Source organism: Balearica regulorum, chromosome 11, assembly GCF_011004875.1.
Source record: "Balearica regulorum gibbericeps isolate bBalReg1 chromosome 11, bBalReg1.pri, whole genome shotgun sequence".
NCBI lineage: Eukaryota > Metazoa > Chordata > Aves > Gruiformes > Gruidae > Balearica > Balearica regulorum.
In genome coordinates this window covers 23,517,715-23,786,029 of record NC_046194.1, presented here as the reverse complement: position 1 = coordinate 23,786,029, position 268,315 = coordinate 23,517,715, and the positions used below count along the sequence as shown (strand labels likewise).

The 268,315-nt window shown below is 56.8% G+C and overlaps 19 protein-coding genes across 41 annotated transcripts in view; 11 read left to right on the top strand and 8 right to left on the bottom strand.

The window, feature by feature from the left end:
- Positions 1-1,885, top strand: part of BCORL1 (BCL6 corepressor like 1) — a 25,891-nt gene extending 24,006 nt beyond the window's left edge. For both annotated transcript variants that reach the window (XM_075763794.1, XM_075763795.1), the window contains exon 14: positions 275-1,885. In XM_075763794.1, coding sequence (XP_075619909.1) covers positions 275-551 — 277 coding nt within the window. In that variant the 3' untranslated portion in view covers positions 552-1,885. The remainder of the gene's footprint in view (positions 1-274) is intronic.
- The window catches only part of TSC22D3 (TSC22 domain family member 3), a 430,696-nt gene extending 393,770 nt beyond the window's left edge, over positions 1-36,926 (bottom strand). Inside the window, exon 1 of the mRNA XM_075763838.1 lies at positions 36,923-36,926. The gene's annotated coding sequence lies outside the window, so the exon portion shown is untranslated. The remainder of the gene's footprint in view (positions 1-36,922) is intronic.
- On the bottom strand, positions 4,420-21,388 carry AIFM1 (apoptosis inducing factor mitochondria associated 1). 4 transcript variants are annotated; one of them, XM_075763790.1, is made up of 17 exons: positions 21,221-21,388; positions 18,506-18,633; positions 16,362-16,455; positions 15,377-15,406; positions 14,131-14,243; positions 13,870-14,000; positions 13,201-13,291; positions 12,356-12,440; positions 11,631-11,707; positions 10,542-10,650; positions 9,744-9,851; positions 8,654-8,742; positions 8,433-8,573; positions 7,733-7,875; positions 6,497-6,621; positions 5,772-5,968; positions 4,420-4,643 (listed from the first exon to the last, which is right to left on the bottom strand). In XM_075763790.1, exons 1-17 carry the CDS (start codon positions 21,309-21,311, stop codon positions 4,572-4,574), a joined length of 1,824 nt encoding a protein of 607 aa, XP_075619905.1. In that variant the 5' UTR covers positions 21,312-21,388; the 3' UTR covers positions 4,420-4,571. The 4 variants fall into 4 exon arrangements, with proteins under 4 accessions (XP_075619905.1, XP_075619904.1, XP_075619906.1 ...); XM_075763789.1 differs by lacking the exon at positions 18,506-18,633 and adding an exon at positions 19,495-19,637 and having other exon boundaries at positions 21,221-21,385; XM_075763791.1 differs by lacking the exon at positions 21,221-21,388 and adding an exon at positions 19,495-19,637.
- MARS2 (methionyl-tRNA synthetase 2, mitochondrial) lies at positions 21,453-27,455 on the top strand. The gene is made up of 3 exons (XM_075763793.1): positions 21,453-21,685; positions 21,913-22,247; positions 26,207-27,455. Exons 1-3 carry the CDS (start codon positions 21,472-21,474, stop codon positions 27,383-27,385), a joined length of 1,728 nt encoding a protein of 575 aa, XP_075619908.1. The 5' UTR covers positions 21,453-21,471; the 3' UTR covers positions 27,386-27,455.
- On the top strand, positions 29,125-32,963 carry RAB33A (RAB33A, member RAS oncogene family). The gene is made up of 2 exons (XM_075763835.1): positions 29,125-29,457; positions 32,449-32,963. Exons 1-2 carry the CDS (start codon positions 29,236-29,238, stop codon positions 32,902-32,904), a joined length of 678 nt encoding a protein of 225 aa, XP_075619950.1. The 5' UTR covers positions 29,125-29,235; the 3' UTR covers positions 32,905-32,963.
- On the top strand, positions 33,183-36,857 carry RBMX2 (RNA binding motif protein X-linked 2). The gene is made up of 6 exons (XM_075763832.1): positions 33,183-33,261; positions 33,339-33,454; positions 33,543-33,594; positions 33,675-33,804; positions 33,960-34,140; positions 35,926-36,857. Exons 1-6 carry the CDS (start codon positions 33,257-33,259, stop codon positions 36,372-36,374), a joined length of 933 nt encoding a protein of 310 aa, XP_075619947.1. The 5' UTR covers positions 33,183-33,256; the 3' UTR covers positions 36,375-36,857.
- A 234-nt stretch (positions 36,927-37,160) lies between the features above and the next one.
- Positions 37,161-45,038, top strand: SLC25A14 (solute carrier family 25 member 14). 2 transcript variants are annotated; one of them, XM_075763833.1, is made up of 9 exons: positions 37,161-37,320; positions 37,397-37,544; positions 38,327-38,421; positions 40,000-40,085; positions 40,784-40,879; positions 42,008-42,132; positions 43,213-43,348; positions 43,729-43,809; positions 44,578-45,038. In XM_075763833.1, exons 1-9 carry the CDS (start codon positions 37,257-37,259, stop codon positions 44,617-44,619), a joined length of 873 nt encoding a protein of 290 aa, XP_075619948.1. In that variant the 5' UTR covers positions 37,161-37,256; the 3' UTR covers positions 44,620-45,038. The 2 variants fall into 2 exon arrangements, 1 of the variants encoding a protein (XP_075619948.1); XR_012837335.1 differs by lacking the exons at positions 43,729-43,809; positions 44,578-45,038 and adding an exon at positions 42,690-42,895 and having other exon boundaries at positions 43,213-43,345.
- Positions 45,039-49,803: 4,765 nt separating this feature from the next.
- On the top strand, positions 49,804-50,939 carry GPR119 (G protein-coupled receptor 119). Its single transcript, XM_010297619.2, has one exon. The coding sequence runs from the start codon at positions 49,959-49,961 to the stop codon at positions 50,937-50,939; it is 981 nt and encodes a 326-aa protein (XP_010295921.2). The 5' UTR covers positions 49,804-49,958.
- A 2,518-nt stretch (positions 50,940-53,457) lies between these two features.
- ENOX2 (ecto-NOX disulfide-thiol exchanger 2) lies at positions 53,458-94,109 on the top strand. Of its 6 annotated transcripts, none has more exons than XR_012837334.1 (16): positions 53,458-53,522; positions 65,992-66,135; positions 68,631-68,765; positions 70,296-70,451; positions 70,923-71,129; positions 72,782-73,015; positions 73,597-73,809; positions 75,386-75,492; positions 79,361-79,475; positions 82,101-82,282; positions 84,189-84,296; positions 84,764-84,820; positions 85,976-86,084; positions 87,624-87,709; positions 90,958-91,208; positions 91,432-92,667. XR_012837334.1 is itself a non-coding variant. In XM_075763787.1 (15 exons), exons 3-15 carry the CDS (start codon positions 68,669-68,671, stop codon positions 91,087-91,089), a joined length of 1,803 nt encoding a protein of 600 aa, XP_075619902.1. In that variant the 5' UTR covers positions 53,458-53,522; positions 65,992-66,135; positions 68,631-68,668; the 3' UTR covers positions 91,090-92,667. The 6 variants fall into 6 exon arrangements, 3 of the variants coding, with proteins under 3 accessions (XP_075619902.1, XP_075619903.1, XP_010306552.2); XR_012837333.1 differs by lacking the exon at positions 53,458-53,522 and adding an exon at positions 93,797-94,109 and having other exon boundaries at positions 91,432-91,549; XM_075763787.1 differs by having other exon boundaries at positions 90,958-92,667.
- Positions 94,110-94,470: 361 nt separating this feature from the next.
- On the top strand, positions 94,471-108,289 carry ARHGAP36 (Rho GTPase activating protein 36). Its single transcript, XM_075763446.1, has 12 exons — positions 94,471-94,893; positions 95,831-96,019; positions 98,980-99,124; positions 100,451-100,513; positions 100,971-101,227; positions 102,221-102,416; positions 102,912-102,967; positions 103,457-103,607; positions 104,456-104,604; positions 105,271-105,441; positions 106,471-106,568; positions 107,558-108,289. The coding sequence occupies exons 1-12, from the start codon at positions 94,471-94,473 to the stop codon at positions 107,694-107,696; spliced, it is 2,037 nt and encodes a 678-aa protein (XP_075619561.1). The 3' UTR covers positions 107,697-108,289.
- A 2,583-nt stretch (positions 108,290-110,872) lies between these two features.
- On the top strand, positions 110,873-115,230 carry LOC142603402 (regulator of cell cycle RGCC-like). Its single transcript, XM_075763776.1, has 5 exons — positions 110,873-111,026; positions 111,598-111,753; positions 112,219-112,299; positions 113,333-113,395; positions 114,628-115,230. Exons 2-5 carry the CDS (start codon positions 111,600-111,602, stop codon positions 114,633-114,635), a joined length of 306 nt encoding a protein of 101 aa, XP_075619891.1. The 5' UTR covers positions 110,873-111,026; positions 111,598-111,599; the 3' UTR covers positions 114,636-115,230.
- An 11,470-nt stretch (positions 115,231-126,700) lies between these two features.
- Positions 126,701-160,534, top strand: LOC104638406 (H(+)/Cl(-) exchange transporter 5). Of its 9 annotated transcripts, none has more exons than XM_075763778.1 (14): positions 126,701-126,826; positions 136,987-137,136; positions 147,322-147,473; positions 149,611-149,710; positions 151,183-151,367; positions 151,714-151,836; positions 152,322-152,528; positions 152,963-153,043; positions 153,911-154,453; positions 155,631-155,817; positions 157,188-157,586; positions 158,393-158,609; positions 159,250-159,350; positions 160,087-160,534. In XM_075763778.1, exons 1-13 carry the CDS (start codon positions 126,739-126,741, stop codon positions 159,338-159,340), a joined length of 2,523 nt encoding a protein of 840 aa, XP_075619893.1. In that variant the 5' UTR covers positions 126,701-126,738; the 3' UTR covers positions 159,341-159,350; positions 160,087-160,534. The 9 variants fall into 9 exon arrangements, with proteins under 9 accessions (XP_075619893.1, XP_075619894.1, XP_075619892.1 ...); XM_075763779.1 differs by having other exon boundaries at positions 159,250-159,354; XM_075763781.1 differs by adding an exon at positions 129,398-129,582 and having other exon boundaries at positions 126,788-126,826; positions 159,250-160,452.
- A 6,738-nt stretch (positions 160,535-167,272) lies between these two features.
- On the bottom strand, positions 167,273-173,566 carry LOC142603406 (tumor necrosis factor ligand superfamily member 10-like). Its single transcript, XM_075763831.1, has 5 exons — positions 173,248-173,566; positions 170,052-170,198; positions 169,711-169,747; positions 169,158-169,265; positions 167,273-168,897 (listed from the first exon to the last, which is right to left on the bottom strand). Exons 1-5 carry the CDS (start codon positions 173,467-173,469, stop codon positions 168,455-168,457), a joined length of 957 nt encoding a protein of 318 aa, XP_075619946.1. The 5' UTR covers positions 173,470-173,566; the 3' UTR covers positions 167,273-168,454.
- LOC142603407 (transmembrane and immunoglobulin domain-containing protein 1-like) lies at positions 173,224-189,835 on the top strand. Its single transcript, XM_075763834.1, has 7 exons — positions 173,224-173,436; positions 175,023-175,176; positions 186,638-186,967; positions 187,076-187,345; positions 187,542-187,601; positions 188,626-188,682; positions 189,678-189,835. The coding sequence occupies exons 2-6, from the start codon at positions 175,062-175,064 to the stop codon at positions 188,679-188,681; spliced, it is 831 nt and encodes a 276-aa protein (XP_075619949.1). The 5' UTR covers positions 173,224-173,436; positions 175,023-175,061; the 3' UTR covers position 188,682; positions 189,678-189,835.
- A 4,964-nt stretch (positions 189,836-194,799) lies between these two features.
- LOC142603405 (uncharacterized) lies at positions 194,800-211,283 on the bottom strand. 2 transcript variants are annotated; one of them, XM_075763830.1, is made up of 11 exons: positions 211,154-211,283; positions 204,257-204,375; positions 203,006-203,327; positions 201,655-201,924; positions 201,371-201,487; positions 200,177-200,278; positions 199,222-199,344; positions 198,897-198,992; positions 198,435-198,527; positions 197,200-197,276; positions 194,800-196,229 (listed from the first exon to the last, which is right to left on the bottom strand). In XM_075763830.1, exons 3-11 carry the CDS (start codon positions 203,262-203,264, stop codon positions 196,188-196,190), a joined length of 1,179 nt encoding a protein of 392 aa, XP_075619945.1. In that variant the 5' UTR covers positions 203,265-203,327; positions 204,257-204,375; positions 211,154-211,283; the 3' UTR covers positions 194,800-196,187. The 2 variants fall into 2 exon arrangements, with proteins under 2 accessions (XP_075619945.1, XP_075619944.1); XM_075763829.1 differs by lacking the exon at positions 211,154-211,283 and adding an exon at positions 205,805-205,830 and having other exon boundaries at positions 203,006-203,347.
- Positions 211,284-213,960: 2,677 nt separating this feature from the next.
- On the bottom strand, positions 213,961-227,040 carry LOC142603321 (uncharacterized). The gene is made up of 11 exons (XM_075763049.1): positions 227,011-227,040; positions 221,337-221,391; positions 219,010-219,354; positions 217,793-218,062; positions 217,150-217,266; positions 216,493-216,594; positions 215,842-215,964; positions 215,537-215,629; positions 215,152-215,244; positions 214,821-214,878; positions 213,961-214,238 (listed from the first exon to the last, which is right to left on the bottom strand). The coding sequence occupies exons 1-11, from the start codon at positions 227,038-227,040 to the stop codon at positions 214,187-214,189; spliced, it is 1,338 nt and encodes a 445-aa protein (XP_075619164.1). The 3' UTR covers positions 213,961-214,186.
- A 1,728-nt stretch (positions 227,041-228,768) lies between these two features.
- Positions 228,769-234,248, bottom strand: LOC142603401 (uncharacterized). 3 transcript variants are annotated; one of them, XM_075763775.1, is made up of 5 exons: positions 233,943-234,248; positions 232,996-233,397; positions 231,399-231,494; positions 230,628-230,671; positions 228,769-229,635 (listed from the first exon to the last, which is right to left on the bottom strand). In XM_075763775.1, the coding sequence occupies exons 1-5, from the start codon at positions 233,992-233,994 to the stop codon at positions 229,456-229,458; spliced, it is 774 nt and encodes a 257-aa protein (XP_075619890.1). In that variant the 5' UTR covers positions 233,995-234,248; the 3' UTR covers positions 228,769-229,455. The 3 variants fall into 3 exon arrangements, with proteins under 3 accessions (XP_075619890.1, XP_075619888.1, XP_075619887.1); XM_075763773.1 differs by having other exon boundaries at positions 231,399-231,491; positions 232,990-233,397; positions 233,943-234,247; XM_075763772.1 differs by having other exon boundaries at positions 228,770-229,635; positions 232,990-233,397; positions 233,943-234,247.
- Positions 234,249-235,517: 1,269 nt separating this feature from the next.
- Positions 235,518-244,700, bottom strand: LOC142603400 (uncharacterized). 2 transcript variants are annotated; one of them, XR_012837331.1, is made up of 5 exons: positions 244,503-244,700; positions 238,157-238,407; positions 236,952-237,353; positions 236,054-236,136; positions 235,518-235,764 (listed from the first exon to the last, which is right to left on the bottom strand). XR_012837331.1 is itself a non-coding variant. In XM_075763767.1 (5 exons), exons 2-5 carry the CDS (start codon positions 238,206-238,208, stop codon positions 235,663-235,665), a joined length of 639 nt encoding a protein of 212 aa, XP_075619882.1. In that variant the 5' UTR covers positions 238,209-238,407; positions 243,975-244,474; the 3' UTR covers positions 235,518-235,662. The 2 variants fall into 2 exon arrangements, 1 of the variants encoding a protein (XP_075619882.1); XM_075763767.1 differs by lacking the exon at positions 244,503-244,700 and adding an exon at positions 243,975-244,474.
- A 1,120-nt stretch (positions 244,701-245,820) lies between these two features.
- TMLHE (trimethyllysine hydroxylase, epsilon) lies at positions 245,821-263,252 on the bottom strand. Its single transcript, XM_075763768.1, has 9 exons — positions 263,110-263,252; positions 262,645-262,882; positions 257,771-257,952; positions 256,335-256,511; positions 255,308-255,587; positions 254,091-254,210; positions 250,768-251,004; positions 249,911-250,049; positions 245,821-248,809 (listed from the first exon to the last, which is right to left on the bottom strand). The coding sequence occupies exons 3-9, from the start codon at positions 257,949-257,951 to the stop codon at positions 248,678-248,680; spliced, it is 1,266 nt and encodes a 421-aa protein (XP_075619883.1). The 5' UTR covers position 257,952; positions 262,645-262,882; positions 263,110-263,252; the 3' UTR covers positions 245,821-248,677.
- Between the last annotated feature and the right edge of the window lie 5,063 nt (positions 263,253-268,315).

Genomic DNA, 268,315 nt, shown 5'->3' with positions numbered 1-268,315 from the left:
TGCTGGGGCAGAGAGGGAGCAGAGCCCTTGAGCTGGTGAGGATAGCAGCAGTACAGGAGAGCCTTCGGCTGTCCTCCAGGGGAGGGACAACACGACATGTTTGTGTATGTGCGAGCTGTGGACGAGGAGCAGGTGGAGAACAGTGCCTGGAGCTCGCCATCAGCGCCGCGTCGAGGGGAGGGCTGGCGTGCCAGCAGCTGGGAGGTGGTGAGGTGAGCAACGTGCCTGCAGACCCCTCCACTCCTAACCCACCATCCTCTTGCCGTCCTCACAGGCCCTGCAACTGGTTCCTCTTCTCCGACGTGCTCAAGCGGCTGAAGCTGTCCTCCCGCATATTCCAGGCCCGCTTCCCGCACTTCGAGATCGCCACGCTGCCCAAGGCGGAGTTCCAGCGCCAGGTCTCTCTCAGCCAGGTGCTGGTGCAGGAGGAGGTGCAGGAGAGCCCCGAGCCGGCGCAGGGTGCTGCAGAGACAGTGGAGCTGGTGCACTACGAGCCCGAGCTGCTGCAGCTGCTGGGTTCAGCGGTGGAGTACCAGGCCTGGAGCAGCTGACGGGGATAGATCGCTCTCCGCATCACGAGGCAATAATAAGGACCAACGGGAAGCAGCCCTCTCAGCGCCAGCAGCCGGGACCTGAGTCTTTGGCCAGCCCTTCCTCCTCTCCTCAGGGTCTCCTCCAGCTGGGGAGAGAGGACCCTTGCCTCCCAGGACTTCCCGGGGTCCCTTCGCCATGAGCAGCAGCGTTGCAGCTGTCGGCCCCATCCAGCTACGGCGGGCGATGAAGCCCCTCTGCGGGGCTGCGCGAGCCGGAGCTCGTGGGGCAGCGGCGGCTCTGGCTCCACCGAAGCGAGGGGTGGTGGGTGCCGCTGCCCCTCCCCGCCTGACCCCATGGAACTGCGCCTCTCTGTTTGCCCTCCCCCTCCCAACGTCTTCCATAGTATTTATTTAATTAGTATTTAATTTGTAATGTTTCCTTTGTTTTTGCTGAGTCTGTATCACTGTGATGGTGAGCTCCGGGCTAGGGAACGTGGGTTTCCCCCGGCCCCTCTCCAGCACTCCCCGAGGCCGGCGCTCCCCCTGGAACCGCAGCCCCGGGGGGGCCCGGGGCCCCCGAGGGCCGGGCTCTCACAGCGCCTGGAGACCCTCGTTTCCCGTAGCTTTGGAGCCGGCTGAAGGCGCTCACCCGCCAGCCGAGAGCCAGCCCCACTGCTCCATCCCCTCACCCGGCTCCCTCCTGCATCTCACGCCTGCCGCTGCTCCCGCTCCCCGGCGGCTGTCGCACGGGCGGCCCACAGCCCCCCCACGCGCACCCCACGCTTCCCGGCAGCTTGTACCCCCTCCCGCCCTGGGGGCTCTGGCCACGGCAGAAGCCCCCTCCTTGCCCTGCGCGGTGTCTGCTCGGCCTCGCCCCGCTCCCCGCGCCCCTCCTGTGTCACCAGGAGCAGTTCTCTGGGAGAGCGCGGGCACGGCGCCTGCCGCCCGGGCGTGGGGCAGGGCTGCTCCGCTCCCGGGAGATGGTACAGTTTTATTGTACAGGTGCTAACCGGACCGAGGATGGGACAATCTTGGGTTTTCTGGCTCTCCCCTGCTCCGCAGCGGGAGCGTTGGGTGGGTTGTTTTGGGTTTTGGTTTTGTTTTTTTTTTTTGTTGGTTCGTTTTTATTTTGTGTTGTGTTTCTTCCCAGCCAGGGCAGGTGTTACCCCTTCCCCTTGGGCTCCCAGCCGCCAGCCTCCCCTCCTGGGGGCCAGGCCGCACCTTGTTTAAGCCGAGGGTTTTTTGCCTTTGGGTGTGTATTCTGGTTGCTCTTTCTGATTTCTGTTTTACTATAAGCAGCAACAGGCTGTGGTGTCAAAAACACTGATGTACAGAAAAAAAACCTGCATCAGGCCCCCCGTCTCCTGCCTCTTCTTCTTTGTCCCTGGGCTGGTCCCTGCCGTGGGCAGGTGCCCTTGGGTGACGGCTGAGCCCGGGGGGCAGCAAGGGGAGAGGGCAGGCTGCCGGCCCAGGGCTGCCCCCGCGGCTGCGGTGCCTCGGTGGGCAGCGAGGTCCTTTTGCCCCAAGCAGCCACTGAGCATGGGGAACAGCGTTGAGCCCGAAAAGCTGTTTGGGAGACTTTGCTGCTCCTCCCAGCACACAGACTGGTAACAGAAGCTCTGTGGCCAATCCCAGCCGTGCCCAAAGACCACTGCCGATGGCCGGGGAGCTGCGGCTGTACGTGGCCAGGGTGGCCTTGACCCCCCCCAAAGCAGCTCCCATAGTGTCAGCCCGCATGCCAGGGGCAGGGAAGGTGGTGTGGGAGCAAGGGCCGGGGCACACGCACAGCTGGCCGGGGTGTGCATGGTGTGACACACGCACACACACCCCCACACACCCCCCCAGCTGTAATTCTACAGCAGCATCATCCACCCGCTTCCTTCCTGCCCCAGGCACCCCCGGTCCTGCCTCAGTTACTTATGTGCGGTGCCAGGTCTCGGGAGGCTTTAGCAGAGGTGCTGGCGTGTTTGGGGGGGCAGCAGTGTCCTTAATTCATCACGGACGGCTTTACGCTGCCAAGAAACAAAGGTCTTGAACTTCGGGAGAGGGCTGGCCGCCTCCGCCTCCTCGCAATGAGCCGGGCTCCTTCCGCTGAGCTGAGTGAACCCGGCTGTGCAGTGCACAACGTACAGCAGCCATACCTCAGAAAGGTCACGCAATTTCGTACAGGGTAATTGGCGGCAGGGGTGGTGTGTGTGGGTGTGCACGGGGCGTGTGGCAGTGAGATGGGGTGAGTGTGCACAGGCCCTTGCAGAAGCCGGGCTCTCACTAAGGCTGGGACTGTGCACGTAGGGAAAAACACGAGCAGGTTTGGGCAAAGGGGAGTTTCCCGCAGCGTATTTGCAGACCCAGGAGGTAAAGCGGGAAGGAGCCCTCACGGTGGCAGTGGCCTCGTGGCAGGTAAGGAGCAGCTTCTCTTCCAGCCCTTTTATCCGCAAGCATCGCGTTTCAACAGCACAATTACATTTCTGCCCCAGCTTCAAAAAGCCAGCTCGAGGCAAACGCCCATCGAACATTTCAGAGCCAAGATCAAAGGCAGAAGCGATTGCCACCAGGAGTGGTGCAGCAGGGAGCAGCGGAGGCTTCGCAGGGACGAGGGAGACGTAGCTGGGGTGGTGTGTGGAGGAGCCTGCAACACCCAGGAACCCTCTTGGGGTTTACGACAAGGCCCATGGGGATGTTGGCACCATCGGAGCCACTCCAGAAAACTGCAAGCCTGAAGATTGCAGCAGAAGGCTAAAAGAGGAGGAAAGACAGTGGCAAAACCGAGTAGGAAATGGCCCGTGTTGGCTGGCGAGAGCAGAAAGCCCACCCGTAACGGGAGAGCACCAGAGGGGCAAGCGGCTCACATGGCTGCTCCTACACCCCCCGCAACGGGGAGGTTCCTCCTGACAGCAAGGTGATGCAGTGCGGCGCAGACATTAGGTAAAACAGACCAAATTTTCAACAGATCTGAACTCTTCGAAGTCCTCAACTCAACTCAGAGACAGGCGGGTGGGGAGGGAGCTTGAGGGACCCAGCGCGGCTGCCAGCCTGGTGCAGCACAGCCCAGGGCCGCCCCCAGGCAACACCCGGGCACCCCCAGGACAGAGGGTCCCTCAAACCGTGGGCCCCAGCTGGGCGGGAGCTGGGGGCAGAGGCTGGAGAGCAGCGGGGCGCTCCCCCACGGGGAGCGTTGAGCCAGACCCTTGCTGGAGGTATCTGTCTGGGCGAGAAGCAATTTCAATCAGTGGTTAAGAAGATTTCCCTCGTAGCAGCGGAGCAAGCACTGCTAGAGGGGCCCAGGGCGGTTGAGAATCACCATGTTTGCATTTACTCAGAATCTGATGGGACACGGCCCCAAGGCTGGCCCAAGCATTCCCCAAACAGGAACCTGCCCAGCTGGGTGCTGCAGCCCCAGAACCCCCTCCCCATCCCCATCCCCATCCTTCCTCTGCTGCAGCTCCAGGGACACGAGGTCGGGGCAGCTGCACGAGCCCCAGAGCTCAGTGGCTGCAGGGTGGGATGGGGAGGGTGAGACTCAGCCCCGGGGCAAGTGCACACACTCCCCCCTGCCTCAGTGACTCTAAGCGTCTCCTTGTTCTCCCCCCCCGCCCACCCCACCTTAGACCGGCCACCAGGCTGGAGCACCCAGCTCCAAACGCCTACTTACGCCCCACCAAGCGCTCTTCCGTCCCGTCGGGATGTACTTTTCCTACACGGGCAGCGCTGGCTGCCAAGAGCGCAGCCCTCCACGCAGCGACTGCCAGCTCCCCCGCGGGGAAGTGCTGCAAGGAGAGAGGCAGCTCTGCAGGCATCTCCGTTGTTGATACAAGGGAAAATCTGACAGCGGCACAGTCCCCTTTCAAAACCAGCAACGCGCAGGTGCAGGAAGAAGGCATTTAACTTAGAACAATCTGACTTTATTGGTGCAAACGTTAGAATTCTAGGGGAGTGGAAATATTCACAGGTACTCAGAGGGAGGTGCTGGAGATAAGGGGGTGCACACAGCCAGCGCCCCCATTGTCCTACTCACTCCTGTTGCTCCCCTGCTGGAGTTCAGTCTTCGTGGATGTTGAAAAGCTTTGCTACTTCGTTGAGATCCTCATGCTCCTCCCCATCTTTGATGATCTGGAGGAAGGAAGAATGCATTAAAACCTGCACGCTCTATACACCACCAGTGCTGCAAGACTGCACGTGGTCACCAGCCAGTGACGCACCGGCTTGGGCAGTCCACGGCACAACAGCAGGACTTGCTACAGCCACGTTTATATGGGAGTCTTCAATGTAGCGTTAACTGCCTACAGGAATGGCTGGAGTTAAAACCAACCTCACTGTCCCTGTAGGATTTGTTCCTGATGTCTGGGTTTCCCTTTACAGCTGGGGAGAATGAGTGATTCATCTCAACTCTGAGAAGACGAGCCAGGCTCTTTGCGTTGACTTAGAGGAGCCAGTACAAGTGGCTTAAACTTGCAAACCCATCTTTTGGGCACCGAGAGGAAGAGGCCAAGGACTCTGCACACACTTGGCACTCTGAGATAGAGGGAGGGCTGCTAAGAGAAGGAAGGAAGGAAGGAATCTCTCTTTCATGGGGACGGGAGAAGGAACAGGTTTAAATTGCATCACGAAAGCTTCAGGTTACAGACCAATGGAAACTTCCGAGGTTAAGAATAGTTCATTTTGGGACAGATCACCTGGGGACAGCGTGGAATCACTCTCAGAGTTTAAACTACTGAAATTTGCCAAAGATGTTAAAGACTGACCTAAGCGTAGCTGATCTTACCTTGGAGGATGGAGACAGACTAAGGGGATGGAGACAGACTAAGCACCTACTCAAGGCTGCTTCTAACCCTGACTTTTTGTGGCTGTGTATCCAGGATGACAGATGTTTAAGACTGTTTAGACACTTGCACATTAGACAAAGCAGCACAAAAATAGGACATTTCACTCTGATGTTCAGTTGCATCTGATTCTTGCCCGTACTTAACAGACCTGAGATTTCAGCCATGCAACGGGCTTGAAGCATAAACCTGATTCAAGTTGTTTCTATAAGAATTTTGAATAAACACGCAGAAAAGCACGAGAACATCTCCCACAATTCAGCTGAGACAGGGCTACCACTGGCCATTGCACAGCTCTGCTCCAGACAGAGCATCTGCATTTATTTATCCACGTTTTAAATGGGTGGATTGATTTTTCCACAAGAAAATCCCCAATCTAAGCGAGCCTCGCTGTTCAGCATACTAGTCCTGTACTGACCTTCCGAGCAATCGGCATCCTGTTGAAGATGTTCCACAACACGATTCCTACCACAACTTTATCCCTGAGGTAGAAAATGACACCTTTGCCATAATCTTCTCCTTGCTTGGGAACTTGAGGCGTTGGTGAAGAGCCTGGAGAAATGTGAACTTCTGAGGCTTCTGCTTCTGTTTCACTCTCTGATCGAATACCAGTCCCTAATGCAAAGAGAAGAGGTATCAAACACTCGGTGCAGAAAACAACCTGGGATGGCGAAAGCAGACTGAAGAGCAGGGGGCTGTAAAGAGACTGAAGTGTTTTCCTTTGAGTTGTGTCCAGTTTCAGTAACACGAGAGCGAAGCAATCCTAACGTGAAGCACAACACTGACAATTCCCAACTTCCATCACCAAATGCTTCCAGGCAGCACATACAAAATAAATATGCTTAGATTCACAAGATCTCTTTTGTGCCAAACCTGACCATTTTATTGCTGTGGAGGAAATCAGGCTTCACTGGGAATAAAGGTTTTAATTTTGGTAAATGAGTGACATGGTGTCTTCTTGGAGGAATGTTTTGTTTTAATCAGATTTTAATATCAAAACCAGCCTTTAAAGCTTGGTCTAGGAAGGAAGCAGACAGATTGATGTCCCCCGGTGAGCCCAGACGGGCTCTGTGGCCACCACACAGCGCAGACGCGAGCACCGTCACGCAGGCGGGCAGCTCCCAAGCGCGGCTGTGGCCCTACCTGACTGCTCCGTTGCACTTTTTGGTGTGTCTTTCGCTGTTGCTTTAGCAAAGACTCCCACTGTTGGCAAACTACTGTCGACAAGGCCGATGGCTTCATACCCTACGTTAGGACCCAGATCGCTCCTAGGAGTGAAGCGGGAAAAAAGAAATAAATCACGTGTAGCATTAGTGAGACAAAGACAAGGCAATTCCATCCAGCCCCGAGTCCTTAACGAGAGCGGTGTGCAAGAGACCAGGGTTCGCAGGCTGACCGACACACGTTAGTCTCTTCTGAACATCCTGGAAGTTTTAAGAGGCGTTTGAGCCATTTACCAGCTTTTTTAGTCCAGAAGAAGGGAGTCTCACTCAGTGAGGGCTGGCAAAGCCCCGAGCTAACCTGTCGACAAAACACGGGACTGCGAGGCACAGTCCCCAGCTGCGTCGTGGTCAGAGCGTCCCGTGGACAACCACGCAATGGGAACGGCTGCTCCTGGGCTCTTGTTTAAAAGGGAAGCGAGAAACTCTTCTGGGTCCAGAGTCCATGCAGTGTAGACCAAGTGTGCAGGTAAATGACAGCAAGTCATAAATAACTTTGAGGGGATATCTTTGAGGGGATTTCTCCAAGAAAAGTAAAATTCTCTTCCCCATATTTAAACTCCTACTAACTTTATGCTTCTGATCTTGAGTTAACAGGCTTTGGGATTTTTTTTTTTTGGTAGTTTTTTTGTGTTTCGTTTTAAAAAAGAACTTCAAAAAGATAGAGAACTGCCCATTTCTCAATAACCCTCTCTGGAAAACAACAAACTTCCACGTACGCTCCAGGATGCAGAGATGCTTTGCTACTAAAGCATCAGCTCAGCTGATCAGCAAAGGCGCGACACAACTGCAACCAACAGCGTGCTGGGGAACCTCAGATAACTCTAACAGAAAAGCTGCTGCCCAGTTCAACCTGCAAATTAGCCTGCTCTGAGGAGAGGGGCTGCTGTTTACTGGCACGTGCTCTGCTGAACGGGACTCATTCAGGGAGAAACTGGGACCTGCAGGAAGGGAAAACGTTTCAGAGAGGTCAGGGCAGAGCAATGAACGGTCAAAGGCCCTCCCATTCCTTGAGCTTCTGGGGACATGGAGCTGTACAAGGTATTTGCTGAAGTAGTTTCACTACGCTCGTGAAACAGAAACCTTTACAAGGCGTGTCTGGTCCTCGCTCCTGCAATGCGGCCAAGTAAGAAATACCAAAAGAAGAAAGGAACCTTACCAGAACATGGACTGGTGCCAGTAGGGCTTCGCAGCTCCCGTCATGTTTTCTCCAGCCAGCCTTCCACTCACAACGGCATGATCGTGGTGCTCCACGCGTCTCCTCCCTAGTTTGATATCGTAGAAGCAGGCAGCATCTCCTGCCTTGAAAAGAATCATTCCGTGAGGACTGAACATTGACATCGAAAGCTTAAATCAATGAACAAACAAAAAGGCACCGGGAAGAGAACAAAGTGGAACTAACTGTGCACTGAGCTTTTCCAAGGAACCCCAACCACCACCACCACCACCTTATCCCACCCCCCAGGCTACACAAGTCCCAGTTTCTCAGCATTTTTCAATGATCTTTGGAAAAATAAGGACGGCATCAGGTACGTTTTTCCAGAGGAATCAAAGTCTCGACTCCTACCAAAGGGACTCTTACGCAACAGAGTAATCCGTGCTATCTTTAGGTTACCCCAACTCCTCTTACACAGCATAAATATTCAAAAACTCGCGCAGTCGTTACCACAGCAACAAAGCGTGCTGTGGTGCACGAGCAGGCTCCGTGGCTGCCGCCAGGATCTGCACTACAATTGGTCTCATTACTTGCTATTTTTTGCCCCATTCACCTCATTGAGATACGCCAGCCCCCGTAACTCTGTGTGCTCTGATTGCACCGGCGCAAGCGGCAGACGGAGAACTCCTCTGCACGTACTCACCACCCAGATATTGGAGCGTGCCTGCAGCTCCGCGTTCACCCTGAACCCTCCGAAGTCAGAGTCCACCTCCAGCCCCGCTGACTTTGCTAATTCCACATTAGGCTCCAGCCCTACTGCAGCCACAATATGATCAGTCTCCACCTGTTTGGGAATTCATAATTATTATCTTAATTTTCTCAGCGCCCCTGCAAACTTTACCCTCTCCCTGCTTTTCTATTTACCTTTCGGCCATCCTTCAGTTTAATTATCAGCCGATTGCCACTGACAGAGACAGACTTGACCACAGCGTTAGGCATGACATTAACACCCTCTGGAAACAAACACAGGCAACGTAACTGTGTGCTCGGGGGAAGACAGATTTCGGCTGAAGCAGGCGTCTCTGGTGCGAACAGATGCAGGCAGAGCAGGGGCCAGGTTCGGAACCAAGAGAGACCACCTTGTCTTTGCTGCGTGCGCCAGTACAGTTTTGAGTGAAGCACGAGGAGAAAGAAACCCAGCCAAAAAGTCTGAAAGAGCTACTTAAATGGCAATCCAAAGTACACGTCTGATATGATGACACGGTCACATCCTCAAGAACTCCCCAAGGCAGGTTTTCGGGCACTGGGGACATTCCGTTACCTCTTGCTCTGTCGCAGCCAGGCCCAGAGGGCCAACAAGGCAGCTTCCATGAACGACAAAGTTGCTCAGCCCTGTGGGTCATCAGGCCCTGCAGCTGCGGCCCCAACCACATCCCTCCTCCCTCCACCCCACTCCACTCACAGTATATTCTGCACTTAACATAGCAAATGGGAACAAGGTATCTCAGAGCTTATCGACTTTATCAGCTGAACCCTACAGCAGCTGCCTCACAAGGGGCACGCGTAAGGCATGGGGCTACACAACCCCTCTCAAAGGGACTCTGGGATGACTGCATTAGGCTGTCAGAAATAAAATTATTCAGGGCTAGAGCAACTCAGAAGAGAACAGGCAGTTAGTGTAAGACAGCCCCGGTTCCAGATTACAGAGTCGTTGCAGTAACTCGCAAGTACGGCAGTAGGGATCATTCTGTGCAGAGGGAAAAACCTCCCTGGCATCGGCGTGCACGTTTGCTGGGTTTTCCCTGGGGAACTACTACAAATCCAGAGTCATGGCAGCCTGTGCTACATCAGCTGCCTGACCGGCAACTTGTTCTGTTCTGCACCTGGGCCATGTGCACGGGACGCAGCCTTCCCGCGGCTCCCCTGGCAAAGCAAGCAGAGCGCTGTATGTCACACAGCGGCCCGAACACCACAGCTCTGCCACTCGCAGAGGAGCGCCGGCGTGCGGCTTCACCTCGTCTGACTTTCTCCGTGGTCCAGTTGCTCAGATATTCAGGCAAGACTTTGCCCATATTGCCATTCTCTGGAAAGAGCTGAATCACCTCCAGGCCTCTGGTTCGTGCTGAAAGGAAAACAAAGAGCAGGCTTCTTACAACCCGCACATAAAGAGCAGCAGCACAGGCTTCAGGACACAAGGATACGCTTTACTTTATGCAAGTTGCTCGACAGAAGTTTCCGAAACTGGGAGTTCTGGCTCCCAGATTTTCCACAGGAGTCACAAAGTGACTGACCATTGTTTAACATACACCTGCAAACTCTAGGATAGCAGACAGAAGACTTCTAAGTGAAACGCCTACTATTTTGGAGAAAAACTTCCCTTAGTAGAAAAATTACCATGAAGGCACCACTCAAAGAGCTGCATGCGCTTGACAGTAAGAATCCAGTTGTTCACAACCTCTTTGAAATAATAGTTTTAGGGTGGCTTTAGCACTGAGAGAGCAAATACAACTTTTTACAGGGTGGAATGACTTTGCAATGGCCTGCAGAGTGCCCAGGGAACCCAACTTAACAAAAACCTTTGGATCAGGGCTGCTCAGCAGCTAATGAGAGAAAACGGAGAGGCGGGTCAGGCCATACAGCCAACAAAACACACATGTATTAAGGTTACTTCAGGCAAACCACAATTCTGTGCTAGAACTCAGCAGTCAGGGAATGCAAAAGAAGATTATAATGTCGGGCTGCTTACGTTCAGCGTCTATCACTTCTGCCGAGGTGCCAGCTGCAGACAAGCTGCCTGCAGAAGCAAACTTACCTCTTCTGCCCAGCGCACAGGCCAGCTCACTGCCGAGAAAACCACCACCAATAATTGTGACGGACTTGACTTCTCTTGAAATCTTCTCCAGACGTTTGAAGTCCTCAATCTGAAGGAAGATTTATTCCCATTTCAAATATTGTCAAAAGGAATGGCAGAAGAAGATATTTTTCTCCAATTTCTCCCTTTGAAACAAGAGCAACTCTCTCCCCAGCTTAGAAAGGGAAACATGTTTCTCCTTCCTCCTGTTCACCTTTGCACAGAAAAAAGCCATCTGGCTTCCAAAGGTGCACGCAAGCTTTCCCCTGTCCAGGCAATCTCAGAATCCTGCATTTTCCCCTAACTTTCAAGAGAAATTACAATGACATTTCTAGACCCAAGTGTACTACAGCACACAGAGCACTACAAGGATGCCACGGCTCACGTCACCCATCTTTCCCTTCCCAGCGTTGAGCGGATCAGACCTTCGGGGGGGGTCCAGCACAGAGCAGGAAGTTCCCACATGGCTTCTTATTCCCGATTCATTCCCTGAACTGGGCTAGGGAGAAGGTCACGTGCCTGCTCTAAATCCCATGTTTTCAAGAAAAGCGGAGTTCGTCAACAAAAAGCAACTCTACAGCAAAAACCCGGAGTCCATTGACCAACTTCTACGTCTTCTATTCACTTTGTCCCGAGGCACAGGATGAAGGTGAAGAAGTTATTCAAGGGGCGTCAGGCTGGAGCACTGAGCTAGCTTCCTGTGCCTACCCACGGTCCTGAGCGCACACACTGCTTACAGGCCAGACCGACTCGCTGAGCTTACGTTGCTCGTGTTTTTAAGAGGCCTGGAAGGTGAAGCAAAGTCATACAGGAGGGAAACTAAAAATCACACATTATTACAGCTCTGAGGCCTGAGGCAAACGAGCGGTCTAGTGGACTCTACCCTCTTCACCTGCCTGAGGAAAAGGAATAAATAGCAAATGGACTGCTGGTTACCAGCTGAGGGAAGCAGCTGCCAAGGCAAGGCTGTCCTGGAGCCAAAGCAGAAGAGTTAAAAAGCTGAAGATTTTTTTCAGCCTCATCCCAGGACTAGCAGCACCTGGAGATTACCTTTCGGAACAGCGTCAGCCTTTGTTGTACGTCTTTTCCTGCTCTTTCAATGGCGGGTAGGTTCCTTGGGGAACCACCTGAGGACAAGGGGAGAGAGAGAGAAAGAGAGAGAGACATCAGTGATACCATGGCCATGTCACTGGCTATCCAGACAATGCTAAGCTATCTTTAATCTGGACTCTGCTTTCCAAACTGTTACAATACGTTCTATTCCCCGTTGCTATCTGGGTTTTTGACATGAAAAGACCTTCTGTGTGAGCAGCAAGTTACCCAACTGTCACCCCAGTGGAAAAAGATGTAACGCTATACGCCGTGTTCCGCTGGCTGGAGTCAGCCAGTTCACTTTAACCACAGATGGGTGCAGAACTGCTAGGATCAGGTGCTGGAGCAGTGCTCTGCCCAAGCACGAGCTAGTTTTCTGCCTGCTACTGCTATAGGCAGGATGTGAAGAGGCTGGCTTGCGCAGGAGTTCCTTCACTGAGCTGCTAGGGCAGTCACCTTTTCCTCCTTGCCGCTGATTTTCACAGGGCAAAACTCTGAACGTCCCAGAGAACCTGGCTGACGCCAGGCAGGTGAAAAACTCAATGGTAGGGCTGTCTGCGTGACTGTCCTGCTCTACCAAGTGTTTGACACATATTGCAGAAACTTCCTTGCCAGGTAAATGCCACTGAAATAAGAAGCCTGGCACAAGACAAAGAACGAAGGGAAAAACCCCAACAACTTACCAGTGGCAATTAGACATTTGTCATAGGATATCTGGGTGCCATCGCTGAGTTTCACAGTGTTGCCTCTAACATCCATATGCACAACCTGCAAAAAGGAACAAGCAGGAGAGCTCAAGCTTCCACGTGCTGTAGGCCATTCGAGTTAAACTGCACAGACTACTCATCAGGGAAGCGACCCTGGAAGTGACATTCTCCCACCGTTGAGTTTCGGGGGGGTGGGAGGGGGGAGGGAGGACACTGGAGGTAGGACTGAGGCAACTTCTTTGGCAGCCACCACAGATCAGGTTCTGAGCCTAAGGACTGGACTCAGACACCTAGTGTAGTTCAGCAGTAAGAGGAGTCACTGAAATCTTATTTTAGCAATGTATAAAAAAATTGAGGAAGCAAATATGTTAGAAATCTCACCATAAACTTTTCCACCTTCCTGCTGCCTCTGCACAATGCTCTTGCTCACATTATAGCCCACCACTCCGATCGCTACTCTCCTTACCTCACCCCCGACTGATATATATAGCCCAGTTCCCATTTTGTCACACCCTGTCTCTAAGCTCCACATATTCCTGCCCCATGCCCAAACGCCAGACTTACCCTTCCCTCTTTCTCATCTTCTCTCAGTTCACTACTATTCCTCGTACCTTCTCCCGTTCTCAAACTTCACTCATGCTGTCCTTAAGATTAGCATAGTCCCTGCTTCCTCATACAGATTTTTCCCAAACTTGTGGACATCCTCCTCCTCAGCCAACCCTCTGCACCACCATCTACAGTTGTTTCGTTTCAGCTGAGAGCACAGGCTCTGCTTGGGAAGAACCATATGATGCCAGAACAGCGGCTAGTGCTGTACCCACCTTCTTGCCACAGAGAACTGCTACTCCACCGTTTTCTACAAAAGGCAGATCACGAACAGGCACATAGAATGACGGCGGCTGGAAATATATACTGAAAAAAGCTCCATTATCAAATGGGTTCCACTTTCTCTGCGATACCAGCTATTCAGCAACTACCAATGATACAAAGACAACTCTATGCACCCATAACGAGCTCCAGAAGTCTTATTTATGTGTTTTTAAGAATTAGGGTCTTCACACTGTTGAAATTCAAGGGTTTAGATCCTCCATAAGGCTTTATCATCAAAATCACAAGAACCAAATGTGATCCAGGGTCCCTGGAGCTCTGCTCTAAAATACCCTCACCTTTACTATTAACTTATTTCACAGGATTTCTGCCAGCGGTGGAGTACGTCTAAGGGAATCGCAGCAAGATTCAAGAGGTATTAAGAACGGAGCCAAGTCTCACATGCGAAGCTTGACAGCTGCCAGCGCTGCACACAGACACACGCACACCCCGAGGCTCTCTTCAGTGCAGACACGAACACAGAGATCTACCCAGCAATTTGTCCACACAGCACTCTGAGGCCCTTCAGAGCTCTGCAGTGGCGTTCTCATGAGAAGTTTGATCATCGCCAACCTTTCATTAAAGGCTCTCCACCCTCCTTGCTAGCCCTAAGCGACACATACCTCCTCTCCTTGCCATTCCACTGTTTGAATCGCAGAGTCTCCGTCACATTTGGATCATCTGAAAACCATAGTTCTTTGGAAAGAGGTGGACGCATGTAGGGCAGAGCAGGATCTTCAGACACAATCAGCACCTTTAATTGGTCATGAAACACGTCAGCTGTACTGACACCAGGCAAACGGCAAAACATACGACAGAGGCTCTGAAGCAAGCACAGTGCTCGGTCGTCCCCACAGTCTGCTCTGGAACAGGGCATCTCTTACCCGGGCGCCAGGGTCCCGAGCCCGAATGGATCTGGCAGCAGCAAAAGCAGCAGTGCCTCCACCGATCAGCAGGAAAGGAACGTGAGATGGGACCTCAGGGTGAGCTCCCGGAGCTGCAGGTGACAGATTGGACAGCTGACTGCAAATACAGCAGGGAGAACAGCCCAGCCCCAAAGAACAGAGTATGTCACCAGGCGCCTTTCACGTACCGACTCCTTTGGCAAACTGCCCTTCAAATACCTTCTGCACCTCTTCCCTTCCACCCCAATACACTTCCCAAGAGCCGCGCTGCTGCTTCACTCAAAGCTGGCTCTCTGTGTAAATCAAACTGTGGCATTTCAGCGAATGATTTCCTCTAAGGTAGATCTGCGCAGCTGAGCTCAATGGCAATCGCCGTGTTTTGAAACAGCCGGTAGCACAGTTCTTATCACATGGCTTTAGCTCCTCTATTACAGATCTACTTTTCTCTGGTTTAAGATGTTAAGAATAAGAATGTTCTACATAACAAGCTTGGAACACCACTATTTGGACAGCGTGGTAACGGGTTTGAAGCCCCACTCTGAATGGGTGCTACTTGTCCAGCAGACTCTCAAAGAGCTTCATTTTATAAATTGATCTGTTTAAGAGTGCTGCTTACATTTGCACAGCTGGGTGAAGCAGTTCCAAAGCCAAAGACCCACAAAGTTGATTTCCAGCATTCAATACATGATTTCAGAAGCTTCACACAAGATCAGGACATTCTCTGTACAGCAGGTTCAGGATAGCAAAAACATACTTGGCCTCTGCTCTGGCCAGGCCATGCACCTGAGATCCAACATTCAGGTTTCACAGTAAGGACAGTTTGCTGAGCTAGCAAGAGGGACACAGCCAAAAGATTATTCAAAACACCAGGAGAAGAGATGTGGCCTGGGTGTCATTCAAATCAGAAAACAATTTTCAAAATTATTTGGAAAATAGGAACTGCAAAGTGTTTGATCTAGCTGCAGGTCATCTTTAAGAACACAAATCAACTTGTGAGCAAGACCAAAACTCCACGCTGGCCATTCAGCAAACAGTTTACATGAAAGTAAAGTTCCCTAAAACGCCGAGACATGTTTTTCGGTAATTGTACTCTGACAGGAGACCAACTTTTGAGTTCCCACCAGAACGCATTTCCTCCCACATGCAGGTCCTGTTTCTAAGCAACATGCAGTTAAACTGTACATAGGAATAATGCAGTCAGTTAAATATTACCATCAAGACTCACCTGCTGTGCCCTGAGAAGCAGCACCTGTATCTGAAAGAGAAGACACCGGTTTAATGGAGCGAAGCACGGGCTATCAAGGATACTCAGTTTGGAAGCTGCAGTTCAGGGCTGACTCTAGGAGACCGGAGGATTAACAGGCTCTCCTCTATACAGGGACAGTCTCCAGAAAACCAGACTTACCAAGAGCTCTGCTTCAGCATTTAGGCTCTCACTCTTTGCCTCAGCTCTGATAAACATGTTTTAACCTCTCCCTCAAACCAAAGCAATCGGCTTTCTGTCCTGTCTGCAGGATACTCTTCCTGTCGGTTTCCTAGTAAAGTGACACAACACACCCTATCTTCTGTGACTTAAAGCCATTGGTAATACAAAACATATCATCCTTTGGCTCAATAGTTCGGACACTGCAGTTTGAGATCTCATAAATTAAGAAAGACCTTCAAGGAGCAACGCGTGGTTCACCTACAGCCTGCAAAGCATTGTCAAGAGCCTCACTAATTGTCCTGATTCCTCTCTCTGCACGTGGCCCAAGCACAATACTTGTGTGCCCAGCCCGCCACGCGCAGGACAGGGACGTGGCACAGCACAGAGGACTGTGTGCTGCCAGACCATATTGTGCCTTTGGAATCACTGTGCCTTTGCCAAACTGCATAAGGGTAAAAGCCAAAAGCAGGGCTAAGGCTTTTCTCCTTTTATCACAGAAGGCATAAACAGCAGCAAGGTGCACCAAGAGACAACCTACTTTATTCTCACGATCATCTGTAAAACAGCCTTGTTCTGGGTCATGGAAAGCTAGCACCACCTCCTAGGCTGGGAAGACATGGGAACTCAGAAGCAGCAGGAGGCACGGGGAAGCGACAATGCTGTGAAGGCACAGCTTATGCTGGTCTATGTTTTCAAAAGGACTCTGTTCCCTTCGGTTTAGAGGTCTCAAGTTAGCAGCCTAGAAAACCAGACCCAAACCTAGAACTAGCAGGCTAGTACCCACCAGAAGGAGACGCTTCCTTTTCTTGAGATCGTGTAGTTATTGTTGTGACACGGCTGGTGAATCGCTCTTTGTTTTCTCTCAGCGTTTTGTATACCTGGAGACAGAGAAGGAGATATTTACCTTGTGTGTCTTACAGCATCAAGGCACCAGTCTGCTTCTACCCCCCCCCGACAGGCTTTTGTCTATCCTGCTTGCTCAGAAAAGCCATCTGTTTTCAATTAAAGCACACGGACCACAATATACCTCACTGAAAAAAGTGTCCCTAAAGGTATGTATGTAGAGCTACAAGAGGAATGCACTCAGAAAACGATCTGCTCTCCATATGATGTGACGGATCCCAGTTGCCTGGTTGCTTTCCACAAGCAAGCAGTCAACCCTTCTGCAGACGTTTGGCCTTTGGGCCGCAGACCTGTTTCAGGAGGATCCAGATGCAACAAAGGAAACGCAGCCAAACGAACGCCAAGGCTATCTGCAAGCTAGGCCACGGCACAACGCAAGGCTGCAGAGAAGGAAGGCAAATTCAAGGCAAAAAGCAACTCCCAGCTTCAAAAGCCTAGGGAAGCTGGACAGAACAAACCACCTTACTGGCTTTCTTTAGGCTGGCCATCACAGGCATGATGCAATGGTGACATCACTGACGTCAGAGACAGAAGCGCGGCTGTTCTAGGTAACAGCCTTCAGCGGGAGGAGATTCCCGTGTTTGAACGCTGACCTGCTGTTTATTTGGCCGTTAAACTTGGGACACAGTCTAAGCATAGCCTGCACGTTCTGGGGATACAATTTACTGCTACAGACAAGGAGAGAACATCTTCTACGACAGCATGTTAACTTCCAAGAAAAATTGGTAATGCAGAGAACAAAAGACAATGAGACTGCTGGAAGCAGGTCACAGTATGGTATTTGCCCCCACAGTTAACAAATTAGAGGGAAGCAAAGAATTTCTTAAGGCAAACCCCAGCCTTGCTAATAATCACACGTGCACAACATCAACTTTCATTTTGCATTGTTTAGAAAAGAGGAAAAACCTACCAAGGCAGCCTGAAACACAGACGCCTATCCAATTACTGCATTTTGAATTGTGAAAGAATATTAAAACTGGACCATTTCCAGCAAGAAATAAAAGCCTCCTAAACGTAAAGGTACGACAGGTAACACTGCGGCTGATGCCAAACCACTTGCTGTTAGCTCACCGAGTGTTATGACATCCAAACTATGTTTGAACAAAAGTTAATTCCTCTGGGGACTTGAAATCTCTTTTACTCCCTTAGACATTCTGCATTTTACCAGTCTCCACAATCAGGTGTTTTATAACATAGCAAACAGTCTCAAACAAGAACTGAGTTTAATGCCAGGCACGAAAAAGAGCAGAGGCAGACAAAAGCACATCCAGGGAACTGAAACATTGTCAAAAATAGCAGAAAACAAGAACCCATCAGCATTGAAAAGAATTAAGATATTTTTAAAGCCTTTTGCTTAAACACATAGAAGTCAGGGTTAACAAAACCAGCTCTGCTTCTGCAAGCAGGACCATGAAGTTTTTAAGCGAGTCTGAAGGGCAGCATACAGCAAATTAAATCAGATCCCTTAGAAAAAAAATTACTATTATATACATGCAAAATATCCAATCAGGCCTTCAGGATAAATTTTTCCAAAGGGACAATGCCAAGTTCTTTCTCGTCAGAAAGATAGCTGCGTACTTTGCCAGATAATGGAGTGATGTTTCAGTGCTCTTCTCTGAACAGATCACAAAGTTAGACAAGTTTTCTCTTCTTTCCTTTCCTCTAGCACACTTGTATTTAGTTGATTATTTCCTCTTTTTTGTATGTCGACGTATTGGAAGAGGTGCGTTAATTAGTTTGTGCCTCTCTGATGGTTACAAATCAAATACGGACAGTTTTGGTTTTAGATTTAATGCGGAAAAGTTAATTCTAATGCAATTTTTCCCACTAAAGAAGTACACTGTTTGAGAATATCAAATTTGTAAACTTAAATTACTTGACAACGTCCCTTGAAATGAAATATCTGAGGCCAGGGAGCAGAAAGACGGTTTAGTTACAGTAACTGGCTAACTTGGTACGACGTACAGAAAGGTACCCGCCTCCACCCTCTCCCCCAGTTAAAACACATTTATTGAAGCATCTTACATAAGCTCCTGTCCCAGTGACTGTTCCTCCTACAATTAAGTATAACAATAGGTTGCTGCCAGCCTTGCCAGGAACACCTGAAGACGTCAGTGATCTAGAAGGGCATCTTAGATGATGGCATTGCAAAACTGTAGGTGAAGACAGGCAATGAAAGAGAAGAGAGGGAAAGAGCGGAATATTAAGAAGGACTCTTGATTAAACAGATTTTGGGAAAAGCAGAATGTGCTTTGTAATTTCAGTTACCTTGGTTTTCGAAAAAAGGGCACAGCAAAGAATACTTAAAGGGAATAGAAAAAGACTTTTCCTCCACGCACTGTTTTGAACTTTATTTCCCAGGAGCTTTCTGCATGGGAAGTTTCATTAGGACAAAATTAGGGCTCAGAACTTTTAATGAATATGATCCTCTAAGAGAAAGAATTTTGAAACAAAGATTTGTGTGATGTAAACTTAGGACCCACCCACTCCTAGGGAACGCCGCTACTCTTCAGCTGTCTGGGAGTGTGATTTACTCTCCAAGTCGGGCTGAAAAGCTTTATCCTTTTGAATCTTTTGAGTGGGACACAAATGCACGCTCACCAATTTTGGGGTCATTTGGTATACTTACACAAGCTAAACACTGATGTTCTGAACTGGGATTTAGCAAAGAATGGTTTACTTTGGGATTAAAGGTATATGCCAGCCAACTCTCTCTGAACCATATGCTACTATCACACACAAGACAGCAGACAGAACTGCGGTTGGTCATAGTATGTAAAAAAAGAGTGTCTGTACTACAGAGAAAACTAAAAGGTAACTGAAATTACAGCTTAAAAAAAAAAAAAATTATCGTAAGTTAATTTCCAGCCAGCTCAGTTAGCTCCCCTTGAAGTTTTCTGAAGGAGGAAATAGCTACAGAGATAAAGAGCTACATAAAGTTAGCTGAAATACAGCAAATGCTCGACAGGAGAGATGCATTGCAGCTTCTTTCCATGAACTACCTTTCTACTTACATAGGCACCCGCTCCTAACGTTGATAAGCCCACAATAAGGACAAAAACAGAACTATCGCCTTTGCCCCCGGGCACACCAGCGCTAGCCACTTGTCTGCTCATCTGCAGTTTTATGGGAACCTTCCAGCGCTGCAACAAGTTGCCTAAGGAATACAATTTATTAGAGAAAAACACAAAAAGACTGTCAATACAAAGTTACGTTTGGAAATTTAGAGACCAAATAATTTCTGAAACCAAGTAAACAAGCTACTTGTTTGAAACACCCAGTACCACATCTGAGTGACTGTAGTGAATTATGCTCTGCCACAACAGACGGCTCCAGGCAGCCGTGGATACCAAAACCATCTGCAAGATCAAAGAGTAACCGAACAAATTAATAGCAGGAACATCTACTAGGAAGCTGGAAAGACTGTCTGCAGCCGAAGGGGCCTTTGAGCCACACGTCGCCGGGAGAGCACGCCCGAGGTGTGCGTGCACCGCGTGTTTGCGGTTCTTACGCCCTTCCCCGGGCCTCCTCTCTCAGAGGCAGGCGCTGGCCCAAAGGTGCCACTTTGCTCCACCACGCGCGCGCAGAGGCTAACGTAACCGCGTCGGGACCAGCGGCAGGTACGGTTTTACCAGCAAAAAAATCTTTTTGCCGACACACAGCTTGTTCCGCGGAGGTAAACTACGAGCAGGAGGAGGCTTCCGCTGACAAAAGGGGCATCCCAAACGGAGAGGAGCGGGAAGGCTTGCCAATCGGGACGAAGGCGCCTGCCAGCGAGCCAAGGCGCGCCCCGAGCCGAGCAGCCCCGCAAGGTTTTATTGTACGTAACGTCTTATTGTACGTAACGTCTTATTGTACGTAACGTCTTATTGTACGTAACGTCTTATTGTACGTAACGTCTTATTGTACGTAACGTCTTATTGTACGTAACGTCTTATTGTACGCAGTGCGATCGCAGGCTCCCGCCTGTCCCAATCGGATCTCTAATCGGAGCTAATCACGGGGATCGCGCCGAGCGCCGCGCTCAGAAGGAGTGCAAGCGGTTGGGCTTTTCTGCAGAACGGGTGGGATGCCAGCTGCGGCCCCCCCTTGGTCTCTGCCCGGAGGCCGGGATCGGCGGCAGGAACCGGCAGCGGGGCCGCCAGCGCCCAGGCGGACACGGACACCCTCCGCTGCTCCGTCTCGCTCGGCGTTTCCCAGACCGCAGCAGCTTTCCCTGCCGTCCCCGGGGGCCGAGCACCCCCACCTCCACGCCCTCGGCCCCGCCAGCAACGGCGCGTTTTTCACCCGCAGCGCTCCCGGTGCGGCCGGCGGTGCAGCCCGGTCCTCCGTCCTGCCGGTGCCCGGGGGCTGAGCAACGCCCCGCGCCGATCTCGCCGCCAAAAGCCTTTTTGTTCAAATTACCCGATTCGGCAGCGCCCGCGGCCGCTGGAACCGCGGGCCGGGTGCCCCGTCCCGGCCTAACGGGAGCCCAGAGCCCCCGAGCCAGCTGCAGCTCCGGGAAACCGCGGGTCCCGACCGCCACCCGCCTCCGCGGTGGCCGCCGCTCCGCCCAGGTACACGGGCCCGGCGCCGCGGGAAGGGGCGTCCCGACGCGCCTGTGGGAGGACGCCAGCGGCAGGGGCCTCGCCCGCCACCCTCACGGAGCACCCCCGGGCCCGGGCCTGCCGCACCGGCCTGGCCCTGGCCCTGGCCCTGCCCGCCCCGCCGCCATGCCGGGGGACGCCGGCCCTGACTCACCGGCGGCGGCGCGGCCCCGCGGTGCGGGGCTGAGGGGGCGCAGAGCGCGCGCCAGACCCCCCGCGGAGGCGGCCACGCGGCAGCGGAACATGTCGCCGGTCACCTCGCGCCGCTCCCGGTCCCGCCGGCCCGACCCCGCGGTCCGCACGGCGCATGCGCCGCCCCCCGTTCCCTATTGGCCGTCGCCGCCGAGCCTCCGTCGATCCTTCCGGTCGGTCCCTCTGCCCCGCCGTCTCTGTGGTGGCGCCGCCATGTTGCGTCCGCCCCGCCGCCTCCCGCGCCCGCCCCGCCGCGCTGCCGCCACCACGACCGCCACCGGGCCCGGCCGCCGCCTCCTGCTCTCCACGCCCATCTTCTACGCCAATGGGCCACCGCACATCGGGCACCTCTACTCCGCCTTGCTGGCCGACGCGCTGCACCGCCACCGCGGCCTCCGCGGCGCCGGCCCGGGCCGCCTCTCCACGGGTGAGCGTGGGCCCTCCGGGCCTGACCCGCGTCCTCCGGCTCATTCCCGGGGCTCACTGGCCTCCCCCGGCGCTGTCCCCGCGGCTGGGAGGCTGCCCCCGTTCCCCGTGTCCCCACGCTCGTCCCGAGCCCCCCCCCGTGTCCCCTCGGGAGGTGGGGGGGGGGGGGCAGCCCCCGCGCCCCCTCCCCACGGCCCCCGCGGCACCCCGGCCTCTCTGCCGTTTCAGGGACCGATGAGCACGGGCTGAAGATCCAGCAGGCCGCGGCCGCGGCAGGAACGTCGCCTGCGGAGCTCTGCGAACGGGTCTCGGGCCTCTTCCGCCAGGCCTTGACCCAGGCCGCCGTCTCCTTCACGGACTTCACCCGCACCAGCGAGCCCCGCCACCAGCGAGCCGTGCGTCACTTCTGGGGCGCGCTCCGGGACAGCGGGACGCTCTACAAAGGGTCTTACGAGGGCTGGTACTGCACACCCGAGGAGTGTTTCCTGCCCGAGAGCCAGCTCGCCGAGCGCAGGGATGCCCAGGGACGCCCGTGCAAGGTGTCTTTGGAGACCGGCCATCAGGTAACGGCACCGGCCCCATCCAGCGCGGCCACTCCCGCGGAAGCACTGTGTGCTCATCTGTTGCTCTGCTCTGGCCAAGTTTGGGGGTGCTTAATGCTTTCTGAAGCATTTTGTAATTCACATTGGTGGAGACTCGCCTGCATTTCACAGAACGTCTGTTCTGTGTTTGTAGCGGTGTGTGGCTACGTGAAGGGGAGATGCCGAGACTGCACCGGCAGATGCAAATTTCAGCCGTGTGCCATGGGAGGGACTCAGCGGCTGCTGGGTCCCACAGGCTGCTGGCCTCAAATGGGGCTTTAAAGCAGCGATGAAAGGTATTAGCTGTGCGGAAGGATAAAGGCATTTATAACTGAGGGGTTCGCTGGGTGCCAGGAGTTTCACACCTATTTTGTAAGGCAATTCAGTTTGGCCTCTGGACACTTGTCATCAGTCTCGTTACACGGGTTTTGGCCCGACGTAAAACACCGTCACATCATCTGCCTCTGGTCCAGTCTGGTGAGTGAATTGTGGTGCAACCGGGAGCGTGGTACCTGACCTAGGGTCTGTCTGCTGCTGCATCTTCTGTACAGCGTCGGGGCTTACATGATTTACTCTGCAGCTGCAGATAATCGTACTTCAGAGCGAAGCGGAAGTTATGCTCTTGTGATATTTGTACGAGGCTGGGGCAGAGGAGTGTTAGGTCACACAGAAAGGGATGTGCTGGCAAATAATATTTCTTGATAAAGCACCTGACGTAGCTGGGGAAAATACAAATTTCCAGGCAAATAAATCATTCTTTAGATCTAAAATGGAGGCAGGAGGCTTCAAAGTCAAACGTAGCCTGAGAACAATTGCTTGCATTAGCTGCATGTCAAACTGTCCAAGAGAAATGGAAGTGTGCGTGGTGCAGAGGAGATCTTGCAAGGTGGAGGGAAGAGCTTGTAGGTGTTTATCTCCAACCGGGATGAGATAGCTGGGTAGTTTGTTGCATGAGGGCTTTGTGAAGGAGAAGGGGGAGTTTACAACATGCCATAAAACCCGTATTCTGGTGAGTCTCTGATTTTTGGTATCCAGTAGAGCCTGGGGGTGAAAATGTATTTTTGTCTTCGAATGATGTTCTTCAGGTCTTCCTCAAACACTGAGAGATCAGAGTCTGTTCTGTAGGAAGTCCTCCTCCTCCTTCGCTCTGTTACTGCCCTTTTGTGTTGGGCAACGTGCGGAGAACCTGGAGAGGAGCCACAGAGGGTCCCTGTGTGGTCAGGGTACAGAGCACCAGCCTACACAGGGTAGAGAGAACCAGTTTTGTTGGGCAAACAGGATGCGAAGGGAGAAGCTGACCACAGCTCCTGTTGGAGGACAGTTACAAAGCGCACAAACCAAATGCTTCTTGGGGGTGTCGGGTGCTGGACCAAGGGGTCGCGATGCCAGGAGCTGTGCTCGGGGTCAGGCCGGGCATTAGGATAAGCTCCTTACCCAGAGGGCAGGGCAGTCCTGGGCAGCGAGGGGGGCAGCCCCATCCAGGGGTGTCCCAGTTCTTAGCTGGTTCCAGCCCTGCTGGGAGGGCCCGTCCTGTCTCCATGGCAATTGCCTTACGGGCTCGTTCTGGGCTGGGCTGGTGGTTAGTTTACCTGCAGAGTGCACGGATGCTGTGTTGCAGGACCAGAAGTGTGCTGGTCCGTACTCGCTGGGAGGGGAGCTGCATGTACTGCATTCATTGCTCGGGTCCAGCCGGGAGGCAGTTGGGGCTGCAGGGATTCTCTTTCTGGTGAGGAAATGAGTTGGGGACTGACTGTCCAGGGCACGTGCTGAAAAAACCCTGGAGCTTGGTAAAGGACAAGCCGAACGTGAGCCAGCAAAGGCAGCCAACGGGATCATCTCAGGCTACATGAACAGGGGCAATCCCTGTTCAAGGGACGTGATTATCCCCCTATACTGAGCACTCTAATGACCACATCTAGGTACTGCATCCAGTTTTCCGTTCCCCGATACGGGAAACGCAATTTAGAAACAGGAAGAAGCTCAGTGGAGGGCCGCCAAGGTGGTGAGGGTGCTGGAGCACTTGCCATTTGAGGGACCTGGCTTCTTCAGCCTTAGAGCAGGGGGGATTTTGGAGGGCCTAGTGGCAGAAGCTCCCCAGTAGCTACGAGGAGGTTGTCAAGAAGGTGGAGCCAGGTTCTTCTAATGGTACGTGGCAGGAGGATGAGGGAATGGGCATAAGTTGAAACAAGAGAGGTTCAGGCTGGATTTACAGAGAAACTTTTTCCCCTTGAGGACAGCCAAGCAGCAAACAGGCTGCCTGGGGAAGTTCTGCGGTCTCCAGCCATAGAGGTTTTCAAGGTGTGCCTGCCTAAAGCCCTGAGTAACCTGTCCCAGCCCCGCAGGCCACTCTGCTGTGAGCAGGAGGCTGGACCAGAGACTTCCCGAGCTGCCCTGTGCTCCTCGGGCCGGGGCTGTGTGAAGGGCAGGAGAGCCGGCACGCCGATTTCTCTGCAGGGCAGGTATTCCAGTAAGTGTTGGCAGGCGAGCCTTGAACAAAGGTGCCGGTTTTGCGGGTTGTTATAATTACTCCACCCTTTATCACCCACTCTGTATGCTCCAGGCTCTAACACACCAGTTCTCAGGAGACAGCCTTTTCTACTCTCTCTTCCTCTTCCCACCGAACGGCTTTCGACTCGCCTGTTGCCCACTGTTTCTGCAGGTGGCAGGTAGCCCAGCTCTCAGCAGGTGATGTGAGCTGAGCTCTTCAGAGCCAAACGCCAGGCTGGGTCAGCGTTTCGGAAGAAATGATTGCCTTCCCACTTTGAGGTGGCTTTTGTGTCCTGAGTTGTTACCAAAAGGATCACTGGATTGTGTAAAAGGGAATATTGGGTGGGCAACATGGCATTGGCTCTGTGCAAGGTGTTAGTCCTGGGCAGAGTGCTGAGAGCTGGTACCCAGAAAGTGGAAAAGATTACAGAAAAACATGAAGAATTTGGGGGTGGGGAAACGTTTTTGTGTAACTTGTTTATGATTTGTGTAGGGAAGAGTATTTCTTTTGGGCTGAACCTCTAATCAAGTTAGCAAAGGCAGTATTTGGTACTGGCTGCTACTGAAATGAGATAAATTCAAGTACATCATAAAGCAGTTCCATACCACTAGGACTGATTATTCCTTGGGAGACCTCAGCTTGCGGTGTGGTAGGCTCTTACGGCTCATGTCGAGTGAGGCGCTTCCTGGCTCAGGCCGAAGTTGTTGGGTTCAGTGCTAGAAACTGAAATTCTCCTGTGTGATGCCAAAGCCTGTACGTTCTCATCTTAGAGCCTTATTTAGCTTTAAAAGGTTAGAATTCTTGACCTAGCCATAGATCTCGAGTGCCTTCACACAGCTCACTCATACCCTGTCTACACACAAGGTTTTAATTGATTTAGCTGAATGTGTCATTTAATGAATTGAAATGTGTGGGGGAAGCGCTGTCAGTACTTTAACCTGATTATAAGCTAACAGAGTTAGCAACTAAGATGCACCAATGCTTAAACTGGGGAAAAAGAGGCATGTAGCACCTAGGAGAAAAGCAGAGGCACCCACCAGGATTGTTAGTACGACATTAACAATGTCGTTTTGTCTTTTCACGATTTTCTACTATCGCAAAACTACGTTTTTAAGAAAGTTTATTCTCGTCTCCATAATTCTTGCCTGATGACACATAAATCTGGCAGGTAGAAAGGTTTTCCTTCCCTGGGGGCATGAGCATCTTTAACAGCAGAGTGCTGAGCCAGGTGCCTCAGCCCTTGGTGTTGCCCTGGGGAACCCAGGGAGGCGGTGTCTCGGGAGAGGGCGTTCCCACGAGTCACAGAAAGAACCCAGGGCTTCAGGCACGGTGGGGAGCCATCCAAACGCAGAGGGAGCGTGCCACAGACTGCACACTGAGAATGCTGTGTGCAAATTGTAGAACTGTTTGCCAAGCGTTTGGGCCGTAATTCTTTTCTGTCCTGCCTTCTCAGGTGCACTGGACCAAAGAGGAGAACTACATGTTCAGGCTCTCAGCGTTCCGGGATCCACTGCAGAAGTGGCTCCGGGACAACCCACGCGCCATTTCCCCTGACCCTTTCTACCAGCACGTGCTCCGCTGGCTGGATGAGGACTTGCCAGACTTGTCCGTCTCCCGTGAGAGAAGCCGGCTGCAGTGGGGTATCCCGGTCCCCAGTGACTCAACACAAACTATTTACGTGTGGGTAGATGCCTTGGTGAACTATCTGAGCGTGGTGGGCTACCCTGAGAGACACGGTGAGTGGTGGCCTGCTGCGCACCACGTCGTGGGCAAGGACATCCTCAAGTTTCACGCTGTCTACTGGCCAGCGCTGCTGATGGCAGCCGGGCTGGCTCCCCCCGAGCGGATATTTGTGCACTCCCACTGGACTGTCCGGGGGCAGAAGATGTCCAAAAGCCTGGGCAACGTGATCGACCCCTCTGCTTGTATCGGACGGTACACTTTAGATGGGTTTCGGTACTTCCTGCTAAGGCAGGGTGTACCTGAGCGGGATTGTGACTATTATGATGAGAAGGTTGTTAAGCTGGTGAATTCAGAACTGGCAGATGCGCTCGGGGGGCTTCTGAATCGCTCAACGGCCCTCAGCATTAACCCCAGCAACACTTACCCGTGTTTCTCAGAGTCTTGTTTTCCGAAGGTCTTGGATTACAGGGAGACAAACGGCATAGGTATGGCTTCTGCCGAAGACTACGAGTTCGTGGCATCTGTGGCTTCTCTGCCTCTGCAGGTGGCTAGTTATTTTGAAGGTTTCCAGATCTACAAGGCTTTAGAATGTGTTGCCCTGTGCGTGAGGCAGACCAACAGTTTCTTCCAGAGACACAGGCCCTGGAAACTCAACCGAAAAGACCCTGCGGAGCAGCTCTGGCTTGACACCGTCATCCACGTTACGCTGGAATGCCTGCGTGTCTTCGGGACTCTCCTGCAGCCCGTGATCCCACACACTGCAGACAAGTTGCTTTCCAGGCTGGGTGTTGAGCCAGAAGAGAGAGGTCTCTCCAGTTTGACGTTTCTGCCACGCTACAGTGGGAAGCCGTGTCCCTTTGAAGGGAGACAGCTTGGACCTGACACCGGCGTCTTATTTCACAGACTAGAGAGGCCAAGGCAGCATCAGACAGAAACCAGGAAGCTCTAGTCTCTGACAAACAGAGTCTGTAAATAAAAGCCTCCGGGAACTCCCGGAAAATGTTGTCTTTGTTAAAAGCCCGTTCCTCCCATCTCTTGGTGGTGGTACAAAGCAGAGGAGTGGAAACCTGGACGGAGCGGGGCTGTGCTGTCCTGCCAGGTGACTGGCAGAGCGCTTTGCCTGACCTGGGAAGCAGACGCCCTCAGGCAGGATGGGTGCTAGGAAAGCTGCTGGGGTAGCACCCTGGAACACCTAGTTAGCTAAGTTGGTAACAGAACGATCTGAAGACGCAGCCGAGGGTTTGAATTGGCTTTTTTTCTCTGGTGTATTTTATGGGACATAAAAAGCATCCGAGGCAAATATTTATCCCCTTAGAACACGGAACTCTTCCTATCTGGTCTTGGGGCTCCCCTGGAGAGCCTTCTGCCTATGTCTTGTATCTTCCCTCCTGGCCCCGTTACCGTGTCTGCTCTGCTGTGAGGAGCAAGTCTGTCCTCTGCTGAGGACGTTGTACACGTGAACATGGCAGCCGGGATGCTCGGCAGCCATTTCTTCCAGAGACGGCAGCTCCGCACCTTGCTCACTCGCTGGAGGAGTCCCTCCTCAGGCTAGTGCTCGGGCTGAGTCTCCGGGAGGATCCAGCTGCCCCTGAGGAAAGAACGACGTTGTCCCTACTCAGCGTTGTCCCTACTCAGCGTTGTCCCTACTCAGCAGGGGAGGCCGAGCGGTGGCTCCACAGCTGGTGTCCTCGTCTCGATGTTCCCTGCAGGTTTTTGGCCAGGAGCAGCTGGGGACAGTCGGAACTGGTTTCCTGGTGGCATCTCTGGGACGCAGCCCAAATGGATCTGTTGGGTCCGTCGGCTGAGCTCCCTTTATGGGCCAAAGCCCCAGTTCAGCCGGGGATGACCCCTTTGTGTGACCACTCTTTATGCCGGAGGCCGCCCAGTGAGACGGGATGGTCGAGCGGGTGGTCTCGCTCAGCTGCGTAGACCTGCAGGCATCACCTAAATTGGAAAGGAAGGGATGTGTTTCAGGGCCAGGCTCAACTTTAAGAGGCTTTTCCGCCGGCTGGGTGGTTGATTGCACCCTCGCAGTTTGGTTCCAGTGCTGCTGGAAGCAGGGAGCTGAGCGGATCCCCTGGGGCAGTTGTGACCGCTTGGGCACCTCCGGTAAATCCTTCCCAGCCTTTGGCTGCCCCGCTCCCTCCCGCTGCCCCCCGGTATCACCGGTCAGCCTCAGCAGAGCCCGAGGGCGGGCTGCAGGCCGGGTGCAGAGGGGCTTCGGGGCATCGCTGGCGTCCCGCAGGTTTTGAGCCTGCCGGTGATTCTGTCCCCGGTTTCTGGTCCTGTCCCCTGCTCCCACCTGTGTCCGTCCCTCCGTCCCGCTGTCCCGCCGGGCCCCAGCCTGCCCGGGGCTGCGGAGGCGGTTCGTCCCCGGTCCGGCGCGGGGCTCGGAGGCGTCGTGCCCAGCCAGAACCGCAGCACCCGGTGGGGCGGGGCCGTGTCGCGGGGCGGGGCCAGGGGCGGGGCCAGACCGGAGCCGGTGCGCGGGGCGGGGCCGTGCCGGTGCGTGGGGCGGGGCTATGCAGTACCGGAGCCGGTACGCGGGGCGGGGCCGTGCCGTGGCCGGTAGGCGGGGCTATGCAGTACCGGAGCCGGTGCGCGGGGAGGGGCCGTGCCGGTGCGTGGGGCGGGGCCGTGCCGTAGCCGGTAGGCGGGGCTATGCAGTGCGTAGCCGGTACGCGGGGCGGGGCCGTGCCGGTGCGTGGGGCGGGGCCGTGCCGTACCGTGCCGTAGCCGGTGCGTGGGGCGGCGCGGCCCCATGAGACGGTGAGGCGGCGGCGGCGGCGGCGGCGCGGGATGGCGGCAGGCGGCGGCGGGCGGCCGCCGGGCCCCGACTCCTCGCTGGAGCCGTACGTGCAGACCCGCATCTTCAAGATCATCGTGATCGGGGACTCCAACGTGGGCAAGACGTGCCTGACCTTCCGCTTCTGCGGGGGCACCTTCCCCGACAAGACCGAGGCCACCATCGGCGTGGACTTTCGCGAGAAGACGGTGGAGATCGAGGGGGAGCGCATCAAGGTGGGCCGCGGCGGCACCCGCACCGCCCCCGGGCCGGCGGGCAGCGAAGGCAGCGAAGGCAGCCGGTCCCCGCCCCGGGGCTGCCTCTTCGCACCCCAACGCCTCCCGGGGGCTTCTCCGTTCTCGGCCCAGCCCGGGGGGGCAGGTTTCCCGTGCCCGCGTTGCAGAGCCGCTTTCCCAGCCCGCCGCCGCCTCGTCGCGGTTTTCTGCCGTTTGCGTGAGTCTGCGGGCAGCCTGGAACGACAGCCCGGGTGGAACGCTGCTCTCCTCCTGCTCTCCCGACACCCGGCGTAACCGGGTCCTCAAAGCGCCAGCGTGGCCTCCGGCTTCAGCGGCCGGACCGAAAGATGGGGTCGGGGTCAGGCGGGGCACGGGGGGGAAGGAGCCATGCGCAGACCGATGGGTTTGGGGGAGCAGATGGTGGTCGGCTGGCCGTGGCTGCGCTGGAGGGCCGGGAGCTGGGTGCAGCGGGCTGGGCAGCTGTGATAGTAACGCTGAGGACCGCTGTCAGTGAGCACCGGGAGGGTGCAATCTCAGCAGGACTAGAATAGGTCGAATTTGGTGCACGAAGGCCAGCGTGACACCCGTGAGGAACGCATCGGCCCAAGCCCCGCAAGCCCGGGCTGCTGTGCCGGAGCAGATCTGCGGATCCGCGGCAGCTGGCAGGAAACAGCCGGGGAGCACAGCCTGCAGCCGGGCCGGGCCTGGCCTGCCCGCCTGGGTGGATCGGCACCAACAGCCGGCTGCGTGTGCGACTGCAAATATCGCTGTTTTGCTGACAAACGGGTGATCAAAAGTTGAGGGACTGATCACAATGAAATTAGAGCTCCTATCGGTGGGTAAGAACTTTAGTTGTGCTTTTAAACCGACCGTGAACATCTTCCCCCTCCTTTGAGAGAAGGGGTGCTCATTTTTCCCCTGCCTGCCCCAGCTCTGCCCCACACCACGGAGCTGTGTGCTGTAAGCTGTAGCGCAGGCTGGCACGGAGCCCGTCTCACTGCCGCTACCGGAAAACGGTTGCCAGGCTTTCTGCCTTCGGGTGTTATTTGTGCTCCAGCAGGCAGGAGTGGGAGGAGGTGCAGCAAATGGACCTTTTTCTGGGACCCCAAGAGGGGAGGTGAGAGGTGGGGAGGAACCCTCCCTCTCCTGCTCTGCCCAGATGGAGCAGCCCAGGAGACACTGGCAGGGAAATGAATGAGCAGCGGTTCTTCTTTGCCAGCGTTCTTCCACTCTGACAGGCTATGGGGCAGGCACTGTCTCAGTGGGGCACAGGGCGATTTGGATTAACCCCAGGCACTTGCTTGGAAATGGCCAGTTCCAGGTTTCAAGACGTTACCTACAAGGGCCAGGAGAACTCCTGGAGTCACAGACTAATGGCAAAGTGTGGGTTGGAAGGGACCTCTGGAGCTCATCTGCCCCAGAGCTGATTGCCAGGACCACGTCCAGACGGCTTTTGAGTATCTCCAGGGGTGGAGGCTCCACAGCCTCCCTGGGCAGCCTGTGCCCAGTCACCCTCCGCAGCGAAAGGTGTTTCCTGAGGTTCAGAGGGAGCCTCCTGTGTTTCCATGTGTGCCCGTGGCCTCAGGTCCTGGCACTGGGCACCACTGAAAAGAGCTGGGCTCCATCCCCTTTGTAGTCTCCCTTCAGGTATCTGTAGGCATTGGTAAGATTCCCCCCCGCCCCGAGCCTTCTCTTCTCCAGGGTTAATGCAGCCCAGGATACCGTTCAGCGCCTTTGCTGCAAGGGCACGCTGCCGGCTCTTGTTCAACCCGGCGTCCACCAGGACCCTGAGCCCTTTTCTGCCCAGCTGCGTCCCCGCGTGTCCTGGTGCCTGGAGTTGTTCCTCCCCGGGGGCAGGACTCGGTGCTTCTCATGCTGAACTTTGTGAGGTTCCCGTTAGTGCATTTCTCCAGCCTGTCGAGGTCCCTCCGGATGGCAGCGCAACCATCTCCTGCCCTAGCCACGCTCCTCCCAGTGTGGCGTCATCTGCACAGTTGCTGAGGGTGCAGTCTGCACCACCAATCCAGATCGTTAGTGAGGATGTTGAACAGGACTGGGCCTGGTATTGACCCTGGGCTACGCTGCTAGTTACCAGTGTCCAACTAGACTTTGGGTCACTGATCAACACCTTCTAGGCCCAGATGTTCAGCCAGTTTCCAGTCCGCCTCACTGCTCATCCAGGCCAGGAGCTTGCTGGCTGCTCTGTCCCTTGGGTCTGAGAGTTGCTCTCAGTGCCCTCCAGCAACCTCCTGGATGGCTTGTGCCCTGCTGCGTTGTCCTTCCAGCAGCTACGGGGGTGGCTGAAGTCCTCTGTGAGGAGCAGGGCCTGCAAACATGAGGCTGCTACTGTCTGCAGAGCACCTCGTCCGCTTGTTCTTCCTGGTCAGGCAGACAATAACAGACACCCTCTACACTGTCACCCGTGCCGGTCTGCACGCTCTCAGTTGGCTCCTCACCCGTCCCCAGGCAGAGCTCCTTGCTGCCGTAATTCTTTATGGTGTAGGATTAGGCGGACAAACGTCCTGACCTGGTGCGAGAATGTGAAATGAGAAGTGCTTTGTGCGGTTTGTTTCTGTGGTGGGGATGGTGGTGAAACGCATCGGGAGGAGGATGAGAAGCAGGGAGCAGCACTCCCTGAATGAAAGCGCCGACGTGATCTCTCTTACTAGATGAGCTGGGCTTGCTTGGTTGAATTACACAAGCACGTGTGCTGTCCTACGCAGCCTTGGGCACCACAGTGTAGGCCCAAAAGCTCGTGTAACTCATCCATCAACCCTGGCTCTCTAATAAGAGATTGCCTCTCCTGCAAGGCTCGCCTTGCCTGCGCCCTGCTTGGTGCGGTGGCACTGCGGCCAAAGGCGGGCCAGCAGAACCCCCCGCGTGTCGCGGCGCAGGGTCCGACAAGGCAGCGAGCTCCCGAAGCCGGGCCCTGCCTCGGGCTGGACGCTCGGCGCTCCGGTAGCCTTCTTTCTCGTCTGCTTCGCTTCCTAGGTGCAAGTGTGGGACACGGCTGGCCAGGAGAGGTTTCGGAAGAGCATGGTAGAGCATTACTACCGCAACGTGCATGCCGTTGTCTTCGTTTACGATGTCACAAAGATGACGTCCTTCACCAACCTCAAGATGTGGATCGAGGAGTGCAACGGGCACGCAGTGCCCCCCCTTGTCCCCAGGGTGCTCGTTGGGAACAAGTGTGACTTGAAAGACCTGATCCAAGTGCCATCCAGCATGGCCCTGAAGTTCGCCGACGCTCACAACATGCTTTTGTTTGAGACCTCGGCCAAGGACCCTAAGGAGAGCCAGAACGTGGACGCCATTTTCATGTGCCTGGCCTGCCGGCTGAAGGCGCAGCGGTCGCTGCTCTGCCGGGACCTGGAGGGGCGGCCGGGCCAGGCCCGCCGGCTGGAGCCATCGCACGACGCCAACGGTAAAAACTCCTGCCCGTGCTGAGCGGGGCTCCGCCGCCCTCTGTCACGGTCACCCCAATAAAGTCTCTGCGGCTCCAGTCAGCTCTGGGTGTTGCTTTGCTCGGTCCGGCCCCGCTCGGCTCGGTCCGGCCCGCCTCGGATACGCTCGGCTCGGCCCGGCCCCGCTCGGTTTGGTCCAGCCCGCCTCGGATACACTCGGCCCGCTTCGGATAAGCTCGGCTCGGCCCGGCCCCGCTCGGTTTGGTCCGATCCGGCTCGGATACGCTCGGCCCGCCTCGGATACGCTCGGCTCGGTCCGGCCCACCTCGGGGGGGGGCGGAGTGCGGCGCGCATGCGCAGCGGAGAACGCATGCGCATTGTGAGGTGGCGCCACCATGAAGTAGGTGTCCGGGGGGCGGGAGGGGAGGCCCGGCCGCTCCGGTCCGCTCCCGGTGCTGACGGTGCCCTCGCCCTCAGCCCCCTGACGAAGGTGAAGCTGATCAACGAGCTGAACGCGCGGGAGGCGGAGCTGGGCGTGCAGGAGGCGGTCTCGTGGCACGCGGAGTACAAGGACAGCGCCTGGATCTTCGTCGGTATGGGCCGGGCCCGGCCCGGCGGGGGTGGTGGGGCCGGGCCTGCGCCGTGCCGGTGCCCCCTTCCCTCCTCTCCCTCTCCCCGCAGGCGGGCTGCACTACGAGCTGACCGAGGGGGATGTCATCTGCGTCTTTTCGCAGTAAGTGTCGCAGCCCGCCCCCCCCCCCCCCGGCCCGCCGTGCCCCCGCTGCTGCCTCGGGTGCTAAGAGTGTGTTGCAGGTACGGGGAGGTCGTCAACATTAACCTGGTGCGGGACAAGAAAACTGGAAAGTCCAAAGGCTTTTGCTTTCTGTGCTATGAGGACCAGAGGAGCACCATTCTCGCTGTTGACAACTTCAATGGGATCAGGGTGAGTGAAGCAGCCTGGGCCGCAGTCCTGCCTGCCGTGGCTCCCGAGATGCTGCCTCGTGTCGGACGGGAGCCTGGGCAGCGCGGGTTGCTGGCGACCTGCAGCGCCTGGGGAGCCCGTCTGTGCCTTTGCTAACAGCACGACTCCTCTCGTAGATCAAAGGAAGGACGATTCGAGTGGATCACGTGGCCAACTATCGTCCCCCCAAAGATTCCGATGACTTAGATGAAGTCACAAAAGCCCTCCATGCAAAGGGTTGTGGAGTTAAAACGCCACCTCATACGTCATCGGATTCCCTGTCGGAAGATGGTGATGTGCCCATAAAAAAGCAGAAAGGTGAGGTGTGTTCCTGCCGGTCTTGACCCCAGGTGGGAGGGTCTGCACAGAGCCCTCAGCCTCACAGGGGCCCTTTGCTCGGGGAAGGGGGAAGACCAAGGACGGGTGTGCTCTTCAAAGGAGCCCCAGCCCTAATGTCCAGGCTTTACTTCGTGATCTCCTGAAGAGTCTCTGAGCACCTGTATTGAGCTCTTACCTGTGAATGTCCTCCCCAGCCTCTGAAGGGCTGTATCTTGCAGACAATAATAGCACTTTTCCTGGAAAAGAAGCCTGCCAGGCTGCAGGCTTACTGCAGGGGACAGGGAGGGGGAAGGCTTAGGAAAAGCACTTAAGCTTAAGTCTGGATGTTGCTACCATAGGCCTAGAGTGCTACCATAGGCTACCATAGGATGTTGCTACCATAGGCTAGGCTACCATACGCCTAGATGCGTAGATGACACAATGGTCTTTCAATACAAGATAACTGAATCAAATAGAAATAAAACCAGCAGATTTAGATGAGATTCTGTGGCTGGAAACTGAAGTCAAAGAAAGTAGGTGGGGCTGGACTCTGTGACCTTTGAAGGTCCCTTCCAACCCCCATAATTCTATGAAAGCAGACCTAAAAAAGTCCCTGCAAGTGCCTGAATGCCTCCTGTCCTCAGCGGATGCAGCGGGATTTGTTGTTCTACATCTTCCAGAAGAAAACGGAAAGATGTAGAATACATCCAAATTGAACCTGAATGAACGTGCCAGCCTGTGCAGCTATACCGATGGATTTTTAAGAAGCCTTGAGGGTTTTTCCCACTTGTGCAGTAGAGATGTTGAAAAGCTGCACTTGTCAGAGCCAGTGCAGTGCTAGATACAGCGACTCGCAGTAGGAGCCGCTTGCTAACGGCTTCCCGGCAGCATCCACCTGAGATGGGCTGTGCTCCCAGGCTGGGCTGGTTAGGTGTGCTCACCCCGGGGCAGGATGTCCCGTTGTTCCCAAATGGGCTTGGAGCTTGTGGCGTGAGCAGCATGGCACGGAGAGCTTGGAGCAGCGCGGCATGCAGAGGAACCTTCCCTCCCGCAGCCGGGCTCTGGCAGTGACAGATGGGTATTAGGTATTTGGGGCCGTCTTGTAGCTACAGCTGAGCCCTCGCGCTGTCAGGGTTTGGGGTTTGAGACCTGTCCTTACTGCGCTCCTGTCCCCTGTCAAAGAGGGGAGCTCAGTGCCGTGTTCCGTGCGGGAGGACACGGGGTGTGTGGGGCCCTAGCGTGGGGCGGAGGGGCATGTTGGTCAGGGTAGAGCACTAGTTTGAGAGAAGGGTTGGAGGAAAGAAAATAGGCAGGAAAACTATGGGTGGGGACAGGACGTTGCTCCAGAGCGCTGAGGAGATGCACAAAAATGAGAGAGGCAGAGGAGAGTGGAGAGGGGAAAGAATTGTTGGGTCTGGAGGGGAGAACCTCCACAGAGCGGATCACGGTGTTCTTATTGCATGGATGTTTCCGAGGAAGGAGGATGAAAGGAAGGTGCTCGATGTTCCAAGCTGTGTTGAAGTGCCTGAGGGCAGAACATGGTATGGCAAGTGTTAAAGAAGGAAGTAAGATGGCTCAAGAGGGAGGAGAAAAGTGTCGGGATTGGATAGGAATAGTGGAATAGGATCTCTCTGGGAGGGGAAACAGGCTGGGAAGCTTGGGTGGAGGGGGGGAACTTGAAGTGGGAGGGGAGTTGGAAAGGTGCCGCAGGGCTAGGCAGAGCTTGGGGTCTTGAGGTGATGCTTGCAGGATTGTCCATCCCAAAAGATGAACCTTGTATTTCAGATAAGGAGAAAAGTAGGCAGGAGCGGCAGAAGCAGAGCTCGCAGGCTGTGAAGAGGGCGTTGTCCGCAGAGGAGGCGCACCCCAGAATCAAGATTAAGAAGGAGAAGGAGGACCCTGGCTACGAGCGCTACGCCAGCGGGAGCCAGCAGCCCGGGAAGGGCTCTGACAGGAAGCCTGTGAGCAGGACGCAGCGAGAAGAGGGGGAGCGGCGGCACCAGAGGCCTTCGGAGAGAAGAGGGGAAAAGAGCTGCCAGGACCAGAGGGGACAGAGTGGTTGGTGGGAAGAGCGGGAGAAGAGGGAGGAGGCTGGCAGGAAGGGCGACGGGCACGGCAGCCGGCGAGAAGTGTCCCCCGAGGGGGGCAGATCCCGGGAGCGCTGGGAGCACGGCAGGGAGCCCCATCCCAGGCACAGGGAGCGGGGCTCCGCGAGGGGCTCCAGCCGCTGCTGAGCCCTGGGGTGAGCACTCCAGGGGCCGAGCACGGCCCCCAGCCCACCCGAAAACCTGCTCTGAGCCTCCCTGGGGGGGCACCGCAGCTGGACGCTCGCTCCAACGACTTCCGTGTGGTTTCTCATTCCGTCCTTGGCCAGGGCTCCTTGCTGCCCGTGCTGCAGAGCGGGACACCAGTTTTGTTGCCCCCCTCGGCCCTTCTCGCAGCGATGGACTCGCAGGGGTGCCGGGACGCTGCGGCGTGTGGGCAGTCGCTGGGAGCAGCGGGATGCTCTCCTTCCCAAAACTGCCCAGCCCCGTCCCTCTCTTGTGCCGCAGGGAGAAACCTGTGGGTGCCTCATTGGCTTCATGCGCCGAATTTGGGTCCTGAGCTCCCCCAGCGCCTCTCCTGGGGCTGGGAGGGACCCCGACCGCTGCTGCCGACTGGGGGGGGGGTTAAACGCCTCTGAATAAAGTCACCCGTGAGCCAGCAGCCAGCCCTGGACCGCGACCTGCCTTTTTCTTGGGCCCAGTTCACCTGAAAACGGGGCGGGGGGGGGGGGCGGGCGATGGCTGCGGGGCCGGGGGGTGTGTCGCGACAGGGGGAGGGATGTGTTTAACCGGGGCTGGCTGCGGCGGGGAATAACGGCTCCGGAGAGTTCCCGGTCCCGGGAGCCGTCTGCCTCGGATGTTGCCGTCGAGCGGCGGGGGGGGGGGGGGGGGTCCCGGGGGGTCCCGGGGGCGGGGCACGTGCCGCTCCCGCCCCTTCCCTCGCTGGCGGCGACCGGCCCCGGTGCTGCGGGGGCCCGGTAGGGGGCGCCCCGCCCCGCCTTTCCGGTTCCGGGTGGGCGCGCAGCGGCGAGGCAGGTGTGCGGCCCGGTGCGCCGCCGGCCCCGCCATGCCATGTCCGCGCTGAACTGGAAACCCTTCGTGTACGGCGGGCTCGCCTCCATCGTGGCCGAGTTCGGTGAGGCCGGGGCCGGGGCTGGGGCCGGGGCTGGGGCCGGGGCCGGGCGGGGCGCTGAGGGCCGCTGTCCCCGCAGGCACCTTCCCCGTGGACCTCACCAAGACGCGCCTGCAGGTGCAGGGCCAGAGCGCCGATGCGCGGTTCCGCGAGGTCCGGTACCGCGGCATGTTCCACGCTCTCTTCCGCATCTGCCGTGAGGAGGGCGGCCGGGCCCTCTACTCGGGGTAAGCGCCGGGCGGGACCGGCCCCCTCCCTTCCCCCGGGGTCCCTGCTCCGCCCCGGGCCCCCCACTGCCCCGGGCCCCCCACTGCCGCCTTCCCTTTCCCCGGGCCCCTCCTCCGCCCCGGGCCCCCAACTGCCCCGGGCCCCCCACTGCCCCCCTCCCTTCCCCCGAGGTCCCTCCTCCGCCCCGGGTCCCTTCCCCCGGGGTCCCTTCTCCGCTCCGGGCCCCCCGCTGCCCCCCTCCCTTCCCCCGGGGTCCCTTCCCCCGGGGTCCCTTCCCCCGGGGTCCCTCCTCCGCCCCGGGCCCCCAACTGCCCCGGGCCCCCCACTGCCCCCCTCCCTTCCCCCGAGGTCCCTCCTCCGCCCCGGGTCCCTTCCCCCGGGGTCCCTTCTCCGCTCCGGGCCCCCCGCTGCCCCCCTCCCTTCCCCCGGGGTCCCTTCCCCCGGGGTCCCTTCCCCCGGGGTCCCTTCCCCCGGGGTCCCTTCCCCCGGGGTCCCTTCTCTGCTCTGGGCCCCCCCACTGCCGCCCTTCCTTCCCCCGAGCCCCCAGCCAGCCCCGATTCCCACAGACAGAGCAGGGGGCCGGGGCAGCAGTGCTGCTCTGCAGCCTGGAGACTCCCGGTTTTCCCGAGGTTGGGAGCGAGGACTCTCGTGGGTGCGTGTGGGGGCAACGTGAGGTGTTTCTCGGGCCCCCAGGGTTGTTCTCCTGGGCGCTGGGCCTGAGCTCTGCCCCCGGGCCCTCCGTGCGGGCAGGCTTCAGCGGCTTCGTTTGTTCCCCATGCAGGATCGCCCCTGCGCTGCTGAGACAGGCGTCCTACGGCACCATAAAGATCGGCATCTACCAGAGCTTGAAGCGGCTGTTTGTGGATCGGATGGAAGGTCAGTGTCTGTAAACGTCAGTCCGGGCACCTCTCGTCCCGCTGGAGGTGCAGTGTGGAATCTCACACTCTCTGTGCTGTGCAGTCTCGCTCGTTCCTGTCTCTGTCCTTCCCAGCTATAGATTCCCACAGAAATGGAGTTCTTGGTACTTTGCGCTCTGGTTTGGTCTGTGCGGTGATCGCGAGGTTAGGTTCCCGTACAGATGTGCATCTCGCCGTGCTTGGCACTGCCCACGGTCCCTTGGCGGACATCCCTCCAGCCAGACCTGTCCTTTCCCCAGCCTTTATCTCGGTTTTGCAACGTCAGAGCCAAAAAACCAAAAGGCATTGTTGACCCAGGCTCATCTCTCCTGATTAGTCTCAGGGAAGGCATCGCGTCCCATCTGTACCTCAGATGGGTTACGTGGATCGAAAGCTCACGCACGTCCCTCCTGTCTCCCCGCTGGAGCCTTTCAGTCCTTGTGCCTGAACGCAGCGCATCTGGATAGGAGCTGTACCGTCCGGCTCCTTTGCTTTGGCTCCAGCCGCAGGGATGGGATGGGATGGGACACTGTGGATGCTCCTGACCCATGCAGCTCTGGTAGCGAGGGCCTCTGTGGCTCCTGCCTGGAAAGTGGAGCAGCAGGAGTCTGGTATGCGGTCACTGAAGGAGCACCAAGATGTGCACGGGCGGTTTTAAACCCTGGTGTGACGTGAGTGAATGCTGTAGTGCCCTTCCGACCCGGGAAAGCGGGATGGGCAGCCGGCCGGGCCAGCGACAGGACTGGGAAGTGCAGCGCGCTAGAGCTTCTTCCCAGGGGCTGCTCCGTTCTCCAGGGACGCCTCTCCCTGTGCGTGGTTCTGTGCCTGTACGCTGGGCCGCACGCCTCTCCTCGCTTGCTGCTCTGGCGTTTCCAGTTGTGAGTACCGTTACCTGAATGTTTGTCTCCCTACAGGCCTGGGGCAGCCAGTGGCCTGGTCTCCTCTGGGAAGTGTTGTGGTCAGTACCAGCAAAGGGCCGTGCCTTTTCCCAACGTAACCATCACCCTAATACTGGGCCTGGAGGTCTTGGATTATTCCACCCGCCCCTGGAACTAATTGCATCTAACGTTCTCTGCCTGGGTTGCCTGTTCCCTGTTTTCTCAAGGTGGCTGCGTATTCTGAGTGCGGCCGGCTGGGGCTCCAGATCAACACGAATTGGTGTCAGGCTGCATTGGGAAGTGTTGGGTTGTCCCTCTCTGTCTTGGCTTGTCCCCATCATGAGAAATACATCACTGGACACTGAAATCTCAGATGATTGTTCAAAATTTTCATGTATCACAGTCTTTTCCTTGTCTGATCAGCTAGAGTCATCAGTAAGACCCACTTCTCTCAGAGAGCGTGTTGCCGAGTGTTTCAGCTGCTGCTTTCTGTCTCGGGCAGGCGTGGGGACAGGTCTGCCACGAGCTGTTGGCAGCTGGCCAGCCTCTGCTCTGCAACTCCACCGCGTGATTTGCGATCTCAGCTTCTCTGCTCCTCCCAGAGCTTCTTGCTTGTTCAGTACGATCTGCGCGGCTTCTCTTCGGATCTTTAGGATCTGACTTTCTTTTCTTGATTGCAGATGAGACGTTGCTAATCAATGTGATTTGTGGAGTGGTTTCAGGGGTGATCTCCTCTGCGATTGCCAATCCGACAGATGTGCTGAAGGTAAGAGTGTGCCTGGCCAGGGCCAGCTCCTGGCTGGCTGGGGTTTGACGTGCAGAAACTGAGGTGCTCTCTGAGCCACTGCTGGGTCTGCTGGTTTGGGTGTTTTATGAACAGGAACAGCAGCCGGGAGCAATAAACAGATTTTTAAAGATGCAGCTCTTAAAAGTCATGAAATCTGTTATGGCAAGGGGTGGGGGCTGTGTTTTCTGAACTGGGTAAGGCGAGCGGGGTGGTAGCCAGCTGCTCATCAGACCTTCTCGGCTCCTTGCCCTGCGGTCACTGTGCTGCCGCTGCCGCAACATCCCACCTGTTAGTGGAGCGACTGGAGTCCAGTGGGGACCGCCTGGTCCCCTCCGTTCCCTATTGTGGGGTTACTGGCATCGGGCAAAGAGCCTGGAGAATGTTCCCATGCTTCTCCCTGGGTAGATCAACCTTCTCGGACTGCTCTCAGAGTGGCAGGGCCCTGCCCATCACCTCTCTGTCCTGTCTGAGCTTTGCGCTGTGCTTCTGCCCCGTGGCCGTCCCCGCTCCCGGCCTGCTGTCCCCGTTTGCCATGTGCTTTGCAGGGCGAGGGCACGTGGATGGCGATGTCTGCTCTGAGCTGCTCTGTTCTTTCTCCCGGGAGGACCACCGAGCCGGTGTATCTGCCCTGCTGGCAGGCGCTGATGTCGTCCCGCTGGCTCTCACGTTTCTTTCAGATCCGAATGCAGGCGCAAGGCAGTTTGTTCCAGGGTGGCATGATCGGCAGCTTCATCGACATCTACCAGCAGGAGGGTACCCGAGGCCTCTGGAGGGTGAGCGCCAGCTGCTGGAACCCCCCACTAGTAGCAGAACTAACAGCTTCCTGAACCTGTTTGCTACACCCAGGTGCTGCTCCTGCAGAGAACTGTGAACCAAGGGTAGTAGCAAAGTTCTGCTGCTGGTTACTGGGCACGCAGAAGCACGCCTGTGGCGGAGATTGGGTCTGTGCTATGGCAGCGCCGGCGCTGGGCCAGACAGCCCTGGTTTCCAGGACCAAAGGTGATGCACGTAAAGTTTCAAATACAGGAGTGTCCCTTGGACGGGCCGGCGCTGGGGGCTGGATCCTCTCCGTGCTCTGCCTGAGGAAGGATGCTTGGCCTGGGGTGTCTTGGAGGCAACTGGAGGTGACCCTGCACGAGGGAGCAGGGCGATTCACCCGCCTCTGGCTATGCGCGGCTGAGCACCTCCTCACCTGGAGGAAGAGGAATTCTTCCAAGTAACCTGAGAGATGCCAATGGCATACAGTAACTTTCTGAAGTTCCCAAGGGACAAATTTGCCCAGTGTCCCCACCTACCCAGTCTTAGACCCCTTGAAACTTGTGCCCTGAGTGTGCAAAGAGGAGGACAGAGTGGTGGCTTTTGGGGAAGCTGGTGATGTGAGGCTCGGGGGCTTGAAGGCAGGTGAGAGTTACCAGTGCTCCAGCCTTACTGTTTGGATTTTAGCAGTGGCTCCTCAGCTTCTGTTAGAGAGCCTCACTCTCTCCTTCCATTGCAAGCCTTCCGTACACTTACCCAGCAGCGTGCCGAGTCGCTGGGTCAGCTGCTCTTGTGGGGCAGAATCTTCTCTGCTACTGGAACTGGTGGGTGCTCTTCAGTGGGGGGGGGAGATGAGGGGATTACAGCCCGAGTCCTGTGCGCGAGTGGCGGGGAGGAGAGGAGCAGCGTGTAGTTAATGTAGCTGGAGTGATGCTGCCGGGGCGGAGGAATCCTCCTTAGCTGTGGAGGAAGGTTGGAGACAGTGAGCTGGTCTGCCTGAAGAGCTACAGCTGCAGGGTAGGGCAAGGAGGATGCGGGGGAGATGGTCAGCAACAGGCCCCTGAGAGGAACCTGGGGGAGATGTTGTACTAGCTGCAGTCCCCGGGCAGCGGTTTGTGCTTCTGACTGATGTTTGTGCTCTGCAGGGTGTTGTCCCAACAGCCCAGAGAGCTGCCATCGTGGTCGGGGTGGAGCTGCCAGTCTACGACATCACCAAGAAGCACTTAATTCTGTCGGGCCTGATGGGTGACACCATCTTTGCCCACTTCGTGTGAGTATCTGCTGCGGCTGCTGCACTCTCCAGGCTTGGCAGGGGCGTGTGAAGCAGAGGAGTGAGGTGGGATTTGGGGTGAGGCCTGTTTATAGAGCTCTGGAGCTGCAGAGAACAGGCGTGGTACTTCTGAGGGATCTGCTGGGTCGCCTGGAGCAGCTCAAGGTGACCAGCAAGCATACCCAGAGAGAGCTCCCTGGAGAACGAGCCTGGCAGAAATCCTTTGGTGCTGTGAAGCGTCAGCTTGATTTCAGCTCGCTGCTGACCAGAAGTGCTGTCGCTCCGAGTCTGGTTTGGACAGGGCAGGAGTTCCAGGTGTGCGACTGCCTGTAGGGATCAGCTGAAAGAGCTGCTCCAGTCCTAGGTCCTCATCCTTACAGATGCTGTCGGCTCGCAGCCCCTGCTGTGAGAGCGCTGTGAGATGCACAGAGGCTTGCAAAGCTGACAAGACCCTGAGCAATCTGACCGAGATGTGAAGTCAGCCTGCTCTGAGCAGGGGGTGGGTTAGAGACCTCCCAAGGTCTTTTTTCACCTCCATTTTCCTGTTCTTCTGGCAGACACTTTAGCTGGAGGTGCTGCAGTGCTTCTGTTGGGTTTGCCTGCTCTGGGCTGAAGGTGACAAGCACTAGACCATACGTGGAGGGAGGAGACTAGCAGCTGCATGCTCCCTCTTGCTCCCTTTGGTCTTCCTCCCTCCTTCCCCGCCCCGAAGAAATGTTTGCTCTGGTGAGAAGGATGTGCGCTTCCAAGAGGCTGCCTTCAGGTCTGTGTCACCTTGACAGCACCCGGAGACACTTGCTGGACTGCAGGCTGCCCCCGGGGAGGCCCCGCAGCGGGCTCTGACGAGGGTCTTGGTTAGAGAGAGCTGAGCGCTTCCCTTCCCCGAGCTCTGGGGTCCCCAGGGGTACGGCTCCTGCCGCTGCCGGCTTTCTGGCTGGGGCCGGTAGTGCAGCTGATGTTTATTGCTAAACGCCTTTGGTAAAAGCCAGTGAGAGGGGCTCCCTTGTGCTCGTGTGGAGGCCTGAGCCAGAACGGCCGTGTTCAGAGCTGATCCTCTCTCCTGTGTTGGTGTGCATACAGTTCCAGTTTTACGTGTGGGCTGGCGGGGGCCATTGCCTCCAACCCTGTGGACGTGGTGCGGACACGGATGATGAACCAGCGGGCAATAGTGGGCAGCACGGAGCTCTATAAGGGCACGCTGGATGGCCTCGTGAAGGTAAGGGGGCGAGAGGGACGCGCGAATCCCTGTCCTTAGGAGGCTGGCTGGGTTCCGCCACCACAGCTCTGTTAGGTTCTACAGCGACAGAACGTGCTTGTCAGTGTTTCGGACAAAACAGAGAAGGATCTAGAGTCGCCTTCCTGAGGTCGCCATCAGCGTGAGCATCCTCCCAGCCTTGCGGGACAAAACTTTGTCAGTGATGTGGTTTGATTAGGGTTATATACTGTAAGTGACACCTCACACAACTGCGTCTCCACTGGCCTGTCTGCTTACCACAGCCGCTGTAAAGGTCCCTTATGTCGCACGTGGCGTTAGGGCGATGGGCAGAGCATGGACCTGTGCGTTTCATAATTGACCCGTCTCTTCTCTCTTCTCAGACCTGGAAGAGCGAGGGCTTCTTTGCGCTCTATAAAGGCTTCTGGCCCAACTGGCTTCGGCTCGGTCCCTGGAACATCATTGTATCCTTCGCTGTGCTGCTGGGAGGTCGTGGGTACGGACAGGCGGGGGAAAACCAAGCTGTGGAGGGAAGTGCGGAGCAGACACCTGGATGTGGCCCCTCTGTCCTCCCTGCGGCAGCCCAAAGCGGGCTCCTTGGGCAGGCATAAGCTGTGACGTGGCTGCTGCTGGTTCAAGTGCCAAAAAATGGCTGTGACCACTGCTTCGAACAGCTCTGTAGAGGCCAGTGCAGGGACCGCAGCGCAGCAGCACGGCTGTTTCTTGTACAGCGAGTGCTCTCCAGCGCTCGGCTTGAGGCTTTCCCTTTGGCCTGAGCTCCTGCAGGTGCTGCGTTTTCTGGATCGGCTCCTGTTCCGTGAGGGAAGCCTGGGGAACGTTCTGCTGCTCTGAGGTGGGTTCTGCTCTGCAGAACCAGCGCTGCTGTGCTGCTGCGCTAGATCCTTCTTGCCCTCCAAAACTGCGCGCATAATTTATTTTAAAGAAGTCCCAGTCTGGGGCTAGAGCCACCTCCCTTTCTCAGTGCTCTGGGCAAGCCTGGGCCAGTTTGCTTCTGGGTCGGTCTCTTCCCTCTCTTGGTGGCTCCCGTCCACAGCTCTTCTACCTGCGCAGGTCAGTTCGTGCTCCCTGGAAGAGCAGCTTCTCCGCGTTGGCCTCCGGCTGCGCTGCTGGTGCTTTGCCCGCCTTGCCGTGCCAGGCACAGCCTGGGCGCATCGGCAACCCCCGTGCAGCTGCCTCACGTATTCGGCCCGATTCCTTGACGTTCCCTTCAGTTTTTTATCACGTACGAGCAGTTGAAGCGACTTCCATTCTGACAGCTGGCTTCATTCCACAAGAGTCATCTTCAAGACGTGCAGCAGAGCGCTCTGCTGCAGCCTTCCTCTTCGTTTCTCCATCCCCGTGTTTTGATGTTCCGGTACCTGTGGGTCTGGGCTCTCCCGCTCCCCCGAATGCATGGTCCCTGGAGCGTGAGCTGGCCGAAGCGTAACCGGGAGGCTGATGGCAGGTGCTGCATGTTTTTTTCCACACGGAGGCAAGTATTCACAGCGTGCAAGTGTCTGGGCCTGAAGCAATATCTTCTGTGAAGATCGGCGTGATCCCTGGCCTTTTGGGGCAGCTCGTTGTTTGGCTCGTGTGCGTTCGTCTGCCGTGCCGGCGGGGCTGGAGGCCGGGGAGGGGTGCTGTCGTGATTCCTTGCAGAACTGTAACCTCATTAAATTATTTATTGACCGGATGGCTTGAGTTTGTGTTTGTGCAGATTTACTACAGGTATATTCCAGAGCAGGTGCTGTGTCTGCCCTTGGAGAGAACAGAAGCTGTTATTTCAGCACTCTATCTATCTATCTATCTATCTTTTTTTCCCCAAATATATATATAAAAGCAATCTTTAGGATTTATTAAAATAGAAATGTTTCTAAAAACAAAGTTTAATTGTTAGTGTCAGAAAATTGTAGTGTTGCACTTAGTTTTCCAAAACCTCAGTCTCTTAACCTTACTGCTTACGTTATTTTTGCTTACATCCTTTTTAAAGCAAGGTAATGTGATTTAAATGTGATTTAAAGCTGAACTCGGATGTCCCACTACTTTAAAATGATGGCTCTAACATTGCTAGTGCTAAGCAGAACATCGAGCAAGGTATTTTGGTCATCCTTTCCTGGTGTTTGTGGGGTTTTTTTGTTTGTATTTTAAACGTGTGGCTGTGAAAGCAAACAGCTCTTCCGTTCCTACTCCCTTTCCTCTTTATGGGGTGGCTTTAGTTTGGATGAAGGTCTCCTGAGGCACGCAGCAGCGGTTCCCGTCTGGGAGTGCTGCAAGCTGAGATTCTTGCTGTGCAAATTGCACGAGGGACGTTCGGCCACATCCTGCCCGGCCCAACGGGAGAGATCGGTTGCCGTGGTTTTGCAGAGGCGTAGCTGCCTTGTACCAGCCGCCTGCGTGAGGAAGGTGACTCCAGTCAGCTCTGGGACTTAAACCGTGCCTTGGACAAAGGGGTGAGCGCCGGGCCACCGCTCTGCAGGCTGGGAGCATCGTTTTCAGGGTTAACCATACGCACAGGCCCCCAGAAATGGGGAGCAGTGCACTGACAGTGGACGAGGTTCGTATGCTTCCTCTGGCTTTACTCTTCAAGAGGATTTCTGAATATTACAAATAAATAAATACTTACATGGTGGACGAACACGAGTCTGAGAGATGTATTTTAACGGCAGTTCGTTACGTTCTTTCGGTTTTCTTCAGTGTTTCTGTAACTTTGCTTCTGAAGCTGTTTCTTTTGTGCAGCTCCGTGGGACGCTGCTGCTGCTGTTGATTTTTGGACTGATCCTCTGAGAGTTCTTTGTATTTGCAGTTGCTACCCCGCTCTTCAGGCTACGGGAGCTCCTCAGCAGTGCCGGAGGAGTCCCCGCGGCTGCTCGGCTGTTTGCATCTCTCAGCTCCGAGGAGCTGGCGAGGGGCTGCTCTTTCCCCTCTCCTTCCTCCCGCTGGACCAGCTGCCCCGGACGGCTCTGGAGACGTTCCTTCCGCTCGCCTGAGTGGTCCCCGGCCCCGGAGACGTCCCTTATCGGAGCTTCGATTGCACTGGCTGTCGTAAACGCTGCCCCATGTCGCTCTGCCCCGCTTTGTCCATAGTAGCTGCAGGTACGCCTTCGGCGGTGCCGATCGCTGCGGGTGTGACGGCGCGGGGACGGCCGGTTGTCAGCTTGCCTCGGCGCCATGCCAGCTGCTCCCCAAAGGTGGTCACAAAGCCCTTCGTCCCCAGAGCACCTTGCCTCTGCAGGGAGGAAAAGCTGGGTCACTTGGGGTTTCTCGGGTGGCAGAAGATTAGTCTTTTGCTGGGTGATTTAAAAACGAAGATCCCAGCCCGTAAGCGGCGTTGTAACCGCGTGTGCGAGCATGTGGCGCTGCCGAGAGCTGGTGTTTCCTGAGGAGGTGCGTTGCCCCGGGATCCGCACGGGAAGCTCTCCCTAAGGATCCGCTTTGTCTTGTGAGCGCGAGCGCACGTGTTTCTCTTTCCAGCCTCTGCTGTGCCGTGCCAAGTAACGTGGGAGCGCGGCTGAGCAGTCCGTGTACCCAGCGGATCCAAGCGCTGATCCTGCTGCCGTCCCAGGAGCTTCTGCAGCCAGTGCTGCCGCACAGCTGCCCGGGGGGTGTCGTGCCGTTAACGTCTTGCTACCTTCGGTGGCTGAAAAATGATGGCAAGTGTTGTGAAGGCAGCGTAGGCGTGAGTGTTCCAGTCCGCGGTATATAGGGTAACTATCCATCCCATCGTGGGGCCTTCCCCACGCACCCACAGAAAGGTCCAGGCGCTTTAACTCCGACACGGAGGTGGTGTTCAGGGGGCCCTGGGAAACAAAGTCCTACCAGAACGTGGAAAGTAGAAATACACGTGCTCCCCGATATGTTAAATATAAAAATGGCAGTAAAGCAGGTCAAAGCCAAACGAGGGATCACAGGCATCCACGTACCAAGACAAAAACCCCAAATCTGAGGGCACGTCCTCTTCCAGACAGGAGGGAGAAGCCTTCCAGGGAGTCCTTGGGGCTGGCGGGCGGCCGAGGGACAAAAGGGCCGCGCCAGGAAGCAGAGACTCTATTAGACGAGCTGGAAGTTGTCTGGTTTTACTTGGAAGGGCTCGAGGGCGTTCCCTGTCGGGGACCTCGGAGGAGGCCGGGGGTAGGTCTCGAGCTGAACCGCGGCAGAGGAGGCGGCAGCACAGGGGGGTCGGCGAGGGGAGCAGGGGGCTGCGCCTGCACCCCGGGTTGTCGGGGTCCTGAGGCTGGAAAGGCCAAAGCTCTCGTCTGTAGCCTCTCGTTTAAAGTTCCCCTCACGTTAGGGAAGTGTCAAAAGCGCGGACGGGGCTCGAGAGAAGGTTTCTTTTCAGAAAACTACCAGCCGGTGACCGGGATGTCTTTGCCACGCCGGTAGAAATTCTAATGAGGAGTCGGAAATGAGTGTGATGTGCTGGAAGAGCTGGTGGGTGATGGGTGAGGAAGAGGAGCAATCCAGGCTTCCAGCCTGCTGGGGGCTTTCTGAAGAGTCGGCAAATGTGTGGACCAGGAAGCTGGAGTTAATCTAGTCTGGCTGGCTTTCCAAAAGGCTTTTGAGGAAGTCCTTCATGAAAGCCATCAAAGCGGCCGGACTGATGCAGGATGAAAGGGAAACGCCTGCCGGGGTCCGCTAACGGGCGGGATTTGAAGTGTTCAGGGTTGTAACCGGGAAGCGAGCGGTGGTGAGCTGCAGAGGGGCACGGCGGGAAGGAGGAATCGCCACAGCGACGGCTGCTGACCCAGCAAGGTCTGGTGAAAATCCCTGTTCTGTCCTAGTGAGGTTGGGTGGAGGAGCCGCCGTGGAGCAGGGCTCGCTGTCCGGTGAGCTCCCGCAGCGCTACGGACGGGGCGTGCGGGGTTGTGCTGGGAGGGCACCGGCTCCAGTTTGTGCTTGTGCTTTCTGCCCCGCTGTCCTGCCACTTCTGTCTGACCTCCCGCACCTTGATCTGGTCCCGTGGGCTTTGGACCCTCTCCCCATCGGGGCTAATGCTCCCCAAACGTCTCCCTGGGCAAACAAAGGCGGAGGCGGAGCGAGGCCAGCAGAGCCCTTCCGTGGCCACCTGCACTGCAGACCCAGGGTGTTCCCAAGGGGCTTCCCCGCTCCGCAGCTCCATCCCATCGCAGCCGCGATTCCTACATCTGCTGCATCCTTCCTCCCCGCCGCAGCACCCACGTCCTGCCCTGGGCCCTGTGCTCAGCCTCTCCCCATCCACCTGCGCTCCTCCAGTTACTGTTTGACAGAGGAACCTGCCCCGTTTCCTGGCAGCTCGGATTTTTCCGGCTCAGGAGGCAGGAGAGGCGGCTCGTGGCACTTTGTTTAAAGGGATGGAGCAGTCATGGCCGCAGCCCGCGAGGGTCACCCACCCTGCGGGAGCGTGAGGGACGTGACGGTGGGTTCGCAGGATTCTGGGATACACAAGGATGCGGAGGCTGTTTCCGTGAATTAATTTGTTACAAGTTACTATTAGTAAGGTAAATACACTTACGATTAGTAAAGCAAGCATGTGTATTTATAACCTTTTCTTTAGTATTGGTAGCAAGTGTATATATTGCATTCAAAGTGTTATGGTACAGTTTGTTAAGCGGCCCCCAGGAGCGAGGCCGATGGATGACGGATGAAGTCCCTCTCGGAGATGGTCCGTCAGGGAGCCTGGAGTCAGCCAGGCGTCGGGTCTGAAGGATGGCACAGAGAAGGGGGGGCTCTGGGGGATGGGGACCCGTTTTGGGGTGGCAGCCAGTTACTTTTACGTGGCCACGAGTGGGCAGAGGACGCCAGCTGCTGCTGGCTCCTGCTTGCTTGGAGGCTCCTTGCAGGTTGTGGCAGTTCGGCCCGGGCGTACCGAGGATGCCCTGGGCTCCCAGCCGCGCTGGCCGAGGGCGCTGCCGTCTCCCGCCTGCGCCTGCCAAGGATGTGCCGGGTCCCCAGGCTGGCAGACGTTTTCTCCATCTGTATTTTAGCAGACGTCTCCTGCCAGTACTTTTCCCCGTTATAACCAGGTCGCCTTCACGGCTGCTGCTCCGACCGGGGATCGGAGTCATTCCCTTGGTCACTGCAGGAAGAGGCTGCCCTGGGGCTGGCAGTGACCCCGCAGGAGCCCTGCGAGCTCCCACCTTCACGTACCCGTGGGGCCGGGCGCTGGGAATTCTCTTTGCTTGTTCCCTGTTACCACCGCCTGCGTCAAAGCCGGGCGCTGCCTCCACTCGGGTCCTCGGTGCTTGGCCGGGGGATGTCCACCGCCCCGTGTGCGTCGTGGCAGCTTCCTGCCCGGGAAGGCTTCCTGCCCAGGCGCTCGCTGCTCACCTTGCTGCTCCAGGGTTGTCTGGAAACGTGGCTGGAGGGGAGGGGGGGGCCGGCCGTGCGCACAGCGGGTGCTGGGAGCACACCGGTGCCTTCCGGCAGGCAGCTGCTCAGCAGAGCTCCGCTCCCCAGCCCGAGAGACGCCGCCGCACCCAGGGCTTTCGCTGCAGCTCCCGGAGAGCGAGGGGCTGCGCTCGCTGCTGCCCGCTGCCTGGCTGCCGAGCCATACGTGCCGAGAAGCCCCAGGTGAGGGATGCCCTAGAATCGCGTTGGGGACGTGCCATCCTTGGGCTGTGGTGCGCAGGGGACAGCCATGGCTAGCTCAGTCCTGGGAGCCATCCTCGCTGTGCTGGCCTCGCTCATCATCACGGCCAACGCGCTGGTGGCCATCGCTCTCCTTTGCCTCATCCAGAAGAGCGGCTCCAAGGGGCTCTATTTTGTCCTTAATCTCGCCGTTGCAGATGCCATGGTTGGCTTCACAGTCACGGGTCTGGTCATGGATGAGTTTTCCCAGCCCTTTTATCCTTCCCAGATCTTCTGCGTCCTGAGAATGGCTTTCGTGACCTCCTCCTCCGCCGCCTCTATCCTATCCCTGATTCTGGTTGCGTGCGACAGGCACCTGGCAATCAGGAAGCCTTTCCACTATTTCCAGCTGGTGACAGGCCTGCGGGTCAGGGTGCGGTTGGTGGGGCTCTGGCTGGTTGCTGCCATCATCGGCTTCCTCCCAGTCCTCATCCCGGGTTTCCAGAACATCTCCACCGGCGAGAAGTGCTCCTTCTTCAGAGTCTTCCACCCCACCTACATGCTCACCGTCTTCTGCGTCGGCTTCTTCCCAGCGCTCTTTCTCTTCATTTATCTCTACTGCGACATGCTGAAAATTGCCTCTGTGCACGTGCAGCATATCCGGGAAGTGGAGCACGCAGGGCTGGCGGGGGGCTGCCCCCCATCCCGCACCACCAGCGACATGAAGGCCATGCGCACCGTCGCCGTGCTCATCGGCTGCTTCACGCTGTCCTGGCTGCCCTTCTTCATCGCCAGCGTCGTGCAAACCGTCTGTCCCGAGTGCTTCCCCTACAAAGTCATCGAGAACTACCTCTGGCTCCTGGGACTGTGCAACTCCGTCCTGAACCCCCTGCTCTACTCCTGCTGGCAGAAGGACGTGCGGCTCCAGCTCTCCCGGCTGGCTGCAGGCGTGAAGAGGAGAGTCCTCCTCCACCTGGGGAACCGCCACCGCTTCCCCGGCAGAGGCACCAAGTCTCTCCCCACCGTGTCCTGCCTGCGGCTCCAGGACTGACGTGGCGAGGAGCGGCTGTCGCCGGCTTTCCAGCTCATCTCCTGCATCGTGACTGTGAACTCGGGGCCGGCCGGCTGCGGAGGCGATCACAGGCGGGGTGGGACCGATCTGGGAGCTAATTCCCGGACACCAGCATGGCCAAATTCCAGCCTGCCCGCAGAGCCGCAGCACGGCCTGTTTTGCACCCCACATTGCAGGTGCACGGCACCACGCGTTAGATTCTGCCAGGAGAGCCTCGGCAAGAGCAGCCTTGCGTCTCCTGGGACCGAGCCCTCGGCACCCGCTCCACAGATCTTTCACCCTTCGCCCGCCCGGGGCCAGGACCCCCCGTCCCCTCTGCCTGCAGCGCCAGGGCTGCTCGCACAGCGTCGGCTCCGTCGCCTTTGGCTCTTGGCCCAGGTGGCAGAGCCTGGGAGGTGTGTGCCCGTGTCCTAAATCTGTCCTGGACCGCAAGCGCTCCTCCCAGTCGCTGCCCGTCCTGATCCGAGCTGGCGATGCTACAGCTGCAGCCTGGGTCACCCCCAAACCTGCGGCCAGAGAGGTGGCGAGGGGAATGGGGCGGGGGTCTCTGCCGCGGCACCGGGGACACCGGGAGGGCTCCCGCTGCTCCTTGGCAGCAGCCGTATCTGCTCCGGAGCTGGTGTGGCGAGCGCTCACGCTCGGGAGAGCTGCGGGGCAGCACGGGCCGTGCTGGAGCTGTTTGGCTTGGGCTGTAAAGTCAGTTAATGAGTAACTGGCCGAACGCGGAGCTGTGGCGAAGGAGCAGGAGGCACGGCTGCGGGAGGGCTTTGTCCTGGGGTTGGGTTTGGGACTGCTGGGGTCCCTACGCGCCGATTCACCCACGGGAGCACGCAGCACTCCTGCACGCCCTGCCACACCGCAGCGGTGGCCAGCCTGCTGGCCCCGCCACAGCTATGATGGTATTTAATTGCTTCTCATAAAATCATGTCCATTTAATCCACGTGGCAAGAAAATTTCCCTTAAAAGAGGTTTCTTAGCTAAGAACGTACCCTAATCTGAAAAGGAAGGTGCTATGCAAAAGCTAGCGGTTGGTTCCACCCCGTCCTTGCCCCACCGGTAGATATGAAGGCTCAAGGCCGTATGCAGCGCGCATCCAGAACCTGCCTCGGCCCTCAGGCCTTCCCCATCCTAGAGGAAGAGGCAAAAATAAGAGTGCCTTTAAAACCCCCCAAAACAGGCCCTCTGTGGCATTCGCCTCTGCCTGGGAAAGGCCTGGGAGCGAATCTCACACGGCAGGCGCTGATCCGAGGGAAGGCCCGTGCAGAGCAGCCCTGGCTCTGCGGGTGGACTGGTGCCTCGTGGGCGGCTCCAGGCTGGCTCAGTTCTGGGGATCCACACGTCATCGCTCTGTACGATGCGTCTGCTGCCTGTTCTCGGTGAAGCCTGAGCTCCACTGGCTGTTTGCAAAGCCGACCCCTCCTCGCTGAGCCTCTGAGAACAGCGGAGCCATCCTCTGCCTCCCTCCGACGTGCCTCCCGCAGCGAGCGGGTACCCCGTGTGAACGGAGGCGCTTTGCACGTGGGCTCTTGCCGCTTCCCGAGCTCGCCGACTGCCAGCCCTGCCGCGGTTCTGGCTGCCCGTGGGGCCAGAGCAGGGCCAGCCGCCGGCAGCGTTAGTGCCAGGGCACAGAACCAGATGAGAGCGCGGATCTGGAACGGGAGGCCGTCGCGAGCAGCGGGAGCAGAGCCCTGGCTGCGCAGCCCCGGGGAGTCGAGCGGGGATCACGGCTCGGGGAGGCTCCTTGGTGGCAGAGGCACAGGGATGGGAGAGCGGACGCTTCTGCCGAGCTCTGGAGCGGCTGGAGGACGCGGTGCGGCTCGAAGCGGAGCACCCCCCTGCAGCGGGGGACCCCCGGCCAAGGCACCCGCCCCCCAGCCGGGGCTGGATGGGTGCTCCCAGGCCGGAGCTGGCGCCCCGTTCCCTGGGGATACCTCCTCGCCACCGCGGGCCGAGCTCCGAGCGTCGCCCGGGCGCTCCGGGGAGAAGCGGGGCTGGACAAGGCCGGGCGCACCCCAGGCCGGGGGGCGGGGAGGGAGAGGAGGGTAAAGCCGAAGAGCGTTTCCTCGCCCCCGCCGGCCGCCCTTCAGCAGAACAAACTGCTCCCGCTGCCCCGGGGCCGCTGCTGCTCCAGGCCGGGTAGCCAGGGCCGGCTCTGCCCGAGGCCGCTCAACCGGGGGAGCCGCAGCCCCGGCCCGCACCGGCCCCCTAGCTTGGGGGCCGCCTGGGGACGCAGCCGTGCTCGGGGCGAGGCCGGGGGCAGGAGGCCGCGGCTCTGCAGGAGACGGCGGGGGCAGACGTGGGGGGGAAGGGAGGGAAGAACGGCCCGGCCCGGCCCGGCCCGGGGGGAGCGGGGCAAAGGCCGCAGGGCCGCCACAGACCGGGGCCGCCACCGTCCCGGCGTGCTGTGCGCGCAGCGCCCCGCCCCGCCCCTAGCGAGGCGACAGCCAATGGGCGGCCTCGGCGGGGAGCGTGGGGGCGCGCGGCCGGCCCGGTGGGCGGTGCGCGTGTTGGCGGAGGGCGGCTGCGGCGGGGCCGGGAGCGGGAGCGGGCCCGGGCCGGGCGGTGAGTGCGGGGCCGGGGAGTGCGGGGCCGGGTCTCGCTGAGTCCGGGAGAGCCCCGGCGGGACCGGCCGGGCGGCGGCTCGGGGCCGACCTGCTGCGCCCGCGGCTGCCCGCCGGGGGAGGCTGTGGGGAGCGGGGCGGCGGCTCCGGTTTGGGCCTGCAGCGCTTCAGCGGGCCGGGGCGGCGGGGCCGGCGTGCGCTCCGTTTCTGCCGCTCTCTCCCGCCCGGTGCCCCCGTTCGGAGGGGGCGGAGAGGCCGCAGCCCTCCCCCCGCCCGGGGGCTTCTCAGGCCGCTGCGGCCCCCCGGCCCGCCGGCCGCGGGGCTCGCTGGGCCGCAGCAGCTCTCGTTCCCGGCCCGCCGGCCACGGGGCTCGCTGGGCCGCAGCAGCTCTCGTTCCCGGCCCGCCGGCCCCAGGCGGGGATGCTGGCTCCTGCCCGGCCCGGTGCTCCCCCAGGGGATGGCTGTGGGTGGCACAGCCAACGGCAAGCGGGTGGGAGCCTCCGGAGCAGCAAGGGACCTGCTGCCGGTGGTGACAGGTCCCGGGCTCCGTGCCTTGGTGGCCTTTGGGTGGTGGGGAAGCTGCTTTGAAAGGTTTGCGCTGGGTGGGAAGTCTCCAGGCTGCCTTTTGGGTTCAGTGGTGGTTAAAATGTCACAAGGTAGGGCGGGAGGGAGAGACGGGTCGTGTTTAAAGAAACGATTGAACTGACTGACTGTTACGCAGGCCACTTGAGATGCTGCAAGAGTGGTTGGTGTGCAGAGGGGAGGTGGGGGGATAAAGGTGGCAGCAGGTTCTCCCTGTTTGGGGGTGGCTGTTTGTTTGGGGGTGGCTGTTTGTTTGGGGGTGGCTGGCTGGATTCTCATCTCTTCTGCGCACCGGGCAGGCTCGGCCATGCTCAGCCGTGTAACTCCGCCTGCGCTGGATCCGTTCTGCTACAGCCAGACTGTACGTAGGAAGCGCTGCCAGGTTTGGACACGCTCATACCAGTAACCACCGCTACCAGTGGGCTGTAACTCTCCCACAGCCCCGCTCCATAATGATCCTTTGACTACGATTTCGTGTATGTGTGCCTGCACATGTTTATTTGGCTCTGTAAGCATTATACTCAAGCTTCTTTATATTTCTGTGTTCCTTACAGTTTTAATTATTTTGCTCATATTTCGGCCGTGTGTGCAAGGTCCAACTGCTAACAGCAGCGTAGATTCAGATCGTGCTGTTGTTCTTTAGTGCCCCATGCTTGTTACACAAACGTGTTAGTCCTTGGATAGATTACTCGTTAGTCCACGCGCTTTCTAGCTCCCCCGTACTTTACTTGCACGCTACAATAATTAAGACACCGTATTGTTCTGGCCTGCAGAACATTGCTGCAGAGCCGTGAGACAATGGGTAAAATGCTCAGGCAACCTGGGGTGGGAGTTTGTCCAGCGAACTTGCATTCCTTCTTACTCCAGCCATTCATCTCTCTTCCGCTCTGGAAGCTGACCAGTTCGTTTTTCTCTTCCCTAATGTTTTGTTTGAGGGATTTTGTTACATCTAATTAAAAAGCCCCCTGCACTAAGTTGGTGAAAGCTCTGTCTGCGCCACTGTAAGGTCGGGTTTCTTATTTAAGGTCATGTTTTTGGTATGGGTGACTTGAGCTCGTGGAAGGGGTGAAGTTCAATCTCCGAGTAATTTTCAAAGATAAGGTGTTGCTAGAGAGGCATTCTGTGCACCTTCCAAAGATGGTGTGAGATTTCTCCCCTAATCCCCAACTTTTCTGCTGACATTCTTCCAGTGCCAACGTGTCCGTCCCAAAGCGGCGCCTTCCCACTGTGTCCGGCTGCTCCGCTCTCAGCCAAAGCGAAACCGCTTGGGTCCTTGCACTGCTGCTGCCCCGCTGCGAGGCTCTTGTCTGGGGAGCAGCGCTCCCCCTTCCGTCCGGGTTTTTGCATGAGGATTTTCCGATGATCCTGATTGCTGGCTCTGCTGGAGTTTTCTTTGGGACTGCCCTCTTCTTCTTCTCTTTTCTCTTCTTCCTTTCCCCGCCCCGTAGATCTGTGCAGTTAGTCCTGCATCCCTTTGCCTGACAGGTTTCTTCTCCTAGCTTTTCAAAAATACGTTTCTGAAGATGCCAGCTTTTGAGCATTTGTTCTGTGAGCGAGCGAGGTTGGCAGGATGGGGAGGGATGTGACTGATGAGCTGCCTGGGGTCGGGCATCACCCAGGTGATGGAGGACGAGCTGCTCGCCCCCTGTAAGTCCCAGTGTTGACCCAAAACAATTTCTAGCTGTTGTGCTGAGAGGGAAGGTGGTGTGACAGAGTCATGCAGCATCCTCCAAACGCTCCGTGGAGTATTTAGTGGTTTGGTGTGATGGCTGGGGCGGTTGGCGAGGACCACTGAGCACTGCCCGTGGGGAAGCAAACGTGCTCGAGTGTCTGGGTCTGCTGTGTCCACATGTATTGTGCATGCATGCACTGATAAAGAATTTTTTTTCTTGTGTTTTGGGTTATAACGGTAAGCAAAGGGCACAGCTCATACATGGCTTGGTCAAGTCTCCATGATTTCGCTGCAGTGGGTATGTATTTATGAAAATACACCATTTGCTTGAAAACACTGGAGACAGCCCTTTGGTGTTACTGAACGCTGTGTTTTCAGAGTCAAAGAAAGGGGCTCTTTGTGTCTCTTTTTTTTTTTTTTCTCCTTCACAGCGCCCTGCTAGAATAATTAGCTTGTGTGAAGTTAGTATTTCTTTTGAGCACAAGCTTCCAGAACCAAGGAAAGCGAGCAGTGTGCCTCTTGCCATCGAGGATTACCAGAACTTAATCTTTCTGTGCAAAGGCAACCAATGTCAGGCATGCAAACAGGGCTTGTTTAACTGCGCGCCAGCGCTTACAGGCATTGATGTATGAAATCCCCTGCAAATTCAGAGGTACTTGCTGCTAATCGCTTCTCCACCTGCTTGTCCACCTCCATCCCCCACATCCCAGAATCCGGTTATGGGTGTCAGTCACCGGAGACTGACGGTGACACGTGCAGCCGCCGTTCGCCAGCGCCAGTCCCAACCTGCGCTCCCCGTGCCTGGGCTGTCGCTGCCCGTGGGGCAGCGCAGTGATAATTTTACCGTCATTAGGACCCGACTTTCCTGTTGTGCTCGGAGGTTTGCGTGGAGCTGCACTGGGTGTGGGAGCTTAACCCTGGACTCCAACTTCTAAACAAACAAAGAAGCTGGGAGCAGCAGAACTGGCTGAAATACTGAAATACAATCAGCACCTTGCCATGTTTCTCGTGCAGTACGCAGGTAAAGCGTGTGTTTCCCCTGCTTTTCTGGAAAGTGCCTTTCTCTGAGAATGTCCTGTTAGTGGTGTCTGCATAGAGGATTATGTGGAGTCGACAGAAGTAACTGTCGAAAGCCTGCCGGTCTCATCAGCGTGCCTGGGCGGCTTCTGGATCAAAGTGATGATTCTAAAGCTCTAACCGTGACACTTGAGCCAGGAATACAGTCGAAACGAGTGTGCAAGCCCAACAGTAGTTTTTGAACCTGGGAAATACTCTGGGAAAGCAAATGGTTGGTATCGAAATGTAACTTCAAAGCCTCGATATCTTCTCTCTTTTCCCTTCCTTGCTCTTTTCTCTTTCCTAATTGATTACTGCAGATGCTCCGTACTTTGGTTTCTTCTAAAGTGTGTTTCTGTAGAGCTGAAAACCGCCAGAATGTAATCAGGTGGCAGATCCTGGAATCCAGCTTATTTCTAAAGTGCATTTCTAAACATGCAGCAAAGAAAAGGGACCCCTGTTCAGGCTGAGCAACACTTACGTCGTGTATTTGCCAGTGTTGGCCAAAGGTAAACCCATATTTATAGTAAAGCCTGTGTCAGCCCATTTCTTAAGTTCCTCTTGATGCTGGGTGGGAGAAGTTTGGTAAGTGGGCATAACCTGTGTGGGGTCTTTAAGTGTATCATTAAAATGCTTTTAGGCATGTGAAAGTGTCAAGAGTACTTGCTATTAGGTTTTTTTTTTCTTTGAGTTACTGGGGAGAGATTTGTGTACCCGCTTTTTATTAACTAGTTGGATGTCAAGAAAACCATTCGAGTGCCTGACTGGAGCAATGCGAGGTTGCTGTCAGAGCGTGCGGTTCCCTCGTCTGTCTCTGGTTTGTGTGCCTCAAGCAGTGCTAGGCTCCTGGTGTCGTTTGATTGAACATTAGTAAACCCAGCAGGGAAGATTTTGCAAAAACCCTGGAAGTGGAAGCCCTGTTGGAGGGCTGTTTTCCTGTAAAATCACAGGAGCCTTGCACAGCGAGCTGCACAAACCCGTGTTGGGGGTAGAAGTGTTGCCAGCAGGTTCAGCTCTCAGTAATAGGAACGATCCGTAAAACAGTGCTTTTCAGTCCACGTTGTTGACTATTTCTGACTTCTGATTTCTTTTTTTTTTTTCTCACTGGTCGTTAAGGCAAAGGGCCAAGCTCTGTTAGCAGGAGCTAGCGCTTGCAAAATGAAGTCCTGTCCAGGGTCTGGCACGGGACCCGGTGAGGGTAGATACTTCCCTTGATTTATGCCTGGAACATTGAGATCTTTCCTGTCCCCCTCCAGGCCCTTTCGAAACGTGTGCTGTGAAAGCTACAGCCATATATAGCATCAGCACGGACCCGAATCGGTACCTGCCCGAAGGGGTACGCGGGGCTCTGCGTTGTTAATGCTCTTTGGGACAGCGGGAGGCTGCCGTGCATCTGCCCCGAGACACAACTTTGCATCTGTTTCCAGAGGTGAAGACCACCGACAGCACCCCGCTGCTGAGTGAGAGGATTTGCCAACAGTCGTTTCCTGCTCGTCTTTAGGCATCTTCACTGTTTTCCTCAATCCATTTTTTTCTAGTGAAGAATCTTCTAGTCCAGGTTGATTTTCTTATTTTTTTTAAAGTTTTTATTTTTAAACGTTTAGTCACTGCATTATGGCAGCTCCTGATCTCTTGCTCCTAAAAATTCATTTGCCTAAAAATCCCTGGAGACACACACTGGGTGTGCTTGGAGGTGAAGGGCACGCTAACACCCGTGCTATGTATGGCTCCCTAGAAATGCTGACACCAGTCTGACGCTCACTGAAAACCCTAATTTTTCTCTTCCTCCCCCTTAGCTTCTGCACAGCACTTCAGTGCAAATGCAGAAATCTGCTGATTTCTGCCTTTCCTGGCTGCCTCTCCCCAGAGCCTCAGGAAAGCTGAGTAAAACCCCGAGGCTTGCTCCTGTGCTGGTGCTCCCTCCCTTCCTGAGCAGCCAGCTCAAAATAGCTAAGGATGCTTCGTTAAGGTCGGAGGAAAAGTGTTCGTGCCTCGCAGTCGTACTGGCTGATTCTGCCAGCTCTTATCTTGCTCTGTGCCCAGGAGAAAAGCTTTTCTGCAGCTTCAGCTTTCTTCTCTGCACGTTCCTTGTATCCAGCGGGATGTGCTCAGAGCTCAAGCTGAACAGCAGCGCGCAGAAATGATAGAAGAAAGGCAATCGGTTCTGAAGGTGGCTGCTGTCCGTGGCGTTTACCGATATTAGTGTGGAAAATCCGACATCATGAGGAGTTTCTTACTCTGAAGTGCATTGGAAATCTGCTCCCTGGCTTGGTTTAATTCTTGGAGCAAGCTCCATGCTGCAGGAGAGCAGCAGGCGAGGTCCCCGCTCTTTGTACGGCTTCCATTGCCGGCTTTGCAGTACTGCCCTTTTCCTTCATGGGTCGTTTACCCTCTTCATCTTGGGGAAGTGAGAGCAAAGCTTTCCCAAGAGGTTTCTCTTCTACGTGTTGCGTGTGCCGTAACGTGCGTGTGGATGGTACTCGTCCCGTCGCGGGGACCCTGGAGACGAAGCTGCTGCCGCGGGTGCCTGCGCCTGGAGCCTCCCAGCTGGTGGTGGAGCGGAGCCTTGTTCGGGCTGTGGGCAGGCTCTTGGGACAGGCACCTTTTCTGCTCCCCGTAACCACCCTCGCAGGGGTGCAGACCTGTCTCCTGAGGCAAAGGAATGTTTCTATAGGGGAAGGTGACTTGGTGACCATCAGCAGTAGCTTTTGGCTTTCTCTGCTTATGGAGCCTGCAGCAAAACCCAGGGCAAAGTGCCTCTGGAAGTGGGTCTTGGGGTCCTGGAAGACCTTGTTGGAGGAGCTACCAGGATCTCGCGTGTGAGCAGGACTAAGAATAACTGCATCCTCTAGCACTGTTTCTAGACAGCACTACCCAGAAAATACATTTGTTTTTGTTGGCTTGTGAAGGAGATACTCAGCTTCCAGCCTGTGCCTGCAAAGAGAAATATGTTGCAGTTCATGATCTCATCAGCTTCCATTTTCTGTAACTTCTGAATATTTCTGACTTGTGGAATCATAGTCTGAGGCTGTATAAGGACAATGGTGGGCTTCTCTTCAGAGCACTTACACCATGTGCTCTGCATGCTATAATGAAGCTGTAAATGCAGATAGTTAGCCTTAAAACCAAGAAAGTCCCATTTCTACCTTTTGTAGAGGTTTAGCACTGGGGAAGAGTGTATTAAATGAGAAGGGTGGCTCTAAGCCAGTTCTTGTGTTGAGAAATAATTGTCTTGGAAGAAAAAAAAGCTGTAAATTGGAATGAGGTTTCACAGCAGGGGTGCAAACTGTCCTCCTTTCCTCATGCAGTTTGGTATGTTTTTGGACATGAAGCTTGATTTGAAGCAATCACATTTTAGCTCTTTGTATCTTACGTCCTAGTGCAGGGACTCACAGGAAGAAATCCTTGCTGCCTCAAAGTGCGTTGCTGGCCTGCGAGGTATCAGTTGGAAAAAACACAGTAGGGAAGTCAATCACTTATTCTGCAAATCTGAGAGCAATATAATAATTTTTGGTTTCGTTCGTACTCTCGTCCTTTCATTGTACTGGTGTGGCTGTTTTAAGGTTGCCCTGTAAGACACGACCGGTATAACATGGCTTGAGGTTGAAAACAAACCAGATCCTCCAGTGGGAACAAAACGAGGGTTTTAACTGACCTTTTTGCTGATCTTGGTGTGGTCCCTCAAATAGGACGACCTAAACCATGGCTGGATGGGACACGGATCTGCCTTAATCACACCCTGCGTGGTCACCTTTGAGCATTAATCTGACACCGTGAATTTGTACCAGCACAAAAATTGTTGCCGCATTCACGTCTGGGGATCATGTGTTGCATCTGTTAGAGAGCATATCTGATTACTTTTAATGGAGAGACCATAAATAATAAATTTTTTGGAAGTGGGATATTCATGAAGTGGCTGGAGCAAGCCCGCAGTCGGTTCTCCCAGGAGTGTCTCTGGTTGTCTTTATGATGCTTTGGCTAGATTTTGCCCACATCTCTCACGTGCCTCACATGTTGGTAGGTAAAAATATGTTTGTTGAAGTGAGCTGAGCGCGTCCCCATCCTTTAGGTAGTTCTTGACCTCACACTGGACGTCAGTGGACGGAGGTGCATTGCAGACTGATACCTATTTTTGGGTAGCGTTTATTTTTATGGAGTAGAGCACCAGCTTTGGCACAGTTTAGAGTCAATCTGCCTCTATGTCCAAGCTGGAGGAGGAACCCCTCCCCTGAAGATGGCATTCTCGTCTTAAGGCTTAAGACTGTGTTTGAGCAGCACAGTGGAGTATGTCCAACGTGGTATCAGCTTTTGAAGGAGTGTTAGAAGATGAGACTGAGCCTAGCTGTTCCAGAGGTAGTTATCAGTGGCTCCCCTGTGATGGGCCTGGGAGGAGTTGTTGGGTATTATTCAGGTTTCCCCACCCGGCACTGTCTCTCTCCGCTCCTCTGTGCGTGTGCAGGTGAGCTTTTATCACATAACCTAACAGTTTTAACTCTGCAATAGGCCTTTTCTTGCTAGCGAGGAAGATTGGCTTTGAATTAAGTGACGTTGGATTAAAAACTTGTGTGACTGCTTTGACATGTGCAAGTCCAAGTGAAGAGCTGGCTCTTCCTTCACTGCAGCCTTTTCTGGTGTCACTCTTCCTTTGAAAAAGTCAGCTCTGCGGGTGGGTACCAGTGGTTCCTGGCCTGCTGCTCAGCCCAGGACGTTGGCAGGTAACACAAGGTGAACACGGAGACGTGTTCCTTGCTGGGGTTGCAACTCATGTCCTCCTCGTCCTCTTGAATGTGATGAGCTTCATTCTTTTAGGCGACCAGTCCTGTTTCAACCTTGGCAGGACTCCTTTTGGAGGGTGTTTCCCAAGCCCTGCTGCGGGTCCCTCTGTGTGTCGGTGCTGCAAACTCGCCCCCGTGCTGCAGAGCAGATTTGACGGGTTCTTAGAGCCGTGGTGGAATTTAAGATCAGCCGAGAGGAGAGGGACTGAGGGGCTGATTTGAGATTTCCTTACACCATCTCCTCCTAATGACATGTAACACCTGGAAGAGACTGTGCTGCAGGCTGAGTCTGCTACTGCTAATCCCCCTAACTTGGGAACGACTCCGGGAGCCTTGGGACAGCGTCTGTCCGGTCACCAACTCAGCAGTTGTGTTCCCACGCCTGTTCAAGAGCGTTGTACTGGCAGTTGCACCAGCCTCCCCTTCCCCTTTGCTCCTCGCCAGCTGTTTAAACAAGTTGTCATGACCAGGCTGACCTTTTGGTGCAGGAGATAACTGGGAGGAGAATGCTTTTAATTACGGAGCTGCCCTCCTGGGCTTTTCGCAGGGCTTGAATTCCAGAAACATACTTTTTTTTTTTTTTTTTTAATTGCTCTTCGGGTAGCTGCCTTTGGGGCAGTGTTTAATGCCAGCGCTGAGTTCTGGATGTTTTCAGGTAGAAATTACATAAGACAAGAAGTGAAACAAGTACTTATTAATTACTGTTCAGTTCTCTGTCACCATGGTCTCTTCTCCTCCTTTTATAGGTCCCCTCCTGTTAATCTGCATGCTGAAAGCAGGAGAGACGTGTCTGGCTCGCAGTTGCCCGCTGGCTCGCAGCTCTGCAGTGTTTGTTTGCAGTGGGGAGGCGGTGGATAGTCGGGGCGCGGGCTCTGACGCTGAAGACTTAAAAGCACTTGTGGGTCCGTCTCTGCTCCTTCCTATGTATGTCAGGTTAGGGTTGGAGCTTCGGTGAGCAACTTGGATACGCTAATCCTACCAGAGCGTTATCCACTTCCCCAGAGCTGCAGTAATTTCTGCCTGGGGCGTGAGCTGCATCAGATCACGGGGGTCCCTGGGGCTGGCACGGGTGCCTGGGGCGTTGGACAGTGGGGAGCGGGGCTGCCCCCCTTCGGGGCTGGCAGGAGCTGCTCAGTTGGTTCAGGCACTTTCTTGCGCCTTGACTCCCGACCCAAGTGGCAGGGTGCTGCCCTACAGCTGAGAACTTCCTTTGCTTCCTGTAGACCCCAGTCTTTCTCCTGTAGCTAAGGAATCTGGTTTTATTTCTCCATAATACATTAATAAATTTTTTTTTCCAAAGAACACAAGTGGTTTTTCACTCCTTGTTAGCTCACCTCTGCTGGACACAGCTGCCTCCCCAGCACAGTTGTCAGAGCAGATGCAGCATCCGAGTGCTCCTCTTGTACCACAGAGCAGGATCAAGCATCCTAGCTCAAACCGATGATGGAAATACTTGGAGTAAGTAGCTGCCTCTGCCCCTCAGTGGGTTAGAAGGTAATCTCCCGAGGTGTGCATTGCACCCAGGGGCTGAGTCGTGCTGCGTGGCGTGTCATCTTCAGCCGGAGCAGGGCATCCTTCCCTGCGCCCAAGCGTGGGAAAACACACTTTCAGGTTTCTTGTTGCCTTTTCTATCAGCTGGATAATAAGAGATAAACCTTACAATTGCTTCCTTTCTGTTCTCCCTGTTTCTTCACTGTGTGTGGCCTCCCTCTATTTTTAACCTGCTGCATTTGAGATTTGTTTTCCTGAGCCCTCATGACCGCAGTGATATTTTGTCTTTGGGGTATTTAAGAAGCAGCACTGTAGGCATCCCGCATAGTCGGGCATGACTATTGTTGCTGCCAGCTGAACTGGACGTTCCTTGTGTTCTCACCTTTCAGTAGCGAAGAGAAGAGCCCTTCTCTATCCACTCCCCTGTCTATTTACAGCCCTGCACAGCAACCATGTTTGTTAGCAAGTTCTTGGAAGTGGAGTCCTCTAGAATAGAAATCACGATGCTGCAGTGTGTCTAGAGAAAGGTTTGGTACGAATGCCTCAGCCCATCAGTGCGTTGCGGCAGTATAATTGTCTTTGGTTCTCCTGGAGTTCTGCTCGTTCCCCCCCAGAACACAGGCACCCTTTAGCAGCAATAAAGTGATAAAACCAGCTACGTGTGGGTCCACAAAAAGGATTTGTTTGGGTTGGGTTTTCCATTGACTGTTCAGAGTGAGCTTGCTGAGACAAAGATAAACCCAACTGGATGTTTTAATGTCCCTTCAGTTGCGCATCCCTGCAAGCGCTGGATATGACGGCTGGTGGAATAATGAACTTGGTGCTCAGTTAAGGGCAGTATACTTCTCTCAAACTCACTGTGATTACCTCCATACTTGAAGCTTTATGTCTGAAGCCTTTGCTAATTTGGAATTGTTTACAAAGTACTTTTTTTCTCATTACCTATAGTTTTAAGCAGACCGTTTTAGAGAGCCAGGAATGGTTGGGGCTGCATTCTGCTGGTGCATAAGTGCAATTTATTGACCATCACCTGCTATTTGTCCATCGCAGATCTGTGGACAGGTTTTGCCTTGGGTTTGGTGAGCCATACGGTTGGGCTTCTGTAGTATCACTTTTGTTTTGTTTCTCTTGTGATCTTAGGAAAAACTCCAAAATATTTTCCCAAATGGGTCTTTTATAACCCAAACTGACCGTTCCTTTAAAGCTGTCTCATTCAAATGCCTCTTGTGTCAAAAAAACTTATTCCTTTCCCTGCTTCCACTGTATCAACTACCACATCAGCAAACGCTGTTCCTCTGCATCTTTTATTTCCACCATGACTGAGTTTTCCTGTAAATCTTTTGATTTTCATTGCAGGGTGACTGGGATCATCTAGGGAGATCCTGTAACCATTTAAACAACCAGTTGGCTGTGGTAGGATGATGCTGGAAAACAACATTGGGCTTCAAAGCTCTTATAGACGCCTGAAACTGTACTCGGGGTGCTCACAGGAGAGAAGATGGGAGCAGAGACCGAAATCCTGGTCTGGTTTCTCTCTGAATTTCTCTCCTGCTGATGTGCCTTGACAGTGAGGGTTGGCCAACGTTCATTACCCTTGCCTCCTAGGAAGCAGGGGGTGGGGATATGGATGTAGACACCTTACAGGGATGGTGAAGAGGCCACTGAAGATAGTTCCAGCTTTGGTCAGCCAGGTGGGACAATGTCAGGAGTCACACTCCAATGGAGGTATTTCAGGAGGAGAAACCACCGGAGGGCTGCAGTTGTCAGGCTGCAGGAGCCCGGCAGGACCGTGTGCCGTCAGCATTGCAACGGGGCCTCCTTCCTGGTGCGCGCTCCTTCACCTGATGGGTTGTCTGAAACTTCCGCACGCAGAACTCCAGGCTTCAGCTCCGTGTTGCTGAAGTGCTTGGACGTTTGGGGGTAGTGTGAAAACCATCACACCGGCCAGTGTGTACTTCTGGCAGCTTTTGTTCTGCTTCATCGTATTTCTCCTTACTTTTGCTTCTTAACTGTTGCTTTTTCTTGGGTGGTAAACACGTGCTTGGATATTTCCTGTGAAACTTGGGCTCAACGCCGGAGTAACTTGTCCTGTGTAGGGATGGGAACGTTTGTGAATGAGGAAAAACTCAAAGCTGCCAGGAAACAAAAAAACACTTTATCCAAGTGATCAGCTAAGTAATTTTTGAGCAATATTCAGGCTATTGGTTACTTGATATTTCAGAGTGCACAGTTAGTGAGTATTTTAAAAGCTGCACTATATTTGAAACTTAATTCTGGTATTCCTGGGTCTGTGTGTATCTGGGCTCTGACAGTGGATCCATCCCACGATTGAGGATGGGTTTGGTCCAGTCGGCGAGGTCTGTGAGCTCTCATCCTCGGGGCTGAGCACGGCAGAGCATCCTTCCTCAGCTCCGAGGGAGAGCAACTGCTTTCCAGGCAGGCTCCTCGAATAAAAATTGCAATAGCGCTGTACGTTTTTGAAGATCATTTAAGACGTGCCTTGTTTTTTGCTTGTAAATAATTCCAGATGAATTCACAACTGGTGACAAATTGGGTGAAACTTAAGTAACTATTAAAAATGTATTCTGTGGTTGGAAAAAATAGAAAAAAAACATTCTGGCCTCTGAGTGTCCAAACATGAAATACTGTACAACACCAGGGAGATGCACCCGTGGTTTACGGTATCAAACGGTTTGATTTGTGTGAGTGTTAGGATTAATGTTTGAGAGTACTATTTTAAAGTGGTATCAGGGTAACGTTAAGATCAGGCACAATTCCTCCAGGCACCTGAAGGGCTGCTTGTGCCTGGGGCTGGGCGTTTCTCTTATTACTGTGGTCCTGAAGCATCGCAAACCAATTTAAAGAAAATCTCTGAGTATATTTTTCTCTTTTAGGCTTAAACCATCTGTCCTTTGATCCTGCTAGCAACGGCAAATCTCTGCAATTTGGCTGTGCTGCAGGCCCGCGGGTGTCGGAAAGCCCAGCCGAGAATGGAAGCGATCCGGGCAAGAAGAGGAAGAGAGCAAACGTTCCTCCAGGTGAGCCGAGTAGCAGCTCGGGGGCTGGCAGTAGAGACGGCACCCACGTTAGCATGGACCGAAAATAGCTGCTGTGCCGAGGTGGACAGATGGAAAGGGAGCGGTGGTCTGGTACCGCTTGCAGTCAGACTGGTGTTCACAGTTCTGTGCTTGCATGGCTTTGGGCAAGTGCTTGTTGCTGTTCGTATGCAAAACAAAAGCAACTTTTGTATAATTTTTTTTTTTTTAAGCCTTGTGGAATCTCTATACCTGTCCTAATAGATTTATCCTTTTTTTTTTTTTCTAATTGGACAATATCTCCATATTAAAAGCATGACTGTAATGAAAAGCATAATAAGGCAGATCAGGCTGGATGACTGGTGACATTCATGTTTGAGATAATGTAATAAAAGCAAATTGTTAAATGGACCACAATAGCTTATCATGTTGTGATATCAGATCTAGGAGTCGTACTGAAGCTGGTATCTCAGAAACGTTCCTTGTATTTCTCACAGTGATTGGAAAAAACCCAGATGGAATCATGTGTTTACAGATTATATAGTGGCTGAAAACTGCAATTCCCAGTGCAACTGGGGAAATGAGGCATCTGCTCGTGTTGTGAAGAGGAGATGTCCCACACGTCGTGTAAACAGCACTCTGTGGGACTTAGTCGTGTAACTCTTCCGTAGAGAGGCACCAGGTGCGGGAGGGGAAGGACCAGGCTGGACCGGAGCAGCGGTGCCATTCTCTTCCTCGCCGAGGAAGGCGATGAGCAGAGCACACGGTTGCAGAAGGAGAGGTTGAAATGTAATTGGGTAAAGTCCAGCTCCCTGAAGAGAAAATCCTTTAAAGGAAACTTGAAGGAAAATCTGGAACTTTACAGACAGTAGTCCAGCACAGTTGAGGGATGGTTTTGAGATGCCGATGGTGAGGGCAGAGGAGAGCTCCGCTGGAGTGTGGAGTGCAGCCTCTTGACCGAGGGTTTACCCTGTCCTTCTGATGGCTCTCCTCCCATTTGTGTTTGAATGAACTCGGTCCTTTATAGTCCCTTGAAAATATTCTTTTTTGCAGCTGCTCTCTATTTTTCTCTCTAGATTATCTCTGATAAGCTTCTTTTGTTACCAATGTCTGCCTTGTTCACCCTTCTACATCCTCATTTCTCGATTCAACTAAGACGAATTGCCCTAAGGTATCTCCTTGCAGCCAAAGCTATTCTCTGTTTCTCTCTCTTCCTGCCCGACCTGGTAGCCTGTGCATTCTCACCTTGACAGAGGAACGGTCATAACTGAAGTTCAGGCTTGTCCCAGCTCTCCCAAAACAAAGGAGTTACAAAACGGGGACAGCTCGGCACTGGCTTTTCTCAGGAGAGGTGGGCTGTAGATTGCAAGAGCTGGTTGGTTGCAGCACAACCGAGGGAGATGCTATACATAATTAGAGAATGCTGAGGATTAGAGATTTATACAAGTCCCAAAGGAACCAGAATTTTTTCCAACAAGCATTCATTTCATGAAAGCTTCACCAGGAAGACAGCGTGTGGGACAGCTCTGCGACTGTGGGTGGCCAGGTTTGGTGGCCCTGCTCTGGTTTGGGCAGCTAGCTCAAGTTTTATCTTTTCTCCTCAGCAGAAAAATACCCTGGGCACTGGCTGTGGATGAGTCCCTCTGTGTTTTTTCCACAAGAAGAAAAAAAAAGTTTGTGGGGATTGTTTTTTAGTTCTGTTTTGTTGTTGTTTTTCCAGTGCAGAGTTAACCTCGTGCTAAGCATTTTATTTTTTCTTTTTGAAATCAGATATTTTTGCGTGTGGGCACCTCTTGTTAAAACCTCTGCAAATGAAAAGAACAAGCCTTGTCTTGGTGGTACATGGAAGGAACTAGCTGCAGGCATGGCTGACCCAGCCAAATCACTGAAGAAGATTTGAATGCTTAATTAAGCCACATGTTTGTACAATGTTAATGGTTCCACCTGGATTGCCAGATAACTCTGCTAGACCTTGAGTAAATAGCACTGGTACTGCTGCTGTCAGCAGCATGATGTCATTCTGTGCTTCATTTCCCCTATTAGGAGGGCAGAGACACGTCTCCAAACGTCTGGGGAAGTACTGTCTGCTGGAACAGACCAGCCATCCCGGTTAAATCCAGTGCAATCGTGGCAATTTATACCTGCTGAATGTTTGCCTTTGTTCATAAATCTCTTGGGAGGAATCAAAGCGTATCCCTTACCTTTAATCATCATTCCTTTAAGGCCCCTCAGAGCTGTCGATTGGAGTGAATAAACCATCTTTAGATGCTCTTGCAAGACAGTGTTTTCATAGACCCTGCTTCTGTAAAGTGTCGTCTGCTCCAGAGGGACGGCACTGGTTGGTTGGTTGGGTTTTTTTTTTCCATTTGACTCTTTCCTATGTGTTAGGTTCATATCTGGTTTTGGATGCTGATACTGCAGAGCCTTGCTGGGCGACGTACGCCCTGCAGAAGGGTTAAGATATGCACTAAGCTGTTAATCACTTCTTTTCATCCCAGCAGATGGTGGCAGAAATCTAAACCTTGACTCTGTCCCGATGGGCTTGCCAATGTCAGACCCAACTGCCTGGACCACGGCGATGAACAACCTGGGGATGGCTCCCATGGGCATGACGGGACAGCCCCTCCTGCCTGGTACGTGAGCTTCTCCAGACTGTGCCCAGCCTTGCTTTCGGACGCGTCTTTGGGAAGAACCTATTTCAGTTGAGTTAGATAAATGCCTGCTGCGTACAAAAACCATTAATAAGCTGTGTTTGAAGTGCATTAATGTCTGCAAGTGATTCATTTAGAGGCCAGTGTTGTACGATTAATTTCAGAGTAAATGAGAATACCTGTTTTTTTGATGCAAACAATGGTTGTTGTGGGGTGCCTCTAGATACTCTGCAGGACCAGCAGGAGGAGAGTCCCATGCGGAGCTCGGGAAACCAGGGATATCAAGTAACACGTTATTCTAAGCTGAACTGGAACTGCTTAAAAGGAAGGGCGGGAGGGAGATGAAGAGGAAAGCAATAGGGCAAGAAAAAGATATGGCAGAAATTAATGGAGGTTTCTGCTCCAGAAATGACCATCTTGTAGTGCAGAGTAGCCGTCCTGCCCAGGACGTCCTAGAGAGCTGCTGTAGGAACAGAGCTGGGCTGTGCCTGCTTTCTCAGCAGGGCAGGATGCTTGTGCATCAAAATCCCAAAATGAAGTTACTGTTTCAGTGCTTTACTGCATTAAGCACTTGAGAAGGATGCTGCCTCTTGCCTGAACAACCGCCCGCTCACCTGGGGAGGGAGTCTCTGTTGGGCAGCACTCTGCAATCTATTTCTGCTTGTGCGGCAGAGAGCTGATGGTTTGCTGTGCAAACTGTGTTTAACTAACAGCACCACTTAACTGGCTGTAAGTTTTGCATGCTGTCTGCACTCTTCTGTCCCCTAGGCCTCGTTCCACATTTGTCTTTGCTGTGGGGGTGTTGTTCTCATGTCATTCTGCTGCTCACATGCTTCTGTCGAGTAAAAATCAATAGCAGTCTGTCCTAGGAGAGCACACGGGTTTGAAGCCAGTCTCCCATTCCCTGCTGTAAGAACAGGGGAAGGCTCGTGAGCGATGTTCGTTTTGATCCTTTTGAGATCAGGAGGTCTGCACCCAACACAAACAACTCAGAATGTTGTAGAAGGAGCAAAATATTTGTGTGTGTGTGTGTGGAATGGGGCTCTGTCTAAAGATCGACTTGCTGAAATCAGTACACTTGTCTGGTTTGCAAGGTGATGCCCGTAACCCCGTGTCACAAGCTGTCTGTGCTATTAAACTACTTAATGAAACCAGACGGGGTCAGGTTTTACACTGTTTCCATGTGCCACAGATTTCTTTATGTGGATAAACTGTATGGGGAAGGTTTTGACACTAGACGGGAGATCGTGTCTACAGGGTGGAAAAGGAAGTAGCTTATTTGAACAGAGAAAATTTATTTGGCTGAGGCAATCAACAATTAGTTTTTAAAAAGTTGTTATAAGGGCACAAATCTAAAGTCCTGGTGAGTCGTGTTGTGGTGTTCCCTCTCTAGTGCTTGTTCAGCTCATTTTCACTGGCCCGTGTGGGCAGAGCACTCCGTTTGCTGTCCGAATGAACAGTTGCTGTATGAGTCCAAACCACTACCTGACCCTTATTCTTGTCCCCATTTAGATTTTGATCCTGCTCTCGGGATGATGACTGGAATCCCCCCGATCAACCCCATGATGCCAGGCTTGGGGATAGTCCCCCCTCCCATCCCTCCGGACATGCCTGCTGTGAAGGAGATCATTCACTGCAAAAGCTGCACTCTCTTCCCACCTAACCCACGTAACTGTCTAGTGATGTTTTCTCCTGTTTCTGCCTGTCTGTAGAGCAATATGTATGTGTGTGTATATATGTATATATAAAAATGTGTATATGAGAGAAGAGCCATTACATTGCTCTGGGGTCAGTCACTATGACTAGGTGCTGGCAAGCAAAGTTTCGAGGTCCTGGTGCTGCTCATGTTCTACGAGAGGAGCTCAGTGAGCCTTGCTTGCCTTAGGGAGAGTGTTTGGAGGGCTTCAGGCTCCGAGCTTTTCTGGAAACAGGCTGGTAAACGTGCTTATTCTCATACAGCACCTCAGCAGTGCTATAGATCTGCTGCCTGGTGGAGTCGAACGCAGCGTAGGTAGGTGGATGTTTGAAGGAAGCCAGGAAGGTATGGTCATCTCTGGGGAGAGGCGGGCAGATGAAAGGAGCATGTGCTGACAACCCAAAAGCTAACCTGGACTGCTTTCTCTCTCTCACTCTCTTCAGATCTTCCCCCTCCAGCAACAAGAGAGAGGCCTCCAGGGTGTAAGACGGTGTTTGTTGGAGGGCTGCCGGAAAACGGAACCGAGCAGATCATTATGGAAGTGTTCGAACAGTGTGGGGAAGTCATAGCTATTCGAAAGAGCAAGAAGAATTTCTGTCATATCCGCTTTGCCGAGGAGTTCATGGTGGACAAGGCGCTTTATCTGTCTGGTAGGTGCACGTATGTCTCAGGTGGCAGCTTAAAGCTCTGGGACAGAGGTGTCATGACTTTGTAGTTATAACGACAGGCTTTGGTGCCATTGGGAGATTTGTCTTGTGTTGTGTCAGTTTGCCTCTTTTTCTGCTGCTATCGCATTTCTACTTAAATACATGAAAACAGCTCCTGATAGGAAAGATAGCAATGCTTTGTTACCTCGGGTGCTGCAAACCTCTGCAGAATACTGGCGTGAGGTACAGGGTCCATCCCTGTCTTACCTGGGTACATGTTCAGCAGATTCTGTAGATGATGCTTAAGAGGCCTATAAAAATTTGCATTTGCTCTCAGTTGCTTGTTAACTGGATGGTGTGCTTGACTTTTATCAGTACTTGTTTCCCTGTTAGTCAGAGCTGAAACTCCTGGGCCCCTGTTGCCTAGGGAGCCCCTGTTCTGCATCCGCAGGGTTTTAGGAGGTTTGTTTCATGGAGGACAGAGACCTCGTGGTTGGTGTTTGCAAACTGTGTGGCTGGCAGGTTGTGGGCTTCCAGCCAAGCCCACGTTTGCTGGGCTGGTTACATCCACCCTGAGCAGCCGGGGCTTTCCACCTGACTCTTTACCATTCTAGAAAAATACAGTAATACTTGCTATTTCCACACTAAAATCCCTTCCGATTTCATTCTTTCAGTATATTAGCAAACCAGTGTACTGCCTCTAAAGCCCGTACTCTCTCCAGAGAGGCGAGATTGTCAAGATAAGCGAGGGAAATGCTCTTTGCCGTTTAAAATAACGGCAACTTCTCTGTATTGTGTTTTGACTGATTGCAAGCCTTGTGTCTCATTCCAGAGACTGTTGAGTTGAGTTAGACTTGCAGTGCCCATTAGTAAGAGCAGGGTCTCTTTGTGGTTGCCCCTTCTACGTGGCCAAACCAATTTCTTTAGCCGCAGGCATTCTCTGCTTACAGTTCCTCCTGCCCAAAGCCACAGTCGTGCACAGTCATCCGTGTCCTCCACATGCAATCATGTGTTTGTTCTTTGTACAAAGTCTCTCCGTAGTTCAGATTTTCTTCCGTGCATCCCACCTGTGCTGTTCTTAATCACAGAGGAAAGCCTCCTGGCACGTTTGATGTGAAACTCCAGAGAAGGAGTCCTGCAAACCGTGCTGGCGAGAAGAGTTCCCACACAGCGGACGTGCATGTTTGCTGACTTTATTCCCGCTCCCACCGGACGACAAGGGCTGTTCCAAAGATTACTGCCATCCATCTGGTGCTGTCTTTGCCATGTCTCCTCTCTTGTTCCCCCCTTCCCATTCCCAGCTCCTGAAGTTTGCAAAAGTGGGATCTGAGGCAGTTCTGCTATCCCTGCGTGAATGGTGGGGCTTAGTCCCGCGTACAATTGCGGTTGCTGTTCGAGACCCAGTACCCGCTCTCGTTTAGAGGCAGAACAGCCCATGTAAGATCTTGCCTAGCACGTGAAAAACTCAGGCAGGTAGCAGCAACGCCCCTAACAGCGTTTCCTTCACCAGCATCGCTCTCTGTGCGCTAAACTCTTCAGTAAACTCTTCTTTTCAGGGGCTTTCTGGCTCTGGAATGAGAGACGGGCAGTGGTGGGTGGTTGGAGCCTGGGGTAAGTCACCTGTCCTCCCTGAGCGTTGTTGTCATCACTGCCAGGCTATCGCATCAGGCTGGGCTCCAGCACTGACAAGAAGGATACTGGGCGCCTGCACGTGGACTTTGCTCAGGCTCGGGACGATCTGTACGAGTGGGAATGTAAGCAGCGGATGCTGGCGAGAGAGGAGCGCCATCGCCGGAGGCTGGAAGAGGAGCGCTTCCGCCCGCCCTCCCCACCTCCTGTTGTCCATTACTCCGACCACGAGTGCAGCGTTGTTGCCGAGAAACTGAAAGGTAAGTGGTTCTGTGGGCCACGGCCGCCCTTCTGTGCAGGTGCTGGGACAGAGATTGGTGTTCTCCAGTGGTCATCTTGCCGAGCTGAAATGACGGTGCAGAGCCCATTGGGACTGAGCCCTCAGCCAGCACGCAGCAGCTCCCCATGCCATCTCTTTTCAGAGTAGTTTGTCTTTTTGTAAAAACAAACCCGTACCTGAGTACAACAGTTTCTTCCAAACCATTTTTGTTCAAGTTAAAAGGACTAGTGTAAGCCCTAAGACCTTCTTTGAAGCCTAAGTTCCATGAGCGGCCTGATTCTTTGGGAGCTGGCGGATGTTTTCTTTCGCGGAAGAGTACATCCGAGTAGGCACATGAAGGTTTCCAGTAGGTTTCTAGCAGTTGGTCCTCCTCTTGCTCCACCAGCTTGATGTTAGACCTGCCTTCCTTTGCATGGCCCTGAATTCAGATCAGACCGTGCTTTCGAGCATTGCGATGAGCTGCACGAAGGAAGTTGACCTTTGAGAGTGCAGCCGTGCCAGGGAAAGGGTCTGAAAGCCATGCAGGTGTTTGTTGTACAAAGGCGTCCTTTCTTGCTGCAGATGACACCAAGTTCTTGGAAGCCATCCAGACCTTGCTGACCTGGATAGAGCGTGGAGAAGTGAACAGGAGGACTGCCAACAACTTCTACTCCATGATCCAGTCGGCCAACAGCCACATTCGCAGACTAGTGAATGAGAAAGCAGCTCATGAGAAAGAGATGGAAGAAGCTAAAGAGAAATTCAAACTTGCTCTCTCAGGGATTCTGGTTCAGTGTGAGTAGTGTTTCCGTGCTGAACGTTGGTCGTCTGTTGTTGTAGTTGTAATTAAGACGCTTAATTTCTAGAGTCTGGAAAGGCCACGCTAAAGGGGCTCCAGGAAAAGAAGCAGCAATCGCTTCTGTGCAGCTACAGTTAATTTATAAGCGTAGGTCTTTAACTTGGCGAAAGTTTCTTGTGGTACTTTTTATCGGAGTAAGAGTCCACATCTGGGGGGAGGAGAGAATGAATTCTTAATTTTTTTCCTCTTTTAATTATAGTCTATTAGTAGTTCTGTCATCTTTTCAACTCCACTTCTGCACACAGCCAAGGTAAGTTCCTGGTAATCTGGTGCCTCAGCGAAGTGTACAGGATTTACTCGCCAAAGGTAGGAAGCAGCAGAGTGTTCCCAACACCCTGTTCTCAGTCACAACTGAAAACCTGTTGCAGAACAGCATTTCGAACTGGGGCTCTCAAAGCCCAGTTCTTTATTAGACCCTGAAATCAAGGAAGAGGCATGGGCTGTGTTAGTTCCAAGATGTGATTTATAACAGTTCCTCAAACCATTCATCGCCTCTTACACACCTTTTTTTTACAAAGTCTGAATATTTTTTTAAACTTTTTTTTAAAAGTACCTTCTCCACAATTGTACTAAATCTCCTTGAGCCCCTTGGCTAGGTTGTGAGCATGCTTAATTTTGGTTTTATATTCAATAATTTCAGCTGTTACTTGTTTGATACTTGATTTTTATTTTTTTTTTTTAAATTCTGTTCATGGTAAAAAAAAAAAATACGGGCACATGGTCCAGAGGGAAATACAGTAAGTAGTAATAGAGAGTGGCATGCAACTCCGCTCTGTAAAACACCCACTGATCTCTCAGCCACTCTTAGCTTAACATGAGTAGCAGAGAGCTGATTTTATTTGGCAAGAGTTATGCGACTCCAGCATCACAAGTGTGCCAAATCAAATCGGCTAGACGTACTTTCTGCTGGTGGGTGACCTCTCATCCCAGGAGAGGCACGTTGCATTTCCAAAAACCTCTGCAAATTTTCTAGGAAAATATTTTAGAAGGAATAAACCTCCAAAACGAAAGAAGCTGGTGGCTGATGCCAAGCTTCTGTCTCTGCGGTGCCTGTGGGCGGGATGCTGTCGTGCTCGGGCTGTGCCACTTTTTGGGGCCACGCCGCGGGGCAGAAGAACATCCAAAGTGCCAGCTTTCACAGTTGGGCTGAATCATCCCCTTTTAAAGAGCGAGCGCTACCCGGGTGTGCTCGTCATGCTCATAGGCAGCGTTGCGCAGCATATTTGAGTATTTTTCAGCGCAAAGTGTGCCTGCCTTTTTTCCAGTTGAGAGCCGATGCCGATTTCCCAGTCGATAGTTACTCTGAGCATTTGACGCTGGCCTGGTGAAGTCCACGCTTTTCTTTCCAGGTGCAGGGTCCCTTTCCTGAGCGTAGCTTCAGCACAGTACAGTGTTATAAGAAAAAGCTAGCCAAACCGCTGCCTGATTCCACTTTTTTACTCCTTTACTCCTCTTGTTCGCCCTCTCTGGATGATATTCTGGCCTGATTTGACTGCTGATTTGATACTACAGTCGAGCAGATAGTGGCTGTGTACCATTCTGCCTCCAAACAAAAGGCTTGGGACCATTTCACGAAAGCTCAGCGTAAGAACATCAACGTGTGGTGCAAACAAGCAGAGGTTGGTAATTTTTTATTGTGTTAGATCCTCCAGCACAGTCTCTTTCTTGTCAGGATATTGATGTTAAGTTTGCACAATGCTCGCGTAGATAACAACACCTTAATTCACAGTGTAAGATGGGAATTACTCAGTCGTCTCTTGTGTTACAGGTAATAAATTTTCTCTTGGTATTTGTGTTACTAGTAGCAATGCATTGAGATCTGTATGCTGATTGAAGCTGTGCACGACAATAATAGTCATCGATCTGTTTTCTGCTGTTTTTAATGTTAAAGCAAGACGGATTTCTAGAGAGGGGTTAAACTTCCAACAAACCCTAAGCGTCATTGGAGATCTGCTTTATCACATTTTTATTGACAGATTTGAGAGGTGGAAGTAGTTGCAGCTGGGCGATCTGGAAAACCGAGGGAGGATGTTCTCCTGGTTGTGTGTATCCCATGCAGACATTGCTGGCGAAATACAGGATTTAAAGGTGGTGCTGAGGATGGGGTTGATGGAGGAAGGCATGCCACTCAAACCGCTCTTCCTGCAAGAGGCAGAATAGTTCTCAGTCCCTTATCCGATCCTATCAAATCTTACTGGCGTTGGGCACAGTGTCAGTAAAAGTACGGCTAAGGTAAAGAAAGACTATCTCTTGGGAAAGTGGTGCTCTTGGGAGATGTTTGTCCTGGAGTCTGTGATGAAACACGTGCTGCCTTCTGTCACCTGCGTGTAGGGATGTCCCGTTGCTTGGCCGCTCCTGGCAGCGGAGCCCGTCTCAGTGTTTGGGGAGGAGGAGGAGGAGGTGGCTGTGTCCTGGGAACATGGGGGGCTGCCCCATGGTGGGGCTCCTGGCCAGAGCTCGTCTCCCCTGGAGTCTGACTTCTGTGTCCCTTCCGTAGAAAGGTTAATGCTCAAAGTGGTAACTGAAGTATTGTCACCCTGGGCTGTGAGTAGTTTTGAAGGAAAGAGCAAGAAATTGTATTTTTCTTGCGCATTAAGCTTTTAAAGTAGGGTGGAGCTTGAATGGGTTTTTACCACTGACAATAAAAACTCCTTTGAAGTAGGACCCAGATCTGAAGTGTGGAAAAGAACTGCTGTGAAAATACCTGCCTCTTATCCTAATGCAGGGAGACAGTGCTGTGTTTGGAAATACTCTTTATTCACACCAGAAACGCTCGCAGTTCAGAGCTGATCCTGTCAGTTATGTGTCAGAATTAAGGCAAAGCAGATGCTTTCTCATCTCAGCAGAACCTTAAGAAGGTTTCCAGCCCAGTGGGTCGCCAGCGTTCAGCAAAGCCACGCTGGGAATATCAGTCTGGGGCCTCCCAGCTTCTCTGGGCACCCTGTGCCAGGGCCTCAGCACCCTCATCGTAAATCATTTCTTCCTCATGTCCAACCTAACCCTACCCTCTTTTCGTTTAAAACCGTTGCCCCTTGTCCTGTCCCTGCAGGCCTTGGTAAAGAGTCTCTCTCCATCTTTCTTGTAAGCCCCCTTTATATATTGAAAGGCCATGGTGGGGAGTACAACTTTAGTGACACGCTATCCTCTCTGTATGTCATATATTGAAAGGCCACAATCGAGTCTCCCCAGAGCCTTCTCCAGGCTGAACAACCCCAACTCTCTCAGCCTGTCTTCCTAGCAGAGGGGTTCCAGCTCTCCGACCATTTCCATGGTCTCCTCAGGACCTGCTCCAACAGCTCCACGCCCTCCTTGTGCTGGGGACCCCAGCACGGGACGCAGTGCTCCAGGAGGGTCTCATGGGAATGGACGGTTTGAGGAACCCACACTGCAGGTGATGCAGACCATGATATGTCGGGGCTGCGAGTGCACATTGCCGGCTTATGTCCAGCTCTTCACCCACCAGTACTCCAAAGTTCTTCTCCCAGAGCGGCTCTCCCCGGCTGGTATTGATACCAGGGCTTGCCCCAACCCCTGTGCAGGACCTTGCACTTGGCCTTGTTGAACCTCATGATGCTCACGTGAGCCCACTCCTGCAGCCTGTCCAGGTCCCTCTGGTTGGCATCCCCTCCCCTCAGCATAAATCTTCCTGTGGTTCTGTGTTTTTCTCAGGTATCGAGTGCCTTAATACAAACTTGGAAAACAAGTCTATCCCAGCAAAGCCAGAAGTTGCCTTTCACCTTTAAGATTATTTAACATCAAAAGTAAATCTGGGCAAAGCTGAGTGGCTGGTGATCCGTGACCACCGTGAGGTTGGGTACATGCAGGCCACCTTCCCACGTAGCTGCGACCTGAGGAAAATCTGGAGTTAGATAATAGCCAGCCAGTGGCCTTCTGGTAAAAAGCAGACGGTGGATCCTCCGCAAGGTTGGAAAACTCAAAATGACTGTGTTTTCCTGGGAAGTTTCCAGCTGCGATCTCCCCATGAGACCGCACTTCTGGGACTTTCTTTCCAAATCCCACTGAGTCAAACCTTCCATAGTAGCTAAAGGAGGAGCTAAGGTTTTGTTTCATATCTGATAAGCCGGGTGGAGAGTCTGATTCAGATTATGCCTCTACTTTGAGCCCCGGTGCTCCTGTTCTTTCCTGCTTACTGAGATTGCTTACTATGACCGGGGTGGGAGCACTTTCTCCATCTGGAGCTGTCTTTTGTTCCAAGGTAAGTTCTCCCTGTGGGAAGAGGCTGTGAGACCACTGGTGAAGCTTCTTCCAGGAGTACTTGCTGCTGGGCTCAGCCACTGGTCTCCCCCAGCTTAGGGCCTTCCCTTCAAGGAAGGCAGACCCACGAGGTGCATCCTCTTGGTACAGCTTTTGGCAGAATTTAATCCTGTGGGTCACTGCGTCGGAGGAAGCCTGGCGGGCAGCTCAGGGAATGGGTTCGTGTTGGGGAGTCATTAGGCTAGGCCGGGTTTTATTTTCATCAGTGGTGACTTCAGGCGGTTTTCCCAGGCAGCGCCAGCAAGTCCTGCAGCTGCAGGAGCTCATTAAGAAGCCGTGGTGAGACCTGGTGAGCCACCATGCTGTGGTACCTACCAGCCGGCGTATTCCCCCGCTTAGGAAGCGCCTCGCTGGAGTGTTTGGCTTCTCTGATGCTTTCTCCTCTCCCACGCTGGGCTCCTCCTTGGGCACAGTCAAGGTGCTGGTGAACGATGGCAGAGCCTGCTGTGCAGCCCAGCCAAGCCTGGCCCTGCCACGTGCTGGGCTCTTAGGGCAGGCGGCACTGCCCATCGTGCCCTGTCTGACTTTTTCTTGCCTCTCCCCGCTGCTGTCCCCGGGGTGTCCATGCATCCAAGCCGAAAGCACGGCCATTTCCCCTGGTGGCTGCTCTTGGTGGACGTGTGCTCAGCACTGGCAAGTGGAGTTTTTGAAAGTTTCAGGCCGTTACAGTAAAATCTACAAAGAGCTGGACATCAATTTTGTTTCATAAGCAAATCTCCTACCTCTCTTCTCCTACGGCTGTTTCTGGGGCACACAATCCAGGTGAAGTTGTGGTAAATGGACATTGGGTAGGGACCCTTGGCTGCCTGTGCTAGCCTTAGTAAGTATTCTGGACATCTCTGTCTCCTTGAATAACTGTTGTTTTCTGAGCGTTGCTTGGGCTGCTCTGCAGAGGGGGTGGAGAGGCTGAGCGAGGTGTTTCCTTGCCTTGCAAACGGGCTGGTGCGTGTCTGTGCAGAGCTCTGTCTCTGCCCAGCGTGAGCAGAGAGTAGGAGATGGGAAGAGTCAGTAACACCAGTAGCAATGACAGGTTGACTCCTGCTAGATATTGTCCTTCCTCTAATAGTCTGCGCCAAATTTTTTTCTTATTGTTTCCCCTTGCTTGTATTATGGAGTTGCATTTTGCAGACTTAGATTTCAGCATCTTTTTATCCAACCAATCTGTTCCTTGTAATCTGTATTTAAAAAACCCCTTTACTTTCTGAACTTTAGGAAATTCGTAACATTCATAATGATGAACTAATGGGTATTCGAAGAGAGGAGGAAATGGAAATGTCTGATGAAGAAATAGAAGATCCACCAGAGATGAAAGAAACAGAAGAATCAGGTAAAATCACTTTTTACAGCTCATAAACAAAGTACTTTTATCTTCAGAGGTTTCTTTCAGGAGCCCCATTCTGACTGTTTTGTACCCCAAAATTGTCACAGACAGAGCAAAATCGACTGCAGTTACCTGGAGTTGTTTTCCTCTGTGCTTGGTGGTGTAGCCAGTGGTGCAGAGCACCCTGCTTTTGCAGCTACACCGCCGTCGACCTGAGCTGTCCCATTTCAGTGCACGTCTGCCCGGCACCTGAGACGCACATCTACGCAGCAGCAGATCCCCGTCCCGGTGCGCTGGGTGTCAGCTGGGCCAACAGCAGCGCTTGGACAGGGAGCAGCGAGGGCGTGCAGTGGTAGACGTGGCTGTAGTCTTAGCGCAGGGCTGTGCCGTCAGCTGAGTGCCCCCGTGTCGTACAGCTTGATGCACCCTTGGTGGGACCAACATGAGAACTGCCCTGTCCAAATAGCCCTTCTCCCGTTGTCTGCGGGAAATCAAAGTTGACTAGCCCAGAAATGCGCTGAAGGACTTTCCTGGATATTGAGGTTACAAAGTCAAACATTCAGCTTAGGGAATGCCATCGTGAAGGTTGTGTGGGGAACCTTACGTTCCGGTGTTGTAACAACAGCATAGCAAATCTCAGTGCTGGAGTCCTCCTCATGCGCTCTGGGTCCTTTCTAGGTTGGTGAGCCTCTGCTGGTTTGGGGCCTGCCTTGTTGTACCCGTTAGGGTCTCTTGGCTCTCTGTTCTGTCCCCCCCTGTGCCTATATTTATTCACTGTCCAGTTCTCTCTCTCTTCCTGCTATTGCTTCTTAAAAGGCTTGAATCCGGTCTCCAGGGCAGAGCGCCCTGGCTGTGCTCTGGTAGTGCAGTGCTGAGGACCACGCTGTCCTTCTGGGGTGACAGAGGCTGGCAAAGCGTGTGCCGCGGTTGGTGAGCAGTCCCAGGGCTGCTTCCAGCGGTTGTTTCTCATGTGCCGCTGGTGGAGTTAGAAAAGTCAAGGTTGTTTTCAGGTTATTCTCTTTGGATGATGACCTGGGATCAGCCTTCCATAGCAACCTTTCTGTCCGAGCTGAACTAACATTTTAATGCCTCCAAAGCATTTTCCAGGTGCCCTCTTGCCACCAGCCCCTGACCCCATCTAAGCAAAATTTTTCTATGGTCTGTTTTACCAGACTAAATGCTCTGACTTGCTCATCATGCTTTGCTTAGATCGTCTAAAGAGAAGTAGCCAGGTCCTTAAGTTTGTCCCTAAGCTGTCTTCTGCCTCGGAAAACTCTGAAAGGCCCATCTCTCCAAAGATTTCTGCTAAAAATATCTAGTCGTTTCTTCCCTCTGAATTTCCTTTCCTGAAGCAAGCAGCAGGACACCTGCTTATTCAGACACCTCTGCTGTCTCAGTGGTGCCTTGCTGAGACACCTGCACGTCGTAGAAACGCTGCAACTTTTTCCTCCTGTTACTGAGCATTTCGCTGCCAAATAGGCACAAATCTCGTTGACTATGTGAATGTTTCGGTGATGCTCAGGTACGTTTCCCGCTGCCCTGGGCTGTGCTGGGGAGACGGGAGGCTCTTCTTGCCCAGCGGTGGTCCTGGCCCCCCCTCGCTGCTCCTAAACTTGCTGGTGCGGGGACAGGCACGTTTGCATGTGTAGCTGCTTCGGGTGTCGGAGAAGCTCCGAGTCTCCTTGCCCGGCCCCGCTCTGTGTGGCCAGAAGGTGAGCAGGAGCAAGGAGCAGACGGCCAAACGACCACGAAAAATCTGTCGGTTCTTTGCATTCATCACGAGCAGGGGCTCACTCTGGAAGCTGCTTTTTTTTGTTGTTGTCGTTCAGCTCCATTTTAGGAAGTCAATTAATTTCCACCTTGGTTTTCTGATCTGAGCAGAGCAGTTTTTATCTACTGAATGTTGCCTGCTCTCCTTCCCTTTGAAACGTGGGGTCCAACACATTCCCTGGCCGGGAGAACAAGTGGGGACAACCAGATAAAACCCACCCAAGCCGCCCTCTTCCCACACAGCACGTCTTCCCTGTCCTCCGAGTACAGCGTGCGAGTCCCAGGCAAACATACTTCCACGCGCTCTGGCTGTGGCTCGAGTACCGGAGGTAAACGCCAAGGCTGCGGGATGTCAGGCTGTGCCCTCCACATCGTGGGTGTGTTTTGAAACCTGCTGAAGCTGCCTCAGCAGCCCTCAGGTTAGATAATCCCATTCCTGAATTCATCGAGCCCGCTGCGGACACCAGGCCAATGCAGGTGGTCATCCCATGACTGGATGGAGCTGTTCTTCTGGCTGAAGGTGCCGGTGGAGCGTGCCCCAGAGTCTCAGCTTTGCTGCCTAGGAAACCTGCTGCCTTGCCAGCATGGTCATTTCACCCCAATATGTTATTTTTCTTCTTCTTTTTTTTTTTTTTTTTTTTTTTGTTCCCCTCCAGCTTAAACACTGCTTTCACTCTTGAGAGGTGCTCTTTGTCCAGTTTTCTAAAGAGATGTCACAGAGTGGTTGGGACAAGTTCGGTTTGGTACTCTGGATTTGTAACTGGGTGGTGGGAGCTAGAGCCAGGGTGTGCTGGGAGAGCACCCAAGGGCTCCTCGCCCCCAGTCCGTTGACTTGCAATCCCCGCCTGCCTTGTTCTCCAGCGCTGGTGTCGCAGGTGGAAGCCCTGAAAGAAGAAAACGACAGTCTGCGCTGGCAGCTGGACGCCTACCGCAACGAGGTGGAGCTGCTAAAGCAGGAGCAGGGCAAAGCCAGCAGGGATGAGGACACAACCAAGGAGCAGCAGATGAAGCTTCTCCAGCAGGCTCTGCAGGGGATGCAGAAGGTGGGCCCGGATTTTTTATAGCTGTGGCCTTGCCACAAAGGCAAAGGGGCTGTGTGATGTGGAGCAGAAACACAGGCAAAGGCATTTTGTTTTCCAGTGGGATCAAAACTGGCAGATGGGAGCGACTTTCTGTCGTTTCCAGTGTTGCCAAAAAAACACTGAACAACCGTTTAAAACCGTGATTGTGTATGAACTGATAAGTCACACGGAAACAATCCGTAGCTTGTGGATTCCTTGTGTGCTCTTTGTGTGACCACATGGTGACTTCTGACATACTGAGTCTGTGCTTACCCGCTCCGTAACCGTGTGAGATCCTGGTTACCAGCATGAGCCAGAAACTGGGAAATCCCAAGCTTGCTTTGAGACTTTTTCTGAACTTTGGGCTGTCATTCTCACGGAGACGTGTAGGGATGTTTTGTTCTTTGGGATTTCCCTGGGCTGAATATTGAGCGGTTTGGGTCCCTGTAAACCATAACAGTAGCCCTTGGGGTGTTAAGGCAGCCTGATAACTGAGCGCATAGAGCCCATAATAGTTCAGGTAAGGACTTTACTAAAATAGGAGCCTGCAGCAATGCTGTGAAGGCTGTGGTCCTTCTCTGGGTGAACCTGACATGCGAACTGGCAGGAAAAGCCTTCTGTAGTCCCCTTCAGCCGGGAGGAAACAGCAGGAATTGCAGGACACAACAGATTCCCCTTTTTGCAGGTGTCGGGCAGGTCAAGTTTCTCTTTACACCACTGCTGGGATGAGTGGTGCTGGGAGAACGCTCTGGAGAAACTGCCTCGATGGAAAAAGATGCTGTTTGTTTGTAACTATTAATGAATAGGATTGTGAATCTTTTTTTTTTTTTTCTTCTAGTTGAGGGAGAAGAATATTAAACAGCTGATTTAAGGGTGTTTATAAGCATGGAAGAAAGCATTCACTGAAATATATATATTTATGTACCCTGGTTTGACTTAGGAAAGCTGCTAGGCTAGTGCCTTTGCCATATTAGCGTTTGAGCTTTTCTCCTCCTGGGGACTTGATCGTGCTTGTTTCTGGGAGGCCACACAGAAGCTGTTGGCAGTTTGCTGGGCGCAGTTTCCTGCTGGCTCTAACGGGAGATCCATCGCACTTCTCCTCTGTTGCCTGTGTTGATGTGGTCGGGGAGGTTTTTGTCCTCAGCCGCTTTCCCTATGGACGCGTTCAAGAGTCCAGTTCAGCTCTGAAAGCTGTATCCACCACCACAGCTTGGTTCTCCTTGAAAGACACCAGCTTGGGCCTGAGAACGTCCCTCTGCTTACCTCCGAGGTGGGGGTCGTGATTCGCTGCCAGCACGGCTTGCTGCGCTGTTCATTGCAAGCACCCTGCGCCGCTGGGCCGGTGCCTGGCATGGGGAGCAGCCCTCGCTTTCTTCTGCGACGTGGAATTGGGCAAATAATAGCGTAAATCTCCTCATCTGGTAGCTGTGTCGGTATTTCCTTAAATTGCAAGACACCAGTGTTAACGTGGGGCTGGAGAGCTAAGGTGACTCACCCAGGTCACTTGTTTCTGTGCTGCGCTTCCGCGTGTGCTGACTGTTTGTACGGCCACAGCGTGATCCAGACCGGGGAGAGGAAGAGTTGGCTTTAACGTGGTCAGGCCCGCAGTCTAGTGCACAACACGTGCTTTATATCAGGGAAGTGAAGGTTTGTTGATGATGGAATTACTGCCCCGTGCGTACGAAGTCACGCTTTTTTTGTGTAATAGGCAAAGACGTTTCTAAGGTACTTTGCAGAAAAGGTTTCTTCCTGTTGTATACTTAACCTTTTAATTGTTCTGAATATGATCTGTCCGGTCTTCAAGGAAAAGCCCTTATTCATTTTATTTTCTTTAAACAGCAGGAGGTGAAAGGCAGGCCAAGAACTGAGTTTATCTTTTCTCTTCCAGCATCTTTTGAAAGTACAAGATGAATACAAAAAGAGAGAAACTGAGCTAGAAAAAGTGAGAGAAGACAAAGTAAAAATAGAAACGTTATTAGAAAACCTGAAGGACCAGGTATGTGCTGTCCCAGTGCTTCCTCGTTCTCAGTAGTAAATGCGGTCCTTGGATTTGATGGCCCATCGTGAGCGCAGTGAAGGACCTCTGTCCTTCTGCACCCTTGTAGAAGATGCCCAGCCCTGGCTAAGGAGCAGTTGTCTTTGGAAAGCTAGAAGAAACTGCCTGCCAAATTGGAGGCTGTCTGTCAGTAATGGACTTGCTGATTGCTTCGTGTACCAGTGAGACAATCTACATGAGCACCTGTATAAAAGAAAGATTAACTTTCATTTTTCCTAGGTCTTGTCTCAATCTTTAGCCCCACCTTTTTGAGCCATGAGCTGGGAAGATGATAAATGTCTTTCTAGTAATTAAAAACAACTTTGTATCCCAGTACCCTTCAGTGCCGGGGCTTCAGTGCCTAATGTCAAAGACCAGAAAAAACAGACTGTCATCAGTAATCTTTCCTTTTCTTTACCTGTATGCAGCAAAGCATAGCAGATGAAGAGGACAAGGAGAGAGATGCAATTGATTGTCCAGGGAATGTAAGTCTAAGAGTTTCTTTTCTGCTGCCTTAGTCAGAATATCTCGCGGAGGGAAGTAATGACACCTCATTGTAAAATGAGCAATTTTTAAAAGTTTGGTTTGTTGTGAAGCGTATAAGCGTGGTACATACAGACTGTCTCTATGCACAAATTAAAATCATCGAGTTCTCCATTGCTAGCAGCTTCTGGCTGGAAGAACAGTGGGGATTTGCAACTCTGCGGTGTAGAAATGGGTCTTGCTGTGCAGGGTAATGTGTTGCACTGCTATTTCAACTAGCCTTCAAAAATACCTCTTGGATCTATCTCCTGGAGGAAGCAGGCAGCACGTTTCCAGTGTAATGCCACTGGCTGAGGTGCAGTCCCCTGTCCTCGCCCTGCAGAAGCAAAGTCTAGCCTGCTTAGGCCAGGACTGCACAGCATCAATTGCACTGGCGTAAGAAGCTAAGCAAACCTGAGGGACATGTTCTATCTCTGTTCTTGGTCTAAGTCCAGCCTGTTCCACTAGTGACTGGAGCCTATTTCCAATTATAGCTCTCTGTAGCTCTCAGACCACTGGAATTCCGCATAAAACTTTGGAATAAAAGAAAGGCCGGCTTTTAGTGCACCCACCAAGTCTTCGCACTGCTGGCAGTCTTGTGTTTATTTTGGGGATAATAAATTATGCAAAATTCTGTTTTAATTCAGTACCACAAACTCACGTCAAGGACAGCCTGATCCTAAACCTCTGCAGCCTTTGGGCACTTGGTTAATCATATTGCCTCAGTTTAGGCATCTGAAAAATAAACATCTGCATCTGAGTTAGTCACTGCAAGGCTTTCTAGTCTGTTTTTTCTTTTATTGAAAATAAGGCCCTTCTAGAGCAGACGTCATACCAGTGAGCAGGGCTGGTAAAGTGTGCGTTGGGGCATCTTGCTTAACTTCATGGGCTTTTAATCTGACCTGATAATTCAGACACAGCAGCGTGAACACAGCTGTGCTTTGTTGGAAACATTTTGCAAAATAAATAGTAGATAGAGCAATGCAATAAATGTAACGATTCGCAGAACCAGGAAAACAAAAATACAGACTCCGTCGAGTCTGACCGAGCTGCTGCTTGATGTGTAGGAGTGTCTGTTGTGGTGCTGGTGCAGAACGGGCCCTGCGGTGTTTTTGCAGGAGAGCAGTACGTCCAGAGTTTGTGCGTGCAGCCAGGAGAAGGAATGTCCGGTTGAGAAGACCCTGAGCAATAGTCCTGTGAAATCTGAACGAGAAGTTCTGCTAGTCGGTAAGTTCTTTTGGTGGGCTTGGTGACAATGCTGGAGACCTGAACTGAGTGGACTTAATTCACAGCGGCCTCGCAGCTCCCACTGGCCACCTCTCCTTCCCTTGGTTGTGCCAATGGAGGTGGGAGTCCTGGAACCAAGGAGAGCCTCAAGGTTTGGTGGGGTCAGGGTTTCCCCTTGTGCACTGCTCCTGTGGAAATCTTGTGCTGTGCACCTTTCAGTCAAACCCACACACGTCGAGTGGGCTTGTGTGTAGTGACAGCCCGGGTCAGCATGTGCTGGAGAGCAGGTTGCTCTTTGGGGAGGCACCGCTGAAGGTGCTACGTTACCGAAGAGGGTCTGTCTTCATTTGGTTAGAGCCCAGGCAACCTTACAGGATCCTAAGCAGTGTCACAGGCTCCAAGACTTGAATCAGCTTGAGCGTTGCAGCACCTCATAGCGTGGGTGATGTCTGTGGACCCACGCAGCGGTAAGGCACGCTGTTAGGTCGGCGTGCTGTGCCACGGACCTTGAGCACATAAACTCTTCTACCTTTAGGAGCTGTAGCCAGAGAGGAAGGAAGGGTGGAGAAGGGTGGCAGGGAGGGAAGGCCAGGCTCAGTGGGACAAGAAATATCGCCAGTGTCTTCAAGTGGTGTTCACAAAGGGATTGGTGGCCTCTGATTTACTGTGCAGGTGTATCTGTTACCCTTTTTATTGCCTTTCCCCTTGCCTGCTCCCTGTAATATTGAAAAATAACCCAACGTGACATGCTACTGCTACGACTTTTCAGTCTGAAGTACTGGGTAGTTGGGGATTTCTTGGATCATTGAAAAGGAGGAACAGAAGTCCTCGTGTTGATGGGACAAGGCATTTTCTTTAGTTCAGTGTCACTCAGCCAGGTTCTCCTCAGCCATCCCTCTACATCTGATTTGAGAATAACAATAAATACTGTTATCCAGACGGATCTGGTTGTGCCAGATCATGGGCTGGTTTCTGCACTGAGAAGGAAGGGGCGTTGGGGAAAACCAAAGGCACAGCCTTTTTCTGCTGGTGATGGTCAGAAATGCAAGTCAGTCTTTTTGATAGAGAGCCCTGGCCGTGAGCTGGAAAGGAGCCTCTTCGTGACAGGGTGCACCCGTGGGTTGCTGTGTTTAACTGGGTGCTGCAAAGCAGGTGGGATGGGACACGCAAGCCACTGCTGCTCTCCTCGCTTGACTTCTGTCTTCTCCTGCTCCTTGACCTCTGGTGGTACAGCTGGAGGAGAGCTCTGCTTCCCTCTCCTCGGGCCCTGCATCCCCACGTGTATGGTGATCTCGGCTGGTTCATCGTTGGGCACAGTGCTTGGCACGGAGTGAGAGTGGCGAGGTCTGTTTTAAGTGCTGACCAGCTGCACTGGTTAGCTGCTGTTTCCTTTGCAGCCTGAGAGCCAAACCTCCCCGTACGTACACCCCAAACTGCCCGACTGGATCCCTCTGTGCTGTGCCAGCAGGAACAGAGTGCTGGTGTCCTCAGCCAGCTCTTGGCTCATGAGAATGACGTTTGTGGTGTTCCTTTCCCCAGGAATAATTTCAACGTTTCTTCATGTGCACCCATTTGGAGCAAGCATAGAGTACATCTGTTCCTACCTGCAGCGTCTGGACAGCAAAGTAGGTGTACCGCCGGTCCCAGTTCCCCGAGCCAGCCTGGGCGGTGTGTCTGTGCCCCGAGTGTGTTGGGTCTGTGTGGCTGGTAAAGAACTTCCCCCCCTCCTGGGGAGCGGTGGGGGGCTGGACAGTAAGAACCGGTGTGTATTAATGGGAATAACTTTAACTTTCTTAGAATCACAGAGTGGTTTGGGTTGGGAGGGACGCTGAAAGATCATCTAGCCCACCCTCCTGCCGTGGGCAGGGACCTCCTTCACTAGGTCATGCTGCTGAAAGCAGCCCAGCTTCTGGCTTCATCCTTACACGCTTGGTGGTAATGTAAATCTGTTTAACAAAAACAGAGTTGAAGATGATGTTCTTACTGCAGATGTTCCTGTGTAGTCTTGCTCGTAGTTCAAGAAAGCCCTTTGATGGTAGCTGTATTTTGCAGCAGCAAATTCCGTCTTTAAAATCTCCATCTAAAATGTATTTTTGTTTATTCTGTTTGTTTGCTGCCTTATCCTTATGACCTCTAAGAAAAAGAGCAAACAACCCGCCTCTTACATACTGTTTATTATCTTATAACATCTGCCATGCCAGTGTTTGTATATATCCCCTCTAAACTGAACAGTCATATTGTTTTTGTGTCTCTGAGTAGTTTTTCCACATTTCTGATCTTGTAGCCCCTCACTGAGCCTCTTCTGTCTCTGTTTCCGTCCTGTCAGGGAAGTCGGTTTTGGGAGGGTGCTGTGCAGGGCCCTACACTGCAAAAGCATCGCACCGAATCACAGTCCCTGCTGCAGGGACCGAGTGAGGAGGCGCAATACCAAGAGCAGCGCTCGTGCATCTTAGTGCACCAAGAAGCTGCTGTTTCTGCCGCATTTCTGTGTATCGCTGGCTTCAGACTCTGCAGAGGAAATGGGGAGGGACTGTGCAGAGGCTTTTAACTGTTCAAGGAAAGCCCATCTCGCTCCTCTGCTATGCCGTTCTTCGGTTCTCTTCCTTGAAGTGCCCCAGGAACAGGAGACGTACCAGCGTGGGAATCATCTCGTGATTGGAACTTTTTCAGCTGCTTTTGTTTATAACTGACTGTTTAATTTCCCCTGTCCTAAGAAAGCGTGGCTCGTTGCCCTGTGTTTTCCAGGCTCGCTCCAGCCTTTTAAAGACATATCTAGTAATTTATCTTCTTGCTCTAGTTCTGAATATGTCTGAGGTGGACAGCTGCCTTTATTTTTCTTTGGAACTGCTAAAGAAATGCCATCATATAATTCATCTGACTTCTGGCACTTCCTCTTTGCAATCTGCAGTGTAGGAAAGGGCCACTGGAAGGTTCTGCAGTAAGCTTAGCAGAAAAGCCTGGTGAAGAGCGCATCCTTTAACCTCTTCAACGACATCGGTCATCTTTATTGTTCGCTGACACGCAGGTAAACGCATCGGCCTGCTGACTGGCCCAGGTCTCTTGTGCCTGGTCCTTGCAAGGAGATCGTCCCGTTTGTTCTTCAGGTTACACCTTGGCTCTGTTGTCTCTTGTTCGTAGCAGGAGCCCGGTATCACTTGGGGTGCTGCTTTTCCCGTCCAGCAGATCTTTGGGCTTGAGGTGGGGTAGGAGTGGGGGAGCACTTGAGAGCAGAACCTGGTTCTTGAGGCTGGCAGCAGGAAAGGAAGGGGAATATCTTTCCTTGTTCCCTGCCCATCAGTCGCACCGAGGTGGCCAGCAGGTCAGCAGACAGTGCAGGAAGCAACATCAGGGGTGGTTTGAAGCCATGAAACAGTCCTCACAGGAACTCTCTATAGCACCGTGAGCATCTCCGGTGCTGGGCAGCGTAGAAGATGCTCCTCCCGGGGTGTCTGCTCTGTTTCGTGTCTCAGGTTGGACCTCTGCCCCACCAAACCCGTTGCCAGGCAGAACTTGAGCTGTTTCTCTCTCTCTCAAAACTTGGACTGTTGTTTCTGCCAGATTGCAGAACAGTGTGATGGCAAAAGCGCGTCCACCAAATGCAGATCCGTCTTGCAGTGCAGGTGCTCTTGATCTTTATCACGTTGGGCATGCTTTGAAGACTGCGGACCTGCAGTTACTGCCAAAGGGATTTCAGAGGAATGCACTTGCACTCTAATGAAGGCTTGAAAGCAAACATGCTTTCTGTGTGCGTGGTCTGCCCAGTGGTAAGTGGTACCCTGTACCTTTCCTCCCTAGCGAAGTGCTAGCTGAAAACCATTGCCAGCAATTGAATGTAAGGTGGACGCAGCCTTTATGCTCTTTGTGTCCTGAAACTCTTAAGTTGCAGCATCTTAAAAGTTTTTTCACTTGCTGAACTTTAATTGTACCTGGTAAATGCCTGAGCAGTCAATCCCACATAGGCGGGCAGGCCCGTGAATTTGACTTTAGATGCGGGTTGTGTAGCTGGCGTGTGACTGGGTAAAGGTGCTGGCAGGTACATGTCCTGTGTCACCCCCGTGAAAACCCAGCAGAGGCTTTATCAGTTCTTACAGGGCATGGTGTTGAGAAAACACCTAACTCTGCCCGTGTTTTTAGGAGTAAGATTCAGCTGTATGAGAAAACCGAGAGGAAAAAAAAACTGCTTCCTGCAGAAAGGTGCCGCCAGTCACCTTGAGCGGCGGCAGGGTGACATCCCGGGGCCGTACCAGCGCTCTGGTCAGGGGCAGGGACTGGCGGGATCGTTCCCGGCCATGGGCCGCTATCTGAAACAAGTCTGACGTGATGGGGCTTTGGTCTGACCTGCTCTAGCAAATCCGCCCACCTTATTTATTGAGGTTCCTTTCTGAAGCGGTGTAACCTCCAGATCTTGTACCGTAGCTCTGTTTGAGCTAGGCTAGGGACGCGGTAGCTGCGCTGTAGATGAATGCTTGTGACTGTTCAGCATATAAATTCCCCGTGTCCCTGATTTCCATACCCAGTAACTGAGAGCTCTGTTCTTGCAGCAGCAGTAGAAGTACTCGCTGTTCAGTGACTTCAGTGCTTGGGAGTTTTTAATCCATTATCTTGCATTTCACAGTGGAAAAAAATATGACAGTCCCTTTACCCTTATTTCTAGCGTTTGTTACATCTGCAGCCATCTCGCCCCGAAGCGTGACAGTGGCACGACTCATGTCCCAGGATTATTACCGTGAGTACGGGGACAGGACGTTAGGGAAAGCCTAGGTGTGCGTTAGCAGTACAGTGTGTTTGAGCTTGAATATCCCCAGTCATTACAGGGCTTCCGTAACTGAAAGCATCTGTCAGTTTTAGTGACGTTTTCCTTCTGTTTTCACAGATTTGCACTGCGGAAGTGGAAGTTCTCATGACTCGACTCCAGAACACGTTCAGGCAGGAGCTGAGTGGGGTTGGCGCCAGCCTAGAGAAACGGTGGAAGTTCTGTGGCTTTGATGGATTGAAAATGACTTGAGCTTCGGCTTGACGCCGAGAACAGCAGCAGGATATGTATGCCAAGAAAACCTGGGATGCCTCTTACCTCTGTTCATGATGATTATCTTGCACGCAGCACGGACTCGGGTGGGATAATGTGTAAGTGAAGCTGTAAGTCCAGAGCAGCACTGGAAGAAACTTCAAATTCTGTAGCTTCTGTAGCTAACAGTTATTTGTTAACGGACAAGTGCTGGTCAATATATTTTGTGAAAAAAGTTCATGTCTGATATTTTTCAGCACCGCGTGTTGACTACATGTTTTGCCAATGTCGTATGTGTTTTGTGTGCCCAAAGCTCATCCTATACCTTCTTTTTACTGGCAGGAGCAGCCATAGATTGTCCTCTGAAGCAACAACAAAGAGGCATTTTCTGGTTTCTAGAACTACCAAAAGGAAAAAAAAAAGAGGCTTTTTTTAGACATTTCTATGGTTAAAAACTGAGGTATGTTTAAAGAGAAGATTTAGATGGCTCAGAGTTCCCTGAGCCAAACAATTGGTTCTTTTTCATGCTATTTTCTCTACTAATGGTTTAACAGTTGAGCTAAGATGAAGGCAGTGTCTGTAGGAGCCCAGTGTGATTCTGGCAGTGTCACTGGTAGCCTGTGCATTGCAGAGTCAGTCTGTAAATAATTTTTTTACATGGGAAGGGTATTTAATTTTCTATTGATCTGGGTAGGGCAAAGAGCCTACATCAGACCTCTGTTTTAGTAATGGCTTACCACCGAATTTCTCTACCCACCGAGCTTCTGAAAGTGCTACAAGCAGCAGAGTCTTTTCTCCTCCCGAATCTTCCCAAAGGCTGTTCCTCGTGTTCCAGCAAATGCCAGGCTCCTGCCCGAGCCCGTGCAGAAGGTTAGTGAGGTGTAGGGTAAAATGCCTCGGCCCGTCGCTCCAGCCTGGCCAGATCGCTCTGCAGAGCCTTCCTACCCTCCAGCAGACCAATGCTCCTGCCCACCGTGGTGTCCTCTGCCAACTGACCCAGGGGACGCTCGATCCCCTCGTCCAGATCGCTGATAAAGACATTAAAGAGAACTGGCGCAGTGCTGAGCCCTGGGGAACACCACGTGTGACCGGCATCCATCTGGAGCGGCGGGCTCTGGGGAGTCAAACTGCTCCTAACGTGCGGGGCCACCCACCGCCCCTCGTCCCTCCTCAAGAGCCGCCCGCTGCAGCACCCCAGTTGTGCCAGTCATCCCACCATGTTCCGCGATGGCAACTATACCACAGCTCTGCTGCACGGCGGCTTCCCGTCCCTCGTGCATGTTGCCCGTGCCGCGCTGGTGTAGGTGTGCTTCAGCTGGGCTACTGCTCCCGCTGCCTTTTTCGGGGAGAAGCCCTAATTCCTGCGTAACCGTTCTCAGGCACTTCCGTGGTTTCTAACCCACCAATACCTCTTGTGTCTTTGCTGCCGCATGGCTCTCCAGCCCCTGGCCCCGCTGAGAGGGCAGACCGAAGGACCTCGCTAGCACACCACCCCTCAAACATTGGCGTGCTGCCCCGGGGTTAGCTCTAGCCTGGTTTTGTCCCCTTCCCCCTTCCAATCTGGTTTAAACCCTTTTGATGAGTCCTGCTAACTCCTGTGCAAAGATGCGGTGTGCCCCGTCGGTGGCCAGCAGGCCTGGAGTCGTGTGGACCGACCCGTGATCAAAGCCCCCGAGCCCTGCCGGGGCCACCAGGCTCGGAGCCAGGTACCGACCCGCTGGCTCTCCCCACGTCTCCCCTCATCGATCCCTGCGCTGGGGGACAGAAGAACGCTGCCGTGCTCCTGCTCCTTGGCCGGCCGGCCCAAGGCCATGAAGTCTCTCTCGACTACTCTCGGACTTCTGGCTGCAACTACCTGGAAAATCAGTAATGGAGAATAATCCAGTAATGGAGAATAATTGGAGGGCCCGGTCGGCGCATTGGGCCCTCTGTTCCCCTCGGAAGGGAGTCTCCTACGACAGTGACTCGTCTCTTTTTCTTTATGGAAGCAGTTTTGATGCGGGGCGTAAGCTGACTTAACCTGGGTGGCACCTCCAACCGAGACGAACCGTCATCATCGTTGGTTCCATTGCAGAGCCTCGAGCCTACTATGGCTGGCACCTACGCCATCGGCACCTACGCCATCGGCACCTACGCCATCGGCACCTACGCCATCGCCCTGTCCCCTAAGTCACTGTGTCCAGCCAGGCCAGTCTGTGTTCTCCAGAGACCTCTCCTTTGGCAAACGAGGAAAGAAACTTTAGAAAACTGGCCTGGTTTAGAGCCCAGCGGGCAGACACGGTCCGAGCCCACGGGATGTGGAAAGGCAGGTCCTTGGCTCTGCCTCCAGAGATCAGCTGGATGAGTGGGGCACGGGTGGCTGAGTCAGACCTAAAACGTGGAAGCTAACGCAGCGGAAGGACTTGTCGGGGTCTGGAGCGTCGGGTGGGAGTTGTGGTTTGGCCAGCGAGAGACCCATCCTGGAGGGGCTGTGGGGCTCCTCTGAGCTGCGGCTGGGACTCTCCTGCATCTCATGGAGGACCAGGCGGGTGGTTCTGTGGGCAGCGGGTGGAGCAGGGACCGACAGAGCGATGGCTCTGTGCTGTAAAAGCGAGTAAGGCCAAGTGAGTCCTGGGTCCTGCTGCTTCCCCTCCGCAGGCTTTTGTTACCAAGGCCCTTCCAGAGGGACCGAGGTTTCCCTGAAACCTTCTGTGCTCTTTGCCACCAGGAGAAATCCGTTCTGCAGCTGGGCTCCCTGGACAGTGAGGAGGCGAGCGAGATGCCGCTGCAGGTGCCAAACCCTCGGTCTGCAGCACACGGGGGGAGCGGGTGCCTCTTGGAGCCGCTGGCGAGGGTCCCCCGCGGGTCCTGGGTGCCGGCAGCGCCTTGTCGGGACTGGGCTGCCTGCTCTCCTTGCTCCTGCCACCTTCCTATGTGGGAAGCAGACGAAAGCCCTTCTAAAGAAATGTTCTGGATAGGTGTGTCCCCGCAGGTGAATGTTGTATTTTTAAAGAATAAACTTTTTTTTTTTAATGGGCAAATTTCGGCCGTGCTGCTTTCTTTCTCTCGCCTAGTTTGTGCTGCCTGCTGCGGGAAAGGAGGTGCTCCATCCCGCGTCCCCCCCCAATGTGGGGCTTCCATGTCTTGTAGTAAACTTCCAGAGCAGTCACAAATATCGGGCCAGCAAGCGATCAGTAATTAAACAGGTACACAACGCTCCCTGCTTCCTCTGCAGCCTCTTCTGGTGTTTTACTCAACAGGTGATGAATTCCAGGTCCGTGACCTCCTCCGTCCTCCTTCCAAGCAGACGTGGTTCGCCGTTTATGGCAGGTTTGGGGCGGATGTCCGGCGCAGCATGGCGACACCAGTTTATACGTGGTGACAAAGCCGGGCAATGAGGCGATGCACGGAGAAAATGGGAGTTCGGCAGCCCCCGCGAAGGTGCGACAGCCGGCAAAGGGGGTTCCCGTGCGACGGAGGGGGCTGCGAGCCTGGCTGTGGCCTCTCAGAGCGCAGCCGCTGTGGGGAGGGAAGGAATTCAGCTGGTGCCTGCTGGATCAGGGGATCAGAGATCCCTCGGGCAGCGCAGAGCCAGGTCCAGCGGACCAGGAGGTGTCTCGTTTGAAAGGGAGCCTGCGGATAACCCAGAAGGAGAACTGGGCCGGGGCTGGGCTGTGTCGTGCGCTAGAGAACACGGTGAGGGACCGCAGTGCCCTGGGGGGCAGGAGCCAGGAATTGCCCGTGAGCACCTCTGAGCATCGCGGGGGCCGGGCTGCGGCCTGGAAGCTGGTGCCGGCCGTTCCCCTGGGGACAGGAGGGCTCCCGGTGAGCGGACGTCCAGCCTGGACTCTGCCTGGACAGCCGAGTCCTGGGGGGGCTGGGGCACCCTTTGCTGTGGGGAAAGCTGTCAGCATCAGCGAGACAAGGCCTAGATGAGGCTGTCCCCTCGGCGCCGTGACCTGGGGGGCGAGCCCGGAGCAAAGGCGGGGGCTGCAGACGTTTCCGCTCTCTTTGGGCGCGGGAGCAGAGATGGTCCGTCGCCAAACCTCAGGCTGGCAGTCGCCCTCCCGTGCCGAGCGGTGGCTGGGTGGCTTCCCGGGGCTGCGCACCGCGTCCTCAGCTCCACTTCTCCCCAGCGGGACCGTGCTGCCCCAGCTCTGCCCATCGTCACCACGCCACGGAGCAGGAGCACGGCTGCGGTCCCCGAGGTGCTCATGGGCACGTTGATGTGCAAGGAGGTGCTAATTTTGGGTGTTGACGCCCATCTTACGGGTTGCCGTAGATTCGTCAGGCTCCCTGGGGTCTGTAACCCACCCCGTACACCGCGCGGTACCAGATGCAAGCCGTACGTCTGTCCCGTCAGGCCTGTGAGCTCTTTGCAGGGGACCCCTGACCGCGCTGGGGACCTGGTCGTGCGAAGGTGCTGCGATGGGGCGCTGAGACGTCCGCACAGAGAGCCAAGGAGAAAACCTCCCCCTGGCCCTCACCGACACCAGGCAGCAAATTTCCCTTTCAGGTTTCAGGCTGACGCTTCGGTAGGCGTCCTCGTTACGGACAGACGAGAGTGGGGAAAGTTTGGGGACAGGAGGTAGACTGAGCGGGGAGGGATCCCCCACCAAGGCGCACACACTGTCAGGCGTGGGAAGTGCTGTCCCTTCCCAGCTAACCCTGCCCTCTCTCTCTACACGATGCTTCTGGCTCATTTCTTCTGGCAGAAAATTCACATTCTCATCACCCCTCTCCTCCCCTCGGCCACGTTCAGCTGCAGCGTCTCCTCTCCGTCACTTCTCCGCTTCTCCCCCCGCCAGCGGGCAGGGAAGGTTTGTTCTCCCACCCCTCCACGGGGCCGCACAAGACACGGTGGAGACGCTGCTTCGAGAACCGTCGTCTGGAAGGAAGAAGAGGGGGCCCAGGCTGCCGCTGGCCGCGCTGCGAGAAGGAAACGAGGAAGGTAAATGTCAGCCCTTCGTTCCAGCCGGGAAGAGAGTAACTTTGCTGCTGAAAACGGGGGAGCAACTGCAGCTCCTTGGGAATAGAAGGGGTGGCTGAGCTGAGCTTTTCCCGTGGGATTTCCTTAAATAAGTCCTAATCCTAAAAATAAGCAGGACAAGTCACTGCAGAGAGGAAGTGCCATGTTAACACTCCCAGCGAAAGGCATTTTATTTCTGTTTTCAAGTTACTGGGATTCCTTCTATGGCATCCCCCACTGAAGGGGGATTTGCTGTACTCTGGCTTTTGCCCCCCATCTCTTTTTGCTCCTCGCGGGGAGCACCGGTTCCTGCCCAGCCTGCAGCGAGCTCCCCCGCGACCGCTGCCCGTCCCGCTGCCACGCGGGGCTCTGCAGGGCATCGCCCGTCTGGGGCAGGGACACCCCCGGAGCCGCTCTGCTGCCATCAGCGAGTTTGAAGCTGTCGGTGGCGATCCCCAGCTCGCTTGCTCCCACGAGCATAAATATGCCCATGCAGCAAGAAGTAGGGGCGGGTTTTTCGGGGTTAGTGGTTGAAGCAGGAGTCCTGCAGAAGGCTGGCGATGGTGGCATCGATGGCGGCGTTGTACGGGGCTGTTCTCACAGCGCTTGCGGAAGGGCCAGATAAGCAGCGGCTTGCCCTGAGTTCTCCTTCCTGCGCTCCCTCTGGTCTGCTCCCTCTCCTAATCGAGTTTCCTCCTCCTTGCCCCGAGGCAGCTGCATCCTCCTGACTCCGCTCCCACCGCCCGTCCCGCTCGCGCAGGGGCTGTGACGGCGGGCTCGGAGCTGGGGGCTTTGCTTGCGGAAAGGTAATTCCCTTCAGCGTGTCTGTTGCCAGGGCCGTCTGTCCGTCCCTCTGTCCGCAGCATCTGCCGGCAGCCGAGCTGCTCCCGTCCTGCCGGGATGCTCCTGCTCAGGCATCGCTGCTGCTCGTCCCTCGGCTCCGGCCTGGCAGGAAGACGTGAGCCGCGGCTGGCGAGCGGAGATGTTCCTGCCAACGCTTTATCTGCGCCCCCTTGTCCCGCCCAGGCTGTCCCAGGGCAGCTCATGTCCCGGGATCTCCGTTTGCAAAGCTCGGTAGGACCAGTTAGTGATTTTAGTTTAAGACCGACCCCTTACATGCAGCCCCGTTGAGACAGAAAATAAAATACATTCCCAAAGGGCTGCATCTTCCCCCCACGGATTTTTTTCCCCGCGGGCTGTACAAAGCCGTGTGTCGGTGCGGAGCTGGTTCCTGAGCTCGCCTTGGGAGGGGCAGGGGGTGAGGGGAGCCCACAGCAGAGCTGAGAGAACAGCTCCTCGCGTTGGTCTTGGTTCAACAGTGAGAACTTTCATAATGAAAGAGTTGAAGCAAGGCAGGAACGCCTCCACGGGCTGTGCCTCCCCCAAAATTCACCCGGTATTGTGACTCCCTCCCTGGCCCCTTTGCTAACACGTCCCAAGCTCCGACCTGGGCGCAGGGGTCAGTGCTGACCCGGGTGCCCCCTCAGTAGGGCCGCACCAGCTTCTCCCGGGGGATTTACCCCGGTCCGGCATGCGAGACAGTCGTGGGCACCCGGGTGCCCCGGTCCCGGTCGTCCCGAGGCGCTGAGCTGTGCCAGGCTGTGCTGCATCCCACGTTTGTCACCACGTCCGCGCTGAGGCACGTAGCTTTTGGAATGAACATCAAATGTTTCAAGAAGCCCATTGTAGCTGAATTCCCTCTCTGGCATGCTCTTCTGGGGAGTGCAGAACAACTCTTTTATACTTTTTTTTTCTTTTTCCCCTGCAGTTTATGTCACTTTCTAAATATCTTTAGAAATTGAAAACCTGGCCAAAAGAAACGCTGTCCCAGACGGGAGCCCTGCCCGGGCCAGGGGACGGAGGTGGCGGCTCCGTGCTGTGCCGCGGCCGGTACACGAGCCCAGGCGTGCTGCCTTGCCGCGCTCCGGCCTGGCCTCACCCCCTCGCTGCCTCCAGGAGATTTCCGGGCGTTTATTTTTCATTAAAGCTCCCTTTGGGAAGGCCCCTTTCGGAGCCTGAATTCTAACCCCGTTTTCTGCGTGCACGCTGATAACCGCGGTCCGTCCTTCCCTTTGCTGCTGCTTTTTGCTCTTTGGACCGTGGGTGGGTGCGCTGGGTGCTGGGGCGGCGGCACGGGCTGGGGCACCCGGCTTAGCGAGGATCTCCCCGGGGGCTGCAAACAACGGGGGGAGCTCCCCAAAAATGCGGGAGAGGGGATGGGGCGCTGGGCGTTGGGCCGGGACCCGCGCGGGGCCGCGGTCCAGCCTGCGCTGGGGGTGACGGCGTTGGGGAGGCTTCGGCAGCGCTGCTCGGTGCGGGACCTGTGCGATTTACAAGAGACAAAGGTCAGTGTGAAGTATTAAATTAAGAAATAAACCCATTCAAAATGGGGGAAAAAAAGCAGAGAAGAGGAGCTCGTGAATAAAAGGGAGGGGCGTAAGTCTTATGTAGTGGGATGTGTGCTGCTTTTCAGGTTTTAGAAGGGTTTTATGAAACCCCAAACCCCCGGAACGCTCTTCTCTTCACCCACCCTGGAGGGAAACTGCTACCCCCTCCCTTCTGCAGAGCAGGAAGCATCTCTCCAGCCTCCCCCCGCACAGGATGCGCCCCGTCTTGTGCGCGTGATGGGCTTCGTGCGAAAGCAGACGGCGGGCAGGATTGCCCGGGGAGCTCTCTGCCCAGCACCGAGGTGGCTCTGGAGCCTTGGGGAGCCAGGGCTGAGGCCCCCCACCTACCCCTGGTGCCTCCACAGACTTTGTTTGGAAGGTCCGAGTGAGGTGGTGTGGCCGGGGCGCCTGCAGCTCAGCTGGCCCTTCGGAGGGCCGAGCGTCTCCTGCCCTTGCAAAGACGCCCCGCGGCATTTCCAGCAGCTTCTCTCCCAAAGCAGGCGCCTCTGCGATGCGCTCCCGACTCCGTTCTTTTTACACACGTGTGTTTTCCAGAGGACCCTTCAGCCAGGACGGAGCACCGACATGCAGCCCGTGCCCCTGCACAGCCTGTCGGAGCTGGAAAGAGCCCGTCTGCAGGAGCTCGCGCTCTACCAGCTGCAGGAGAAGCTGCTGGTCGGGGACCTCAGCCTGGCCAGAGGTAGGCGGTGGGACGGGACGGCTCCTGCGGGGGAGGCTCAGCCACCACGGCTACTCGCCCCCGCGCTTCGTGACATGGGGTGACGTTTATGGAAAGACACTTGCGACACGTTTTGGTCCGTTAAACTTCTTGTTCCCCACTCTGGTCCGAGCCTCGAAGGCCCCATCAGCTTTTTGGGGAGGGGTTGTGTGTCCGTCGGAGTGTGAGAACGTGACCTCGCCTGTCGTCTGCCCCTGACCCCCTAATCCAAACCAGATGCGATATGACTTGGCGAGGTCTTCCACTGGGACTGGCTTAACGCCCTTGGGATGGGACAAGCTTTGGGTTCTGTATTAATGTCCGGCACAAAGTCCTGATGCTGGGATGGGGTTTATGCGAGGCTGGAAGAATTCGTGCTACTGAATTAACAGGCAGATAAATATAGATGCTCCGCAGGGACTGAGCTCCTCTGTCCCGGCGTACGCAGACACGCAGGCGTTGTCTGGGTTCCCGTAGCTGCCTGCGTCCCCGATGTCTGCGCACCGAACCAAGCGAGCACAGTGGGTTGGGGATGGGCTGACTCCTTCCCAAAGTTACTCGTTACTCAAGAGTGGACAGACCAGCCTGAAATACCTCCTCTGCGTCTGGGAAGAGAATTCCTTCGGAATAAGGAGCGCCAGCCAGAATAGGATGATCCGTCCTGGGTTTAGGGTGGGCAGGGAATGAGTTTGCAGTTCCTTGCCGTAACAAAACACGGTGACCCGTGTCCAAGGTGGATGTCCAACGTGGGGAACACTTAGGAGCGGGGCTCGACTCTCTAGGACCACTACGGGATTTCTGGTGGTGCGCGTTTTCTCTGACTTTGTCTCTGCTCTGTAAAACATTCACGAGAGCTGCCCTGGGGCTGTATTCCTTTTTCCGGTGTTGAGACCAGACCTCTGAGGATGAAGCCTGAGTCATTAAGTAATTGCTCGGCCATCAGCATTAATACAGAGTCACGTGTAACAGGGACGCATTATTTAAAGGTGGCCAGAACAGTTTCGAGGTATGGACAGCTAAGGTTTTTCCACTGCTCTCTCCTGCGTGAGAACCCATTTGCTGGCGGCTGGTCTCGGCCGCTCGCCGCAGCGCCCAGCACGTCCCGGGCACAGACGCGTTTGGTAGCTGACGCAGCATCAGGCGTTTCCTCTGGTGGGGCACGGCAAGCTGGGATGCTGGCAGAAAGGTCAGCTCTGGCTCGTGGTGGCTCTGTTCATCACCCTGATGGCTCATCTGCCCCGACTTGTGGTTTTGTGCACTGCTGGGTTGCACATCTGGGTATTAAGGCACCATCTTTTCTCCTCACAGTGGGACCTAAGGGCAGTAAATCTATCCGCCAGAAACTGGAGAGCTTTTCGAAGGAGAAGAAAGGTGAGCAGCCTGCCCTTTACCCGGGTTTTGCTCCCTGCTCTCGGACGGAACCCGTGCCCCACCACGCCATGCCCCGGGGCTGTCCGGGGGCAGCAGCTCCCCCGCGGGTTTGCCGGGGGCCATTTGGATGCTCTTCCCACGCGCCCCGGGGTCCTGGGGAGCTGGAGGAGGAGTGGGGAGCAGGAGGGACGGGCACGCAGGGCACTGATCGTGACAGCACTGCCGTCCTGGAGTCAGGCTACAGCTCTCCTTGTCGCGTAGTGAATCGGTTTCACGCGTTGTTCTCTTCACTCTGCCGCTGGTGGTTACCTTTGCGGCGGCCCGGTATTCCCTTCTGTCGGTTATTTATTTCATCCAGGCGTGCACGCGTGCCCCTGGCAGCTGGGCCGTGCTAGCGCAGCTCCTCTTGATTTTCCCGCTAGCGATACTTTTCCCTTTCTCCCACGTTTTTCCCCAGACTGCTCGCCTCAGACCTTTGGGATCCCGCTCTTCCAAGTCATCGCTAATGACCGTGCCCGCAAGCAGCTGCAGGAGGCAGTGAAGAACAGCCGCCGGCTCTGCCTGGAGGTGGAAGCGACGGTGACGAGATTTCGGGCTCAGAGGCAGAAGAGGTCCCCGACGGGCAGGACCTGTGGCCTGGTACCCTGCGGGGTCTTCCCGGAGGAGCCGCTTTCCCCAACTTTTCTCGACAACAGCTCCTGGAGCCAGCGAAGGGTACGATTGCAAAGACAATCTGCGCCGTGACGGTGCTGTGGGGGGGCGGGGGCGGCTCCGACTGCAGCAATAAACGTGCCGTCCAGGGTCTTTTCTTAACGAACGCGAGTTATTCGTGCTGCACGCTGGGTCGGTCCCGGTCTGTCCTCAGGGAAATGGGGTGCCCCTCCATCCCCCAGGAGATGGGCCGTGAGGGGTGGGACAGGCTTTCCTGGCTCAGCTCTGACGGAAGGACGTGGCCGGGCAGCCAACGGTAGACGGGGATAGCAGGAGATGCGTTGGGTTTTTCTACTCCTCCGTTGCATCATCGCACCTTGGTGAGCAGCACGGTGACTGTACGTGACTTCTCCGTGAAACAGCGCTGGTGAATTCCCACCAGAAGTTGTGGCCGTCGACGGTGGGTCACGCTGGCCGCCCGGCCACGCAGCCGGCTGAGACCCCTCGCTGCTGTGGGGACCTCAGCCGTGCCCTGGGCTGGTCTGCTTTCGGTGTCGACCACCCGTGCGTCAAAGGGCAAGGAAGGCGGTGTGGCTGCTCAGCCCAGCCACCTTCCCGGCGTTAGTCCTGTTCCCTGCGAGGGCAGGTGGGCATTAGGCTGCCTTGGGTTTGCCCGGTCTCTTCGGAGCAGAGCCCCACGCCTGCCGAGCGCCTCTAACCCCTGGCGTAAAGCAGCTCCAGTCCGGGTAACTAAATCCACCATATTGTGCAAAGGTGAAAGATTTGGGGATGTTCCCTCTTTCTCCACGTCTGCCTGCGGCGTATGGGCTGCCCCAGTGTTTAGGAAGACCTCTCGCTGGGAGCAGTGCACGTAGACGAATGGTGGGAGATGAAAGGTCTCGGTGCTTCTCCGGCAACCCCAGACGTGCTCTGTAGACCTCTGTGTCCGTCCGGAGGTGATGCCTCCCTTCCCCAGAAACTTCTGAGGTCACAGCAACGATGGTGTACTGAGATCTTGTTCCTGCCACCCTGCGAACCACCTCTGCTCCACCGCAGGGGGCAATGTCCGTGGACTCCATCGCTGACCTCAGTGACAACACTTCCAAGCTGCTGGAGGCACTGCAGTTGTCGCACCCCCACGAGCTGGACCCACGGAGAAGCCTGGGCAAGAAAAAGACGTTGAGCCTCAACCCCATCACCTGGCAGGTCCCGCGGATTGTGGACAGATGCTGCAAGCACATTGAAACGCACGGTAAACACGCGCGTCTCTCCAGGCAGACGGCAGGTCCCACAGTAGGTTGGTGAAACCCACCGTACCTGGTGGGCTGGGGCATTCTGCCCGGCCGTTCCCCGAGATGGGAGGGGGCAGCTGATTCCTGGGGCAGGGCACGCTCCCGAAAAGCCACCCGGGGAGAATCCTCTGGGCTGGGTGTAGCATCTGGGCTGAGAAGTGACCGTCACTGTGAGCATCAGCGACCCATCTCCTGGTGCGCTCTGGCCTTAACTCCCCCTGCAAATCCAGCATCTGGCTCAGGGTGACCGTGCAGATGACATCTCCTCCCTGACCCACAGACCACCCCAGAACATCTCACAGCTCCAAAACCTTCCCCCCCCAGAGGCGGGGAAGGACGCACTGCCTGACGTGCAGTGCGAGAGAACCACTTCCATGGTGAGGAGGTGGTCCAAGGACTGGTGGGGGTGGCAGGGGGCTGTGGGAATGCAGAGCACTCACCCGTCTGTCTCCCAGGTCTCCAAACGGTGGGCATCTTCCGGGTTGGGAGCTCCAAGAAAAGAGTTCAGCAGGTAAAGCGAGACATTTACCGCGTCCTCGGTAGCAGTACTGCGTCCAAAGGACAGATGTTTGGGTGGGGAATGAATAAAGCAGACACTGACACGGAGAGGTCTACAAGCTCACAGGCACGTGCTGGATCAGAGACAACCTGTAAGCTGCTGCTGGGCCCTTCTCCCAGCCGTGGAGAGAGGGCTTCATCTCTCCCGGCTGCCTCCAGCAGATGAACCTCCATCCCCTGGTTGGCACTCCAGAGGCCCCTGGGCTCCCTTCTCCAGCCAGGAGCTGCTTCTGGTCCCGTGGTCCATCCCCCGGGCAGCCGCAGGCTGTTGGGCTCCGGCATGCCTTTTTTTGGGGTGCCCCACACCAGGGGTCCTCGGGGCAGCCAGCCGTGTCCTGCCATTGCCGTAGCTCTGTACAGGGGCAGATCCTGACAGCACGCCTCCTCTAAAGGTGAAGAGCTGACTGTTGCCTTTATTCTTCTCATTTCTTCCACCTTTAAGCTGAGGGAAGAGTTTGACCGAGGTCTGGATGTGTTCTTGGATGAGCATCAAAGCGTTCACGATGTGGCCGCTCTGCTCAAAGAGTTCCTTCGGGACATGCCGGACTCACTGATTCCCAGAGAGCTCTACGCAGCCTTCCTCAGCACAGCCTGTGAGTACCTGGGGTGCAGAGACCCACCCTGCACAGCCCGCCCACCACGTCTGGGTTTCTAAGGAAAATAACGGGAATTGTCTCCCTGTCCTGGCTCGGTACCACGTCCCAGCAGAATTCAGCGTGCAGCACAGCTCAGCCCGGGAGTTTGCGCTGCCCAGAAGGGTCTCTGCAAATGCTCTGCCCAGGTCCCCCCACCCTCCGTATTTTGGGTGACTGAGTGTTTAGGGAGTCTCCGCTGCTCCCAGCATCGCTCTTTCTCCGTCTCCTTCGCCATCTCTTTGCTTCCCTTTTGCCATCCTTCTCTCCTCAGACTTGATTCTCCAAATCCTTGAATCCCTGCTCCCGCATTGAAAACGAGCAGCTACACAGCACTGGGCTTGCTGTCGGGCTGTGCCATCCCAGGGAGCGAGACGGGGCACGGGGGGGGGAGCGGAGGCGTGCAGGGATTTAGGGGGACGTTTGGCTCCCAGGTCCTTTCTCACCACCCTTCTTTGGCAGAACCGCCTGGGATTAGTGATGTGCTGCCTGGCACTGCCACGTGCAGTTGCTGCAGTCTGTGCTTTTTTTTTTGCCCTATTTTTTTTTTTTTTTTTGATAATGGACTATAATCCCTCTGGTCCAGGACAGTCTCTTGACTATGGGGGTGTGCAATACCAAATGCAATCGCATCACAGCCCTTGCTGGAGTCTCCCAGAGTGTTTATCCCTGCATGGAAGGGATGAAGGGTACAACGCCAGTCTGGCTCCTGCCAGAGCTCGTTACTGGGGATGTAAACGAGGGCTGTCCAGCTAGAAGTGCCTACCGGGCTGGGAACCGCAGTAATTAACGGGCTGCTCTCTGCCTAGCCATGGAGGGTCCGGGGCAGCTGGCCGCCCTGCAGCTGCTGCTCTTCCTGCTGCCCCCCTGCCACAGCGACACGCTGCACCGGCTCCTGCGCTTCCTCAGCGAGGTGGCCCGGCACGCCGAGAGCTCCCGGGGCCCCGACGGCCAGGAGGTAAGGCTGGCCCACGCGGGTCGACGGCGCGAGGAAGGGCTGGCTCAGACTTTGTTGGTTAAAACCGAACAGAGCTTCTTGCCAGCTCGGGTGAATCCTTTGGCAAAACCAAATTGTCGATAAATCCCCTTGTCCGTGGCAGGTCTGGGTTGCTCTCAGTCCAGCAAAGTGAATTTTTTGGGTTGCAGTAACCCCAGAGAGAGCTGGCTGTGTGTCCGTAGGCAGCGCAAGGGGCGTTTTTTGTGGACCAGTTCTGGTTTTCCACCTCCAACGTCCATGAAGGGCTTATCATCGTGCCTTGAGGTGGATTTCGGTTTCTCTGGACAATTTGAGCTCGAAGTCTCTCGGTGATTCAGAGACTGGTTTTGTCCCGTTTTGTACGATGATATAGAAATATTGTTTGTTACCTTCTGGTAGGCGTTGTGAAAGTGAGGTAGATGGGAACGGAGGCCCTAGTGCGAGGAGGGGATGAGCGTGTGCTCCAGCACCACAAACCCTTCCTGCTGCCCCTGCCACCAGCTCAGAGAGGACCAAACTGGTCCCAGATCAACACCCCAGCCTCACTCAGCAGCTCGTGTTCCCGTCCTGGCGTGGGTGAGGCTATCCTGGGACACCTCGTGCCAGTGCATCTATAATCTGCAATGTCCTTTTGTGCTTGCTCGCTAGATTCCTGGGAATAAAATGACAGTTTCAAACTTGGCCACAATCTTTGGTCCCAACATCCTTCAGAAGGAGAAGCCTGGAGAGAAAGACGCTGGTGCCATGAACTTTGAAGACAGCACTGCCGTCATACTGGTGCTCCAGAGGTTGATTGAGCACTACCAGACCTTGTTCATGGTAGGTGAGGCTTTCTCAGGGCAGCTTCTCTAGACCTTTCCTTCCCCTCTGAACCCTTCTCATGGCAGCAGAAGGGAGGATGTATCCACAGCTCTTCAGTGGATGATTTGGGCCGGCAGTGTGGGGCAGGGAGTGCTCGTCCTGTCCTAGGGGATGCATCGACCTGGGGTTCCCAAAAGCATCTTTTAGAGTCACGTAAAGGTTCCCTCCGGGAAGGGTCTGGCTCCATCCTCCCCCCACCCTCCCGCGGGGCACTGGCGAGCAGCACAAAGAGCCTCTTGCATCTTCTCCTGGCCGAATCCTGCTCTGCACGGTTGTCCAGGTAGACTCCAAGCCTCCACTGTTGCACCCTCCGCTCTGCCAGGGAGGCATGACGGTCTGGGGACACCTCTCCAGGCTCCCTGCTTTCCTTTGCCGCTGTGGGAGGTGCTGGCGGAGAAGGGCGAGAGCGGCACGGTGCAGTACCGGAGCATGGGCAGGGTTGTCCCCGAGGATGTGGAGCAAGGCACCAGCTTGAGCACCACGGGTGCTTCGTGTGGCCTCGGGCTCTCTGGAGCAGTCCCCAAGGGATGCAATGCAGGTGGGCGCCAGGCGGTCACAGAGCCGAAGTGGCTGCTGTCCTTGGGGACAGGACCAGTGGAAGCTGTGCAGCTGCTTTGAAAGCCCGGCAGAAACCCCGGGAGCAGCAGGAGCATACGCTGAGCAGTCCTCCTGGCCCTGGATTTAAGAGCAGACCTGGGAAATTCCCGAGAAATACCAGAAATGTGCTACAGGTCTATGGGAATGCGACGTGTCAGGTCCCCGAAAAGCCTCGTACCATTTGTCAGGTCTACAGGGAGCCAAAGGACCGGGGCTGGTGTGGGAAAAGCAGGCGCTGAGATCCTGCTCAGGCCCCGGGCGGTGCGTGGGACGTGACACCAGCACGGTGCTCTCTGAGCACCTATTGACCTGGAGTCCTCCTGCCCCTGCTCCTCTTCCTCCAGAGAGGAGGAGACGCCACGAGCGAGCGTGTCCGTGCACCCCTCCCAGGTCTCTCCAGAAACGCAGCGTGACGTCCTAAGGAGGCTGTTTCAGACAGACCCCGATGTCATCGACTACCTGTTGCGCAGGAAGCTCCACGCCGTGCCGTAAGTCCCCGCGCGGCGCGGCGCTGCTGGGGGGCACCTGGCGGCACGGGGCGAAGCCCTCCCGCAGCAAGGCTCACCGTGCTGCCGGCAAGCGACGGACAAACCCCGCCGATCTTCCTGCCCACCTTTCCCGTTCCTTCCACCGCTTTCGGTCTTGAACTCCCCAGCTAAAATCCTTCACTTCCTGCGCTGACACCTTCCACCGGCTGAAACATCCCAGCTTTCCTGTCCCTTGGAGCTCCCTATTCCCCGTCCCTCCCCCAGCCTGTGCCGCGCTCTCCTTTACCCAAATCCGCCGTGCATCGGAGCCCCCCCCTCGCACACACCTTTCTGTGTGCACACCTACGCAGTGCTCGTCCCGCTGCACCCCCAGAGCCCTCCGCTGCTCCGGCCTCTCGGGACCGCACACGGACGCCTGCTCCACTTTCAGCTCCATCACCAGCCTTCTCCAAATTTTCTTCACCCTCGGTGTTATCTGCATTTCTGCGCATTTTTTTTTGCCTGTCCTTGTGTGCATCTGTGTGCCTGCGTGTGCCTGCGTGTGTGACTGCCCGCTGTGCCTGTACGTCTGCTTTTTGGCTGCCGGAGAGGACAGCCCCATGGAGGCTGGGAATTTGAGCTCGTGCCCTTCCCCGTGATGAAAGAAGGTGAGGCGAAAGGGCGTTGCGGCCCCGGATCCGGGCCCACGATCGTGGCACGTTAACACAGGAGGTATTTTCTGCCCTGTGTTCTGAAGCAGGGCGTGCTCGGCAGCCTTCGGTCTCCTCGTAGAGCTGGGGACTCCTCCAGCAGACACGGACTGTCCTGTGCAAAGTGGTTTCCTGGAGCACAGACCTTCGGAGTCATCGCTGCTGCCGTTCCTTGTCTGTCTCTGCGTTCCTTCTGGGACCGTCCAAAGAGATGGCAAATCTCCGGGGTCGCTGCTGGGGGCCATTTGGGCGTGGAGAAGCAGTTGGCAAATAGCATCTCTCTTTATTTTACGTTCTTAGGAGCACAGAGAGCGAGGATTCAGCAGAGGAGCGTGCTCCATCCGCGCTGCCCGGCCGGACCCGCACCCTGGAGAGCAGCTCGGTCTCGTCAGAGTTGTACAGCAACGTCTCATTCCTAAACCTGGACGTTGACATCTAGCAAGCCTGGTCCGTGCCCTCTGCGCTGCCTTCCGTGGACAAAACCGGGCGACCTTTCCCCAGCAAAAGCAAGTCCTCTATCCCGCTTTGGAGGAGCGGAGAAGCGACAGGAGTACGAATGCCTGCGGGAGCATCTTTGCTACCAGCGGACGTGCCAAATTGTTCTGGGGTAGGCGGCAGGAGATGCGTTCGCAGGTTGCCAGCAGAAAGACTTTCACCCGTGGGTTTGTTGCTAGAGGGCAACCAAGAAACCCGCCCGCTTGCGCAGCGGCTGTGCACGCGCGGTTGCGTAGGCAGTGGCGTGCCCTGGAGCGAGCCGCACGCCTCGGCGCGTGCTGTACCCTGCTCGCCGGCCTGAAGCGCTGCGGTGCCCTCCGCGCAGCACCGCCTCTGCGACCTGCTGCTTCGCCGGCGTTTGAGGAGCGAGATTTCCGTCCCCAGAGCTGCGCGTGAGCCCGGGGCCAGCGGCGCTGCGGGCGGGCGCTGCAGGGTGGCTGCGTGGTGTCCCTGCCGGGGGGGGGGGACACGACAACCCCTCCCCTGCCAACGACCACCAGCCGTGCGCTGGGCCAGCGAACTGGTGCGTGCTGGGGAGCAGCACCGTGCGGACGCAGCCTCCCCTGTGCCCTCGCCGAACGGCTCCAGCCAGTGCACCTCGCCCGGTGCACCCCAGGGTGCTGCGGGTGCCTTGGATACAGCCCGGCTCCGTGGCCCCGTGTGTCAGGGCTCCCCTTCGGACGCCCCCGCCGAGGCGCGGGGAAATGCTTGGCAGCTGGGCGCGGACGCGTGCTCCAGCAATTCGGGTGTGCTGCTGCGCTCGGGAGCAGGGAGCCCACGGCTCGGCTCGTGCATCCCACCGCCGTAACAGTGCCGTGGCTGCGGCCGCACCTTGCGGCATCCAGAGGGTGTTTCGGGATGCAGGAGCCTTTCTGTGCCCCGGGGCTCAGAGGGAGGAGGTGTTCCACCAGAGCTCAGCTGCGTCCGTGCCCGTCTACGGTGCTGCGCTGCTCAGGACCGAGCTCTTCTCCCGTAAAGGTCCCTTCCCTGGGGATGGGAGCAGTCGGGATGGGTGAGGAAGTGGTTCCCAGCGACGTGTGTGCTGAGAGATAGCTGGTGAGAGCCCCCCCCGAACCGATAAGCCCCAGAGACGAGCAGTGCTGCTGAGTCTGCAGGAGCAGATAAACCCGGGACACCGCGGGTCTGCTGCGTGTTTCGGAGCCCAGGACCAAGCTCAGCGGCCGAGGCCGTGTCCACGGGGGCAGTGGCCGCTCCGTGCGGCCAGACGGCAGGATTATACCTGCTGCAAGAGCACACCCTCCCAAATTTCCTACCAGAAGCCCCGGGCATGTCAGCATGAGTGTCCTCCAGTCCTCAGTCGACAGCCGGCGTTGGCCCCACGTGGTGCGAGCGACTAGTTATCTCCTGTCTGTCGGAACAGCTCGAGTCCGTTAACGGTAACGAGCGAAGAAGGAAAGCAGCGCCAGTAACCCTTGGCGGTGGATGTCCCCGGGTCCCTGCTGCGGGGGGACGTTGGGAAGGGGCGAAGCCTCACGTTGGCGGGGGTCGTTACAGGCGGTCACCAAGAATTTGGAATCCAAGAAGTCGTCAGTTGGACAAAGGGGCACTCAGATCATTTTGCCAACCCGAAAGCCGGACTGAGCCAAGCAGGACGGCAGCGCGGGAGGCGGCGCCGAGCACACCGCGGGGCTGACGGCCACTGGCGGCGGGTGGGGATGGCACAACCCTCCTCCTGCCACCCACCTCTCTCCAAGAACTAAATGTGGAGCGATTACACGTGAGCTCGAAGGCGATACCAGGCAAACACCAAACCGCGGCACTCACAGGGAAAGAGGCGCCGCAGAGCTACGCCACGTTTGAGGGCGGGGGAGGCGGGCAGGGTGCGGATGCTTTCGGGGATGCCGAAGTGCTAGGCGGCCCTTTGTTTGCTCTGCAAGAAAAGTCCCTTTGAAGTTTGCTTTCCCAACGCCGTAAGCACCGGCAGCCGGCCGGGCACCGCACCGTCCTTCTCCATCGCTTCGGGAAACCCACCTGGCAAAGGTGCAGTTTTTTTCACTCCGGCAAATGCAGAAATCACCGCAATCTCAGGGGCTTTTCTCACCAGCACATCGCGAGGCCTGAAAACTGCTCGGCGCCGGCTGGGGATGTTGCTGAGAACTCCGCCTGAGGGCAGCCCCGCACCGGCCGTCCTGCTCTCTGCTCCCCGGTTGCCTCCTCTGAGCAGTTCGCGGAGGTTTTTTCTCCCTCAAAAGCGCACCGGCTGCCACGGCCGGGCACGTGCAAGTATTTGCTTATAAGTCGTTTTATTTCAGCCTCACCAAACCCACCAGAGCCCACTTGACGAACCGACCGCATGGCGCTGGACCTGCTCGGACAGAGCCGGTTGGGATTTGGTGATGGCCGGGCTCTCCTCCCCGCCTCCCCAGGCTGTTGGCAAGCCTCTCTGATTTCACCGTGTGAAAACGGTCTGAAAGTTTCTGTCTCGGCGTTTCCAGGTGCCGGCGCGCGGGTTGGGGGCTGCTGGGGTGCTTGGCGGCTGGTGTAGGCACCGACCCCCCAAAAGCATCTCCGTGCGGGGGGTTTGGCAGCTCAGAGGCTCGGCAAGGAGCACCTTCCAGAAGCAGGATCAGTTACTCAGATTCACGAGCGATTTTATAGTCAACAGCCCAGAAAGCAAAACCTTTCTTTTGTTTGTTTGGTTTTTGTTGGTTTTACCCCACACGTCCCTTACGCTGCCGCTCGGGTACACGCGCGCGTAAACGTATCGCACGGCACCGTGTAACGCTATCAACGTGAGCTCGCACGGTAAACTGAAAGAACATAAACGCCTGGAAATCAGTCCCCCCCCCCGTGACACAACGCATCGCTTCATTCTCCTTCCGGACCCGAGAAACCGCCCGTGGGTTAAACCCGAGGAAGGGGCTCACCCCCCCACCCCCGCGTGGGGCTGCGGCCCCCTGAGGCAGCGCTGAGTCCCGGGGGACCGGAGGGGAGACCGCGGGCACGGAACGGGGGTGGGGGGGGGGGGGGTGACCCACGGAGGCCGCGGGGACCCCACGGGTGGGGCGGGGCGGAGCCGCCAGGGTGCTGTGGCCCCGCCCACCGCCCATCGCCCCGCCCACCGCCCGTCGGCTAAAACCGCCGCGCGTGGAGGGACCCGCCGCTGCCGCCGAGCCGAGCCGAGCCGAACCGAGCCGAGCCGAACCGAGCCGAGCCGAGCCGAGCCCAGCCCAGCCCAGCCCGTCCAGGGGGACACGGCACCGGAGCCCGGACAGCCCGCCGGGGAGTGCCCGGACCAGCCCGGAGCCCGCCGGTGAGTGCCGGTGCCTTCCCCCCGCCCGTGCCCCCGTATCCTCGCCCCGGGAGCGGGACGCGCCTTGCAGCGTGCGGGACGGAGGGTCCCGGCCTTGGCCTGGCCGGGGCTTGTGCCCCCCCCCCCCCGCCGCGGCTGCCGCCCGGGGCTCCGCCGGCCCTTGCCCGGCTTCGCGGCAGCACGGCCGGGGCCGCAAACGCGCTGGGTTTCCCCGCGGGTGCGGTTCGGGGGCAGCCGGAGCTCAGGGCTCCCCTTCCCCGGCCGTGCCGGTTCCTGGGCTCCGTGGGGCCGCCCCACGGGCAGCACCCGGCGGGACGAGGCGGCGGCACCTCCCGGGGAGCAGCGGGAAGAAGCCGGGGCCGGGATCCTCGGAGCGGGCTGGGCGGATGGGCGAGCTGGAGGTGCCCAGGGCCCTGCGGGGGGGCGAGGGCCGCCCTCAGCCCTGAACTCGCCGCAGGCAGGGCGAGGGGGTGGCCTGGCAGCACGGGGTGCCCGTGGCCCGGCCCGTCCCCAGCCCGCTGCTGGGGCTGCCCGCCCCCAACACCCCCCTCCGCTGACTGCTCGCCCCCAGCGATGGCCGATGAGCTCAGTGACCTGCTGCGGGAGTTTGATGAGGTGATGGAGGACTTCGACAGAGGCCTCGCGTGTCGGTACGAGCAGCACCTGGAGGAGGTGAAGAGGAAAGCGGGACACAGCGTGTACGACAGCGGCATCGATGAGCTGGAGAGTGAGTCCTGGGGGGGGGCTGGCGTCCATCAGGATGGAGTTGTTTTGGGAGCTCTGGGGTTGCTCCGTGGTAAACCGCGGAGCTTCCTGCTGATCCTGCCTCCTCTCTCGTGGGCTGGGTGAGTGGCGTGGGGCGATGACCGCTGGCTCCTGGCCCAGGGCCTGCCAACATCTGCTGGGGCTCCTTCTGCTGGGCTGGCTGCTGCAGGACTGCACGAGGCTTGAGATAACCTGGAGCTCAGAGGGAGCCGGTCCAATAACCCTGCGGAGTCCCCGTGGCTGTGCCCAGGCATCCTCAGTTGCCTTTTTCCAAGAGATCCTTGCAGCAGGGCAAGGGCAGACGGGCTGGCCAAGGGTGAGGGTGGACCGGGGACCCCATGCCATGCAGGAGATCCGTCCCTGGTCCTCCAGGTTGCTTATAAGGCGCCTGTGGCCATAGACAGCGACTGATGCTCTGCATCTGCAGGTACCAGCACGTCCCCGGGAAGCAGTCTCAACTCCAGCGAGGAGGACCTCAACACCCCTGGCACTGCGTACCCCCCCAAAGGTGAGGCTGAAAGACCTGTCTGAAGGGCTGTTTGCTCAGCTCAGCAGCGATGGGCCTTCACCCCCCTGGGTAGGGGGGGTTGCTGTTGGGGCCCTGCGGGGTTTGGAGGTGGGAATGAGCCCTGGGGTCCCGGCTGGCTCCTGGAGATGTGAAGTTGGATTGGCATGTTCCCAGTCAAGGCTAGACTGAGCCAGAGGGCTGGTTTGGGGTGTCACAGCGAGGGCCTTTGTCCCTGACTTGGGAAGTGCAGGACTGCGCACAGATGAGACGGCACGGGGAAGGTGAGCACCCTTCCCACCACGTACGGATCCAGCTCTGGCCTCGACTGAGCCCTTGCTGACCTCACATGCCCTGCCTCTCTGCTTTCCCCTGTGTTGAGGCTGATGCGCCACTGGCTGGGTTATGGGATGCTGATCTGCGTGATACCTGCGGGCACCATCCTACTCCAGAGCCCGGGTCTGAGATCAGGGGCAGAGAGGGCCTGGGGGGTGGAAATGCTGCATGTCTGCAGCTCGGAGTTAGTCCTGGGGTTTTCCTTCCCCAGGCAGCATCCTTGCTGAAGCCCCTTGCTCCTCAGCCTGTGACTCCCAGCCCCGATCCGTGTGCGCAGGTGGGGGGAGCACCCTGCCCTGGGGGCCGGTGATGCTGGAGCTGCCGTAGGGCCCGTGCGGGCGCTGGGCTCCAGAGCCAGGCAGCGCTGGGCAGCTGCTCGGAAGGGTCAGCGCCGCCCTTCTGATGCCTTCGGCGCCTGGGTACGGGTGCAGGCCGTACTCCTGTAGATACATCGACCCACGGGGACACGGTGCTCGGGGCACGTGGCGGGGTTATTCCTGAGCTGTGCAGCGATCGGCCCCCGTTGCCCACACAGCCCCCCCAGAGCCCCCTCCCACCGGTCCCGGGCAGCGCCTGGCTGGTACAGGAGCAGCAGGCAGCCGGAGCACTTGTGGCTAGAAGGCAGGGGTAGGGGTCTTCTCCCAAATTAGAGCTGGGCGGTGTGGAATGGGAGAGACCTGACTGTGTTTCTCTCTGCTAGCTAAGCTTGGAGACACGCAGGAGCTGGAGGAGTTCATTGCGGATCTGGATAAAGTGTTGGAGGGTACGTACGAGCTCTGCTCCCCGAGCCCCAGGCTGCACCCGCTGTGGCAGGACGCCTGGGCTGGGGCTTCTGCGTTGCCTCTGGCCCGGCACCCCTCCTACCTGGGGCTCCCACTGCCGGAGGCTTAGAGCCTGCGTTAGGCTGCAGGGGTGGAACCCTTCTGTCTTTTGGAGGGGGAGGTCATCTGGATGTCAGCCCCCTGTCCCCCTTCAAGTTCTTTCAGCTGGGGCAGAAATTCCACTGCTCGAGAGTCTTCCCTCTGTGGTGCCTCAGTTTCCCCCAACGGGTGAAGCGGAGGTGGCAGTACCGTCCTGGTGGAGGGGACTGGGGACGCAAAGCCCATGTTGGTCCTGACAACGAAGGCCTGCAAAAAAGGTGGCCAAACAGCGCGACCTCCAGAGCTGTTGCCGTTTTCAGGGAGATGTGCGGCTGCTTGTGGCTCTCTGCCCGCAGCATCTCTCCCGCTCCTGCTCAAGGGCTTCTCTTTGCTGGGGTGGGGGGAAGGGGAGCAGGAGGAAAAGAGTATTTTTCCTTGTGGTGTACCCCAGCCCGGAAAAAATCAGCCCTGTGGGAAAACCCCATCTGGAGGGAGGAAAGTGAGGATTCAGGCTCGCTAGTGCCTCCTGACACGCGCCTGTGGAAGCACCCTTGGGCGTGTTGGACCCGAGCGAAGCCGTGGGCAGGTCTCGAGTGAGACCTCTGCATCTGCGGAGCGGGAACCACCTCAGAGGGTCCGTGCGGTGGCAGAGAGGGGAATCCCAGCCCTCGGAGCACCGACGGGTCGCGGTCGGCTCCCGGTGAAGGGCCTGGCTGCAGGTGCCCTGGGGAAGGTGGTGCTGCAGTCCTGGGAGGTGGGCTGGTCCCCAGGGGCTTCCTTGCTGGGGAAACTGAGGCAGAGGCCACACTTCCTCTCCAGAGGGGTCCTGGGGTGACGGGCTGGAGCTAGAGAGAACTTGATACTTAAAAAAAAAATCCCCCAGGCAGGCTGCAGAAGTCACAGTTCCCAGTATCTGTTCCCTTCCGAGTGCCCAGAATGAGGTGGCTAGTGGGAGGCACCAGCGGGGTGGGGGGGTGGGCAGTGGCGCAGGAAGGGGAGCAGGGCCCCCCCAGCAGATTTCTGCTCTAACCCTGCTGCTGGTGATGCCTGGGGGGGTCCAGCACACCGTGCAGCCCTCCTCCCCCCAGCAGCCATCTCACCAATCTTCCCCCCCCCGCCCTTGTCTGTCCCACAGAGATGTGAGACGTGGTTTTGGTGGTGAGTTTGGAGAGGAAGACCCCTGCGCGGCAGACGAGCCCTGCGCCTCCCTGACGCACCCTCTGCTTCTGTGCCCCTGCCGTCGCCCGCACGGACGCCGCTCTCCCGCGCCACGCTGCTCCACGCCGGGGACGGGCAGCGCCGGCCGCAAGCGGGGACTGATCCAGCAACGGGACGGGCGGCTCGGTGGCCGTGGTGTCCGGGCCTTGCTCCGCTGCCAGACTCTGCTGGGACGAGCTCTCGCTGGGGGCACCGGGCTTTGCCCTGCGGGGGGGGCTGGCCGCTCTTGTGACCGAGCGGGTTTCGGGGTGGGGAGGTGTCTGTGCCGCTGTTGAAGCCAGAGGAGAAAGCCCGGGTGATTTTGGGGAAGATCAGCTTGCAGTACATCGGGGACACCGTGGTGTCCCCTCCTGGGCCAGGAAAGCCCGTTCCCGCAGCGGTACCTGTCCCACCGACTCAAAGGTGGCCCCTGCCCGCACCCCCAGCGCCTCTGCCCCGGCTGCTGCTGTAAATACTGTAAAAAGGATGTTACGTGCCGTACGGAGGGGATGTATATTTTGTGAACAGGATTTGAAGTCTCTGTGCGTGTCTCTGTGCGTGTCCAGCCTTTTCCCCTGGGCTCCTCTCCTCCCTGCAGGGAGGAGCAGGCGTGCCTGCGCTGTGCCCTGGGCGCATCACAGCGATGGGGGGGAGGCCTCAGGGAAGCGAACTGAGCAGCATCTGTCTGCCCGAAGGGGGGTACGGGACCCCCTGGTCCTCCCTGCCTGGGGCAGGCTGGGCTAGCCTGGGCTCCGGCCCTGGCAGCGGGGATGGACGGAGGGAGGGAGGGACAGGGGGACGGAGCCAGCCCTGCTGGGGGGGCCTTGGTGAAGAGGAGGGCAGAGTCCGTCCCTTTCCACCCCCATCTGCTAGGGGAGAGGAGCCACCGCCTGCTCCTCCGGTGGGAGGAGGCCCTGGGGCTGTGGGACCTGCCCGCTCCTGGCAATGGGATCTTTGGAAAAGGCACCTGCCCCCCCAAAGGGGCATTGCACGGAGGATTTCTTGTCTGGCCCAAAGACGCTCGAGGAGCACGCGGTCCCTCGCCGCAGAGCTGCGTTTGCAGCCGTGGCTTTGTTCCCAGTGTGCTCAGAAAGGCTGGGGGGGTGTCGGTGGGTGACGCTGCTCCGGGGGTCCCGCTCCTAACGGACGTGCCCTGGTGATGCTTCCTCCGGTTACTGGCACTCACGGCAACCCTGGGAGCAAGTCCCCAGGGAAAGGGGGTTTGCAGCCCTCTGCCCTGGGGGGGGCGGGGGGGGCTCCCTGCCGGGTGAGGGGCTCCGTGGGGCGGGCAGAAGGTGCTGTCGATGAGGGAACGGTCCGGGCATGAGAGCGACCTGGGGGCAGCTGGGCTTGGAGCGGGATTTGGTGGTTGTGAGGGATGCTGAGCCCACCCCCGGGTTCCCCCTCCCCAGAAGCTGCCCCGTGAGCAGTGGGGTGGCCGGGAGGAACATGGGGCTCTGCTCGTCCCCGGGCTGGCAGCGCTGCCCTTCCCTGGGACGTCCGCGTGGAGCAGGGCCACGTGCGGCTCAGTCGCAACTGTCTGTGCAGGAAACGGGGCGGTTTTAGCTTCTTCCCTCACCGCTTCGTTCATGGGGTGCTGATCAGGAGGGCGTTGGTCATCTAATCTGTCAGCCTGGGGCTTAGTGCTGTCCCAGGGCTCTGCTGAACACGCGCTTAATCCTGCAAGCTTCGGGGGGAGGGCAGGAGTGCAGCCCCAGCAGAGCCCTGTGCAGGGCAGGTCACGCACGGGGAGGGGGGGGACACACTTTCCACCGTCACTCTCCCCACGCTGGGCGACGCAGCTGCTGATCTGCCTCCCAAAGGGACCCCCGCGCCCCTCAAGGGGCAGCCAGAAGACGGGGGTGAGAGCAGTGCGGTGGGCCAGCGATGATGCTCGGAGCCGTGCCGTGATGCTCGGCTGTTCCACGGGGGCCGGGGTGCCCCGCTCTGCGGGGAGACTCAGCCCACATCACTGGGGCCAGGGCAGCAGGAGCTGTGGGGGCCGTCGCTGCCGTGCACGCTGCTGATGGCAACGACCCCCGTGTCGCTCGGGACATTTTTTCCCCTCTGAGTCATTGCGCGCAGGCGTTTCGCCCTTGCAGTCTAGCTCTGACTCGTATTTATTCCACCCACGGTCCCTTTCTGTCTCTGGGCATTACGAGCGCCGTACCCGCCTCCGTGGGAAGGGGATTTTTAACGCGTTGCCCCGGCCCACCCGGCAGCGTGGTCTCCGGCTGGGTGACGGCAGCGCTCGGTGCTGGGCTCTGGGCTGGGGAATCCCGCGCCGTTGCCTTCCCTGGGCACCGCTCGCCGCTTCGCACCGGCGCGGCGTCTGCAAACGTTGCTACGCAGCTGCGGACATAAATACTTTCAAGCCCCAAATCTGCTGCGGCTGATGCACCCCTGCAGCAAGATAACAGAGCCGGTGAAGCTCCAGGGGGGTGGTTTGTTGTGGGCGTTGCCAGGAGAGGGGTTTGGGTTTCACCCCGCGTTTCCTCCAGCCCCTCAAACCGGGCGGGCTACGTGGGTGCTGCCCGCGCCACGAGGCTGAGCTGTCCCGTGTTGCGCAGGATTCCTCTCCAGGGCTCGTGGTACCTCCTGCACCCCGTGATGTAGCTGTCAGCAGCTGCTGGGAGGACGGTGGGGGTGGCACTGGGCGCCCCACAGTGCCAGCGCTCCATGGGGGTGACATGGGACCTGATGCCAGCGCCGTCCTGCACCACCAGCGGCAATGGCGATGCTCAGCCTAACCCCGGGGCCGGGCTCGTGCACGTCGCTGCAAGCAGACCCCCTTGGGCTCCGGGGCTCCGGCGGGTCCTCTCCTGGGACGGGGAGGGGGATATTTTTCCTGGGGATGCCGGGCAGGGGTTGGGGACATGCCCGGGTGCCACTGCGATGGTGCTACGGCATCCACCGGCGCACGGGGGGACAGTTGTCCAAGGGCTGTTGTGCAGCCTGGGAGCATCGCTGCCTCCCGGCCACGCTCACGGGGCGGCTGGAAACCCAAGAGCAGGGAGGGCTGAGGCTGCCCGAGGCGGTCAGTGGGGATGGCCCCCCCCACCCCGGGCACATGCGGTGGAGGTGCTGCAAAAATAATCAGCGTGAAGGAGCACATCCTGCAACGTGCAAGTTCCTGCCCTGGGCCCCGCTCCCCGCAGCAGCGCGGGGCAGGCTGGACCGGGGCCAGGGAGCCCTGGGAGCGGCGGGGCCAGGCTGGACTTTGGGCAGGGCTCTGCAAAGAGTGCTGAGAGCGCTTTGGACCTGCCAGGATGGCAACCCACTCTCGGGAGGCACCGGGAGCTGAGGGTGCTGGAGGAGCCGGGGATGCTCAGCCCCTGAGCGGTGCTGCCCGGGGGATGCCGGAGCCCCCAGCATCAACTGGGAGCTGCTGGTGCAGGCTGGTCGGGGTGTGGGCAGCAGAGGCAGGGAAAGCGGGCTGCAGCCCCCCGTCCCGCCGCGGTCAGTGTAGGTGGGACCCAGCCCACGGCGGGCTGGAGCAGGCGCACGGTGTCTGCGCGGGGGGTGTCTGCGCGGGGGGTGCCTGCGAGGCTGGCACCGCTTCCAGCGTTCAGCGCCCTGCGGTCTGCTAACGGCCTGCTCGTTTTCTTAGAAACGAGAGCGGCGTACGAGGGGCTGCCGAGGGACGGGAAGTGGCTAACCGGAGTGGAGGCAACTGCACAGGCCTCCTGCCTGCACCTTCTCCTCCAAGCCCAGCTGCAAAACCGGCTTTTCCGAAGGCTGCGGTGGGTATTTGCTGGCGGGGCAGGCGCGGCTCCAGCAGCGGGACCCATGCCCTTGTCACAGCTCCCCGGTAAGCCCCCTCCTCCGGGCTGGGGCACTCAGCTCCAGCTGCCACGCCAGCTTGCAGAGGGACAGATCTCCTGGTGTCCTGGGGACCCCAATGGCCAGGCTGGGGCACGGAGGTGAGAGCTTTAGCAGAGGTGGCCCGTAGCCACATGGGCAACCAGCCACCTCCCTCCCTGGCTGCACAGAGGGCAGCCAGGAACCTCTCCGGTGGCCACCAGCGCAGGGACCACCTCTGGGCAGAGGTTGCCTGTGCCCCCCCGGGTTCGCAGGCTTCCCCCCTCTCTAGCATCCACAGGAAGATGGGATGGGGTGACTTCTGCCGGATGGAGGCATCCCTCGAGGCTCGTGGGGAGGCAAGACAAGCATCCAGATGTCAGAGCATCTGTCTGTGGATGGAGGCTGATGGAGCAGGACATGCTGCCTCAGCCAACCCAGGCTTGGCGCTCCTCGGCGAAGTTGCTCCCACGTGGAGGGATCTCCTCGGTCTCTGCGGGGGGTAAAAAGAGTCACCAGAGTTCCCCTAAAGAAATTACAGGCTGAATTTCCTTCGTTGCACCCAGCTGACCGCGTCAGCCCTGAGAAAGGCGCGTAAGCCGAGGTGTTTCTTCACCGAAACACCAAGAGCTGTTGCTCTTGTCGAGCTTAAAGCCTAGTAGCAAGAGGGGCTCGGTGTCTAACTGCAGAAAAACTTGGATCGGGACCTCAGTAGTCCCACCAAAAGTTCTTCTTCATCCCCACGTAACCATGGCTCTCCGGTCCTCTCCGGACTGCTGAGCTCTGCCAGCTCCCGCTGGTGCTTTCTGCCCCACAGCCGGGAGGACGCCGGTGCGGTGCTGCCCAGGGCGGCGTGTGCCTGGGGACGTCGTCTGTGCCGGGGACGTCGTCTGTGCCGGGGACGTCTGTGCCACGCTGCGTTCCAGAGAGGACCCACATCCTCCTGGGGAGGGAAGTCCCTGGCTGCCCAGACAGCCTGGTCGCGTGATGCAGGAGGCTGGAGCTATTCTGGGAGATAACCTAACCCTGGGGGATGCCGTCTGCTGCCGCCTTTCTTTCCTGACAAGCCCTCTCACGTGTTTTGGGGGTATCTTTCCACGTTTATGGGAAAGGAGAAGTAGGACCCTTTCAGGTGCTGACGTAAAAGCGTATTTTTCCGGCACGCGTTTAGCGGCGGCGGGCACAGCTCTCCTTGTAGGTGGCGTTTCCCCTCCAAAAGCCCGGCTCATCCCTCCTCCCGCCCAGACCCAGCTCCTCCCGTGCTGGTTTGAGGGTGTGCGGTCCCCCCGGGGCCGGCCGGGTGCAGCAGGGAGCAGAGCACCCGTGGCCGTCCTGTCCTGGGGAGCGGGACGGAGCACCGGCTCTGCGGGACCTGACCGTGACGGCGGCTCCGGGTCCTCGTCAGCTCGTCCTCCTCCTAACGAGTTTATGTGAGACGGCCCAGAGCCGTGCTGAGTGTTCGGCTCTTGAGCCCTTCCCTCCCTGCCCTGCCGGCCTGGGGGTGCTGCCCTCGGCCCCCCCCTCTCCCCGGGGGGCTGCCAGCCCTGCCCGCGCCCACCCAGGCAAAGCGGGACTCGGTGCAGGACCTGGGAAGACGCAAGTCTCCATCACCTGAGTCCCTGCCCCAGAACAGCCCTGGTGACGCCGGGAGGGGACAGAGGACCAGCAGGACTGCAGAGCTGAGCCCGAGATGTTTTCCTGGGGGTGCAGATCCCCCAAACACCCACTCGCTCCCCTCTGCCGCCTTTTGGCACCCCGTCAGTGCAGCCAGACGCAGGCTCCGGGGTGCGTCTCCATTTTGGGGACCGAGGGAGGACGGGCACGGTGGCCCTGCCTGCCTCCGGACGTAACGAACCCAACCGCCCCTCAGCTCTTGAAGCATCGGTCCTTGCCTTGGGCCACCGCAGACAGGAGACACCCCGCTGCGTTGCGTGGGGTGGCTTTGCCTCCTCCGAGGGAGACCCGTGCTTAGGCAAGAGGGGAACGACCGTAGGCTTTGACTGCTCATCTCTGTCGAAACGCCTCCCCAGAACCAAACTCCCTTCCCAGAACCAAAACGGGTGGCGTAGCCTGGCGTCACCGGCCCCGTCAGCTCTCCACCATCCTTGCCAGCAGCTTCCACCGTGGAGACAACGGACTTTAGCTGTGATGCCATGGAGGGATGTGAAAGCACGGAGGGATCCAGTGGGGACACAGGAGACTTGGGGCTTCCCGGGTCACGGTCGTGCTGGGGGAGTCCCCGGGGTGGCCAGCCCAGCTGCAGGATGGAGAGAGGCTGGTGGGTGCAGCGCTGCAAGGAGAGCTGTAGCTCAGGCTGAACAGCCTCAGATCCTGATGGAGAGTGAAGGGAACATGGCAACGTGGCCCTTATGGGCAAGGCAAGAGGTCAGGGGCTTCAGCGGCCGTGGTGGGCTCGGGCTACCCGCATGGAACGGTGCAAGGATGAAGCTAGCCAAGCTGCAATGGGCGGCGGGGTGGAGGGAGGTCTCTGTCCCACACAGGGGTGTTGAGCCAGGCTGAGCGTGCCCCCCCATCCCGTACAGCCCCCAGGGAGTCCCCGGCTCTTCCAGCCCTTGGCAGGGTCCTCTCCGAGGAGCAGCGAGTCTCTCCGGGACCGTCTGTCAGGATGCGTTAAGGCCTGTGAGCTGCACCCCTGCTCCGACCGGTGCCTGACCGACCGCCCCGGTGTGACCCCTTCGGTGGTGCTGGCTCCAAGCCGTGTCCCTCCGGGCTGCAGAGAGTACCGGCGTCGACCAGAGCTGGGGGGGCTCCTGCTTTACACCCTCCGCCCTGATTTCCACCACCAGTGCCCCAAGGAAACCCAGGGATGCTCCGCCACCGGGGACGGTCAGCGGTGAACTGGCAGTCCAGGTTTGCCCGGGGTGGCCTGGAGCCTTCAGAGCAGGTCGCAGAGCAGGGCTGGGAGGTTTCCTCAGCAGTGCTGCAGCTGCTCTTCCTGGCTCCTGAAAATGTCCCCAGGCAGTCTCTGTGTGACCCCCCCCGTTGCCCAGAGGACAGGAGAGCTCCACGGCGTGGGTCGGCGTGGAGTGGGTGCGTTCGCCTCCCGAGGATGCCAGCGTCCCCGGCTGCTCCGCCAGGTCCTCGCCGAGGTTTCGCCCAGCTGTGGTCAGAGGGATTTTGTGCTTCTTTCCCCCGGCCGCTGTTTCCTGCTCAACCCCCCCCCCACGCCGTGCTCCTCCGTGGGGCTGGACTCTGACTTCATCCCCCAGGTATCCACAGAGACAATGCCTGCGGTGGCGGCCAGCGCGGCATCCTGTCCCCTCGTCCCACCGGGTCACTTCCCGGGATTGTTCTGCTCTGTTAGGACAGGGGCTGGCTGCCAGCCGGCCCCGGGGACCGGGAGCGGACGAGCCACACGTGCCTCTTGGCCAGCGGTATTTCATTCAGCAGCAGAGCACGGCCGGGGCACGGGATGACGGCAGGGGAAGGTTATCCCGTCTCTCTGGGCTTTCTCCTGCCGCCTTCGCCCCCGCCCCGTCGGGAGCTGCCCTCCTGCGGTCCCCACCAGCGGCAACGTCGGGCAGGAGCCCCATCTCCATCCCAGCCAAACCCTGCGGCTGGTGCTGGTCCCAGGTCTGGGCGAGCTCCAGGGAGAATGGAGGAGCACGGCTGAGCCGGGCCGGGGCTCCACGCTGGCTTAGCTGGCATTAACCTCGTAATTAAACTAATTAAACTAATACCAGGAGGGGCCAGCCTCGTGTCACCACTCTTCTGGCACCAAGCCTGCATTCAAGCAGGGGGCTAAGCCTGCAAATAACCCTCCTCGACATAATCACCCCTGATGTTCTGCACCCGGAGGCTAGCAGCCTGTTCGTACAACAATCTTTGGACTTGAAATACCTTTTTTTTTCCTTGTCATTCTTTACGGTTTGGTTAGCACGATGCCCAGCCACATGCTCCTTTCCTCGCTGTGTCCTGTGAGTTTTCGTGCCTTGCCTGTCCTACTGCTTGCTGTAGGGCACGTTTAGATTTCAAAGTTCAACTCTTTTCCCATTTTGCTGGGATATTTGCTTTTTTGGGGTGTGTTCCTTGCTACCTGTCGGCTCCCAGCAGCCTGCCGGCTGTCCGTACTTGGGAGGCCGATGCTGGGTAGATATCGCTGGTAGCCGCAGCCTGCCAATGTCGGGTGGATGAAGCATCCTCCTCCTCCTCTGCAGGTCCAGGGCACCCCCTCCTTCCCGCTCGCCCTCTGCATGGGTGGCTCCGACCTGGCTCCGGGTCCTTCTGCCCCCACCCCGGCTCAGCACCCAGGGGAGCAGCTCCATCCCTGGGGGGGTCGCGGTGTGGGCTTGGACGTGAAGCCGGTTTCTGCCTTCCTGCCTCTGGTCTGCCCCCCGCCCCGGGAGCGTACAGGGCTGAGCTCCCCGCTAGAAGCAGGATGGGGCCGTGCCTTCCGCAGGCAGCGGCAACAGGCTGCACCCAGCACCGGCACCTCTCCCTGGGTGCGCTCTCCACCTGGGGTGGCCCAAAGCACGGCGGGGAGGGGTCCCAGAGCACCCGGTGCTTTGGGCTGGGGTCTGCTGGGACGGGGAGGGTGGGGACACGAGGAAACTGCGGCATCCCCACGCAGCACTGCCAAGGGGCAAACTAGGGGCCCTGCGGACGAGGTGGTGGGACGCTGGATGCTCCCAGCTCCGCTCCCCCCTCCCCGGGCACGTGCTTCCAGTTTCGGCTATTTCAGGATTTCCTGTTTCCCTGAACCGAGCGGCTTCGTGGCCGCCCTGCCGCCCTGTGACAGCTCTGACTTTCACATTCACCCAGGGGGATTTTTTCGTTCTTCTGGTGACGCTCCCGGGCGAGCGGCGTAGAAAGGACCGAGCAGGAAATCGGGGATGGGGGTCTGCCTTCCCGGTCCCGGCAGCTCTGCCCGGAGAGTGTCTGCAAGTACCTCCAGGTCCGGGTTTCTCTTCCTGGAGCTCCCCCACGGAGCAGCCCCGTCGCGGCAGTGTGTCGGTGTCGGGATGAGCGGGACAGCGGTGGAGCGGAGCAGAGCCTTGTCCTTCCCGCTGCCCCCCGGCCCCACAGCCCCGCTCCTCCATCCCAAAGACCATTGCTTCGCAGAAAGTCTGTTTTCTGCCGAGGTTTCCAAGTTGTGCCTCCCCGTCCTGTTTGTTTCTGGTTCTTCCAGACCTTTTGCGTGCTACGCAAATGAGAAAATAAATGCTGATTTTTCCCGGGAGGAAAAAAAATGAGAAGTTCATTTAATGGGAGAGTGGGGCCGTCGGTCCCGCGGGAGCTGGACACGGGGCTGCTCTGGGTAGGGACCTCCTCTGCGGGCACACGGGCTTGCCCAGACCCGGGGACAGGAGCCCGGGCCGGGGGGCTAGGGGACCCGAAAGGGACCAAAGCAGCGAGCAGGGCAGGACGGACCCACTCGCTGCGGCGTGGGCTGGCTGCATCCAGCAGAGCTGCCCGGGGCTGAGGCCCGAGGAGCCGGTGCCCATCCCTGGGGGAGCCCGGCCGAGCCGCGTCGTCACGGAGAAGATCAGCTGAAGCCAGGGTTCGCTCCACCAGGACTTGCGGCAAGGCCTTCCTCCTCTAAAGGACCTTCGCTTACACGGCGTGACGCTGGTGCCATCTTCTAGGGCTGCCGTCATGGTACAACTAAGGTGTCTCTTCTCCCCCATCCCGAAAACGGGAGCTTTGCCAGCCCCACTGTGACATTCGCCCCCTTTGCTACCGGGGTGGGACACGGGAGGTCCGAGGGTCCCAGGGCATTGGGTGAAGCCTTTTGATGAAGAGATGTAGGGCCACCTTCCCACGCGCCGACTGAGGAGACGTTCCTCGGGGCAGCGCGCGCATCTGTGCAGCATCCGTGTGTCTGTCGCCACCCGAGCAGGAGCTGGGGGCTCGCGGGGACCCCCCAGCCCGGTGAACCGCTGCTCCCGGGGCGAGGGAGAGCCGGCGGCTGGGATCCTTGGAGCCCTGGTCCTCTGCTGCCGGGCTCAGCCCCGTGCCGGGAAGGAGACGGGCTCCTGCTCCGCTTCCAGCAGCATCACCCTGGGTCCTCAGCGCGGCTCCGTGCTCCTCTGGGATGTCTCCCAGCAGGGACCCGCCACGTTTCCAGGCCCAGAGCAGAAAGCAGCCAGGTTTGGAGCCAGTCTCCACGGGAGCGGGAGCGGGACGAGGAGGAGGAGGAGGAGGAGGAGGAGGAGGAGGAGGAGGAGATGCTGCCGAGGACCGAGGGACAACCCGGAGCCCAGCGAGGTGGTGCTGGCTGGTGGCGGACCCTGCCTGGCCCGGCAGCTGCTGCCTGCACCATTGCTGCCCTCTAGTGCTGCCTGCATCCCCGCGCCTGCCTGTCCCCAGGCAGACTGGTGGGACTGGTGATGGACTGGGAGGGGGCTCTGGTGGTGGGGATGCATGGGGGGGGTGCTGGTTCCTGCTGGGGGCTAAGTGCCCCAGCTGCTGCTCCAAGGAGCGTGGTGCTGCTGGGGGTGCTCATGCACCCCCTCAAAACTGCTGCCGGGAGTCCTCCGTCCCAGCGCTTGGCCCGTGGCGACAGGCGGGGAGAAGGGAAACTGAGGCACCATGGCTCTCCTTCCTCCCCGGCTCACACAGCAGCTCAGTGCCCCGCTCCCACAGTGCCCCCGGTTTGGCACAAGGGTGGGGGGGGATTACGGGGAGCGTCCGTGGGTGCAGCCAGGCCTGGGGGGTCTGGGCTGGGGGGGGCAGCTGGGTTTAGCCCCCAGAGTCGCCCATCTGGTGGGGAGGAGCGGAGGGGTGCCGGGTTTAGGACGGGTTCAGGACTGCCTCTCCTCTTCCAGACTTGTCCGCTTCGGGGGACAGGAGGGATGGAGCCTTCCCGGGGGGGCAGGGAGAGCCACCAGCCCCCCGCTCCGCCCTGGCCCCGGGGGGTCCGGCGCTGGCCTGGGGCACGGCGTTGCCACTGGCGTTGTCCTCTGCGGCCACGCCACAAGCCAGAAGCAGAGCTGGGGGGTAAAAAGCTGTTTTCCCGACACTGACCCCTTGCTTTAAACCCGCCTGTCTTCCATATTACACATTTTCTGCCCCAAAGGACCCTCCCCTTCAGCACGGCACGGAACGCGGGGATGGGGGCACCGAGGCGAGCGAGCGGGTGCCGAGGGCCAGGCTGCCTGCGGGTCACGGAAAGCACTAACGTCTTTTGTACATATTTAGTGAATTGGGGGGGGACACCTCTTCCTGGAGCTGCAAATTTTCCCATTCCCGTGAGCATTTCCCCGTAGGCTTCCCATCTCAGTCGGACTTGGGGGGCTGGAAATTGTCCCGCCTGGTACGAGGACGTGTGCTCCAGCTGGGGACATTTAGGGGGCAAAACTCCTCCGTGCCCCCCGGCTCCTCTGCGGTGGCTAGGGGAAAGGGGGGGCGAGGGAAGGAGGGACACTTATTTTTGATACCGGGTGAAAAACGTCCCCCAGAAGCGGTTTGCAGCGGTGATGTCCCAGCCCAGGGTCGGGTGGTGGGAACAGCAGGAGGTGTTTGGGTCGGGTCCCAGGGTTTCAGCACGGGGGGGGGGCCCAGCGGGGCTCACGGTGGAGGGCAGAGCATCTCGCCTGGACCCTTGGGACCCGCTGCACCAGGCTGGCTGGGGGAGACGGGGGCAGCGATGGGGGGTCTGCGATACAGGGGGGGGTCTGTGACAGGGGGACACTGATGGGGGGCAGCGATGGGGGGTCTGCGATGCAGGGGGGTCTGTGACAGCGGGATGGTGATGGGGGAGCAGTGATGGGGGAGGTCTGTTATGGGGGGCAGTGATGGGGGGTCTGCAATGCAGGGGGGTCTGTGATGGGGGCAGTGATGGGGGGCAGTGATGGGGGGGTCTGTGATGGGGGCCCAGCGATGGGGGTCTGCAGTGGGGGGGGCAGTGATGGGGAGTCTCTGCTGGGGCATCAGCGATGGGGGGGTCTGCGGTGGGGTGGGCCAACAATGGGGGACAGCGATGGGAAAGCTAGGGATGGGGGTGTCTGCAACGGGGGACCAGCGATGGGGAGGGAAGGGGACAGGGGAGGGCCGGGGTAGGGTGGAGGTGCGATGATTCGCGCTGTGGCCTCACGCAAGGACCCTCCGCACCCACTTTCCCTGCCCTTGCCCCCCCTTGCAGAACGAGGGGCATACCGCTTTAAGAGCCCGGCGCCCACACTCAAGATGGCGCCAGCAAGGCGTGCCCGTGCTTCACCAGCCGCGCAGCGCGCCTGCGCACAAGCCCTGCTCGGCGAGAGGAACGGAGCGGGCGCCGCCCGGGCGAATGGGCGGTCAGCCGGGGGCGGGGCAGCGTGGTGTCACGCGGACGCCTTCGCCCCGCCCCTCCGTGGGTGGAGCCGCGCCGCGCGCAGGTGCAGCGGGGGGCGGGGGGGGGGCGGCAGCGGCGGCGCGGGGGGGGCCGGGGCCGGGGCCGGGGCCGGGGCCGGGGCCGGACTCGGCCGCGGCGGGCGGCGGAGCGGGGCCCGGAGCAGCGGAGAGCGGAGGTACGGGGCGAAGGGCCGGGGCAGGCCCAGGGCAGCTGTGGGGCTGAGCTGTTTGGGCGGGAGGGGGGGACCCGAGGGGCCCGTGGCCTCGGGGCCGGGCCGGCTGCTCGCTCCCGGGCGGCGGGAGGAGGGGAGCGGCTGCTGTGGGAGAAGCTGGAGCGGGAAGCCGGAGAGAAGCGGGAGGCGGGCGGATGGCGGGGTGCTGCGAGGGGCGGCGGGTCCCCACGGGGCTGGGGGCCCGGCCCGGCCGCGCTCCGCTGGCTCCGTCCCCTCCCGCAGCTCCGGGCAGCAGCGGCCGAGCCCGGGGAGCAGAGACCGGCGCCGCTGGCGGGCACCGTCCCTCCGGCCGGGTGGGAAAGCCTGCCTGAAGCTGGAAGGTCCCACCTCGGTTTTCTTCGCGGGCGGAACGAAAGGAACGGTTGGGCTGTTCGCGCTTGTGCAAAGCAGGTGTTTGTGAAAGGCCCGCGGCATCGTGTGGTTCTGCTCGGGGCGGCCGTGGGGCTGCCGTGGGGCTGCCGTGGGGCGGCCGTGGGGCGGCCGTGGGGCGGCCGTGGGGCAGCTATGGGGCGGCCGTGGGGCTCCCGGACTGCGAGCGGGGACACCCGGGAGGCGGCCGGCCGTGTGTGTGGCTGGCAGACACGGCTGCACCTCTCCCTTTGTTCCCAGAAGAACTTGAACACACGATTATTTCTGTTCTTAAAATACCCCTCGGATGGCAGTTGCGTAAAACACCGAATCGTTTTTAATTCTTTGGGACGCCACGGCCAGATGATCTTGGGGGCCCGAGCTGGAGCCTTGCTGAGCTGCTCCTTTCCGAGCTGGGCTCCGCTCTGCACGGCCACGGCGAAGGTCTGTGGTGTGTGACCTCAAACTGGTTGCGCCAAAATACCTTTCGAGCTTATTTGGATTTGGTTTGCCCAAGATTTTGTGGCGTTGTCGCTAACGGTTGTTCTCCAGTTACTCCAGAAGCTGAAATGGTTTGGGAATAGCACCCGACCAAAAAGCGTTGTTGGTTTTTGGGTTTTGTTTCTAATGGAGTGGTGGTGTCCCTGCTCCTGCTAACCCCCCCGTACACCGCACACGCTCGAAAACGTAACAGCAAATTTCCTTTGGTCTCCCCGTGGACTCGCAGGTCGTGATCTTCAGCTCCCAGAAAGCTGCAGGAGGTAGAAAATCACCTTGGGCCCCAAAGTACAAAAGCTCCTCTCTCTTTTCTCCTGTTGTGATTTGGGGGGGGTCGCAGGGAAGTTGTGCCACACAGCCCCGCTTTGCTTCTTTTTCTTTTTCTTTTTCTTTTTCTTTTTCTTTTTCTTTTTCTTTTTCTTTTTCTTTTTCTTTTTCTTTTTCTTTTTCTTTTTCTTTTTCTTTTTCTTTTTCTTTTTCCTCTCTCACATCCCTGGCTGTACAGCCGTGCTGCTGCTTTCTCTGCCGTGCGCTCTTGGCAACCCCATTGCATTTCAGGACCGGGTCACGCTGTGAGGCAAGATTTTCTTTTCATCTAAATACTTTCCTTTGGTTGTTCTCCAGCATTGTTTTTCCAATTTGCATTTGATCTGGTTTGCTGGGTTTTTTTAAAAAAAAAAAAAAAAAGCCATGAAGCTGGTAATTGAGTAAGAAATGTGACTGTCACACCAATATTTCAGGAAATAGCAGTTAATAATACTTTATTCTTTCGACTCTAGATGTCTTGGCGAAGGAAAAAGCCAGTTGTGCAATTGTCACATTGCAGTGTGCAATTAGAACGCGGAGTCCCTTGCTTTCGGGATAAAGAGCTGCTCTGCCCGACCGGCTGGTTTGACGGGAGGAATCGTGGAGCGAGCTCTTGGGTCGGCAGCCGTTACTGTCGCGCGAGCTGGCGGCGGCAGGGTTCAGCAGAGGGGTTCAAAAACGGGGGAAGCCGACGGGGGGTGGCCGTGGCATCCTGCCCTCGGGTGCTCGCAGCAGCTCCGTGGGCTCTCGAGGCTCGCCTGCTGCTTTGCCCTGTGTCCACCTTCTCCGACACCCGTCTTATTTCTTTCTCTCCGCCACGGTTCCTCGTTCTCCTCTTCGGTCCTGGGTGTGGAGGGCGGCACGAGCTGTATCCCCAGCAGGGTCTGGTCACTAGTGAAGGTGGGCAAACCTGCCCCCCCAAAATTCCTCACCCTGAGCGTGCTCTCTTAGGGGTAGCGTTTGTCTGTGTAATCTCACGAGCTGTTCGGGTGTTCTGGGGGCAGATGGAGCCGGACCGGGTGGCCGGAGCACCCCAGACTACGTGTACAGCCGGGCGAGGGCTGGTGCCTGACGCTGCCATCGTCTGCTCTTACACTCATCCAGCGGGTTTGTCCGGGAGTTTGGATTCAGCTCTGAGAATTAACAGCGTGGGTTTGAATATTCACGTGCTTCTTGCGTCATGCTTTTAATTATTCCCGCTGGAATAACAAGTCGCTCTTGGTTATGCAGCACAGCATCACGTGCAGTTGTTTCTGAAGGACTGCGAGCTCAGCTTTTGGAAGATCCTTTTCTGAGTCCCCGGAGCATGGAAGACCCCCCGTCTCCTCGGTGCGGCTCGGGCAGCGGCCGAAGGCAGAGCGGATGAGGGCCCTGGGGGGCTTGCCGCGTGAGACGCACCAGGCGCGCCAGCCAAGGTAACCCCGGCCGCACCTCTGCCCGCTGCAGAGCCAGATGAGTCGGGTGCCGCGCACCCATCGCTGGCACGCCGCAGACGTTTGTGTAGCGCTGTCGGTTTGAGGCCGATGCTTGGGTGCTGCGAAGTGGTGTGAAAACGCGGTGACTCGTGTTCCAGGGCTTGTTGCGGTGCCGCTGGCGGTGTTTCGCCGTTGTTCCCTTTCTGCGCGGCCGCGTCGCGGAAGGTGGGACGTCGGGTGCCTGCTGCTGCAGCCTCAGGGTGACACTGTCAAGGGTTTCCTCAACCGCCGCTCGTTGCTCAAGGCTGAGGAACGGGTGAGGCTGTCTCTGGGGGAGCTGGCTGTTTGGGGTGGGAGATTTTCATCACGTCACTGGTTTTCATCTTGATAGTCCTTTTGCCTCTTCGCAGGTTTTCAATTTAAGCAGAAATTTCTCCAGGAATTTAAGTACTGTAGTGAGACCTACACAGGGTACGTAAAATTACCTCGATGGTTGTTTTTTTTTAATGACATCTGCTACAATATCACTTCTTAAAGAGTTTTAAATAAAAGTATTGCTGCAGTCAGTGGCAGTCCATTTCCGCTCTTGCACGAGACCGTGAGGACCATAATCGATACAGGGAAAATCCCTTGTGTGTTTGTATAGTGTCTGTGATCCCTTAAGTGCTGCACGACAATAAATGGAACAGTTCCCACTTTCCAGAACGCTTTACAGCGAACAGCATGGAAGGTGACCGTCAACAGGGGCTCTGCAGCCCGCGGGGTGACCCTGCTGCGGAGGGGGCCAGCGTGCCGCCGAGGGTGGGCTCCTGAAGGTGCTGCCTCCGAAACCGGCTGGAAATTAAGTGGAGGGTCAGGCTGCTTATTTCGGTGGCCGTAGCTGCTTTACTCTCCGGACAAATTCTGCTTTTCCCAAAGGGGATACGGAAACCTCTTTGTATTCTGAGGGCGCTGGCGTGACGGGTAGCTACGGGGCATTCGGACACCAGAATGTTGTGGCTTCTGCTGTCGGAGGGTGGAAGGTGCTATTGAATGTGCGTCCTGGTTTTGGAGGGAGCTGAAGCTTCTGTAGGAATTCAGTGAGTCCCGAGAGCTGCTTCAGCATTGCAGTCAGCGAGCTGGCCCTGTTGTTCGTCTGCCAGCTTGTCCTGGTTCAGCGCAAGGGGGTTCAGACCTCTCGGGCTGCGATTCAGCACTTCCAGAGTGCCGTTTTTATCCCTCCTCCTCCTCAGGAACTTCTGGTTGGTTTGTGGGGTTTTTTTTAAAAAAAAGCATCAAGCGACTGTATGAGGAAAGATAGAATAGGCAGAATGGAGTCCGTTGCTTTGACAAAAACGTATAAAACCTGCTGCACCGCGTGCGCCGAGCAGCTCAGGTGGATTTTGTGGGGAGGGAGATGTTGGAAATGAAACTGGTGGGTGCGCTGCCCGGGGCCTGGCTGCTTCGTAGCGTTCGCTGCTTGCCAGCCGGAATTCTCGCTGCGATTTGGCAACGTCTCTTTGGATCGTTCACGCCGGGTGTGAAGCTGTCGCGTGGGGCGGGGGACCTGCGGGGGTGTTGCTGTGCACCGTGGGGGACCACGGCTGTGAGCACCGGCTGCGCGCGGGTGACCCCGCAGCGATCTAGTTTTGGGAATGGGGTTTCAGTATGGAAACCGCTTTTTTTTTTTCCCCAGAGCGCTCGGAAAGCGCGTTCCTACTCGATTTTTGTTTAAATGTGCACGTACTCAGGGAGCAGCGTGCGCAGTGTTTGTGCCTATGGTGACCGTATTTCTCGCAAATACCAGTTTTAGGAAGTAGTACAAAGCCTTCGCCAAGGTCCAGACCTTCCAGTACCGACGGGGAAAACTAGTCGCAAATTAGCGCGGAAGCTGGGGTCCATTGCCGCGTGTTCTCCTTGGATCTGCTGGAAACGAACAGTGATTTCTGCGGCGACCTGAGCAGTTCCAAGCCCTTGAAGCTCCTTGCCTGGTGGGCGATCGGTGTTTTCGTGCTCACCGCGTGGAAGGCGCCAGGAGGGAGGTCTTCGGCTGCTTGTTCTCCTCTTTTCTCTGCCTCTTCCAGGAAAAGCAACAGAAAAAAAATCCACCCTCTCGAGCAAACCGCAGAGCTTTCCTGCAGCGTGCCTTACCGGGAGCGTTTTGCTTCCCGAAGCCTCTGACCAGCTGTGTGTAGGTGACACGAGCCGGGGAAATTCCTGGTAAAGCAGGGGAAACGGGCTGCTTTTTTTCTTACTTCTAGAAATCCCTTTTATGTAAAGCATCTGCAGCAGCACACCATTTCTTTAATCGGTGGTGGGTGATTGCGGGGGATTTTTAATCTAATAAATGAAATACCGGAACATCTTGCTCCTGGAGATACGCTTTTCTGGCGAGTGTATGTGATGCGATTAACAACTCTTGGGGAAACAAGGGGTTTATTCAGAAGCCGAGTGTCATTACGAGCTGAGGATGAAGTCAGTGGTTGGTGTTTGCGTCCGCTTGAGTTTTGCATGGCTGAGTGGCGTAAGCCGTGAGGAACGATGAATTATTGCAGAAGAGGTGATAGCAGCGAGGGCTGACGGCCGTGGGCTGTACGCGTCGGGGGGTCTGTCAGCCCGTAAGCATCCCGGGATGGCAGCGAATCCGTCAATGTCCTAAAACCCCGCAGGATCCGTACGCTGCTTTCCGCCGTTACCCGGTGAGACGGGCCGGCGCTGGAAGGGCTCAGACCGGAGCGTGGGCTATCATCTCCTGGGGACCCGCCTGAGAGCGTGTCAGAGAACAACGAAAGAACCCCAAACGAGCCCGAAAACAACGCAAGTCTTTGTGTTCGCCTGGCGTTGGTAGATTCCCAGCCTCTCTAAAACCATCTGTTGTTCCCGAGCAGCGTGGCGGTGCGGCCGCACAGCTCGCCCCGTGGTTGTTTGCCTGAGCTCAGGCGGCCGCCGAGGACGAGGGGCTGGTGCCCGAGGATGGAGCCGTTGTCTGCTCTTCGGAGGAGACACAGGCAGGCGGACGGCGGGAAGGGAACGGAGTAAAGAAAAGCTTTTATGAGCGCGCGGTTAAAAGGCGATGGCGGGAGGCACGTCGATGATCTTACCTGAGCCTCTAACCCCTGCTGTTGAGTGATCTGCGTGCAGTTTGTGAAACCACGCCGTTGCAAATGGCAGCGTGTTTTGGAACGTCTCATTTTTCCCTGAAGATGTTTGTACGTCACGTCCTGCACCCGGAGGTGTCGAACACCCTCCCGGTTCCGGGCTCACCCGTGCAGGAGGGGACGCTGGCACGGGCAGCACGGAGAGTGGCGTGGAGAAATAGCGTCGTCCCTTTTATAAAGCTGCAAAATGACCCTTTCAAGGGTTCCACCAGCATCTGAGCCCTGATTTGGTTTCAGGTGAGGGCTGAAAACCCTGGAGCTCTTCTGCGAACGCTCTGCGGCTCTGTACGCACTTTGGTTGGACTTCTTTAGCAGTTAAAGAAGAAGTTACAATTGTTTTGGGGTTTTTTTTGTTACAGTTGTTTTGTTTGGAGGTTTATTGTTTGTTTTGTTGGGAAGTTTTTGGGTTTTGTTTGGGGTTTTGGTTTGTTTTTTTAAGATCAGTGCCAGCCCTCTTGCCATTCACTTGAAGTCCGTGCCCGGAGCGCACCCCGGTGGGGTTACGTGTCTCGTGGGCTGGGGGTACCCGGGAATCCAAACCAGCTCCCTCAGCTGACCGGTGCTCTGAAGTTTCTCATGGAGTAACGAGTACCCTCCTCTGCTCTGAAAGAGAACCTTTTCCTTTATGTTCTTTATTTTTCTATTTTTAATGGCAAGGTGAGCCTCGAGAGTGATAATGTTGCAGCAAAGCCTTGCTCCGCTGCCTCCGAGCCAGGTACCCGGAGTATTGACAGAACGGCTAAATGATTTTTTTTTTTTCTCTCCTTCCCTTTGTTTTTGTCAGTTACAATTGGTTTATTCTGTTTTCCCTTTTTTGTGTACCGCTGGATCTGGTAATTGTGGGAAGAGATGCCGTGGGGATGGGGAGGAAGTAGTGCCCTGAACTATCAAAGCTCAGCTTAGATCTGCTGATCTGTGGAAAAAAAAAAAAAAAGGGAAAAAAAAAGGATAGTCTTGTGATCTGGGCTTTGGTTTTTCACATGAAATTGCCGCTAGGTGGTAAGCTGGCTCCTTCCCCCGCAGCAGCGAGGACTGGTGAAGGCGGCTGGTCAGGATTATTCCCTGCTCCTTTTGAAGCTGTAATCTCCTGGTGCCATGTCTTTGTGGAGCCGGAGCCGAACCCCCCGTCTGACAGCGCGGGGGAAAAATTGCTGTGGGCGCTTTCTCCAGGCTCCGACTCGGGAAGCGCTGGAGCGATGCCGTGGCTGGAGGGATGGGGGGACGGCCACGCCGGGGCCGGGGTGGCACTGGGCCGGGGGGCTGCGGCGAGGCCGGGGGAGCGGATTTCCTGGGTGTGCCGGTGATGCCGAAGGACGAAATGGGGAGAAGAGCCCGCGACGGCTGGTGCGGATGGAAAAGCGCTGCGAGGGCTGAAGCTGCCATGGCGGCAGGGGCTGGGTTTGCTCTGCGGGATGGCAACGGGGTGCTCCGGCTTCCTGCTTGCGAGTGCCGTCATCTGAGTCACTTCCAGGCATCCGACCCCGTCAGGTTTTGCTTCGTTGCTTCCCTTTGCTCAGCTGCGATGGGGAAAATCAGGACGGACTGAAAACGGCAGAGGAGGTGAATGGGAGCAGCCGGAGGAGGATGGCTTCTCGCTCACACAAGCGTTGGGTGCACCGGGAGCCTTTTGGTACGTACGCGTGCTGCGGGCGCCCAGAGAGTGCCTCTGCCCGGTAGGAAAGAAGCGGCCGTTGCCCCAAGTATTGCGGTAAAAATTGACAACGTAGATAAGCGTGAGAGCACTTTTTTGGGTGAGTTTTCGGGTTTTGGGGGTTTTTGTTTGTTTGGGTTTTTTGGTGCGCATGGTTTAGCCTGGAAAGTCATTGCTCACCAGGAAAAGTGACTTGAGCAGCCCCTGGAGATACAGGTTTTAGGACTTGTAATTCAGTGCTTGCTTCTCTCCATCTTCTGTGTCCTTTTTGTGCTGCGTATTCCAGGTCTCTGCTGCGACTGGAAGGTGGTGTGCTCGTTGGCTTGGGTTTGGGTTTTTTTAAGCTGTAGATGAGAAGAAACTTGGGGATGGATTGGGGGGAGCAGGAGGTGACACCGCTCCAGTTTTCAAACTGCCGGCGCTGGCGGTGGCTGTCGGCTGAGGGACTCAGCCCCTGGCAGGGCAAAGCGGATATATGTGAATGCAGACGTGTTTTAAACCTCCCCTCCCACGTGCACACGCAGAGTCCTGTTGGAAGCTGCCTCTAAAACCGTGTTACGCTGCAGACGAGCCCTGTGACACGGGAGCATGGAGTTTCTGTAGTTCTCCGCGGGGGTGAGCGGGCCATCCCTGGCAGCAGCTTACCGGCGGTGCGCCGCAGCGCTTTAATCACATTTAATTATTTTTATTGTTAGCTGGCAAATGAGAGCTTTGAGTTCCTCGCTTTCTCCTGCCTTTGGTTCTCGGTGCACGCCGACGGAGGGCTGCAGCCCTCCTGCCCCGGCGTTGGTGCTGGCAGGGCGGCGTGCCGCAGCTCCTGTGCCTTCCCGGGCACCCGCTTCCCCTCGGCCAGCGCTCAGCGCTTGCTTTATCGCTGCGTTCTGCACCAGTTTAATGAGTAAACAGGGCTTAAAAGTCAAGAAACATCACGTTCCACAGAGTAAGGCTTAGCGAAGAGTCCAGTGTGTCACTTCGTACAATGCCAAGACTTTTTTTTGTGTGGTGCGGTGGGTTTTGGGGGTTTTTTTTGCAATTGGAAGTGCTTTCTGCAGCGTATGTAATTCATACGGTGTGCAAGTGCTGGCTGGCTTTTTTCCTTCCTGAAATAAGGCTGAGCTGCATATTTGGTTCCTCTCTAATTCTCTTGAAAAATACGTATGTTCGCAAGAGAAAAGCAAATATGGCCTGTCGTCTCGTTGAGAGGAAATGATTCCCGCTTTCGGGTTGCGAAGGCTGTTTTTGAGGTTGAGACCAGATTATGGCTTTTTTTCTAACTTAATTTATTATGTTTTCAGAGCCTCTGCTTTCATAGTTTCCCTGCTGACTTAGAGGAGGAGAGGTGACAGGTCTCGTGTCGTGCTCTGGCACGGGCAGCTCCTCGAGATGACTAGGTCTAGCAGCAGGTCCAGGGTACTTAATTAAGATTACTCACAAAGTTTAATTGCACACTTCCGTGAGCAGATTGCACACAGCTTTGTGTGCGGGTGATTAAAATCATCGTTCGCTCGGGTTGTTTTGATGGTTTGCCTATGTCTCGGAGAAGGACGGTGTGTGGGCTCGGCACATCTGGAGGGCTCACAGCTGCGTTTCTGCTGCGAGGATCCTTCCTCTGCGGTGGGCTTTGCACAGCGCTCTGGCAGTAAATACAGGGATGCCGCGGCGGGGGAGATGGTCAAAAAGAAGAAAAAGAAAAGAGGGAAAAAAAAAAAGGCATTGCAAACCTGTTGAGAGCACGTGCGGAGATGATTTAGAAGACCCGTCAGTGGGTGTCACTTGCCTTCTCTGACGTGGTGTGGACCTGAGTTGGTGTTCAGCGGCTCTTGGAGTGGATTTCTGCTCGCTCGCTCTGCAGATAGAAACGGCTTCACAGTCTTTGTGGGAATTACAAAGGAGAAAAAGGAAATACCTTGAGAGGCTTTTAGACCAAGAACTTGAAATAGAATTGGTTTTCTATAGAGAAAAACGTTATCCGAGGCATTTGGGCTGCTGCCGTGTGAGAGATCACGGTCAGATCGGGGGGCACAAGCCGTGGCGGTGGGTGACGTGGGACAGTGCAGCTGAGCTGTGGGCAGCTCGGGCGGGGGCTGCTGCTAGTTTTCGGGGTGGTTGCTTGCAGTTTGGCCGTCTCGTAGCCTGGATTAAGCCTGTCTCGTGGCCGGCAGCTGGTTATTCAAAACCCAGTTTGAGCCCTTTTCCAGCAGAAGTAGAGGATGTGTGTGTAGGATCCTTTATTGCGGAAGGAATTCCCTCTGTGGGGTTTGACTTGGCCGTGCAAAGTTTTCTAAACTTGTTTTCTTTTAAGGACCTGCGTGCCCTGTTGCTGCTGTGTTTGTCTGTCTGTCCAGTTGAGTTGCCGTACTGGGACTTGATGTTTTCCTGGCCTGTGCCAATATGAAATCTAGCGCAAGAGCTTTGCTTGGGATTGTAACCATCTAGTTTTGTCCCGAGCAGTTACTTCTTCCCACCCAAACTTCAGGTGGTATCGCTGCAATCCTCCTTCACGTGGGACGAGCAGGGCAGCCTCCTGGTCCTCGGCACAAAGTGTCACGTGGGCGTCAGTCCAGCCGGCTTAGAAAATGAGTCTTTGTGCTCTAAAAAATTTCCCTTTGCTCCCAGGTTTGGAAGCTCTGGCCATGGAACAGAAAGGCTATCGACGGGGGAGTTTCCAGAGCAGCACTAGCGATGAAGATATGCTGGAAATAGCGGGAGCATCTCTGGACTTCTCCATGGTTGATGATGACCCACCACTCGACAGGGAGATGGGAGGTAATACCCATGCATCTCTTCGCTTTCTGTCTTTCATCGTGGCTTTCGGTAGGATTTCATGTTAATATTTTCTGTATGGGTGCCACTGGCCTCTGCTGAGGGTGGGAGCCCAGCGTTTCAGGGCACCGATCCGAAGTTTGTGGGATTCTGCACTGCGTTGCACCCATGAATAGACTTCTGCAGAGCAGCTGAGCGCTCGCTCACGTGCCACATTTGGCTCCCAGCGTTGCTTTGTAACGGAGGCTGGTGGGAGGCGCGTGTTCCGTGCAAAGTAGAAAATCTCCTTAAAATAAACGGCAGTCGCAAAGAGCGTGCGAGGGACTTGGTTGTGGTGGGGAGGCACTGCTTGTCTGTCTGCAGCAACCGGGCTGTGTGCGTCCAGTAACCCGTCAGAGGGGAAAACTGCGCCCTTAGCCATCCGTGTGGTTACTTCGCTATTAAATGCAGCAATGCAGCATGCCCTCTCTCAGCACTTTGCTATTAAATGCAGCATGCCCTCTCTCAGCACTTTGCCTCTAGGGCTCCTGGATAGTCCTTTCTGGAGTTTTAGGAAATAGCTGCTGTAGGGAAGAGCTGGCCATGCCACGAGGGAGGTGGTGTGAGCGTGCTGGATGTCAGCGCAGATTTTTGTCTTCCGTGAATTATCATGAGTTAGTTTAAAAGCAAAAATACTTACTTTTGTACAGCAGACTGCAAGTCTCCGTGACTTCCCATAAACCTTCTCGTCCTCTTCTTCCCTCGCCTCTGTTTACCATAGGGCAACAATTAAAAAGAAATCCTTCTGGTTTGCTTCTTAACTACGTGGTCTGCCTCTAGGTAGTGCAAATAAAGACAGACTTCCTCCAACGTCACCTGGCAGGAGCCAAAACTCCCAGCTCTCCTGCTCCTGGAGATGCTACAAGGAGCGTGTGATTGTTTTCTACTTGGCTGGTCCCTCTCACCGCTTTCGGGCTGAAGCGGAGGAAAGCTCACCGCTTTTGTAGCGGTTGCATTAACTCTGAATGATAATCATTGGTTTGTGGTTAAAAACCCTCTGTCCTTGTGCAAAGGGGACGGGTGCAAGATTCACACCCCGAGCGTGTTGTTCCCTGGGCTGCGGTGCCGGTACCGGGCAGCGTGCTGCTCCAGCCCGACCTGCTGCTGGAATGGACGTCTCGATCTGCGCGCGTCTGCGAGTCCGCTTCAAGAGTCCTCGCACAGAGCTCGGAATAATGACTTGTGACCGAAGTTACTTCTGAGGATCTGTTAATTATGAGTATGTGCGGAATTAGGTACATGGAAATAATCACGTTCTGCGTGTTGATAATGGAATTGCAAATTTGTGTTGTCTTACCTGCTGGTGAGAACTGCTTTTTTGATAGCCGTTGGGGTATCAGCTGTCTGAAGTTAAACATGTGCCCGTGTCTAATGTTTAGGGAGAAGGAGCTGAATTCTTTTAACTTCTTGTAAGGAAATTATTATTATACAGAGCTTAGGAGCAGCAGTGGGTGACTCGAGCTGACTTTAGTTTTACTGCTGGCCTGAAACAGCACTCGGTTGTTTCCCTCCTCGCTTAAACAGGCTTTTCCCGTCTCCGCTCAGGGCATTTGCAGACCTGTGGCTACTTCTGGGAAGAAAAGGGGGGTCCACCCCGCGGGCACGTGCGGCTGGGAGTGATGGTGGTGGCGGCGCTTCGGGGGGCTGCAGGATGCTTAAGTCCATGGTGGGGTTGACGCAGAAGTAAAAGAGGAAATTTAAAAGGGGAAGGAGTTGCTTGCCCAAATACCAGTTTCAGTTCACTCTACAAATTTCCCCTGCTGCCTGCAGGAAATGTTTGCTGGCAAATGTTTGGGCGCCAGGCGGGCAACCTGAAGTTTGTGGCACAGGCTTGGCTGGAGCCGGAGAGGCGGTAACCGAGGTTCTGCCATGGTGGAGCTGGCTGGGACCTGCTGCTTTTGCTGCGGGTGTGTTGTGGGATGGGGGCGAGTTAGTGACACCTCCGGGAACCAGAGCCCGGCTCTCCCTTGCACCTTCTCCAGGGCTGTCGAACTCTCCTGCGAGAGCGGTGGCATGGAAAAGCGGCCACAGCTGGAGCTTACGGATCCCTCAAGTGACCAGAGGAGGAAGTCTCCTGCTGTCCGTAGATTTGTAAATCTGGAGTGCCGGAGCTCCTCCGTGCTTTCGTCCTGCGTCAGGTCCCCGAAGGGAACCACCAGCCTTGCCTGCTGCCTGCAACGCAGGATGCTTGTTGGAAAACAGCTTCGCGCGGGATCTAGACTGACTGTGATGAAGCTTTGTTCCTAACTGGTGTGTGCAAGAGCGCGCCTGCTTCCCGATGGCTGGAGCTCCTTAACAGCTTGAGCCAGAACGTAGGTATTCTGAGTGCTTCAGGCTTGTTTCAGGCAAAATGGTTTCGAAAGGACCGCAGCGGCTTTGCGCACCGGCTGCTGTGCTGTTTGCGTTATTGAAAGCTCACTATGGGTAGCCACGTTCTCTCACTCTTATCTTCTCTGCTTTGGACTTCAGCATTTTGTCAATAAAAGGTAAAAGATAAGACTTGCCGTGATTATTTTTTAAATTTTTTTTTCCACGTGGTTAAGTTGTGCTTGGAATCAAACTTGGCTTTTTAATAAAATCCCCTGATACTTTCCTAGTTTTCCTTTTAGTCTTGGTACTAAGGTAATGGTGCTGCAGCAGGCAGCAAGTGAATCTTAGCAGTGCTTCCTCAAAATCGGTGTCAAAGCATGGATTTTGGTCTTGGCCGAAGGGATGATGGGGTGGCACAGGTTTTAAGGACGCAGTCGTGCTTCCCAGAAGTTGTTTCATCTTAATGGCATCGCCTCCTTTCTGTGCCACAGTGAAGGTGGCCAGAACTCCACGTGGTGTTCAAGGTGCGTTTGTACAGCAGTAATTCTTTTCTGCTGCTTAGTTTAAGGGGTTTAAACCAAAGCTATTTCCTTGTTGACTCTTCTCAAGTATTGAGCAATGACTTGCAGAGCATTATCTGCAGACACTTGAATTTTCAAGTCAGATGTCTGACTTAGAGCCTGCTGTTGTTTACAGCTGTCTCTCCCCTCCTCCCCACCCCGTGTCCCTTGCTTCGTTGGCGCCGAGTTTCTTCTGCTCTCTCGTAGTCCAGCTGTGGTCCTTCGACGCCAGCCGAGGAGGTGCTGGTTCCCCAGCACAGGTTACAGTAGGTGTAGGCACCGCTTACAAATATATTGGATGGTCCAAAACAAGCAGAAATGAATGGGATTCCTCTGTTGCCTTCCTCCCGCTTCGAAAGCGTAGGAATTTATGCCTTTAACATCCTGTGTCTTCATCCCGTTGCTTTTCTGTGAGAAGACTTTCCCTGTTACTCCCAAGAGCTTAATTTGCTTAAGACCTTCTAAAGAAAATTCTGCCCAGAGCTTCACGGATACCCAGATACGTGGTCAGTTAGATTAGATCTGCAGGCCTGGTGGTATTTTTTTAATTGAAGAAATAGAAGATTTACGAGGCCCGATTCCTTTAGCACAATCTGTTGGAACGGCTGCCTTACCAGGTAACATCTCCTAGAAGAGGGCTTGCTTCTGTCGAGGGTAAGTTGTACTGATCTGTAATTCCTTGATAGCCCTTTCCAAAATGATTAAAATACAAATGGTTTCCTCTGGATAGGTTAAAGTGGTTCTGGTCGGGGGTGTAAGTTAGGCAGCGATGCCGGCTTATTTTGTGCTTTTCTCTAGCAGTGGTGGGGCAGACACTGGGCATCGTGGCAGTCTGGAGGTGCTGTGAATTGTGGGGAGCAAAGGCAGGACTGTGCCTCAGTGCTCCCCGCTTCTTTCAGAGGAAGACTTAAAAAATGATGCAATGGTGGGAAGGTCTCCTTTTTGCTGTAGGATTTAAGGGTTTTTTTCTCTTTGAGCTCTCAGGGCAAGAAATGAGAATTGCAGTAGCAGGGAGCAAGACCCAAAAGTGCAGGAGGGTTAGCGAAGCGAAGCTCCGTATGGATTTTCCCCTGGCTTGTTCTTCAGCCACCTTTCTCCTGGAGCAGCCTGGGCCAGTATCGGGTGAGACCAAAGCCAACGTTTGCTAGGGCGTAGTGTTTCAGGCTTGTTTAAATGACAAGCTATCGCTAGCAAATTGGAGCCAGAAGAACTTTAATCACCAGCCCCTTTGAGCTCTTGCCTACATTGAATGGCGAGATAAAGAGTGCGGAGGGGGCCCGGGAGGGGCTGGGGGAAGCACTCAAGTACTGCTGAGGTGGAGAGGACAAAAGAGAAATTCAGAATGCAGTGCCTGGCTGTCCTCTGGAAGGAGGGTGAGCAGAGAGCCTCCCAACTAGCCCTTTAGCAGGAAAACGTCAGCCGGGTGGGAAAAGAAAGGGGTTTTGCCGGTACGGCTGTGACTGACCCGCCAGCCTCCGGGAAACTCCGTTGATAAACGTGTTTTCCCGTGCTGAAGCTCAACTTGGGTGCAGAGCTTTGAAAACGTGGGGGTGCAGAGCAGGGTCCGTCCCCGGCTGGTGGGCCAGGAGCATCCCCGGTGTGACGTGGTGCTTGCGGCGGCCTGGCTGAGGTGGCCAAGTGCCGGTTCACCAGGCGTTTGGGGCGAAGGGGCTCTGGGGGTCTGGGTGTGCAGCTTTAACCCGCCTGACCTCTCGTGCTTGTGAGAGCAACCGGCGTTAGCACCCAGCTGTTCTCCATCTTAAAGCCCTTGCTCAGTCAGCTCCTGCCGTCTGCGCTGCCGAGTCTGTGCAGCACGGTGAACGGGCAGGATTTAGTCCTGGGAATACGTTCTGCCGGATAAAACATCCCGGCTGCGCTCGCAGCTTCGGGGTGCAGCCTCCCTTCTGGGCGCATCGGGAGCGCTGATCCCCGGCCGTAGCCAGCTTCCTCTGTCCTCGCTGCCTGCCAGCGCGAACCTCTCTCCCCGTGCCGCTCCAATCCTGCCCCTTCCAGCGAGGTGCAAGGGCCGGCTCATGTGACGGTGACGACACGCCGGGCGTGCGGGGAGGGCCTGGCGCGGCTGCGGGCTCGTCTTCGGCCGAGTCCGGAGGAGAAGGATGCAGCAAGTGCCGCTGTAAGGCGAAAGAGCGCCCGCCGTCCTTCGACCCGCACGGCCATGGGACGGACGGGCTCCCGAAGGTGCTCCGGCGGGAGGAGGAGTGGCTGAGCGAGGGTGAGGAGCCCCCTTCCAGGGAGGAAGAGGGGAGGCGAGCCGGGGGGGACGTGTCTGTCTGCGGGCGTGCGTTGCGGAGGCTGCAGGGCAGCAAACTGCTGGTGGCGGCTCCGGAACTGCTCCCGCTCCTCCGCTCATGGGAAGGGGTGGCTGGGCCGGGCTGCAGGGTGCTCTGTTGGATTTCTGCTGTGTAATGGTCGGTTGTTTACTGCCCGTCTCCCTTTTGTCTGCAAACCCCTTCGTTTTCCTAGATTTGCTAGAGCGAGGGACGCGGTGCGGAGGCAGACCTCTCCCAGGTGCTGTTGCTGTCGTCTTGCTGCGCTGGCAGGACGGTTAATGAAGCCCTGTGGCTTTGCTGTGCTGCAGATGACAGATGCCTGTAACTTTAACAAACACTGCTGTGCTTTTTTTTTTTTTTTTTTTTTTAAGCTAAGCAGACTCTCTTGAGTGGAGCATTAACCCATTTTGGGGAGAAGAGGTGATCAAACCGTTGACAAATCTGTGTTTAAAAAATGAACTGTTCTTCTCTGACAGGGTCGCCTTTAACTTGCTCTCTCTAGGCATTAAATACTGATTTAGAGATCCGTACATGAGGAACTGGGGACACCCGTACAATCATTTTGATTGTGTTTTGGCAAGGCACTACCGAGCTCCTTTTCTTCCTTTATTCCTATCTGGTTATCCTGGGATCCTTGATTTGCAACCAGCCAAGGCAGGAAATATGATCTTGATAAATATTTATGGCTGTCAGCCATTTTATAGTTTGGTATTACTCCTGGAAAAAATATAAGGATATTTTCTCATTATCTTCTGTCAGATGGACAGCTTATCCGCTCGCAGGGCTGCGAAGCTGCCGCGTGTGGAGACCGTGGGGCTCTGCTTTTGCAGTATAAACCCTGCTGGGTTAGGGGCGGCACGCTGGCCCGGAGGGACGGCGTCCGGAGAGCAGGACAGGACCAGTCTCCAAGCGGCACCGGGCTGGTCCCGAGCACGCGAGTCACGACAGACCGTCCCTTCGGCACTCAGCCTCGCCGCGAGATCCCCGTGCAGCTGCCGGTCATGGTGGGGATGGGGTCGTGCGGGCCGGTACCTGTGCCACCATCGGTGCTGTGCGCCGGGGCATCGCTGGGGTGCGGCGACCTGCAGCCCCTCCTGCCTTGTGGGGCAGAGCTCTGTGCTGACGGGATCCCTTGGGGTCCCTCGGGGTCCCGGGCAGAGCTCTGTGCTGAGGGGGTCCCTCGGGGTCCCTCAGGGTCTGGGGCAGAGCTCTGTGCTGACGGGGTCCCTCAGGGTCCTGGGCAGAGCTCTGTGCTGAGGGGGTCCCTCGGGGTCCCTCAGGGTCTGGGGCAGAGCTCTGTGCTGACAGGGTCCCTTGGAGTCCCTTGGGGTCCCTCGGGGTCCCGGGCAGAGCTCTGTGCTGACGGGGTCCCTTGGAGTCCCTTGGGGTCCCTCGGGGTCCCGGGCAGAGCTCTGTGCTGACGGGGTCCCTCGGGGTCTGGGGCAGAGCTCTGTGCTGGGAGAGCGTTCCCAGGACAGCTGACAGTTGCCGGTCTGGGCCGTTATTCCGGAAGAGTGAGCAAGGAATGACCCTGATCTCATCTTCTTGCAGAAGATACTTCTCGAAGTAGTCTGTTAGCTAGGTTAAACAATGCTTTATTCTTTTTTTTTTTTTAGGACAACTGTATCTTTTTATCTGTAGGAAAGGTTGCGGTAGGTGTGCCACAATAAAACTGAACGGGCAGTGAAAGCCTGCCGTCTGCAGCACAGAGACAGGGCTTGTTGTGGCACCCCTAGAAGAGTTGGTCGTTCCTGTAGAAACAAAAGCGAACTCTTCTGGCTGGGCTGCTTGGCTTTGAGAGGCGAGTGTGCGGGAGACAGCCGTTCTTCTCCCCTTTCTCAAGGTAGACCCAGTGTTGGCTTCTGCATCGCTGGGCTTGGCAGAAACCCGTCACCCGCCCTTGGCAAAGCCTCAGACCCCCCACCAGCACCACCTCCTTACTCGTGTCTGAAGCCGCTCTGAAAGCGATGTGGCCGTGGCGGTTCCCTTGGCTGGAGGACTGAGCTAAACCGAATGCCGGGCTGGATGCCGGCGTTCCATAATGCTGGTAACGCCGTCAGTAACCACCCCTCCGCCCCCAAAGTGAGATTTCAACGTTCCCAGAAAACGCAGCCACTATCTAAGTGAGGATGTTAAAAATCCACTGGCACGTGCTGGGGGACCCTGGCAATGGGAATCGCACCCAGGTGAGCTAGCTGGTGAGCGTGGTGAGGATGGCTGGTGTCCCACGGAGTGGCCCAGGTGGGCGTTGGGATGTTGTGCGGTCCGGGAGGTCGTGGTGCGCTCACAGCCCGGGGCCGTCATCGAGCCGACGCGCTGGACTGAACCCTGGATTACCTCCCCCGTTGAGTTGTTCTGCTCCAGACACGGTCTCCACCTCCTGGCCTCTGCCGTGAAGATCTGCGGCTCTGAACCGTAGGTGTGACTTGTTTGAGCTGTGGTTGACTGGGACGATGCCTTGTCTTGTCCCCTGTGTCAGATAACTGCTTCGGAGGGGCTTCGTTGCCTTCGGAGCTGTGGGGCAGCGCTCGCCCGGACGCCTCTAGGCAGGTAAGCAGGCTTGCAGGAGGAGTTGCAGGTATCTCGGCGTGGTACGTGCCGAACCTGGTTGTCCATTGTTACGGAGATGATTTATTCGGGGAGGTTTTGGGCCGTCAGATTTGTAGAACAGCGCTTGGGATTTCCAGTGGGGATATTTGAACGGAGAGGTCTCCGAAAGCGTCGGTGTCAGTTTGTGTATTCCCGAGCCGTTGGCTGCAAAACTGTGGTTGAAAGCAAAGCAGTTCCTGACGGCTCTGGGCAGAGGTGCCCCGGGTTCTTTACCGCGCAGGGGGGCTCACAGCCTGTGCGCTCCCCGCTTGGGGGATCTCTGGAGAGCTTCGGTTAATCTGGTTTTGTCCCAGATGAAGCGAGGAGCCTTTTTTAAGTGGGTTGTTTTGTGGTAGTTGTCAGTTGTGCGACGTGACTCATCTTGTTTTCCTGCGGCTTTTTCTCTGTGAAGAGGCTGCTGTGCCAATCTGGGAAATGGGCTTGGGAAGACACCACGGGTCTTTTTTCCCCTCTCTTGCTTTTAGATGATGGGATAGAGAGCAATTGTTTGAATTCCTTACTTCTCCCCATTCGAAGACATCTTTGCCCTGGTAGTATCTCCACCTGAATGCGCTAAATGAAATATTAAACCTTATCCTTCTGTATGGGAGTTTTAATATTCCTCTTCCCCACCACCTTTCAGTTTTGGCTGGATTTTGGTTTTTGCATCCTTTTTTTCTTTTTTTTTTCTTCTTTTTTTACTTCCGGATGGCTGTAAGCGCTTAGTGTCTTACGGAACCACGACCAGATTTACTCTCCTTCCCAGGTCTGACCAGCCAGCCTCCCCGCTCGTCTCTCCGTGTGTGTATGCCCCTGGAAGCTTTTTGTAGCAGCGCGTTGCTGGAGAAGAACACGCGTGGTGTGTGTTCTGCTAGCATGGATGACTGGGGGTGCCTGAGCTCGGGCTGGCTCTGCGGAGCATACGGGCTGTGCTGTGGATTGCCAAGTGAATGATTTGTGATTATTTAAGGTGTTGGGGTTCCCAGCTCAGGTGAGAAACGGGCTGCTGAGGACTTCAGTCTCTTACTGCTTTCCCGTAGATTTTCTGCGCTCCGCTTCCCTTTGGTTTGCTGCTGCCTGCTGAGGTGGCTCAACGTGGATGTTAGCTGGCTGGCAGCACCTTACTCTTCTCCTTTTTCCGACCAGCAATGTATGCTGTGCAAGGCTGTTTTAAAAAGTCCTCAGAGCTGGGATGCCAGGGGGTTCATCTGTGCAGCTCCCTGCTGCTTTCCAGCTTGTCGCACAGCTCCGTCCCCTGCCTCCGAAAGCAGAGCGCGGCGACCGCATCTCGCCGGGCCATAGACAGCCTCGGGGAGCGAGAGTAGCGTGAAGGGCTCCTCAAGGGAGTTTCAAAACTATTATTCAGCGTGTGAAGTAGCGTCACGTCTTCTGAGGACGCTTTCGCACAGTGGGTAATGGGCTGCAGGGCACCTTTCACCTCCGCTGAACATCGGCAGAGTGTTTCTTGGGGTAACCCGGGCAGATTTTGCCCTTTCAGCATTCGGTGGCTTAGAAAGAAAAATATATGGAGTGATTCCTGAAGGACTAGGGGGATTGGACTAGATGATCTTTAAAGGTCCCTTCTAACCCAAATTGTTCAATGGTTCTACGATGAATGGATTTGTTTTCTGGGAGGGGATGGTGGAACTGGGGGGGATGGCACTTGGGAGGCTTTCCTTGGGAGCGTGGATGTTGTCTTCAGGTGGACCTGGCCAACCCTCGTCACTCTGCAGGTCAGTGGTTCTCTGTAGGCCCTTGCCTTACCCACAGCCTTGTTCCGTGTTCCCCCTGTGAAGAGACTGTCTTGTGACCAAAATGTTGGGGACATACACCCACACTAAGCCTCATTTTCCATGGGCTGGAGCGGGGTAAACAGAAAGTCGAGTGCTTGGCTGAGTTTGTCTCAACTGAAGGGAGGCCGCGAGCCCCAATTCGGTAACTTCCCGAGCCCCCTTTGGTACCACTTTCTGCTCTTGAGGCCCCTCCAGCGATGGGGGGGTCAGGTGCTTTGCTTCCCCCGTCTCCCTGCTCCCATCCGTAGCCCGTCCTGCTTTCGTCTAGAGCCACCCGGGACTCCCGTCAGCTCTGCTGGGGGTCTCGAATATTCGCCTGCTCCTCTCCCCTCTGCTTTCCTCAAATGGCAGAGTATCATCACGGCAAGTCCTGGATTGCGGGAAGAGTTAATGTCTAGGTGCTAGCGTTGGTTTACTTTGGTTCCTTGAACCATCGTTTACAGGAACAACCCCATCTCTACGTGAACTGCTGGGGAAGGACCTACCCACTGAAATCTGTGGTTCTCCCCCAAGTTAGTGTTTCAGTAATTTTATTCTAATTTTTTTTTTTCCTAAAAAGAGGGAAAACTAAGAAATGCTCAATTCCCCCCCCCTCCCCCTCCCCAGGATTTTCCTCGTATAATGGAGGAGGGATGAACGGCACAAGCACAATGATGGATTTCCTGGAGGAACCTCTTCCTGGTGTGGGGACCTACGAAGATTTTAACACTATAGATTGGGTGCGAGAGAAGTCCAGGGACCGGGACAGACACAGAGAGGTAAAATTTCTTACTACTCGCTGGCACTGAAGCAGAATCATGAACTTGCTAGAGCTGATCTTAGTTCTGATTGCTGGACGAGGGAGTCACTGGAGATACCCCCGGGGTGGGAGTGGAGAGCCTCTCCGCAGGATCTTTCATTCGAGGAGGAGGAACGCTACGTTGAACTTGTTGCAGTTTATCAATTGCTGCTTCTCTGCTGAAGGCTTTTATTTATTTAAAAAGCTTCAGTGGATTTCTGATAGGCATCTCGAGTGCCTTAGCGGCACACTTCCTTATGCCGTGTTAAACTCGCTCGACTCTGAAGCGCAGCGAAACCTCACGGGAGATGCCTGTGTTATTTGGAGGAATTACGTTGCTATCGCATGGCTAACGTGGAAGAATATAAGCACCCACGATCCTGTTTATCGGTAAAGAAACGGGACGTTTTCTGCTCGTGCAATTGCACTTCTGAACAATGCTCTTCCTATTGGAATGTTTTTGTGCTGCATGTTTGAGAAAATTAAGTGCAATTCTTTCAGAATTCGTTCCCAGGACTTGACTACTCTCTGCAATTAAAGGAATCGGGTTAGAAAGCAAGGGATGCTTTAAATAAAGCACCAATGTCCCCAGCATGCTCCCGATTGACGAGCAACCCTTGCCGGCAGAACTCTTGCAGGGTGATGGCTGAACTCAACGTGTCTGTTTACTTGCCAAAATATTCTTTAATTTATTTTTTTTTCCCCTGAGCCTCACAAAACAACTTGTCTCTTAATAACAGCGCACAAACTGAACGCAGTCCCTGCTCAGTGTGTGCGATACAGCGTAATGCCCAAACTCGAGCAAGTACAGACCAAGCAAGGGGGCTCCATGCCCCCGCTACCTCCTGCCCAAAAACCCGTTCCCATCTGTGGGTTAAGAGTACAGACCCAAGAGACTTCTCCCACGTATGCCCCACGCACACACGCGTGTACAAAGACGACGCCCGTGAGCGTGGAGCAGGATGATCTGTTTCCCCTCTCGGAAGGATGCTCGTCTGAAAAGATGGCCTCTGTCTTTATCCAGAGAAGCTGAAATCAGGTCAAGGCAGAAGTTACTGCTGGCCAGAGAGGTGCAGGGCTGGTCCAGTGACCAGAGAGACAGAGGGAAGAGTTTTGCTGCCCACCCCAACCCCTGCCTGGATCAGTGCAGCATCTGAAAGACAAAAATCCAGGGAAAAAACCCAAACGATGATCATTCACGCTGAAAGGAGTCTTACTTTATTCCTCATTTAGCGAGTATTAGTTGTTTTCATCAGCGTGCCTTTGTATCTGGGAATAATAGTGCTGTACTGGAACGTTTCCCTTGGGAGAGGCAGCCGGGCGCTGGGCACACAGTCGCAGTTCTGTCACCCTTTTGTCCGCCTGTCAGGAGCAGTGAGACTGACGGGCTTCAGCCGCCCCTGCCCACGCAGGCAGACCTGGGCCAGACGCTGTGCCAGGGCCTCTCGGACGGGTCCCAGTCCCACTTCAGTGCCACCAGCACGGCTCGGTTCCCAGCCAGCACCCTCCCTCTGGACCAGTATTAATCCTGCGGCCTCGCTCGCGTCCCTCTGCGCAGCGCTTGGCAGAGCCGCCTCTGGTCTGGGGTACGGATGCCGAGGCTGGCGACTCGGAAATGCTGGTGACGGCTTCTCTTTGCTCTCACGGGTCGTGGGTATCGATATCGATAAAGTGCCGGGGGCAAAGTGCTTGAACGGATTCTTCAGTGTTGGGATTTGCTTGTGGCATCAGGATGTTGGCAGCTCGCTCTTACTGACGAGTAGCAGCTTTGAAAGATTAAGGGATGAATTTTGTCTTGTGTTTATGCAGAAGACACCTAGGAGGAAAGCGTTACTGGAATGTTTTATTTTCTGCTGGAAAAAACGGAAGTATCCTCGATCCGTTCTTGTACATCTAACCAGAGCTGCATTTACCGTACCAGCTGCAAGAGCAGCCGCTGCCTCGTACTTTTTCTCTCGCCCCTGGAAGCAGAGTATGTCATGATAGCTGCCATTCTGAGTGTTAGGGGCTAATCTTCCACTGACAGTGTCCCCATGGAGGTTTTTAGAGCATTTCCACCAAAGCAGATCACTGTCCTAACAGATTGTTGTTTCTTTTTGGAAAAAACCCTCTTCTAGATCACCAGTAGAAGTAAAGAGTCCACGTGGGCGCTGATACACAGCGTGAGCGATGCCTTTTCTGGCTGGCTGTTGATGCTTCTCATCGGGTTGTTGGCAGGTAAGAGCAAACCGCCGCTTGAGACGGAGTTCTGCGCTGCAGCGTTGGTGTCGATTCCTACCACAAACCCTGTGGAGCGGGAGATTTCGTCCCTGGAGCAAGGGCTGTGCGAGGGGCTGCGCCGATGGCCGTGGCTCTGCCGCCGCTTTGCGATTTACGGAGAGTTATTTTTACGTGCTTTGAGGCAGCGTTTGTGTAAATAGCCAGGTACAAAACTGAGACTGGACGCTGTCCTGGACACTGCTCTGGATCTGCTGCTGGTACAGAGCTCTGAAATAAAGGAATTAAAAATCAAAACAGCAAAACAGAGCTGATCAAAGCGTGGGTCAGGAGAGTGTCACGCTGTACGTCTTTGCTGAACGCTCTTCGTTGGCACTGGAGAAGTTAATCCCAAGGACTGCTGGCAAGGTTTTCTTCTTTCTATTTTTTTTCCTACTATACTTAGATATAAAAAGTGAGAGGCGTTTCTTGGGAAGTCAGGCTTCTTTCAGAGGTGGACTGGCTGAGACCTCTAAATGAGTTCTGTGGCACCGGGTCCAAAGTTTGCTTCTGAAGGAAATCGGTTGGGTACAGATCTTCCCGAGAGAAAGCGGCTAAGAGCGTTCATCACGAGGAATGAAATTAAATCTCCTGTTAATGTTTACGTAGGAAACCTGCTAGCCAGTTTTTCATTAACTGGAAGATTTGCTGAATGTTTATTGCTGCCTCTGGAGCTTGTGCTAGCACTTGCTCGGACAGATCAGAGGTCTCTGTTCCTGGCCTCTGTGTTGATGTGGCATTTTTGTTGGGACCAGAGCTGACGGCAGCTTTCATCTTTGGGGATTGTAGGAGTTATTCTTAAAAGAAAAATAAGAAATTGCTTGAAGATTCCTCTTTTAAAAGCTGAATTACTTTCTGTACCAGCTCTCTGCTTTGTTTCACTTGGCACAGTTGTAACGTTCCCCTCCTTTTTTTTTTTTTTTTTAGTCCTTAAATTGGGACTGGAAATGTTTTCTCCAAATTCAGAGTTATTCCTGTCACAGACCAAGCGTTGTTAGTGTAACTCCTGGGTTCCAGCTCTTGCTCTGGAGACTGGTGACACATTTTGTCTGCGTCCTCCAGAAATGCAATACGTCCCTCTCTGCCTCCCAGACTTCTTCCTGCGCTATATTTAATAACCGCTCTTTCAGCATAATTGAGAAGACTTAATTTCTAGTGATGTAGGGTGGGGTCAAAAGCGGTTTGCAGTGGTCAACCTGTGAAATATTATTAGGTGTACTCAGTTTCCTGACCTGCTCCTTTCAATATATGTACTTAAATCTTCCCAATTAGCTCTCTACAGAATAAAAATTAATTGTAGGCAAAAATCTCAGTACTGGTCTATTTGTTGGTAGGTGAGTCAAAAATTAATAGGGCAGCCTGTAACCTTCAGGTATTTGAGTGTGCAGAAGGCAATTGTTAAATTTTTATCTTTTCTTTTCTCTTTCAACCAGGTTCCTTAGCGGGTCTGATAGACATTTCTGCCCACTGGATGACAGATTTGAAAGAAGGAGTGTGTTTAGCAGGCTTCTGGTTTAACCACGAGCACTGCTGCTGGAAATCCAACACAACCTTCACGGACAGAGACAAGTGTCCCGAGTGGAAGAGCTGGTCCCAGCTGATCCTCGGCCACGGAGAGGTGACGCGTGCCTACAGCTGGCTTTGCTGCCGCGTGTCCCGCTTCCCCAGCCCGTATCGTCGTCCCTCGCTGCTGATCTGGATGTATATGCCAGACGTACAAGCTCTAGGCGGTTCAGCCGTTGCTATTTTATATCGGGGTCTTTGGAGATGGGATTGGTTCGTATCCCCGGAACCAGCAGATGTAACTCGTCCTTGAAACCTCAGACTTGCTGTAGTTCTCTTTGGTTTTGGCTGATAACCGCGTGTGAGATAACCTGCTCTTTCCGTGTTCTTGCTTCAGTGCACAGGTTTGATGTGATCTCACTTGAAATGATCTAATTTGGGTAACTTTCTCTGCATTCCAGGGGGCTTTTGCGTATATTCTCAACTACTTCATGTACGTTATCTGGGCCTTGTTATTCTCCCTTCTGGCTGTGTTACTTGTGAAGGGGTTTGCTCCCTATGCCTGTGGCTCAGGGATCCCAGAGGTGAGTGAGGACGAAAGCGGGTCGGGTTTTTTTTTAAGGTGGGGTGGGGATCCAGCACCCAAAGATTATAAAAGCCTGCTGTGGAATAATAATTTCTTGCACCTTAGATGGTGGCTTAGTGTATGCTTTTATCCAAACTGTTGCTGAAACGCGTCTAGTACTTCAGTCTCCGTGCAGTCCCTTTAAAAACTGAACTGTTTTGGCGTTTACTGCAGGAGGCACAAACAGAAGCGCACCGTTGGTGTGAGGCAGGCTACAAAAGCCAGCCTGAGATTTTCCTCAGCAGGGATGGTGGCCCCGAAGGAAGGACTCACATGGCTGTTTCTGCCTTGGCACAGAGGGATATTTTTACCCGCTCTGCGCTACTTTTGATAGCTGGGGGGAACTCTGAGAGCTGCGGGCAGGATTGGGAGTGCCTTGTAAAACAGGAGCTCCGACCAGGGCTTGAATGAAAGCCTGTAGAGCTTTGTGTGCTTGACTTCCAGATCAAAACTATCTTAAGTGGTTTCATCATTAGAGGCTACCTGGGCAAGTGGACACTGATCATCAAAACCATCACCTTGGTGCTGGCGGTGTCCTCCGGGCTGAGCCTGGGCAAGGAGGGGCCCCTGGTGCACGTCGCCTGCTGCTGTGGGAACATCTTGTGTCACCTCTTCACCAAATACAGGAAGAACGAAGCGAAGCGCAGAGAGGTACGGAGACGCACCGGCGTTGTCAAACCGCCGGGGCGGTGCGGGGGGCTGGCGCTTTGCACCGGCTGTAGCTTGCTCCGACGCGGCGCGCTCTCGGTCTGCCTCGGCGCAGCACCTACTTGGGGCAAAAGCTGTCCCGGTTCGGAAGTGACGCCGCAGCATCTCCCCAGCGTGGGTCGTCGTCTCGTTGGTGATGGGAAAAGTCAGCGTGTTCTGGGAGGGGAAATTACCGCGGTTCTGTTTTACTGGAGCTTTACCCAAGGCGAAAGCGAGGCATGAAATCAGCTGAAACAGAAAGGGAATTGCCAGTGATGGTCAGACCCTGGCTTACTGCGCGCTCACTGGAGAGAAAAATCATACAAATTTAAGTAAAGACAAACAAAAAAGGAGGGAGAGCCTGAAAAATGTCTGACTGTCTTTGGTTTCTGTCCTAGGTTTTATCAGCAGCTGCAGCTGCTGGTGTGTCTGTAGCTTTTGGTGCACCGATCGGAGGAGTGCTCTTTAGCCTGGAAGAGGTAACATCAGCATTTTCTATTAGCTCTTGGCGAGCTGTTTTATTGCAAGATCTGACCCTGCTGCTTTAAAAATACAGTCCAGTCATAACTGCTTGGGTGTGGAAAGGAGACCCTGTTGAATACTGATTGCTGGTGTATTTACAAGGCCAAGCAACCTAAAAGCTTATTGGGGTTTCAGGTAATTCTTCCGAATACTGGAGAATTTATTTTGGATGATGTCTGTCCATAGCTTTGCGATAAACCTGTTGGTTTCCCCTGGTCTGTCCGTGCTCAGCAACACTGACTGCTCACAGCCACGGCCTCTCCCATGTTTTCCACACGTCCACTCTCTCCTGACAGCTCTGTCCCAGGGTACCTGGGAACAAACTTACCTGGCTTATCAAACCCCTTTCCTTCCCAAGGCACTTCTAACCCCTGGTCTTTGGATCCAGACGTGAAATGGATCACCGCTGCTTGCTTCAGGGCTTTGCTCGGAGGAGGAGTGGGCTGGTTTTGCTCAGCTCAGCAATAGTTGTGGTGGCAGCTCTGGCTAGCGCTGTTGTTTGGCACTTCTGGACTTTGCAGAGCACGCAAGGCAAATAATTGTCCGGGTTCAGCTCATAGCTGATTTGTGACAGCTTTTATTAGCCGAGTCAGTCACCTCCACTCCAGGGATCGTAGAGGGCACTTGCTGCGCTGGAAGCGTGCAGGTCATCGCAACCGCGTTGAATGGGAGCGCAACACAGAGCCCGGGGTGCTTGGCTGGAGAGGAGGGTACGCCGCCGGCGTGCGTTGATCTCAGTCCTTGCTTTGACTTCCTGCAGTGGGCAGCGATCAGTGTATGACAGGCGTTAAAGTGACTGAATCCGCTTTGTCTTTCCTTTGCAGGTCAGTTACTACTTTCCTCTCAAGACGCTGTGGCGTTCCTTCTTCGCCGCTCTGGTCGCCGCGTTTACCCTGCGCTCCATCAACCCTTTTGGGAACAGCCGCCTGGTTCTCTTCTACGTGGAGTTTCACATGCCGTGGCATCTTCTGGAGCTCGTGCCCTTCATCCTTTTGGGAATATTTGGTGGGCTCTGGGGAGCTTTGTTCATTCGCAGCAACATTGCCTGGTGCAGGCGCCGCAAGACGACCAAGCTCGGCAAATACCCTGTGCTGGAGGTGTTTGTGGTGACCGCCATCACGGCCGTTCTGGCCTTCCCCAACGAGTACACCAGGATGAGCACCAGCGAGCTGATTTCTGAGCTCTTCAATGACTGCGGGATTTTGGACTCGTCCAAGCTCTGCGAGTATGTGAATGATTTCAACAGCACCAAAGGGGACGACCTGCCGGACCGAGCTGCTGGCCCAGGAGTCTACACAGCCATGTGGAAGCTGGCTTTGGCCCTGATAATGAAAGTCTTCATCACGATCTTCACCTTTGGCATGAAGGTGAGAATTGCCTGTAAAGGAGCTCGCGTTCTTCTCATCCTCTGCAGGAACCCCACGTCTTAAGAGTTTTATTTGCTCGACAAACAGACATGTTTTCCTCCCCAAGCTCTGTTAAGAAGGGGACAAGGTGGTTGCCGGCAGTTATTTGTTCTGTTCCTCACAACTGAGGGCAGCAGAAGGCTTTTAGCCTGAGTGTGGGCGCCAGATGCAGCCACTGTGTCTCAGGGCTTCATGTCCCATTTTTCAGACGCATAACGCTTCTAAATTGTCCTGCCTCAAGCCTTTTTGATAGGTTTGCAATATACATGCAATAGCTAATTGCAAAGCAATCGCTGTCTTTATTCGTAAACGCTTACTTAGCATAGCTGTTCCTTGGGCAGACGGTTCTGGACTTGTTTGGGGGCAGCCTCCCGAGCTGTGGCCGTGCTGCTGGGGTCTGGGGGTCCGCAGGTGGAGGGGAGCATCTCCTCTGCCCCCCGTTCCTCCAGGGCTCCGTCCAGGAAGGTGACCCCACTGCAGAGGTCTGGACATCATTGCTGCCCTGAGGTGGCATCACCGAGCCCGTGGAAAGACGTACAGCGTGTGAGAAGGCTGTATGACAAATGTGTCAAGGAAAGGGGGGAGATTCCCGGACTCCGGAGAACAGGAGCTTTTGGAGTCCGGGGCAGCTGAAGTGCAGAGGGGAAACTTGCTGGCAGCAGCTCTGCTGGGTGTCACTTGTGCTGTGCGTGCTAATTCCAGGCTCCCTCGCTTTCACGGTGGAGCCTGAATTCCTGCCGGGGAAGAAGGGTGATGCCACTGCCGGTACGTGAACTGGCAGAGTGGGAAAATCCCGTGCGTGCAATAACCACGTGCTCGTGCGGCCGGAAAGGTGCGGGGGAGCATTAGCGGTGTGCGGGTGACGCTGCGTTATATTCTCTTGTGAAAAAAGCTTTTGAAAAATCCCGTTCTGTTCCATACTAACCTGGAATGTATGTATGCGGCCGTTTCTCCTGCTCAGAAAGGAGTAAACGTAAACTCTGTGCAGAGGAGCGCGGGGGCGCGGAGGGGCAGGGGTGGCAGAGCAAGGCATCCCTGCCAGTTCTAGCTTCAGCGTCACCTCTAACTCGGTCCGGCTAGAACTTCTGTCTTTGAAACGTCTGGGAAGCGGCGCGTTAACCGATGGGTGTCTTCGCAGGTGCCCTCGGGTCTCTTCATCCCCAGCATGGCGGTGGGCGCGATAGCGGGCAGGTTGCTCGGCGTGGCCGTGGAGCAGCTGGCCTATTACCACCACGACTGGGCCATCTTCAGCGGCTGGTGCAGCCAAGGCGCCGACTGCATCACTCCCGGCCTCTACGCGATGGTGGGGGCTGCAGCCTGTCTAGGTAAGCGAGGTGTCTCCTCAAGTCCCGCCTGCGGTTTGGGTCGTGGTCGGCCGTGCGAAGACACGTGGTGGTGAAATGCCGCTGCTGTCCTCGCAGCTGGCTTCATCTCGAGAAAGGAGGCTTTGTAGTAGAACGTGCAATCACTTCTCATCCCGTTGGCGTTCTTTTGCCGGCCCCAACCTGTCGTTGGACGTGACAGGTTTCAGCGGGCAGCTGGAACAAGCGAGACTGGCCAGGGACGGTAGATTTTCCTGTGGGGTTTTAATTTATTTTACTTCCTGTTCTGGCCTTACATCCTATGATGTAACCCTTCTTTCAAGCACTCTGTTTTTTGGTAACACTCTTCCGCTTGGCTGAATTTGAGAAATTGAGTGCACGTGACTGAACTTCACTTTCACTGTAGTTCCCAATCCTCTCCTCCACGGAATAATACGTTTAGCTCTTAAGGGACAGCTTTACTGTATCAGGAGAAACTCTCATTTCAGGAACAACAAGAGCATGCTACCAAACCCCATCTTTGGCCTTTTTCAAGGGGATGCACCTTCTTTCTTGCATGTAACTGATGAAAAATAAATACGGTTCTGCTTCATTAACTGTTCCATTTACCAGTGGGCAGTACTAAAGCGTGCGTGCCCCTTTAGGAGATGGTTATTGGAGCAAAACTCTTCTAAAGTATTTGGGAGTAGCTTTGGGACTTGAATCTCATAATTAAAATGCACCAAGACAAAATGCTGTTATAAAAGACTGATGTCAGTATTTAAGAAGACTCATCTATTTTCTCTGGAAATGCCTCAACGGTTTTAGCATTGAAAACCTACAAAAGTGTGATGAACAGTAGTCAGAATGTCCGGCTCAAAGCCGGCAAACCCGCAAGGTGAGTTGTGTGACGCCCTTGGGGAATTAATGGCAGAGAGCCGCGGCTGCGGGGACGACCCTTGCCTGTCACGTACGGCTATCGGAGGTCGCGTTTCGTGACTCTGCCCGTGGAGGTGTGTAAAGGCCCCTCTGTGCCGTGGCCGGGCTGGTTTGCAGCTGGCTGAGTAGCACGAGAGGAAGTTCGCCGTCTTGTAAGGTTGCTTCTGAGTTCAGGGAAAAACCCATCAAAACCGTGTAGGAAACCCTCGGAAGCCAGCCCGTGGCACGATGTCCTGGAAGGGACGGATGGTTTTGGCACTGCGTTCTGCGCGTTTGGCGCCCGCTGCGCTGCTGAATGTGACGTAGGGGTGCGAGCGCGCAACCTCGTGCTGATAAAGACCTCCTCTAGCTGCGTTGGCACAGGACAGCTGTAGCAAACCTCAGAACAGCTCTCCTGCCTGGAAACCCCCAAAACTGCCTGTCGTGACGCCTGTCTTCCTGTGCTCTGTTTGCAGGCGGAGTGACCCGAATGACCGTGTCACTAGTGGTCATTATGTTTGAGCTCACTGGTGGGCTGGAATACATCGTTCCTCTGATGGCAGCAGCCATGACCAGCAAGTGGGTGGCCGATGCCATCGGGCGAGAAGGCATTTACGATGCCCACATTCGCCTCAACGGATACCCTTTCTTGGAAGCCAAGGAAGAGTTCTCTCACAAGACGCTTGCGATGGACGTAATGAGGCCAAGGAGGAACGATCCTCCTCTGACTGTCATCACTCAGGACAGCATGACCGTAGAAGACGTCGAGACCATCATCAACGACACCACGTACAGTGGCTATCCCGTGGTGGTGTCGCGGGAGTCCCAAAGGCTGGTCGGATTCGTCCTCAGGAGAGACCTCATCATTTCAATTGGTAAGAGGCAAGATGCTGTGTAGATAAATGATGCCCTCAGAGGCCTTAGATGGCACCAGCCGTACTTTACTCGGCGAGTTTAAACACCCGGCAGTGACGGTGGCTGCGCATTGGGGTCCACGTGGGTTGAGCGCGAGGACAGCACGGCTCGCCCGGTGCAATCGGTGTGGCTCTGCTGGATTCCCAAACCTTAGGGCACGGTTGAGGCTTCTTGCCAGCAAGAACTAAGCTTTCCCAACTTTGTGGGTGACTGGACGTGGAAAGCTATCTTAACTGTTAGTGCCTCGAACCTTATTTTATTTCATTAAGGAAAAAAAGCCCGGTGGGCCCATGTCCTGAATACTGGGTCACTTCTGAGGTGGTGCTGTCAAACCTGCAAATATCCGTGCTGCTGTTAAAGTCTTCCTTCTCTCTTCCCCGCTGAGAGCCAGCCTGGTCACAGTTAGGTTCCTCTTGCTCTCTGGTTTCTTAGAAACCTGCAAGTGCCGTTTCCCAGCGTGAGACCTGAGTGGAAGTCCTGGCATTTACGTGGCCGAGATGCGTGGCAGCCGTGACGTTAGGCAGAGCGTGCGCTGATCTCACCCCTGGGGTGAAACTGGAGGCCTTAGAGGTTATGATGTTGTTATTAGAAGATAGGATGGAAACGTATCGCACCCTCCTTGGGTCATCGGTTGCCTCAAGAAACAGCGCAGGTGAAGGGAAGGACTTTTAAGGCCATCCCAACGTGGGCAGAGAGAGAAGGGTATGCTCTTTGGTTGGGAAATGGAAAGGAGGGATGATATTTAATCAAGTATTTCTTCTTCCAGAAAATGCCCGGAAGAAGCAGGATGGGATTGTGAGCACTTCAATTATTTATTTCACTGACCACTCTCCTCCGCTGCCTCCAAGCTCCCCCTCGATGCTGAAACTCAGGAGCATCCTGGACCTCAGTCCTTTCACAGTCACAGACCAAACTCCCATGGAAATCGTCGTGGATATATTCCGCAAGCTGGGATTGCGCCAGTGCCTGGTTACTCACAACGGGTAAGAACGCTGCAGGCAGAGCCCCGGGCTCCCAGGGTTGCCTGTAGACCTGAGTCAAAACCTGCTCTCCTTGGGGTGAACGAAGGCCTCTGGTGTGGAGAGCGCTGAGCATCAGCTGGAGCGATTGTTGTCTGGAAAAAAGCAATTCTTAAGATAGAAGCCGAGGGATCCGTTCGTGCAGCGGGCACCAGCAGGAATCCTCTCCCTGTGCCCTGCTGCCGTGCGTTTGGACCAGCCGATCCTTTCGGCTCCTGACAGGCAGCTGCCTTGCTCAGCATCGCTCCCCAGAGACGTTCTGCCGATGCCCTAGGTCCTGCCGTGCCTGTCAGCACCTCTGACGGCACGGCTGCTGAGAGCGCTACGGCTTAAACTGCAGCGCTAGGCCGTCAGGCTGATCTGTTCAGAGAAGGTGGGTGTTAAGAAGCATTAATATCTGTCCTTTGGGTATAACCTCCTTACCTTTTTTAGTGTAAAATACCGTAAAATAGAGTTTCTGTCAGGGTTTGTGAGCACCGTACTTCATGTGGAGCGTCAGCACCGTGATCCGAAGAGGCGCTTCAGCCTCTGCAGGGCGTTAGGATTGCGGGAGCGAGGATACCTCTGCGCGGGGTGATGCGCTAAAATGTGTTCTCATTTTCAGGAAGCTGCTGGGGATCATTACCAAAAAGGACGTATTAAAGCACATTGCACAGCTGGCTAACCAGGACCCAGATTCCATACTCTTCAATTAAAGGCAGAGTAGTAGGTATTGTGTGTTCAACACAAAAGAAACTTTACAGACCATCCTGGATATACTTTCCTATTTTTATTGAGACCGTGGAACTGTTTTCAGCGTTTCCTTCCGTGGAGCTGAAGAAGATAATTTTTTTCCTACCAGATAACCAATTGCACTACATAATCTGTGGAACGTAATCTTCTTTTTAGAAGAAAAAAAAAAAAAGACTTTATTTCCGTTGCTTTTGTGAAGTTGCATTGGAAAGATTCCATGAAGGAGTAAAAGCAAAATGCTATAGAATTCGATCTCCTCTTCTTCTTTTATTTGAACTCGTTACTAACGTGGGGAGGAAAAGACAAGGTCTGTACCTTCAGAAATTTTGAAGGAGAAGGATGATTTTGCACACAGCGTTCAGGTGGCGGCAGAAAGATAACGGTTGTAACTCAGGGGTGGTGTATTCCCAATTAGCCACTTGGTAAAAATGAGAACCTTGTAAAGTCAAAATAGGGGAGGGGAAAAATATAATTGGCTAGCTGAGGATGTTTTGCTGGAAGAGGGGGAAAAACCTCCACAAAACTTTAACCCCCCCCCAGAAGACCAGATCTTAAAATTGGGGGCCCAGTTTCTAATTGGGAAGAAGCTTATTTTGATTAACGTTCTGTGAATGTATTTAATTACTCTGACGCCGCCTTGCCAGGAGAACCCCGAGGAGGCGGCAGAAGGAGTTAACACTTGTATTCTCATCGTGATCCCTTTTTTTAGCTACACGCCTAAGGGTTTCTCCTCCTCGATTTCCCTCGAGCGTGCGATGGAATGGCAGAGCTGAGCCCTGGGTTACCGCGCTTCCCAGTGACCTCCGATGCCGCAAGGTTTTGCACAACCGACCTCCTTCCTCAGCAGTGTCTTAGGTGGCCGCGGATGCGTGCGGGACAGCCCCGCGCCCGGGACGTCCGCGTGGGTGCGTGCGCTGCTCCCGGCCCCGCTCCTCAGCCCCGCGCCCGACTCAGGCCCGGACCCCGGCTCTGGGACGGGCAGCACCGCCACTTTACGGACCCGCACCGCTCGGTGCCTCTCCTCTTGCCAACAACTATGCAATAAAGCCCTCGCTGACCGCCGTCGGCCGAGTAACTCCTTCCACATCTGTGCTCCTCGAGTCCCAGATCTTAGCAAATTATTTTCCTGTTAATAAAATTGTGACCGTTTACTGGAATTTGGAAGGTATATGAATGCTTTCGGAGGTCGGCGTTGCTCACCGTGGTCTCAGTCTGTGGCGGACGTCGTTTTGCAGCTGGTGACGGCGGAGCCCCCCCCCCCCCATGTCCGGCTCCACCGGGGCTGCGGAAGGGAGCCGAGCTGTTGAGTCGCGGAGTGAGCGGGGGCTCTGGCTCTGCTCCCCGAGGGACAGAGGGACAACCCTGCGCTGTTGAGCAGGTGTTGGAGGTGGTGAGGGCTCCCCTCGGCCCCCCCCAGCCCGAGGCTTGGTGGCAGGAGGTGACGGTTGTCCCTGGGAGGCTGCCGCTGCCCGTCATCAACCTCTGCTGGGGGGGAGCGGGGGCTCCTGGCTGGGATTGCCTGGGGGTTTGGTCAGTGCTGAACTCAGATCAATTCCTCATCTCTGCTCGGAGCAGAACCCACCACATTTATTTTCCAGAGCCGTCCGACAGCGAGTACCTGCTGCCACGGCTTTAGCCGGGCGGTGAGCTGGCGATGTCTCGAATTCTTGCATAGCTCAAAGCCGAATCAAGCCCAGATGTTACCAATGGATCAGGTACCTTCCGCTTAGAAAATAAATGCCTGCGCTTTGCCTGTGGTGGTTTCGTACAGCAGGAGATGGTTGCTGAGCTGAAACGAAGCCTGCAGCGTGCCCGTAAGTCGCTGTCGTCCTGGAACGCTTCGTGTCCTGCCTTGGCTTCCCTTAGACCCGCGAGAGCCCGTGGGAAGGCTGTGGGGACCCGGTGCGGAGGTGATGGCCAGGGTGCTAAGGGAAACCCGCCGGCAGGCCGGAGCATCGGTCCTCACCGTGCCAAACCAAACCAGGTAACAGGGAAACGTCGCAATGGTACGAGACCTTCCCTTGCCTCTTGCGTGAGCGGCACTCTCCGCTCTCGCTTCTCCTTAATGTGGAAACTGCTCGTTTTCCTGCGAACGCGCGACGTTTTAACGCCTGGGGGGCTGGTACGCGTGGGCAAGCTGTGAACGGGAGCTTGGGGCGTGAATTGTAGCTGCTCGCTCTGTAAGTGAAAACCTGCCGACCCCGTTAACCAACGTAAATGGCGTCCACATAGGGAAAACACATTTCAGCTCCAGACCTGTTTCTGAGCCGTAATTCTCTGTGTAGGGGAACTGGCAGCAAAATTACGCCGTCTTCGTTATTGCTTTAGCTACGGCGGTGACGCCCCGTGCCCAGAACGTGAGGCGCGAGGGGATTACACGGGTACAGATGTGTGTGTATGTACATACACACGTCGGGTGGGTTACAGAGGCTCCTGGCTGTTCGCTGTCTGCTTTTATTGAATTCCTGTAGTTCCTACAAAAATAAGTTCAACGCTCTCATCAAAAATTCTGCGCAAGGAGGAGACCCTACTCAGGTTTTTAACGCGAGCGTTGGCCCAGACCAGCGGGGTTCCTTCCCCGGGGCGGTTCCAGTTGCCGCAAAGGGTTTTGTCCAGTCCGGGTCCTGCTTTTCCATTGCCTTACCTTCGGAGCAACTCCAGGAGGAGCCCTGGGCTTTCCCTGGAGCAAACCCTGGTTCTGCGAGTCAGAGCTGGAGAGGATCCGCACGCTTGGTGACTAACACCAAGCCCGTGATCTCCTTAGCGGAGCAAGGAGCGCTGCTTCCAGCCCAGGGCTGAACAGGCAGAGAGGAGGTTGATGCTCCTGGAAACGCCTTTTCCATCCGTTGCTGGGTCCCCCTCGCTGCCGGGGAGATGCCGTGCGCGAGGCGGTGGCGTAGGGCACTGTCCCCCGGTCTCCGAATGCGCTATCGGGGACCCTCCCGGGGAGCGATTCGGGTGCCCGCTCCGCTGTCGGGGTGCGAGCTGGGGCAGCTGACCCTGCCCTTCCCCCAGCCTGGTGCTGGGGTTTCGTCGGGACCCCAAGTTTATCGGGGGGGGTCCGGGCGCTCTGCTCGCCTCCTCTTCCCCCTGTCCGCAGAGGAGCTCCCGTCCTCCGAGCGTGGCCGCGGTGCCGTGCAGCGGGTAAGGGGCCCTGATGCCAGGATCCCAGCTGGGGTACGGGGGGGTCCGTGAGGGGGGGTCCCGCGGGGTCAGGACGTGCTTTAGCGGCTTTGTGGGGACACCCAGGGCCGGGCGAGGGGCCGGGTTCCCAGGCAGACGTAAGTGGAGTTACTTTCTCCTGGTATCGCCAGCTTGTCCCGCTTGGGGGGGAACAAAAGGGGGAAGCGGGGTGTCCTGCGTGCACGAGACCCGTGAGCCTGGATCGAGCTGGCTCAGCAGTTTTTTGTGTGTCCGGCTCCTCTTCCCAAGGGCAGAGCCGGGAGCCGCCGGCGCTGGCAGGGCGGCCTGGGACCGTGCCGGGGAGCGGTGGTGGTGTGGGGTGGCCCAGCCGCTGGCAGCGGCCGAATCCGAGGTCTGAGCGGTAAAAGGCAATCGGCACTGCGAGGGGACAGAAATCGCCTCCAAAGCCTCCGCGGGGCCCCGTGGGGCTGCAGCCGTTTGGGGAGGGCGTTGTGAGCAGCCGGGCACGGGCGGGATGGGTGAAAACGGGCAGCAGCGCTGGGTTCCCTCCGCTCGCGTTGCAGGAGCAGCGATGTTTTCTTTGGGTTTAAAGAGCATCCTCCCTCCTACAGCGACGTGAATCCTTCTTGCTGAAGGCAGGAGATTTGCTGGTTTGGTTTCCTCTTTTTCAGGCTTAGTTAGCGCTGGGGGGGGGGAGCCGTGGCTGGGCGAGGTGTCCCGAGGTGTCCCCGGGGCAGATGTGCGTCCGGGCAGAGCGGTGGGTGCCAGTGGCGTCTGTGCGCCTGTGACAGTGGGGTCACAACCCTGGCCTCCCTTTCTTTGTGCGCTTTATTTACAACGTCCCAAGAAATGATTTCCTGGGGTGTTGACGTGTTTTTCAGCGTGGATTTCCTCCTTCCCGCTGCGAACTTGTTCTGGGCTTGGGACTTGTTTTACTTTCAAGTTCTTGTTTGGAAGGGAACCAGAGACTTGGATGTAGCGATGAACTGGTTAATAACAACAGAAGGGGGGGAAAGAGATTGCAGCCCCAGAATTTATTTTGAGACAAAGGCAGCGGGGTTAGGTCTGTAAACGCCCTTGGCTGGCTGGCGCGTTCGTCTGCGCTGGATTGAAAGCAGAGCTTCGCGGCGGCAAAGATAAGACGGGTCCTTTGGCAGCGACTACAAGGAAGCAGTATGTGTCCGGATCAAATCAGCACGACGAAGCCATGAGAAATAAGGTCAACCTGAAAATGTTATTAGAGCTGCAGTCCCCTGTGTGTCCCCCCTGTCCCTCCCCCAGGTCTTTTTTAAAGCAGGAGGAAAGGGCAGGGGAGGTTTCTGTCACCTGCGGGGCTGGGGGCTGCAGCAGCTTTCAGTTTCGGCTGATTTATTCCCCCGCCTCGTGTGGGTCTGAGCTGGCCGGGGGCCGTGCTGGCAGAGGCCGGGAGAGGCATCCATCCCTGCAGCGTGCCGGCTGCTCCGCGCTGCCGTGGGCACGGGAAAGGCAAAACGCTCTTCCACTGCGGGACCGGTTTTGTAACTGCTGGCACCGAGGTTTCGCAGCCCTCCTCTTCCCCGAAACCATGCATTTCTCCAGGCAGCGCGGGCGGGCAGTGCAAGCAGGCAGCGTGGGCAGGCAGGCAGCGCGGGCAGCTCAGCACCCGCCTGCCCTGCCTTCGCCCCGGCTCTGCCCTCGCAGCTGCAGGAAGAAATCACGGCAGGGCAAAGCCACCCCGCCACGGGCAGCCAGATGAGTAATGCAGCAGGCGGGATTACTTCTTCTGTATGCTACGGGGTGCCAAATGCTCCGTGCGTGTTTATATACGCGCACGCACAGGCGTGTTGGTGTCAAATCCACGACAGCGAGCGTCTGTGGCACCAGAACCCAGGCGGGTGGTCTGGGAGCCGTGCTGGTGGCGTGGTGGAGAGAAGCGCTCTGCACGGCCCCGGTGCCGCAGGCTCCTGCAGCCTGCCCTTCCCTCCGGGTCCTGGAGCCTTTACAAAGACCGATGTCCACAGGCATCTTGTACAAGTGGGGAAACTGAGGCACGGACCTTCACGACCAGGTCTTCTGGTGAAGGAATTGAGCAGTGCCTGCCCGCGCTCTCGCTGCCGCCCAGCTCCATCTGCTTTCTCCATCGCCGGCAGCTGTAGAAGGGGAAGGTGGTGAGGGCTAGCAGGTTACGGTTGTGACTTCAGCCTCCCTGATTAAAGACCCCCTCCCATCCTCTTCACAACTCCGGGCCGTTCTGTAGGTATTCCTGAAAAAAAACCATCCCTTTTCATAATGTTGTGTCAACGAGCTCTCGGCTCGGAGAAGGGCACGAGCCGGGGGGTTCTTCCCGTCACCCCCTGAAACAAAGCCCCTCACTTTCTGAGAGGTGGCACGCGTGGGCCGTGGGTTGAGCGTGTCCAGTCTTCTGCATTAACGGTGACTGCGAAAAGCCAGGACCCGCCTCTGCACAAGCAAGCAGCGGGGCAGCCTGGCCGGGTGCTGGAAACGTCCGTGTGACCGTGGGGTGAAGCCCCGTGGCTGCGGGGTGGGGGTGCTGGAGCGGGAGCTTCTCCCCTGCCTGCCCCCATGGGCGCGATACGGCTTCGGCTCCGGCGGTGCTTGCTGCCGCTTGCTGTTAAATTTCAAACTAGTTTGGGAAACTGAGAACTGTCTTCCAGTATGGCGCGTGTTAACGTGCATCCAGTTCCCAGGGCTGTTTTGCTTTCCTCAGCCTCGTTTTTTTGCGTTGAGCCTCCTGGAGGTTCACGCCGGGGCTGGGAAGGGTGAGGTTGCTCTGAGAGGGGAGATGTCATGGGGGGAGAGATGAAGGCAGGACGCGGTGACTTCCCCCCCCTGACCCCGGCTCCTGGGGCTGTGCGGGGCCGGGGGAGCCCCTCGCCGGGGCTGGGACCGTGAGAGCACCCTCCCAGGCCAGGGCCAGCCTCACCCTGCCCTCCCAACTCCTTCCCCCCATCCCTCCGGCCCCTGGCTGCCCAGTGCTGCCCGGCTTTCGCCAGACGTGCTGAGGCTGCCGTTTGGCCTGATGCTCGTGGAGTTCATCTTCTCCAAAAACATCCGCCCACAACGCTTCTCTCCCTTCCAGGAAAGCGGAGCAGCCCATCGCCCCGCTGGCGCCCGGCCCGGCTCTCCCAGCTCACGCGAGGAGCTGCCGTTACCTGCGAACGTCAACCTCCTCCCCGCTCCGCCAGCCTGGGGGGGGGCTGCTTTAAACTCGACTTCAAAGAAAAACTTTGAACCGCCTCCTTCATCCCCTGCAGCCCCAGGTTGTCCACTGCCACGCTGAGCTCCCCCCCAGCTCCTGCCACCGGCAGCCCAGGGGCCGGGGGTGCGGGAGCCGGGATGGGCTCGGCACGCAGCGAGGATTTTAAGAGCCCGATTCCTGTTGTTGGCCACCAAGGTGGGTGAGAAAGCAGGAGGAGGAACGAGAGGTGGAAGAAAAAGAGACCGTTTCAAAGGTGGTTTTTGGAAGGGAGGGGTTGGGGGCCTTCGCCAAGCGATATCCCGGGGGACCCAGCTGCGCCGCGCGCTCTCGAGTTTTGTTTGTGTTGGGCAAGAGCCCCAAGGCGCCGGTCGGGGCCAAGCGCGCTGCAGGGCCAAGGCTCGGTTCGGCTCCCTGCGTGGGGCTGGGGGGGAGCAGGACCCGCAGCCCTGCCTGGAGCGGGGAGCAGCCGTGCTACCCCGGGACCGTGCTCTCGGTGCTCCTCTGCCTGGGAGGCTCGGACGAGCTGGGAAAACCCCCCGTGCGCTTGGGGCCGGTCCAGGCGCTCGTGGGTGGGCTGAGGGGACCACGCCGTGTCCCTGGGGGGTTTTCCGTGTCGGCCTCGCTGGAGCAGGAGCTGCAGGAGGTGGAGGCTGGTGAGCGGCGATGGCCAACGTCTGGGGGTGCGGGGGGGGTGCGGGAGCCGCCTGGCACCTGCTCCCAGCCCCAGCCAGGGATGCAGAGAGGGGGCCCAGGCCCGGAAAGCTGTGGGATGGGTAGCGGGAGCAAGGAGCAGCCCCTGCCTGGCCACGGCGCGATGGGGAACGAGCCCGTCTCGGCACCCCTGGGTTTGGCTGTGCCTTGGGCTGGGCTGGGCTTGGCGACCCCAAAGTGGGGAGAGGAGGAGCGGCACTGGGCTCCCCGGAGCGAGATGCAGCCCCCAGGAGCTGCTGGCAGCAGGGGAGGAAGAGGAGGGGGCCGGGCTCAGGGCCCAGGAGGGGTTCTGCAGGGCTGGTGGTTCAGCTGCCCCCAGCCCCGAGGGCTGACGGTGCTGAGCTGGGCAGCGCGTCCCCGGGGCAGAGGCGGCGGAGCCCTTCCAGTCGCTACAGGTGCGAGCTGAGGCAGGGCCTGGTTATCGCCCGCAGCCTTCTCTGGGCTCTGCCTGCAGCTCTGGGCCAGAGCGCCTGCGACCCGCACCAGCCCCTTCCCCCGGGGTCACCTCGGCACCCGGCGGCTCCGGCACCGCACCCGGGCTGCTCCGCCATCGCCGTCCCAGCACAGCAGGACTGTGCTCAGGCAGGGGTGGGAGCAGGGGGGGAGCTGCCCCTTCTGCTCTGCCCAGTCGAAGAACTCCGCTGGCGGGCGGCCTCGGGCCGGGGCAGGGGCAGGGAAGGAGGGGGCAGGCAAGGCCGGGCTGCCCCGAGTGGGGCTGCGCAGGGGTGCTGCAGCATGCCAGCTGAGCGGGGGCACCGGCCCAGACCTCGCGCTGCGGCTGCTCGGAGGCCCCGGGCGCATCGCCTGGGGTGCCCGACGCAGGGAGGTGCAGGGCCAGCGCTGGAGTACGGGCTTTATTTAAACCAAGAGCCCCCCCCTTGCAGCCGTAGCGGCGTGGGGGTGTGTGCATCCTTCGTGGGAGCCTGTGCTGCCGTCCTGTCCGTACACACCAACAGTCTTAACGTGATACAGAGAATACACGGGTAATTACAAAAGGGGGCTGCGCCCACCCCAGCGTCCGTGGGCCGAGCCAGCTTGCCCTGCTTGAACCCACCTTCGGCACCTGACGTGGCCCTTAACGCCGCGGGGTCGGTCCTGTTCCTGCTGGGTCCTGTGCCGCTAGCGCGGGGCTCACCCCGCGTGGAAATCCTGTAGGTGAACGACGGCCAGAGCTGCGGGAAGCGGGTGGCTGTGCTGGCCCGGCCGGGTGGGGAGGACCGGAATCCCCACGGAAAGAAACGCTCGGTCAGAAGCGAAGGGGAGGTACGACAGCAAGCTCTTGGGCCGGACGGTCCGTGCAGCTCGGCTCGGGCAAAACGCTCCTCTCTGCCACGGGTGCGGTGGTTCGTGCTCCAGCTTCGTGGTCCTGCTCTTTGATCTGCCCTGAAACCAGCTGCTGGCGTCGCTCCACGCTTCTAATTCTCCCCAACTGAAACTCCTTCGCTCCTTCCCAGCAGCTGGTGCTGGACCTGCCCCGTACCCGCGCGTCGTCCCCTGGTGCTTTGCCGCGGGGGTGCCGACGCCGTGCCGCTGCTCCCTGCTACCCCCAGCTTCTGTCCCAGCGCCTCTGGCACGGGGTCCCCGAGCCCCCGCAGCCCGGCTGGCCGGGTCCGCTCCTGCCGGACGCGGGGTCAGACTCGCGGAGGGTCATCCTGCCGCGGGGAGGCTTTGTCCTGTGGCCGTGGATGTGAGCGTGGTGCCTCCCCCCGCAGCAGGGAGCCGTTTGGTGGTTCCGTTTGCTCGCCCGGGAGCCAGGGAGGTGATGTGCCACCGGGGCTGCCACCTTCCCCCTTGTGCGTGTCTCCCGTGGGCCCTCAGAGACCCTTCCTGGCTCGTGGGCTTCCTCGGGCAGCCGCCCCCCGTGCCCTCCTCTGGCTCATCCCTCGCCGCAAGGGACGACGCAGGCAGGGAAGGACCCAGCGCCGGCCCCCCCCGGCCATTCGGCCGCTGTCCTGTTCCAAGAGCTGCTGCCCCCGGGGCCGACGGGCAGAGGCAGCGGGAAGGTGGGACGCGGAGGGGGCTGTCACAGGTCGAGCCGGAAGGCCCCGAAATAGCTGGCTGCTGCATCGTTGTAGTCGATGGCCAAGGAGGAGACGGAAACAAAGAGCTCGTCGCCCGTCTTCAGCTCAAACAGCCCCCCCTGGTAGAGAGCGTGCAGCCCGTAGTCCGCCTCGGGCGCCCAGCACTTGGTGCCCACCCCTTTGAGCAGGAGGATGGGCTGGCTGTAGGTCGTCTTCCAGTTGATGCACTGGACGAGCTGGGGGACGGAGGCTCGGGCGCTGGCCCCGTCGCTGGGGTAGCGGAAGTAGATCTGGGAGTAGACGTAGTACTTGCCCGCCTGGTTGACGCGCAGCCGGCCGTCCCGGTAAGTGATGTTCTGCAGGTGCGAGTGGATGGTGCTGTCTTCCCAGCGGGCGATGGCGTGGCGGCAGGACTGGGAGAGGTTCCCGAAGCGCCTGGAGTTTCCTGGGGAGAAGGAAGGGTCACCGAGGGGAGCGAGATGCTCTGGGGAGCACCCGTCAGGCTCAGGGGAGAGGGAGGGGGTGGCTCTGTCTCCCACGGTCATCCAGCCTGGAGCGGTGGAGAAGATGGTCTTGGACTGGACAGGAGAAGCATCTGCTACCAAATGCATCCCCCCCACCCTGGTCCCCTGCCCCTTGGGTGGGATCTTTCCCTGTTCCCATCTCTGAAACCCCCCAGTGCCCAGCGGGGCTCCCCCCACTCACCGTCCTGGGCCAGGCTCTGCGGGCGGAGGGTGAGATGTGCCGAGGGCTTGCCGGCCGTTTTGGGAGGAACCTGCCCCTCCGAGATGTTGAAGTGGCTCCGACGGGCCTCTGCGAGGACAGGGACACACGAACGTAGGGGACAGGGCGTGGGGACGCCCAGCCCCACATCGCCAGAGCGAGCGGGGCCGGGAAATGCCCCACTGACCCATTGAGGAGGGAGGTTAATTTGGGGGTGGAAATGTCTAGTCAATCATTATCTAACATTTCTGTGCCGTTCCCTGCGGCCCTGCTGTCCCTCCGACCCGCTCCCTGGGGACGCACGCCCTTTGCCCGCCCGGTGGGACGGTCCTGGCTCTCCCCTCTGCTGCCCCAGCTCGCAGCACCGTGCCCGGCGGAGTTTGCCCCGGGAGCGACCGAGCCCCCGCAGCGCGCTGGCAGCCCCGGCCGCACGCCGAGCCGTGCGCACGTGGACGGCGGCTCCGTCTGCCCGGCCCCGGCGAAGGGGTCGTCGGTGCTTTGCGGCACCCCCGGTGCTGGGCCAGGAGGGACTCACCCTTCACCGCGCTCCTGCGGATGATGTTCTCCGTCACCTGGACCGTTAGAGAAGAGGAACAGTCCCAGGTTAAAGGTGAAGCAGGCGTTCCCCGCGCCCCGGCCCCTCTCGTCTCTGCCAAGCCTTCGTGACCTTGTCTTGCACGCTGCCTCTGGGCTCCACCAGCTCCTTGCTGCAGATGGCCTGACCTCCAGCCCCCCCTCCTCCAAACCCCCCCCTTAAACCACCCTTGCAATTGCCCTCTGCCACCCCTCTGGTGAGGCAGATGGGGAAACTGAGGCAGGGAGGCAGACAGGAGCTCCCCCATCGGCCATCCCCAAAGCTGGCGGGTCCGGGCTCACCGTGGCCACGTAGGCTTTGATGGTGTTGGCCAGCTTGAGGCAGGACTGGTTGCTGATCAGCTCCTCCAGGCTGGAGCCCTCCGGCTGCTGGTTGATAACCTGCAGACACCGCAGCTCCTCCGTGCTCCCCGGCGCCTGGGCTTTGAGCTGGAACAGAAACACCCGGACACCCCCGTGTCAACCCGGGCTGGAGGGAGCAGCGGGGATGCCCGGTGCGTGCACGGTGCGGCCGCCTTCGGCCCAGCTCCCCCAGCGTCAGGGCGCTCGCGGCCACACCACGGGGCGGAGAAGAACCCCGAGCGGGTGGTGGGACAGGACGGTGCCGCCGGGATGCGAACACCAGTTGTGTCCCCTGTGCTGGGATGGAGTTAGGTGGCAGGAGGCTGGGTGGATCCCAAGTTCTGTCGACAATCTGGTTTTGTGAATTGGACAGGTTAAATCTCATCTTGCTCTCCTCTGATCCCCGGCAGAACCCAGCCTCGCTCATCCCAGCTCTTCGGGAACCGCGACAGCCCCATTCAGTGAGTTCCAGCGCCGAGCGTGAGGAGCAGGCGAGGCTCAAGGACTCACCAGCTGCAGAGCACCAGGCAAAAAAACCAGGAACCCAAATTTCTCATTCTCCATCTCCTTCACCTCTTCCTCCCCTGCCCTGGGGGACTGAGGCTTCTCAAGCAGCAGAAGCCAGCCTTAGCTTGGCAGGAGACGTTCACGGCTCCCGGGGAAGCGGTTGCCCTGCGAGGCTTGGCTCCGTGCAGCGCCCAGAGCTGCAGGCTGGACGTGCCCAGGCAGCCTGGTCCACGCTCTTCGTGCTTTCCCCGCTGCTGAGCTAAGCCGGGGTTGCAAAACAAGCTCTCGTGCAGCTCTGCCCTTCCAGCTGCCGAGCCGTGCTGCCTGGAGACGGGACCCCAAGCGCTCGCAGCGCTGCGTCAGCCCAGGCAGATCTCAGACGCTTCCCAGCCTGTGCTGGCTTGTGGCTTGGGCTGGGAAACCTTCCCTCCACGTGACGTGGGCTGCTGCACGGCGAGCTGCCCCTTCCCAGGCTGTCCCGGGGCTGACCCGGCTCAGCTCCGGCCGTGGCATCGCGGGGGGGACAGGCTATAGGGTCTCACCACGCCGTGCTGCTGCCTGGGGCGTGGGGAAACCGAGGCACGGGTGGGACGGCTGCCCTGAAACCAGTGTGCCAGGAGCTGGGAATGAACACTGGCACCTTGACCGTCCCACCCTTCTCATCTGGGTCATTCCCAGAGGCCAGGACAGGACCCGGAGTCCTCGGGCTTGGCCACATCGTCACCTGGGGCCTGGCCACCTCCAGCACCCTGCGCTTCCCCCAGGTCCCTCTTTGCTCCGAGCCCCCACCAGCCTCCTGCCGGCCTGCCCGCCTCCCTCGGCCGCAGCTTTGGGGTCTCGCTTTGCCTAGTACCAGGATGCGCTCGCGTTTGGGACCCATACAGACTGCGGTGTCAGCAGAAAGACTGCGTGAGGTCAGCTAAAAAGGGGTGGGGGGTGTTATTTTTGCACTATTGGGCCAACCGTCTGCCCTAGCAGGGAGGCCGGACCTGCCAGGAGCAGGGTGGCTAGCAGAGGGGCTGCAGCGGCCAGCTCGGAGGGACCGAGGCAGTGAAGCCCCCCAGCGCTGGGGCTGTTCCCGTGAAACCCCACAACGGGGGTGCCAGCTCGGGCAGGGGCAGCACGTGCAGCTCCTCCGCGCTGCCGGGAGCACTAATTACGGCGCGTGCCCACGTAACGGGGGGTCAGCCTCCCCTCCAGCCGGTCCCGGTGAGGGGGTGGCACGTTCCCAGCCGTAGCATGGGGACTGCAGCCACGGGCCTCGTCCCTCTGGGTCCTAACAACTGCCCGGCACTGACCGATCACGCTAATTGCCTTGATTAAAGCTTGCTGTGATAGGCTGCACGTACCACCGGCACCCCTCTCTTGGCAGGGCAACCCCTCTGCCTGCCTCCTCCGTCTCCCCGCCTGGGCACCTGGTGCTGGGTGGGGTGTTTAAGGAAAAAGCGGGCAAGTTTTGTAAAACTGGAGGCACGGAAAGCACCGCGCGTGAGGGGGTGAGGGCAGGCTGGCCGTGCCGAGCGATTCAGTGTCACTGCAGCTCTGCCTGCCCGCATCCCCCTCCTCTCTCCGGTGCCTTTCATGTAAATCCCTCACAGCGGGTGCCGCATGGGATCCAGGGATGGAAACAAAGCCCGAAGCGAGGGCTGAGCTCTGCTCCGAAGGATGCCCCGCTGGCACCAGACCGGCCCTTCCTCCTGCATCCATCCACGGGCAGGGCTTTTTCCTGCCCCCCCAAACCCCCCCGTTGTGGTTTTACGCAACGCTTGGCACTGCGGGACCCTTTTCTTGAGGGGCCCTCCGTCACCACGGACGAAGGGTGCCATCAGTGGGGCTGCCTGGCAGTCCTGGATTTCCCTCTCCCCGCAGCAAAGATCTCTCCTGTTGGGTGTTTTCCGTCCTTGACCCTCTGGCTGCTCGGGGATTGCCCTGGGGGGGGCGGGGGGGGTCTGTCAGCAGGATCAGGCCTCTCATACCCGAGTTTGGGAATGGTTTGGCAGGAGGGACGCTACGGGGAGGTGGGAATGGTCCCAATCACCCTTTGGTGTGGTTAAGCTGGAGCAAGCAGCCGAGAGCTGCTGGGGGGCAGGGGGGGTGCAGCCAGGCCCCTTCCAGCATCTCACGGCGGTGAGGAGGATTCGGGGTCCTGCAGCCCAGGGCAGCTCCCCCATCCCCAGCTGATGGCCCCCAGGGCAGAGCCCCCCCCCCGTGTGGACCCTCGGCTCGGCCGGAGCCCAGGACAAAGGCTCCTTCTCTCCACATCTGGATCGGCGGCTCTGGGCGGAGCCGGGGGCGGTGTCCACCCCCCGCCCCACATCTGGATCCGGGGCTCCCAGGGGAGCCGGGGGCAGTGTCCACCCCCCGCCCCACATCTGGATCCGGGGCTCCGGGCGGAGCTCGGGGCAGTGCCCCCCCCCCCCCCCCCGCCTCCACATCTGGGGCAGCGCCGGGACCTGCCGCCCCCGGCGGGCGGAGGGGGGAGCGGGCAGAGCCCTCCCCGCAGCCGTCGGGTCTCCGGGGGGTGCAGCACCCCCCGCCGGTTCCGTCCCCCCGGGGCCCCGCCCGCACCGGAACGGCTCGGGGCGGGGGGGGGGGGGGCGCAGGACAAAGCCCCGGCCGGCGGGCTCACCTTGGAGATGGCCATGGTGAAGTAGACGAAGAGGCCGGTGGTGGAGGCGATCTGCAGGGCGAGGATGGCCATGACGGCCACGCTGCCCCACAGCGGCCCGCACCGCCGCCGCCGCCGTCCCCGCGGCCCGCCGGGGCCGGGGCCGTCCGCCAGCATAGGGGCCTCCGAGCCGCCGCTGTCGGAGCGCAGGTACTGCCCGGCGCTGGGCTGGTGCGGGGCCATGGCCCGGCTGCCGCTGCCGCTGCCGCTGCCCGCTCCGCTCCGCTCCGCTCCGCTCCACCGGGGCCGCGACGGCGGGAGGGAGGGAGGGAGCGGGCGGGGGCGGGGCCGGGGCGGGGCCGGGCACCGGGAGCGGGGGTGGCCCCGGGCACAGACGGTGGCCCCGGGGAGCGGGGGTGGCCCCGGGCACAGACGGTGGCCCCGGGCACAGAGGGTGGCCCCGGGGTCGGGGCGCAGCGCGGTGCCGGGGACAGGCCGCGGCCGCAGGGTGCCCCCTCCCAGCGGGCGGCCGGCAGCGGGACCACGGGGACGGGGCTGCGTGTCCTGAGGGACCCCAGGTGTGACCCGCAGGGTGAGAGCTGGTGGGGTGGCCCCGGGGGGCTGGGGACACCCAGCTCCAGGCACCCAGAGACACACACCCCCGCCCCCCCCCCGGGCTGCCTGCGCCCAGACCAGAAGGTCTCGGGGCTGGGGGGGACGTGGCCCCCACGGGGTTGGGTGATGGGCCGCGGTGGGGCCCTGGGCCGGCAGGTCTGGCCACCCCAGGAATGGCAATGGCTCGCAGAAAGGGGCTCGGCTGCTGCTGAGCATCTTCCCGAGGCCCTGCCATGGGGGGGGGACGTGAGAGCCCCCCGGGACCGGGAGCTGCAGCGGGGAGCAGGGCGGGCTGGCCCCTGTGCACGCTGGTGTTCGGCCGCAGAGCCCCAGCACTCTGTCCTGGGGGGGGGGGGGTCCCAGTCGCTCTGAAACAGAAGCGCTGCGTTGTTTGGAAAGCAGAGAGGCTGCAGCAATGGCTGTTACCTGACGACTGCAACAGCCGCCCCACGGTCGGGTGGGTCTGTGGCCCGTAGTGCTCTTAGCTCTGAAGGGAGGGTGAGATCTCGACAGAACACTCGAGCACTTCACGAACCGCTCCTTCTCTAGGGACGGGGCACGGGAAAAGCGGGCTGGCCTCAGCCCGAGCCCACAGACAGCTCCGGTGACCCCCAGCCTCGTGCCGGCGGCAGTTTAGGATTGACGATGAAACAGGGACCTGCCTGTGAGCCGGAGGATTTGGAGCCGGGTGAGACCCACGATGGCGGCAGCTGCCCGTAGACCCCCCCGTCCCCAGCACTCCAGGCCCTGCCGCCGTCCCTCGGCCGGGACACGGGCCAGCGCCGCAGCCACGCTCAGTCACGGGGACGCGCCACAGAGACGTGGCCACGAAGCCAGAGCTGCCCTGAGTCGAGCGGGGCTGACGTCCCTGCGTGCCACGGGGGTCCCCAGCTGGTGCTGCTCTCCCTCGGGGAGAGCCGAGAACCACAGCCCTGCCGGGCTGCGCGTTGGTCCTTGAGGGGCTTAAAACTGCCTGTGATACTTCAGTAATAACGTTGGTTCGGGATTTAGCCTTTAAGCCTGGACTTTCTGGGCTGGATCTTGCAGAGCGTGTCTCATCTAAGGACCCCCCGACCTGGGGAACGGGGAGAGCTGGTAGGAAGAGGTGGCTCACCAGCGGCTCGCTTCTCCAGCGCTCTCACACAATGAAGGGCATTTTAATTTTTTTTTTTTTCCTTTAGAAAAGGAACTGGACCCGCTTCACATCCTGCCTGCCAGGAATGGCACTGTCTCTTCCACCAAATCCCCTCGCCTCCCCCTGGCTTCGTGCAGACCAGTTTCCTGCTGGGAGCCCCAGCGGACACAGGGGATGCAGGAGAAGGCAGCGATTCACAGGTACCACCTAATTAAAAGGGAAAGAGCAGGTCCGGTGTCTCTTTTTAATGACTTGTGGGGCTGGGGGGGGAAGCAGCAACTCCCTCGCAGGTCCCTAATTGCCTTGGGCTGGGGTGGGGGGACAGGAGTTGTCCTTTCCCTTAGCTGCCAGGGCAGGAGCTGGAAGAAAAACCTCTCAAGCATCTTTCCAGTCCTACATTTCTGCTTCTGTGTTCTTGCCCCCTGCTGTGGTGTTGTCCATGCAGCACTGCCGTGGGGAGAGCGGGGCAGCGCCCACCCTCCCACGGGTGGGGAGGAGGATGGCGAGGCAGCGGGAGGCTGTTTGGGGTTCTCTCCCCGGGAGATGGAGGAGATGGCCCTTGTCGGAGGATGTCCGGGGCTGAGAGCAGGGCCCCCTGCCCCCCCCCAAATGCAGTCTTCGCTCGGGGGGAGAGGAGGTGTCCGAGCTCCCGGGTCCCCGTACCCTGGGAGTGACCCCTGGTCCTCCTCCTTTCTCCTCTCCCGCTCACCCCCAGGCTCTCGCTGGGTGTCCAGCAGCCTCCCTTGGTGGCCCCGGGCTCTCCCTGCGCCGTGCCGGTGGCCGTTCCTGGCAGCGGGTGTTGTCCCTGCAGCGGCTCACACCCATGGCGCAGGTGCTGCACCCTGGCACGGGGCTGCTGAGCGCTCGGGACCGGGCGGTTGAAGTGGCTTTTTGCGTAGGAGAAGTTGTGCAGAAAGGGCTGGCAGCGCCGCCGCTCCCCTGCCCTGCCTGCCCCGCGCTGCTCCGAGAGCAGACCCTTCTTTCGGGGCTGCCGGCTCCCCGCAGTCCGTGCTGGCTCTGACGTTCGTGCACGTGTCCCTCCTCCCGACCCTTGCTCTCTGGACCCATCCCTGCAGCCTGGCTGGGTTGGCATCGCCCGTACCCCAGGAGCGGTGTTGAGTGGGTCTCCTCCGCCAGCCTCCCTCCACCCGTGCTTGCTTTGCCACGAGCTGAGCGTGGGGACACTTAATCTCAGCGCTTTGGTTTCCCCAAGCCCGATTTCATCCGTGGGCGCGCACAGATGTGCGGCGGTCCCTGCAGCACGGGCCAGACGTGCCGGGCTGCCCAGCCGGCAGCGGAGCCCCGTGACCGGCTCTCGTGACCTGCCAAACACGGGACTGTGGGTAACTGCTCACCTTATCTGCTTTTAGTCCTTTACAAAAGACTTTGCCAAGCTCCGTACAAACGTCTTTGCATCACTGAGCTAATCGCTCGCTGCGGGGGTGTCTGCAGTGCACCGTGATGTGTGGAGGGAGACGATGGGGGAGTGTGTGTGGAGGAGGCTGGCGGGTTCCTTGGCATCTTCTGGGTAGCAAAAAGGTTTTTCCTCCTACTCTTCTAGCGGAACGGCAGGGCTGGTGCTGTGTGGGGGCTGCGGCTCCCCCTGCTCCCCATCTCCTGTGGACCTGCACCTGAGCCGGGTCCGGTGAAGGACGTGGGACGTGATGCGGACAAGAGAGGTGGAGGGGGATGCTGAAGGGCTGAGGACTGATTTATTACCAACCTTCCCAGGCAGAGCCTTTCAGCTTGGGCTGCTCGGTGATCTTAGTGCCCGCTCTCACCTCCACCACCCTTCGTTGTCCTCCGCTCTTTCTGCGGGAAGGGGCTGCTGAACTCCTGGTGACTCGTCTTGCAGGGACCCGGGTGGGGAAAACGCTGCCCCTTCCACCTCCGTGCTCCATCAGGATGCTCCTGAGACAAGGGGATCTTCCAGCCAAAAGCATCTGCCAAATCCCTGAGGGTTTTTTCCCGGCTCTCTGCCTGCTCGGTGTGTGGCCCGGTGCCCGGAGCCCGTGAGAGGCCGGCGCTGCTCAGCACTAGTGCGGGCACCATCCCTGCCCTGGCACCACCCCGGCGCCCCAGGCGAGATGCCTTCGTTGGAGGTGGGGAAGGGCGCTGAGCTAGGAGAGGGATGACTATTCATTTCTTAGAAACCCACTGAAAAATGAACCCTCCTGGTTGGTCTCATTAAAAAGGCTCCAGACCTTCAGAGCCAGGTGGAGGGAGGAAGAGCTAGAAAAAGCGCATCGGTGCCAGAAACTGCTTGCAAAAACTTACACTTGCCCTGGTCTCGGGCAGCAATTCTGCCTGTTTCTGGTGTTGGAGGGCTGCATGCGCGGGGCAGCGCTTGCCGGTCGGAGCAGGCAGGGTAGAGAGGGGGGCAGGCGGCCACGCTCCTGCTTTTGGTGGAGGTGAGCCCGAAGAGCCACGGGCATTTGCGCTTTGGGGCGTGGATGTTCGTGCAGAAGCAACCCGGGTACCGCTCGTCCGCGTGCCGCGATCCCGGGCCGTGCGCGGCTCCGTGGGATGGGGCACGGGCACACGCGGGCTCTGCTGATGAGCAGAGGGAAGCCTGGAGCTACAAGGCGGCTCGGGGCTGCTCCCCGTGCCTTGGGGACAGGAGGTTTGCAGAGCAGCCCAGCCTGTGAGCCAGGGCAGGACCAGAACTGGGACTGTGCAAAGGAAATTGGGCGGGAGCCAGGTAAAAAAAATGCCTCCTGATACTGGCTGAGGAGTTGTTTTTCACTTCTATTATTTCCTGGTCTGTGCACTAGGAGAGCAGGGTCAGCTGAGCCTGAAAATTTCTTTCCTCAGCACTCAGCGGCGCAGAGCAAGTGCAGGAGAGCGGGAGAAGGTGTTTTGCTGGGGTCTTGCCAGTGGTGTCGGCAAGGCACTGGGGTGGGAAAACCAGGCAGAGAGAGCCCGCACGGCGACGTGAGGTGTGTGTCTGGGATTTCCCAGGCCGTCCCTTGGATTCGCTTCAGCTTTGCTTCGGGCAGGATGGTGGAACGTGCCGTTTAGTGACGTTATTTCCCATGTTCTGCAGGGGTGATGGTGCGTGCAGGCTCTGTTGGGTTCGCCCGGACCGGAGCTGGGCTGGGATAGCGACGGGGCTTTCCTCCCTGGTTCGCGTCTGCTGGAGCGGGCAGAGCTCCGGTGCCGGTTCGCAGCTTCCGAGGCTGCTCCTTTAAGGCAAACCGCAGCTCGAGCAGCCGATGATTTCTAGATGATTTCTAACATGTGTTGGTTACATGATCTTCAGTCAGGAAGCGGCAGCCCCCCGGGAGGTGAAATCATTGCGTGCGGCTCAGGAAGGCTTTGCTAACCTCCCTGGTATGCTCTCTCAAATGTTTGTCTTTCGATTTGAACTGATCAATTCCTCTGCTGAGATTTTTTTTTTTTTTTGGAGGCGGGGGAAAAACACCTCTTCCCCATCACACCGTACTTCCAAGGCTCAATGGGAAGGTCAGTGCTTCCCGCTGAGGTGCTGGGTCCGTTCACCTTCCTGACCAGGTCTGCCCCGACCCCCTGGGGCCTCTGAGCCGGGCTCAGCTCTGCCCCTCTCCTGGGGGGCAGGGACCCCCCGCCGCTCCCTTGGCCAGCCCCGTTCCACGGCCCAGCAAAGCCGGGGTGGTTCACGCATCCCCGGGGCAGTGCAACATCGCGCCCGGCAGCTGTCGCAGGAACGGGGGAAACGGGAGACTGCCGACAACGTGCCTTGGCCCTCTGTGCCTCAGTTTCCCTCTGTCTGGCGCAGGCTCTCAGAGGACCTTGCTTCCTGCGTGGTATCCCAAGTGCTTGAGATCAATGGCCAGGCTGGACAATGCCGTGGTGCCTGTGCATCCCGGAGGGGTCCTGGGGAAAAGAAGAGCCTTTGAAAAACCGAACTGGAGATGGATTTATGGGGACCGGGATGGAGACATGGGACGGGGCAGGGTGGGCGACCCTCTTGTTGGCTGGGGCACCTCTACGAGGCCACCACAGAGGGGACACTCCTGGGAGACGCGGCGCTCGAGCGGCCCGGTGCAGCACGGCTGAGTAGTGACCTTGGCGCAGGTCTCGGCGGGGCCGTGCCAGCTCCTCAGCGTCTCTCCTTTTCCTTTGGCAACCGGCGTGCGGCACTGGGATCGCTTCGGGAACGAGAGGGGTGTTGGCTTGGGACGGATGCCAACGGCAAGACGCCCAGTGTCGGGACATGACAGTGGATATGAAGGACACTGCTGCAAATTTTCTTGATACAGTAGTAAGTAATAATCTGTCTCAGGAAGGAGTTAAGCATTAAAAATATCAAAAATTTGTTTTTTCTCTACAAAGGGTTTTTTTTGGGGGGGGGAAGGGGAGGGGGTTGGGAATTAAATTGTGATGAAAGACTTATTGAGGCATGAACTTTTGAGGAGGCTGGTGTCTCAAAGTAGGAGGCTTTGCTTTATATGTTCATGTACCAAATGACGCTGAGAAATGTAAATTATTATAAATCTCATTACAGACTGATAACATAGCATGCAATTTTTAATAACCGTATGGGCAAAGGGGACAGGTCCCAGCTCCTGCAGCCAGTTTCAAGCTTTGCAAGAGTCAGAGTCATCCCTTGCCCCAGGTTTCCGAGCAGAAGGTCACCATCCTGCAGCAGGCGTGGGCTGAGGACCCCCGGAGATGGCCCTGGCAGCGCCGCTGCTGCCTGCAGCAACGAGGGGTGGTTAAAGCCAGGTCTTCCGTGTCCTCCCCCGTGGTTTTACAGCACCTTTAGCTTGTGGTGAAATCTGGAGGGACCCGTCTGCGGCGGGGCGGTCTGCTGGGAGCTACGCTCGGTCCTCCAAAGCGCCGGCGAGTAGGTGGGCTGCGGAGGGCGGTGGGTGGGAGAAGGGTCTGAGGGGGACAGGGGCGGGAGGAGGACACCTCGGGGTTTGCCCTCTGGCAACGTGGCTGGCGCCTCGTGACGGGCAGGCTGGGGAGACGCGGCCCCTGGGCAGGATGCGGGCGCCTGCGGTGCCGGAGCTCGGAGGGGGTCACGGGGGGGTGTAGCCAGGCCGGCTGAGGGACCGACGTGGCGGCCGCTTTCGGAAGAAATCAAGCCTCGATTCAGAAGGGGAAGAACTGAAGTATTTCAGCCCAGGGCTCGTGGTGCCCCTTCGCCCTCCCCGGGCACCTCGAGGCGAGGGCTGTGGGAGCACGTGGCGCTGGTCGGTCCTGCTGTGGGGTCCCCCTCGGGAGCCGGGCTTGGGGACAGGGATGTGCCAGTGGCACCGGATGGGGTGACCTGAACAGACGTGACTCAGCACCCAGACAGCCTGACTCAGCACCCCAGAAGTGCTGTCTGACAACGCCCAAGTGCTGGTGCCGCAGTTACTGATGCTGCAGGAACCGGGTGCCCAGCTCCTCCCTGGGATGGGCAGTTCCAATCTGCCTGAGACCACCGGTGAACCGGCAGAAAGTCTCCCCCCAGCAACCCCCAAGGTTCGTGCGATGGGAGGGATCCGTGTCTTTGAGAGACGTCCAGAGAAGCTCTTCTTTCTCAGCCGCATCCAAAATACCCCTCTGGAAAGGGAGCCCCAGGAAGGGGACGAGCAGGACGATGCAAGCCTGGCTCAGGGCCGGTCCTGGGGGGGGCCGCAGGCGTGCACCCCACGGCTCCGGGGGTCCGGCTGGGCCTGCTGGTTCGGGTCCGGCCGTGCCGATGCTGCAGAAAGGCTTGTGGAAGAGTTGGTTTAGGCTTTATGACCGGTCTTGCCTGTCTCACCCCTTCTGCCTTTGCTCCCACCTGACCCAGGCGCACGCTTTGGCCCAATTCCTTGCCTCAGTTTCCCCACGGCCCCGTACCATACACAGCACCCTTTGCTGCCGTGCTGTAGTGCCATGCGGCAGTGTACGGACCACGGTCCCAGCCATCCGTTTAAATGGAGACTTGGCTTTTTCAGCCTCGTCCTTTCCCCTAAACTCACCTGGGTCAGCCTCCAGCTGCCCAGTTTGGGCCAGTCCCTTGGCCAGACCCGTGCAGAGACCTTCAGTCTGGCCTCCAAGAGGTCCCAAGGCCCTGCCCGCACACGCAGGCACAGGCACACCGATGCGGCCAGACATCCTGTGCTCTGGCTCCGCGAGGCACACAGACCCTCCGCTTGCTTCCCAGGAATTTGGAGAGCTGCGCGAGCCGTGCGGGGGGCACCGGTCTGAGCAAAGCCGTGGTTGGGGCTGACTCAGAGCTTCCCACCACAGGTTTCCTGCTGGCTCAGGGCTTTTTCGTGCCTTCCTCCCTCTTCCTCCCCAGAACTATCCAGCTGCTTGTGAGGATGCTGAGATACGTTTACTACCCGCAGAGCTGCGAGAGGCCCCTTCCCCTTGTCGAGGCAGCTCACGGGGGGGAGCGTGTGCTCCCTACCTCGCTAGAGCTTAGTGGAAACACTCTGTCTGGGCCAGCCTCGCTCATTTGGGGTTGATGCACCCGGCTTCGAGCAGTGTTGAGGGGCGGCGGGTTTCACCCCCTCCGCCTGCCCCCAGCCTGCAGTGAAGCTAAAGCATCCTTCGGGCTGCCCCGCTTTGTGCGGGCTGCAAGGGCAGGACGTCAGCCATGAGGACCAGCCTCCCCCCCCCCATCACCCCCAGCCCTCGTCTGCCCCCCAGGTCACTCCCTGCTCCTCGGGGGAGCTGGCCCGGCTGCTCCAGCCCCACGCCTTGCCAGGTTAGGGCTGAGGCTGGGGGGGACGGGGGGGTCGCAGGACGAGTCGGCCTGGATGGGCACAAGCTGGCCCTCGCTGAGCAGCAGCTCCGGTCGCAGATGGAGAACTGGCGTCGGGCGGCCTCCTGCCATCCCGCGGGATCTGGGCCGGCTCGGCTCAGCTTCTCCTTGCGCAGCATGGCTCGGCCCCAGGGGCGGGAGGAAGGTGTCTCCGTCCTCGGGCTGCTCCTGCCCTCCCTGTTAGGCTGGGACACGACGCCTGGCCGCTCCTGGGCTGCAGAGGGTAAAAGGGAGCTCTGGGTTGTTTTGACTCATCGCTTGGGTTTTGCAACCTCCTGGCAAAGCAAAGCATCAAAAAAAAAAAAAAAAAGAGAAAGAAGAGGAAAACGGACAGCCAGAGCCAGCCCAGCTGGGGTCCCGGTGCATCAGCTGCCTGTGTGGGCCAGCCGTGCCTCCTGTTCCTGACCCCCACAGCCCCGCTTTCCTCCTGTTCCCGACCCCCACAGCCCCGCTTTCCTCCTGTTCCCGACCCCCACAGCCCCGCTTTCCTCCTGTTCCCGACCCCCACAGCCCCGCTTTCCTCCTGTTCCCGACCCCACAGCCCCGCTTTCCTCCTGTTCCCGACCCCCACAGCCCCGCTTTCCTCCTGTTCCTGACCCCACAGCCCCGCTTTCCTCTGGTTCTCGACCCCACAGCCCCGCTTTCCTCCTGTTCCCGACCCCACAGCCCCGCTCTCCGACGTCTCCCTCCAGGCGGCTGGCTCTGCTCTCCCCTCCCAGCGGGAGCCGAGCCCGGGGGCAGCCCAGCAGGAGGCATTGGGGCAGCCCCCCGCGTCCTGCCGCCTCCCGCTGCTGCCCACGCCATCGTCCCGCACAGGGTTACAGCCCCGCACCTCTGCACGGAGGGGAGGCGTCTCGTGGTGCAGGGGAGGACGGATATAACGGCGCCTGTTTCGAGGCTCTGGGTCCGTGGTGTGGCAGGCTGCGTGCCTGGGGGGGTACGCGGGTGGTGCCCAAACCGCCCTCGGTCCCTTTCCTTTCAGGGACGCGGGCCTGGGAAAGGCTCTTTCCGTGATGCTCGGTGGGCAGCCTGGTTTCTGTGGAGTGGGAAGAGGAGAGAGATTCCAGCTGCTTTCAGCCTCCGGCCGCCTCGGGGCTCTGGGCTGGGCCAGCCTACGCCAAGCCTTTTTCTCAGGAACCGGCTCGTTTTTAGCTTCCAAGCTTGGAGACCTCCACAGGCAGCCCCGCCAGAAGTTGTGCACTGAGCGGCTTTGTCCTCTCCGCCTGTCTGGAGCAGCGGGCTGGCTGGAGACGCACGATGCCGTGACCGCCGGGACGCCCCCGCAGCGGTGCCTGGTGGGGCCCTGGGGAGCCCCGGGCTCGGGCTGGGGTGTTGAGCGGGGACGTGCGCCCGCGCTGGCTCTGTTCCTCACCCGCATCCGTCTGGCCGAGAGCGTGCTGGCCATCCTCACAGCCCTTCCCGACCTGCGGGCCGGTGCTGGGACCTGCAGGTAGCTGGGGTGGAGAGCCGAGGGGTGGCGAGAGAGGGAAAGGAGGAGCAGGGGGGCTCTGGGGGTCCGTGGGAGCAGGGCTGCTCCTGCTTTGCTGGTGGGAGTTTGTTAGCTTGGCAGCGGAAGGATGGGTGGGTGGATGGATGGATGGATGGATGGATGGATGGGTGGGTGGGTGGGTGGATGGATTGGGAAGACTGTGGCCAGCCCCATAAAGCCACAGACCAGCAAGCTTTATATCCCCGGGGAGGGATGCAGAGCCCTAATGCTGCCAACCCAGCAGCACCCTGTGTAACATCACAAGGTGGGACTGCCAGCTCCCGAGATGTGGACGCCCCGGCCAGGAGCATCCCCAGGCTCCAGCGGAGGACGAAGGGGCAGTTTCTGCCTGCAGCTCCTTGTGTTGGGCTCCTTCATCCCAACTCTTCTGCTTGCTGCCTCTGACAACTGATCTTCTCACTCCCTCTAGTGGGATGGTTACATGGCCTCCCTGCCTGGGCACGCACGCCCACGCTTCTCCTCTTGCCCACGCTTCTCCTCTTGCGTCTCGATGTCTTCCTGGAGATCTTCCTCTGGCCACGCTGGGTCCGGTCCCCGCTCTGGCCGCCCCTCTCCTCCCTGCTCCCCTCGCTGTTCCCAGTGCGCAGTCGGGTTCCCACCGCGGGAGCAGAGCATCCTCCAGAAGACACCCTGGGTTTTATCGGAGGCTGGCTCACGGCGTGGTGGCTCCGTCCCTGCCCCGGGCCCTGCTCTCCCCGAGGTTTTGCGCAGAGGCAGCTGCCAGAGGTGCGGACTCATGACCGGGGCAGATCCAAGCCTCCTGTCTCCAGCTGCAGCCACAGCCCAGCCGCTCTCCTCCACCGCTGGTTAACCCCTCGTGGGACAAGCGGCTCGGAGAGCTGACCCTGCTAACGCACCGCTCCCCAGGCTCTGCCAGGACCCACGCTTTCTGCGGGGATTTTTTTTCAGCAGCTTGTTCCTACTCAGGCTGCGCGTTACCTGGTGCTCGCTCGGCGCATATTCGCTTTGCGCGCGCTCGGTTTCTGCCTAGTCCCTTTGCGCAGCAGTTTGTGCGTATCCAGGCCGTGCAGCAGGGTTTTTTTTGCAAATTCAGTTTGAGCAGCAGGTTTGTGCGGCACAATTGTGCGTTTTCGGTTGGTGCAGCAGATTCTCGCAACATTTTTTGTGCAGCACGTGTGCGCACATCCAGTTTGCGGAGCAGCTTTGTGCATAACTTACCCGGTTAGAGAACCTTGGCCAGTCAGAGTAGCATCCGGGGGCACGTCGGAAGGTCCCCCCCACACCAGCACCCACCCTCCACCGCTGCAGGCGTTGGGAGGGGACGGAGGGGACCCAGCCGTGGCGGGTGTTGGGGTCATTGTGTTGTGAAGTTGCACGGACGCCGAGGTGGTGTCTGAACCTGCCTTCGGCAGGAAGCAATCCTGCACGGGGGCGGGTCCCGAACCGGTTTGGCTTAGTCCTTATATGTACATATATGTGTATGTCCTTATATGTACATATATGTGTATGTCCTTATATGTACGTATACATGTATGTCCTTATATGTGTATATGTGTATATGTCCTCCCGCACAGCCCTGCCTCGTGCTGGAAGGCTGCTCTGGCAAAATACGCCCCCCCCATTCCTTGCTGCTGCCTGGGCTCCTTCGCCTGCCCTCGCAGTCCTGCGTGGGCCCCAGCCCGGGATACGTCCCTGTCGGGGATACGCCGGTGCCGGGGACACGTCGGTGCCGGGGATATGCCGATGCTGGGGATATGCCAATGCTGGGGATATGTCGGTGCCGGGGATATGTCGGTGCCGGGGATATGTTGATGCCCGGGGCATGTCAGTGGCGGGAATATGCCGATGCTGGGGACATGCTAATGCCGGGGACATGTCGGTGCCGGGGATGTGTTGGTGCCGGGGATATGCTGATGCCGGGGACATGCCGGTGTCGCTCTCCCAGCGCCCGTTCCGACCTGGCGGTTGGGTGTTTGGCACCCCACAACAGAGTGGGGAGGCGAGGGGCGGCCGGAGGCATTGCACTGAGGTTGTTTTCCTGCGGGTTGAGTTTGGCGGCCCTGGGAAGGAGAGGAGACGGGAGGAGGAGAGGAAGAGGAGGAGAGGAGGAGAAGGAGGAGAGGAAGAGGAGGAGGAGGAGAGGAAGAAGGGCCGGGCCGGGGAGCCAGGAGCCAGAGCCGTGGCCGGCCCTGCCCTGACCCTTCCTGCTGCGTGGAGCGGTTCCCCGGCCCCGCGGGATTCCCACGGCCGTGGCCGCTGCAGCGTGGGGCGGGACCAGCTCCGCCGCGCCGGCTCCGGAGCAGCCCGGGGCTGGGGGGGGACACCCGGCCAAGGTCACCCGGCTGAGCGACAGCGGCAAAAGCCGCCGGAGGAGGAGGAGGAGGAGGAGGAGGAGGAGGAGGAGGAGGAGGAGGCGGCGGCGGAGGCGGAGGCGCTGCAGGACCAGCGGCCCCGGTCCCACCCCCCGCTCCCCCCCGCCCCGCCGGGACCGTCCCGGTGCCTCGTGCGGAGCCGCCTCCCTCCCTCCGGGCCCGCAGATGTTGCTCGTTGTTCTCCTCCTCCTCCTCTTCCTCCCCGCCTGCCCCGGCAGCTCGGCAGCCGGGCTGGGCATCACAGGCAAGTCCCTACCCCCGGGGGGGGATACGGGGGCTCTCCGGGCCCCCCCGGCGCTGGGGACGCGGCTGGGCTCTGTGGGACCGCATCTCGCGTGGGTGGGTGGTCACGCTGCAGGCTGCCCCTGGATCTAGCACCGCGCGTTTTGGGGTGTTTCGCTGGCTTGTGGAGAGTTGGGAGCTGCAGCCGGAGCTGCCCGGTGGCGGGAGGGCCCGGGGGGGGCTGCACCGAGCCGAGCCTCCCCCCCCCGGGCTTTAGGGGTGCAGGAAATCTTCCCGGGCCCCCTTTATGCGAAGCAAAGGCGAGTGCCAGGCTTGGGCGCTCCTTCACCCCGTCTTTTCCCCAGACAAAAGCTTTTCAGGGAAGATTGGGAAGGGCTTGCAGGCTTTCCCGTCTCTTAGCGCGATTTCTTGGCGGTGATCCGACGGGAAGGCGCTGGTGCGCGGTGGGGGCTCCCTTAGCTCCGTCACCCCTGGGTTTGTGCCCTGGTAGAGTGGGAGGGAGGAAAAGGGCTCCCCGGGTGGGACCCGGGAGCAGTCGGCTCTCCCGCCGTCCCCGGGAGCGGTGGCCGACCTCGGGTACGAGCTGCTGGAGCCGTGCCGACGCAGAGCCGACCGTTCGGGCACGCAACTGCGCTCCTCAGGTGTGAGCTACGAAGGGAGCTCGTAGGCAACCGTCGGGACCTTCTGCTTTTCCATGTCGCTGCTTAAAGCCAGAAATAATTCAGTGCCCAGCGCGGCTGAGCCAGGGAGGGTTTCTGTGGCCGGGGAGGGCTTCTGCGGCCACCTCCCAGGTGGGTGAAGTTGAATCTTGCTAGCCATAGAATAAGACCTGATTTCTTTTTCAGCCCGCACGCTTTCTCCATGCTACTCCGCTGACCTCAGGCCAGCATCGGAGAGACTCGTCTCGGCCGTGGGCTGCACTGTGCTTTTGACGATCCCACCGCTGAAGGCCAGCAAAGTTGTCTCCTGGGAATACAAAACCGGCCCGCAGGAAGGCGTCATCGTCAATTATGCTTTCGATAGACCCGCCAACACGTCTCGCCCCTACGAGAATCGCACGAGGTTCAACGAAACAGACTTCTCGCTGCAGATCGTGCTGCAGCGGGAGGACGACCAGCTGTACCGGTTCAGGTCCGAGTCAGAGGCCACGGGCTGGTTCCAGCTCCGCGTTGTCGGTGAGTGACGAGATAACCAACCCTCCGCCGCTGCGGAGGTGGGTGCTCCGGGTCTGACACCCGGGGAGGCGCGGGTGTGAATGCTGACGGTCGCTCCGTCTCTCCCAGAACCGCTGTCCGAGCCAGAAATTGTGGGCAACTCGTCAGTGAAGGCAGGAGGCAACACCAAACTGGTTTGCAACGTCCTGGAAGGGAAGGCAGACTTCTACTGGTGGAAGAAGAACGGGGAGCTGCTGCTGGGAAGCGACCACATCCAGTTCGTTGACAACACCACCCTGTGCATCGTTAAAGCGTCGATGAACGACAGCGGCTACTACGCTTGCGTGGTCCGCAACGCAGTCAGCCAGAATGAAACCTCCTTCCTGCTCCACGTCCAGAGTAAGTGGGGGTTTCTTCCTGATGCCCAGGAGAAGCAAGAGGGGAAATACAGCCCAAAAATCCTGTCTCCTCGCCCTGTGGCTCCGTGTCCCTGCGCCGAGCGTAACTGCCTGGTGGCAGGGTTTTGCCTGGAGGGTGTGGGCGGGGGGTTAAATTGGGTCTGGCCGCAGAGACCGTGCACCCTCTCCTTTTGCAGACGCTGCGAACGTGGTGTTGCCCGTGATCCTGGCGTGTGTTGTCGTCGGCTCGCTCGCAGGTGAGTGCTGGGGCTGGCTTCGCCCGGGCTCTTTGGCCGGCGCTGCGTTGCTGGTGCAGGTGCTGCACGCCACAAGGGATGGGGCGAGCGGGTCTGCGCCGGCCGGCGTGGCACGTCCGTGCCGGCACCTGGGTTTCCCACCCAGGCGTCCCGTGGGCAGGGGCTGGCGCTTTGGCACTGCTGTTGTTTCGAGCAGGGCGTCCCCGATCCGAGGAGGTAATTTTTTGTCCTCCGTTGCCTTCCCTTGCCTCCCTGCTCCCAGACACGGGAGGGAAAGTTGTCGTGAAAACCCCTCCTGCGTGCCCAGGACAGGAGGATTATGCTTTCCTTTCCTTATCCGGGTCAATTCCCGACAGAGTCCCATGGGCACTGAGGGAAGTTGCACATCCCTTCTAGGGTAACGGCACCGAACCCCCCACCGCGCTCTGCTGCGCTTTTCTGCCCACAGAAGGGAAACCGCTTCCTTACTCAGTGGTCTTGCTTTTCCTCCTTTTTTGGAGCTGGAGAGCACTTCTTCCGGCCCATCCCCAGTCCCTGGCAAAGTGGGGATTTTAATTCTCAGATTGCCAACTGCACACTTGGAAGGGGGGAAAAAAAAAAAAAAAAAAGGAAAAAGAAATGCCCAAGTCTGGACGTGAGAAGAGGATCTGGCAGTTTAAAATAGAAGTGGGAGGTTCTCCCAGGTGATTTATATGTATGTTTTGCTATTGCACAAAGTTTTCAGGTTTTTCCTGTGAAAAGCCTCCAGGCGCTGGGTAGGTGCTGGAAAAGCTCATCGGTGTGTTCCTGCTCTCGTCATCCCCGGGACACTCCCCGTGTACCTGCTCACACGTGGCCAGCGCTGGTGGCCGGCTCTGCTCCCCGGCCATCGGCCGGGCTGGGGCCATCGGCGCCTGTGGGGTGGCATGGAGACGGGCAGGGGTGCCTTCCTCCAGACCCCAAACATCCCGCCCCAGCGTTGCCACGCGTTGGCCGAGCACCATCCCTTGGGCGTTGAACGGAGACGATGTTGGTTTGTCCCCAGGTGTCTTTGTCTGGTGCAGGAGAAGGGAGCGCCCGTGTCGCAGCGGCTGTCGGTAAGGTGAGCCTCTCTTGGGGGTGGCCCTGCTCCTCCAGCCGTAGCCACAAGCCAAAATTTCTTGTTGGCTGGACCTGAGTGAGCCGGACAAGCGGGAGGGCTCGGCGTCCTTCGCCGGCCTCTCCTTGCAGACGTGAGAGGCAGCCAAGGGGCTGCTCTCCTCGCTCCGGGGGCTCAGAGGATTTTCTGCCCCCCCTGTTTAGTCCCCACTGGGATTTGCTCTGGAAATATCCTTGTTTCCCCCGGTCGGGGCCTGATGCTGCTGGTTATCTCCGGCAAAGCAGGCACCGGACAGCCCTGGGCAGCGGGGAACCTCGGAGCTCCTGTCCTGTCCTCCCTCTACGCTGGCTTTTTAATTCCCCTCGCACGTTTTTCTGAAGCTGGGTGTACCGGGGTAATAAGTGGTGGTCCTGTCCCAATTATCCCGGTGCAAAAGCAGTCAAAAACTCGCACTATGTTTCTGGGGAGAGCAGCATCTTGTTCAGCTTCTCCAGGGCGCGTCTGCGGCTCAGACGGGGCCGAACCCGGGTTTCCAGGAATGCTTCCCAGGTTGGTGTGGACCAGGCTGCAGCAGCCTCTGGGGTGGAGCAGATGCAGACGATGTGCAGATCCTTACGGGGTGGGGGTTTTTAATTCACCAAGGGGCTCCGGGGGTTTCTGGGAAGTGAGTGATTCTCGAAATCTTCTTGGCGCTTGCTCGCTCTATGATGTGACCACAAAAAACTCGGGCTGTTAACTGAGGCTTCCTGGAGGGTGAGGACAAGGATGCGATCCCCAAGGATGGAAAACCCCGTCCCACGTTGCGTTCAGTCGAAAATAAGAGAGGTCTCGGCTGTCTCGTGCAGCCAGGTCCCAGGCGACACCTCCCAGAGATCAGTTGGCCGAGGTGGCTCCTGAAATTTGGAGCAGAGCACAAGTCCAGACCTCAGCACCGCCCGAGACCTGCGGTGAGCGGCAGGGGGAGGTGGCTCGGGTGGAGACCTCTCCTCTCCTTGCAGGTAGAGAGCTTGAGCGGCTGCGCCCTTGCTGCCTTCCCCAACGGTGGTGGTGGATGCTGCCTGGGGAGCGCCGGACGTCCGATGCTGTCCCAGCCTCTTCTGAGCTCATCTCTGAATTGCTCAAGCTGCCAAAACCCACAAATGCTTTTTTTGTAAAACACTGGCTTGGACTATTTCTGTGTCATCCCGCCCTTGCCCAGCCCTGGAGGAAGAGGAGGGCATGGCCGTGCTCCAGAGCTCCTTACCCCTCCTGGCTTTCTCCAGCGGCCGTGTGGGGTGAGAGCTTGCGGGGGGGGCTGACGGCTCTGGAAGGAGCCCCCGTCACCGCCGGACAAACGCGGGGTCCTGGGGCTGCCGGGCAGTGCCGTGGTGCCAGCCCCTGCCTCCCCAGGGCTCCTCGCCCTGTGCCGCTGGGCTTGGGACTTGCCTGTGGTCGGGGGCTGCTGCTGTGGGGCTTCTGCTCGTTTTGGCCCTCGGAGGGAGGAAGAAGGGCAGGATTTTGCTGTCGCGTGCGCCGCCGAGTCCAGGAGATGAGTGGAGCCAGTGGAAGGCGGCAGGGGATTGGCAGGGTCCGTTCAGATCTCTCAAATTTACAGGACAAACGCACTCTGTGATTTAAACTTTATTTGATGAGCTCATTAAGAACTATTAGAAACAAACACGACAAGCAGGGGCTCAATCCCCTTTTGCCCAGGCTAGTCTATCAAGTTAATTCACTTCCCATTCAGGTCGTACGGTTTCATAACTTACCACCCGCGCCTCTTAATGTCGTGCGCCCATGAGCAAAGGAACAGAACTGGTTACCTCGCCGATGGTGAGGGTGCGCGTCCTTCCTCCTCCGGCACGGGGATGGAGGGGCAGCAAAGCAGTTCCGTTTCAGAAAACAAACCCCAAAGAATCCCCCGCGGCCGTCTGCGTCAGAGCTGCGACGCAGCCTGGCGTGGCCAACCGAGGGATGCTCCCCAGCCCGTCTCCTCTGTCCTCCAGCCTTGGGCTCCGGCGGGATTTGGGGACGTCCCCTCCTCTTCCAAGCCCTGGCCACCCGGGCCGCGCACGTGCCGCTGGGAGCTCGTCCTTCGCTTTCGCCGCTCCTGCGGGTGATGGTGGACTGGGTCTGGTTTGACGTGGCCAGGGCAGCCCTGCTTCCAGCCCCTCGTCCTCTTGCCTCCCTTCCCCATGCTGTTCTGCAAAGTTCTCCTGGGCTTTGCTTGGGGAGGGCTCCTCCTCCTCCTCCTCCTCCTCCTCCTCCTCCTCCTCCTCCTCCCTGTAGCTGCCATTTCTGAACCTGGGGGCACAACTGGCATCTTCACCCTGGAGAAAACTGGATGCTGGCCCTCCCCAAGTGCCTTGCAGACCGTCGGGTCGGGGCGTTGCACCCGTCTGTCATTCTGGTGGGGACACCCCCAGGTCCAGCACCCTGTCTGAGCCGGTCCCCAGCACCTCTGCGCAGGCAGGCGTTTTGGGTGCCCCGGTCTAGCTGCTGGATGGTCACTCCTCTCCCAGAGCAGCTGATGGCTGGGGGACCTCTCCTTGCTCCCAGCCAACGGAGAGCGGTCCGGTGGATGTTTCTGCTGCTGGGTCTCGCTGCTGCTTCTGGTTTTCAGGCCGGGGGAGCGGTGGGCTCCCCTCTCCTCGGAGCTGCCCCTTCTCCATGGAGGGTAGGAGTGCCCCGGGAGAGGCTCACATCTACCCCGTGGCAGTCGCTGAGCTGCTGCCCTTGCTCTTTCCGGGGCAAATAATAGGAAAATCACGGCAGAGCGAACTGGCTTGTGGCATGAGCGCCTTGGACGCTGCCTGCTCACTCCGCTCCGGCAGCGTAGCTCTGTGCCGGGGAGATAACCGGGATATAAAGGGGCCAGCAGCAAAGGGCCGTCCCCCCGCCTGGGATTTCATGTTGCGATTAAAGCATTAAAGGGAGCAGAGCAGTTTGGGTGGAGTAAACTAGATTTCCAGCTCAGTTTTAAGCCGCACCGCGGGTTGTTGCGTTCCCTGTTGCACTTGGAGGTATGCTCCAACGAATGCTGCCACTTGTTTTACAGAAAATACTTTTCTAAACTTTTTGGAGAGTTGTCTGTAAACCGTTTTGGAGCCATTGTGTTATTTTAATGTCTGTCGCTGCTAATAAAAGCGCGTGTGTTATCCCAGTTGATGCTGTCGTGATCTTCAGGGGTGGAAATATCCCCGCGCGGGTACCTAAAGCCTGCGGTACTGAGGGCTGCGCTCCCTGGGCCGGACCCTGCCCGGGCTTCAGGCTTTGGTGCTGGGTTGCAGCTGGGGACAGACCTTGGAGATGCTGGGCTTACCCCTGATGGATGTCCAGCTCTGCGGGAAGAGCCGCTGCGCTCGGGGAGGGCACTGGCTGCGGCTGGGGGGGCTCCTGCATCCCCCTCCCGCGCAGCCCGGCTCCTCCTGCGGCGGTCGCAGCTTGGGGGACTGAGCTGGGCTTAAAACCAGCCCCGTGACGTGTCTCCGAAGCCGGGTGAGGGTATTTCTAGCCTGTATCGGTTCCCTGGGTCACCGGGACCCGCCGCAGTCCCAGGGGGAGGTGGACTCTGAGATGACACCCCGGGGAGGGGGACGGGGTCGGAGATGCCCCCGGGGTTCACCCTGCGGGTGCTTTTTGGGGAGGTTTATCTGGTGGCCTCTGTACGCAGGTTTACGTGTTGGTAATCGGAAAAGCCTCCTCTAGGCTGTAGGAAATACTTTGGTGCGTTGTAACGGCTAAATCTGGTGGGAAAAATAGCCTTTGGGCAAGGCAGCAGGTGTCTGCAGAGTTGAACTGTGCCCTGAGTAAAGAGGTCCCGGCGTGTCAGACCGCTGGGACGTACCTGGCAGCGTCCGGCTCCTCTGCATCCTCCTGCTTCTGCCTTCCTGCCCTCCGGCGGGTGCCTCTTCCCCCTCCCTGGGGGGCACCTTAACGCGCCGTACACCTAATTAGCAAAGCTGTTCGCAAAGGACTGTGCAATTTAATCGTTTGGCTGTCTAGCAGCGTAGAGAAAAATCTGACCGAGTGCCTGCCCCGAGCACCGGAAGCGTTTTTGGCGTGCTCGAGTTTGGCGAGCAAACAAGTTACTGCTGCTGAAACAAGTGTGTAGTTCACGTTACTACAGAATTACTCCCGGGAAAGCAGGTAGGTGTTTACATTGCAGGCTACTACCGCAATCACCGAAATACTAAAGCAGCAAGGATCTACACATCAGTAGGAGCAGCCCGTACACCTGTGATGACTTTCCGCTGTGAATACCTCTACGCACGTGTTGTTATTTGAAATGGTACCGGTACGCTGCTCCTCAAACCGCCCCCAGGAGCGAGGCCAGGCCGCGATGGACAAAGTCTCCGTGCGCGGATGAGCCGTGTCAGGGAATCAGGGGTCCCCGGCCGGGGTCCCGTCTCGCGTGGGGAAATTCTTGCAGGGAGAGGCTCCATTTTGGGTAGAAAGCGAGTAATTTTTATACCGTAGTGACGTGAGGGGGCGTAGGACACCACTGTTTGGAGCAGTTGGTTGTTTCGCCTGGAACAGCCCACAGATGAGCTTGGTTCCTATTTTTCTCAGACCGATTTTTGCTTTCCCGGGCTGTTTCTCTCTTCCTCCAGCCGAAGCAGCCGATACCTGTCACCGAGCCCTATTTTCCCAGCCTGCTTTTCACTTTTTTTTGACTCATTTGCCCCGTTCCGGATGATGATAAGTTTGTTGCTGCTGCTGCTTGGTTCCGTGGTTATGGAGGGTATCGCGGGCTGGTTCAGGTTCTCGGGTACCCGGCTGCGCTGTGCGGACGCCGGCTGTGCTCCTCAGGGATGCTCCTGGTCCCGGGCTGGCATCTGCTGTCAGCATTTTAGCAGACCTTTTCTGTCGGTATTTTTCCCTTTATAACCTTTACGGCTGCTCCCGTGGGTCAGTCATGCCAGTGCTGGCTCGGAACGGAGCGCGAGATGACGCAGAGGGTTGAGAAAGGATTGAAGACGGAGCCGGGGCGGGCTGCGGGGCTCAGGGCTGGGGCCCACAACCAGCCCCATTTACCCTCCCCCTCTCCGCCCCTTCCCCCAACCGTTCCGGAATAAATTTCGCACAGTGCCACGTCCTGTCGTCCCCCCAAATATCCCAAATCCTCATCTTCCTCCTGCCCTCCCCCCCCCATCAGTTGCAAACGCCAGGTCTGTCCTCCCCGAAGCGCTGCCCGTCAGTCCGTGGGCGCCCGTCGGTCGGTGACTGGAGGTTTTCGGTCTTTGGCATCGCCTCCCTTCGCCCCTGTCTGCCCGGGCCACGTCTCCGTGCGCTTTGCTTCATCCCTGGATGGGAAAGGTCCTTGATGGGATAAACTGGACCGAGCTGGGATGGGACGGATGCAGGCTCGGGGGTCTGGAGCTCTCCGAGAGCCGTTTCACCGGGTTTGTAGCTTGGTGGAGGAAATTCGTTAGGTTCTGGCTAATGACTTTCCGTCCCGGCTCGAGCCACACCGGAGGAGTGCCTGGGCTGCACTGCTGCTGGGACGTGATCCCCTGCACCCCAAACCCAGCCCGGGAGGGGGCTGTTCCTCCCGCAGCGAGGAGGGACACCCCGAATCCAGCCTGGGGTGCGTGTGTGGGGACGAGGGATGTCCCGACGCAGCCAACGGGGTGAGCGGACGGGAAGATGCTGCTGCCCGCAGCGTCCCCGCCAGCACGGCTCGGGGGGATTCGGCAGGGCCGCGGGCGCGCAGGCGGGGGAGGCAGGGCTTGAAGCGAGGCGGTCGAGGGAGATGGTGATGGGGGAGGAAGGCTTCTGGCGTAACAGCCCGGATGATTCCTGGCTGCCCCAGGAGAGCCCTCGCACCCCTCCCCAGCCTGGCAGTGCCAGGAAAAGGCAGGTCCAAGACCGCGCGAGCCGCCGCCGCAGCGCTCCCCTCGCACCGCTGTACGGACGTACGCCAGCGCCCGGCCGGGGAGCCGAGGGCAGAGGCAGCTGCGGAAGTGGCAGCAAAGCCCGAACCTCCTCCCTGGTCCAGCACTCACCGGGGCAGGAGCCAGCCCAGGACCGGGGTCGGGAACAGGATGGAGTCGTCTTCTGTTTGAGGAAGCGAGATGGGGATACACAGGGAAGTATCCATGTGAAAGGCATTTATTAGAGCAGTTAAAACAAAGTGAAGAACAAAAGCAACATAAGGGCTTTATTTCTTTATGCATTTTAAAAATTGACATCCTGTCCAGCGGGGACAAAAAAAGGGCAAAACTTGGCAGAACGTCCAACTTAAATGCTGCAACCTGCAAAGGAAACTGCTGAAGGCTACAGCACGAATGCCAGGTCAGTTAAGGGTCCTGTGGATGGGAAATCAGCTCAGGCCAACGTCGGTCAGGGATGCTTGAAAAATACAGGGGGGGAAAAAAAAAATATCACACCTCGCAGGCACGCAGGGATGCTGCTGGAGCGTCCTTTCCTGGTCGTCGTGCCCAAAGGCAAGGCATCCTTCCCACGGCTGGGAGCGCGGGGTTAACGGGGTGCCCGGGGGAGCTGGCACCAAACAAGGAAGGACAGGAGCGGGTGTAGGGCAGACAGACAAGGGCTTGGGCAAAGGTTGCTGAGGACGGTGACGTGAGACGGGGACATTTGGCTTGTAAAAGTCAGAGAAAGCAAGCCGGAGGAGCCGGTGTGATCGCAGAGCTGAGCAGAGTGCCACCCCGAGACCCGCCAGCCCGGCTCACTGCACCTTAAAAAGGAACTTCGAAAGGCAGGCGGAGGAAGCAACGCCGCACACGGGTGGTGACACCGAACTCCTCGCGTGGGCAGAGCTCCGCTGACAGCAAAGCGGGGTCACGTTAAAGCTCGAGACGCAGCCGCGGAGGCAGGGCGGCTCTGGCAGCAGCACGTCTCGGCAGCGCGGTACACGCGTTGTACACCAGAACCAACACGGACCGGGCCAGCGGCTAACGCTGGGCGTTAATCTGCTCGTCTGCATCTGGCTATGCTAATTAACAGCAGCAGTACATTCCGGTTGAGACAACGGGACCAAATTCCTCAAAAACGCTCCAGAGCATCAGCTTTCTCCCTTGATTGACATTTACGGCTTTTTGGTTGGGGGTGGTGGTCGGCTTTTTTTGGTTGGTTGTTGTTGACTCATTAACATGCTAACAAAAAAGGCGGCACGTGGTGCGACAGCGTTAGTGAGGACGGTTAACCTCCAGCTTGGAGTCTGACACAATTCCTGGCTCATGGAAAAGCCGCCCCGGCTTGGGTGACGACCAGCATTAAGAAGACCAACAGCTCGCACTGTCTCTTAGCCTGGCTTTTACGAACGAGGGCAGGGAAAGTGGGGGGGGGGTATGTGTGTATGGGTATCATTCATCACCTGGAGCTACTGCGTGGAAATCTCTGTGACAACATTTTGGCAAGTTTTTTTCGCCCAGAGCCTGGCCTCGCTGGTGCGGGGTAGGGGCAGAGCTTCCAGATGTCTTCCTTTGGCTTCCCAGCTCCTCGGGCGTCTTTCCCGGCTGCCTCCGGCTGCGAGCGCAGCTCCCTGGCTGCGAAGGGACGACTCTTTACTTCCCTTCCTGCCCTGGTCCTTGGCTTCCTTGCGCCATCTGCCAAAAACACCGGGGCCGTGTCCTTCAGTGGCACGAAGGGGACCGGGAGCTCTTTGGCCGCGCTGCTGGGGGGGGGGGGGCAGGTTGTCCCAGCCCCGGGACGAGCACACCCCACAGTCCCTCGAATCACCCCAGAGACTGGCCCGGTGGGAGGCTGTAAATTCCTTCCCCCCTCCCCGCGCCGTGTCCCCCTCCAGAGGCGGGGAAAGGCTGGGGCTGCGCGTGTGCCAGCACCCCGAAATGCAGGGGTGCAGCATCAGCCCCCGCGCTGACATCAAGCCTGAGGCTCAGCTGCAGGAGAAGTAATGGGGGCGGGGGGGGGGGGCTCCTGTGACCCTCAAATCCTTCTGGCATCTCTGAAACAAGGAGGCAGGAGAGGGGGCAGGGGCAGGCTGAGCCCTGGCGATGCCGGCGTGGGAAAGAGCCAGGTTTCTTCGAGACAGAGCGGGGCGGAAGAGGGAGAGAGTGAAGCGAATACGGGATGTGTGCATCTTTAGTGTTGCTGTTGAGGGCAAGGGACCTGTGGTTTTCCTCTGTCTTATTTATAGCTGGTTTGGGTTAGGCGTTAATAGAGGAGTATGCTTTTACCCAAATCAAACTGCAGCAGCCCTGAGAACTGGCACGCTCGCGACACCGAGATGCTTCTCCGGGCAGCCTGGCCCCGCAGTGCCGGCACGGGCAGGTGAAACCGCGGTGCATCGCCCGCCGCACCCCAAAGGCAGGGAAGGTGCCCAGGACGTGGCAGTGACCCCGGGGGTCCCATGGGACCCAGCTGAAGGACGGCACCAGCCACCAGCAGGCTCACAGTGTCCCCCCAGGGTGAGGACAAAGCCCACCGCCTTCTGCAGGAAGGTAGGCAGATGTTTCCTTCTCATTATGGATTAAATATTCATAAATATTCATTATGAATTAGTCATCATTAAATAATAAGGATTTGCAGCTTTTAGAACCAGCTAATGGCAGTTACCAAGGTGGCTGTGACTTCCCGGGTCTGGGTGGCGTGACGGATTTTCATCTGCTGCTGCTGCCGCTTATTCCTGTAATCTGGAAGCGAAGGAAAGGCCAAGTAACTCTTGGGTTTCCAACAACGCCCCGGCAATTGGGGCTGCGCCTTCCATTTCACGGGACGCGTGAAGAAAAGCTGGCTGCGGAGAGCAATGAGCATGGGAGCCTTTCACTGGGCAGAGCCCCTCCGTTTCCAAAACCTTTGGGGGCCTTTTGGGAGGGGAAGCAAGAAGGCAGCACGGAGGGTGGACTTCTGCCTACGACACCCGCCTTGCCTGCAGGTCCCCGCAGCTCGAACCTGCCTCCTTTGGCCGTACGGACTCGGTGCAATATTTCCTATATTTCAGACTTGGAAATGTTCTGCGTGCTCTGGAAAAGCATGAAAGTCCCCTTTCAGTCCTCTCCTGGAGGACATCCTCTCCTCAACACGCTATTGACCCTCCTTCTTACCGGTTCCCTGGGATGCTACGCGTCATCCCGAAGGCTGAGTCAGCGTTTTTGGGAAGCCCGCTGGGATGGCCGGCCAGCCCTCGAGACCGGGCCACCGCCGAGCCTGTGCAGGGAGACGCCAGATACAATTGCTAATCATGGTAACGAGGGGATTCACATGGTGAGACCACAGAAACAAGGAACTTTAAAAGGAGAAGCTGGAGAAACCACAGCAGACGTGGAAATCACGTCCCTGATCTCTTCCCTCTGATCCCAGAGCTGGAGGGACAGAAAATGAACTACCTGCCCTCGCTTCACTGCAATGACTGCTCAGCTGCTCTCCTGGGTCATAAGATGTTCCCAGACCTATTTCTGCCTGTTTATCAGGTAGTTTTCTCCTCCCAAAGCTTGCCGTAGCTGAGCTTTTTTTGACCAGGGTATGGCTATCTCTAGGGAAGATGACGATAGGATGTTCTGGAGGAGAAACTCACTTTCCTCGAGCATCCGTGGACAAAGCAGGGGTGCTGGCAAGGGCCGCAGGCGGGGACCAGTGCCTACTGTGGCTTTCCTAAAAAGACGGACACCAGAGTTGGGTCCTCAGATGATACGGGCTGTCCCGCTCTTTAAAAGCAAAGTCTGGGTTCTATCTAAGCGAAAGCGTCTCTCCTCACGCCCGCTGCCAGGGGAGGGTGTGCGAGCTGAGCCTGGGGCGTCTCAGCGGCCGAGCAGCTCGTTAGGGTCCCTGGAAGGGAACGGCGGGGTACTTACACCACAGGAAGGAGGGCAGGAGCAGCAGGAGGACCACTGCGGCGGCAGGCACACAGCTGGTGCGCAGATCAACGGCCTCCGAGCAGCCTTGCTCTGCCGAGGAGAACGGGAGAATTGTCAGCAGTTGCTCCTCTGGCCAACACCCCCCTTTGGACATGTAGGCACCGGGAATTGAATCCAGGGACGTTCTACGCGATGGAGAGGGGAGATCCCTGCGTTTCACGTCACGGAGCCACCGGGGTGAACCTTGCTTTGCTACGGAAGAGCTACGACCTCCCCGCTCAGCGCAAAGCTGCCACGACTACGTCAACGACAAGGTTTCTTGCAGCACCAGCCATGCAATGCCGCCCAGACCCTCTCTCTGCCCTGTATGAAGCCAAACCCTCCCCCCAGATGCCCCACTGCTCCCCAGAAGAAAGGCGAGCAAGGGCACGGGCGGTGCAAACCCGGGCCACCCCTTACCATGGAGCTGCTGGATATTGTAGAGCAAGAGGATGGTGACCAACAAGTTGATGATCAGTGTTGTGGGGGCTATAGCGTGCCGGATGACTTGGTGCCCTGGGAGAGGGAAAAATGTCTGGCAAATGAGAGGAAAATGCTCAAGGAGCGCAGGCTGGCACGCAGAGGAGCTGGGCGATGGTGGGAGGCTGAGCGAGCCGTGGGCAATGTCTCTGGAGGCGCACCACAGCAGCGTGCCGAGCCTCCGCTCCCTCCTGGGCGTGAACGCCTAAGGAGTTCACTCCTGGGCCTTTCCCACCAGAGGTTTAGATCATAAACAGCAACTTACAGCTTTCCATCTTGAAGTAGTCGAAAGCTGCTGGTTTCCACACCACCGCTGCTGCCACCCAGCCAGTTGCTACTGCCTCAGCAAAGAAGAACAGCCCAAGCAAGACGAAGGTAGCAGAAGGACCTGCGGGAGCAGAAGTAAACCAGAAGGTGGGATGGAAACTGGTGGAGGCAGTGGCCTGAGAACAAGGCAAGGGAAGTTGGCTTGTGGTGACCCCGCACCCAACCGTCACCAGGATCCGTCACCAGGATCCGTCACCCTCTGCAACGGGGCTGTGCAGCGGGAGCGGGACTGCAGCCCGCAGCCAGGAAGGGTCCCCATGGCCTGGGGACGGGTCTGGAAGCGGGACCGGCTTGGCGCTGCTGGCCTGGGGACCATAACCTACAGCTGAGGACAATTTTTATCCTGGAAGTTGGTAGCAAGCAATATTTATTATAAATGTACACAGAGGCAGCACCTTTCTTTCAAGAGAATGGGGAGAAGACCCGCGTGTTTTGGGGGGGTGGTGGGATGTTCTTTGGGCTTGTTTGCTTTAACGTCTGCTTGCAGCTCAGCACGTAGCAAAATGAGCAGCGACGGCATGACAGAGAGATACCCTCAGCCTGGGGCAGGGAAGAACTGGCTACGGAGCAGTTTTAGAACAGACGAGCTTTGTGTTCGTCACCCGTGTCCCCTAAGGTGTGGTGGAAGCGGTTTCTGAACCGCTTCTTAATTTTTGAGAAGGCCTGGCGAAGGGGCAGTGGTACCGGCAGAGTGCAAAGGGACAAATGTTGCCCTTGTTGGTTTCAAAAGAGCAGAGAAAGAGGAGCCTGCAGGCTACAGAGCAGTGACGTCTAACTTCAGTTTCTCCAAATCAAATACTGCTACGTCAAAGATGCCACTGTAAAGACCTGGAGCAAAAAGGAAGATGAGACCCTGAAGCTATCTAGAAGAAATCAGGTGACGTGAGTCCTACCTTTTTCCTGCATCCAGATGATGGAGGTGACAAACAGGAGGAGAGAGGAGATACACAGCAGTCCGTGGGTGAACACAACTGCAGGTTTCATTGCTTCCTCTCCTGGGAAAAAAAAAAAAAAAGCAAAAGTACTCAGTAGCACACAAACAGGATGGGCGCAGCCTGCAAAGGAAGATAAACAACGAGCAGAGGTTTTCTTTGTAAAGAATTGGATCTCTGAGGTTTAGAAACTCTAAACAGAAAACGTGGTGAACTTTCAAGGGCTTGGTTTGACTTCAGGAGGAACCAGGAGAAACCAGCCAGGTTTGGGGTTGTTCCACGCTGAACCAGACACCAATTCCACCTCGTGAGACGCTTCACAACACTTTGGCCTGAGATTTTCCCTCCTATAACAACCTGACTAGTGCCAGATTTCCTCCGGAGACCCTTTTCACGGGGGGGAACCCACATGGCACAAGCTCTTGCCACAAGCACCAGGCATGGAGAGCTCCTCAGGGGAGAGTACCCCCAAGGGCAAGACCTGACACCACAACCCAAACATGTCCCCAGAGAGAATGCCGAGGGACAAGTCGTGGCAGAACTTTCCTGCCAGCTGCAGGCCTTCACCTCCGCTCTCCAGATGGTCTCCGTTATTCTGGGAATTACTCATGGTGGGTAGCAGATCACAAAGGCCGTGTGGGAGGACCCGCTGTTGGCTAGGTCTTTAGGTTTGTTGTCTGTTAATCAGTATAGATGTTGCTACTGAAGCACCCACGTGAACCTACAGGCTCCTTGGGTACGGACCCAATGACCCAACACCAGTGTGCGTGGTCACCAAAACCCATCACACTTGGTCTTTGCCCAACTCCAGGCAGGAAGGCTCTTCCCACGCAGCCTGCGTGTCCTGCCTTTTTCACTCCTTCCCAGGAATGCCCGAGGGAGGGGACAGGAATGGCTCGCACGCTTGGCTCTGGGGTGTGTTTCGCCCCGTTCCCCACAAAGCCATTGGGGATGAGCTGCTTCTAGGGAGTTTTATCTTCCGTGCAAGCTACAGAGGCAGGAGAAACGACCTGAGCACAGCTCCTCCCGCTACCGAAGTCAATTGGGACGGCGGGGGAGAAGGAGCTTGGCTGAGGCGTTCTGACATCCGTCCTGTCCACGGCGGGGAGAGAAGGGTTTTGTTCGGGGAGCTGGGGTGCAAGGCCGGGTACTCACCAAATCCTCCCTCCCTCATCTGATAGCGCAGGACAACGAAGCCGACGGCGGAGGCGGTGACGTACATCAGCACGACGATGACCAGCCTCTGCGCGTGGCGTAGAGGAGGTGTGAGACCTGCAAGGCAGGGCAGGAGGGAAACCCCGCGCTGGGGACGACCCCGAAACACAGAGCGGCGATCCCAGGGAACTGCAAGATGCTGGAAAACCCGAGGGACGAGTCCTGGCCCACGAGAGACAGTTGCGCCGTGCCGAGCGGACCTGGCACAACACGACAAGGCTAACCTGTCACCGTCAGGTTCAGAGCCGCCTCCTTCCAGCTTATCACGTTGCTGACGTTGCAGGAGTAGGAGCCGCAATCCGACTTCTCTCCGTCCATTATCTGCAGCACGGCGCTATCTCCAGAGAGCAGGTAGCACTGTTCGGGGGGAAGGGGATGTCCCTCCTTCTTCCAGGAGATGGAAGCCACTGTTCCCTCTGGCACCACGCAGACCAGCTCGATGGGTGAACCTGCCAGGTTTGAACTGCTCCGGAGCTCGGGCTGGGGCACAGGCTCTGGAAAGCAGAGAGCAGCGTGGTAGCACTCCCGGGAGCACGAGGGCTGCCTTGCTTTGCACCTGAACACTGGCCAACGTGCAAGAACACCGAGCCCCTTGGGGAGCGAGCAGGTCCTTCCCCTCTGAGTTACGGCCCAGGTCGGTTTGGAGGGAGAGAAGACACTGCAGGAGCAGGGCAACACCCGCCAGAAGAAAGCAGACGTCCCCATCCCTGCCACCGCGCTGCCCCTAGGATGGAGACTACCGAGCCCTGGAGATCAGGCACGGCACCCTGCGCTCAGGGATAGCGACCCGAAGGAGCTGCAAGTTGGGATCGTGCTGGGAAAGGACGACAGGGACTTTCTGGAACTGTCTGCCACGGGGTGTCCCAAGAGGAGAGGGCTTTTCCCACACAGCAGTGGGAGGGCTCAAAGAAGTGACGGAGTTCAGCCAAAGAGCAGCAAAGGCTCCGCTGCTGCCTTGCGTTTAAGCTGGTCCAACTCCACGTGGGCCAACGCACGGAGACGCAAGCCTTGCACGCTGGAGGCCCCTGCCACGTGCAAAGGGAGAGCTGAATCCGTCCCTCGGCTAACGCCTGGGTACCTGCACCGCCCAGGGCTGCTCTGAACTACACCTGGACTTCCACCTGAGAGCAACCTTCGTTCCTGGATGTCCTACCTGCAGTGTGCTCCTGTAGTGATGCTAAGCGCTAGGAAAGGGCAGTTCAGAATAGGATGAGCTCTCATTTCTGTTTATTTTTCAGGGAAATTCAGAGATAAAAGAAAGGCCATGATGGTGTGGAGGAGATCAGCCACATCCGCCTGACAGACCCACCCTCCAGTGAAAAACATCCATAAACCGGCTGCTCTCGGGATCCGATTCTGAAGGGGTTAGTAGGGCAAGTGGTGAGGCAGCAGCTCACCCTGGGATCGCTGCCACGGAGCTTCTGGCCCCAGGTCCAAGGCACCGGCCAGAACCTGCAGCTCCTTCTGGGTCCCTTCCAACCCGAGATATTTTGTGATTCTACGACTGTTCTGGTTCTGGTCTCATGGACCTGTCTGTCTCTTTGTCTGAGAAAACCACCCTCTCAACACACTTACTGATAACTTCCAGGAGGGTCGTCCTAGCTTTTTGCTGCATGAGATTAACGGTTGCTCTATAGATGCCGCTGTCTGTTTCTCGTAACCTCTGGAGGAGAATTGAGCCATTCTCTGGATAGAAAACCACCCTGCCTTGGTAAGCCGTGTAAATGGTTGGGGACTGGTAATCTGCATAGTACTGCAGGATGAATTCAGGGGTAGCGTTTCGTAGGTATTCCCACTCGGTGAGGTTTATGTTCTCGGTCTCTGGCGCGTGCATCAGTACGGAGGAGCCTTCTGCTGCGACTCTTCTTTCGGTGATTTCTACCACTGCGGAGGACCCCTGAAAAACCAGCAACAGGTCTGGAAACAGGAGAGATGCCAGAGCAGGATGGGTTAGTTGGAAAGCAAAAGCCAAAGAGCAATTTCATCTGCATGTTCGTACTATTTTTTGTAATTTTTTTTCGGCACAATTTACTAACTGACTTCCTGAAACGTGTTATGCCACATCTGATTTCCTTCCTCCCTTGTTAAGACAAAAAAAATGTAACATTTGTTTTCGAGCGCTATATAAATGTTTCTTAGCCGGCTAAGACAGCTCCTTGCACATTCAGCCTGGGCCTCGCCGTCCTCTCCAGAGGGGTTAAGCCCTGCGGAGCCGATGCTCCCGCTCAGCTACATGCCCGGTGCCCTTATGCGTCTGGCAGGCGCTCGTTCATCGTGTGTTCACATTTCCTGGCACCTCCGAGTAACGCAACAGCTCCCTGGTGCAGCTGCTTTTAAAACGAACAGGCGCCCAAACGGGCCTCGAGATAAACGCCTTCGTCTCGAAAATGTTTTATGGTTTAAGCTAACGTGGGGGCCAGGCTGCAACGTACCCTTGGCTGTACAAAACCCCGGCGTACGAATCCCAGCGTAGCGCTGCTGGCATGAAAGGGCTTAGCAAGCAGAAAGTCACGTCCGGTATCTCCAGCCCCCAAAATCTGCCAGAACCATCATCCGGGAGCCACTTTTAGTGCGTTTGAAAGGTTACGGCGGTTGCTGAAGAGAGAACGAGCTGGAGGAACAGGTACGAAAAGGAAAGTTCGTCTAAGCACCGAGGAAAGGTGATGGAGGGGAGGCTCGGAGGTACCGGAGGGTACGCCACGGTCGGAGAGCTGAGAAGAGGCTCACAGGGAAGCAGCCCGGAGCAGGGTCGCAAGGAGACTGCAGAAATGCTGCGGGCGTGTGCGAGGAGGCGTACGGCCGACGCGAGCCCCTGTTCATACTCACAGCCCGCGATGGCCGCCGGCAGCCAGGTCAACATGGCAAAGCCCTGCAGGACGTTTCGGACTAGGACGAGGGATGAGCTCCTCCTGCAGTGACGCGCTCTTGGGGTGGCTGCTCCGGGCCTGCGAAGGACACCGTGAAAAGCACCGTCGGCATCCGCCTGGCAGGGGTTGGGAAAGGCGAGGGGTGCTCGGCGCAGCGAGGGGGGAGCCCCGGACCCCCCCCCCCCCGCCCAGCACCGGCATCTCCGCAGGCGGCACAGCCTGAAGCCGGCGGGTGCCGTACGGCAGCCCGAGCCCACGGCGCTCGCGAGGGTGCGGCTCAGGGAAACCATCGTGGCTGTGATATCTGCATTCAGCACCGATTCACCACAGCGATTAAAAAATAGAAAGATCGACACACAAAGGGCACTGATATCCAACAGCATCAAGACCGGCGCAGGCGCCGCAGTTACTGGGGGGGGACGGGAGTGCCTGGGTGCTTTCTGCAGCCCTTCCTGTGTGCTGCAGCTTCACCCCGCGAGCAGGGGCAGCCCTGGCCCCTCGGCACGTTCTGCTGCAGCTGCTGGCCATGAAACTGCCCGTCTGCATTTAGCAACCACCTCCACAGCCTCCCAGGGCAGCGGGAGCCACACGCTCACACCCCGACACCTCTACAAGCTCTAACCCGTTTCGTCACTTCCTCGAGCAGCCCCGACTCTTGTTCTGTGGCACGGAGTGAACGCGGGCTCCGCGTCTGCCTTAGGCATCGCTCGCCTTCACGACGCTGAAAACCTCCATCCCGACCCCTTTCCCGCCTCCTCTCTCCAACCTGGAGGCTCCCAGAATTTTCAGTCTCTCCTCGCAAGCTCTTCCCCATTTTGGCCAGTATTCTCTGGGTCTTCTCCCACTTTTTTTAGCGACCTTTTGCTTTAGTTTCTTCACTACAAAGACTGCAACGGGCACCGCACCCGATCGGTGGGCCGGAGAGAGCGTGGGAGCAGCCCGCCTGCCTCCAGGGCACTTTGCGGTCGGGTGTTACTGGAACGGGAACAGCGCTCGGAGCCGCTCTGCAGAGCCAGACGGAAAGCTCTGGCGTCCGGACGTTCACCGTCGGGTTTTGCAAGGCTCTGGAGCAAGGGTGAGGGCGGAGGGCAGTGGGGAAGAGGACAGTGGGATAAATTTTTGGCAAAGGGTTTTCACTGCCCTGTGATCGGTCTCAGCAGAGACCAGAAGTGGTCTGGTTTAGAGACGTGGTTTATTTTAGGAACAGCTTAAGACTTGCAGCGGCGAAGGAACTGACTTCTGACGCGAGGCGAGGAGGTGTGTTTAAGGCTGAGCTCCCTTCGGAGAGACATTACTCCCGGCAGCACCCAGCTTTCCTCCAGGGAATCCAGCAAACAGCAGAGCCGCATCTGCGAGGGACGCCATTTCCAGCGCGGAGCCGCCCACGCGTGCAGCGTGCCCAGCGTGCTCCCCTGCACCCGGCCAAGCACCCCCCCGAGCCCTTCAGGAAGGGGAAGAGAAGAAGAAACACCCCAAAACCCACGGGAAGAGAAAACAGCCGGCGTACGTCGCGTTCATCCCTGCGACGGAGACCTCCAGCCCAGGACGTGTCCACCACCGGCGGAGCCAGCTGCACGTCCCCTGTTCCTGCCTTGCTAAAAGGGATCCAGGAGCTCAGGTGCTGCGGAAACGCACCCGAGTTAAGGGTGATTTAGCTTCTGCGCAGCTAAAAACCTACATGATCTGGGACAGGGCGGCTGCCGCAGGCTGCAGAGCCATGTTAACGCATCGACAGCCGGTTACGTGCATGCTCTCGTGTCCTACACGAAATCCTTGTTGTGTTCTTCCTAGGTCAGCGGGTACGCGGAGAGCGTGAAAAATCCTGTAATTTCTGTTGTAGGGTTTCCTCACAACGGGTATTTTATGTGCTCATTCATCAACGGGTGGAATTGGAAGTGGAGGAGAACAGACTACGTCTCCTTTCCGTTTGCAAAACGCCTGGCGGAGGGTTTGGGGGGGGGTTTGTGGTGCTAAATTTGGCTGCCTCTTCGGCCGTTTATCTCTGGTATCCTCTTGCTCTCTGAGGTTTGGGGAAGAACTGGCTGTGGCTTTTTACAGGGAAACGAGAACCACGGTTTGGTTCACAGCTTACCGGGCCGTCTGAAGGATGTAAGAACAATCGGTGTGGAAAACCCACTTATGTTCTTTAGAGACGGAGGATTTCCTTTATCCAAGCAAATCCAAACAGTTGTAGAAATGACCTTTTCCTCACCCAGCGCAGCCGGGCACGGCAGTCTCTCCCTCTGCCTACGGAGGGGGGATAAGGCTTATCCCAGGAGACGGATAAACACAAGTCGTGTTTGGAAGGAGGGCACGCACCGCGCAAAGTGCTCTTTGGAAAAAATCCCTCCTCTTCCTCCTCCTCCTGCTCCCCTCCCCCAGCAGACCCGGACTCCTCAGATACGTGGCTGGGGAGATGGGTAAGAGCCTTTGCGGTCACGCACACTGGTTTATCTCTTGACGAGGACCTCTCGTCTCATGCAAGGTGTTAGCACGGTCGGGTATTGGCAGTCTGAGAGGCGGCTGTAAACGTGAGCCAACGCTCTTGGTAAGGGGCGGAGGTTTTCAGAAGTTTTCACGGAATCTTACGTGAACCGGGAGAGGAGTCGGGCTCATGAAGACGCACGCGCTTAAGGCCGCCATGTTTCCCCCCCGCCCCCCCGGGACCTCTAGCATCGTTGCTATGCTGCGTTATCTTTCGGTTTCACAAAATCCACATGGAAAAGCCGAAACGGAAGCCCTGCTGCAGCCTGCTGGAGTTTTACAAAGACATCTTTTAAGGACTGTCTCAGGATCTGCATTACAAAGCACGTATGTGGCACTTGGGCAGCTCAACCGAGGCACTTCAGCCTGTCATCCAGTCGCTTACAGGAACGGCATGTGCGTCAGTTGTTTTTCAGCTCCCAAAAAAAGAGCTTATTATGTGAGCTGGAGCCACGATATCACCAAGGAATCAAATATCCAAACAAGAAAAAAAGGCCGTGTTTGGGGAAGGGAAGCCCCGCAGCACTGCAAAGCCCTTCCTGGCTTCGGGCGCAGCTGAGGACAAGCAGGGCAGGGAAGGAGTCCTCCCTCGCTCCGAGAGGGGCGAGAGGCTCCCGTAGGGATAGGGAGGCAAAAAGAAACGCTCCGCCGGTATTGCAACCGCCTCCTCCGACGGTTTGTGGGTTGAGCAGATCTTGACAGCTGTGGTCTGTCACAGCAAGCTGCAGCTGCACCCCTTGCAATCAGCACGGGCGCAGGCGCCGCGTTCGCTCTTAGCTGTGGCATTATCATTGCACCGCGTAGTGGGAAAGCGAAGACGGGTAAAGAGGAGGCACGGTCTTTATCAGCCCCTGGCAAAAGGAAGGCGGGGGAGGGTTGGGGCTGGGTGTTACCTGAGGGGGGGCTGCAGGGGCTGGCTGGCCCCGCACGGGATGGGGCTGCTCAAACCCGCTCAAGCACCACGCTTACCTGGAGGCATGTCTCCTGACCGAGCGAGGCAACGCCGGCTCCTGCAGAGGGGTGCAGCGTCCTCCTGCGTAACAGACGTAGCAGTCATTAAAAGCATTCCCTGGCGCCGGCGGTAAGTAATGCCCGAGGGTCAGGGCTTGGTCCCGTCCTACTCAACGCATTCATCAAAGCCCTGGGCAGGGGACAGAGCGCACCCGCAGCAAATCCCCTGGTGATGCGAAGCTGGGAGCAGCGGCCGACACAGCAGGAGGCTGCGCTGCCGTTCAGCGAGATCCGGACAGGCCGGAGAGCTGGGCGGAGAGGAACCCAATGGAATCCAACAAGGGCAAGTGGAGGGTCCTGCACCCAGGGAGGAATAACCCCAGCACCAGGACAGGGTGGGGGTGACCTGCTGGGAAGCAGCGCTGCGGAGAAGGGCCTGGGAGTGCTGGTGGACAAGCAGCTCTCCATGAGCAGCAGTGTGCCCTCGTGGCCAAGAAGGCCAACGGTGTCCTGGGGTGCACGGAGTGTGGCCAGCAGGTCGAGGGAGGTTCTCCTCCCCCTCTGCTCTGCCCTGCTGAGGCCACAGCTGGAGTGCTGTGTCCAGTGCTGGGCTCTCCAGTTCCAGACAGACTGGGAACTGCTGGAGAGAGTCCAGCCGAGGGCTGCGGGGATGATGAGGGGAGTGGAGCATCTCTGGTATGAGGAAGGGCTGAGAGAGCTGGGGCTGGTTAGTCTGGAGAAGATAAGACTGAGTGGGGATCTGATCAACGCTTATCACTATCTAAAGGGTGGGTGTCAAGAGGAAGGGGCCAGACTCTTCTCAGTGGTGCCCAGCGACAGGACAAGGGGCAACGGGCACAAACTGGAACACGGGAAGTTTCATCTCAAAACTTCTTCCCTCTGTGGGTGACCGAGCGCTGGGACAGGCTGCCCAGAGAGGTTGTGGAGTCTCCTTCTCTGGAGAGATTCCCAACGTGCCTGGACGCCATCCTGTGCGACCTGCTCTGGGTGATCCTGCTCTGGCAGGGGGTTGGACTGGATGATCTCCAGAGGTCCCTGCCCACCCCCACCACTCTGTGAACCTGAATCTGTGAGTCTGTAAGAACAGACTTGGTGACGGGAAGAAACAAGAGGGACGTGCGATTTGCAAGCGTTCGTTCCCACACCAGGGAGCACAGGCAGCTGCTACCATCAGGCTCTTTGGTAAGGATGTATGGGAAATATTCAAAACACCGTGTGCTATTTCTGCTCTTACGTAAAGTCCTTACCATAAAGTTATAAGGAATGATCAAAGAAGATGCAAATCATCCTATTATAAATCATCCCACAGCTTTGAAAGAGTAAATATGACAGTTCCAAATGTGAAACCCTACCAGGCAGTACGTAGCTCTGCTCTGTGTCTCACATCTGCTGTGCATCGCAAAAAGAACAACGGGCAAGTGCTACAACCGATAATGAGTAAAGAAACTGTAAAATGCTACTCGGCAGAACGGTTGGCCTAGTAAGGAAAAAACCACTTTCAGCTAAAACCCCAGGTCCCCTGTACACAGCAGGACCATGGCAAAGGTTCTCCATAGCTGACAGAAACTGTTCCAACCTAAAGAGTCCACTTCTACTCAGACCAGAAGTGAGAGTAACAACAACAGAAAAAGCAGCTTTAACAGTCATCTAGAAAAGAGCAGCTTTATGCATACCTACAGCTCTAAATACACCAAGAAACCCCCTTCCTCATAAATTATGAGTTGAGACTTCTGTAACTTCCCCCTGCCTCGTCTAAGGTCTCCACATCTTGCTGCCAGGACAGACAAATTAAGCTCGGCAAACAGTCCTGGGACCACGTAGCCCAAATCACACGTGCAGCAGCCCGCCAAACGCACCCCCAAATGCCAGGATGAACTCCTCCACGTGCGAGAGGGCTTCAGCCAGCCACCGCTCGGCCACCGCAGAGCAGCCAGCTCCGGCGGGGCCGGTGGGCGAAGGGGCTCAGCAGGCAGCTGGACCGAGCGACCAGATGCACCATCGCAGCGGCCCCACCGCTCCAGTCCCCGGCCCCACAGCTCCAGTCCCCGGCCCCACCGCTCCAGTCCCTCGGCCCCACCGCTCCAGTCCCCGGCCCCACAGCTCCAGTTCCCGGCCCCACCGCTCCAGTCCCCGGCCCCACAGCTCCCCCGGCCCCACCGCTCCAGTCCCCGGCCCCACCGCTCCAGTTCCCCGGCCCCACCGCTCCAGTCCCCGGCCCCACAGCTCCCCCGGCCCCACCGCTCCAGTCCCCCGGCCCCACCGCTCCAGTCCCCAGTCCCACCGCTCCAGTCCCCGGCCCCACCGCTCCAGTTCCCAGCCCCACAGCTCTAGTCCCTGGTCCCACCGCTCCAGTTCCCAGCCCCACAGCTCCAGTCCCCCGGCCCCACCGCTCCAGTTCCCAGACCCACAGCTCTAGTCCCTGGTCCCACCGCTCCAGTTCCCAGACCCACAGCTCTAGTCCCTGGTCCCACCGCTCCAGTCCCCCGGCCCCACAGCTCCAGTCCCCCGGCCCCACCGCTCCAGTTCCCAGACCCACAGCTCTAGTCCCTGGTCCCACCGCTCCAGTCCCCGGCCCCACAGCTCCAGTCCCCGGCCCCACCGCTCCAGTCCCTCGGCCCCACCGCTCCAGTCCCCGGCCCCACAGCTCCAGTTCCCGGCCCCACCGCTCCAGTCCCCGGCCCCACAGCTCCCCCGGCCCCACCGCTCCAGTCCCCGGCCCCACCGCTCCAGTTCCCCGGCCCCACCGCTCCAGTCCCCGGCCCCACAGCTCCCCCGGCCCCACCGCTCCAGTCCCCCCCCGGCCCCACCGCTCCAGTCCCCAGTCCCACCGCTCCAGTCCCCGGCCCCACCGCTCCAGTTCCCAGCCCCACAGCTCTAGTCCCTGGTCCCACCGCTCCAGTTCCCAGCCCCACAGCTCCAGTCCCCCGGCCCCACCGCTCCAGTTCCCAGACCCACAGCTCTAGTCCCTGGTCCCACCGCTCCAGTTCCCAGACCCACAGCTCTAGTCCCTGGTCCCACCGCTCCAGTTCCCAGAGCCACGGGCCCAGTCCACGGCCCCACCGCTCCAGTCCCCCAGCCCCACCGCTCCAGTCCCCCGGCCCCACCGCTCCAGTCCCCGGCCCCACAGCTCCAGTCCCGCTCCCCTCGCCCTGCCCCGGCCCCCCGGCCCCCCGCACTCACCGCAGCCGGGGCCCCCCCGCCACCACCCGGGCAGCCGCGCGGTTCCTCTGCGGGAGCGCTGGGAGGAGCCGACCCCAAGCGGTACCCGCCCGCCCGACGCCGCGTCCGTTCCCCCCCGCCCAGCCCCGTTCCTCTGCTCAGGCCCCGGCTGCCCACCCGTGGGACCACCCGTGGGGACACCCCCCCCCAGCGAGATACTCCCTCTGCCCCGCGCACCCACCTCTGCAGGGACCCGCACCTCCGGGGTCCTTCTCCGCTGGAGGGGTCTCTGCTCCAGGAACCATGTCCAGCCCCTGCCTGTCCCCCGGGACCGCTGGCTCCTCACCAAGTGCCGCTTTGTGTCCCCCCCCAGTGCCCTTGGCCAGCCGGGCCTTCGGCGCCATCACGGCATCCTCGCAGAGAAGCTGAGCGGGTCTGGGTCGGACGAGCGGGCAGCGCGGTGGGCTGAAGCCTGGCCGAACAACCAGGCCCAAAGGGCTGTCGCGAACGATGCGTCCCCGGGGTCCGGTCCTGCTTAACATCCTCATGAACGACCTGGGCGATGGGACAGAGCCCACCCTCAGCCGGTTTGCCGGTGCTACAAAGCTGGGATGAGCGGCTGGTACCCCCCAGGGTCATGCCGCAGTGCAGAGGGTCTTCAGCAGGCTGCGGAAATGGGCTGAGAGGGACCTGGTGCAGTCCAGCAAGGAGACGTGGCAAGTCCTGCCTCTCAGGAGGAGCAGCCCCAGGACACGTAGGGGCTGGCGGGCTGGGAAGCAGCTCCGCAGAGCCTGGGGGTCCTGGTGAACACCACCTGGAGCACGAGCCAGCAACGTGCTCCTGCAGCCAAGGTGGGCGACGGCGTCCTGGGCTGCGTTAGGAGGAGCATCGCTGCGGGTTGAGGGGGGTGACCCTTCTCCTCTGGTGAGTCCCCACCTGGAGTGCTGGGTCCAGTTCTGGGCTCCTCAGCAGAGGAACAATATGGGCTTACTGGAGGGAGTCCCGCCGAGGACCGCAAAGGTGATGCGGGGACTGAAGCATCTCTGAGCCGAGGAGGGGCTGGGACTGTTCAGCCTGCAGGAGAGGAGGCTCAGGGAGGAAAAATATCTAAAGCAGGTTGTAACAAAGAGGGAGCCAGACTTTTCAGTGGTGCCCACTGACAGCCGAGAGGCGATGGGCACGCGTTTGAAAGGAAATTCACTCCGAATACAAGAAAACACCGTCTCACTCTGAGGGTGAGCAAGTGCTGGCCCAGGTTGCCCGGAGAGGCTGTGGAGCATCCATCTTTCTCAGCATTCAAAAGCCATCTGGCCACGGTCCTAAGCAACCATGCGCCCTCAGCACGTCCAGTTCAATCTATTGCTGGTTGCTATATTAAATCAGGAACTATTTTTTTTTTTTAACCTTAATGGTATTACAGAAACGCCAGAGCCTCTGCTGACAAGGGCTAAGCAAACACGAAAATCAATACAAATTCCTATTCACCTGCTACCAGGGCAACAGAAGAGCAGGACATAAGGCTCGGAGATAGATAATCATGACCCATGCCCACCAGCAAATCTCCTTTCCATCCATTATTAACTAGAGATTCTCATGACATTGAGCTTGTAAGAGGGAGAAAATTCCCTTTACAAATGGCAGTAACCATGTGTCTCCATTTGCTTCCTCTTGGGCTGGCAGTGAGATTTCCTGCACGCAGACCTGCAGGGCTCACTTGCGTTTGCAGGAATACTCAGGGGGGGAACTCAAAAAGAGACTTTAAAAAGCCACGGAAACGGGTGAATTCTTAACTCCTGCCTCTAATACAGCTGGTACAGCAGAGCAGGCTGCTCCCAGGTACCACCAAGAAGCTGAACATCACACTGGCATCCTGCTGGCATCGGCGCATCTTGCCCGAGATAATTGCTACGTCCATGAGTTTAATTCGTCCCTGACTACTCTCCGCTGCCTGATTTGCTTGGTGCCGCCGGCTGATGGCAAAGGCCGGAACGACCTCGGGGGGCCTCTTGGAGTTCGTTATCCCTTGAACTCGTCAGACTCTGAACGCTCAACCTGGGATTAAGCTACAAGTCGTGGTTTCCCTGTATGCCGACGACTAAAACCAGCCACAGAACATTGCTTAGCTGGGAGGGTAAAACTACAGGGTGCTCAGAGTCTAAACCCCACTTCTGATTTTAATGTGTGTTCTTCTCAGGTCTCCGTCTTAACTCCTGATACTCAGTTGCGTGCTCCTCCTCAGTCAGGTTGTTTGGAGAGGGGTCCATAGAGAGTGCGGCTCCTGCTGAAGGTAACAGGATTTTTCCCCATTTTCTTGGCACAAGAGGCTCAGGAGCTGTTGTTTCTCTTTGCGGGAAGGGGAGAAGCTGGGGGGGGACGGGGGGGGCTGAGATGCAGATGTGACGCTGCCTGTTCAGGCAGGAAAAACTGAGGAGGAAGACCAAAAAACCCAATAAATAAAGTTAATAAGGATCCAAATTCCTGCTGACCACAAGGAGCGAGACCTCCCCCTGCCCCGGAGCGCAGGGACTGCCTCTGTGTAGGCAGCATCCAAATCCTGGCCTCCCCAGCAGCACCCCAAAAGCGCCCCACAGCCGAGCCCCTCCTTGCAGGAAGGAAAACCCAGCCGGGAGCGGAGGAGATAATATCAACACACCCCCACGCAGGGTCGGCGCTCCACCAAAGTGCTTTGCATTGAAGCAAACAGACTAAAGAGTGGGCTCAGGTCAGGTGCCCCCCCCGCACCGAGCCTCGCGGAGGGGGGACAGCGGTCCCCTGGAGATGCTGTCCCATACCGAAGGGGACAGGCAGCGCATAGACCTGTGGATTCAGGGGGAGAGAGCCTGATGCACCACCACCCCCCCCCAAAAAAAAAAAATAAAATTAAAAAAAATAAAAATAAAAGCATGCCCTGAAATCATCTGCACCGGGAAGCGAGAAGTCAAGCGTGGCAGTGGGAAAGGGTGGGGAGGGCTCATTTGGTTACCCACACATGTTTAAAAAAAGGCCTCATTATTTTAATAAACTAGTGAGAGAGACTATTTCTAAAAGTGCTTCTCTACTTTAGGGCCTGATTTTAAAGAGAAAGAAAGAGGAAAATGTGCATTTGCCCTCCCCTGGTTTTGTGTTTAAAAAAAAAAAAAAAAAAAAAAGGCAGAAATGAGTTCATTTCATGACCGTTTATTGCTGGGGTTGCAGAGGATCAAACCCACTGAAACCAAAGCCGTTAAACATGAAGGAAAGCCAAGTGAGAAATATCTTGATCAGGTGGAAACCTCTAACGGGTAGAAACAGCATCCTTGGTGCTGGGCTGGGACATTTCAAAGGACCTGGAAGGCAGAGGAGGAGGGACGCGCTGAGCATCGCCCAGCCAGGGGCTTTGTGTGCCCACCCAGACCTGCCCCGGGTGCCAGGCAGAGGCGGGGGCTGCGGTGGCCTCTCTCCTCTCCGCCTTCGCGTGGCCCAAGGACACCATCAAGACCCTACAGACGGCCGTGACGCTCGTTCCTCTCTATCTCAGGATGGTTTTGGCCGGGGCAAAGAGAAGCCGGCCGAGGGCCACGAGGTTGCGACGTCCTGGGGGCTTTCCCGCAGGTTTGGCTGAGCCCAAATGCGCCCACAGCACGGCTGAAATCCAAAGTGCTCGGATGAAACCGGCAGGAATTAAGGTTTAAAAAGCTTCAGGCTGAGGCCATGAGGGAGAGGTTTGCGGGGAGATTTGAGCAGGCAGTCAAGCGCTTTGCTGGACGGGGACCTCCCTGCTCTGAACCCAGGGTGAAATCAGGGGCCGGGAGGGCTGGACTGCTTCTTTCTTGGGGTCTAGGACTTAAAACAAGGATAGTTTCCGTATCCCGCTCTTTTCCCTTCAAGGCGGTGTGAATTTAGGCAGAAAAGGGCAATAGAGGATCTACCTTGCCTTGTCCACCCAACCGGAGTCACATTCCTTCAGCGATCCCTGAGTCGTGTGATCTGCGAAAGGACAGGTCTGTTCCCAGGCATCAGGAGAAAGCGGGTGAGAGGCACCGAACGCACGGTACGGGATGTGGTACCCGGGGGATGCTGTCCGGGGCCCGCCGGCGAAGGGAAACGGACAATGGAGAGGGCTTGGGCTCTTCACAAGAGCCCAAATAATTTTTAAATAATTCACGTGGCTGCTCGATCGCGTAGGGACGGAGGGAAACCTGCTCGATAAATGTAAGGCGCTGGGAGGGGCAGGGAAATGAAGGAGCGGGGGGGACTTACAGCAGAGGAAGATGGCGAGGAGCGGGAGGGCCGACACCGCCGCCGTGCTGACCGCGAGGGCGGTCACGTCCACAAACTCCGTGCATCCTTCTCCTGTGGTCAACCAAACCAGGCATCAACGCAAAAAGCCGTCCGAAGCAGAAGGAGAGAAAGGAGAAAGGCAATTGCCTCCCGTGAAAATATGCATGTGCGCAAAAATAAATAAAAAAAGAAGGGGTGTCAAAAACTAGTTTGGCTTTTGCAAAGATTTCGTTTCCCTGAAAACCCCAATTTATTGGATTTTTTTTTGGAGCAGGTCTAACTCCGAATGGCCGAGTTGAAGGGGTATCGGGATTACGTATCCGGGACAAATCCTGGGGGCGGTCCCTGGAGCATCCCCTCTCACCGTGGCGATGGTGGATGTTCTTTATGAGGAAGCTGGTCTTCAGCACCACCAAAACCACTCCTCCGGGAGCAGCGTAGCCCATCGTGCGCTGCGCTGGCCGAGGGAAAGATGACAAAGTGATGTTAATGTCGGACAGGGGTCTGCCCTCACCCACGACCTGGTGGGGAATCCACCGGCCGGAGTTAGCACAGAGGTGGAAATGAAGTTTTCATAGAAAAGAGTTAAGGATGAGATTTTGGGCAAAACAAAAGCCCCCAGGGGCCAGTTTTATCTCCCTCCCTGCCACCCTTGGTAAAACAACCCACCTGTTTTGCTTTTGAGTTGGATGAGCTTTGTAGGCTGGAAGGTCACGGTGGCGGAGACCAGGAAGGTTACCACGATCACGTACGTAAGGGCGATCTCCGGCAATATGATGGCAACAGAAGGGCCTGAAGGAAAGCAGGACCAGGCAGAGTACCAGTTCTTGCACTTCCCGACCACCTTCGTAACTGCGCAAAGCTCCACCATATCCCTTTCCCACCCTCTCCCGACTCCCGGCCTTTTCAATCTGTCCTCGCACGCAGCCTCTCCATCCCTTGATCGTTTTAACTGCCCTTCTGCAATTAACTCTTGGAAAGGGCTCTGGGTAAAGGAGAACGACGATATGAATTGTATGGATGGGTGTGTGATCCAAACGGTGGTCCAGGTCCCCACGACTAGCCGAAATCACACACGAGGAAGCCACGTGCGGCTCTGGCTGGGTCTATCCCCACGTACTCAGCTGCGTGACCCTCCCTCTCCGGGGCACTGCCTTCCTCTCCGACCCCAGGAGACTCTACATCTCCCATGAGGTCTTCACCCCGTACCCTCTGCACGGCAGGGATTGCTTTTCTGAGCTGCACCCTGCACAGGGGAAAGCAGCGGGGTCTGCACGGCATCGCCCCCCCACCCCAAACCACCCCGCAGCCTCCTCCTACCTTCCTCTCGCATCCAGAGGATCCCGGCGGTGCCTGCCAGGACGGAAGCGATGCACACCAGCCCGCAGGTGTAGACGCTGAGCCACCTCCACAGCTCCCCCCCTAGACACCCAGAGCAGCGTGGCGTGACTGCCGTGACCCCTCGTGATGTCCCGCGCCAGCCCCCAGCCCCTCCTCACGCTGGGATGCAGCCCGTGCCCACCTGGGGTGCTGCGGGGTATCCCCGGCCAGCGCCCCGGGGGTCTCACCCGCTCTTTCGCGCGGGTAGCTGGAAAGGGCTCTGTGCCCCCCCGGTACCTACTCTCTGAAAAATGGAGCCTTCTAATAAAAAACCCCAACCCGCCCCTGAGAAACATCTTTTTCTATCAAAGTGTCAGTCGATCACCTCAGCCCTCCAGAACAACAACGCCTGGGAAGTGCCAGGATGTAACCCGGCTTGAAAACTGAGCAAAATCAGTTTTCGCCATTAAAAACATTTGCCAAGGAAAGTTCCTCTCCTCTTGTAAAGACCTGCCAGATGACGTGAAGACGAGATGTGTAGATGGCGGGAAGGGGAATTAGCTGATTACCAGCTCTTCCCACAGCAAGGCTTCTCACTCTCCCCCCCCCCCCGAGGAGGAAAATGAGGGTTCGGCTGCCCCCCAACTGCAGACTCACTTATTCTGAGCTTTTCAGACTGGCAGACGGGAAAAATTAATCCCCATCCCGAGACGGCAGCAAAGACCACAGCAACCACCGCAATCCTCAGCACGTCCTGCAAGGCAGGGGAGAGACCTGGAACCCCCCCCCCCCGAGGAGCCAGGAGTCAGGCCACCGGCAGGACCAGCATGGATGGCTCTGGTGGGCCATGGGGCTCCTCCATCACCAGCACAGTTTCAATTTATTTTCCAGCTGGTGGCCATATCAGCGCTCTCTGCTACAGTCTGTGGTCCATGAAGTGTCCAACCTGGGATGCGTGCTGTCCACAGGCTTTCCGGCCACCACCCCCCTGCCCGTGTCCTGGTCACCGTCACCTTGGCCAAGGGCCATCGCTTGGGACCTTCTGCAAGAAGGAACAGCCAATCTTCTGCCGCCCACCCTGCCAAGGACTGTGCCTTGGTGGGATCAGAGACCGGGAATTGCTGCTGATCATCCTACGATGGGGAGCTCCTGTCAACAGCACGTGGGCCGCAACCTCACGAGAGGGCGGCCAGACCTTGGGGGATGGAGGCAGAGGGATGGGATGAAACCACCCAGGGATCCCCAGGGAAGGGTGGAGAGCAGGAAGAGCGGCGGGAGGTGAAACCCCAGCAGCGATCACCTGCAATGGTGACGTTCAGGGAGGTTTCTTGCCAGCTTATCCTGTTGCTGGCGTTGCAGGAGTAGGAGCCACAGTCCGACTTCTTCGCCGACCTCAGGTACAAAACGCTGAGGTTGTCGGAGAGGTGGAAACCTCTGTCTGGGGGAAGGGGCCGCCCATCTTTCTTCCAGGCGATGGTGTCCACCCTGCCCTCCGCCACCTCACAGAGCACCTCACCGGTGTCCTGAGCCACGAGGGCACTGCTCCGGAGCCGAGGGCGAGAGACGGGCTCTGGAGAGGGGACAGAAACACCAGCACGGCTCTCAGATACAACCTGGGGCATCTGCGACGGGGATCCGGGCTGCTGCAACGTCCTTGAGTCTGCACCGGTGCAATCCAGGTGCCCTTCCCTTGGAAAGTCCTGTGCTGCACAGGGCTGCCGCGCTCTCTGCCTTTGGGCTTGCTTTTCTCTAGCTGAGTCATTGCTTTTATTGCATTTGGGTAAATACAGGGCGTTTTAAAATTCGTCAGGAAATGAGAAAAAAGAGGAAGAGGATGCAGATCCCATTCAGCTTTATGTGTGGTGGAAAGGAGGAACGGGTGGTGAAGGGTTGTGGTAGCGTTATGGCAGCAATATTATTATAGCAGACAAAAGATAATGCCAAAGCAAATTAAGGGAATTGCCGAGAGCGATATTGAGGAAGAACTTCTGTATGGCTCTTATTTCTGCGACAGTGGCTGGCGCCAGCAAATTGCAGAGAGACTATCGGTCAGTATGGTCTGAGGGTGAAATTTTTTTTCGTGGCTTCTCCAGAAAGCCCACCATCGGCTCTGCCTGCTCTCCCTCGTAAAAGTGCCGGAGGTACTCTCCGCAGGTGGCAGCGGATACGCAGCATCCCACCAGTCCCTCCATCCCTGCACTGCGAGTAGGAAAAAAAAGGGAGGAAATGGCCTTTCAAGGACGGAGCCCAGCCCTCTGTCCCAGCCAGGCACCCTGGAAGGTCTCCTCGGGCAGCACCACCGGATCTCCACTGGGACAGGTGGGGAACCTCTTCCCAAAGTCTCCCTGGTGATGTCTCCATGCATGGCAGGTTCAAACAAACTCATCATTGGCCCATTAGACTCAAATCCCTTCTCCAAATCCCTTTGTCTGGCCGATGGTCCGTGTACACTCGCATAACACCACTGCTCTGTTTGCATCCCTCACCCCGCTCCTCCCTCCCATGCCCACCACTTACTGAGGACTTCCAGCAGGACGCTCAGGCTCTCCCCGTCTCCCACGTTGACGGTCACTTTGTAGGTGCCACTGTCGCTTTCCTGGACGTCCTCCAGCAAGAGAGATCCATTGGATGGATGGAAAACGGCTCGTCCCGCGTAGGGCGCGTGGATGGCTGGGTCGTGAGACCCCCTGTAGTGCTGCAGGATGGTGCGGGAGCCGGTGCCGTTGAGGTACTCCCACCGCGTGGAATAGATGTGCGTGATGTTATCCGGTCCGGGAAGCAGCACCGAGGATCCCACAGCAGCGGCTTTTCTCTCCAGGGGTCCCACCGCTTCCGCAGCCTGTTGCAAAGGCACCAGCAGCCCTGGATGGCAGGGGGGGAGAGGGAGGATGAGCGGGGGAGACGGAGCAAGTCGGCACGGCTTGGGAAAGGCTGGGGTACCCCCTGTGCCAGGGACACAGACGTGGGACCTGGACCGCTCGGTCACGGCGTCTCACAAAGCCATCGCCCGTCATGCTGCCAGGCAGCGAGACATCCCAGCCGGCGCTGGTACAGGTGCCCAAATACAGCACAGGGTGCTTGGAGATACCTGGGTGCAGGGCTGCCAGCTGCTTCTGCTTGAGTTTTGTGTGTGTTTGGGTGGCACTTCCTACCTCTCCAGGCCCAGAAGGGACTGTCTAATCCTGACCTAATTTCCATGGCTCATTCCCAATTCCTGGCCTTTTTTGGGGCTGAAAGCGTCCGCACACTGCGAGCAGAGCGGGACGCGGCTGCCTGCCTGCCCAAAATACACGGTGGTTTCTGGGCTTGTCGTGACGTGGGCTCTAACAGGCGCGGGAGGACTTTGGGAGCTGCTGCGGGTAGGTCACAGCTCCCAGCCCTGAATAAAAAAAAAAAAAAAAAAAAAAAGAGCTTTCTAGGAAAGCCAGGCAGAAGCCACGACTACAGTCCTATCTTGTAAAGTGGACTCTTTAAAAAAGGCGAGGTTAAAGGGTTTAAAGCAAGGAGCCAGCCCTAGGCAGAGGAAATGAAAAAAAGGGTGTTTATCTACCCAGGCAAAGGTCCAGTTGACTGCCAGGGGCAATCCTCGTCCTCCTCAGAGCCCGCTCTGAAGGAGGCACCAGGATTTCTGCCAAAGCTCCTCTTCTCCTCCCCAAAGCTGTCAGCCCGGCCCTTGCACGGGGGCGTCAGGTCTGAGACTCGCCGAGACGGCGACCGTCGGCAGCGATCCCAGCCTATCCCCGGACCCCCACCACCGAGCCACCCCAGCCACGGTTCCTGACGAAACAGACGGCATGAAAACACCTTTCCAGCACCGGCCGCCCCGAACGCTCGGCTGCCCGCAGCGAGGCGGAGGGATGCTCGGCGGGAGGGATGCTCGGGCGGCCGGTTGCTCCCGGTGCAGACCCTCCAGCTGCACAGGCTGTGTTTGCTCTTCTCCCTCCACCGTGTCTCCGCTCCTGCCCTGATAAGCAGATGCTCGTGTGCGTTTACGCTGCTGCCTGCCCTCTCTGCAAACAATCCTGAAAATTGGCCCTTGTGCTCTGACAGGTGATTTCTCTCAGCAGTTTTGCAGCACAGATGGGAAAGGACATAAGGCTTAACAATCCAAGTAAATCAAGCTCGGCCGATGATTTTCCTTTCTCATTCGTAACCTTGAGAAACAGCTATCGGGTTTTAATTTTGTGCCTTCATGCCCCCCAAACCAGAAGATGTGCAGGGAGAAGAAACAATGTTATGATGGAAAATCCCCTTGCTGCAGGAAAACACTATTTATACAGAACACGCGGTACCGCTAGCAGAAGGTAAGAGAAAATACGTCATCCCAGGCATCTTGCACAACCGCAATATCCAAAGCTCACCCTGGAGACACTCAAACGGAGCTCACTAACACCACGGCATCTGAAAATCTAGGTGCATTGTAATGGGTTTGGTTTCTATTTTAGCTGCTCCCCCTGGAAATCTTTGTACATTCGTGCCTCACGGCAGCCAGTGCACGTATAAGGGCCACAGTGGGACTGGTCACACGAGTATAACTGCAATAAATGTTGGGTTATTACATATATCAGCCCCAGCATAAATCTATCTGAGCAGACTTTTACCTTGGCACCGCGCCTGGCTCTTGCGCTACCTCCTGTCTCTGGCCAGCAAGGCAGAGACACCCTTCCCTTTCAGGTTAAGCATTTCGCCCCCCCATCTAAAAAGTCTAGGGTATATGGACCAGCGATCCCCGCGCACAATTGCACAGCTCCACTGAAGCCTCCGTGGGTTTGCAACAGGCGAGGATCTGGCCCGGAGCCCGCTCGGATGGCATCGGCACCTCGCCCAGCCTGGGGACCATTTACCTGCAAGGAGCACCCAGCTGGTCCCCAGCAGCCGCATGGGACGGCACGTCAGCATCTGTGAAGGAAAAAAAAAAAAAAAAACGGCTCAAAAATTGCCACGCTTTTAAAATAGCCCCTTAAAAGCCCAGGCGCTGTAACGAGAATAACGGGTCAGGCCGTACCGCGTGAGGAGCTGTCGCCGTCTCCGATGCTCGCGAGGGCAGTGCCGTGGATGGTCCCAGCGTGGGCTGGCTCCCGCCTCACCGCGTTCCTGCCGATTGCTCCTCTCCTCCTCCCCTGCTGCCTCCTCTCCTGCCCCTCTGCCCGGGGACCTTCCCGGCAGGTTTTCCCGGCGGCAGCTCCCGGCTCTCGCCCCCGCGCTCTCTGATGCCGGCCGCTCCCCGGCGCTGCGAGTGGGCAGCGTGGGAAGGCAGAGCTGCCCGATGGCTCCCGGCACCGCGGATGGCAGCGGCGGCTCCCGGCGCTCGGACCCCGATGGCCTTTGCGCCTGGGGCAGGGCTGGGGGGAGCCCCACGGGGACGTCCTGCAGCCCCACAGGGGCACACGGGCAGAGCTGCAGCGCACCCCAGAAACGGCCCTGTGGCAAGAAATGTTGAGCTGGATTGCCAGGCCAAACCAGGGAGAATAACCTCCCTGACTCTGCTTCTAGGAGGAGTTTCCTATTTTAGTGCTTGCGGCGGTAGAAGTTACAGGGGATGGCGCAGACCGTTTCCGTGCCCTGAGGCCAGCAGACCCGTCCCCATCCCTTCCTTACAGCTCGGTCACCTCCCCGCCTGCCCCTGGCCGAGCATCCCAGCTCCCTGAGCAGAGCAGAGGCTCAACTCATCCTCCAGCCTGTTTCTAGCCGTGGCCAGGGGCTCAGGCAGGCTCTGAAACGCTCGTCCCACTGCGAGTAGCTCTTTCCTCCACCAAGGCAGGCGTGGACCGGGATCATCCATGTCCTGCAAGCTTTCTGCAAAGGGAATTTCAGTTTAAGGGAGAGTCACTCCTGGGATCGGAGGACCACTTGGGGACCAAGTTTCATGCTGTCCACTGAGAAGCAGAGGGATGAGAGCCTTGGGAAGGTTCCAGCTCTGCCCCGGAGCACTAGGGAAAGCTTTCCTGCCCAGCTGAGCGTGGCTGGCCCCGTCCGACTCCCATGGACCACCAAATCCCGAGGGAGATGGATGCTGGGGCAGGACAGCTGTGTGGAAAGCATCGGGAAAAGGTGGGTGGATGCAGATGTCATCGGGTCCAGAGCACCAACATGGTGGCACCCGCTGGCTCCATCAGCCCCGTCTCCGTGCTCCCTGCCAGCCAGGGAAAGCGCCCAGCCCGCACCTCCCGCCTCCCGACGCACATCCGACCCGTATGCCATGGTCAGCCCGATGCCCACCTTGCCATCCCTTTTCCCATTTCTTGACCCTTTCTTTCTCCACCTGCTTCCTTCCAAATAAACATGCCTGTAATTACTTGTCCTCCATCGGTCCTCATTCTGCTGCCTCCATCCCCAAACGCAGTACTCCTGGCACCGTTAGCTGGACAATCCCGGGTTTAGCCAGTATTGCCAGTCGGGTTTTACCTCGACGCTCTCGGTTTTGCACGTCTCCTCCCCAAGAGGTCCCCAGCGCTCCACACCATCAGCTGAGCGCTTCGGTTGTTTCACGTCTCCCACCTTGGCCACTGTGAAACCCAGCTGCACGTCACACACCACTCTTTTTTTGGTCTTTTTTTTTTTTTTTTTGGAGTTTTGGTGTATTCTGTCAGGAAGGTTCCCATTCCCTGGCCAGGCTGCTTCGCCTTGGGCTAGAGCCGAGGCAGCGGCTGCGTCGCTCACCTGCAGCCCCAGCGAGCAGGACAGACGTTCTCGGACGGGAAGGACAATGACCTTTAGGACAAGTGGAGCTTACAACTAGCTCAGTACAAACTGCATGTTTTTTTTGGGTTTTTTTTGGTGCACGTTAAAGGGGGGACTGCTCCCACTCAGATTCCGCCTTCCGCGTTGTTTAGTGACCCACTGTGCATTTTCATTTTTAATGTAACTTCTCTTTCTCCCTCGTGCCCAGCAGAGTGCAGGTTTTCTGTTCCCATCTGCTTGGTTCCTCAACGCTGGGCCGGGCGTTTGCCGGGTCATATCACACATCCGTTGGCATTTTCTCGTCGCAAAAGGGCTGCTGCATTCTGCGTGCGGTTTACCTGAGCTTGGGACGTTTGAGAAGCTAAAAGCAACTGAAAGCAGTGCAGAGGCACGGGCACGAGCCAGGAGCAGGAAAATGCAATTTGTGAAAAGGAACAGCAGCTCTGTCCCTTTTCCAGGGACGTTCCCTCCCCGGAGCAGCACGTTTCTTGGGTAGCCCTGGACATCAACGTGCAACAGCGATGTTTGGGGTGACCATTCACCTGAAGGTGTCTTCAGAAAGATGCTGAAGGATGAAGCTTTCATTCTCCAGGCAGATATTTCATGCACTTGCAGGAAGCTGCCACAGACGAGTTGCCCAACTGCTGCTCCCACCACGTCCCCGTCGTCCACACGCACCTCTTCATTTAGCTGCTCCAAAGAGTGATTTTTATCAGTCAGGCCACTCTGGCCCCAGTAATCCTTCCAGGTTGATGGAAGGAAATTTTAAAAAACATATTCTCCACTTAATCTTAGATAAAAGAAATGAAAAAAAAAACCCAAGGCAGGTTTCTGCTAGCGCTCAACTCCTTTCACAAGTATTTTAAAAGCCTTTCCGGCACTTGAGTTGCACCCTGCGCTTTTTGAGGGGCTGGTAGAGACCAAACAGCAAATACAGCAGCAGAGTTTGCACACCGCTGCTTCAGGCCATTGCAGCTTATTGTGGTTGGAGAGAGATAAGAAGAGCAGACAACCATGAGCAGATGTGAAACTCATGCCACAGGCTGTCTGATAGCACAACCCCAGGTCCCTCTCTCTCTTCCCACTCCCACGCTGCTGCAACCCCAAAGTCATGAAGGGACGACCGTCGGTCTCTGCTAGAACTCAGAAGCGTGTGGATGAAACAGTAAATTGCATTTTATGGTCAACCTCAACATCCCCGTTGCAGAGAGCGGTCGGAGACCCCTCCACCCCCAGCAGCACCAAGCCCAGGATGCAGCAAGCACGTACCTGGAGCAGCTGACGGCTGCTCAGCCCCTTCTGCCGTCCCCAGGCTGGGGAAAACAGACTGCCACCCCCCCCAGGAGTCAAGGGCAATGGAAAGAGACTCGTGAGTCCTGCCCACAGGACTACTGGGCTGGACAGTAGCGTGCTGGGGCAGTCCGGGCAAGGAGAAGGCTTTGCTCTAGTCAATGTGCTCCTGACGGTCACCAGCACCCACGTGGGTGCTCAGTGGAGGTGACTGTGCAGAGCTTTGCATATGGGGCTTCCTGCAATTCTCCATCTAGGGTTAAATGGGAGAAAAATCACAGTGAAAAGGAGTCGGATTCACCTGATCAGTGCCAGTGAAGAAGGTGGAGGCCCAGCTCTGGGAAACCAGGGGACAGCGAGCTCTTCCAGCCTGCTGACATGCAGAGAGGTGCAGCTGGAAGCCTTGGCAGACAACCGTAATTTGTGCTGTGCTCGTCACCTGAAATCAGCTCGGGCAGCCACGATACGCATCCTGTAGGCTCTGAGCAAGCGCTGTGCAAGGGACAACTGTGACACTTTTTCCCTCTAAACAAATAGCGTGGCCTAATCCCAGAACACCAGAATAGCTGAGGGTGGCACGCACCTCTGGAGATGATCTAGCCCAAGCCCCTGCTCGTGCAGGGTCACCTACAGCAGGTTGCCCAGGACCATGCCTGGGTCCAGTTGTTCAGCCAGTTTTCAACCAAGCAAACTGATGAATCCACTTATCTAACCCATACTTTGTCAGCTTCTCTCTGAGGATGCTACGGGAAATGGTGTCAAAAACCTTACTAAAGTCAAGGTAGCCAACACCCACTGCTCTCCCCTCACCCACCAAGCCAGTCACCTAATTGCAGAAGGCTGTCAGGTTGGTTAAGCAGGATTTCTCATTCATAAATCCATGCTGACTCCTCCTGATCGCCTTCCTGTCCTTCGCGTGCTGGGGAATGGTTCCCAGGATTAGCCGCTCCATCACCTACCCTGGCTGACGGCCCCGTAGTTCCCTGGGTCCTCCTCCTTGCCCCTTTCTGAGGATAGGAGCTCTCCTCCAGTCTTCAGAAACCTCTCCCATCTGCCAAAGCCTTTCAAAGACTATCAAGAATGGCCTCGCAACGCGGTCAGCCAGCTGCCTCGGCACTCGTGGGCGCATCCTCTCAGGGCCCATCGGCTTACGCGTGCCCAGGTCGCTTAAGTACTGCCTAACCTGATCCTCTCCCACCGAGGGAGTCCTCCTTGCTGTGGACTTGCTCTAGACCCTTGGATTGCTGAAAAAAAAATTACTGGCAAAAACCGAGGTGAAGAAGGCATTGGGTGCCTTGGCCATGTCCTTGGTCACCAGGTCCTCCACCCGCTCAGCAGTGGTCTCAAAGGAGGACATTCAGCCACGTGGGCCTGGGGTGGATTGAAAGGTGGAAGAATTAACTATGACAGGCAGCAAGGCTGTTGAGAGGAGCAGTGAGCCACCCGAAGCCTTTAAACTACAAGGCTGCACGTATCTAGCGGGAGGAAGCTTGCTCTGAGATGCAGCCAGCAAGTGCCTGAGGTCTGCAAGCACTGAGCCATCTGCAGCCACAAGGAACGCCGCGCTGAACTGTAATAGCTTCAAAGACCAAACAGAGAAGGGCCTGGGTGCGCTAACGCAGCATCTCGCCAGCCACCAGCAGACACTCGCCTGCCTGCGGGGAGATGCACAGATCTACCGCTGCCCAGCCCAGGGACGCACGGGCTGAAGCGAACGCAGCAAAGCCTGGGAGCTCCAGGGCAGGCGCGTAATAAAGAGCCTCTTTTTCCTGGGTGACACCTTTGGGAAATGACACGCACGTTACCCGACTGACAAAAAAATGCAAGTGCAAGCGGCACCTCATTTCCAGAGTCAAGTGCTTGAAGTTCCGCTTAAACCCATCACCCCAAATCCTGGTCCTCCGGTCCGGCCAAAAGACAGCCTCCCCCCTAAGCCATGCCTCAGACAGGCTGAGCACAGCAGGAATGGAATTTCAGCTCAAAACAAGAGGTGGAAAAAAACCAATTGAGTTTCCAAAAATAAACTAAGCTCAGTCTTCCTGCAGAAATGAAAACTGTAGTCGTTCTGTGAAATGTCCAGGAAGCTGCGGCAATTACCCCGTGGCTCTAGACGAGCTCACTGCGACCTCTCCGCTCCCTCTCCAAACACGGAAACATGCCAGCCCATCTGGCGAATTTTGCTGTTCTCCAAGTCCAAAAAACCCCCCACCCCCCACTAAACTGTCCTGCCCACTTGGCCCCAGAGCTCAGTGGCGGGGCAATCTCCCAGCCGACGCTCCTTTATCTATCTGGCCCGTCACACACCTACGTATTTTCGCACAGAGCCGCAGCGGTTGGGCTCTGTCACACTCATATTTGGTTCCTCTCCTTCTCTACCTCCCAACCTTACCAAAAAAGCAGAAGGGTAAGGCAAAATTGTGGTAACTCTTGCAAAACTTCATTTTCTGCTATTTTCAGTCTATCTCAGGCATAACGAGTGAGAAATCTGTCTTTCCACTGATAGCGGAAGTGTATTTTAATTCCGAGAGGGAAGTTGCTGTCACCTACCTGATTGCTTAACCCAAATCCCGTTTTCATACGCCCAGCAGCCCGTCAGCAGCACGGGAAGCATCAAAGCTTTCCCCTTGGCTGGACTCGGACTGTCAGGGAAGACAGTCAGTCGAGGCTTACCTCATCTCTGCGGCTCACAAAAACGCTCGAACGGAGATCAGCCCACTTCGTGGGGGTGCCACGGCTCCCGGTGCGACGCCAGGACCCGAGCACCGCCCGGGCAGGATTGGGTCCCCCCACGCAGTGCAGGTCCATACTGCAGCAGCAGCTCACGGCGTGCGCAGCTTCAAGGCAACGAGTTTTCCTCTCCCTCTGGCAGGCGTTCGGCACCGCACGGTACAAGGCAACTGGACGTACCGGTACTGGTACCAGTACTGGGTTTGCGCTGGGTACCGCTGTGCAAAGTGGAAGAGGGCAACGCAAGGGTGGAGGAGACACGGGACGGTCTCTGCGTGCGACAGCTAAGAAGCTTTGCTGCAGACTCACGGAGCGGGGCTCGCTCCTGCCCCTCGGCGTCACCTTCGGGGAGCAGGGCTGAGCCCCGGGGTGTTCCCGGAGTGAACCCCGGGGGGCTGGGCTCCCCGCAGCCGTTTTCTCCAGCTGCTCTGGGAGACGCAGGCGCCGGTAACGGGGCACTCGTGGTTCTGGGTGATTGGTGGAGGCAGGAATTCGGTTCTAGGTCTTCATTTTGCTCCAGGGCTGAGATTATTTTGTGACTTGCCAGACACAGTGGGGGGACTCTGCTGCCCCTTTCCACGGGCTCTGCGGCTGCTGCAGGCGCTGAGGACCAGCTCCGTGCCCGAGCAGTCCTCCCTCGCCCCTGCATGCCCCCCCGGGGATGGCGTTTCCAAAGTCCTTCAGCAGTGGGGCAGAGACGGACGCCCAGCGCTGCCCAGAGGACTGCCAGTAAGCGACCACACGTGCTCTAGCCGAAGGAGCAAAAGCCATATTTCCTGTGCACTTATTTGCTGCTGCTTCAGTTTTTTAGTAATTGCATCTCTCCTGCTACTTAAGGCCTCACATTAACCACAGCAGCACATCTCTCTGTACCTAATGCAAGTTTTTTTGCTTTTCTGCTTTTGTGGCTTCACTGAACCACAAAACATTTCTGTTTTTCTGGAGGAAGGCTCTGCTGTCACAAACGCCAGCATGGCTTTCCAAGAGCGGAGCGGCAGGTCTTCCACCCGGCGCCGGGAGAGGGGCTGGAGCACACAGAGCTGGAGATGCAGGTGAGGAGAAAGCAAAAGCTAAGTGTGCCAGTGCACGTCTGCCTCCAGAAAAAGCTTTCTTCCCTTGCTAAGAGCAGACAGGAGCGTCGGAGGCAGCTTCCAGTGCTGCTGCGGTGCTGGGTGCTCTTCCCTTCCCTGGGGAAGGCGCAGCACCGGTGGGAGCAGGCTCCTTGTGCTCGGCGCTTCGAACGTCATCTTCAGCATCGTCCCTCTTGCGCGCCATCCCAGCCCGCAGAGGAGCACCCGAAAGGGAGAGAGGCGGCAGCAGCAGCAGCATCCACGCTCTGTCCGAGGGCGCCCTGCCCCGCAGCCTGGCATCGCCGCGTGTGCCGACAGCGGCTGCGCTCGGAGGATGCCGGGGCTCTCATCCCTTCAGAGCATCCGTTTATTATTAGTGACGGGGCCCCACGTTTTGGTAGGCGCTACCTGGCTTTCTGTGAAACCCGGAGGGGAAACAAAACCGATTTATGCCCTCACTGCATTTCAAAGCTGCCTGAAAATGCTGGTGCTGCTGGGGGAAACGTGGCCTTTTAATTTTAAATTAGAATTACACTGCCCAGCTCTCTTCCAGCCATGCATACAAATGTTGAGGAAATGGCATTATGTGCTAGGACATCCACGATACAGAAAGCCCCATCTCCTTGTGCTTCAAAGGGACATTGCAAAACAAGAGAGGAACCTGTTGCCCTGGGATCCCGAGGTGAAGCGAATTTCATGGCAGGAAGAGTCAGCTCAACAATCACTCGGCATACTTATAAAAATAAGGACAACTTTTCAGGTCAAAGCATCTTCACATACTCTTTTAATATGGCAAGACTATTGGTAGTGAACCTGGGACACACGATTAAAATCCATTTCATGCTCCGCATTACCCCTCAAGGTGAGCAAGCTTCCCACGGACTAACCGGTGCTCGGCCTGTGCCTTAGGCAGCTTTCTCTTATGCCGGTTGTCTTGGTACTGTCAGGGAGTCTCAAGCAGAAACTAAAACCAGCTCGTCCCTCAAATTCAAGACACCCTGCGGTTCGAGGCACACTAATGCGTTTCTGTTGTCGTTCCAAATCCTCTCAAGCCTAGGTTCAGCGTGCGGAGCTGCTGGAGGGGGAGCACCCAGGGTGCAGCATCAGCAGTGACAGCATCAGCGACAAAAACATCCTCTTTGCTTTGAGGCACAACTACCTTCTGCAAGGGTCCCGCTCGAGGCGGCTCCCCCAGTCAAGGCAGGAGCTGGTAGTGTCCATCGTTCGGTTCTGGATCAGAAGTTATGGTTGTGTACACGACCTCTGATGTCGGGCTGGGCTGTGGCTGTCCAAAGCTGTCTCCGATTCTGGCATAAATGGTTGCCATGTCCCCCGCCGCGGGGCTTTGCATGTGGAACTCCTCCACGCTTGAGACCTAGAGAAGGACAAAGAAAACACCAAAGATGAGAGCCTTCTCCAGAGGCTGTGCTGGGGTCAGGAGGCGGCCAGAGCTACGCAACGAGGCGTTGGCAGAGGCAGGAGCTACGTAAAGCCCCGATGGCTTTACCCACGATAGCCGTGGGGCAACTTTGTTCCCAGCTCCCCCCCCACGGAGGCAGAACTGGCTCAGCCCATCAGGTTCACCCCAGGGTGGCATCTACTTTGCCCAAGGACCTCTCAGACAGGACACACACAGCCTGGAGAGCAGGTGGGAGAGCTCCACGGCACTGGAAACGGGGATGAAAACCTTTGCGGAAGTTTTGTCGTGGTTTTCAGACCCACCCTCGACCTGGGCTATTTTCATGAGAAGAAAAATAATCACAAAACCCTCTTTTCTGCTTGTGTGGAAAGAGCTGTAGGCTGGTAGGATCTGTGAGACGTGTTCTCTGGGGTACTCGAGTACTTCGGGGACACCGGCCACCCCCCCAGAGTCACCTTCCCCAGCACTGCGTGGCGGGCAGAGAAACGACTTGAGCCGTCTCGCTCCGACGTCTCCTTCTTAGGTTTCTTTGCCTCTTTCTCTCTGCTTTATTTATTTCTCAGAGGTAAAACTCTGTGCGAGATGAGCCCCTAGATCACCCACAGGGATCCCTGAAGAAGTGCTTTAGCCCAAGTTCAGGAAGCCGGGAGGGATGATAAGCTGCACGTTTCTCTGCATTTAACCGCTCCGCATTTCCCTTGCTGCTGCTGGCCGGCGCTGTCGCGAGGCTTCTCGGCCACGAAGGTGAGATTTGTGTCGGTTTGGGGTCCGGGAGGGAGGGGAAGCGTGCAGCTGGGAAAAAGGCAGGCGCTTTGCTGACTTCCCTTACTATAAGGAATTAACTTCCCAATTTTGTACCCAGCACCTGATTCGTACAGCTCAGTACGCCTCACTCAAGCCCGCGGTTAGCAGGAGTTACCCAGCTGCTTCCAGACTTGCCCCTGTACCTGCTGCTGTTTAGTGGTTCTCCCCTTCTTCTGCTGAGCTGCACCTAGGAAAAAGAGAGTTTTATTGTCTGGCAGACACACCGACGGTCTGCACCTTCCTCTCTCCCAGCGCTGGAGAACCAGGATTACTCCACTGGCACTTTCACCAGGGCTTGATCTGGATTTTGCCTTTAGGACGGAGATTTCTGTAACCGCTTTCTCCAAGTGCAAGCAAAATCTCCCCCTGGGAAAGAAATGAATTTGTTTCCCGGCAAAGGCGTGCTCAGGGATGAAGGTTTTGAAGACATCGCTGATGGAAGCTGTGGAGATAGGCACCTCGTTGGCTTATTTTAAAGTGGAAACACCCCCGGGTGTTCTCCCCAGCTGGAGTTTCACAGGTAGAACACCAGAACAGTCACGGCCACGCTTAGAGGATGCGTTTCAGAGCCCACGAAATCGTACCTCTTTTACAGACTAGGCATGTTGCAGTATCTTGATTCTGGTCCCAGCACCAAAAGGTGTTGAGTTCTCCCAAAAACCACTGCAACAGACCCATGCCGTGCTTCTGCTTCCTTAAGCCGCATTACGAACTCGAAACGCGTTCAGCGACTCGTATGACTGGAAGGAGGCGGCACGTTTGAGAGGTGCTCTTACGGAAGGAACAATTTTGTTGTGAAGAGCAGAACCCAGGCAACTCCCGAGCCCTCCGCTACCTTTAACACCCAAGAACGTGCCTGGGCGAGCGGGAGGACGCAGCCTGGAAGGGTAAAAAGCAGGAGCAGACCCACTCACCCCGGCGCCATTTGAAGCAGATGAACAGGACGAGCAGGAGGAAGACTGAAGAGAAAATTCCAGACATATAGTAGAGTTCTGGCTTCTGGATGCCTGCTGTTTGAAAGAAAACGGGTGGTGTGTTTTCTGAACAAGTAATTGCGGTAGTTTCACCACATTTTCTAGAGCACTCCTGCCGGTTACAGCACTCTCAGTGGGATCAGAGCGCAGCACGAGGAGCTGGAGAGCAGCACGACGGACACGCAGGTCAAAGGAAATAGCGCGCTGCAAAAAGCCCACTCACATCTACAGCTCGAGTATTAACGAGTTTCCTTTCCTGCGCCGGCTGCCCGCCCGCCCGCCCGCGCTGTGCGCACCCCGAGGGCAGCACGCACCGTGTCGCGGGGGGGTTGCTGTGACTCTGGCGTCGCAGCCCTGGGAGGTGCCGGTGCTCAGCACGGAGCCAGGCAGGGCTCAGGCTCGCAGCCAGCCCCGGGGGTCTGTGATGGGCACCTTCCCCCAAAGCCACGGGGAAGGGCCGAGGCTGGGCAGGAGGGTTCCCTGTCCGCACGGCCGGGAAGACGGCCGACAGCTTCACCCCACGACAGAATTTGTATGTCAGCCCAGCAAATACTCTCAGAGATATTTCTATCCTGGAGAGAGTACGACTCACGTGCACGCCTCACGGCACTGCCAGAGCGGGCAGGAAGGAGCTCGCCAGCCCCAGCACAGAAGGGATGGACGTTCAGGGGCTGCGTACCAGGATTTGCACTGAACCGTGCCAGATACTGCCACGGGGATTATTTCGTGTGCTTTGTATGCCGGGTGGCAGCAGGGCTGCGGAAGGGTCATTGGTAGGAAGAAAGCGTGCTCCGTTTCGTGCCTTGAGAGATGGCAGAGATCAAGCAGAGGGGGCAAAACGCAGGGAGGGAATCGGGAATTTACAGAAGCAGTTCGGGATTCCAAACCCCTGTGTTCACCGTGGGGAGTGATAAACCAGCAAGAGAGAAGCACGGACAGACGGGTGTGAGGCACATCACCAGGACCGCGTGGCAATGAGAATACGCACAGCGGCTCGGGCGGGTCACAGAAGGAGCCCATCCTGCCACGGGGACCGAGGCTGCCACCTTAACTGGCGGCCCTACCATACACGCGTCTTGCACGAACATAAATAGCAACCGTTTGGTATATTTTTTCTTGGCCCACGTGGCCACAGATTTAGCCCCGGGCGCCCCATCTCCCCAGTGAATGCTGGATTTACTCCTGCACAGGACCCAAACTCAGTGCTCGGGTTTCTCAGCCATCTCCCTCCCCTGCAGCCATTCACGCTGGGTAAAGCCATGGATGGCAAAAGGGCGTTTCCGCTGCAGAGACAACCAGCTGCACAGGAAGCCCTTACGCTTTGTTAAAGCTGGCACTGCAGGACAGGATGGGTTTCCTGTCATAAGAAAAAGACCTACAGCACCATAGAAGACATCCCTGGAAATTCTATCTTTGCCACAGCAGCTCGTCCCTTCCAGAGGAGGGACAGACACGCTGCCAGCACCGCTCCCTTCTGCGTGGTGGCCGAGGCAGCACGGGAGATGTCTGTGCTGAGCACACTCACACTTACCCTCACCTGGATTCTCCGGGATCTGACACTGCTCGTGCACGGTCAGGGTGATGTCCCAGGTCTGGTGTGATGATCTGAAGGTGACACTGTAAACCCCGCTGTCTCTGAGCTGCAGGTCCCGCAGCAGCAAGGACCCGTTCTGGGGGAAGAGCTCAGCACGGCCACGGTACGTGTGGTGGGTGAAACATTTTGCAGAGCAATCGCTGGGAACCCCCCCGGCACTCAGGGAGCAGTTCTGCACCGCGCAGGTGATGAGCCTGTCCGAGGAGTTATGGAACGTCCAGAAAATCACCAGTGGGAAGCCAGAGGCACTGCTGAGCGTGTAGGAGACAGGCAGGAGCACGGACTGACCCACGGTGCCATTGACCGAATCCTGCCGGATTTCAACGAGGACCCCCAGGTTCCCCCCTGCAGAGGAGGAGGAGGAGGCGGCAGATCAGCCACAGGCTTCACCCCGCAGCGCGGGAGCAGGGGCCGGCCCCGCTGGCCCTTCCCTCCCGGAGCAGAGCCCCGCACGGGCGGTTGCGGCACAGCTCGCCCCACAGCCCGGCCCCGCGGCTCCACGCACAGAACCCGGTTCTCAGCAGCGTGCAGCAGCCGCCGCACCCCCAGCTTTGGGGGGGGTGGGTTTGGGTTTGGGGGGGGGGGGACGCGAGCTCCGGCAGCGAAGGGCTCTGAGCTGGGCTGCAAACACCCCACGCCCCCCCGCGTTATTCGTTCCGCCGCGCCGTTCCACGGCCGGCTCTGCCCCTCTGGGCATCCCCACGCGAAGCGGCTCTGGGTGCCCCGGCAGGAACGCGGGGGGGGACGACGGACGGACGGCGGTCCCGGGGCCGGCAGCCCGAAAGGCACCGGGCAAGGACCCGCAGCGGCATCGCCCTGCGCAGCACCCCCCGGCCCGGCCGCTCCCCGGCAGCGCGCCCCGGGACCCCCCCGGCCCAGCCCGGACTCACCGAGGAGCAGGAGGAGGGAGCCGAGGCTCCAGCGGCACCGGCCGGAGGACATCTCCTCTGGGTGCTGGGGGCCAGCCCCGACCGCAGCGGAGGGACTGGAGCGGGAGCTCCGGCCAGCCGGTCACCATGCCTCCGGCACCGGGTCGCACGGGCCGGGCTCGGCGCCGAGCATCTCCGGGCTGTCACCTCGGCGGGGGGAGGAAGTTGGTGACTCTGCCCCCGGCCCCGCTTGCGCCACGGGGTTATCTGCGAGCGAGCAAGCCCGGGCTGTCTTCCTGTGCTCCGCGACCGCATCCCCGCGGGCTGCTACAACCGCGGGCGGCGGGACCCGGGGAAAAGGGGGGGGCTCCGGCCGGAGAGCAGCCCGCGGGGTCCCCGGGAGCAGCCGGCTCCGCTGCCTCGCCCTGCCCGCTGCCGGTGCTCAGCACAGCGCCCAGCCGGAGGGGCACGGCCAGGCAGGGCCGCAGGCAGGGCCGCAGGCAGGGCCGCAGGCAGGGCCGGGCAGAGGAGGCTCCGGGGCCGTGTGGAGGAAACGCTTCTCCCCGAGCAGGGCCGTGGGGAAGGGCGGACGCGGCAGCGTTTGTGCCGTGGGCTGCGACAGCTCTGCAAGAGGTGTGTGGGGTCAGCTCCTCTCCCCGGGCACACGAGTGCACGGCCGAGCACGGCTTGCAGCACCGACGGTGCTGAGGGGTGCCCGCTCCTTCCCCCGCGGGCCACGAGCAGCAGACACCCTGCAAAAGCAGCTCTGGCCCCTGGCCACCCCGCGCTGGGGAGCCTTGGCCAACCATCGCCCCGCTTGCCCGGCTGCTGCCACGGCCGAAGGCGACGCTGCAGATGCAGCCTCAGCGTTTGTGGGGAGGCTGCTGCAGGGGAAGAGGCATGTGTGTGAGCGGAGGAGGGGGTACCACACGGGGAGAGGGGTGTTTGGCCGTAGGGAGGGGCACCGTGCTGGAGGGAGGGTATTTGGGTGACAACAAAGCAGTCACTGTCCCCTCACCGGGATGGAGAAGCACCACGAGGGGCTGCTGCCGAGGGGCCCACACCATCGCTGGCACACGGGCACCGTGCTGGGGAGAGCGCTCACATGAGACCCCAACCCTGGTCCTGTGGGGACAGAGGGTGGGGGGCCAGGTGCCCTCCAGCCAGCACCCAGGGGCAGGTCAGGGTGCTGCTGCTGCTGCCTGGGGCCGCGCAGGGCCCGGCGTCCAGCGTGACACCTCCCGTGGAGGAAAGCCGAGCTGGTGACGGGGGGCTGCTGGAAGAGGAGTTTGTACTGGGGCAGCCACAGGCCTCTGTCCCGTCAGCAGCACGTCCCAGGCACATCTGCTCGTGCAAAGCAAGCGGGAGGTACCGCAGCGCAGAGCGCATTCACTTTGCGGAAGGACGGCTGCCGCATTCCCCAGCCCCTGGGGCTACTCCACCAGCAAGGGAAAAACTGGAGGGGGGCGACGCAAGGAAAGCCAGCCTCAGGGAGGGGTTCTGTGCGTTTAACAGGCATTGCTGTAAGGAAAGCCAGCCTCAGGGAGGGGTTCTGTGCGTTTAACAGGCATTGCTGCAAGGAAAGCCAGCCTCAAGGAGGGGTGCCACGCATTTAACAGGCACAGGCATTGCTGTGAGGTGCTGCCCAGAGCCGCGGCACTTCCCTACGGAACCACCTTGGCCGGTCCCACACCTTCACCCTCTTCTCTCGAGCAGCACCCAAAAGCTTCAAGCAGTGGCATCACTGTGGCTGCAGAGCTGCTCCGTGCTGCAGCCGACTCTGCCCGCTCTCGCTCCTGGGGACTGAGCGGGACCCCGTGTTTGATGCCTCCCGGGACTTCGCCTGTGGGCACAAAGCAGAAGTTATCCAAACCTGAAGCTCTGACAGACCCGGGCCGACCCCATCCCTCATCCAAGGGATCTACCGTGTCTCCCCAGCCCCGCTCGCCCCCGGGTCGCGGCCTCGTGATGGGTCTGCTCCTGGGAGCAGAGTCACCAAGGTAAGTCACCTCCGCAGTGTGGAGTTCGGTGCCCCAGCCCCTGCGGAGGGACCGGCTCCATCCCTGGCACTTCTGGCCTTCCCAGGGGAGCCGGCAGCCTGAAGCGCCGTGCGGGGAGAGGGGTGCACTCACCCTGCACCAGCAGAGCTGCAGGAGCAGCAGGATGAAGCAGTAGTAGCCTCCGAAGACATAGCAAGGGACACGAGTGACAGGGCCTGCGGTAGGAGAGATGGCGAGCTGTTGGGCACGCTTTGCTGCGGAGCTGGCTTAGCGTCCAACGCCCGAGGCCGACGGGGTCAGCCGGATGTCAGCAGCTGCCTGCACCGCTGCCGGATGAGGAGATGAATCCTGCGCTGAGACCCAGACGTGCTCCCCGTGTTCCTCTCCGCTGCCTGTCTCCTGGCTCTTACCTTCCCCAGGCGCCCACAGGACATGGCTGCAGGGGTACAGCGCCGTGCCCAAGCTTCCTCCCGTCCCCTGCAGAGCAGCTGAGGGCCCTCAGCGCCGCCCAGGCGAGGCGTGCCGTGCCCTTTCCCAGCACAGCATGGAGCACACACACCTTCCCAGGAGGTGTCCAGCAGGGAACCATCCCTCTCTGCCTGCCTTGGCGGGGTCCTGGTCCTGCTCCTGCTGGAGGAGCGAGCTGTGCTGCTTGCCCTGCACACCTGGGAGCGCCGATGCTGCACAACGCTTCCCATCACCCCTGATTTTCGGGGGAACAGCAGGGAGGACCCCACCCTGGTCCATCCCCTCGAACAAAGCTCCTGATGCTCCCCTGGTGACTGCACCGCTCGCAGCCTTGGCTGTCAAAGATGACTTCTTACGAGATGAGGTACGGCAATAGGAACCGCCCCCCCCCCGACAGGTCTCCTCTTGACGGTGATGAGGGTGCTGAGACAGGGGCATGGGCAGAGACGGAGGACAGGATGGCAGGGCTGGTCCTTACCCCGGGCTCCTCGCCCACCGCCAAAGCCAGGTTGTGGGAGCCGTCGGGCTCGGGAACAGGGTTTGACCTTACACTTACCCTCACCTGGATTCTCCGGGATCCAACACTGCTCGTGCACGGTCAGGGTGATGTCCCAGGTCTGGTGTGATGATCTGAAGGTGACACGGTAAACCCCGCTGTCTCTGAGCTGCAGGTCCCGCAGCAGCAAGGACCCGTTCTGGGGGAAGAGCTCAGCACGGCCACGGTACGTGTGGTGGGCGAAACATTTTGCAGAGCAATCGCTGGGAACCCCCCCGGCACTCAGGGAGCAGTTCTGCACTGCGCAGGAGATGAGCCTGTCCGAGGAGTTATGGAACATCCAGAAAATCACCAGTGGGAAGCCAGAGGCACTGCTGAGCGTGTAGGAGACGGGCAGGAGCACGGACTGACCCACGGTGCCATTGACCGAATCCTGCCGGATTTCAACGAGGACCCCCAGGTTTCCCCCTGCATAGGAGGAGGAGGAGGCGGCAGATCAGCCACAGGCTTCACCCCGCAGCGCGGGAGCAGGGGCCGGCCCCGCTGGCCCTTCCCTCCCGGAGCAGAGCCCCGCACGGGCGGTTGCGGCACAGCTCGCCCCACAGCCCGGCCCCGCGGCTCCACGCACAGAACCCGGTTCTCAGCAGCGTGCAGCAGCCGCCGCACCCCCAGCTTTGGGGGGGGTGGGTTTGGGTTTGGGGGGGGGGACGCGAGCTCCGGCAGCGAAGGGATCTGCCTTCCCGGGATCTGCGTGGGCTGAGGACACCGGCCGTGCAGCCCGAGAGGTTCGTTCTTCCCTTCCAGGAGCGGGTACGTGCAGGGGCTGGGCCGGGTGTTGCAATGCCCTCCCAGGGTTCAGTTTGGGAGTTCCAACCCTTTTCGTGTTTCTGTTATCATCACACAGATGAAAGCAGAAGAGATGTTCTGAAGTTGGAGCCACCCTCCCGTTACCACCCTTCGTGGCTGTCCAGGGATTACCAGTGGTAAATACCCCAGCGCCGCTGGAGCGGTGAAGAGGAGCCCAGTGAACGGCCGGGCTGGCTCCAGCTGCGCCACTGCTCTCCCGGGGGCGGCTTCGGCAGACGCTTTGCAGTGATTCTACGTACCGTGTTGTGATGGCCCAGTCCCCCCCACTCCAATTCCTCACCTTGTGTCATTCAGGAGAGCGCTTCATGGTCACCCCCGGCTGCTTCCCCTTATCTCACCAGCTCAGCGTTATCCCCGTCCCGGCTTCGCCATCCCCCACATCGCCTTCCCCATCTCAGACTTACCGAGGAGCAGCAGGATGGAGCAGAGGGTGCAGCATCCCTGCAGGGAGCTCATGTCTCACCTCGCGGCGAAGGCACAATCGTGAGAAACTGAGCACCGGTGCTGACCTCAAGATCTGCGTGAAGATACGTCTCAGGTGGGAGGCCAGCAGCTCTGGGCTGTTGGCTTTTAACCGCTTGAGACAGCCCTGGTGAGGTTTGGCCACACGTCCGTGCCCCTGCGATCTCTCTTCAGCTCAAGAGGCTGATACCCCCTGTCACGACACACGAGGTGCTGTCACGACACACACAAGGACTAGGGCGGTGGGGGGCAGCTGGCCCAGGGCTGCGGGAGGGGGTGCACTGGTGAGGGTACATCAGGGGTCTCCAGCGGGAAGGCTGGAGGGTTGGTCTCAAAGCAGGAGTGTGAACAGGATGGGGGGCAGCGACACGTCAGGAGGAGGATGAAGGAGCTGCGGAGGATAGCGATGGTCAGGGAAAGAGCAGCGCTTTCTGAAGGACAAAGAGTCTATAAAGACTTGGGAACAAAGGAAAATTTGAGATAACGCCATTTTACTCAATGCTTTTGCCTCTTTCCCCAAGGCTGCTCTCCCGCCCGAGACAGCCTGCCCCCCAGGCACGGGACACCCGTCCCGTCCCCTCCAGCTGCACTCTCCCCTTTCGCTGCCCGAGCTTGGGGTCGGCCGGGGCTCCGGCTGGGTGCCGCAGTACCTCCAGCTCTCTTCTCTCCCACCCCCAAAACCGAAACCAGAGTCTGCCCCGTTGACGCACAGAAGGAGAAGCAACACGAATGAAGTCTCCAGATGTTATCACTGATTTTTGTAATGAGCTTAGAGCTGGGAAACACCATCTGAATGTGTATGTTTATATAGGGCATTGCTTTCTATGTGAATATAAGTCACCCTTAATTGCTTTTCACCCCAGTCCTCTCAGTTTTGCACATTTTGGGGTTTTTTTCTCTGCAAATCCGTGAAGGCGACAGTCAAATTGCGTTTTGTTTCCTGCCATGATTTTAAAGAGGATTTGTCCTCTAAGGTCTAGCGAAGTGGCTCTCACCTTCACGGATTTGCACCCAGCTTGGATCACCACTAAACCATTAGCTTAAACGTCCGCAGAGAACGAACCCAGGAGAGATGCAGGCACAAAAAAAGGTGTTTGCGTACCCCGCATTAGATCAAGGTTTGAGCTAGAACTCTGGCTTTACATCTAAACACTCAAAAACGTATTCTCGGCAGCCAACTCAGCCTTATCCCAGCGGTCAGAAAAGTATTACCCAACTCACCCAACTGTCCCTGCGTCAGAGTGATTTCTTGTTCTTACAGCACATCCTCACAGGCCTGATCCTCTTTCGTATGCTGTAGCTCTGAAAGTTGTGGTGTTGGTGGTTTGGGGTTTGTTTTTTTTTAATATTAAAACAAGCGAAGTATTTGATGGTTACAGCAAGCGCTCCACGCGGATACTCCCCCTCTCGGCGCCAGAGGAGAAGGCTTAGGCAGCGTCTCTGACGCCTGTTGAAGCTTCAGAACTTGCCTTTACCGAAGGTGGATTTTGCCTCAAAGTTTTCTTGGAGATCTCCTTAGCTGCAGAAGCACGAAGCTTTGTGACTATAAGGGCTCCAGTTCACCAACGAGTGCAGCCCAAGGAGCTTTGAGGGATGAAGCGAGGGACCGGTGGAAGCTTTGCAGGGGTCTCTCCCTCCCTCCCTGAGCTGAAGTGTCCCCTCACTTTTCAAAGGCCCCTCAACCTCACGGGGTGCATCACAAAATTCAGGTTTGTTTTGCAAAAGCCTTGTGACCCCCAATCCTGAGCGCAGCACTCAGCACCCATCACCTCCAGCCTGCGTTGGCCTGAGGGACACAGCGGTCATCCCACAGAAGCCCTCACATGCTTCAAAAAGCCTTCCTCTGCTCGAGTGGCTCCTCTTTGCCGTGGGGTGGGAGCTCTGTGGGCCAGCTTTGGGGAGAACAGCTGGGATTTAAAGAAATTCTTTCCTGTTAGAGTGGTGAGGCCCTGGCACAGGTTGCCCAGAGAGGTTGTGGAGGCCCCATCCCTGGAAGTGTTTAAGGCCAGGCTGGATGAGGCTTTGGGCAACGTGGACTAGTGGAGGGTGTCCCTGCCCATGGTGGGGGGGTTGGAACTACATGATCTTTGAGGTCCCTTCCAACCCAAACCATTCTATGATTCTATGATTTCGGGGCAGATCTCAGCTCTCTGCAGCTGGCCACAGCCACCAACGTTCACCTCCAAAGTCCTTCAGAAACGGAGTTTGCACCTGCAGCAGATGAACTCATCCTCACCCCCGTCACCTACAGGAGCCCCCCAAGAGGCAGAAGATCCCTTCCGTGGTGCTTTTCTGGAAGTGACGTAGAAACATCCTGCCTGCCCTTCACAGCTTTGTAGCCACCTCTAAAAAATAAAGTTACGATGCCATAGGTGTTCTCTTTGGAGGCTTCTTTGGCTTCCAGAGCCGCGTGCACACTCGGGAATCGGCGCAGCCCAACACCTCTAAGCATCCATTGCAGAAATACATTACAGCGTCCGCTTCCACGCGACCTGCCCACGTGTCGCGGCAGCACCTCTGCTTCCGTCTGGGGGCTCCCATCCACGCACAGAGTCACGCAGAGGCTATCGTAGAGCCGTGAGCGACGCTGGGGCAGGAGGCGAGAACGCCAGGGCTGCAGAACGGGCTCAGCGGTGCAAGAGTAGCGTTACCCGTCTGAAGCGTGGGAAACCTCCACCGCGCGCTAGGATGGGAACACGCAGAGCGCCAGCAGCGGGACAAGGCGAATCGGCGGATGAAGAACACGTGAATTACAGTTTCTCCGTAAAGGAGAACTGCAGCATTACACTGGCTGGAGAAGAACTTCTCCCTTTTTCAGCCCGTTTACAGCTACAAATATGAAATATATACAGTTTGTCTCCACCAGCACGTAACAGGCAAACCGCGTGGGAGTTGTCTTCTCTCTCTGAGGTGTCCTGAAATTGCTCATATTTTTTTTTTTTTGTGGTGGCGAGGAAGCAAGGACCCACTGAAATGGCTTTACAGACCGCAGGTGTCATCGCCACGGGAAGTGACACATCCAGCCGTCAAGGGATGCCAAGAAAACAGTAGCAGCGTTTCAGTCCCAACAGCCCGTTTTCACAGCAGAAGGGCCGTGTGTCCAGCATCACGTGCCCCCAGGTGATGCCTCTGGTGGAGAAATCCCATAGATGGGTCTTTCCCAGGTTATTTTGGGATTGCTGGAAGATTCCTTCCTCCTCCGGTCAGGAGGAGCCTCCAGCCCTGCGCGCACACACACACACACCAGCCAGCACCTCCAGACTTGTGCTTTGGGGGGAAAAAGGAGAAAAAAAGCAAAAAAAACCCCCCACTGCTTTACTCAGGTTGATGGCTTCCTGAGAGCAGCATTTTATGGATGAATTTATCTTCTAAGGTCAGGTCTCAAAAAGGGCAGAGCAAAGCAGGACTTGCCGTCCCCCTGGCAGCACACGGGTCTCTGCGCCCACACACCTATTGCCACAATTTCCTCTTTGAGAGGGTTAAAGCATCTAAATCAAAACCCTTAGAGAGTTACAAGCATAAAGATATTGAAGCCTAAACTAAGCATAGCTGAGAAATACTCAAGCTAAAGAAAAGAATGACTATTCCACCATGATCACTTGATATTTCAATACAAAGAAATCAGCTCATAATCACCAGCAGTAGCAGCAGCTGCCAGGTAACCATCATCCACATCACCCCAGGCCACAGCATGTTCTCATCGCTTCCTATACATCTACTGAAAGGTTACACCCACAGAGAAATTATTTGTATTCATTAGCATCCAACAGCCACGTTAGCCTGCATGACAAACACATCCCCCTTTCTGATGAGCAACACTTAGATGATTTCTTCAGCACCAATCCCCCAAGTATGTGCTGGGGCATCTCCAACTCAAGCCAGCATCTCTGCCAGACAGCACGCCAGGCAACACAAACATCACCAAAACCACCCAGCTTTGGGGGAGGACAAGCTGGAAAGAGTAAAGTTCCTTCCCTTTGCATTTAGCCTGGAAACAGCCAGCACACTTGAGATACAACAGTACAATTTTCCTAGGGAGGATCACCTGGCTTTGGGATGCAGCAGTCATCTTCTGCCTTCCTCCTCAAAACTCCTCTGGGATCAGTGGAAAACCTCCCACCCTACCAGATCGCAGCGAGCCCAGCTCGGGACGGGAACAGACACGGAGCCCCAAGACTCACCAACCACTCACTTGATACACAGAAAACCACCACAACCCCCTCTGCTCCTCTTCCCCAGGGGAAGCTTTAAGGCTGATTTCATGGACCACAATTCACAGTGGTGGGTGGAGATTGCCCTTTTATTACCTAACTGCCTCCAAATCCTCTTCACCTGGAGCCACATTAAAGGAAAAGTGTTTGCAATACAGAAAGACACGCAGAACAGCTGCAAATATGTAGAAAGGTCAGAGAAAGGACATGAAAATCTTGTGGAAATCAAGAGTAAACCCAAAAACTGGAGGGAAAAAAGCTTATGTGCATCCTTTATCCAGGTGACTTGCTGCAAAGCCTTGTCAGGGGCTGTCCCTACGCCTGGAATGGTTTCAGGCTGATTTTAGAGAGCTCATCCCGCTGGAGCACGGGAGCTTCTCCAGACGAGCTGAATTACAAGCCCTCAAGGGCTGGGATACATATAATCTTGATTTCAAACTATTTCCCTTCCTTTCCTTCCCCAAGCTTATGCAGGGAATAGTTTTGCCCCTTCTTGCCTGTCACTGAGGATAAAGCGCCTGTCGCCACCGGTGACCCCGGCGTTTCCCACGGATAGCACGTCACCGGGATCCAAACCTCCCAAGGGACGGCTGCTTGCAGACGGAGGGGGAGCGGGGATGCCAGCAGCGGTGGCCATGGCTCCCCCCCTGCTAGGGGGTCTCTGGAGGTGCCAGCACAAACACGCTGCTTGGCAGACGCTTTCCCCTGAAAAATCGCTTTTCTGCATCGCCACTGTGTCAGCAGAAGGGGTTTGATGCAGGAGAAAGGGTTAATGCTCTTTGTCCCGTGTTCACCCGCATTCCTGCTGCTCTGGGTCTTTCACAAGTGTCTTTCCCCCCCACTCCCTCCCCTGTTTTTGACGCTGAAGTCTGACTCAGCAAATGTCAGGAGTGAAACTTCTCACCTTTCACCAGGGCTTATGTACGCGTGTTTAGAAGTGGCCTTAGCTGGTGCTGGACGGGGATTGTGTCTTTAAATGTGCAGTATTTTCTCAGAATGTAACTCTGGCTTCTGGGAATCTTTATTCTCTATTTCCCATCTCTCCTCCTTCGTAGCAGCCCTTCACCTCTTGCTGCCTCTCACAGCTTCTGCTTTCCTCATTTCCAGCGTTTTTAAGCCCAAATTCTTGATCGAAATCTTTTTAGAATTCCCTGCTGGCGTTTCCCCGGGCGATGCTGGGAGCTCTGCAGAGACGGGATTGCTCTGCCCCAGGGCGTCCGGACAGGAGTTTCTAACCACAAAGCTGGTTCTGCCTTCAGCTTTTTTTCAGTAAAATAGTAACACTATCTGCCTGTAAAACATTTCGAGGTTTGACAGTTCTGAGAAACTAACCGGCTTTTGAGCAACAGGTTTTACGGTGAGCCCTAGTGGCTCTTTTTACATAAACCCCCTTTTTTGTCCCTTTTTTGCCTCTCTGGGCTGGAGGGCGGAGGGTGCTCTGCCAGCCCCCTCTCCCCGAGCCCCTTCAGCCCCGCTGCCGCTGTGCCCAGCCCTAAACCCTTTAGAGATGCTCTACGGGATTAATTAACCCCAAGTCAATTGTACATACCTGGTTCATGGGTTGGTGTGAATTAACAGCAGAATAATTAATCAGTTGGAAAATCCTGGTCCGGTGCTATCGTCACCAGGCTCCCATGAGTTTGTAAGGTTTTCCCTTTACTTCATTAAACCTATTGAAGTTATTACAGGGGGACTAGGTGATAATTTGCTCCCCTCCCTCATCTACTATATTTGTGCCCGTTACATTCCCAAGGCCGCAATAGAGTTAATGAACAGTAACGAACTGGAAGTGGGTACTTCCCATTAGCAGCGTAGCAACATCCGTCAACGAACACGTCATTTCTCTGGCTAATGAAGGTCAAACAGAAAAAGGCAAAACCAGAGACGCTGGGTAAAATTACCAGATACCAATTGTTTGGCGTGTGGGAGAGCGAGCGGTCGCAGGTCCCTGTCAACTCGAAATAGAGATGTCTGTGTTGCTGCGGATTATTTCAGAATTTAAGAGTGGGGGGGCGTAAGGAAGGGTTTCCAGGGGCGTTTGTGAGTGTGCGGTTTAGCCGTGCGGTCTGCACGTTACCTGCCAGCCTTCCTGCGCGCCGCTGAGGTTACTCGCAGGGGAATTCACTTGCACCATCTGCCTTTCCTCAAAACTGTGACACTTGCCACGTGTTAATTTGCTTCTGCTTTGTTTTTCTGTAAATTCGTATCGCCTCATTTCCATAGCAGAACTGTGTCTCCTCGATCTGACAGTTCAGGTTTGAACTAAGGGGCTTAATTAAGTTAATTATTAACTTTAGGTAATACAGTTTCAGTTCACTTAGCTGAAGGACCCTATTAAAATAGCTTCTATGTTTTCCAGGAGCCAAAAAGGAAAGAAATGAAGAGTAAAACTAAAAATGTAAAAAATACTTTTTAGCTCAGCTGAAAGAATAATTTAAGAATAATTTTAGTATAGCAAGTGTAAAATTAAACCATATTTCTTTATATAAAAGGCTTTTAATCACTACACATAGATTATAACTGAGGGCAGCACGGATCGAACGGTTTCAAGAACGATACGTACATTCTTTCCCGTTCTTTGTCGCCTCCTGTGAGGAGTGAAAGGCTCCTGGCTGCACCGGAGGGGGACAAAGGGGGACGCTCCAAAAGATGAAACAGCCATCCCGAGACCCATGGGCGAGCAGGGGGCTCTGGGGCATACTGGGGGAAAACTGGGGGGTCCTGATGCAACCAGCAGGTAAATGGGGGGGCTCTGGGGAGCACCAAAAGCTGAACGATGGGCTGCGCTGCACACCCAAGGGACGAAAGGGGGTCCTGGGGAGACAAGACACCAACCAGGGGGACATGGCGGGGCACCGGAGGGCAAACGGGGCAGTCCGGAGCGGGGAGGGCAAGGGGAGGGAACTGGAGGCACAGATGGGGTGGGAGGATCTGCTCAGGGTGCACAAGGTGAGGGAGGGATGGCCCCAGCAGCAGAAGGGACCCAACTGCGGGCACAGACGGGAACCAAGGGCGCCAGGGCACACGCTGCCCTCGCCGCATCTCTCCTCTCCGTGCTCAGCTCCGCTTCCTTCCTGCCTCACACCAATTTTTCTGCACATGCCCCCAGATCACCCCACTGCACGCTCAGCTTCCGTGCGTCCCCCCACATCACCCCATTCCCCTCGCCACGACAGCCATCACATCCTGCGGCTCTCACAGCCCTTCGTAACCAGGAACGGCAGGTCGGGGGGTCTCAAAGGAGAGGGACAGCAAGAAAGAGAACCAGCATCGCTGCCAGCCCTAACCCACAAAGGGATGGGACTCCTCCTTGACTTTTCAATCTTCATTTCTTGCATCTTCTGCCATCGTGTGGCCAGTGGAAGAACGAACAATGAGAAGTCAAGGGACATGCATTGATTTACTGCTCCTCATGTTTATTCCACCTTTGAGGTTCATAAAGACTTATTTTCAAGTTCGCCATTGCTTGAAATACACATTTTGCCAAGCTGACCCACTTTATAAATCACTTATGTGAAAACTTGATTTCTTCCTTTTGGAAAATGTCTTAAACACACACATTGGATCACTAGGGTAGTGGGAAGGAGAAAGAAGCAGTTCATCATTTATTGGCTGAAAGAAGTGAAAAAGCTCGATTACAGAAACTGCTCCGGTATCATTACAGCAAACAGAACGCGCTCTGTAACACAGCACAAACAACGCCAAGCAGTCCTGTTCCTTCAGCTAAAGGGTTGATGCTCACAAGCTGCTTAGGAAGAATTTAGCCCTCTTGGGAAGTGGGGAGAGGTGAAACACAACATCTAAACAAAGCTCTCTCCGCTCCCCATTTTATTGAATATTTAGTTTGAGTAACACCTATGAGGAAGTGTGCTGCTTCTACATTCACTGTGAAGAATTCTCCCCAAAACAGATTACACAGTCACCTTGAGGAGTGTGGTGGCTTGGAGTTGGCTCAGAAGAGCTTAGTGTCTGCAGACCACAGCCCCGGGCAGCAGCTGCGGAGGCAGAGCCACAGTCGCCACGTTCCATGTCAAAAAGGCACCTCTGTCACGACAATGTTATCAATACACTTCGGCCAGTTCTCCCTTGGGCTCAGCCGTAGTCCTGCATGCTCCAGCACAGGGTAGCGGCAGATTTTCAGCTTGCAGCCGATAGACGGAGGTCCCCCGAGGAGGGGAAGGTAAAGCCAATCTCATTGACCAAGGGAAGGTTTCCACATTACCCAAGGACTCTCCCTCATATCCTGGGGGGACAGGGGGGCACAAAGAGCTCAGGAACCCTTGATACCCTCAAATAATATGAACGAGGGCTTCAGTGCTCACGGGTTTCAAATACCGATCAGGCTCCTTTGTCAACTAACACAGAGACTGGTTTTCGTTACCACCTCTCCTCTTCCCCCACGCTCCAGGCCACGGCTTTGCCCGGAGCCCAGGGTGAAACCAGCCCCAGGGCACTGAGGTGCGTGAGCGACGGCGGACGTAACCCCTGTGCTTTGCTACTTCAACATGATTAATGTAGATTTGTAAAACCTCACATCTAAGTTGTGCTGGTGTAATTGGCACCTAAGGAAAATCTGTAAACAAAAAGCCTGATAGAGTAACAGAACACGCGCTGCAGGCTGCTCAAGGAATTCACAGGCTCAGCCTAGAGGAAAATTCAAGTTCCTGCCCGTGTCCGCAGCTGCTGTTCACAGGCCTGGGAGACGTACCTGACAGAAGCCAGCTACTTCAAGCTTGTGTTGCCTGCCACCGTCGCTCGCGTTTCACTTCCTCACGTATCCTCTGATCAACAGCTTCCTGCCAAGCCTTCGCTCGGAAACCCCTCTCAACCCCTGAGGACTGGAGCGGTGGCTCACCGCAGGCGGGAAATACTGCGAGAGACAGCATCAGGCAGCTCAGTCCGCGTGAGGAGAAGCTTTCAAGAGTATCTCAACGCTAGGATCTGTACTGTCAGTATTTAGATTAAATGAGGGCAGCAAGTTTAGCACATATGCATCTGTGTTGCACTTGTACCTTGGGCACAAAAGCACCTTGCTTGCACAGGAAAGCCAGGAGTAAAAGGGACCAGCCCTGTTTTAAGGTCCAATCGGAGGAGTGAACACCCCCAAAGATACAAGAGAATGAAAGATAAACCAATCCTAAAATCCCCTTCTGCTTCTAAAATACCAATGTTTCTAATAATGACTGGATTTGCTTTTGTTCCTTACACTGCGCCCTCAGTGTGCCAGACTCTAGTTTATCCTCCCAGGTAACAGGAGCCGAGAGGCAACCCTGCGTTCGCTACCTCCGTATGCGGGGGAATCTGGGAAAAACCCCGAACAAACGGTCAGCCTCATCCAGCAGCCCGTGTGGTGACAAACGAACACAAATTCCTTCTTTGGAAAAGAGGAAAGGGCAGGCACAGTGGGAAATTTGCCAGCAAATACTGTAGCTGCTGAGCCGTCGCCCTTGCTACAAGCACAGCGCAAGAGGCAGAAAGAACAGAAGCGTTACATTACTGGAAGCCAAGGAAATGGAGAAATACATCTCTCATCTAACCCAGTCATCTCTCCTTCCCAACATGCAGATCTTGCTACTTCCCCCTTTCCTTCTAGCCTAAACTTTTCCAGAAATACCCTAACTATACCAGGTTCTCTTTTCCGGCCACCTCTCAAGCGGCACGGCTTGTACCAGTGCCTGTTACAGGGGTACGCAGTGGGTTTAAGAAGAAAGAAGTCCCTGAAACGTGCCAACAGCCCTCAGTTTGAGTAGTGGAGTTTTCATCAAATAGGGACAGTAGGTTTTTGTTTTCTCTAGAAGGGGTTAAGTCCAGCCTGGGGTGAGACAAGACCCCAAAGATTTCCATTCTGCTCTGCCAAAAAAACCCCAACAAACTAGGACTGCCAGCTGACAAAGAGGCTGAACAACAGGGAAAACTGCAAATATTTCAAATCCTGAAGGCACTTGATCGGAGGAGCACTACACATCAATAGGTGCTGGGAGCACTTCCCGTGGTGTCAGCAGAGCTGAGGAGGACAGACTGACTGGAAAGACCAGGCTGGGTACACAGACAGCAAGAGCCGACCATGCTCAGAGGCAGAATTCGATCCCATAAAGCTCCCATAACCTTTGGCTTTCCCTCTCCTGAGCGGGCACCGAGAACTGCTTGGAGAGGGTGGAGGTGTCTGAGGTATGTGCAACATCTCGGTCATGGTGATGCACCAGCACGGTGGTGCTGGAGGTCCAACTGCCTCTCCATGGAGGGTGGTCTGGGCTACGCTTGGAGTCCCAGTAAGCGCGCGGTGTTCAGCACATCATCTCTCGTCAGGTAGCAGCCACAGAGCTGGCGGTACCCTGTGAACGCTTCCCGTCCGTGCAGGACGCGCCAGTTATCTATGAACAGTGCCTGCAGGTGAAGAGAAAGGACCATCAGAAGAAGGGAAACCACCGTGGCCAGGGCTGGAGGTCCCTGGGACTGGAAGGGCAAGTAAGGGTTTGCCGTAGCAGGCATGACCTGTCCTGTTTCCTGTTCACCACATCAGACTATAGCCAGATGTTTCATTTGATCGGCACAGCTGGTTTACCTGAAGCCAGCGTTTTGTTCTGCTGCTAATACAAGTTAAAACATGACAGCCAGCAAAGCCCAGAAATACGTCCTGGGCTGTTTCTTGGCTTTTCTGTTGGAAAGGTTGTGCAATAGTTCACCAGTACCAGAAACCGGCCATCTTCAGCCTGTGTGTGCCACTCCCCCCCAGGCGTCCTTGGGAACAGAGAGCTGTAGGGGCTCCGATATGATCATCTTCCCTGCTGGGCTGCTTAATTTTTGGGGCCCTGGGCTCAGCCTGAATCTAGACTTTACAGGACTAGAATCCCTTCAAGCAGGCGCAGCTGAAGCAGCCATGCACCGTAACACCTTCAAGCCTACAACCGTGGCTCTGGCTCTTTAAGCTCCTCCAAAGCTGCACCCAGCATCAACCTTCCAGGTACAGGGCAGAGCTTTTTCCTGTCGGTACCAAGGCGTACTAGCCACTTCTGGGACAGTGAGGATAGCCCAGGTCTCTTGCGATCCACTAGCAATGTAAGGGTTCAAATATAACCTCAGAAGTAAATTCGGCTTCCCACACCTTTATATTTTCTTCTAGAAGAAGTTAGAGGCTGAACATTAAGTGCTCCCAGCCTCTCTGCTTCTGAGGGTCCTCATCTCAGTGACTGGAAAGATCTTCCTCTTCTCCCCCAGCTGGGACAAACATCCTCTGAGGCAGGGGTTGAATTAAACATTTCTGCCTTATCTGGAAGCCCCTAGTCTTTTAGGACAGTAGGAACACACCCCCCAGATGCCAGTAGTGCAACACAGGGCACCTTAAACCAGCTGTAAAGAGGAAAACTGCAGCATACGGAGCTTGCCTGAAGCATTCACCTCAGTCCTAACAAGCCTGCGCGTCCGAAGGAGCGCCCTGCCGCCCTCCCTCTACCAAACACGCAGGAGCCTCCCAGCTCCACGTCCTACCTTGCCCGGCTTCAGTTTGACCCACAGTTCGTTTTCCGGTCTCCTGAGCTCTGTGGTGAGTGTGCGGTGAGCAGCGTACCAGCGATGCACGACATCGTAAGGCACAGTGTTGATGACAGCACGATCGTAGTTATTGTACCTAGAAGTAAAGAGGAGATAAGAGACCGCCCACGTGGCTCCAGGAGCACAGCCGGGTATTTCCAAAGGGAACCTCAGGAGCTCGTAGGATCAGTCAGTATTTAAGGGAGGCTATGCAGACGACTAGGGAGGTTACGCTGCAAGTGCGGGACTTTCAGGAGAATACACAACACTGGGACCAAGGAGGAGTTTACTGGCAAGTGTAAAACTGCTCTCGCTGTGTTTTCATGGAAGGATGCGCCACAGCGAGAGGCAAGACTGAGCTGTTCAGAATAAAAGTGCGGAGCAGTGCTGGACAGCCTCCTGCACTAAGCCAAGCCGGAGTTTCAGAAAGCAGCCCGAATTTCCTCTGAAGAGGGCCAGTCTCCGCTCTCCCCGTTCCCTGTGCACCAGGCTAGTTTCCAGAGGCTTTTTCAAAGAACAGCCGAATTGTACTGCCTCTCACATGAGAGGAGATGAGGGCAGGCAGCTGAAGGAAGGATGACAGGAGTGACAAATCAAAGCTCAGCACTGACACGCATCTTTCTATCGGTGGTTCTGACACTTCCTTTGAAGCAGCAATGCACAGCCCAGGAGGAAACGTACTATGTTTCTGTGGTTTCACCCCTGCCCCATAAACATACATTGGTTTTGAGTTTACGATATCTTCTGGAAAACCACTACCATCCGCCACAATCCCCCCTCCTCCCCATAAGCAAGAGGCCTCACATTGATATTACCGGATCAGATAAAGCTCGTTGTTCCAGGGATAGACATTGAGAACCGGCCCAACTCCAATCATGTGGTTGTGACAGTCTCCCACGTTCTCAACATACTCGTGCTTCAGCGGCACCTTGCTGAGCAGCTCGAATTGATCGGGGGCTTGCCGGAGAACCTGCTCTGCCGCGTAGAAACCATCCACCAGCAGCGTCCGCCCGCCCGTGCCCTCGTGCTTCAGGCAATGAAACACCTGGATGCTGCATGGGCGAGAGAATCCAGAGCACAAAAGACCTTGGCTGCCTGTCCTGTGAGGAGAAGGTGCTCCCCACGGACCCAGACAGACGCAGATGGATGCACAACCTTTCTCTGATGGTTGCGACAGACGTACTTGCAACACACTTTATTTCTCTAAGACCTGCCACGGAATGGAGACAGACCAGCAAGAAATGGCTGTACTTGCTGTTTCTTCAGGCCCATCCTCACACATTTCACTTTCCAAGAACAGTGCTAGCTGCCTACACCACCTCCCACATCAAGTGCTGTGAGTCTGGGAGACTTCAAGAGGTGTAAGATCAGGCCCGCGTCACCCAAAGTCCACCCAGGCAGTAGGATGCAGAGCTTCAAAAGCACAAAACTAACTTCCCTAGAACATCTTGGAACAAGAGGACAGTTAAAGAAAAGCTGGTTGTCCTGCTGAGTTCTCCAGGAACTAGGAGGGGAGCCCAGGGTGACTCTCGCTCAGAGGCAGTACATCATGTCTCCCCAGGCGGTCAGGAGACCCTTCACGGCCGCACATTAAAGACCCTTTGGAAAGCCTGGAGCGGAGGAGTCTCCAGTGAGGAGTCTGCCTCCAGGGATGTCCCCTCCCTAGTGGGAAGCCATCCAACCCAGCTTTTGTCCTATTACTTCTCTGAAGCTTCTCTTTCCCTGCATCCAAGCAAGGCAGGCCTCGTGCCATTAGGAACAAATACCCAGGAGCTGCCTCGAGCCACCTACTCCCAATTTTTGCAGTGTACCAACTTCACTTGTCAGAAGATTAATTGCGAGCTTCTGGGAAAGCCTTTACCCTCTGATCTCTCTTAACCCAGTCCCACAGCAAGCGATGGTGGCAGGACCCTCTCGGCTCCACCCGCTCTTATCCCCACAACAGTTTCAGGATAATATTACAAAGTCAGCCCACAAGCATGGGAGCAAAGGACACTGTGCCTCAAAGGTAACAATCTCCTCCTGGAGCTCAGGGTGCCTAGGAAGCCTTTTCTGAGGGCAGGCTCTTTGGTACCCAGCCGGTGAGAGAACATTGCAGTCTTTCCCATAGCTTGGGGAGTTTCTATCCTCTACCCTTTGCAGTAATGTAACTTCGGATTTGTCAGATTTGGCCAATTTCAGCCAAAGCAGTGGGGGAAAGCAGACATTGAAATGAACACATCTTTCTTGAAAAACCCCTCATTTCATTTAGAAGCAGGTCAAAGATTGTTTCAAGCGTTTCGAAAGCAAGTCTGAAACAGGCTGGGAAGAAGGGATGTCTGGCAGAGGTGGGGGCTCAGGAAAGCCAGAAATTCATGTTCTTCCTGCACAACTATGGTTTTGCAGAACTGCAAGCATTAATGGTTAGCCCTACCAATTTAGCCCATGCTGTCATTGCTTGATATAATTCAGCTGACTGCAGATGAGACTACACCTACCTGAAGGGAACCCTTCCAAGTGGAAAAGAAAGGTATAAAAGTAGGTAATGAGCTCTATGGTTCTGGCACCAAGCAGTTCAATCAAAGGTCTTTTATAAGCTGAAGTTCTGATTACTAATTATTTTTTTTTTTAATTTGATTTTGGGGAAGATTTTGCAGGCTCCTAAAACCAGTCAGCCAAGCATGTAACCCCATGCAGGTCAGGAAAGCACACGGGTTCTGCAGTCAGTTCACTGAAAACAGGGAATCCACCTAGATCTGGCTTGAGGCATGTGGCAGTACCTTTGTGCATACAGTTCCAGCTCCGCAGAGCACACTAAAACCCACTTACCTTGCTCCTGACACCGAGCTGCTTCAGAATGAACGCTACTGGTCTGAAGGGCTGCTCCCCAATCCACATGCAGCCAGCAGGTCTGGCCCCTTTGTCCTCCCCTGCTTTTACAGCTCTGCACCACAGCCCTTTCCCATTAAGATGTTTAACAAGTTAACAGCCTCACTTGGAAAGAGCTAATCCTGCCCCAGGGCAGGAGGCGTGGACTGGATGACTTCTCTTTGTAGCCCCAGTACCATAGCAGATCACAGTACTTCCATCAGCTCTCCCCCAGGCCATTTCCCCATGATTCCCCTCTTGATTGAAATGAAAGCAGACAAAAAAAATTAAGCTAGAAATTAAGCCTAAGTCTCTTGCACTTCACTGTGAACCACGATCAGGGCTGCTGCCTTTCCTTCTCCAGCTGTGCGTAAAACTCGCAGCCCAGAGGCTATATCAGAAAAGCAGTTTGCAAACTAGCATTTGAGGAACAGCGCTGTAGCTACAAACTGCTTTTGAAAGCACAGACACGGGTGAACTTCGAAGGGCTGGGGAAGCCCAGTTTCTGCCTACCTACAGGGCTGCACCACTGCCAGAACGCAAACCCCAACCTGTCTGAACTGAAGCAGAGCGACTGCACAAAGCATACGTGAGCACGGCACGTACATCGCTGCCGCTCGCAGCTCAGGAGGGCAGAGACTGCTGCTGCAGGCTGTGCCAAGGTGAGCTGCTCTCCCTCCTTCCTCGCAGGCTACCGCTAACCCAGCTCAGCCAGCCAAACCGACGGTGCTGATGGGGGTGAGGAGGGTTTGCCCCAGGTCAGCAGGATTCAGTCAAAGCAACCTTTTGCAGCACCTTTGGACAACAGCTGGTATGGGGCACTTGCTGCAGGAGGAGCTGAGCCTTGCCAGAGGTACCCAAAAGACAAATGAACTGCTTCTTTCTGTGAGGCTGAATGCTGTGTCAGTCACTTCAGAGCCTGAGGAGGGTGATTTCAGAACAGACTGCCAGAGGAGCTTCGGGGTAGCACAGAAATGACTACAGCGCTGAGCCACCTTTGTGGCTACAAAGCTACTTGAACCACAACGATACCAAGCCAGCTATCTAACAGCCAAGTCCTTCATCCCCTGCATTCTGGAAGACCTAGAAGTTTCAAACATAGAAAGAAAGATGATCTACAGACTACCCTGCTCCACAGGGATCAGAGAGGACCCAGAATTGCTGTGCGACTGGCAGAAGTACATCCCATCAGCAGCATGGGAGACAGCGAAGCCCATGCTGCTAGAAACGGCACCACTGCGAATCGCTCCTGCCTTCTGCACTGTGTCTGTGAACCAGCAAGATCACGTACCCGCAGGGCTCCTGGAAGTAGGTCGTGTCGGTGTGACGATCCAGAGCCAGCTTGGTGTAGGCAGTGTCTCCCCGAGAGAAGTCGGAGGTAAAGTACCACATCCTACCGTAAATGGTCTCCCTGCAAAAGAGGCGGGCGGTTATCACAAAGCACCGCGGGGATCACTGCGGTGGGTAAAGCTGACCCTGTCCTGCATTTGAGGCTACTCCCCTTCATCCTATGTACAGAGTAAATTAAAGCAGAATAACTTAACAAAATTCAGGCTGTCAAGAGATGGTGCTTCCAATGCTTCCTCTAGTATTCAATGTCTGTCCCTTTCCTCCTCGAGGAGGCTGATGGCCATGAGTCTGCTTCCCTTCCACAAACACGGATCTTCTTTCCACACCAAACATCAGTCCCAGTCAAATCAAGGAAGCCACTGAGCGACATGAGGAGTTGCCAGAGCGCAGCTAGCCCTTGCTTGTACCCGCCACAGGGCTGCCTAATAATCCCATTTCTTGCTCTTAGGATCCTGCATTTCCCACCTCCCCCCTACAACCCACATGGAAGGGGACAGACAGAAGGTAAGGACAAACAGTGCTCAGGGGCTACAGGGTGAGGGGAAAAAGAACTTGGCTGGTTATTCCTTGGAGCCCCTCATTTCTACGTAGGGTCACTATTCATTAAAAGAAATCCCTCCTCTTCCAATGGCCCAAGGCAAGTTAAACTGTTTCTGCAGCTTGGATAAAACTTGAAACTCAAACCCCGTCTTGCCATGCTGTTGGTGTGTTTTAAACAAACACAGAAGAAACATTTCTCAATATTTTCATTTAGCAAGAGCTACAAATTGTTTTTGATCTCCCTGGCTCCCAGGGCCAGGGCTGCCCTCCTAACCTTTCAAGTCATAACAGGAAATGTCTCTCCTTGCAAAGCTCAAGTCTTCCCAGACAGGCTACATCCTTCAGTCCCTCCTCTGTGCAGTCCTGCTGTCACTAAAGTCCTCACACACTCCCGAGGCAGCTCTATAACCTAGCGACTCCAGGCTCTCCCCTAAGAAGAGGGCAGATCCCACAGGGCCATACTCCATCTCAGCTCAAGTGGGCTGGCCAGAGGCTGTAGAAGACCCAGACCTTTTGTTCGCAAACCAGGCCACAGTGCACAACATACAGGGGTAAGAGGGCAGCACCTTTCCAAACAAAAGGAAAACAGTCTACCCTTCCCAGGGCAGCCCCACTTACCTGATTAAGCTGATCCTTTCCGCTAAGATTTCTGTGTCCTCTTTGGTGGGAGTGACATTCTCTACGAAAGCAATCCCATATAACAAGAAGTTTTGCAGGAACTCCTTCAGGCCCTCATCCGTCTCCAGGAAACTCCGGCAGTCGATGGATGGGACCTGGGCTTGGCGGTAAATTTCTGCATTCCAGAGAATCCGCGGGTGCATGACCTGCTGCTTCTGCCCCTCGTAGCTGTTCTTCACCAGCCACTCCAGCCCATACCGCGTCACGTGCCCGTCCGGCCCTTTGAAACGGGAGAAGGGACACAGTCACCACAATCGCACGGAACAGCCCCAGATCACGGTCAGTGCAATCATCAGTCTAGGACAGTCCTCACCCTTTTAATCGTGTCTGGCTGCACCCTGATGCCACCCAAAATATTATCTGGTTAAGGCCACAAGTCCTAAGAAGCATTGTCCTTGCTGCAATGACTCCAGAGCTAAGCGCTTCAACTTGAGCGGTTTTGTTTTCTATTGACAGGACTCCAAGGAGAAGTAAAGCACTGAAGACAAGCCCATAAATAAAGGTGAGCTACAACAAAAGGAAGAAAGCGGCTGGGAAGCTGAGGAGAAAGGACAGAAAACGTGAATTCTGATCAGGGAGACCAGCTCAAATAGGACAGGGTAAGGAAAAACCAACCATTTCTTGACCAACCTGTTCACTACCCGCAGCGCTGCAGTGTTCAAACAAACCAGTAAAATACTCAGACACTGCAGATACACACATCTCTACCCAAGAAGAGCTGGGGGGGAAGGGGGAGGAAAAACAGACACAAATTTAGGACTGAGGCATGTTTACAGTAACAGTGCTGCTCAGAAGAACACATTTTAAAGTTTGCTTACAGCTAAATCTCTTCCCAAAACAGCTACTGATTTAGAGATAAGGCTGACCTCTCCCAGCAAGCCTAAGGGTGGGATTCATCAAGAAGGCTCCCTCCAAACAGGGCTGGCGGTCTGTAAAACACACAGGGTACAGTCGCTTGGCTACTTACACGTGAGGAAGAGCGTGGTCTCATCCACTCGGACAGCCTTGGGTTTGATTCCCAGGTCCACGCTGGCCGTGTCCAAGCTGCGCTGGTTGGTCTTGGCGTTGTAGCAGGAAGCCGAGCGGCAGTGGTCTCGCAGCCAGACAAAATCAAAGCGCATCAGTGTGTTTGCATACCTGAGCTCTGCAAAGAAGGACAGGCTCAAAAAATGCACTGGTGCCTGGAGCACATGAGTTCTGATCCCACTTAGAGGGTGCAGAGGCCGTTAGCCTTAGCATCTCTTTACATAGATTAAGCTAGCTTGTCACAGGATGAAGACCAGGCAGAAGACCTTCACAGAAGGCCAGGCGGTCAGCATTCTTGCCGTGGTCTCCCTTCTTACCAATCTACAGGCAATCTCATCCTGCAACAGGAAGGAGCGCGGCTAACAGACATGCTGGTCACATACTTACATCTATCATCTCTCCAACAAGTAGTAAATTCGGAGCTGTACAGCAGCTGCTGTACATAGTTGTAGAGCCCAGCACAGGAATGCAGATTAAGAGTCAAATAAAACAGCTAAGCAAGACTCAAAGCCTTTCAGAAGGGGGTCAGAGCCAGCAGGGGCAACAGGAGAGTCCCTCCTGCTCAGCTTTGAAATCCAGGTATCCAAGGTCACTTTGCAGTGGGACAACAACAATGTCCTTTCTTGGGGCCACTTCGTTGGATAAAGTACCAAGCAACTCCCTTTTGCTTACAAGTGATTCAGTACCAACATCTAACTAGCCCCAGGCAGACAGACACAGGACCAAACCAAACAGGCCATGGGGCAACACGTGCCTCAGGTACCAAGTCACCTCCAGACACAGAAGGACAGAAAGCAGCATCAGACAGCATTTATAACTGGCTTGCTGCGTTACTTCACATTAAGACACACTCTCCCTGCTTCTTCCTTAAGCAGTCTCACAGCAAGGTACTATTTCCATCAAAAAGGCTTTTATGCCCCCCAGCTCCTGCTGCTCAGGTCATCCAGCCACGCAGAGAGGCTGCAGGCAAACCCGCTCCAACGACCGTGGTCCACACATCAGTGTTTTAGGGAAAACCTGCACAAGTGGGGACAAGAGAGCTGGGCACACACCAGCCAGCCACCCCGCCTGCCAGAGCCCCGAGCCTTACACAGAAAGTAAGTGCCTGGCAGGGCAATGCAGTTATTGTTCAGGAATCCCTCAATTCCATTTCCAATTTAACCATTGCCTCGTTGATCACAAAAGCGGACCTGCTGTATCCTGCCTTTGGGAATTCCCAAAGGTAACATGAAACACGAACTCCAGCGTGCATCCCTCTAAGGCAGGCCATTTCAGAAGAAAATAAAAAATACACTCCCAGGGAAGAAGGTTGGGAAAACCTCACTCCTCTCCCCAGACAGACTCAGAAGCAGGTACACACACACCCAACACACCTACCTAGATGATCACCATGCAACTGCCAGGCACACTTGAGGGACTCCGGGGCTGTGTGATGCCAGCGAGCTGCAGGAGGGAGGACGATCCTTCTGCCACGGGGCAGCCATGGCGAGCGATGTCTCGTGCTTCCACTCAGCCGGCAAGGCACCTTGAACAGACATGCCAGCCTCCTGCACCACATCCTGAGCAGCCAGGAGAGAGAGAAAGAACAAGGTGACTGGGCTGTGCTACTGCTTCACATTCCCAGGTTTGATCTCTGCGCTCCTACGCCAGGCACCATAAGCACTTCTGGGAAAGGTGGCATCATCCCCACAACTGTAATTTAACTGACAAAAGAGGCGAGTGAGAACTAGTCCACTGGGGAGGAAGAAAAGAAATGGGCACGATGACTGGCAGCCTGACCAGAGGAGAGAGTCACCTACCTCCTAGGCACCACTTGGACACAAAAAATAACTAAACACAGAGTTTGGAGTCTCATATAAAACACCTTCACTGCCAAGCCTGAGTACCAGCGTCACTTTTTCATTCTCCCAGTGACAACGCAATCAGGCATGCTGCCAAGCTTTTTCCAGCACCTACAATCCACGCTTACTGTTAACAACACGCAGACGACGCAGCAATCTCCACCGAATCAGGCGCTTTGCCCTCGTTTAGGCCAGCTGCAGCAGATACTTTTGCAGACATCACCAACACCTCAGAGGAAGACTGTGAAGTTGCACGTGAAAACTTGCTGCCCTCAAAACCAGCATGTAATGGAAGGAAGAGGGAATTTACCGTTAGGGGCGCAAGGAATATTTTTAAACAAGCTAATTCAATCTGTGCACATCAACTGGAAACAGGAGGAGGGACAAAGGTGTCTTGCTTATTTTGTGACCACTGTAAACCACAGCAGAAAACAGTCCTGAGAAGAAACAAATGAGATCCTAGGATTTATCAGGCAAAGCCATTCCAGGAGAGACAGCTGTGTCTTCAATGCTCCTATGCAAAATACTGGCAAAACCTCATCAGCTGCAGGTCTTGTCCCCTCTCCGGCTTTCCCAGTTTAAGTTCACCATTCCTGGACAGAGCTACAAGGATCAGGGAAGTGAAGTGACCTTGGTAAGAGAAGCAAGGACTCGAGGAACCCAGTAACTGGGTCAGTTCTAGAAGTATGCAAAACAATGAAGAGGAGGAGGAAGATCTTTACTTCTGCTGAAGGACACAGCTGGCATGGAAAAGAAACCAACTGTGGTTAATTTTAGGCTAGAGATTAGAAAGCAATTTCTCAGAGGGAGATCTGTAACAACTCTTCAGCATAAAAAGAGCAAAAACCTTGCAAGTTTTAAGATATGAAGCCATGGTCAAAATGTCCTGTCATGTTTATTAATTTCTAGAGCTCAGGTCTAAACCCAGCAGGATTTTAACAGTACTTTGGTTTGAAGTGGATAGAAACGCAGTGTCACTAGATAAGATACAGAGTCAGAAAGCATTTCTTATCCTGGACTTCTGATTTTCCTTCATTTTCTTATCTGAAAAGTACAGGGACTGGGGCTTTGGCTGTCCAACCTCCTTCCCCACTTCATAGCTGATTCAGCGCAGAGATCTCAAAACTTGGTAGTAACAATAAAATCAACAGAGGTGCCGTATTCCCAGACAACAACTTGTTAAGTAGGAATACAATAAAATACAGTTTTGCGAGGTTTTGGCCACAGCCTGTGTACAACTCACTGACAGCTTTAGCGCTGCAGAAAGATTTTAACTTGGAATTTCTGATTTCTGCAGCTGCTAAAATGCAATGCTCAGGCCTCAGCAGGCTGCAGGGAACCAGGCTGTCCTGCGAGTCAGCTGGTTTCAGACCAGAAGCTGATGTTTCGCTCCACGTAGCAGGAGGGGAGGCACTGGGAGCTCCTTGCTTGCTGCCTGACACCTGCCCTAACTGAGATCTCTGCTAGCACAGCTGACCTTGTACTTCAAACACCACTGGGAAACTCTTCATCGATGCCGACTGAGCCGTGACATCCTGAAGGACTCCAGCATTCTCACTACAGACAAACTGGGGCGCTGCAGAACTTACAGAGCCTGAGCCAGAGTTACTAGGCATCTGAAGACACACAAGAACAACGACTTTCCCTTTGGTGGTCTCCAGGCAGCCAGAACATCAGTTTTTTGTAGAAATGCCAATGCTAAGTTCTGGGGGAATGCTTTCCGACACCCCTCTCCACTCCCCCAGCTTTGAAAATGTAGTATAGGAAAAAGAATTAGCCAAATTTGATATGCAAAGTTAATAACTAAGTGAAGAAAATCTACAGCTATAGTAAACCAGGAGCTGACTATGATGTTTATTGACTTTCCAAAACTTAAAAAGTGATTTAACTTCCTGACCCAAGCATTACGACTCACAAAGCTTAAGATTATTCTTTGAGAAAGACACACAGGAGGGAAGACTCTGTCCAGTTTGGCTTTTGGATATCAAGGACATCCACTAACCCAAGAATGGGGCAGGGGAAAGAGGAGTAAGCTTGTTTGCGCACGCCTGGTGTCTCCTCACACAGGACCCAAAACTGACGGGAAAAGCTCGGCTACAAATCCATTTCGAAGGTGGCCTCTGCCTGGGGCGGCTCCAGCCACAGTTATCTCTTTCTGCACATGTTTCCTTTTATCTCCTCCTCTTCCAATATCAAAACTTACCAGAGAATAAACACAGGTAATGGTAAGTGACCCAGATATTTAATCTAATCAAGGAGACCTCTTGCTTTTCTGCTGTTCTGGCTGCAAGCAGACACCACAAACAACTCACAGAGAAGCCTTAAATTAAATCTTTCCAAGAGATACTAAAACTAAGAGGAGCTGAAAACAACAACAACAGAGTCTGTATGATTAGAGAGGATTTACATTCTGCCTTTGTGTTTGGTTAATCAGAACTAACAGCTCTCTCCTGGCTGGAATCAGTTATGTGAGCACCTCACCTTTATGCCTCTCATCTTTATGTTGTCCAGACCACATGCAGTCCACTGGGCAGCAGTGAGATGCAGCAGCTCAGAGATTTCAAGACAAAATTTCCCTCAAAATTCAAAAACAAAGGGCAGGAGGAAGAAGACACTAGGCTACCCTGCATGTAAACACAAGTGGACTTTGAGAAGGGAGAGACGTTCAGTTACCAAGTCTGCCCAAGCAAGACAAAATCCCATGCAGACATTATAGGTGAAAACTCAAATATATCATGATTTGAGGAATTACCGTAAATCTCTTGAGATAAAAAGAGAGGAGAGATGCTGTGAAAAGAGGAGGAAGGAAGAGCGGGCCTCATGAGGGGCTAGTCTGTCCAGGAGACTTCCTGCCTGGCCCTTCAGCGGTTCATCTCCCTGCTGACACAAGAGGCATTTGAAGTAACCAAGACTGGCTTTTGATAAAAAGCCACAATTCCCATTTTGAGCAAAGAAAAACACTGAGCTAGAAAAATGAGTAACCAAATAGTTTCAGCAATGAAAACGTACACGGAAGGAGAAACCACACAAGTCTGTGGTCTTTAGCCAGCTTTTAGCCAAAACCTTCCAGGAACACAGTGACGCTGGCCTGCTGGCACTAGGGAAGCCGCTCTGGTGCCCTAACTGCTGGTGCTGTGAACAGACCTGTTTCATCACCGTGACAGCGTGTCCAGCCTGTTTTTCGAGCTCATTTGACATCTGAAAAAAATCATCTGGTTTTCATTAAGCATTTCCAAACATCCAGTTGCTTACACTCACACATCCTTTTTCATGGCTAGAAGCACCTGGCTAAAGCAAAAGTTTCTGATCCATAAGAAATAGGAAAGTTCAGCAGCACAACAGGCCTTCCGAAAGAGAGAGAGAGAAAAAGAGAAAATAAATTGGTTTTTGAGGCAGCCAGAGAAATACTCTGTCCGCAGATCTCAGACAGGGCACACATCCTGCTGGCCTCTGGGCTACACATGGCTCATTTAGCCCGACGTTTCCATCCACTTTGGAAGACGTACCCGAACACCACACAGTGCCACTGCCTGAGCGAAGGTAACACGGATAAAAACCCCAAGGAGCGTGCAAAGGCCGAGACAGAGCTGCTGCCTTGGAGGGCTGTGCCAGAACAAGAGGAGCGAAGTACGCTCCCCCAGGTGACAGACCCCGTGGCAGGCCAAGTCCCCCGGGCTGGCAGGCATGTGCTTGGCTGTTCAGAGTTAAACCTTTAAACAGCCTGAGCTGACCTAGCTTACCTATTAATTACAAAAGAAACAAAAGGCAGATTGGCTGTCCCCTGCTGAGAAAGGCTCCTGCCCCCCCGCAGACTGCTCTGCTGCGGCAGACAACTATATTAGATCTCAGCTGTCAGGAATCAGATTCCCCTTCCAGCCCTTCCCCACAAGGGACCTCAATTAAATTAAGGAGCTAATAAAGACATCCCAGACACCACCAGGTTCACAGCTACTTCATTTTCCAAGAAATAAAGGTAATTATCTGCTCACCCCACCTTTAACGCCAACCACCTGACTCCAGACCCCCCTTCCCGTAACTTTATTGCAGTCTCCCGTTTGCAGTTACTTCATCCATCTGAAAGCAAAGCCTCTTCGGGCTGCACAGCTTCACAGAAACAAGCTCTTAACTCTTTTTTTTTTTTTTTTTTTTTCTCCCAGCAAAGCAACCAGCCCTCGTGGTACATACCCCGCAGGGATACTTATTGCGGTAAACTCTCACTAAATCATTTTATTCACCCGCTCTGGGTCCTGCCCTGGCAGAGAGGAGCCAGGCAGCTCTCCGGGCAGGGAGGGGTTGTCTTTTTATCACGGAAGGAGAGAAAAGAGCTCTGCCCATGAGCTGCAGGCTCTCGCTCCCAGGCTAATGGGGATCCAACAATCCCTACCCCAACTCCGCGTCGGCCAAAGTTACCTGGGACCGTGCGAACACGGGGCTGAGGCGGGGGAAGCGATGGAGCGAGGCTTCAGGCGGGCTCGGGACGCCGAACAACCGGCCAAGGGCTTCCACCGGCGGCCACGGCTCTTCCCCGCTGCCTTGCCCCGGGCCCCGCACCCACCAGGCCGCAAACGCCGCTCGAAGGCTTTTACACATTTACTGCTGCGCGGACTTCAGGAGGAACCACAGGCTCTTCGGTCGGGGTCTCGCTGACCTTTTCAAGGCAAAAAGTAAATAAATAGAGAAAAAGCCACGGTACAGACCGCACGTTGAGCTCCTGGGGCGCTCAGCCGAGGCAGCCCCCACGTCGCCAGCTCCGGGCACGGCGGGCTCCGGGAGGGGGAGGACGAGACCCGGAGAGCGCCCGGCCCGGCCGCAGCCCCGGTACGAGAGCCGGGTGCTCCGGGGAGCTGGGACCCCCCGCCTCAGGCCCCGACCCACCTCGGCAGCTCCCCCGGAGCTCGGACCGGCCGTGGCTCCTCCCGAGCGCCTTTACCGGGCCCCAGACCGGGCCGGGGAGCGGCGGCGGGGCCGGGGCCGCCTCAGGCGGCGTCAAACGGCGCCGCGGGCCGCCCCGGGGCGGAGCCGCACCACCGAAGGCGGGAGGGCTGGGCTAGAGCGCCGCCCGCCATAGAGAACGACCCGCGGGGTAGAGCGCCCGCACCCATAGAGACGGTACGGGATGAAGAACGCGCGGGGGCGGCAGGGGCCGGGGCAGCCCCGCGCTCAGCGGGAGAAGGGCAAGGCACGGCCCGCACCGGGCGGCGGCGGGAGACGCTACAGAACGCGGCCCCCACGGCTATAAAGCGTCGGGAGGCCGTCGTGTAGAGCGCCGCGCGCACCATAGAGCTCTGTGGGGGCGGATAGAGCGCCGCAGGCACCATAGAGACGTGGGTGTCTTGAGAGCGTGGAGACGGCAGGAGCCTCTCTAGAGACAGCCTCTGTGCGCAGGCACTTTTCACCGCTCCCGCCGTACGGCGGGCGGGCCGGCCCGTGAGCGCCGCTGCCGGGAGAGCGAGGAAGCGCTGCACCTCCTCAAGCGTAGAGCGCCCCGCGGGGGACACACACACACACAGAGACCATAGAGAGACACGCCGCAGCACAGAACGTCGCGGGGGGGGGGGGTGCGTGAGGGCGGCGCATGCGCACTGCGCTGGGCCACGGGCCGGCGGCGGGGCCGCCATGTTGCCGGTGGCAGCGGGGCCGGGTCTGGGCCCAGCTGGGGCGGGGGGAGCGGCGGGCCCGGCCCGGAGCAGCCCCAGGGCCTCTCCGCTCGGCCTGCACTGCGGCCTGCGCTCGGGGGGGCTCGTAGGCGTGCCGTGGAGCGGGGCCGGGCCTTCGGGAGCTGCCGGCACGACGCGGGGCGGGCCGGGGGGGGGTGTGTGGTGTGTGTCAGACAGGACTTTTTGGGGTGTAAAACGCTAAAATGCTGATTTTTCGTCTGACGGCACTGGAACACCGGCTCGTGTGGCGGGGAGGCTGAGGGGAGGCACGGAGCCGGGCGGCGGGCCCTGGCAGGCAGCGGTGCCGCCCGCTGGAGGGCCGCCTCATCCCGGCGGTGGCGGCTGCCGCCTCCCCCCGGCCCCGCCGCCCTCCCGCCGCCTCGCTGGGGGCTTGTTCCCAGCCCTGGGGCTTCTGCCAGCCGGAGCTGCTGGTCACCCTGCCCTGAGCGGGGTCCCCCGGGACAGCAGTTCTGCTCCCAAGTGCCTGGGGGTTGCCTCTGACACGAAGCACCTTCGGGGCAGGAGAAGGGCCGGGGTCTGGAGGGAGCCGGATCCGAAAGCGGGAGCACGGGGCTGGCAGCGTGGGGCGAGAATAAACGGCCCATGGTGGCACCTGAAGCTCTGAGGCGTGGGTCGCTTTAACCCGTCAGCCGTGTGCTTTAATGTGGTGTTTCTGTAGAGAAGCGGGTGGCTGTGCCGTGCAGCCCCGTCCTGTCGGCGGTTGTCCGTGCTGCACGTGTGGTGCTGAGGAGAAGCCCCCCCGGACCCCGTTCCTCCCTGCGGGGGCTCCCAGGTCGCTAGCTGACCTGGAGGGTGTCCTGGGACATCCCTGGGGACGAGCTGTGCTGGCAGGCAGTGGGGATGGCAGGACCTCCCAAAGTGGGCAGCCCCACTGCCCCCCCCCCCCCCCCCCGAGCCCATCGGACACATTCTGAGCGGTGCTGAGCCCCTGCTTCCACAGGGGTCACTGGGGTGGGGGCCACATCCGTGACAGGCAGCTGCTGGGGATCACGTGCTCCCGACAACCGCCCCAGCGAAGCAGCGGGTTTCCCCAGGGTGGTATCTGTGCAGTGCCCTAATTTCCATACCCCGTTTTCCAAAATTCAGGCCTTTTTTGAGTCCTTCCACTTTCCCTGCCATCACACTCGCTGGGCAAGAGGCAAGCCAGCCGCTTGCCACGATAGCCTTCGCGGCGAGGGGACGTGGTGGTGTGTCACCGCAGGTGTCTGTTTTCCGAGAGTGTTTTTCAAGAAAGGGGTGGGGGCGGCGCCTGGAACAGGCAGAGGAGCTGGCAGGGATCTGCCGCTTCCCAAAATCTCGGTGCAGCTCCCGGGGGAGATAAACAAGTTAGTCACTCGGTGAGCTCATGGCGGAGGCATCTCGGCTGGCCTCCATGAGAATTTGTTGCAGGCCCTTCCCGGGCTGCTGGGGCGCAAGCGTGCCCTGGTGTTGGCTCCCCGGAGGAGGCAGCGGCCGTGTGGCCGCAGGCGATGGCTGGCCCCGTGCTCCTCACCCTCGGGCAGTGCCCATCCCTCGGGCAGTGCAGCGGCATCAGGACGTCCGGCGGTTTGTGGTTCGCAGGGCTGTTTCTCGGACGAGCCGCCCTGCGGGACGTGCAGCGCGGTCTCCGGAGCTTGCTGGGGTTTGCGATCCCTCCTGTGCCCCGCAGAGCCGAGCTCCTGCTGCTGGCACGTACGCGCTGGCTCGCGTGGGCAGGGGCAGGCAGAGCTGCCGCCTCTCCCGGGTGCACCTGCTGCTTGGTCCCGGCACGTGGGACCTCGTGTGCTGGGAAAGCAAGCGCCTGGGAGCTTTCTGGGGATTTCCCAGCGAGAGCTGGGATCTGGGAATTTTGTGCCCCCCCCCCCCCCCGCTTCCTCCAGCAGCAGCTCTCACTCGCGTGCTCATCCCGGGGTCACAAACGGTTTTAAAAAAAGCAACATCCCACACAATGCTCTTCCCTTCTCTAACGGGTTCTGGTGACGAGGTACCGCATCCGGCCCGGAGCGTACAGAATTAGCCCTCGGCCTGGGAAAGGCCCTGCCAGTCCCTGCCGGCAGCTCCTGCGCCGCGGGGCTCCGAGGTCAGCGGCCCATCGCCACGCGCGGAGGAAAGTGACTCCGCATCCTACAGATGCATCCTCCATCGGGCTCTCTTGTCCCTCTCTGACGGATCGTGCAAGAAATCAGTCTCTGCTCCTCGCTCGCGGGATGTCTGGGAGGTGGCGCTGCCGGTGCGGCTGCAGGCGGTGCTTTCGGTGACGTGCAGGGCACACGCGGGTTTCTGTACGTGGCTTCTGCGCTGACAAAAATTGGGAGATATTTCCGCAGGTCAGGAGAGGGAATTCACGTTTTACAGGAAACGTGGCAGTTTCCACAAGAGCGGTGAGAACAAAGGGTGGCTGAGCAGATAGGGGACGTTCCTGGAAATGGTCCGTAGGACAAAAATGCTGAAAAAAGTCAATGTGGGTGTAGGAACTGTTTCATTTTGATGCACGTCCAGCCCAACCTGAATGTCACTGTCCAGCCCAACACAACCCAACGCAAATGACCCACCTCAACCCAAATGACCCAACATAACATGACCCAACGAGAATGACCCAACCCAACATAAATGACCCAACATAACACGACCCAACGAGAATGACCCAACCCAACATGAATGACCCAACCCAACATGAATGACCCAACATAACACGACCCAACGAGAATGACCCAACCCAATATGAATGACCCAACATAACACGACCCAACGAGAATGACCCAACGTAACACAACCCGACGTAACACAACCCGACATAACACCACCCAACGAGAAGCACACAACCCAACACGAATGACCCAACGTAACACAACCCAACGCAAATGATGCAACCCGGCCCAACTCGACACAACCCAACGTGGGTGACACAGCACAGCAGGATCAGAGGAAAATCCAGAGGACCTTTTAGAAAGGTCAGGGAGAGGAGGGTGCGCTGGTCCTACCCTCGCGCTGCTGCAGGGCCGTTGTGATGAGGTAGAAGGAGCAAGCCAACCTCGACCCAGCAGGACTTCCCCCTAATTAGTCTATCAACTGGTGAGACGTGGCTGTGTGTTAGGGGCCTGAGATCCAGCAGGATTTTCTGGTGTGTAATCAGGGGCTGAGCCTCTCTGCTCTTCCTAACTCCTTTCGCGGCGCCTTTTAGCACTAAAGTCACCTCTAAACATCTGTCTCTTACAGCGATCCTGGTCACTGATTTCAAGAGGAACGAGGGATCAGAGCCCAGCAGGAGAACCAGGAGCACGCAACCGTGTTAAGAAAGCGAGCTACCACCCGAAGCAAAGCCCGCGCTGCGGCTGGGATCCTGGCTGCGGTGGGTGATCCTCCGAGGGCGACCGGAGCCGAGGGAGCTATGCCGGGTCCCTGCGGGCGCAGCGGTGGGCTGCCCACGGGGCCGCTTGTGGTGTCACAGGCTTCACTGCTCCCGCTTTACTTCTCCCTGAGCTCCCACTCCCAAGAATGCATCACGTCCCCATGGAAACACAAAGGCTTATTTATTTGACTTGTTTCAGAGTTGGGGTTTTTTTAAATTTAATTTAATTCCCCCTCTCTCTCTCTCTTTTTTTTTTTTTTTTTTTTTTTTTTTAGTTATTCGAAGGAAGGAAGGAAGCCCAAACTCGAATGTTTGTTTGTTCTGTCCTGGCCGATGTTCCCTTGGTCGTGCTCCAGCGACCGATAAACTGGCAGGGAACCGGAGCGTGGAGCACGGCAGAGCCTGGGAAAGGCCGGGACCCCGCTTCCCCCGGCCTGACGTCACAGTTTCTCTCTGATTAGGTCAGCCTGGGGCCGCGTGCTGCCAGCTGCCTTCGCTGCCTCCGCTCCCCCTCGGACAGGCAGCGCTGTTCTCACCAGCTCACGGGACCATTCTTGGTGGGGTGTCTGCGAGGAGAGCATCTCCCCACAACCCCGCTTCCCTCCACCCCGCCCTGGCGTCATCTTCTGAGCCCCTCGCCCGCGGTGGGGCTGGGACCCACGGTTCACCCCTGGCTGTGGAGAACCCACAAGGGACCTGGGCCGGGGTGTGAGCTGTGCTCTTCTCACAGACCTTCACCTTCTTCATCTGGGATGGTCCCACTCAACCGCGGGCATCCAGCGATGTCTGAGGCCATCACAGACCCCCTTATGGGCTCAACGTGGCCCGTAAGAGGCAAATATTTATGGGGTATGATGTGCCAGGGGTGAGTGCTGGGTGGGGGAGCTGGAGGCTGGGTGGTCCTCTCGCTCCCTGCTCCCCCGTCGAGGGTAGGGACGCAGTTCAAAGGAAAGGGGAACGTGCAACGGGGGCTTGGATCAGCTCAGGAAACTTCTGAAGCTCTCCTGGGAAGAGCTTCTGCCCAGGGATGTTGGGGTGGCTCTGGGGGAGGTGAGACCCTGCCTCATCCCCCAGG

Bases quoted from the DNA above. Each gene is read 5' to 3' on its own strand.
- AIFM1 (XM_075763789.1), bottom strand. From the start codon at position 21,311: ATGTTCCGCTGCCGCGTGGCCGCCTCCGCGGGGGGTCTGGCGCGCGCT. The intron at 10,651-11,630 runs GTAATCTCCAGG...ATCTTCCTTCAG, and splicing joins GGCTGACGCTGTTCCGAAAG to ATTGAGGACTTCAAACGTCT. The intron at 8,743-9,743 runs GTGAAGCCGCAC...GTTTGTTTCCAG, and splicing joins CACGGAGAAAGTCAGACGAG to AGGGTGTTAATGTCATGCCT.
- MARS2 (XM_075763793.1), top strand. From the start codon at position 21,472: ATGTTGCGTCCGCCCCGCCGCCTCCCGCGCCCGCCCCGCCGCGCTGCC. The intron at 21,686-21,912 runs GTGAGCGTGGGC...CTGCCGTTTCAG, and splicing joins CCCGGGCCGCCTCTCCACGG to GGACCGATGAGCACGGGCTG. The intron at 22,248-26,206 runs GTAACGGCACCG...CTGCCTTCTCAG, and splicing joins CTTTGGAGACCGGCCATCAG to GTGCACTGGACCAAAGAGGA.
- RAB33A (XM_075763835.1), top strand. From the start codon at position 29,236: ATGGCGGCAGGCGGCGGCGGGCGGCCGCCGGGCCCCGACTCCTCGCTG. The intron at 29,458-32,448 runs GTGGGCCGCGGC...TTCGCTTCCTAG, and splicing joins TCGAGGGGGAGCGCATCAAG to GTGCAAGTGTGGGACACGGC.
- RBMX2 (XM_075763832.1), top strand. The intron at 33,595-33,674 runs GTAAGTGTCGCA...AGTGTGTTGCAG, and splicing joins GTCATCTGCGTCTTTTCGCA to GTACGGGGAGGTCGTCAACA. The intron at 34,141-35,925 runs GTGAGGTGTGTT...CTTGTATTTCAG, and splicing joins GCCCATAAAAAAGCAGAAAG to ATAAGGAGAAAAGTAGGCAG.
- SLC25A14 (XM_075763833.1), top strand. From the start codon at position 37,257: ATGTCCGCGCTGAACTGGAAACCCTTCGTGTACGGCGGGCTCGCCTCC. The intron at 38,422-39,999 runs GTCAGTGTCTGT...TCTTGATTGCAG, and splicing joins GTTTGTGGATCGGATGGAAG to ATGAGACGTTGCTAATCAAT. The intron at 42,133-43,212 runs GTGAGTATCTGC...GTGTGCATACAG, and splicing joins ACCATCTTTGCCCACTTCGT to TTCCAGTTTTACGTGTGGGC.
- GPR119 (XM_010297619.2), top strand. From the start codon at position 49,959: ATGGCTAGCTCAGTCCTGGGAGCCATCCTCGCTGTGCTGGCCTCGCTC.
- ENOX2 (XM_075763787.1), top strand. From the start codon at position 68,669: ATGGGCTTGCCAATGTCAGACCCAACTGCCTGGACCACGGCGATGAAC. The intron at 70,452-70,922 runs GTAACTGTCTAG...CACTCTCTTCAG, and splicing joins TCTCTTCCCACCTAACCCAC to ATCTTCCCCCTCCAGCAACA. The intron at 84,821-85,975 runs GTAAGTCTAAGA...GTGTTTTTGCAG, and splicing joins CAATTGATTGTCCAGGGAAT to GAGAGCAGTACGTCCAGAGT.
- ARHGAP36 (XM_075763446.1), top strand. From the start codon at position 94,471: ATGCACGGAGAAAATGGGAGTTCGGCAGCCCCCGCGAAGGTGCGACAG. The intron at 100,514-100,970 runs GTGAGCAGCCTG...GTTTTTCCCCAG, and splicing joins CTTTTCGAAGGAGAAGAAAG to ACTGCTCGCCTCAGACCTTT. The intron at 106,569-107,557 runs GTAAGTCCCCGC...TTACGTTCTTAG, and splicing joins AGGAAGCTCCACGCCGTGCC to GAGCACAGAGAGCGAGGATT.
- LOC142603402 (XM_075763776.1), top strand. From the start codon at position 111,600: ATGGCCGATGAGCTCAGTGACCTGCTGCGGGAGTTTGATGAGGTGATG. The intron at 111,754-112,218 runs GTGAGTCCTGGG...CTGCATCTGCAG, and splicing joins CGGCATCGATGAGCTGGAGA to GTACCAGCACGTCCCCGGGA. The intron at 112,300-113,332 runs GTGAGGCTGAAA...TCTCTCTGCTAG, and splicing joins CACTGCGTACCCCCCCAAAG to CTAAGCTTGGAGACACGCAG.
- LOC104638406 (XM_075763778.1), top strand. From the start codon at position 126,739: ATGGGCGGTCAGCCGGGGGCGGGGCAGCGTGGTGTCACGCGGACGCCT. The intron at 126,827-136,986 runs GTGCAGCGGGGG...CTTTGCTCCCAG, and splicing joins TGGAGCCGCGCCGCGCGCAG to GTTTGGAAGCTCTGGCCATG. The intron at 151,368-151,713 runs GTGACGCGTGCC...TCTGCATTCCAG, and splicing joins TGATCCTCGGCCACGGAGAG to GGGGCTTTTGCGTATATTCT.
- LOC142603406 (XM_075763831.1), bottom strand. From the start codon at position 173,469: ATGGCCCCGCACCAGCCCAGCGCCGGGCAGTACCTGCGCTCCGACAGC. The intron at 169,266-169,710 runs GTGAGTCCCTCC...CTGTCCTCGCAG, and splicing joins CCGCAGGAGCGCGGTGAAGG to AGGCCCGTCGGAGCCACTTC. The intron at 168,898-169,157 runs GTGAGTGGGGGG...CCTTCTCCCCAG, and splicing joins GCAGAGCCTGGCCCAGGACG to GAAACTCCAGGCGCTTCGGG.
- LOC142603407 (XM_075763834.1), top strand. From the start codon at position 175,062: ATGGCACTGTCTCTTCCACCAAATCCCCTCGCCTCCCCCTGGCTTCGT. The intron at 175,177-186,637 runs GTACCACCTAAT...TTTCTTTTTCAG, and splicing joins GAGAAGGCAGCGATTCACAG to CCCGCACGCTTTCTCCATGC. The intron at 187,602-188,625 runs GTGAGTGCTGGG...GTTTGTCCCCAG, and splicing joins TGTCGTCGGCTCGCTCGCAG to GTGTCTTTGTCTGGTGCAGG.
- LOC142603405 (XM_075763829.1), bottom strand. The intron at 203,348-204,256 runs GTGAGTATGAAC...TCCTGTTTCCAG, and splicing joins GCCGGCGGCCATCGCGGGCT to ACCTGTTGCTGGTTTTTCAG. The intron at 197,277-198,434 runs GTAAGTACCCCG...CTTCGCTTCCAG, and splicing joins CCTGCCCTCCTTCCTGTGGT to ATTACAGGAATAAGCGGCAG.
- LOC142603321 (XM_075763049.1), bottom strand. From the start codon at position 227,040: ATGAAAACGGGATTTGGGTTAAGCAATCAG. The intron at 216,595-217,149 runs GTGAGTCTGCAG...CTGGGTGTCTAG, and splicing joins GTCTGAAAAGCTCAGAATAA to GGGGGGAGCTGTGGAGGTGG. The intron at 214,879-215,151 runs GTAAGTCCCCCC...GTCCTTTCGCAG, and splicing joins CCTCGCCATCTTCCTCTGCT to ATCACACGACTCAGGGATCG.
- LOC142603401 (XM_075763772.1), bottom strand. From the start codon at position 233,994: ATGTCCTCCGGCCGGTGCCGCTGGAGCCTCGGCTCCCTCCTCCTGCTC. The intron at 231,495-232,989 runs GTAAGTGTGAGT...TCTTTCAAACAG, and splicing joins CCCGGAGAATCCAGGTGAGG to CAGGCATCCAGAAGCCAGAA. The intron at 229,636-230,627 runs GTACAGGGGCAA...GTCCTTCTCTAG, and splicing joins GAACCACTAAACAGCAGCAG to GTCTCAAGCGTGGAGGAGTT.
- LOC142603400 (XM_075763767.1), bottom strand. From the start codon at position 238,208: ATGAGCTCCCTGCAGGGATGCTGCACCCTCTGCTCCATCCTGCTGCTC. The intron at 237,354-238,156 runs GTAAGTCTGAGA...CCTCCTATGCAG, and splicing joins CTCCATCCTGCTGCTCCTCG to GGGGAAACCTGGGGGTCCTC. The intron at 235,765-236,053 runs GTGAGTGCACCC...TTGTGCCCACAG, and splicing joins TGCAGCTCTGCTGGTGCAGG to GCGAAGTCCCGGGAGGCATC.
- TMLHE (XM_075763768.1), bottom strand. From the start codon at position 257,951: ATGTGGTGCAGGAGGCTGGCATGTCTGTTCAAGGTGCCTTGCCGGCTG. The intron at 256,512-257,770 runs GTAGGTGTGTTG...CCTTCTTTGCAG, and splicing joins GTTGCATGGTGATCATCTAG to AGCTCAGGTATGCAAACACA. The intron at 254,211-255,307 runs GTAAGTGGGGCT...CCTCTTTTGCAG, and splicing joins GAAAGGATCAGCTTAATCAG to GGAGACCATTTACGGTAGGA.